Source organism: Armigeres subalbatus, chromosome 2 (genome assembly GCF_024139115.2).
Source record: "Armigeres subalbatus isolate Guangzhou_Male chromosome 2, GZ_Asu_2, whole genome shotgun sequence".
Lineage (NCBI taxonomy): Eukaryota > Metazoa > Arthropoda > Insecta > Diptera > Culicidae > Armigeres > Armigeres subalbatus.
Window position 1 is genome coordinate 350,785,912 of NC_085140.1, and position 288,358 is coordinate 351,074,269.

A 288,358-nucleotide genomic window follows, 5' to 3' on the forward strand; every position below is an offset into this window, starting at 1 on the left:
TTAGAAATCCACTAGTAATCCACAACGCAGGAAAAACTATTTTGTTCATTGGTAAGCTTATATTATTGATTTGTTTCATGTTCTCTAACTAAATATATATATTATATATTATCTATAGGAACTATGATGATTCTAGAGCCTCTGTTCTAGAGTGTTTTGCGTGACGATCATAAGCTTGTCAGGATATGATCAACTAGTCGATTTGGTGATCTGATGGAAATGCAGGTCAAACTCGGTCTGGGCCATTGCTCTCGAAATTGCCAAAAAGGTGAGTTGAAATTTGATGAATTCGTCTAGGAATGAAATGTTAAAATGATATTTCTTTTTGCAGCTTGATGTCGGCCCCTCGCGCCTGAGTCGAATCCTTCTACCAGATCATCCAACTATCTCAAACCGAATACAAAAAGCAGTTCCGGTCGGAGATCGAGGCATCCAAGGAACGCAACGAGAAGTGAGCATAAGGAAAGAAGCACAAAAAACTAGGAGGAACATAAAGCCCGTTTGGATCCGAGAAGTTTGGATCCAGTGGAGGACCTCGAATCTCTTCCCGATGTATTGCAAGTGTTTCGAAACTCGCGATATTGGAATGCTGCAGGAAGTGATGAGTATTCTGCTCGAGGAGGAAGCTATCACTTGACACGTTGTGTAGATTCCGGTATGTGCGTTCCGGTTGACGATAGGAGTATGTTAGACACAGTCGTACTACAATTGTTTCATATGAATCATTTTTTATCGAATAAATATGCATTAATACCCTCGCTTTTTTATTATTATCTGAAAATGAAGAAATCATTCAATTTTTTAAAAAAGAATAATTTATAATAAGGGGTAAAAAGTATGCATTTAACCTTTGTTATTTGGAGTAAAAAAGATGTATTTTAACTTTGAGAAAAAGAGTAAATAGTATGCTTCGTTTGACGTATAGGCAATATAGTACTCATAAATGAGTAAACGAAATATACTCCTTTTATGCGTAGTTTCACTTTTCCAGGATTATGCGTACTTTATAGTCCTAGTATATTCCGATTACCGTGTATGCAACATACTGATGCTACGTTTAGACAAGGCAAGTGAATTGAGCAATCGAACGCGAACTGAACGTGTAAACACCTTAATTCAATTCATTTGAAGGAAAAGAAAGCTGAACATGTTCATCTTTTGGCAAGTCAATTGAATTCAACTGAGTTGTTCAATTCACTTGGCCTGTCAAATCGTAGCTTGATAGATACCAAGCAGTCAATTCGATATACATGGACTGATATGGTGACAGAATGTAATCAAGAAACATCTAACTAGCTTTAAAGCTCACATATCCGAAACATATAAAATAAAATATATTTAGAGCTCTAATGCTACGTTTTGACAGGGCAAGTGAATTGAACAACTCAGTTGAATTCAATTGACTTGCCAAAAGTTGAACATGTTCAACTTTCTTTTTGTTCAAGTGAATTGAATTAAGGTGTTTACACGTTCAGTTCGCGTTCGATTCAAGCGACTTGCTCAATTCACTTGCCTCGTCTAAACGTAGCATAAGCTCTAGAGGCTTTATACAAGCTAATTTTTTTCTACTCAATAGTGAGTAGTTTTGTATTGCCGTCTTTTTTTCCCACAGAAATTTTACTCACTTTTTATTAAAAGTGGAACCAATCAAAATTTGAGTGGTTCCACTTTTTTTTCAAAAAGTGAGTAAAATTTCTGCGGAAAAAAAAGAGACAGCAATAAAAAACTACTCGCCGGTGAGTAAAATAAAAATCAGCGTGTATTGTCCGCTGTCAAAACCAGTAGGGACCAAAATAATTATTTCTCTGCATGGCTTTCACCTACCATTTAAAGATGGGATTTGTCGAATTGTCGTTAAACGGAAATTTCTCAGATTGATGAACCTACTTGGCTTGGATCATTTTTATTGTTAAAAGACTCAAACATAAGACACGTTTGCGTTGCGTTTGACACATTTCCCTTGGGGAAATTGTCAAACGTAATGCAAAAGTATCCTATGTGCCCTCCCTACCCCTTATTGCGTTACGTAATATTTGAACGGACCCTAATTTTTTTCCATCAAGCAATCTATGTGGTCGAAGTCATCCCTTTCCGAAATACTGTTTTGTTGTCGGGCTGTCAAAAAAAAAAGAAACCACCAAAAAAATTGTTTACATCGGAGCGTTCTATCTACTCGTATCAATGGTTCATCTACAATCAAAATTCTTTCATCTAGTTTTCAGTATTCAATAGAAAGCATATTATTAATAACATGTTGAGTGACTGGAGAAGTTGGTGCCGCTTGTGCGCTAATGAGTGTGCCAATTTCAAGCTGGAATTGTTGGACGAGTTGAATGAAATTACAATGAGGCATTTTAAGTTTTCGGTGAGTTCTATTGCATTATCGATATTTTAAACGTCTTTCCAGCAAATAGTTTCAAATTTCAGTTACAAGAACTCAATGATGTGTGCAATTGTATCTGCGAGGAATGTTACAACTTTATAAATAAACTGGATGTATTCAAAGAGCGCTGCCTGAAAACAAGCAAGCTTCTGGTGGAGCTCTGTGCAACATGCATCGATGATGAAGAATTATTGGAAAGTGATATCCAAGATCTACGGTTTCGGTATTTAAGTGATTCTATTCTGACGGATGTTGACGTTGAGCATGAGGAAAAGCCACTTTTACATGACACGGCTCATTTTATACAGGAAGAACCAAGTACCAACTCCGAACAAGCAGATAATAAAAATGACTTATTGGGGCAGAACTTGGTTCAACTGAAAATTGAAAAAATCCCAATCAAACAAAAAAGTACGTTACTTTGATATAAATGTAATGTAATTCTAACGAATATACTATTCTAGGAAGTGCGTCAAGGGAAACGACGATATTGTCTAATGGAGAAACGGAAAATGATAGAAGAGACATGCTAGAGCATATTGTTGAAGACGATCGACTCCTCACGGATCTGTCGGTTGTAACACTCACCAAGTTAAGTAGCGATGTCCCACTGATCGATGATGTTTCGGATAACGACGGTGGTCTTGATGATCACCAGGATGATGATTATGCGCTGGACGAGTTGGAATATGATAGTCAAACGGAAGCAGACGTCGTTCACGCGTCGAAAAAGATTCCCAAACGGAAAATCTCAACCAATAACATTAAGGCAAAGCCAATCCCGAAAACTAAATGTGAACTCTGTGATAAATCGTTTCGTACTCGATCGTTGTACGTGATGCATTTGCAAAACAAGCATCCAAGTTCGGACGAACTGATGTTTACGTGCACTTTATGTCCAAAGCGATTTCCATCGGAAAGAAAAGCAAAACTGCATGCGTTGGTTCATCTTCCGAGTGATCAAAAGTTGGTGCACCCTTGCAAATACTGTGACAAAAAGTAAGTTCAAAATAAAGGAAATCCTTATAGCCAAAAGCTTAACTTGTTGATTTTCAGGTTTAGTAAATTAGTCAACGTACAAGCCCATATCAAGGCAGTGCATATAGGAGAGCGTCCGTATATTTGTGAGGAATGTGGCAAGGCTTTTGGCACTAAAGGTGCCTTGAAGGAACATCAAATTACTCATAGTGATGAGAAACCGTACCAGTGTGCTCATTGTCCGAAAAAGTTTAAGAATTTGCCCCGGCTCAAGGTAGGTTTTTCGTTTGAAGTATTGTGGCGTGATCACTGATTTAACTATTTTTCAGACGCATGAAGACATCCATAATGCTACATTGTACGTTTGTCCCCATTGTGGATTGCAGCTGAACACGAAGCGGACGCTGAAAATGCACATGGTGGTGCATTCGGATCAGAAAAAGTTCAAGTGTCAGTACTGTGGCAATGAGTACAAACGATCAAAAGCACTGAAGAACCATCTGATTTTGCACACCGGTTTGAGACCCTATCAGTGTCCGTTTTGTGAAAAAACATTTGCCAACGGGTCGAATTGCAGAAGCCATAAGAAGAAGGCACACCCTAAGGAATTGGCATTGCTGGAAGCTTCCGGAGGACAATCAAGAGCAACGAATATTCCCAAATTGGACCAACTGCAGCCCAAGTAAGTAACGAAGACTATCGGAGCATATGTTTGTTTCCCAACAGAATACAATAAAAGTTACAACAATAAAATATTATAAAATGTCAAAAGTTAATCTTATTAGAAATGTTTAAGATAGTTGTTTCAGAAAAAAAATATAATAGATATAATAGTGGATATGGAAGCCGTATTGGCTACTAATACTTTAAGAGGAAAATTTCAGCATTACGAATACTTTTGTTTATTTGGAGAAACCAATGGTTTCATTACGAAATGCAAAAAAATGACACATTTCAAACATCTTTTCCCCTATGTAACACTTTTTGTATGAAACATCTAAGATTTGGGTATGGATTGTCAAATTTCAGGAACGCTACGAAAATTAATTTGAGCTTTTAGTGGAATGTCTTCATTTGCTATAACGCGAGTTCGTACTATACCATTTAATTCCACTACTTGATTGTACCTTTGACACCCAAGTAACACGGTTTGTTGTATGAGTGTAAAAAATACATCTTTCGAACATATACCCCCAACCAGCGGATGGCAGATTTTAAGCATAAGAACCTTACAGAAACTGTATAATAATTGGACATATACAATTTCGGAAGATTTTAATACAATTGTTGTATTGAAATAATACAGATTTGTATTATTTTAATACAATATTTGTATAAAAAGCTTACAGTATTGTATATGTCCAGATCTTATACAATAATTGTCAGATTTGTTTTTTGGGTGTAGTATGTTACGTTTTGGTATGAAAAACTGCTTTGATTACTTTCACACGACCCAAACAGCGCAAAAATTATCGATATTTTCAACATCTTTCAGTTGCAACCTTGTTTTTGATTGCACATTCACAAGACTAAACTTAAGTACTAAGGATGTTTTCAGTAACCGACTTTCAACATGGTTCTGTCAAATTGAATACCAAAACAAAAATGCTGACCAACACGTTCAACGAAATAAATTTTATTCAAAAAACGAATGAAAACAAGCATGCATGAAATGATGAACACCATTTTAATAATATTAATAAACATATACAAACTGAATAAATAAATCAAATTTGTTTCGAAGTCTCGGTCGAAACATTATATGCAGCTCATGTTTCATTGGCTAACTTTTCATTTTACTTCTCCTAAATTCATGCGCCATTGATTGAAGAAAAATATAACTATACAAAGCTTAATTTTGAAATTGATACAGTCACTCTTAAAATTGAGCGTACAGTATGGATTAGTTGACTACATTCGAAAATTTCAAAGGAAATTAAATGGTTGGCTCGGTTGTTTTTAATGCATATCAATATTCATCCCTTCCTTCAATGTATGCGTACATAAAATTGTTGAAATTTTGTCTCTAAAGTTCATTAATTTGAAAATAATCTCAAAATACGCCTATTAGATGTGACAAAATTGAGCGCACAGAGTACTTTTTTCGATAAAATTTCTTATTATAAACACGATTAATGTAGTAGTAGTCATTGTAGTAAGAAATTTGATGTTAGCGTTTAAGGATAAATGTAGAGTTCCGGAATACGTTGTTTTAAGTAAATAAAGTGTTGTTATTTGTGACCGCGAGTGTGATGTGAACTTTACTGAAAAGAAGGAATTGTGCCCATAGCCAGCTAATGAAGGGGGAAATAATTGTAGCTAGAAGGATTCCGTTTCCGAACGAGTGTTAAGGAACCACCCCACTGGACATCTTAGGAGGTATTAGCCTGGTTCCAAGACAATCATGAAAAAAACAATTTTAAAATACATGAATCGTGTTTATAATAAGAAATTTTATAGAAAAAAAATCGCTGTACGCTCAATTTTGTCACATCTAATAGGCGTATTTTGAGATTATTTTCTAATAAATGAACTTTAGAGAAAAAACTCAAAGGTGCAGCCCAATCAGGTTGTACGCAAAGGTGACGTAGGACTACGTAGCTATTCGAAATTGATGGTATTTGTCATAATATTTTTTGTCGATTTATTAGCATTGAGCAAACTGTTCGGAGGCCAACTGAATCAAGAAGTCGAATAGTTGTTCCCAGTTGGATGGACTTTGATTCTCTAACCGTGGAATTAACATGACTCATCAGCTGCTGAAGCCACTAGACTGGCTTTCAGTCGGGGACATCACAATCCTTACTTTGCCACGTACGCTTACATCGCGGGCGAAAACCAAAAGTTGCAAATAAATATATTTGCGTTTGGTTTCACGCCACTTCTGATTCTGCTGATTTCTTCTTTATTTCGGCCATTTTTGAGGATGGTGTCCTCCAAAACGGTCTTTATACAAAAGAAGGTTGATCCGACAATCCGATATGAACTTTATTCAAAGTGCAAAACTCAATCGTAACTAGCTAATTTGATAGCGCCGCGGAGGGAGATGATGCAGTTGATTTGAACGGATGGAATCATTAACAGCAACCAAGCTACCACGTTAAACCCGATGCCGCCGAAACAATCCATTTTCGCAATTAACTTTTTCTTTCTATAAAATGCTGGTCCTGAGAAGAACCAATTTTTTTCCCCAATGCGTCTTTCCAATAACTAACTGCATCCAAACGCTTGTTAGCACCTTGCGTTGAAATTGTTCGACCGCCACTTGATGATTTTTCGCTAAACCTTTTTTAAGCATTGCCACTTCTACCCACGCCTTCGTGCTGCTGTGACCGCTCCGCTGCTCTTTCCGCGGAATCCCGATCAAAATAGCTCGCGCGCGCCGGAAGCCAGCTTTCTTGTATTTAATAAATTAAGCCCGTTAGCCCCGCCCCTTTGTAATCTGTATGGGTGTAAATAGAATGTGCACTCATTACGATTAATGAAGGGCGGGGCTTATGGAATTTCTTCATTAAATATGAGAAAGCTGTTTTACGGCGCGCGCGAGCCATTTCGATCGGGATTCTACAGACAACGGACCGTGCGGAGAATGACGAATTCTAAGAATCATATGAAATTTTCTCGCAAGATTCTGAATTTGGTTCTGATATGTTGGTTATCTAAGATGCGTATTGTTGCAAGGAATAACAAGAAATTTGACTCAAGATGAAGTTTCTTCATATTACCAAACATATTCTCTTGGCATCTGTCTGTCCGAGCGACGTTCACCGATGGGTGGTTGCTGTAGAAAGTTTCCACTGAGGTGGCGTCTTCATTAATTTTATGGAATCAATAGCAACAACCAAGCTACCACGCCAAACCCATTGCCACCGAAACAGTCCATTTTCGCAATTAACTCTTTCTTTTCGTAAAATGTTGACCCTGAGAAGAACCAATTTTCTTTTCCCAATTCCCATTCCAATAACTAACTGCATCCAATCGCTTGTCGACACCTTGCGTTGCAACTGTCCGACCGCCACTTGATGATTTTTCACTAAGCCTCCAAAGGTTGAAATAAATTTGCAGCATTGCCACACTGCCACCCACTTCGTGCTGCTGCGTCCGCTCCACGCCGAACAGCAGCTTTCTTGTATTTAATAAATTAAGCCCGTAAGCTCCGCCCCTTTGTGAGCTGATATGGGTGTAAATATAATGTGCATTCATAACGATTAATGAAGGGCGGGGCTTATGGAATTTCTTCATTAGATATAAGAAAGCTGTTTTTCGGCGCGCGCGAGCCATTTCGATCGGGATTCCACAGACAACGGACCGTTCGGAGAATGACAAATTCTAAGAATCCTATGAAATTTTCTCGATTCTGAATTTGGTTATGAGATGTTGTTTATCTTAGATGCGTATTGTTGCGAGGAATAACAGCAGAAATTTGACTCAAGACGAAGTTTCTCCATATTACCAAACATTATCTCTTGGCATCTGTCTGTCCGAGCGACGTTCACCGATGGGTGGTTGCTGTAGAAAGTTTCCACTGAGGTGGCGTCTTCATTGATTTTATACAAAAGAAGGTTGATCCAACTATCCGAAATAAACTTTCTTCAAAGTGCAAAACTCAATCGTAAATAGCGAATTTGATAGCGCGTCGGAGGGAGATGATGTAGTGAATTTTAATGGATGGAATCACTAACAGCAATCAAACTACCACGCCAAACCCGATGCCACCGAAAGAGTCCATTTTCGCAATTAACTCTTCCTTTTCATAAAATGTTGGTCCTGAAAAGAACCAATTTTCTTTTTCCAATGTTCCAACTAGCTGACCCCACAATTTGTAATAAATTTTCAGCATCGGCACTGGCTGTGCGGGTTCGCCACAGTGCTATTTTAATGGTCAACCTTTTCTTCATATGAAATTCTGGTTCGTTGCGGTTGAATGATCTGCAGCAACACATCGAGCACCACCACCAATGCGATGGATTTTCTTTGAAAATGTTATTAGTGCCTCCGTGATGCTGTGTCCGCTCCGCTGCGATCGCTTTGATGCGTCTGCTCTGCGTAAAATCTTGTTCAAACTGAAGATTAGATCCAAACCCGCAAGTGATTGATTTTTGATGTCTGTGCTAGTGATGCATGTACGTGATTGGTTAGTTTACCTATTTCTAAACTTTTTATCAATTATCGATAATAAATACTTAAAAAATAATATTTTCATATAAATACAAAGAAGCGTTGACTCATCCTTGATCGAATGGTCCAAAAAAATTGAAAATCCATCGAGAAACGGCTGAGATATTAAAGTTTAAAGTCTATCATATTTTCGTGACGGTCCCCGATTTTCGCAATCGTAAAGTGTACCCCAATATAGAAAACACAGACATAGTCCTACGTCAAAATGATTACTGCGTTAATAAGTCAGTATGACGGATGCCATTACCAGCACTATGATTGAATGATTATTGATATTACTTTGGTAAAGATATTTTTTTGATAAAAATAATCATGAAATGAAATTATCAATACTTATTTCTCAGTATATGATCATTACATTCAAGATGAAATAATAATAAATTTTATTTTTTTGAAAAATCTACCAGTATGGCCAAAACTGGTGCTATGGCTACGACTGGTACACCTTCCCTATGTGAAATTAATAAAATCGCGAATTAAGAATTTTTAATGCCCAAACCGTGTTTAGATAGATTTTAGAAAGCAAAATAAAGATTTATTTGGCAAATTATGTTTGTCAAAGTTCGGACCGAAGTTGCTTCATGAAGTTGAATATTTTAAGCTCTGAAATGGATACCCAGTAGATCACAGTTCAAACAAAACCTGTAAATTTCCATTCAAGTGGTCCGTGTTTAACAACATAAAGTTATACTACCCTTCTACGCATAATTGTCCCATGTTAGTTTTTGTGGATTTTGACTTATTACCATATTACACATATTTGGAGCATGCAAATAAACGTAACATTCAATCGATCTCACTTTTCTTTTAAATCGAAATAAATTTAAACGGTGGTTGCTTGTAAAATTCAATCAAGTTTTATTGAATATCGAATGTTAATTCGTTTGATGGGATAAGCTACAATTTTACACGTCGTTGAATTTTCAAAATTATTTGCTGTGCAGTACTTAATTTGATCATTATGGCCGATTTTGTTATTTTCGAACGCTCATTGGAGCAGTACCTTCCGTACTTAGCCTGTTCCTGTAGTTAGTGGAGGCAATAAAAAAAAAACATTTTCATCGACACAATCATTTCAACCACGTGGACAGTTTACTTCCATAGACAAAGCATGAAGAGACATAATGTCATCGCAGTAGTCATTTACGAAATCATGCACTGAGCGGGACTAAGATGCGTAGAAACCGCCAAACAAGTGCTGTTTTTCTCGGCATAACTGTCCCGCCAAACTATTTTCATGATCATGGTCGCAAATTTTATTCGTGGGCGAAAACTTAGAATGATTTCAATAAAATTGAGTTTACAGAATGGTCCTGTGATGTAATATTCTCAAATTTCCTAACGGGTGGACGTCAGCCATTCAAATTAATGTTCAATTTCAAATGCCATTTTCTCAATTCTCGCTTAATTTTTCAAAAGGACCTAAGTAACATTTTTTTATGAATTAATTTGAATAGCGCAATCAACAGAACAACATAACAGCTTTTGATTGCGGTACTCAATTTAATTAAAAAAAAGATTATTTGGGTCCTTTTGAAAAGTTAATCGAGAATTGTCTTTTTTTGAATTTGGTACAAGCATGCGTAGAACGGCAGTATAGGTTGATTACAATTTCAATGTGCTATAATTCTATGATTCATACTTTTAATGGAAAATAAAAAAAAGTTCCAACAAGGGGTATCAAACTGCGGTCTGCAGAGTGAATGCTTATCTCGTCAACCAGTCGAGTACTTGCACTTCTTGAAAATGGGTCAATCCAGGTATAGCTGGTTGAGCCTTCTGATGATTCAATTATTCTACATCAGACTAAACGATATCTTAAATTTACACGACACGGAATCTCTTTCGAGGCGGAACTGTTGGAGATTAGTTAGCTGTTAGAGATTAAGTTAGCTGAAAGCATTACAGATTTCTCGTTGGAATAGGAAAATAACATAAAGTTACAGCGATGAAATGCAGGTTCATAAAGGCTGCTTTGTTTTCATATACGAAGATATCCATTCAGGCTTACTGCTCATGATCGCATATTTGTAACATTAACCAAAATGTTAATTTTGAAAATCGTTTGTCAATCCTCCCCACAAACTCAATCATTTCCAGCTTACCACAGATAAGCAAGATAGTATAGCCTTTTTTACTGCTGTGGGGTTAGATGCAGTAAATTGAGCTTTCTGAACGATTCACAGACTTTTTACAAAATGCGAGTGTTACAAATATGCGATCATGGGCAGTTTATGCTTATATGAATAAAATAGGTGCCGGCTGCGGTTTGCATGGTTCACGAAAGTGTCCTAAAAGAAACACAACATCGGGGATTTCACAGGAAGCATGCTTTTAGCTTTAACCATCACCTGGGAGCCATCACTATCCTGTATGCATTCCCCAGGCCTGGTAGCGGGTCACTTTTTTAGTCCCAACAACTAAAAAGTCCCTTTTTCGAGATCAACTCACGAAAGTCACTTTTTCTTGTGATAAGTTACTATTTTCATCTAGGGGCCATCCAGAAACCACGTGGTCATATTTTTACAGATTTTCAACCCCCCCTCCCCCCATGTGGTCTATCGTGGTCATTTGGCAGACCCCCCCTCCCCCCTTCGACCACGTGGTTTTTTTTCCAGTACAAAAATTTAAAAAAAAATCTTAATTTACTAAAACATATGGTTAATCCGATCAATTTTAAAGATGAACAATTTCAACTGATTCAAAATCAAACTAAACCCAGCATGGAAATTATAAATTTTCATGAATTCAAACATTTTGATGATGTTATCATGTTGTAATGTGTATCAGGTATTAGGATATCTAGAACTCGCAATGTAATTTGTAATGGTTTAGAAATTTTCCAAAATATCCCCATATTAAAAAAAATTCGATTTCTTTATTGGTAATTTTCTTAAACCTAATTATGAAGTTCATCACTGAATATCCCTATAGATTCCTAAGAGTATTTGAGACCTTCCGTAGCTCTGGAGGTACTAGAAATTCTTAAGATATATTAACCTCAGCGAAGAATCTGAACTGAACTCTTACAACAAAAAGTTTATCAGAGAATCACAAAGTTATTATGAATCTTGGAGATACAAATAAAACCTCCTACTGTTGTTTCTTTTAAGTAGCATTCCTGTAGAAATTCCAGTATTGTTTTCAGAATCATCAAATTAGTTTACCTTCCAATATTATAAGGTTTTTCTGAGGGTATACAAGTTTTATTCAGAATCTCAAAACTCTCTTCATTATGCTAAGATTCTATGATTCTAATCAGAACCGTAACACAATGTCCTTTATATTCCTTTGCCTGAATCATACAGTTTTGGCTTAAAATGCAAGTTTTCATTTTAAATCTACAGTCTTTAATATCTTTGGGTTCCTTTTGGTATTCTAGAATTTATTGTTATATTTTGGTATTTAACCCTTTCAGGAAGATTTTTTTACATGGATTTAACGTACATATTTAGGGTTTTCCACTTGATCTTGCCAAAACTAGTATAAAAAGAACTGAAAAGTCGTACTTTTTTCGGGTGTCATAGGCCAAACTGCTCTGAAATTACTGTGTCCGTGTCCGTGCATCGCTAAGCATCCAAGCAGGTCCATTGAGCCGATGCGATTTCATTTATTACTCAGCCTAAAAACATTTTAAAATTTTCCATAAAAATTAGGAAATTTCCAATATAGAAATCATGGTATGAGCAATAAATTTTCTACAAATAATGCAAAATTTTCATAAACAATTTTTCACATAACAAAAATAAATTAACACTTTTAAAACCAAAAATTGCAAACATAAAAGTAGAATTTTCCATAAAGAAATCAAAATGTTCCACAAAAAAAATACAAATATTCCATAAATAAATCAATATTAGAAATAAAAATTTTCCACAAAATAAATATTTTTTTATTAAATTTGTTAAATTTCATTAAATAATTAAAACCTTTCCACGACGAAATCAATAAAGAGCATTGAAAACAAAAGGAAATTTTCCATTAAAGAATATAAAAAAGCAATAAAATTGAGCATTTTTCCATAGATTACCCCTTCTTTAAAAGCGTTTGAAGTTCATGGAAAATTTTATCAATTTGATTGCTTTTTAGTATTTTTTAATGGAAATTTTCTTATTTTTTATTGCTTTTTATTAATGTGAAAGAAACCCAGCATTGCTCAAGTGTTGCAATTGTCACAATGAACTATTTGCAGCACCGCACTCTAGATCAATTTTCGTGCGTTTGTTTTGTTTTCCTCAACAGCTGACCCAAAATTGTATTTTAATTACTTTTTACATTTCCCCGTTAAATTCATCAACGTTTTGCATATACAAACCTTGCGGATCCCAAAACGAATCGATTAGGGGAAAATTCTGCAAATCGGTCAACCCGTTCGCGAGTTAAATCGTAAGGAAGGAAATCTCAACTCATTTGTGGAGAGATTTTGTGGAAAAAAATAATTTTGTCGTAAAAAATATTTATTTTGTGGAATTTTTTGTAATTGTTTATTGCTAATATTGTTTTTTTTTCATGAAAATTTTGTAATTTTTTCATAGAACATTTTGATTTCTTTAGGGAAAATTTTTATTTCATAATTGCAATTTTTGCTGTCAATTTATTATTGTTTTCTTGAAATTTTTCAACTATTTATGGAATTTTATATTTATTTAATACTCATACCCTGATTTCATATTGGCAATTTCCTATTTTATTATGGAAAATTTTTATATTTTTCTTTATTATAGAGATTTTCAGTCCAGAGCTGGCTCATCTCTCAAAATTTCTAATTCTTCATTGAAATTTTATTTTGATATCCTCTCGTAGAAGCCAATGATTTCATACTAAAAATATTTTATCGGTCACTCTGATGGTTCTTTCGAATAAATTTCCAATTAACCAATTTATGAATGATGTATGATATAATATTCCAGTACGTCCATTGGGCTGATATGACTTCAATTATTATTTATACAAGCTACTACAGACATTTTAGGTTATTTAAAACGTCCTGCAAGTCGTAATGTTTGAACTACTTAATCATTCAAGTCCGTGAACCCAGTGCCCTACAAAAAAGTTGGCGAACAAACCTCATTATCATTGTGCAACTTGATGTTGACTCAAGATAATTTTGGGTACCTTGTCTCTTGGATCTCATGTTAATGGAAATTAGGATCATATGCTTATTTCATCGGATTGGGTATATACCGATGATGAGGACATTGCAAATGTCTTGATTGATCTGGTAGATATCGTGGGCTGAACTTGAGAACGTTTTGGAGTACCTTGAGCATCTCGTATTCCTGAATATTAATCACTGGCTTAACGTTCAGGATGACCCATCTTATCTCAGTGCTCAGAATGATTCAAACATTTCAACTTCATTTGCATGCTCTTAGAATCGAAATCTTCCCAAGGTTTCAGATATCTGAGTTTTCAGAGTCAGTCAAATTTGAGCTCCCAGATTTTTTCTGTAAAGCCAATATCTAGATGAACAATTTTGCTGCAAGAAAATGGTGGCCTAGCTCTCTTTTGGGATGTTATAGACAATCTACAACGCCGGGCATATATGACCCATCCGTCCTGAAAGGGTTGAGAATTGAGATTTGTTTTTGAATTCAATTTCAATCGTTATTATAACACTATTTTTTAACCTAGATTGTTTTAGGAATTGGAGTGTTTTTTTCTGGAACACTGCCACTTTTTTCTTATCGTAGAATCTCCTTAGTTCTAAGACCCTTTTATGAATTTATAAAGCATTTTATTTAGAATTTCATGTTGATTTTTCAAATGCAAGCTGTCATAACCTTTTTCATACGCACTACTAGAATTTTGTGCATTTAGAACATTAAGGTGCATTATTAAATATTTCGATCAGTCATCCCAATTGTTCAATATCATAAATAACTATGCTTCTTAAGCCCAAATTATTGCCCACATTTATTGCTTGGATTAATTTTAAATTCCAATATCTTCTGAATTTTCAAGAATAATTATTCTGGAGTTGCAAGGGAAACCCTTCGGAATATTGACAAGAAACTCTTCGGAGTCTCCACGGAAAAATCTTTAGAATTTCAACGACATTTTTTCCGAAATTCTGTGGAAGAGTTCCGAAAAATGTCGATAGAAATTTTGAAGAACTAGAAGAATCCGTAGAAGGATCCGAAATGCATATTTACGATGAAAATTCCAATAAACATCAAATTCCGGAGAATTTTCAGTATAAATTAGAAACAAATTCCAGCTTACTTTTTTTTACAGAATCTCTAATTTTTTTTTTTAAATCCTGGGCAACTTTAATGAATCTTCAAAGGAAAATCTTCTAAATTTCCAATGATTTTTTTTTCATTTTCCAGAAGAAATTCTTAGAAATTTTCAGTAGTTATTTTTTAATTTCCAAAAGAAATTATTCGTAATATGCCAAATATTTCCGATGGAAATTCCTAAAATTTTCCAGTAGAAAATCGGAAAAACTTCATCTGAAATGTTTTTACTTTTCAAATTTCAAAATTCCAAATTTGAAAAATATAATCCAAAAACAAAAAAATCAACGGAAATATCAAAATGATTCATGTGGCATTGGCTGTTTAATATCTCTTGGAAATTCAGAAGAATTTTTCTTGAAAAATGTAGAAGTCTTCTTCTTCTTCTATGGCTCCACATTCCAACTGGAAGTTGGTCTACTTTTCAACTTAGTATATTCTATTAGCATTTCCTCAGTTATAAATTGAATGCTTTAATATGCCAGCCATTGCACGATTATATATCTTGTGTAGCAAGTACATACGATGGATACATTATACCTAGGGTGTCGAGAATGTTTCCCACCCGAAAACACCCGGATTGGCAATCCTACGCCTTTGCTCGCAAGGCTATTTGGAGACTGAACATTTTGAAGTGCACTCCTTAAAACTTCTTTTCAAATGAAGAAGAATTTCTGGTGAAGATTCGGAAGAACTTGTCACATCGGCATTGAACTTGATATGCATCGGCGTTACGACTGACGCTGCGTTACCAGTTTTTCTCGATGTACACCTACGTCTTTTCAACGCTGAGTTGAAAAGACGCTACGTGGGCATCGGCCCTAAGATGCACTTTGCGTTTATTGATTAAATCATTAAATTTTAATGATTTGTATTTTTTACACCGCTATTGTTATTCACCAAAAGTTTTTCGTGTGAAAAAACCACGTGGTTCGAGAGCAACACCCCCCCTCGCCCCATGTGGCTTATCGTGGTCATATTCCAAACCCCCCCCCCTCCCCCCATATATGACCACGTGGTTTCTGGACGGCACCCTACTTACTTTGATCGAAATCCAGGGTTTTGTTATAGGGGTATCGTCGTAAAATTGAAAACAAAAATGGAAAAAAATGAAGCTTGTATTCCCGTTGAATGATATTTGGCTAACAGACATATTAATAACAGATTTAAGGAAAAAGACTAGGTACTTTGAATCATTTTTTGATATTTGCTTTTTTTGACCGCAGTTTCTTCTGGAGCCCGTAGTAGGCCAGACTTTCACAGATGCGTCACACAGGCGCGTCGCCTTCGTATTTCATGACTAACATTATTATCAGCCGTTAGCAAGGATGCAAGGTAGACAGATCCATCGACTACCTCGAAAATATCCTCGTCTATCGTAACACTGCTTCTCAAGCGGTCGTGCTTGGTTCCACACACTAGTTCAATGTTGAACAACATGCACGAAAGTCCATCACCTTGTCTTATTCCGCGGCGCGTTTCGAATGAACTGGATTGCCCCTCTGAAATCTTCACACAGTTTTGCACGCCATCCATTGTTGCTTCGATCAGTCGGGTAAGCTTCCTAGGGAAGCTGTTCGTTTATAATTTTCCTTAGCTCTACGCGGTCAATACTGTCGTATGCCGCTTTGAACTCGACAAACAGATGGTGCGTTGGGACCTGGTATTCATGTCATTTGCCGTACAGTAAAGATCTGGCCCTCATCAGCCGTGCGGTAAGATGCACGGCTACAAAGCAAGACATTGCTGAGGGTGGGTGGGTTCGATTTCCGGTCCGGTCTAGGAAATTTGCGGGTTGGAAATTTTCTCGACTTCCCTGATGGGTATAAAAGTATCATCAAGTGAGCCTCATGATATACGAATGCAGAAATGGTAACTTGGCTTAGAAACCTCGCAGTTAATAACTGTGGAAGTGCTTAATGAACACTAAGCTGCGAGACGGTTCTGTCCCAGCGAGGGATGTAATGCCAACGAAGAAGAAGAAGAAGAAGAAGAAAGATCGGGTCCGTTTTCTGATCGGACGTCGTTGAGCAGGCTGAAAGCAACTTCGTCAACGTGGTCAACGTTCGTTGGAAATCGAGTGTCAAAAATCCAGCACAAATCCTGTGAGAACCCGACTGACGTTATTTCGATAGGATTTTTGGCAGCAGACTTAATGGAATGTGAAAGGTGGATGTATCTGCATGTCTTCGATGTGATAAGGAGGGGTGGCCAATTCCAGTAGATGGCGGTATCGACGTAACGTAAGCAAGAAAGTCACACACAACCGTCAACCTTCACTAAAGATCACGTGAACCAGTTCTCCATTTATCAAAACTTACTTCACAAAAATCGCATACCTACTGGCAGTGCTATTTTTTTATTTTAAGGCTACTGAGGAACGAACGAGTTGTTTCTTCGCCATTAACTACAGCTACAGGGCGAAGAGATATCATTGGTACGATTAATACACCCAACCGGTGATTGTTAGATTTTTTAACAATTCTGTATAAGAACTTACTAAACTTCTTATAAAATGATTGTATAAGACCTTACAATTTTGCGATCTTTTCTTACAATATTTGTTAGCGAGTTTGCATTTTTTGTAAAAGAATCAAAAAATTTCGTATATGTCTGCCCAGTTCTTATATAGGTTTTTGTGGGTTCACATACAGGATTGTTGAAAATTTAACAGTCGCCGATTGAGTGTACAGAAGAATTAATTTTCAGCAGAGCTGAAGGCATTTGAGGGATACCAGTTGGTTTCATCACACTCACGTATACGTTGGTTCAACCCGATGATCGATTTGGATGACTTTCTTCGTGTCGGTTGGAGAATAGGTCGCTCTGCACAATCCTACGATTCAGGTTACCAAATCCAAGAAAACAGTAACAACTTTTTTTTTAACGCTAGTCGTCTGGATTCTGGGAGGCAGAAATATTATTCGGCGCGTCGTCCATGATTGCGTCAGATGCTTCAGAGCAAAACGAAAAGTCGTGTAGCATATCGTCGGCATTGATTTCAGGGGACCAATCTACATGAAGCCTCGTCACCGTAGAGACGCCGGCTGTGCATTTGGATCTAGTCGTGGACCCAGGGAATCAATATTCGAGCACCGCCTAACAATATAGGGACACGGCAGGTATTTTCGTCTGTTCGTCATAGTCTCGAAAACCAATAAAAGAGTCGCTTTTTTGTAAAACTCATACGTACCAAATCGTAAGCTCAGGAGAAACGTTCTGCTATAGTGGAGTTCTAGCAAATGTACGTTGCTTTCGTTGGTTTTAGCCCCTATGACGATGGACGGAAATACCTGCCGTGTCCCTACCTTTTGTCGTCAACAGAGTTTGTTACTTACAAACGCACCTCGCAACAAGCCTTTGTCAGAACTCACACACAATATGACAAGAATCATTTGCCTTGCATGCTCTGATATTTCCGAGATTTTGATGCTAATTTTGTAATCTTAGTTAGAATATTTCCATAAAAGCAGAAACTATGATAGCTTTGAACCGAGATTTGCTGTAGAGATAATGCAAAATAACGGGATTATAAGTTAGCAACAAAATTGTCTTCTTTTTTGTTGCTGACAAAAAAATTATCTCCGACAAAAACAAAGCTTTGTCGTTGGTTCTCTTTTGTCGGTGGTTTCGTACGCGTATCCAAGAAAAATTCTCGCGTGAATTTTGAAAACGTCGTAAGTCCAAAAGAGAGGCTCTCTTTGTTTACTTTCTCTTTCGATTATTACAAAGCCATACTAACATTTACATTGGATTTTCCAGTACCGACCTGAAGAAAATAGCTTTGTCTAGTGTGCTGAGGTGAAAATATTGCAACAAATTTTAAACTAGCCTAGATATTAGTAAAAGAGAGCGTAATTAAAGAGAGTCTCTCATTTGGACTTACGACGTTTTCAAAAATCACGCGAGAATTGATTCCCTGGGTGGACCTAAACACCCCTAAGTTTCCGCAAGTTTTCCGCCGTTTTGTTTCTCGTCAAGGTCTATACATTGAAGTATTTTCAGATAATGGGAAAAACTTCGTCGGATCGACTAACGAGCTACGCGGGTTATTGCGCGCTGACTCGTTCCGGCAGTTGATGGCTGGAATGTGTATTTTCTAACAACGGAATTCGCTGGCTTTTCAATCCGCCGCGTGGATCCCAGGTTTGTAGGAAGCGGCAGTCAGCTCTGTCCAGTACCATGTCGTCCTAGTCCAGATAGAAGCCTGTCTCAACTCACGCCCACTAACGAAACTCTCCGACTACCCGTCGGACCTTCAGGCTCTCACTCCTGGTTCCTTGTTGGTTCATCGCTTCAATCCGTGCCAGGTTTCGACTTTGAATCAACACCAAGCAATCGGCTACACTCGTGGCTGCAAATCTAGGAACTATTCCAAGATGTTTAGAAACGTTAGCATGTGCATCTCTGCTACCCCGAAGTATGTAAATAACCGAAACAATCCGTTCAGCTGAAAGATAATCAACTAATCATCATCCGTTGATGAAAACCAGCCCAATGCGTTGGCCTATTGTCAAGGAGCTGCCTCCAAGGAACGCGAGTGGTTACTCTGCAAACCACGACCGGTTTACTTTCTCGACTCACGGTAAAAGTTTGTGTTTTGTCGGCGATCAGAGATAGAAAATTTTTGGAAAGTTAAAAGACTTATATTTTTTTCTATTTCTCGGGTACTTATTCAAAAGGACGTATGTGACATTGTAAACAAAGATTCGAACGTCAATTTGTCCAATCTGATAACACTCCCACGCAAACCAACACCACCAACAGGTAGCCGAAGGCTTCCGCTACCTGTCTGTGGTGATGGTTTGCATGGGAGTGTTATCAGATTGGACAAATTGGCGTTTGAATCTTCGTTTACAAAATCACATACGTCCTTTTGAATAAGTACCCGAGATTTAAACATGTTCTTACCGAATAAACATCTGTTAAGAGTTGATTTGCTTTATCAGTTTTAATATAGTTTTCATTACGAAGATACATTTTCTTCCAATGCCATCCAAATAACCCTCGTTCCACCCTTTTCAAACAATTTTTCCGCAGACCACATCAATCGACATCACTTCCGGGCACACAAACAGCTACACCCGCTACGGTGGTACTGGTTCAACAACCGACCGACACAAGTATTGCACCATTGGCTGCCCATTCGGCGTCTATCGCGGCAAGTCAACAACAGCAGCCGAAGCCAACAACGGCGACGATAATTGCCACCCCGTCTCCCACCCTATCGAGCCGCATGGATGCGTCGAACTCAGAAGAACTGATGCTGCACCGGGGCGTACGTTTGGTCACGGCCTACATTCGTACGCAAAACGAACCACCCCCGTTAAATATCCTTCCTACGACGGCAAACATCAAACATGATGAGGTCAACGGTGGTGCAGCATCCACTGCCAGTGTGGCGGTTGCGATTGGCGAACGACAGCACACTGTCATGGATCAGGGTCGCCGTGGTGGTGCCCAAACGTTGGTGATCCGGAAACAGGAATCGAGTGCTGCAGTGCCACCGCTCACCGAACCAGTCCAGTTGAGCGAGGCCGATATGGCTGACCTTCCATCGCTGCAGCTTATTACTACCAACAATTTGTGAGATGTTGCTGCATTTAGTAGTGGTTTATTGGAAACATGTTTATTTATTATTTGTCAAAGTTTAATTTAAAAAAATGTATAATTGTTTCAATTTTTAGAAACAAATACCAGTACCTAAAATCAATTGTCCTATGATTTTATAACTTTTATGCAATACATCGATCGCTGGAATCAAGTTCATTGTAAAATTTTATCAAATTATGTGTTGATTCATATTCCGAACATGAGTACTATATAATATAAGAAATAATTCTTTTACGGATACTTCGACTTAAATCTCCATAGGATTTTCAATTTCGTACAGGGAGGGGCTAACTTTTCAAAACCTTCTAAATCATAGTCTTGGCCAACTTTGCTTAGCTTAGTTTGATTGACTGTCCATTCCTTATTGCTAGTCGTGATGGGCCGAGAAACAATAAATGTGGACAGCTCAATTATATAATAGTCCTCTTGGGATTAGGAAGCCATTCTCACTGTGCAATCTTTGAATTATGTTAGACCAAAACCAATAACAATGCCAGCCACGATGTTACATTCCATTTAGGATTATTGGAGAGGAAAATTAGTTCGACTTTCATTGCATTGAAAAAGACCGATGAATCCTCTGCATCTCCGTGAGCGCCACGGGAAAGGAATAGTTGGTTGATTGGGCGGGTAAACTAAAGGTAATCAACCAAGGATGGTTTTAATCATTTAGTTATTTGGGTTCGATTGTTTAGAAGTTTGTCAACAACTTATTTCAGTAGCAGTAGTTCGAAATGTAAGGCAGACTTTTAGTGCGATGATTTTTTTTATGATTTTGCAATAGTACGTTGCTGGAAAACACTCTGTAAATATGATTTATTTACTTTCGCTATACGGCTCTTTTCGAAATGGAATAAAATATCACGCCTTACTATAAATAAAAATGTTATATTGTACAATCTGTCAAAAAGCTGCTCGTAAAACATTCATAATCCGTAACTTATCCAGAAGGTAGGTACCACAGAACGCTCTAAATCTAACCTGTTTCATAAATATTTCTCCTTGAAGTCGCAGATTTGCTCCATCACGAAGTTTGCCATCATTTCCGCCTTATCAACCGCTTGATCATTCGTTAAATATAGCATGCTATCCAAGGACCTTCCATTCGAGTTCCAAACGTTGGGATAATTGACCTGTGACGATAAAAAAAAATTGTGATTGAAGGGTCTCATCCATATAATCGAATCGTACCTTATGTCTCGCAATGGAGCGCAGCATCAGGACAAGAGCGTAGAACACCATGTACAGGCTGAAATAAATGGGGATGTACCATAGGAACTGGGTGACACGGTAGTAGGATGAGTTTCTCAGATGCTTTTGTGGTGGTGGAGGTGGCGGTGGCGCTGGAGCCATAGTAGTCGTTGGGTCATCGTGGTCGTGATCGTGATCGAAGTATTCCGGGAAGTGATCATGTGGGTAGAATCCGTGAAAGTCAAAGTTCATGGGCAGGTATGGTCCCATTGGTGCAGGCGGCATGCCCATCATCATTTGTGGAGGCATATCCATTGGCATCTGTGGAGGCATGTCCATTGGCATTTGTGGGGGCATTTCTGGCATTGCCATTGGAGGGGACGGTGCCGGTTGCGGTGGGAGGTAAGCGGAATACGGAGATGGATTTGGGGGCGCAGCGGGTTGAGAATCAGCAGCAGGCGGAGGAAGATAGGCGTCGCTTGGACCGGCCGGCGGAGGAAGATAGCTTGATATTCCGGTGGTTTGGGTGTTGTCTTTTGGTGGTGGTGGGAGGTAATGGGAATGAATGTTGGGTGGGAATTGAAACAGCGAATCAGGAGGAATGTATTGATTGGGTGGAGATGGCGCTGCTTGTATTGATGGGTTCGCATCTGGCGAATCGACTGGTTGAGGGCCGGTGTCAACTGAGGATTGGTCATCCGTCGCTCCTGATGGTGGTGCGTTGTAACTTGACATTCCTTGAAATTGAGCATCGCGGATTGCAGGCTGTGGGTAGTGCGAGTGAATGTTTGGTGCAAATAGGTTTATTCCGAATGGTGCTGCCGGAGGGGATGGAGAAGGATTGGGGACTGGTGCAGGTGCTGGGGCAGGAGTCGTTGCTGGAGCAGGTGTTGGAGGGAATGTGATTGGAGGGTTTGGAGTTGGTACAAATATGAGAGGTGGGGGAGTGAACTGTACAGTAGGAGCTGATGTAGCAGGAGCTGTGACCGCTGGTGGAGCTGCAGTCGATCTTTTTCCGACAGCGTTGAGTGTAGGATCTGAAATTATGTTTGTATTATAACATTTTTTCAATAATAGGTAGGGGAACTGCTCCTGGAATTCATCTAATGTCTCCTATATTCATCCCATCAAAAACAAAGCAATGGAATGCAATTTAATTTGTTTCTTATTGATATAAAGAAGCGACGAAACTGGTGCTGTATTTCTTTGCTTCGCGATTTGATGAATATATGTTCAGTGAGATGGAGATCGGAACAGTTCCCCTATATGATGCAAGGGTGGTGTGGTACATTTAGTAATTTGCGTTCGACCATTTATTAGTTTGTCAATAACTCATATGAGAGACTAGATTTCAAAATGTATTGTATGTTTGACTTTAAGCGCCATGCTTTTTTTTTTCTACAACTCCGCCTAACAGATCGTTGTTTGAACGGAGTTGAAGCAATAGCTTATATGGAATGATTAAAATTTTCTTACCATTCAATATAAAATAATGCTCTATGAAAACTGAAAATTGACCATGAAATTGTCTTTGAATAAATCGATTTGGAACTAATAACTAATAAAACATTTCCACATGATAATTATTAATTTCGATAAACGTCTATCGTCTAGACGCATACGCTACGGAGTGTGGGTTCGATTCCCGCCCCAGTAAAGAGGAAACTTTTCGTAATCGAAAAATTCTCCACTGGGTGTTATGTGCCCTGTCCGTTATCTCATGCTAGGTGTTAAGTGTTCAGTCTGTACGATCATTTCTGTGGATAAAATAATTTGGATATCTTTTGATGGAGAGTCCAGGATTTAAGTTTCTGTTAAAATTGCAATGTGCCGTTTCTTCTACTATAGCATCATCATTCATCAACGTGCACTGCCCACACGAAGAGAGACCCGACGACGAGAAAGAAGTGTTCTATGCACATCTGGAGCAGAGATACGATGGACGTCAAAATCGTCGTGACATGAACACTATGGTAGGAAGGGAGTAAATGTATAGACCGGTCATCGGACCGGATAGTCTGCATACCGCATCGAACGACAACGGCCAACGATGCATAAAGTTTGCAGAAATGGTAGTTCGAAACGCTTTTTTCCCCCGTAAGAATATCAACAAGGTCACATGAAAATCACTTAACCAAGAAACGGAAAACCAAATCGACCACGTTTTAATCGACAGCAAATTCTTCTCCGACATCACGAACGCCCGCACTTACCGCAATGCGAATATTGAATCCGATCAGTACCTCGTTGCGGTATGCATGCGCTGAACGCCGCGGCTCAACATTGGGCGGTTACAAGACGATAGACTTGCTCAAGACTACGCGCAGCAGCTGGAAGTGGCACTCCCAATGAAAGAGCAACTGGGCGCAGATTCTCTTGAAGATGGCTGGAGAGATATTCGATCCGCCATTGGTAGCTCTGCAACCGCTGCACTTGGCACGGTGCCCCCGGATCATATAAATGATTGATATAACGGTGAATGTGTGCAGTTAGTCGAGAAGAAGAATGCAGCATGGGCGAGATTGCTGCAACACTGCACGAAAGCGAACGAGGAACGGTACAATTGGGCACGGCGCGGAACAGACAAAACTCGATTTTCCGGAGGAAAAAGTGCCAGCAGGAACATCGAGACCGTAAAGAGACGGAGCAACTGTACCTCGCTGATAACGCACGAAAGTTCTATTAAAAGCTGAACCGTTGACGTAAGGGCCATGTGCCACAGCATGATATGTGTAAATACATAAGCGGGAACCTTTTTACGAACGAGCGTGAGGTGATCCAAAGGAGGCGGCAGCACTAAGAAGAGCACCTGAATGGCGATAAGGCAGATACTGATGGCGGCATGGCTGAAAACAACAAAACCCTATGGGGATGACCAACTACCAGGAGATCTATTCAAACACGGTGATGAGGCACCGGTTAGGGTGCTGCACTGGGTAATTACCAAGGATTGAGAGGATGTGGTTCTGCCGCAGGAGTGGATGGAAGGTGTCTCCATCTACAAAAAGGGCGATAAGCTGGATTGCAGCAACTACCGCCAATCACACTGCTGAACGCCGCTTACAAGGTACTCTCCCAAATTTTATGCTGTAGACTGACACCAATTGCAGGAGAGTTGGTGCGACAGTGCCAGGCGGGATTTATGGGTGAACGCTCTACTACAGATCAGGTGTTCGCCGTAAGTCAGGTATTGCGAAAAGGCCGCGAATACAACGTGCCCACACATCATATATTTATCGAGCCGCATATGATACAATCGATCAGGACCAGCTATGGCAGTTCCGATAGGATCACCATTATCACCAGTTATAGCCAACAAAGTAATGGAAAGATTAGAACTGAAGAGGATGCGCAAACTGGAGGAGAAGGGAATGTAAACGATCGTGTACAGAAGGTGCGTAGACGATTGCTTCTGTATAACAAGTGGCGTAAACGTAGAATTCCACGGAAGGCTACAGTTTACATGAGCATGAGCATGAGCATGATTGACCGCCCACGGTTGCTACTCCGTTATTGCCAGGTCAGCTGTAATTACACAGAGAACCAACAGATGAAGTTTGGGACTAACATCATCTTCAATGTGTAAGAACTGGTGACCCAAATTTAAGCAATACCAGCGCCGGCCGTGTCCGAATGCAGGTCAATTAGGGAATAGGTAGGAAATTGTTGACGTGATACTCGCTTTGATAGAAGCCGACGAGTCATCTGCACTTCCACGAGAGATCACTGGGATGTTGGATATATGGGGTAGGGAGTGTGGCAGGGTTCGTTTTGGTAAACGGTATGCCGTGTATAGCGTGTAGTTTGATCGATGAAAACAAAACTATTTTTTTAAAGGCCGCACAAAGCAGAACAAAATTTCGGTGATCGGCTGATCGTTCTGCTTACCGCACAAAGCAGAATAAAACTATGATGACCGGCCGATCGTTCTGCTTACTGAAGAAAACATGTCTAGACACGATTTAAACTTTCACTTTCTAATTAAATTACATACACGCACGAAACAGAACAAAATTTCGGTTACCGGACGATCGTTCTGCTTACCGCACAAAGCAGAACAAAATTTCGATGACCGGCCGATCGTTCTGATTACTGAAGAAAACACGTCTGGAGGCGATCTCAGATCTTTCTACGTCCAATAGAAAACACGAACAAATCTGAACTGAACTGATTGTTTCACTTTCCAATTTACTCACCCACATAGCAGAATCAGTTAGTTTGATAACCGCGCGACCGTACTGCGTCCAGCATAAAATACGAACACACTTGCACTCTTTACGATTTTTTCAGTTACATAGATCGATATGCAACTTCTATTTTATTAACTTCTATGAATATTTTTATGTACAACAGTTTTAGCATTTTATCATCTGATTTTTAGAGGTTTATTAGTATTATTGTTGTTGTCTTTATTAAAGACACTTGCAGCTTACAGCCTTCGACAGACTTGTCTCTGTAGAACAGGTTCTTGATTATAGTTATTATAGACTAAGTGATTCGCTGATAGCTTCGCTTTTATATATTTTTTTTAACAATACCGATAGCTTAAATTAAATGTTAATATGATATTTAAAAACTTAAACACAATACGCAATTATCCATTTCTTACTCGGTAGGCAAGATCGCGTTCAGATCAATTTTTTACCAATATCTTTCCGACCTGTGGCCTTATTTTAGCATGATTATAACCCTGACATCCGTGATTATAAATTAACATGAGGTGAAGAAAATTAAGATAACTAATAGACTTGAAATATAGAAAGTATTCAAATTCTAAATCAGTTCCGCTACTCTGGAGCCACTTTGAGTATATAAAAATAGGAACCCAAAATCACAAACTTAAATTATTTAAATCATAAAATTCACGATTTAACCTATTAATCACTCCCTACAATAATCACATGAGGCCAAACAATCTGAGCCTACATCAAATTTATCAGTGCTTTTTCCTATTGCTCAATTGGATATACTAAAAATATCTAATTATCTTTTCTCTGGATAAAAACCCTCAATAGATACAAGTTACTTCGTACCATACATTTATCCACGAATATAAAACGAACAATAATAAAATAAATCAGAAAGGGCTCACCAAAGATCCGTTGGATGTCCTTGTTTGACGGATGGATATCAATCGGCTAAGGAAGTTCGTTTATCACCTTAGATACTGGGAAGTCATCTTCGCAAAACGCTTCAGAACCGCTTGATATGTACTTCAACAGCTTTCAGAACTTTCTCTGGATAGACTGTTTCTGACATAAGCAGCTGGCTCCATGTTTAGTAAACGGTGATTGCACTCAGAAACAGGTCAGGCGCTAGGCGGAACTTGGTAATAGCTAAGAACTTCTGGCGCTCGTTTGATCTGCCTCAGCACCAGGGAGCTGCATCAGTACTTGACGAATAATCACCGAAAAGTTTAGTTGGGCTTCCATTCCATGTAGCGAGAAAATGAATTGTACGCGGGAGTAGCTTCAACAAAGATCGTGTTCGTACTGTTCCACTTTCGGATGGATATCTGCTATTGCGTCAGGAGAATCGGTAAAAGAACAAATTTTTCTTCAAACTTTGAAAGCATTAGCGGTAAAATTTTGAAAACCATAGGTGAGAATCTAGGTTGTAAAAATCAGAAAAAATATCTCCACGAAAGGCTACAGTTTACAGTCGAAAGAGAAGAGAACCAAAAAATTAAATTTCTCGATATGATGCTATCAAGAGCAACCGGTGCTTTGGGAGAAAACTTGACTTCCGAAGCAGGAGAACGGTTGATAGCTGGACTGTAATTCAGAAAGTCCGTTTTCGCACAAACGGAACACAGCCATCGCTCTAGTAGATCGAGCAATCCAGCTCACGGATGCGGTCTGTAACAATTATCCAAATTGATTCATTCAGTATGTTTTAACCGATTCAATATGGATTTTTTTTCGTCGAATTTCAACATAAATTTTGGAAATACTACTTCAAAAACGGATGCAAACCAGTGGCGTAGCCAGAAAATTGGGGTTTTCTGAACAATTTTTTTTTTCGAAAAAAAAAATTTTTTTTTCGAAAAAAAAATTTCTTTTAAAAATGTTGTCCCTGGGGCGGGTTTTATGCCCAAAACCACCCCCGTGGCTACGCCACTGATGCAAATCATAAATAAGTAGAAATATGGGGAAAAATAATTGTTTTGAGGACTTTTAGGGCTTCCAAACCCTTCTTGAATACAGAATTTGATGATCTACATGAACAACAAAGCGTTTTACGCAAACATTTCTCAATCCTAATATGAAGTTGGCAATGGTACTTGAGACATAATTAAACTATTTACCAGAACATCAACGATACTCCAAACTATTCTTGAGTTCAGATTTTGAAGGTCTTCAACACCAACCGAAGTGATAGGTTCCTCAGCTTGTGTGTTAGTTGTAGAAACCCCATAGGACATCATTACAACAGGATTTAAAAAATCATCATTCCCAGAATAGCTATGGTACTCCGAACCATTCTTGAGTTCAGATCTTGGAGGTGGACAACATTTCAAGACAAAATTTTCAAAACGACTTATCTGCTTTTGTAATCAAAGGTTCAAACGACGATTTGACGAATCCGACAGTTCTCCCACCCAAACCAACACCATCAACAGGTAGCGGAAACCTTCACCGACCTATTGGTGGTGTTAGTTTGTGAGGGAGAGCTATCAGATTCGTCAAATCGTCGCGACGTTTGAATCTTTTTTTTTTTTTTTCAAGTATTTGTTTTATTAGGCTCAATTGTTTAATTTAAAACTCCACGGAGCCAAAGACTGTTTAATATTACATAACATTATTCTGAAGATGTTTCGGACAAGCGTCGTGAAACATTTTACGAGATGTCTTCTTTGGAGGGGATTGATCTATGAGTGTAACCTCAGTAGGTTGAACTCTCAGCTGACTCGTTGTTGGCTTTTGCTGCTTCTTATCTTCCGTTTTCAATTTATTTACACAGTCCGTGTATCCCATTATGCCTTTTTTCACGAACCACATCCGATCTGTTTTGTTTTTGAAAGTCATAGTCTCCGCCATTTTTTCCCGCTCTATCATTGAACATGGGATAGAATCTGGATCCATTTGACGTGTTCTCCTTGTTGGGTCGGTTTGCAATGCAACTACTTCCTCCTCTAGCACTTCTATCAAGTCGTTCTCCGAGACTCCAACGTTTGGCTGTTCTGCTACTGTTCTTTCGAATCCAATCACAACTCCGGAATAACTTTTCTTTCTGTTTTTCGACTGCCTATTATTCACCTCCCCTTTCAGATGTTTGTTCCTCAATTGTGGACACGAGTCTTTTCGGTGTCCTTCCGCTTGACACACGAAGCACTTATTCCGCAAATTTGGATAGTATATCCGTGCCGTCCATTTGGATACCTGGAACGACGGAGGTACTTGCTTTTCCACATCAATATACACACCTCCAACGCCGGTGTGCATATGGTCCAAACCTAAATCTGGTGGGAATTTTTCCCTGATAATATTTTCTACTTTCCCGTATTCTGCAAAACGTTCTGTCAACTCGTCGTCCGGTAATTCAGGTGGCAGATCAAATACTCGAATGTATTGTACGTTGCTGCCTGCCACCACCATCTTCACTTCCACGGAATTCCCACTAGAATAGTGGAACTTGCGGGGCTCCTTATTCCTGACAAGCGAATTTTTCATAGCATCTAATGAAACGAATTTAACAAACAGCGATCTATCCAATGCTGTCCTGTATACCGTTTCCATCAGTAACACATCCGTGTCCAGCTGTCGAACAAAGCCTGCGATCTCTACCCATGTCGGGCGAGGAGCTGAAGGTGGAAACCGAAACTGCACAGTATTCGTAATCATTTCGCACTTCGCAGCGATACGTACGAACAAGAGAAACCGAAAAACCGAAAAAAATAACTACCGCTTTGTAGCCCTTTTCAAAAAAAACCTGCTGCGACGAGAGCAAATGAGCAACTGATGTCGTTTGAATCTTTGTTTACAAAAGCAGATAAGTCGTTTTGAAAATTTTGTCTTGATTTGTTGTAATTCAAAAAGTTCCCGAGCTTGTGTGTTAGTTGGAGAAGCCCCACGGGACATCATTACATCAGTATATAAGAAATTCAACATTTCCAGAGTGGCTACGGTACTCCAAACCATTCTTGAGTTCAGATATTGGAGGTCTACAACACCAACAGAATGATTCATAGGGTCCTGAGCTTCGGCCAAGTAATGCAAAACTTTTATAAACAATTGAGAATTTTTCACAAAAGAAAAATAAATAGGGGAATAGGAGGTAAAATGAACACATTAAGGACTTGTGTTGAATTCAATCATAAAACGAGGATAATTTGCTAGTTTTACCATTTAGTCCAGCAATTTAGCTCAGATCCATATTGGACTGTACATTTTTCCGCTAATAAACCTTGTTTTATATTGTTTTTTTTCCTAAACAAAAAACATCGAAATTTCGTATGTACAAAGATAGTGCGGGTAAAACTAACACTACCTGGTGATATAATTAACATCGCTTTTAAAACCCTTTTGAAACATTTAATTTTAAATTTTTTCACACCAGCACCGTAAATATAACCAATCTTAATTGCTTAATTGCGAGAGCCTTTTCAAAAATTATAACTTTTGAAAGGCTCTTAATACTCAGAATAATAAAAAGAAGGAAAAAAGTTTTAAAATATCAGTTAATTTGAAACGAAATTTAGATAGGGGAAATGACGGCTTTGGCAGGTTTTGTTCTATTATTGTCAGGGGGGTTTTTTTGACTGATTATGCTCGAATTTGGCCTAAACATTATTTGCATATCAAAGAATATTGTGGCCAAATTTCATAAAATTTGGTCGATTAAAACCCCCCTGACAATAATAGAACAAAACCTGCCAAAGCCGTCTTTTCCCCTATTCAAAATTTTATCTTGGTTATTGAACAATTTGTGTTAGTTCGACACAAGTGTTCATTTAACCTGCATTCATGCCATATGATAAATACTTCTTCATATAACGATGCAAAACAACAATTTGACTATTCACCCCTGCAACATCTTTGTGGAGGTTGTCTTAGTTGCCGCTGTAGTTTGAATCAATGTTATGATGAATTTATTAGGAATTACGGAAGCTTACGGAAAAAATGTTGAAAATTACATCAGACCCAAGTTCCACGGCCTCGTATGATATTTTGGATAGTAATAGCTATTTATTCGGTCTCAAAACCAAAACATTAGCTCAGGTACCTTATTATATTTTGAGGAAGACTTATGAATGGTTAACATATGTACTCCTAAATAGTGTTTTAATCTAAATATAGCCAACTGTTTAGTTTAACCACCTCTTCCTCTAAGCAATTTTAAAACCAAAAAATGCAATTATAAAAGAAGAATTTTCATAATGAACTCAAAATGTTCCATTGAAAAAAATTCATAAATTGATCAATATTAGCAATTAAAAATAACAAATTTTTCCACAAAATAAATATTTTGGCCAACAAAAAATTAAAACTTTTCACAAAAATATCAATGAAAAGCTATGAAAAAATGAAATTTTCCAAGCTTTTAGTGGAATGTATTTACATGTCATAAGACAAGTTTGTACAATTCCATTTAATTCCACTACTTTATTGTACCATTGACAGAAACGTAATTCGACCTCAACAGTAAGGTCGTCTTTAGTGTCTCGTACTTGGTCCTTAAGTACGAGACACTGAAGACGACCTTACTGTTGAGGTCGAAATACGTATCTGTAAAAGGTACAGTAAAGTAGTGGAATTAAATGGAATTGTACAAACTCGTCTTATGACAAATAAAAAAGCAGTAAAGCTGAGCATTTTTTCAATAGATGTCCCATTTCTTTCAAAGCGTTTAATGTTCATGGAAAATTTAATCATTTATTTTTTATGAAATTTTCTTTTCTATGGCTCTTCATTGATTATTTTGTGAAAAGTTCTTATTTTTTTATGTCTACAGTCCGAACAGTCAATCATAGGATTGTTACATAGGATCTTGCACTTTCAGCGAAAAAATTATATGGTTGTTTAGGCTGAAATAAAATGTACACTAATTTAGTATATTTCAAGTATCTAGATACACAATCATAGGGAGAATTTTGGTAACCGTTATGCCTTTGTTAACTGTTTGAAATATATATTTTTAATTATAACTTGAATAAAAGCTAATTGACTCAATATTTACAGTTTTTAAATTTTTTTTAAACTATAGTTTTTAATTTTTCAAATTTTCAATCGATATTTGAACACAGGCACTACGTGTGTTACCATCGAACATCTAGCTACCAAAGCACACACATTCATATGAACTTAGTATTTCTTTGAATTAAAACTGAAATCTAGTTTTCTATGGAATTGATTTTTTTCTAATGCTTAGTTCGGAAATAAAACCAAAAGGTCTGCGAAAATAAAAATAATCCAACAGAACTCACCTTGATATCCGTATTTTAATTTGTTTTCTCTTGCTTTGACAATTTTGTAAACCGTTCCACCATACGCCTCGCCAGGAGCGAATCTATCTGTAGCTACAGCTGGAATAGAAAACATTAGTGTATACAACATTAATGTCTTTGAACAATAAGATGCTTACCATTGCTAGAATTTACATACTCGCTGTTGGTTGGATAAATATACTCTGGTGGTTTCAGAGGATCCTGATAGATAGTAATGGGTTTTGAGAAATATTCATCCAAACTATTTTGATATCGATCCTCGCTCATTGCTCTACCGATGCCAGAACTGTATTGTATTGTAAAATTCAGATTAAATCACCACTTTAATTGACTTTGCAGTTTTTACCTTGAACTATTTCGCAGAGCAGAATTGCTATAACTTGAGTAATTTCCATATGCACTTATTTCGATTGTTCGAGTTTGCGACTGTTTCACTAGCAGCAGCACTAGTACAGAAAGTATGTCTATCACATGCACTTTCACGATCATTTTAATACCGTTTGATTTGTTTTCAAGATAACTTATCTAAAAAATTACAACTGTATTGATCTAATATTCAGTCTCATTATATGTTTATTCGAATTTTCAACGAGGCCAACGTCCGCCTCAGGTGACGCCTTAAATTTTAATGATCTTATGACTTCGAAACAACACACAAGAATCATTTCCCAAAGCATGACGTCCAGATCTAGGTGATCTAAAAAACGGTCGCCAGAAATTTCATTTTCATTCCCCCGTGAAGGCGTGAACCTTAGACGCTGCGTTTTCGGACAGATCGAGTTTGTGTGAAAAGTGTTACGTAGCTACCGACGTGAACTAGTTTGTAGGATCCAGATGCAATAATCTAATAATGTATCAATTATGGGTTTAATCAGTGAGGTAAGACGTGAAGCTGTCATAGCTAAGCGTCTAAACATTACTAATATAAGCGCAACCGTTCAAGAGTCAATAATCAACAGAAAAGTTTTGGTTTCGATTTTAGCGGGAAACTTTTAGTTTCCTGCGAGAATACGAAACCTGTGAGAATTATGAAATAAAAAAAAGCAATTTATTCTTCTAGTGGTGATATTGCTTTTTGCCAAAGCATCAAAATATGTCGATTATAAATGCAAAATTTCCGGTATATCTTTTAAAAGTATCAATCGCAAAACTACGAACTACAATTTTGGCGCGGTAATCTGTGAGATTATTAATCTATTATTTAAACACAAAAATAGTCTGAAGTCGAAAAAAAAACATACAAGCATTAACGCAATTCGTCAAGATGAATCTATTGGCATATGAAAAATCGTCTTTTAATTTCTCCTATAATTGTTTCACCACAATACAACAATTATAGGAAAACATTTTTATTTAATTGAAAGCGAAAAACAATGCCCAGAAAACAGATGTTTTTGGCTGACTTTTAATTCGAGGAAATAAAATGAAAAAAAGAAAAAAAATCAAATATCTGTAGAAATTAATTAGACTGAAATGAACTATAACTGTCACTTCATCATCATATCGAGCTTGGTCTAGTGGTTTCTGGTTGAATGCTGTCGTTGGATATTGACGTCAGTCAAACTCTGGTCTGACCTCTAAAAAATAATCCATAGCGGTGTTGCGCGATAGATGCTATCAGCATTCAACGGGATGTAAATTGGATTGTCGCACGACGTGCTTCCATAGACAGTCTTCTCTTGGTTGTGCCCAATTCAGATTTCCAAGTATTTAGGTATTTAGTGCAATTAACAGTACTTATTAGATTTTCCACGCAAAGCATAAAAAGCGCGGTTTGAATTAGGATATGTTCAATGAAATTAGTCTTGAAAGATGTTTTATATTGCTGTACCACAATTCACCATAATACCTTCTGAAGCTTAAATAAAAAAATAACTCTTTAGGATACCCTTGTTCTAATATGGGTCATACAAATATATTATTATTATTTTAAATTTCCTTTATAAATAATGATTTTCATATATTTTAATATATTTTTTTTTCATTTTCAACATTCTTGAAAACTCAAAGACCTCTCGAATACTAGTAAAACCATGGTTTGCATTTTTTTTCTATTAAATTATATGTATCGCTTTTTCTGTATTTCCCCGCGTTTATATAGAATCCAAAAACGGAGGTTAAGGTTGTACATTTCAATTCATGACTATTTGACATTTGTAGGAGAACTTGAAAAAAATTATTTAAGTTTCAGGGATTCCAAATCCTTCCGGGATGTCGACGGGAATCCTCCAGGAATTCGATCGGGAATGTTTCAGGGATTCCGATGAGAATTTTCTAGAGACTCCGACTAAAATCCTCCAGGAATTCCGACGGGAATATTCCAAGAATTCCGACGGAAATGTTCCAGGAGTTCCAACGGAAATTCCAGAGCTTCCGTCCGTTCAGGGATCTAGTAGGCAATGTTCCAGGGATGTAGAAGCAAGTCGTCGGATGATTCCTGAGCAATCTATTGTAGGATTCCTAAGCAAATTAATCGGTCTATCGATTTGGTTGATGAGCCTGATGAAATAAAACAGCCGGTTAATAGTACATGTAGATTTGATTGTTTTCACCCAATTACTTTTGATGAACTTAAAAATATATGCTTTTCTTTGGGCAAAACGGCTGGAGTTGATAACGTTAACGCTAGAGTTATACAAGATTGTTTTCATGTCATTGGACACAAACTGCTGGACCTTATTAATGAATCTTTGAGAACCGGGCACGTGCCGCAGGTTTGGAAGGAATCTCTTATAATTCCTATTCAAAAAGTTGCTGGAACGATTAAAGCCGAAGAGTTTCGTCCCATCAACATGTTGCACACATTAGATAAAATATTAGAACTTGTTGTGAAAGGCCAGTTAGTAACATATTTGAATAATAATAACTTGTTAATACAAGAGCAATCGGGATATCGAGAAGGACATTCTTGTGAAACCGCATTGAACTTAGTGTTAGCCAAATGTAAAGAAAACATGGAGTGTAAAGATACTATCATTGCTGTATTTTTGGATCTTAAACGCGCCTTTGAAACAATCTCTAGGCCCTTATTGTTGGAAAAAATCAAGCGCTTTGGAATTTCGGGTTCTGCGTATGAATGGTTCAGAAGCTATTTATCTGACAGAATCCAAAGGACTGTTTTTAACGATTGTGTTTCAAATCCCATGGAGAGTAATCTTGGTGTTCCACAGGGAAGTGTATTAGGGCCCGTTTTATTTATTATGTATATACGGGTCTTACGTTTTTGCAACATTAATCTTTTCGCGGATGACACAGTATTATTCATTGCAGCTAGAAATATCGATGATGTTGTTTCACGCTTGAATACAGATTTGCATTCTCTAAGTAGATGGTTGAAGTACAAACAGTTGAAATTGAATATAAGTAAAACTAAATACATGGTAATTTCGCGAAATCGATTCATTGATAATGTTTCTGTTAGAATTGATGATGAAACACTTGATCGCGTTCGGGAAATTAAATATCTTGGCGTGATTATTGATGATAAATTGAAATTTGATTCTCATATCAACAATGTCATCAAGAAAATAGCCAAGAAGTATGGAATTTTATGTCGATTAAAAAACGAATTAACTGTTGCGAGTAAAATACAGTTGTACAAATCAATCATCTCTCCTCACCTGGACTTTTGCGCCTCCATTTTATTTCTGGCCAATGAAACACAAATATCGAGGTTACAGCGTTTGCAAAATAAAGTTATGCGTTTGATTTTGAGAGGTAATAGATTCACTTCCTCCTCCTTTTTGTTGGACGCTTTACAATGGTTATCAGTGAAGCAGAGAATTGTTTATTTGACTATGGTGTTCATTTTCAAAATAATAAATGGATTGCTACCCCGATATTTGTGTACCTAATCGAATTGAAAGAGGAAGTGACATTTATAGATATAATACTAGAAACGCGGATGAAATAAGAACACCTTATTTTTTGTATGAAGCTTCACAAAATTCATTGTTTTATAAAGGAATAAACGTATTCAATTCGATGCCTATACACATCAAGCGTGCAAGGACACTATCACAGTTCAAGAGACTTTGTATTTCACACGTAAAAGCTGTTTTTTAAACAGTCATATATTTAAGTTTTTGGTATTGACTAATTGTGTATCTTGACGAAGTTTGTGATATTATTTTATTTATTCAGACTAAGGCCGAAGTGGCCTGTGCGGTATATAAGAGTCTTCTCCATTCGGCTCGGTCCATGGCTACACATCGCCAACCACGCAGTCTACGGAGGGTCCGCAAGTCATCTCCCACCTGATCGATCCACCTTGCCCGCTGCGCACCTCGCCTTCTTGTGCCCGTCGGATCGTTGTCGAGAACCATTTTCACCGGGTTACTGTCCGACATTCTGGCTACGTGCCCGGCCCATCGCACTCGTCCGATTTTTCGCGGTGTGAACGATGGATGGTTCTCCCAACAGCTGATGCAATTCGTGGTTCATTCGCCTCCTCCACGTACCGTCCGCCATCTGCACCCCACCATAGATGGTACGCAGCACTTTCCTTTCGAAAACTCCAAGTGCGCGTTGGTCCTCCACGAGCATCGTCCAGGTCTCGTGTCCGTAGAGGACTACCGGTCTAATTAGCGTTTTGTAGATTGTCAGTTTGGTACGGCGGCGAACTCTATTCGATCGGAGCGTCTTGCGGAGTCCAAAGTACGTACGATTTCCAGCCACTATGCGTCTCCGAATTTCTCTACTGGTGTCATTTTCGGCAGTCACCAGTGAGCCCAAGTACACAAATTCTTCTACCACCTCGATTTCGTCACCACCGATGCAAACTCGCGGTGGGTGGCTCACATTGTCTTCTCTTGAACCTCTTCCTATCATGTACTTTGTCTTCGACGTGTTGATGACTAGTCCGATCCGCTCGGCTTCCCCCTTCAGTCTGATGGTAGGCTTCTCAAAGTTACGTGCCATAATATCTATGACGTCGGCGAAGCCAAAACTGGCTTTGATTTCCTTCCGACTTCCGAAAATGGACGAAGGACGAAGGACGCCCGCCCTTTCTGGCTTTTGTGGTTTCGTCTGGCGTTTGATCATTATTTTTGAGCCAAATTTTCTTACTCATCCAAGCATTCGATGAAAAAAAAAACGTTTGCGGTCAAAATGACTATTTTTCCATTTTCTGTTAAATTCAATGCTCATCCATCGAATTTGTTTCGGCAAAGCACTCTCATTAATTTTCCACACGGAAGACATTTGCTTCACATGCTTCAAAATTTGCACAGGGCTCTTCTTGTAATCGCTTCCTGTGATTAGCCAGTCTGCTATATTTTATAAGAAACTGGAAATTAATATATGTAATTGAATGAATTGTATTTCAGTTTCCTGTACAAAGGTTTTTTTATACCACTCTTCATTGCACGAATATACTTAAAGGTTAAAGACAATCCTCACGGAATCCGAATTTAAATTCACTCGCGTTTTCAAGGGCACACCATTCAATACGGAAGCAACGCACAAACTGTCATTTTTATTTTTCACGCATGCTACGACGCAGTTTTGTATCGGATTTTTCGAAAGGAAAGTGCTGCGTACCATCTATGGTGTGGTGCAGATGGCGGACGGTACGTGGAGGAGGCGAATGAACCACGAGTTGCATGAGCTGCTGGGAGAACCATCCATCGTTAACACCGCGAAAATTGGACGACTGCGGTGGGCCGGGAACGTAGCCAGAATGTCAGACAGTAACCCGGTGAAAATGGTTCTCGACAACGATCCGACGGGCACAAGAAGGCGAGGTGCGCAGCGGGCAAGGTGGATCGATCAGGTGGAAGATGACTCCGTAGACTGCGTGGCTGGCGACGTGTAGCCATGGACCGAGCCGAATGGAGAAGACTCTTGTATACTGCACAGGCCACTTCGGCCTTAGTCTGATTAAATAATAATAATCGGATATGTATTTTTAGTTTAAATTTGAACTTTTGCCGAAGGTAATTTACTCATAATTTTAATATATAGTGAAATACTAGTAAATTAAAAAAATTTCGAAGAAATGTTCAAAGTCGATTTATTCAATTTAAAAAAAATACGTTCCCGTAATTTTTGCAGTAAAAGTTACTATATATGTGCCCTTTCAGATAACACCTTCAAAAAAAATTAATCGAACCTTCTCCATGAGATAGAGGCATTTTGAGATTGCATAGTTTTTTGGTATAAATTGCATATAACTTTTAAATGGTAAGACTTATAAACATGATGTGTTCAGCAAAAATATGCACCATCACTTGCTCTTCATTTCTTCTGAAGACCGCATTCTCGTAAAACTCAAAACAAGAAAGATAGGATAGAAAAACTGATTTTTTTGGGGCCACCCTAGGTTAAAATCGAAAATTTCATTTACTGAACTCAATTTATTTGCTAGACACAAGGTTTCTTCGGCAAAGTTGCATCAAATAATGTTTACTGCAAGTTTGCTGAAGAGCTCATCCACAAAAAAAAACGAAATAAAAAAGTTTAATTTCAGTTTTGAAAAACGATAACGACCACCCTATCGAAATTTTTGTCCGAAGAAGCAATATTTTATTATAAACAACTTCACTGAAGACACCAAGTGTCTAAATAGAAAGAAAAACGGAGGAAAATAGTTTTTTTCCTGCTAAATAACTGAATCGGACCATTGTGCAATGGCAGCTGTCCCTTGCTATTAATCTACACTGTACCCTGCCCATATTCGCTTCTATGAGCCTCCCGTTTTTCATCATCACACAGACGTTCCTAAGCGATGTTGCTCATGTGGTCACTGTTATGGGCCGTGTTGATGAAAACAAGGATTTGTATAACAGCCCACCCCCATCATTATAAGCACTTAGTATTGTCAAACTACCATCACTAATATCAACATCACTCTTTTCTTCTTTTTTACCTTTACAAAAGTATATAAGTTTTTCTGCCACTACGAATCATTTCACTCAGTGTAAGCAATGAAATCACGCATCATATTCATTACGTTAATGTTAACATAGTCATCATGATCACCGAAAATTATTGCGGTCACTATCACCGTATCGTTCTTTCTTCACATTCTCAACTTCTCCACTATCTTAACTCCCTTAAGCAGGAAACCAGCCTCAGAAACGAGTCACCTAAAAATCACCAAACGGACGGTCAACACCAAATTACTAAATCGTCGGCACCATCTTTGTTCATAATTCCGTTCAACCTTTCCAAATTCACGTCACGACTTATACTATTTTCACACTAGGGGCTTGTAACATATTATTCGGCTATCTTGATGAGCTTTCTTTTGTCGATAATTTGAATAACATGTTATTCAGGCCGTAGTGCAAACATAGTATTAATATATAAGTCACTGCTTACGATTTTGTTGAACATATATTGCAGTCGTGTGTTTAATGATGAGTCGATTCACTTAATTCACTTCACCCATGACTGCCAACACCGCTACATCAATTTTAACATCAACTATATTTTGCACTTCTCAGTAACCATCCTAAACAACACTTCAGCATAATTTTCCACCTATTTCCTAAATCATTTTTTAGGTTATTGTTTTGATATAATATACACACACACTCACAGAAACATATATACGTTTATCACAAATGTGCATATATATAAACAAAGTACGGTTATCATTTACAAAGTAAACACATATGATAAATACATTTACGCAATGGAATAAAAATATGATGAATTTATAAGTTATTTTCACTTACCACGTATGTATTCTTTCTATCTACTTACCACTTATTAGCTTTAATAAGTGTTTACCAGATTTCAGATTCTTCCGATTCCTGACGATATTAGTAGGATCATGCTGCATTTGGTGTTGGCTCGGTCTTCTTAATTTCGAAGCTCCATCATAATTTATTATAGTTGAGATCGGGTTAGATAGTGAGGAAAATAATGAAAAGAATGGATATTAGTAAATGTCATTTTATTATTTATGAGGTTCTTTTAAATGGGATTCTCAAATTAGTGTAGTGCTATATTTAATATCAGTCGGATTTAATTAAGTAGCTTGTTTTTACTAATTTCAGTTAGAGATTTATATAATAAGTGATTAATTTGGTTTCAGCATAGCTGGGCCTTTCGACGATAATATCGATTTATTGAATAATTTTTCCTCAATGTGGTCCACGTTGTCTTGTAACTGATCTAGCAGGAAATAATGAGCACTCCATTTTATAACTTATTTTTAACATAAACGTTGACTACGATAAAATTATGAGAAGTCTCTTCTAAAGTAACTCTCTAGTACAGGATGCTAGACTTGGATCAGCTAAATAGTATCTTCAAAACTATGTCGCATAGGACATTAAGCTACGGAGCCAATGTTGAAATACATTCAAATGAATTATAGATTGTTGTGAAAGGAGGTGTCTGTATCTATTATCTATTTTGACATTATTCAGTTACAACACAATAGGAGGCTAAGCACAATTGACTGACTATTAAAAGGCTCTTTATTCAATAAATTCAGTCGAATTATACCACACCTCCCTTAGCTTCTATCCGCGACATGTAGCACGCACCCTGTCGGTCATTGAGGAAACCGAATAGGAGTATACGAACTTACAATTCAATTCCCATAATCTACACCACTTTCTTCATGTGTATTTAAATAGATTCCAACCCCCAGTTCGTAGACTCCTACCAGCACAGATTATAATTCTCCTAGAATATATCAATATTTGTGGAGAATTATAATCCAAAGCCCAGGGAGCTTAGTGTTCATTAAGCACTTCCACATTTATTAACTGCGAGATTTCTAAGCCAAGTTACCATTTTTGCATTCGTATATCATGATGCTAACACGATGATACTTTTATGCCCAGGGAAGTCGAGACAATTTCCAATCCGAAAACTGCCTAGACCGGCACCGGGAATCGAACCCAGCCACCTTCAGCATGGTCTTGCTTTGTAGCCACGCGTCTTACCGCACGGCTAAGGAGGGCCCTGATAGGGTGATTATGGACCTGAATGGCGATGTGGCAGACAGCGGTGGCGGTATGGTAACCTAAGAGCACGCGCGCAGGACATGCGACTTCCGGCTCCGAATCTCCAGGAAATCCAGGAGGAGATTGGCTGGCTAAAAAAACAAAGCCCCTCGAGATGACTAACTACCAGGAGAGCTGTTTAAGCGCTGCACTGGGTAACTGCCAAGGTTTGGGAGGATGATTTTGCTGAACTCTCCCAAATTTTATGCCGCCGACTAACACCAATTGCAAAATAGTTTGTGGGGCAATACCAGGCGGGGTTTATGGGTGAACGCTCTACCACAGATCAGGTGTTCGCCGTAAGTCAGGTATTGCAGAAATGCCGCGAATACAACGTGCCCAAACATCATCTATTTATCGACTTCAAAGCCGCATATGATACAATGCACGAAAACGGATCCGGCAGCTAATGCACGAAAACGGATTTCCGGATAAACTGATACGGTTGATCAAGGCGACGATGGATCGAGTGATGTGCGTAGTTCGAGTTTCAGGGGCATTCTCGAGTCCCTTCGAAACGCGCAGATGGTTACGGTAAGGTGATGGTCTTTCATATCTGCTATTCAACATCGCCTTGGAAGGGGTCATACGAAGAGCAGGGATCGACACGAGTGGTACAATTTTTACCGTCCAGTTATTTGGTTTCGCCGACGGCATAGATATGATGGCACGCCTGAATACTGCCGTCGACCTGAATGCCAAGCACCAAGCCTGGGGCAACAGTCGCTGCAATCAAAATGGAACCATTTGGAGCAACGACATGGACGAAGGGCACTATACGATCCTGAGCCCGGACTCCCCCACTCGGCTGAGTTGGTCCGGCGCCCAATCCACAATCGATCTATACATCACAAACATGAACGACCATATCTCCCAGTCGTCTACCATCCAGTGTTGGTAAAAACTCAAATTCTCAAATCTCATCCACGATTCAAATCATGCACGAGGCAAACCCCACCCGACTCAAGGCCCAGAGAATCATTACATGATTTTTGCGTATTCTTCTTTGTTAAATTCATCGGGATATCTTTCTTCACTTAAAACAATAGATAATAAATCCATACGTAAACATAAAATACGCTTCGATTGGGTTTTGACAGGTTTTGGAGCGAAATCATTTTTCGGCGAATGAGCGAAACGGTGCGATTCTGCGTGAAAAACTCATGCGCGATGCTCTCCCTGCAGAATCGCAAGCGAGTCAGCTCGCGCATGAGGTTTCGGTGAGTGAGATTTGAGCATGATTCTACCAACACTGCTACCATCTACCCCGGTCGTCTACCAAGAGCTCAGCTCGGATCACTACCCGGTGGTGGCGGAAGTGGGCTCCTCGGTCAATCGGCATTAGCAGTTCCGGAGAAACTACCACCGAGTCGACTTGGGCTGGTTTCAAAGGTGCGTGGACAACAACGTCGACTACGAGGCGTGGCCGGAAACGCCTAAAGCAATCGATCGGCAGCTACGTTCCATCGAGGAGGCGTTTTCGGTAGCCCGGGAACAACATGTACCGACAGATAGCCAGGTAAGCAACTCCTTAAACATCGATACACTCACCAAAAATTTGTTCCGATTGCGGAATGTCACCCGCAGGCAGTTTCAGCGTACTGGACTGCCTGAGTTTAAGGCACGCTGCAATCGAATCTCAAACATGATCAAGGCCAGAATGGTGGACCTCAAAAATAAGGGTTTCTCGAATAAGATCCGCACTCTCCCAGATTATGCAAAGCCGTTCTGGAAAATGACAAAAATACAAAAATCCAAGCCTCGGCCCATTCCAACTTTGATCCCACTAGACAATAATGGCTCTAAGAATCGCTTGATAACTCCTGCAGAGAAGGTCGCTGAAATAGGTCGTCACTTCGTCAGCTTACACAATCTTGGGCAGAACATCGTCAGTTCACACGAAGCAGCCGTTAACGAGCATGCTAACAACATCCATTTGATTCCTAACGACTTCTCGGAGGAGTTGGAGATCTCAGCTGGCGAATTGACGGCCTATATCAAATCATCGAAGAACATGAAGGCCCCAGGTTTCGACAGCATCCTGAATCTCGAGCTCAAACACATGAGTGCTCCGTTCTTTGAGCACCTCTCGCTGATTAGAAAAAAAATGATAGGGAACAAAAACTTACAAACTACAGTTTTGTTTATAATTAGGGCATCTTTAGTTATGTTACAATTGTAGTTATACTTTTTCTTCGAAATACAGATTTTACAACTGTCAAAAATATGAAACGGGATATGCATCTTCAGTAGCAGTTATAAACGACACATGTTTTATATCGGAAAACAAAAACATAATAATCCGAGGCTAACTAAAATGTCAAACTGCTGTGATGTCGATGAAACTGAATTTTTTGAAGTTGATAAAGTGACTTCTTTTGTTTTGAACAAAATAAAACTCGAGTAAATTCTGTTGCAAATTCGTGCAAAAATAAAACTGAACAGTATTCCAGTTATAATTTTTCTCACGAAACTGTTCGAATTTTTAAAACTACAACGTCTGTTGAAGATGGCATTTTTACAGTTTTAATTTCATTTCCTAACTCCCATACAATTTATAACTCTACTAAAGATGCCCTTAGAAGAAAGATGAATATAATGAAACTGTATGGTGCAGCAAGTGTCTTTTTCATTACTGTTTCCGGTGCTGGGCAAGCGGTAGATCACTATGGCTTCTATACCGTGGTAAGTATCTAAAGCGTTAGAGCATCATTACTGGGCGCGAGTATTTTAATCACCCTCGCCTCGCTTTCATTTTAGATTAGTCACTCTTTTTCGCATCGGTTCTGTTATTGTCGGTGTAGCACCAACTTAGAATTCGGAAGTCGGGACTTCCGAACCAAAGTTTCTTCCGAAGTTTTATCTGACAAAATAATGGATGCGTTGTTTAGCGCATCTTTAGGCGAATCCAGCGCTCTACTTCCGAAGTTGGGAAAGTTGCCTGTATCTGGAGAAAAATCCAACTTCGGTATAAAAAGCGTTCTAATTTTGTTCCGGTTAGACAATATCATTTAGCAGCGCGTTGAGTAGTCACCGGTAAAGTGTCAAGTAATAACTTAAACGGCTTATACTTACCACCGGTAATCTTGCTCTTATACAGTAGACGTTAGATAACTGCAAGTCATTTAACTGCAATGCTTTTTAACTGCAATTCGATAGTTGCAACAGTTTTGCAGTTATCGGACCGCTAAACTTCAAACTGGTGTTAATCTCAATGACAGCTGCATTGCGCTGCACATTTAGATGCACTTTTATTGCATCTGACGTCGATTGACAACTGTTTGACGTCTAGAATGCGTTGCAGTTATCGAACGGCATTTGTTAACAGAAAAATAAACATTTTGCAGTTATCGAACGGCATTTGTTAACAGAAAAATAAACATTTTGCAGTTATCGAACGGCTATTGTACTACAAAAGTTCAATGTACATAATGGACGCAGTGGTTCATCCCTAACAAAAAAATATCATCATAATACCTGATGATGTTGATGCGAGAGAAATCTTTAAAGTACCTTTAAGCGGGTTCTTGATTTCCATCTCCGAAACAATTCGGAACATTTTTGGTAACATGTATCCTTGTTTCTTTACAGAAATGAAGCTTATGATAAAACACTGCTGCTTGCTGTTTGCTGATTCAAGATCGTTCAGTGGTTATCATTGGTCAATATCACCAACGGGATATAATAAGAACTGATGCAGGATTTTTTTTCCTATCTTTTCGGCGTACTTTTTCTAATAAAACTGACAGTCTTTTGTAAATTACATTTTTCACAGGTTTATATCTATATGTATGTGTTCAAGAATAACTTCGATCCACTCATGAAATTGAGTTTTTATGTCGGGCAGCCTGCGGTTGGAACGCGGTTGAGTTATTAACGTTGCGGACGGGAATAGGGGGTGCGCCCAAATGGTCCCGCTCCCTACTTGTCTTTGTGGATTTTTAAAAGATGCAGAGGATTATTCTAGTGAGAAAATGTATGCTACTAAAAACTCTCTATCTGCGTTAGGGTGGTCGGTATTGGCCATTTTTGACAAATACCGGTATTCGGTATTTGGTGGAGTCAATACCGGTAATACCGGTAGAATACCGGTTTTTGTGAAAATTTCAAGTATTAAAAGAAAAACTTGTCCAAATCACAAATGGATGAAAAACAATATTTGTTGACAAACTCCAAATGTTAAAGTCATTGCATGTTGAGCTGGGCAAAGCGAAACTTAGGTAGACATTACATACCGCATTGGATTTTGTCCAAGACGGTCTAAAATCAGTGTCAAATACTTGACCTTAATACTTTCCAATTAATAGTAAGAGAATTCCTTACGGAATGCTTGCAAGGATCCTGTCGTCAACGTATTTGCCACCAGCAACGCAAGTGTTTTGTTAGCTACAGTCTCTTCTCAAGTTGTTCTTTAACCGATAAAAACCAGAAAAATTATTCATAGAGGAATCTTCTTCGTACCGATCGTCAGGTATGGTCGTTGTATCAGTTTCAACGATTGCATCAGGAATTATTAGATGCTTCAAGATCCTGTCCGCTTGCTTAATCAAAGTAGCTCTGGATACCTCGCAGAAAATGCCAAAATTGTTTCTGATTAATTGCTTCGAGGCAGAATTATTCAAAAAAGCAAAAAGATCGGCGTATTTGGATAGTATCTCTTGGCTTCATTTTAAGTGGCTAACTGGCTAAGTGGCAGAAATTTCTGTGGCTTGATTTGACATTGTACTGCACATAAAAAAATCTACTCTGCTTATTTTGGTCGTAACAAAAAATAAACGCCAGATAGCCGCCTAAGGAAAATATACCTGCGGAAAAGTTTCTTTGATATTTTTGAAAATTTGGCTGCGACGTGATGGATTGTGGCTTTTTGTACTGCTGAGAAATTTTCACATCTATGAGAGCCTTGGATTTTTTTTACAAAAGTTGTCATTTTGTTGCAAAGCATTATAATTGTTCCAAAATAAATTGGAATGCCACGTCGGCTTCATATAGAGTGCAGAACTTACAGAGCAGTGGTTCCAAAGCAGCTTGAGCAGGTTCGAGGGTTTGAATTATTTCATCAACCGCTAAACATTCACCACTGAAGTTGAATATGGATTAAAGCTTCAACTCATGGATCCGTTTAAGCATAGGTAGATAACATGTTATTAAAGCGTGCCTTGGCATCAGCCACTAATTCAAACTCTTTTCTGAATTCAGAACAGAAAATCGTTTTTCACAGTTTATCTCCGGAAAAGAACTACTACGGCCCGTACCTTTTTCACAATTTCATGCATTGAGGGAAAATTTGCGTTGATGTCAACAATGTTCATTGAATAAAAAGTCATTCGCAGTTTGACAGATGGGTAAGAGAATGTAGCAACAGGAATGATTAATGACGATGTTGATTGATTTTTGTTGTAGCGTGAACGTCGTCAATGATGCTTACTTGGGCCAAGTTACTCATGCGCGCATTTATTCGTTGTATTTCGATGAGTCTTTAGTGTTTGAAACCAAATATTATATATATAAATTCCGCGAAAAAAAAAATCGTTTCGATTCGTAAAATTTTGAATTAAATGGACCTTGATTTCGTATCGTTTCGAAGTCTCGAAAGTAAATCTATGTTCGTTTCGTTTCGTTTCGAATCATCATGGACATTTTAAATTTCGTTTCGTTTCGTCAGGAAAAAGTGTGTTATCGTATACCCTTAGTTACAATCATGCCATGGAATTAAATAAGATAGTACTAACTCATCTTGTGATAAGTGAAAATATGTGATCAATTTCAGAAAACTGTTTCAAAAGTTGTTAGAAACTGGTTGAGCACCATGATTTTGAAATTTCATGTTGGGGTTGAGAATGCACGTGTTAATAAAAGCAATCAGACTTTAATCATTAGAACATTTTTTTGTTAAATATCTTGGCTGTGCATATGCACAGCATATGTTTCGAAATGGACAAATTGATATGAAATTTGCGAAAAAGAATCCACGTGTCTTGGAAGGACTCGAGCCTTTGGCACAGCAGAGTGCGATTGAATTCGCATTCTATACCGTCCCGCCCAGCCCGTTACTGGGGAGCATGGAGTGCGATCCTCTCGTTTAATAAACAATGTGCACTCGCTTGACTGTGGACATACAACAGTAAAGCACATGTGGAGATTGGGCAAATCAAGCATCCGAAAGATATTCAATTTGCAAAAAAGAGAGCTAACCGCGGTGGAGGTTGGTACTCGGATTCTGATGGCTTTTCCGCAAACGTGACCTTTAAGTGGTCTTATTGTGTAGGGGTTATCACGCCTATCTAGAGAGTAGGAGGTTGATGGTTCGAGTCCCTCCAAGACACGTGGATTCTTTTTCGCAAATTTCATATCAATTTGTCCATTTCGAAACATATGCTGTGCATATGCATAGCCAAGATATTTAACAAAAAATGGTTTTCGTACGGCCGAGGTGCCGAATAATATGCAATTAATTGTCATTAGAACATGTATAATTCTGAGACTCACTGTTGGCGAGAGTAGACCTTAAAACTGATTCCTTTATGCTAACACTTGCAAATACAGTCCATTTTCAAGAAGTTTTAGGATGAGATCTTAAGCTTTATTAGTTAAATAATTATATTGTTAACGTTACCTGTCGCGACGTGAAGAAAGGTTTCAAAGGTAAAAAAACGCGATGTGTTGTGATATTGATGTGCTAAATGTTACGCTGCTTTGAACATCTTTGAATGTTGAACGACTCTAATTAAATTACTTTGCAGATCAAATATTTAAGTATGTTCTTTCCAATAAAAATGTGTTCCCTTTCTCTTAAAATAATGGTTTAATTCTCATTTCAATTAGAGCATTGCTCAGTAAACATCTATCAAACCTTTCATGTCGACAGTCGATAGGATATTCAGGGAATTTGCGAGAAATGTCTAGTGAGCAATTTTTGAATGTTCATGTCCTTAACTTTGTCACTATAAATATTTTTCCTTGAACTCGTCAATCTGTTTCATAACAAAAGTCGTCATAACGTCTGCCTTTTGTACCGCCTGATCGTTCGTTACAGACTGCATATCTTGCAGCGCTCGCCCTGTCCATTGGTTGGGATAATTGACCTGTTGAAGAAAACGTCGGATAATGTTTGGTGCCTCCTTTCCGATATAAAACACTGAATCTTACCTTATGCCTCGCAATGGATCGCAAAATCAAGATCAGGATATAGAAGGTGAAGTACACGGTGAAGTACAGCGGGACGTACCACAGTGTTCGACTGAGATAATAGTAACTGTAGTTCTTCACACGGGCTGTTCCTGTGTTGGCTGGGGGCGGAGGTGCCGGAGTCGTCGTTATCAGCTCGATGTGATGATGATCGTGATCGTGGTCGAAAATATATTCGTGATCGTGGAAATAGTGATCATGATCATGATCGTGATAATGATCGTGGTCGTGATCATGATCATGATCGTGTGGATAATAGCTTTCGTAGCCATGGTAATCGAACGGAATTTCCTTCGGCGCGCTTGGTGGTGATGGTGGAGGCTGTGGTGGTGAGGGCATCATTGCGTTCATGCTTGCCATCATTGGTGGTGGTTTCGGCGGTGATGGTGGCAGGTAGGAAGGGTACGGAGAATCCGGTCCGATTGGTATCGCTCCGATCATGTCTGCAGAGTCTGAGGGGGGTGCCGAATCTCCGGGAGAGGGAGGTAAGTAGCTGTCGCTTGGTCCGGCAGGTGGTGGAAGGTAGCTCGAAATTCCGCTGTACTGCATAGTATCTTCAGATGGTGGAGGATGATAGTGGGAGTGAATATTAGGTGGAAATTGGAATAATCCTTCTGGAGGGATGTATTGATTAGATGGTGGGGATGATGCGGGTGGGGCTGAAGGGGGACTAGCGTCATCTGCCGGAGGACTATCGGGTGTTCCTGATGCTGGAGGCAGATAACTTGAGATACCACTGAATCGGATATCGTCACTTTCTTTTGGAGGATAGTGAGAGTGTAAGTTCGGTGCGAACAGATTCAAATCTGACGGAGGAATGTATTGATTAGATGGGGATGGATCTGATGGAGCGGTACCTGGAGCTGTAGATGCTGGTGCTGATGCTGGGGCGGCAGACATGGCTGGACTCGGAGTCGGTGCTACTATCATAGATGGAGGTGATGGAGGAGAAATGGGAGCTGCCATGTCGGCTGGCGCCGAGGAAGATGGAGGAGATGACGGTTTATTTGAGCTCGAATCGTCAAATGTGGCTGGAAAAAATAAGCATTATAAATATTGTTCTTCTGTTGATGTTGATGATTTGAACAAATTTTTTCAACTGTCCAAATAGATCATAAATAAAAATGAACAGAAAAAATATGTCTCTTGAATTTTATTTTCCGGTATGTAGAGCCTCAACATCCCCTAAAAGAGGCTAAATGTTTTCTTTGAGGATTTTGTTTCTCTTTATAGTATCCAGATAATAAAATCTAGTTGGAAGGCGTTGGAATTAGTTTTGTATCATCACAATCACAACCAACAAACGATTCGAGTTCGGCAGTTAGGGTTGATTATAATGGGTCATGGCTACAAATGTCAAGTAGAATTCCATGCCCAAGATATCTTATTACATTTCTTGTAATGGATTTTATGACAATCGACACTATTTCCATACCAAATACGTAGGTTGAAGCTATGATGATGGATGAGCTTGATTGCACTCGAGCATATTTTGGATATGTGATTCGCGTAAGCTCTTAATAGAGATAGGGCGTTTTAGAGAATCTGCACCAATATTAGTAAGCTTCAATTCAAGGAGCATGTGGGGATAATGACTGCCACAGCTTTGTCAACTCTAGGGTTCATTTGCCGTCACGCCTCCAATTTCACTGACGTATACGCACTGAAATCGCTTTATTGCACATTGGTACGTAGCGTTTTAGAGTATGCTGCTCCAGTATGGACTCCGCACCATGTCTCATACATGCTTTCCATCGAACGCGTCCAGAAAAAGTTTGTAAGATTTGCACTGCGGCTGCTTCCCTGGAATGATCGAAACAATTTTCCTTCGTATTCTGAACGGTGCCAATTGATAGGCTTAGAACCACTGTCCACCAGACGGACAAAATTGCAACGATTATTTATCTTTAACGTCATCGAAGGGGACATCGACTGTTCTGAGATCCTTGGGCAGATACCGTTTAACGTTCCCCCAGATGGTTCTGGAACTCAAAATTACTGGCCGTCCCAAATCACCGTACGCATTATGGATACAATAATCCGCTAGACTCCTACATTTAACTCTGTTTCAGATGTTTAAGATTTTAATATCTCCAAAAATGTTTTTAAAAGCCGGATGTACAGAACTGTTTAGTTATAAGATAGGTTAAATTAGGAAATATGTACAGTCTGTACGCTGTAGTATCGAAGACGGTGATAAATAAAATAAAATATTGGAACGTTGTAAACCGGCAACGGAGCAAGAAATTGTAGATTCGAAAGCGAAGGTTAAACGCAACAGCTATACTGCCGCTAACCGCAAGTCGAGCACATCTGCACCATATACAGATGTGCTCGACTTGCGGTTAGCGGCAGTATATATTGAACAACATGTTTTCAAATTCTTTACGTACCGATACCATAATTTGGCTCTATCTGTGGCACATTGGCTAAACCCGAGTAGACGAAAATAGCTCAATAATATCACATATTAATTAGATAGCAAAATGAGATATGGTCATGATTGATATAAGAGATAAAAGATCAGACGACAATATCAATATTTTGCACTAAAATATTATGATAATATCGAGTTATGCTATTTGTAAGAAGTGATCAATATCTTGTGCCATTATTTTATTATTATCATTAGCATATTTTGATATTTAAATGATATATTGGTACAATTTTTGATATTGTTGCTTTAGAGCATTAGTGATTAATTATAGATTTAATCATGATTAATGAATAATGGGTTATTTAATCATTATTCATTAATCATAATCATACAAAAAATACGATTCAATAATTAATCACTAATCGTTAATCATAGATTTTTGCATTTAATCATTAATCACTAATCATATTCATGATTCTTTTGAGTTTATTCATTAATCATTAATTTTAATCATTGCATGCATAGCTTTTATTCATTAATCTTTAATCATAATCATACAATTTTAAAGGTAAAAAAACATAATTTGGTCGAACGGTTACTTGATTATTGATCACTAAGCAAATCATTTAATTTGATTATTCATAATCATTAATCATTAATCATATCGATCGTTAATCATTAATCATACACATATTGTCTCAACATTTAATCACGATCAGTAATCATTAATCATACTTCAAACGTTTTATTCATTAATCATAATCGTTAATCATTGTCAAAAATTAATTTATTCATTAATCATAATCATTATTCATTTTCGAAAATGAATTAATCATTAATCATAATCTTTAATCATAGAGTTGAATGATTTAATCATAACAAATTTAATCATTCATTGGAAGCTTTATTCATTAACGCTCTGTGTTGCTTGTTCTTTTATCTCTTATATCATTCAAGTCCATATCATGTTTTGTTTTTCTGTTCATGGCTTCTGCCCGTGAATTGTGTTCGTTGCCACATAATTTAGAAACTAGTTCAATCTATCATATATGGTTTACCTAGGTAAATGTTCTCTAACATACTAACATATCGCAAGATTAGGCACTACAATAACTCTTAGCTGCATGTATATTTTGATTTGAAATGTTTGTTTCATGTGATCTTGAACTGATTGTACTAATGATAAACTATAATTGCTTCAAATTGTTTTTTTGGAAACTGCATAATTAGACATTAAACAAAAGTCTGTACGACATAATGAAAGATGGAATCCTTTATAAGTATAGAAACCATTAACACAGGTAGGTTTAAGGATGGGCTGGTTTCAAGCCGTGGAGCTGGACTCCAGATTGCCGACCCCGATCGATTTTCCTATCTGGTTACTATTGGAAGGGAGCCCAGTTCTCACAAATTGTGGGATTCTCAACAGAGAAAATGAAAATTTGTTTCGCGTCCAGTCGCGTTTCTCCAGTAAGCAGAGCGATCGGCCGGCCATCGGAATTTTGTTCTACTTTGTGCGGATGAGTTAATCCGATCTGTAAGTTTTATCTTTCTTGCCCAGTTTAATGGATCGTCGCCGTGTGTATATTATAATATCATCACGGTGTGTGCTAAACTTGGATCCTCTTTTCTGGCTGCAACGACTCACCTCCGAAGAACATCGCCTTTTTTTGTCCTTCGGATTTTCGGATCATCCTGTACATCTCCTTGTCCTGATTTTAATCTACATCCAAATTTGAATGTTTCAAAAGTGGTTTGATCTTAGTATCGTTTGTATACTTATTGTGTATTAACATCCCCCCTCTCAATCCCTCCTAATCCTCTCCAGGTGCTTCCTTAGTACTGCCAAAATTTATGACAAGGTTAGAACTGATACTATTACAAAGTTCTCACAAATAAAGATTTTCTTGAGTGGCATCCATTAGCAGAGTTTCTATGCTTCTATGCACACGAATGAATAATAGTTTTACAACAGCTCCACCAATTTATTTTTCGTCAAGGATACTAAGATGATATTTCCAGAAATTGATATAATACCCCTGGTGGATTTAAAAATAGTCTTAATTTCTAGTTGTTGACCTCACATCCCCACTGTGATATTGCTATTTCGCCACTTAGCACTTATTTAGCACTTCCACAGTTAATATGAGGTTTTTAAGTCGAACTATCATATTTGTATTTATATATCATGAAGCTAGCCTAATGGGAATCCGAAAAAGTCTCCAATGTGGAAATTTCTTTACATAGATTCTGTAATTGAAGTGGATTTTCGTTGCGGATTGTTTCACGCGGTATTATTTTCTCACGTTTTACCTTTTTTGTTTACGTAAGGCTATAATAATACTTCAAAAACAACCTTTAATAATGTATGAGAAAGTCAATATTACCACCAGGTGGATTAATGCCCGAGTAGAAGAAAATATCTCAATAATATGAAATGTTGATAAGATGGCAAAATCAGATATGAACATGATTGATATAAGAGATAAAAGATCAGACGACAATATCAATATTTTGCACTAAAATATCATGAGGACATCAAGTTATGCTATCTATCTAAATATATAAAACTCAATGTTTGTATGTTTGTATGTATGTTCCAGCATAACTTCTGAACCCATTTACCGATTTTAACCAAATTTGGAACACACATTCTTTATCTTTTGGAGACGACGATAGGGGTTAGGCATGGTCTTTGGAAAAGGGGGAGGGTGTGGGGGGAGGGGTATTTCTTAGTTATCGATCACGCAGTGCAAACTCTGAACCCCTTGGTCGATTTCAACGAAATTTGAAACACAAATTCTTTATCTTACAGAGGGAACGATAGGGGGGTTAAGCGTGCTCTTTGGAAAAGGAGGAGGGTATGGGGGGAGGGGTATTGCTTAACTATTGATCAACGCAGTTTAAATTCTGAACCCCTTGGCCGATTTCGACCAAATTTGGAACACAATTTCCTTCTCTTAAGAAGGGGACGATCGGGGGTTAAGCATGCTCTTTGGAAAAGGGAAGGGGTGTGGGGGAGGGGTATTTCTTAGTTATCGGTCAGCTCAGTGTAAATTCTGAACCCCTTGGCCGATTTCAACCGAATTTGAAACACAAATCCTTTATCTTACAGAGGGAACGATAGGGAGGTTAAGTATGCTCTTTGAAAAAGGGGAGGGTATGGGGGGAGGGGTATTGCTTAATTATCGATCAACGCAGTGTAAACTCTGAACCCCTTGGCCGATTTTGACCAAATTTGGAACACAAATTCTGGGGGGGGTATTGGGATTGGGTATTGTTGTTCATCGGAATAATTGTATGCCCAGTGAAAAGCAATGATTAATGTGATTCCTTCAGAATGGTGGATGTGATTGCTTCTTCAAAAGTAGGCATTTGCCCGGAATAAGGCAACGGCGGGTGCGATCCCTTCTTTAAAAATATGCGTTGCCCGAATATGGCATCGATGAATGTTTTTCCTTTAGAAATAGACGTTTTCCCGGAATAAGACCTTTCAAACCCACGATCCCTTCTTCAAAATCAGTCAATGTTTCCAAAAGCCTTCTTTTAATCAAATGATAAAGTATGAATAAGTAAACACAACTACCCTGTTGATCAATTGGTTTTATCATTTTCCGATTGTAAAAGAAAACTGCAAACCAAACTGGCAATTCCGAGCAAGGCCGGGTACATAAAGCTAGTTTGTAATAAGTGATCGATATCAAGTGCCATTAGTTTGTTCTCATCCATAGCATATCTTGATATTTAAATGATATTTTGGTGCAAATTTTTTATATTGTTGCCTGTTCTTTTATCTCTTGTATCAATCAAGTCCTTATCATGTTTTGTTATTCTGTTCATGGCTTCTGCCCGGGTGGGGTTTTGTCAACCACACGAAAACCGACTTCAGCGCGTTTTATTCTTCTGCAAATGTCAATGAGTTTATGTAAAAGCCTGTGAGATCCTATGAATGTTTATTATTACTAACGAGCTCTCGTTAGTATTAATGAGTATGCGTGATACACCCGTGAGTGTTCGTGAATACCATGGTGTTCGAATGAGTGTCAATGACATACTTTGAGTGCCCGTATGTATGAATGAGTGTCCAAATAAGCCCAATATCTAGAAAAATTGTTTCGCAGATACACCACAATCGATGCTCGCACCTGAGACACCGCAGCAGAAAAGGTAGACCCCTCAGGATGAATTCCCATTATCTGATGAACGAGGCTTCCAAATAAACAATTTCCATCACCAGGAATGCGCTGCAGCCACAGACTAAATTCGCCTATCTGGCAGGGTAGAAGCCGGAAATACGTCATCTTCACAGTATGAACAATAACCACGCACGGAGATTACTTAAGCGGGTAAAACGAATAGATAATGCAACTGAATGAGTTATCCAAGCATGCACTAGCGAACTAGACTGGCTAAATTCATGACTGGTACCTTATGAACCTGTACCAGTGGCGTAGCCAAAAATTGGTCTGGGGGATTTTCTGAACATTTTTTTTTCAAAAAAAAAGTTTGTTCTAAACATTTTGTCTCTGGGGGGGTTTATGCCCAAAACCACCCCCGTGGCTACGCCACTGACCTGTGCTGGTACCCGCTAAATTATATTATGCTGCATGGACCAACCAGTGCATTCCGGACAAAGTTTCTTATAATGAAGTCGCACATTGGGGCTGGCACTGATTCTAGGCCATGCTCGTGGTATTGTTTTGGCAACTTTTATTTTTGATTGGGCTTTAATGTGAGTGTTCAGTTCTAGAGCTTTTGGATCCACTATCCAAGTGATTTACAAACCCCAAACAAGTAACGCGCTCGCGAGTGATTGTGGTATTTATTTATTTATTTATTGATCTATTTATTTATTGATTTATTCATTTATTTATTTATTTTATTTTATTCATCCGGTGACGTGTTTTATTGAAATTGAAGTGAATCATTGAAATTTGAGTGAAACGTTTGATGGAATGGAGAAAAGAGAAGCGTCATGTTTTTTGTGAAATGCAACATATTTGTACAACGCAAAAGGAAGTACCATACTATTACTATGTGTGATATGTGTTTAGGTAGATCAGCGCGTGATGAATATTTTCTGGTGGTGGTGCATTTAGGCCGTTTACGTCACAGAGCTATTGAATTTTATATCAGAAATCGCGAAAATACTTCAAACAACTCTTTGTAAAATGTTTATTATAATTATCTTTAAAAGGCATGGTTTGATTTTTGTATTCGATGAACCTAGAAGAATCGTTCTGCTCACTGAGCAGAAAGTACAAATTTGGTAAATTTAGATTTGTTCAACGGATGATTGTTGATAGATTGAGGTTAAGAAATCGCCTGTAAATTACTTAAAGAATAAACTGTAAATAGTATCGATATTAGCACACTCTTTCTGGCAAGAGTTTAAATAAAATAGGTAAACAACATAGTCTGTGGGTCGAATTGCCAACTTGAGGCAAACCTCCATGACCTACCTTACCCTACCCAACAACCAACTCCGTAGAACTTATGAGGGCGTCGCCAAGTCGGGGGCCTCTCGTTAAGTAAGTTCTACATCAACATTTCCTTTCCTATCCCTAGTTACGGTAAAGATGGGCGTGGCCGGGAGTAGTAATCCTCATGCTTATGCCATTTTTATCTTAGATTGGAATCAAGGGTAATTTCCCACCTTGATTTCCGATAGCAATCTGGTTAAGGATTCCATAAGAAACATGAGTATCACTAGTGTCCAATCTACGAAGTATACCGTAACAACGCTAATGCTAACGCTAACGCTAACGTATGTATGAATGAGTGTCATTAAATATCTTCATGTACTGATGAGTTCCTGTGGCAGGTTCCAAATCGCCAATACGACCCTCTGAAGACCAAGTAAGTTTCAATAAGTGTCCTCGAGCTTCAATGGGTACGTGTGAGTGTTAATAAATTCTTGTGCAAACACGTAAGTTTCCCATGTACGGCAGTGAGCGCTAATGCATACCAGTGAGTGCATATGAGTGGCACTGAGCCCTGAAGAGTTTCCATAAGTATCCATAAGTATCAAAGCTTACTCTTATCTGCACGTGAATATCAAAAATTTTACGTTAGTACTTGTTAGCCATAAGGTGTCATAATGTCTTGTGCCTGTGAGAGCCAATAACTTACCTGCACATCAAATAGTTTTAAAAACTCAACGACGTGTAAAATTTGACTGAAATTTTCAAACAGCTTAAATTTATTTCGATTTAAAAGACAAATAAGATCGATTGAATATTGCGTTCATTTGTATGGTTCAATTATGTGCAAAATCACAACACATTTTTATCTGTGTGAAGTGCGCTCAAACTTTTTTTACGCGGTTGGAACTCATTAATTTCTCGCACTTAAACTTTCACCTGATTTTTAAAATTTCATTGACGCGGAAGGTCTTAAACGACTAAAACCAAACCGTGTAAAAAAACCTGGGTGTATTCAAAAGTATTATACAGATTTTTCAAGGTTTTAATACAGAACTGTGGCATCCACTACTGCACGGGATTATCGCTGAAACAAGGGTTCGCAGAAATCGCTCTCATAGATAACGAACAATGACAAAAGAAAGGTAAAAAGTGTTCCGAATAACAAATTTATCAAACTTGTCTACAAGTGCGAAAAAACAGAATACGATATGCAGCCCCCACAGAGAAGTGATGATTTTCGCTTTGTTTTCTCTCAGTTTTTGTTGGGGATCGCACAGCTGTGAAGAACAAGTTGAAATGCACAATCAGAACCAGTGTTCCCCGCATTTGGAGCTTTTTATAGGAAATTTATTATGAGGTGAAAAGTGACGAATACGCCGTTTTCCAAAAATTTTAGCGATTAGTACTTATTGAGCTCTTTAACAGAAAAATGGAAAACATGTATGATGTAATTTGGCGTATACGTCACTTTTTTAGATTACGGCAGCATAGAGATCGATCATGGGTTGACTACTAATGGAAGATAATATACGGCGGCGTTCTGGGGCTGAAGTTCCCGTCGGACGTCAGATACTTAGTTGGGTTTGATGACGGGTGTAGAGCGAGTTCATCGAGAAGGTTGTACATACGATTTGCGTAATAAGGGATTGCGTAGAAGGAAACGAGCGTTTGCGCATCATAAGACGCAAGTTGCGTTCATCATCGTCGGCATTTATGAGATCGTCTCCAACAGATCGCTAAAGCAACTCGGAGTTATGATCATCGACAAAATCAGCTTCAGCAGCCACGTCGAATACGCCAGTAAACGCGGTTCAAAAGCAACCGCGGCACTTTCAAGAATGATGGTCAACAGCTCGAGGGTCTCCTCCAGTTAAACGCATGTAGCGTTACCGGTTTTGAGCAACGGGGCTTAGTGTGATCTGCAATGGCTACAAACTGGAGAGCACGCCCAAGCTGAGGTGCCTTCGTGCGATCAGTGCATACCACACCGTATCTCGGGACGCAATTTGCGTTATCTCGGGCATGAAGGCCATTGGCTCAGTCGTTTAGGAAGATGAGAAGTGCTTATGGAATGAAAGGAGACAGGAACAAACGAAGTAGCTCCAAGGTTGCAACTCTATCCAGATTGCAACGGGAGCGTTCGTGTCATATCGATAGTATCGAGCTTTCCGGCTATGGTTTCTTTAGATGATACCTGTATAGGTTCGTCCACACGTCGAAAACAGTGTCTCCCACAAAATTTGCTGATCACGGTCATAATACAACCGAATTGGAGTGCTGAACAACCGCTGGGCCTGGTTGCTGTCGGGCCAAGCGCACAATTGCGTGACACCAACGAGCGAGTGAGATTGTTACAAAAAATCTTTTGTGCCGAAAAGTCATACACACATTCATAGTGAGTCAGCGAACCCCACCGGCGATAGCGCACGTGACCCACCAAATCGAATATTTTTCCTGAAATTTAATTACATACGGAAAAATTGTTCTGAGAAAAGAAATTTTTAGAAAACTAGAACCATACATCTGAATTTCTAAACAAATCCTTTCTAATCAAATAGTATTTATTACAAAATAGGCAGAAAAAACAATATACAAGCTTTCTCCAGGAATTCCTTCGACAATTGCTCTTGGCATTCTATCAGGGATTCTTTAGAAACGCCTCCAGCAACTTCTTCGGCAATGTCTTAAGGAAAATTTCTGAAAAATTGCACCGTGGAATTCCTAAAAATATTCCGTGAAAGTTCCGCAGAATTGTCAGTAAACGTTCCTGAGAACTCCGCGAAGTCTTCAAATTTGTTGTGTAAATTCCATAGAATTTTCCGTGAAAGTTTCGAATAATTTCTTGTGAAAATTTCAAAGAATTTATTCAGGAATTTAACCGAAAATTTATACAGAAATTATATCGAAAATGAAATCATCAATAAAATTGTCGGAGGATTTCCTAGATTGATTCCCAAAGAAATCCTGAAAGAATTCTGGTGGAAATTTCAAGATTTTCATTGGGAGATGCTCCAGGAGTTTTTTTGGAAAATTCCTCCTGGAGTTCCTCTGTGAATTCTTCCAGGAGTTCCACCGGCAGTTTCTTCAAGAGTTCCTCCATTCCTCCGAGAATTATTCCGGTAGTTTATCGGCAGTTCCTACGGGGGTTCCTCTGAAAATTCTTACGGGAATTTCTCCAGAATTGGAATTCATTTGGGCTTTTTCAGGAATTTATATTGAAATTCCACCAGAAGCTCCTCCGAGAATTTCTCTGGGAGGCCCTCTGATGATGATGATGATGGTCCAGCTACATAGCTACGTACCCTACAAAGGTTTCAGCTTCCCGTAACACGGTAGATCACTTTGACGTAGTGTGTTGCGGTGTAAGATCTACCCTTCTACCTTCTACCTACCTTGCAGACAGTTGAATGACTCGAATTCCTCTTGTTTGAGGCTAAACTATATGCAGCGGAAACAACTTTTCAAGCATTGAACTGGCTGAACCTAGGCTGAAATCGAGTTAGAGGTTTAAATACGCACTAACTCTTCATGAACTGGTGAAAAATGGTAGTGAGAGGAACACACGGAAGTTCGTATTACTGAACAAATTCTCTTGCTTGAAATGGTCTTGTAGACAGAGCTAAATCCCGGGTTTTAAGAGTTTCGCTGGTGATATTCTAGAAGCAAGACAAGGATGTGGCTAGGGCTCCAATGCATGGCCAAAAAAAGTATTACTATTCTGTTTTCTCAAGAAAGGATTGATTCCTTATTGATAACCCTTATCGCATCTTCAATGGGATTGCTCTCTATGAAGGGTCTAAATAGCGGAACTTGTCATGGTGGTCTTGAGAAAACAAAACAACAACTGTATCGAAACCGATACTGCATTGCTTCTCAATAGCACTGGAGTAATTCGACATGCACTTAAACACTAAGGATACGGGTAACGCTACAATAGATCTAATAATTTGTCGCAGTGGCACACCCGAACAGGAAAAAAAAAAGGTTTCAGCTAGACGAGATTTGTCTATAAGATGAATTCTCCAAGATTTTTTCCAAAATTCTTCTGGTAGTTTCACTGCCAGTTCCTCCGGGGATTCCTTTGAAAAGTTTCGCGGAGTTTCTTCAGAAATTCGTCCGAAAGTGCCTTCGAGAATTCCTCCGAGGGTTTCTTCGGAGATTCCACGGGGAGTTTCTACGAGAATTCCTCCGGGAGTTTCACCGGCAGTTCTTCCGGGTGTTCCTCTGAGGAGGAACTCGCGGAATAATTCCCAGAGTAATTTCTGGAGGAAATTCTGGAGAAATTCCTGGAGAATTATCAGAGGAATTTTTAGGGGAACTGCCGGTGGGACTTCTCGAGGAATTTCTTGCAGAGCTGCAGGAAGAATTTCCGGAAGAAATCCTGGAGGAACTCTCGTAAGAACCCCTGGATGAAGTCTTAAATGAACTTCCGTAAGAATTCCAGGAGGAACTCCTGGAAGAATTCTTAAAGGACCTCCCGGAGGAACTCCCAGAGAAATTTTCCAAGGAACTTCTGGAGGAATTTGTAGATAAATTGCTAAAGAAAGCCTAAATGAATTCCTGAAAGAAAGCCTGAATGAATTCCCGGAGGAACTACTGGTGGAACTCCCGGAGGAATTTTCAGAGGAACATCCGGTGGAATACCCGGAGTTGAATTTCTAGAGGAACTTCCGAAATCCCATTTCCCGTGAAATTCCTGCCAAATATCCTCCAGGAATTTCCTGTGAAGTTCCTGGAGGGATTCCCGGAAGAACTCTTAGAAAAACTTGTGGAGGAGCTCCTGAAGTAATTCTTGGAGAAGTTCCTAAAGGACTTTCCGAAGAAATATCTGAAGGAATTCCCGGAAAAATACCAGGATGCACAATTGCAGAAATTCCCAGATCAAATTTTGAAAGTATTTCCTGATGAATTGCTGAAGAAAATACCGGATGAATTCCCGAGGGTTTGCACTGAAGAAATTCCTGGAAGAAAATGTCTTGAAAGACATCCTGGAGGAACTCTCAAAATAATTTCCGAATTAAATTCTGGAGTTAATCCCGAGTGAAGTCCGGTAAGAACTCTAGGAAAATTCCGCGGAAAAATCACCGGAGAAATTCCCGAAAGAATTCCTGGAGAAGTACCTGAAGGAATTCCCGAAAAATACCTGTAAGATTTTCAGGGAAATACAAATTCCGGGAGAAATTCCTAAAGATATTTCTAGAGGAGTTTTTGAAGGATATTCTGAAGTAATTGCGAAAAGAATCCCAGAATAAAATTTTAGAGGATTTCGCTATTGAATTTATGGAGGTATCCCCGGAAAATTTCCTGGATGTTATTCCGGTGGAAATAAAGGAAGAATTCCTTGAGGAATGCCCGGAGAATATCCTAGAAAAACTTCCGAAAGATATACAAGTGGAAAAATGGAGCGAGATCGGAGGATTTCCATAATAAATTTCTGGAGAAACTTATGGTGGAATTTTGGGAAGAAATTCCGTATGTATTCTTGAAGGAACTTTCGAATGCATTCCTGAAGGAAATGCTGGAGATTTTTCTGGAAAAATAGCCAAAGAAATTTCTATAAGTAATACTTGGATTGAAGAAAAGAAATCTTCAAGGAATTTCCTCATGAATTTCCTAAAAAAAAATAGTGAGGGGTTTCTAGATAAGGAGGAATTACAATTACATGAGAAGGATTTTCGAACGATTTTCAGAGGAATTTGTGGATAACTTTCCGGAGGAATTTAGAAGTTCCCAGGGGAGCTTCTAGAAGGATTTCAAGGAGAATTCTTGAGCCCGAAATGTTTCGAGTTGTTTTGAACTTTCATATATTATGGATCCTGGATACCCTAATAAGTTTTTGGGAATCTTTTGAATTTCAACCACCTATTTCTGAATATGATTGGATTGTAAAGTGCACATGTTTAAAGGAATTCATTTCAGTACCCGTTTAGGAGGTGACGGGTCCCCTGCGCCTTGCATTCCGTCAATATTTTTTCGGAATTTTCTAGAGCGATTCTTTCGAAAAAAAATCAGGAAAATAACGATAGACGATACACTTTGGTTCACCTGAAAAATCTGTGCTAACCTCCCTAGAGCGATCACCCGATGATGGGAGAAAGTGCATCGGATATGCGTTGATCAGGGAAACGCCAAAGATATTACTCGGGTACTTATTCAAAAGGACGTATGTGATTTTGTAAACAAAGATTCAAACGTCGGTTTGTCCAATCTGATGACATTCCCACGTAAACGATTACCACAAACAGGAAGGAGGCCTAATTTAGTATGATTGGTGTATGTTTACCTACAGCTTTCCAAGTAGTACGTGACCAAGCTGGGATATAAATGTCTCAACAACAAGAGCCAATGAGCTCAACACAAAGTAGACAACCGAAGCGTGTAGCAAAAAGCGTGCCAATCTAGAAAGGGTGCTAAATGCACTAATTGCCCACCCTATGTGTTTTTAGTGGGTATTTCCATTTAGAGTCCTACACTCCAATACCCAAGGGAAGATTGACGACTACCAATTGTCTGTTGTAGTTTGCACGTAAATTCGTTCGATCTTGCATTAAATATAAAAACAGGGATCCACAGTATGCACGTGCCCTTCCGGATACTCATTAATGTATACTGGCATACATTAGTATTCACAAGAAACTTGCTACCCTTTATTGGCATTTACGGTTACTAATAAGTAACTATAGTTATACCCTTTTGTACTATTTTACACTCACTACATTTTTGATTCCGGGAAAATATTCACTCAAAAAGGCAAGGGTTGTTTATTACTAAATATCATACATATTGCACACTTGTTAGCGGAGGTCATTTAAAACATGATATAAATGATATATTTGCTGGATGATTGAAAATACCCACGCAAGGACTTTACGGTCTAGTTGCTACGTATTATGCATGGCCAGTACGGGATCATGGGCTCAAATCCTGGTTCATCTAGATATCTGTCTTTTCTCTCTCTTGAGAGTGCACGATCAAACGTGGTTTTGGAGCGCAGAACGATCTCGCTATCCGCGATATCCGCATAGCGTTAACCAAAACAAACCTCACTGCACTCACTACCCCATATACCTATTTATTATCCCAGTGATTTCTCGTAGCAGGGTAGATGACTCGTCGACTTCCATCAAAGCGAGTACCACGCCAACATTTCCGAATCCATTTCTCAATTGACCTGCATTTGGACAAGGCCTGTTTCTGAGTAACAACCGTGGGCAGTCAATCATGCTCATGCTCATTGCTTATATATGTCTTTCACGTTCTTTTGTGGCACTCACTGGCACTCAAGTCAAGTGGTTTCCTTTTGTTATACCTTTTGTTTTGACATTTACAAAACCCTCCCGCGCCACCTATAAAAGGTCGCAGAGTTCTCTGCATCTTTGACAAATAGGTGACCAGCTAATCATCGTTTCCCTTCCTTGGCATTTCCAAGGACACAGCCAGGACAAGCCTCAACAATCTTCCACTATTACTAAAATACCCACGTTACATTTAAACGAATTGATTATTTTATAATTATTGCGTAACTTTGAGGAAATCGTGCATATCGTCAATTGTTTATAATGTAACGTTCATTTCCGTGAAACAATGGCTAGTTATTCACAATTGTATGCAATTATCCGGAAACTATCATAGTTCTTTGCGTGATGTGTTAAATGTCACCATGCTTGCTATAGTTCCAATCATTTCCTTAAAAGTAAAAAGTTATCAAACTTTAGTTATAACCAAATTCATATTTCAATTTAGCTTCTAATTCAATAACATTTTCCAATTGTTTTCATAATATCTGGACAACTTACCGCTTGGCTTCTGATACTGATATCCATTTTTAATCTTTTGCTCTCTTGCCTTCACTATCTTGAACACAGTTCCACCATATGCCTCCCCTGGAGCAAACCGATCCATCGCAACTGCTGTAATAAGTTCATAATACTTGTCATAAAAATCATCAATTCAACTCACTGTTAACCTCACCATTATTCGATGGCCCATACGAGTATACCGTCTGCATTGGGCTTGGATATGCAATATACTTTGGTGTCTTTCGCGAATCACGATAACTGCTGGTCTTAAAATTGACAGCCTGCGATAGCATTCCTTGCAAAGGATTTTGGTAGCTCCCGCCACCCATGGCCCGTCCTGTTCCAGCGCTGAAACCCGCAAATTGTCATCACATTCGGAATCCATCTAGGTGTCTACTGGTGCACTAACCTTTTACTCGCGGTATCATTCCTCGGCACATCCTTGTTACTCGTCGCGTTTCCATATGCACTAATCTGAATGGATCCTGCCTTAGTCTGACTCACCAACCCCACCAACCCCAGAACCACCCCACACAAAACAATGTTCACTTTCATGTTCGATCGCTCCTGTTCGTTGTTTTGTTAGTGACAAATTCCCGTCAATTAGTCCAGAATTTCACTTCTCACTGCTACTATGCACTACGGACCATTGTCTTTCAAGGTGTCCGATCCTTTGAATGTCCAGTGGCTGTAAAGTCGGGCCCCCTCAAATCGGTAACACGTCCGCTCAGTGTGTCACCTAAAAATTCAATGATCATTTGTTGACGGGATGTCGCGCAAGAAGAAACTCATTTGGATCTGGGCCGCGCCATTAGTTATCCGAATGGTTCAAATACACTTTCAGGAGAAATTTCATTTTCACTTTTCCAATAAAAGGCGCTAAGCATCGCTGCATACGGCACGCCGAGCGAATCGGGCGACATGGAGATTGTGGTGTAGTTGAGTTATCACTTTCTAAAGTTCGGTGCTCCAGATACACCGGAATTGGTTGAATCGCTACCGGAGGTACTTGTTTACTTCGGTTCAGTGCTGCTATTCCCTGACGTGAACAGTTTCTACAAGGAGTCGCGTTTATGTCTCGTTAGAGCATTGACATGTTTATTACTCGCGATAGGTGTTGCCGTGGGATGCTAATTGGGATAACAATGTCTTCATTGCATTGTCGGTAGACTACCATAAGTGGGCCACCACGTTATCTGCGGACGATATTAGAACGCTGTCCCGTGAAATTTATTATCGAAATTGTCACAAGGTATCGGCGCTGTTGAAATTGCTGCTACAGTTTAAAAAGCGCCGTGTTTGCTTAGAAAGTTCCATTGTTGTGGCTGCTAATTAACGCGATTCCATTCTGCTGGTCATGCGTTTATCACATGGAACTAGAAAGTACAAGTGATGTTAGATTGAAAATTGACAGAATTGAAATCATCCGAAAAGAAGCATGAATTATAGCACAGGGGCTATTTAAAAAAGGAGCAACTTTCGATTTCAATATACAATCATTTGATGACAGAAATTTACGTTTAATTCACGTGATTTTGAAAATATGTAAGGGTCCGTCCATATATCACGAAACCACGGGGAGTAGTGTAAGGTTCACGCTTGTTCATGGGGAGGGGGTAGGTGTATGACAATTATTCACGTGGACTTTTATAGTGGATGTCATTTCGAGCTAGTCTAAAACTAAATTTTGTTAAACAGGGGAGCTGTTTCCATCCTACTTATGTGTAGTGTCCATAGCGAAAGAAAGAAATATAGCAACAATAACGTTGCTTCTTTTCGCTATCATGTGTGCTCACATTTTTTTTGTAGATTGAAAAAAATAAGAACCAAACTGAATATTTTTTCAATAGCTTTGCTTTTGATGAAGGGGACGTGGGATCACTAAGTCCAGGAGCAGTAACTTAATTCTCTTCTAAATATTGTGATTTTTTCCGTTTATTTGAATGAAAAAAAATCTTCTTAAATTCTTTGTAAAGCTGTTTTTATGGATGCTGGGTCATTAGGCCGAAGGCCGTTAGGCCGAAGGTCATTAGGCCGAAGGCCATTAGGCCGAATGGTCATTAGGCCGAACGGTCATTAGGCCGAATGGCCATTAGGCCGAATGAGTACTGGGGAGTGAGAAGTGACTAGTGCGAAGTGAGGAAGAAGTAGAACGGAATAGGAAAAAAAGAAAAGGAGTGAGATGGAAGAAGGAAGAAGAAATAAAGAAAAAGGAGGGAGAAGAAAGAAGGAAGAAGAAAAAAGGAAAAAGTAGGAAGAAGTAAGTAGGAAGAAGGAAGAAGAAAGAAAGAAGAAGAAAGAAGGAAGAAGAAAGAAGGAAGAAGACAGAAGAAAGAAGGAAGACGGGAGAAAGATGGAAGAAAACAGAAGAAGAAAGAAGAAAGAAGAAAGAAGGAAGAAGGAAGAAAAAAGAAGGAAGAAATAAGAAGGAAGAAGGAAAAAGGAAGAAGGAAGAGGAAGAAGAAGAAGGAAAAAGGAAGGGGGAAGAAGGAAGAAAGAAAAATGAAGAAGGAAGAAGAAAGAAGGAAGAAGGAAGAAGAAAGAAGAAAGAAGGAAGAAGGTAGACGGAAGAAAGAAGAAAGAAGAAAGAAGAAGGAAGAAGGAAGAAGGAAGGAAGAGGAAGAAGAAGAAGGAAGAAGGGAGAAGAAAGAAAGAAGAAAGAAAGAAGAAAGAAGAAGGAAGAAAGAGGAAGAAAAAGAAGGAAGAAAATAGAAGGAAGAAGTAAGCATTAGCATTAGCATTAGCATTATTGCAATTGTAATTCGTAGATTGGACACTAGTGATACTCATGTTTTACTTTTGAGATCCTTATCTAGAATGCTATCAGAAATCAAGAAGGGAGTGATCCTTGATTCCAGTCTCAAAGAAAAATAACAAAATCATGAGGATTACTACTCCTGGCCACGCCCATCTTCACCGTAACTAGGGAGAGGAAGGAAGTGTTGATGTAGTACTTACTTAACGAGAGGCCACCGACTTAGCGACATCCTCATAAGTACCACGGAGTTGGATAATGAGGAAGGTAATCGTTGGGTCAGGATTTGCCTGTAGCTGGCAATGTAACCGTGGTAGATCTTACCCCGTAACACACCATGTAAAGGTGTCTACCCAGCATTACGGGTCCCAGAAAAAAGAAGGAAGAAGTAAGAAGGAAAAAGTGAAAAGGAAGAAGGAAGAAGGATGATGGGAGAAAGAAGAAGGAAGAAGGGAGAAAGAAGAAGGAAAATGGAAGAAAGAAGAAGAAAAAGTAAGAAGGAAGAAGGAAGAAGGAAGAAGGAAGAAGGATGAAGAAAGAAGGAACAAGGAAAAAGTAAGGAAGAAGAAAGAAGAAGGAAGAAAGAATAAGGAAGAAGGTAGAAGAAGAGGAAAGAAGAAAGAAGAAGAAAGAAGAAGGAAGAAGGAAGAAGGAAGAAGGAAGAAGGAAGAAGGAAGAAGGAAGAAGGAAGAAGGAAGAAGGAAGAAGGAAGAAGGAAGAAGGAAGAAGGAAGAAGGAAGAAGGAAGAAGGAAGAAGGAAGAAGGAAGAAGGAAGAAGGAAGAAGGAAGAAGGAAGAAGGAAGAAGGAAGAAGGAAAAGGAAGAAGGAAGAAGGAAGAAAGAAGAAAGAAGAAAGAAGAAAGAAGAAAGAAGAAGGAAGAAGGAAAAAGAAAGAAGGAAGAAGGAATAAGGTAGATACAAAAAAGGGAAGAAAAGAAGTGGTATGGTAAAGAAAGAACTTCTCATTTTTTACTCTTGCTTCTTTCTGCAAATTCAGCCTAATGGCCATTCGGCCTAATGACCGTTCGGCCTAATGGCCATTCGGCCTAATGACCGTTCGGCCTAATGGCCATTCGGCCAAATGGCCTTCGGCCTAATGGCCTGACACCGTTTTAATTAATGCAAATCAGGGGTCACCCACATATAACGTAATATTTGTTCACTATACTTTTTAGATTGTATACATTAATTATATTAAGCGCATTATTTTGGAAGGGAAGAGAGGGCCATGGACCAGGGGCCCCACAAAACTTTATGTACCAAATCTAACTGATTGAGAACATTTAGGGGCCTCATTCCAACAAAATCCGGCTGTGACTATATTCAGTATATTCGTTATAAGTATTAATTATATTCATTCTAAGTATTAATTATATTCATTCTAAGTATTAATGATATTCATTACTAGCACAACCGATGAACTTCGTTTCGCCTAAAACTGATTTATTCTCTGATTAGTTCTCGAGCTATGCAGAAATTTCAGTTTGATTTGTATGGGAGCCCCGCTTTCCAAAGGAGGGAGGAGCTTCAAACCTCTGCATACAAATTTGAACGCCAATCAGTTCAGTAGCTTCCTAGTCTATAAGGTTCAGACAGACAGAAATTCATTTTTATGTAATACTGGCAGACCCGATGAACTTCGTTTCGCCTAAAATTGATTTATTCTCTGATTAGTTCTTGAGTTATACAGAAATTTCTGGTTTTCCTTTTTTTTCTTCCTACTTTCTCCCTTTTTTCTTTCTTTTTTCTTCTTTTTTCTCCTTTCTTCTTTCTTTCTTCCTTTGTTCTTTCTTTTTCTTGGTTTATGTTTTTTTCTTTTTTCTTTCTTCCTTTTTTCCCTTCTTTTATCATTATTTTTTGCTTCTCTTTTCCTTTGTTCTTCTTTCTTCCTCCTTTCTTCTTTCTTTCTTCCTTCTTTCTTCCTTTTTGTTTCTTATTTCTTACATCTTTACTCTTTCTTCCTTCCCTGTAACTTGCTTCTTCCTTCTTTCTTTTTTTGCTTCCTTGTGTTTTTTCTCCTTATTCTTCTTGATTTTTTCTTCATTGTGTCTTCTCTCTTTCTTCGTACTTCCTTAATCTATTTTCTTTTTTCTTCCTTCTTCTTTCTTTTTTTCTCCTTCCTTCTTCCATCTTCTTTCTTTCTTCCTTGTTCTTTTTTCTCCTTCTGTACTTCTTTTTTTCTTCCTTTCTCTTACTTACTGTATATTTTTCCTCCTTCCTTCTTTCTTTCTTTTCACTTCTCAGTTACATCCCTCTTCTTACTTCTCCTTTCCTCACTTCTCACATCATATTTCTCATTTATTAATTTTTACTTCTCATTTCTTCCTTTTCATTTCTCACTTCTCACAACTCACTTCACACTTCTGATTTCTCACTTATCAATTCTCACTTCTCACTTTTCATTTATCTATGCTCACTTCTCTCTTCTAACGTCTCACGTTTCACTACTCACTAATCTCTTCTCATTTCTTGTCTTTTTGTTCTTCGACCTCTTGACCTTTTACCTTTTGTTCTTTCGACTTTTTGACCCTTCGACCTTTTGTTCTTTCGACCTTTTGTTCTTCGACCTTTTGTTCTTCGACCTTTTGACCTTCGACCTTAAGTCCATTCGACATTTTGTCCTTTTACCTTTTGACACAGATTCTGGTGAACTCCGATAACGATATCAGCAGAAGACGCATCGTGGCAGTAAATCGCACGTATGTACTTTGTACTCCGCAAGACTCTTCGATCGAAAATAGTTCGCCGCCGTACCAAACTGACTATCTACAAAACGCTTATTAGATTGGTAGTTCTCCACGGACACGAGATCTGGACGATGCTCGTGGAGGACCTACGCACACATGGAGTTTTCGAAAGGAAAGTGCTGCGTACCATCTCTGGTGGTGTGCAGATGACAGACGGTATGTGGAGAAGGCGAATAAACCACGAGTTTCAGCAGCTGTTGGGAGAACCATCCATCGTTCACATCGCGAAAATCGGACGACTGCGGTGGGCCGGGCACGTAGCCAGAATGTAGGGTAGTTATCCGGTGAAAATGGTTCTCGACAGCGCTCCAACGGAAAAAAGATGATTTGCGGACCCTCCGTAGACTGTGAGGTTGGAGACATGCGCCATGAACCGAGCTGAATGGAAAAGACTTTCATGCACTGCATATGCCACTCCAGCCTGTCCAGAATCCAAATAATTTTCAGAGGCACCAATCTCAACAAAGAAGCAACGAATAACTGTCATCTTTTTATTTTAGCGTTGATGCGTTGCTAAAATAGGACTATTAATGTAAATGTATTAATGTAAATATGAAGCACTGGCTAGAGCGCTGCACTGGGTGATTACCAAAGTTTGGGAAGATGAGGTTCTGACGCAGGAGTGGATGGAAGGTGTCGTGTGTCCCATCTACAAAAAGAGCGATAAGCTGGATTGTAGCAACTACCGCGCAATCACATTGCTGAACGCCGCCTACAAGGTACTCTCCCAAATTTTATGCCGTCGACTAGCACCAATTGCAAGGAGTTCCAGTGGTGGGCAGTACCAGGCGGGATATATGGGTGAACGCTCTACCACAGACCAGGTGTTCGCCATACGTCAGGTATTGCAGAAATGCCGCGAATACAACGTGCCCACACATCATCTATTTATCGACTTCAAAGCCGCATATGATACAATCGATCGGGACCAGCTATGGCAGCTAATGCACGAAAACGGATTTCCGGATAAACTGATACGGTTGATCAAGGCGACGATGGATCGGGTGATGTGCGTAGTTCGAGTTTCAGGGGCATTCTCGAGTCCCTTCGAAACCCGTAGAGGGTTACGGCAAGGTGATGGTCTTTCGTGTCTGCTATTCAACATCGCTTTGGAGGGAGTAATACGAAGGGCAGGGATTGACACGAGTGGTACGATTTTCACGAAGTCCGTCCAGTTATTTGGTTTCGCCGACGACATTGATATCATGGCACGTAACTTTGAGAGGATGGAGGAAGCCTACATCAGACTGAAAAGCGAAGCTAAACGGGTTGGACTAGCATCAACACGTCGAAGACGAAGTACATGATAGGAAGAGGCTCAAGAAGGTCAATGTAAGCCAGCCACCATGAGTTTCTTTCGGTGGTGACGAAATCGAGGTGGTTGAAGAATTCGCGTACTTGGGCTCACTGGTGACCGCCGATAACGATACCAGCAGAGAAATTCGGAGACGCATAGTGGCTGGAAATCGTACGTACTTTGGACTCCGCAAGATGCTCCAATCGAATAGAGTTCGCCGCCGTACCAAACTGCAAAACGCTGCAAAAACGCTTATTAGACCGGTAGTTCTCTACGGACACGAGACCTGGACGATGCTCGTGGAAGACCAACGCGTACTGGGAGTTTTCGAAAAGAAAGGGTTGCGTACCATCTATGGTGGGGTGCAGATGGCGAACGGTACGTGGAGGACGAATGAACCACGAGTTGCATCAGCTGTTGGGAGAACCATCCATCGTTCACACCGCGAAAATCGGAAGACTGCGGTGGGCCGGGGACGTATCCAGAATGTCGGACAGTAATCCGGTGAAAATGGTTCTGGACAACGATCCAACGGGGATAGGACGGCGAGGTGCACAGCGGGCAAGGTGGATCGATCAGGTGGAGGACGACTTGCGGACCCTCCGCAGACTGCGTGGTTGGCGAAGTGCAACCATGAACCGAGCTGAATGGAGAAGTCTTTTATGTGCAGCACAGGCCACTCCGGCCTTAGTCTGATGATAAATAAATAAATGTAAATATAAATATAATAATGTTGTGAAAACTATAATTTCAAAAACAAGCCGCACTGAACCACGCTCGCACAGAAACTTTGGGAATTATGGAAAATAGCCACCGTCCAAGTTCGTTGTGTGTCCAATTCCTTTGCCAGCTTTGAAGAGTACTCTGATGGACTAATGGGAAAACTCGTTGCTCGAGTATTGTCTATCATAAACCTCACCCTCCTGTGCGCCCACCTTTGCCAGAGAGTCAGCCTCCTCATTGCCGTAGATTACGATAGCTTGTTAGTTTACCACTTTATACTAGGTCAAAACTCATGCCGGATTTAATCTTGCTTGCGGCGCAGATTTTTAGGATACTGACTATGTCCAGTGGGCGTGCGAAGAGCATCATGGTCTCAAATTTGCCATTATTGCACATCTTTGAAATCGAGGAAAACAACCATTTGGAAAGTTTTGCGGGTCTTGATCTCGAGTACATATCGCTTGTCCATCAATTTTTGAAAATTGCTAATCAACGCACATTTTGAGGTTAAAATGTTATCCAAGGACTTCCGCAAGCCCGAGCCCTAAGATCTAGAACAAAGACAGCGTCCTCATTCTAACATTGCACCAGTTAATTTATCGCTTTGGCGCAGCGCAATTCACCACACTAACCACCGGAAAGTAGACAAAAAAATAGATTTTAATACATAATACCAGATCTTTTCGGGCACGGCAAAAGCTGGGTAAAGCGTACCATTGGTACTTCGCGTACCAGAAGGAATAAAATAGACCTCATCTCGCGGTCATTAGCCTCTTACCAGCAAATCCTATTCCTACCTCCCCGTGGTGCTGGCCGGGATACGAGGGAATATCGGGTAATCAACCCCGGTGGAAACTATGGTCATATGCTGACAGGGAAGCGAGGGGGGAGGAGGTTGCTCCTCTCCGGAGGTGCAAATCTTACTGAGCCGCTGTTCTCCATGTCAGGATCGGCTCACAACAGCGTCTGTTCTTCATGTTAGGGGCGGCTGATAATCGTCCGAGTGCTAGCGAGGGATTCTAATTGAAATTGTGCACCATGGTCCACCATGGGACTAAGGAGGAATGGTCCTCCGGAAATTTAGGGGGTTTAGTGTCAGGCCCTGCAAGCCAGCCCTTAAAAACCATAAGCAACGAACAATCAACAAGAGAGTACGGACCGGAACCATCGGCAAAGACCAGTGCGACGAAAAGGGACTAGCGATTGGAAACTCGGTTCGTGGAACTGCAAATCTCTCAACTTCATCGGGAGCACACGCATACTCGCCGATGTGCTCAAGGACCGTGAATTCGGCATCGTAGCGTTGCAGTGCGGGGTGGGCGGTGTGACGGGGCCGCGCCCCCACAAATCTTATGTACCAAAACCAACCTTTTTTGTACATTTTGGGGTCCCCACAACCTGTTGGCCCCGGGGCCCCCTTCCGGCTAAATCCGGCTCTGTCCTCTACGGACATGAAACATGGACATTGCTCGAGGAGGACTTGCAAGCACTCGGAGTATTCGAGAGACGGTACGAGACGGCGTGGAGCGCAGCGAGCGAGATGGGCAGACCAGGTGCAAAACGACTTGGCGAGCGTGGGGCGTATTCGAGGATGGAGAGATGCGGCCTCGAACTGTGTATTGTGGCGTCAAATTGTTGATTCAGTGTTATCTGTTTAGATGTTGACTAAATAAATGAAATGAACCAGATCTTTTCGAATCTTTTCCAAAAAAGTTTAGCCAAATTTTATTTTCCCATACATATTTGTTCGGGAGACACTTTATGGAATGAACTTCAACAATTTACCAAAAATTAAATTTACAAGGTATAATAAAAAAAATGGAACTAGCTGATTCAATATATATCTTAAATTAAAAAAATATGGGCTTCATGAAAATCACGAAAAAAAAATTGAGGTTTTGTCCAGCTTTCCGCCACTGTGCAACTTTCTACCATCCCTTTTTCGGTCCATAGCTCTCCATGAATAATGATTAATTATTTTAGAGCGTCTTAGGGAAATGCTACAAGGTTAAAAGACTATTATTTTTCTACTTACTTCCACTATTAACTTTTTATGTATCAACAAGCAGATACGCATTTTAGTTTCCTATCTGGAATCTTCTTCAGTGTTTGTTATCGATAAAAAACACTGAAGAAGTTTCCAAGTAGGAAACGAAATGCGTATCTGCTTGTTGATACATAAAAAAAGTTAATAGTGGAAGTAAATGGAAGAATAATAGTCTTTTAACCTTTCTCCATGAATACCCTACTCTTATTGTCCACTTCAACATCTATATTGCATAACTTCAATCTCTTTTGTATGTTTTCCACCCGTTGTCTCCCAAGACAATGTTTGTTTGCCTTGTTTACAGCGACCTGTTCTCTACATTACATCTCCATGGTGATGTTAAATCACGTACGTTCAAGATCAGAGCTTTCCTGAAACTCGAATTATGCACATCACCTGATCCATCGATTCATTGACTAAAGAGCCCCGCACAATGGATACATTTGCGTACGTTTTTAAAGTTTTTTCTATGGAAAATCTGTCAAAACTTACGCAAAAATCATTTTGTGAGGCACATTGTATTCGTGACATTTTTACATATTTTAGCGAATGGTCAACACCTGGCTCGCGGTAGAACATTTTTTCATTAGTCTTGGCTGGTGCTGCCCCACGAGTTCTCTAGCCTTCATTTCACTTAGTCTGGATAATTCTGGTTATAACTCACTGAATAATACACAGCAGGAAGTGGGGTTTTTCCGATGAACTTTATGAAATCGGAGACTGATAATTCTCGCACCTAAACTGATGAAAGGCAGTGGAAAAGTACTTAGAAATCCATTTAGCACATGCTTACTCAATTAAGTGTGTAACATAACATTCCGGCAGAACATCTATTACCATGGGGCAATCATACAGTACTTTCCACTGGTGAAATTGTAGATTGAAGTATTGCTGCGTGAATGAGGTGTAAATTTTGTCAGCTCGTTTCAAAATTCCATTATTTTCAGTAACGAAGTAACAAATTTGTCTAGACAGCAATTTCCGCTTCAAAATGACTGGTTATTTTCCTTCTATCAATATTGCGCACGTTTCTCTATCGGCTGGACTGTATTCCATTCGTATGGATTTATAATTTCGAACATTTGCCCTTTTTCCTTCCGAGCTGCTCAACAACATCCGTCATCGAACGGGGGTTCAATCACGTTCAACAAAATGAAACGAAGGTGGTCCCACCATGTTCGCAGTTGAATGGTATTGACGGATTTACAATTCGCAGGCGTATTCAGATCTAAAATATTTTCGTTTGGCCGAAACTTGAGCGTAAGCATATTGTTTATCAAAGAGGGGTAACTCTTAATTACACATTTGTTTTTATTATTTGGAAAGGTTAGAATGCGGAGAAAAATTATAAGGGCATCGCCCGGTGGTCGTTTGGTCTCCTGAGGAGTATTTGAATGCACCGTTAAATAGGTGAACGAGAAACAATCATTGATGGCTATGCCTCGTTGTCCATGAGGATTGAAATGTGTAGAAACATTAATGAACACTAAATGACATCAGTAGGGTGGACCACACTTATACGGGACAATGAGTTGTGCTCAATATTCACAAATTTGAATGTTTTTGCCTATCTCAACGTTGTTCGGCATACCAAGTCAAGCAAAATTCACTTAACATTTACCAAATGTTATCATTTTCTCACAGCAAAAGACATGAATATAACAAATTTCAATATTTCTTTACAGTTTTTGGGTATTCAACTTTTAAGTTAGGGTTCATTCACAAATTACATAAAGCAAAATTTGACCGTTTTCAACCCCCACCCACAACATCGTAACGCTTTTTGTATGAAAGGGTTCTGAAATTTGTATGGGCTTTAACGCTCTGACAGGCACCCTCCCACCCCCTAAAGCGTTATGTAATTTGTGAACGGGCCCTTATATACTCTTTTTTTTATAAATTTGTGTTTATTTTTTTGATTTGATTATTCATATTTTTCACATAACAAGTGTCTTCAGCTTTGATTATTACCCCAGTTTTTCGGCATCTTTTGGGTTATACTTTAACGCAATGTGCCATTTGGTTTACGATGAACTAAAACCTCAAGAAGGTAAAATGCAAAAAATAAATGTTTTCCTATACTAATTCCTGTAACGTAGTATTTAGCGTGCATTCTATTACTCCTTTGAAATGTAGACCTCCTTATGTATACGACAATGAATAAACAGTTTCATGCTAGACAGCAACGCACACACATGGTGTCAGAAGATACTGGTCGAAAAAAGTGAAAATATATAGCGAAAAGTTTCAAAATTTGACGGAAAACAAGTTCAAAGCGCGATCGGTCGGGAGACAGTGAACCCGGAGCGGAAGCAAGTGGAAAATTACTGGGAAAGTGCGAAAATTTCAAGTGAAGAAAAGTGAACATGGCGTCAGGATCCTCGACGGGCCTCAAGCCACCGAAGCCCCTAGTGTTGAGCGAGAACATGGCCGACCAGTGGCGAAGCTGGTATCGCCAATTTAAGTGGTTTTCAGTTGCGACTAATCTTGAAGAAAAACCGGGTTCAGTGCAAGCGGCTACGCTGCTTAGTGCAATTGGCGCTGATTGTATTCGAATTTTCGACACATTTGGTCTGCGTCCTGAGCAAGAAGAAGACATTGATTTGATTGTGGACAGGTTTACTGACTATTTTACGCCGAAGTCGTGTGTTTCCTACGAACGTTATCATTTCAATAAACTTGAACAAAAAGAAGATGAGTTGTTCGACACTTTTGTGTCGTGTGCGTGAGCAGGCGAAAAAGTGTGCGTTTAGTGTCCTACACGATTCGCTGATTAGAGACAGGTTGATCGTAGGAACAAAATTTGTTAAATTGGTTCCACAGTTGCTCAATGATGAACTAACGTTGCAAAAAACAATTGAATTATGTCGGAATTATGAGCTAACCTCAATGCAATCAAAAGAACTGCTCAAAGAAGAAAAAATCGAAGTGGTCAAATCGGTCAAACGATGGGAAGTGAACAGAAGAAATAATGAGCGTAGTGATAGAAGAAATAGTGAGCGTGCAGGTGATGAAACCGTGGACTGCAAATATTGTGGCTGGAAGCACAGAAAAGGCGCTTGCCCAGCGTTTCATAAAAACTGTAATGCGTGTGGACTGAAAGGACATTTTGCGGTGATGTGTCAAGGAAAAAAAAATGGAAAGATTAGGGGTCATTGCTAGAATCCATGAGCCTACCCCGGTTGTGAACGCTATGGTTATCGTGAGGAAGAATAGGAAACTTCGGATCTGCATAGACCCTTCGCAGGTGAATCAAAATTTGTTGCGAAGACATCATCCTCTCACGACGCTGGAGGAAATTTCATCGCGCTTGACGAACTCCAATCGATTTACAATTCTAGATTGTAAAAGGAGGTTTTGGCAAATCAAGGTTACAGATCGTACATCGAAATATCTCGCCTTTGGTACACCGTGGGGACGATATTGTTGCAAACGGCTTCCCTTTGGATTGGCGTCGGCACCGGAGGTCTTCCAAAGGGTGATGCAAGACTTGCTGGGCGACATTGAAGGCGTCGAGTGCTCAATGGACGACATCCTCATACACGCAGCAGATTCAACAGAGTTACAGAAGTTGACGAGTACGGTAATCAGTCGGATCCATGGTGCGGGGCTCAAGTTGAATAAGGAGAAATGCCTGTTCGATCAGTCGTCGGTCAAGTTCCTGGGGCATATCGTCACAGCTGAGGGACTGCAAGCAGAAAGTGATAAATTGGATGCAATACGGAACCTTCAAACCCCAGCAAACAAACCGCAGCTGCAAAGAGCATTGGGGATGATTACGTACCTGAGTAAGTTTATACCAAACCTATCTGAAATAACTGCTCCGCTGAGAATATTGCTCACGAAGAATGTAGTATGGGACTGGAATATTGAACAACAGCTTGCCTTTGACAGAATCAAACAAATGATGATTTCTCCTCCCATCTTAGCCTACTACGACGTGAATGCACCGGTAACTTTGTCAGTAGATGCCAGTTCGAAAGCCATGGGAGCAGTTTTGTTGCAGCGAGGGCAAACCAATAGCATATGCTTCGAAGTCCCTTTCCCAAGCAGAGCTCAATTATCCGCAGATTAAAAAGAGGCAGCAGCAATTCGTTTCGCCTGCAATAAATTTCATCAGTACATATACGGAAAAGATTTGACAGTTGAAAGTGACCATAAACCTCTAGAGTCGATCTTTCGGAAGCCTCTTGATCGAGCTCCATCGCGGTTGAAGAGAATTAGACTTGATGTCGCGCAGTATCACCCGCGTGTGGTATATGTTAGAGGAAAAGACATTCCAATACCAGACATCTTGAGTCGCGATGTGAAGAACAACCCTACGGATGATGAAGAAGAATTCGAGGTCCACATTGTGCTACAGATGTCGAAGAGATCTGCCAACGAGCTGAGACAGCACGTCGAGACGGACTACGAATTGCAGCAACTAAAAACGGTAGTTACAATGGGCTGGCCTGAAAATCGAGATACTGTGGATCCAGTGGTACGCAAATACTGGTGCTTCAGAGATGAGCTGTCGGTGTACGAAGGATTGGTTTTCAAAGCACATCAGGTAGTGGTACCTCGGTCGCTTCGTAAGAAGATGTTAGTAGCAATTCACAGTGGTCATCCGGGATTGCATAGTGGCGTTAGAAGAGCGAAACAGGTGCTGTTCTGGATAAACATGGCTGCAGATATCCAAGAGATGGTAGACTCGTGCGCCGTCTGTCAGAAGCACACTCGTAGTAACGTGAAGCACACCATAGTATCGAAGGAAGTTCCGTCGCTACCTTTCGAGAGAGTAGCAACCGATCTATTTTATATGAAAGGCAAGGAGTACATCATGATGGTTGACAGCTACTCTGGGTTTTTCGATTTCAAGGAATTATCGAATACGTCGTCCCGAGCGGTAGTTGAGCAGCTCAAGGAATGGTTTGCGGTTCATGGTGTACCTAGAGTGCTTGAATCAGACAACGGTCCACAGTATTCGTCGGAGGAGTTCAAAAAGTTTGCCAGCGAGTGGTGTTTCGATCATTGCACATCTAGTCCAATGTTTCCAAGAGCCAACGGACTGGCTGAGCGATTTGTGCAAACCGCGAAAGGTATACTGAAAAAGTGTGGTGAGGACAAGTCCGATGTAAAACTTGCCTTATTACACGCACGTAACACACCACGGACGAGTGAATTGGCAGCACCAAGTGAAAGGTTAATGGGAAGACTTCTTCGATCAAACTTACCAGTTACTGAAAAGAGATTGGTTCCCAAATTGGTTACCGGAGTCACTGAAGCACTATTGGAAGAGAGAAAACATCAAAAGCAGTACGCAGATAAAGGAGCGGTGGAATCAAAGGAATACGACAAAGGTGAGTCAGTGTTACTTCAATATCACAGCGACAAAACCTGGCAACCAGCGAGGGTGGTGTCGTGTTCGGACGGAATACGATCGTATATTGTATCAGATGGAGAAAGAACGTTGAGAAGGAATTCCCATCATCTACGTCCTGTAAAAGCCCTGGACAACGCAGATCATCAACAGAATCAAGATGCAGTACAACCAGCACCAGGAGATGAAGAGGTTCAACGTGCTGTCATGTCAGAGGCTAACCTCCGTGCTGAACCATCTCCCAGCGCACCGCAGCCTAGAACGAGCCGCGTCGGCAGAGTGATTAAAAATGTGAATAATCTAGATTTTGAATATTATTGAATTTGTAAAACAGGAAAGATGTAACGTAGTATTTAGCGTGCATTCTATTACTCCTTTGAAATGTAGACCTCCTTATGTATACGACAATGAATAAACAGTTTCATGCTAGACAGCAACGCACACACAATTCCCATACAAACTTCAAACGCGATGCGGAAAGCAAGGATGGTCAGTTGGTGCACGGTGGATCGACTGCGTCGGAAACCAAACTGTTCCTCTAGCAAGGTGTTGAAATTTTCGGCAGATTCATGTAACCGGTGATGAATAGCTTGAATAAGCCTGTGAGAAGTCTGCCGGGGCGATAACTTTTCGGAGAGGAAGGATCCTTCCCAGGCTTGCGGTTGGGGATGAATTTCGCTGACTTCCAGGACGATGGGAAATAGCTAAGACGGAGACACTGATTAAAGAGCAGCGAAAGGTACTCGTGTGTTTGAGTTCGAAATTCTGGATGTTGTCGAAACCTGGAGCCTTCATGTTTTTCGATGGTTTGATATAGGCCATCAATTTGCCAGCTAAGATCTCCAACTCCTTCGAAAAGTCGATGGGAGTCCAATGGATGTTATTTTAAATTTGATTTTTTTTTCAAATGGATGTTGTAAGCATGCTCGTTGATTGGTGTGGACTGACGATGTTCTGTCCAAGATTGTGCGAGCTGACGAAGTGACGACCTATTTCGGTAACCTTTCTGCAGGAGTTATCAAGCGCGATCCTTAGAGCCATTGTTGTCTAATGGGATCAAAGGTGGAATGGGCCGAGGCTTGGATTGTAGAATCTAGGTTGTTTTCCAGAACGGCTTAGCTCAGTCTGGGAAAGCACAGATCGTATTTGAGAAATCACTATTTCTGAGTTCCACCATTCTGGCCTGGATGAATTTTTTTCTCTCAATTTTCGAGATTTTCTACCTTGGGCCGGCTTATTTCGGTTAGATGTTTTTTTTTTCAAGCGATTGCAACGTGTCTTGAGAACAGGCAGCCCTGCACGTTGGTACTGCCTTCAAGTTACATTTCGTAGGATCAAATATTTGGTGAGTGTATCAATGGTTAGAGTGTTGCTTACCTGTCGAGTTTTTGGCACATGTTGTTCAATTATGGTTCAATAGCAACAACAATCTGCATACTGTCGCATATCAGTTCCTGGCATAAAACCGTGTTGTTCGGTTGAGATGTAATTCTTCGTTTATCTAGAAATCGCCTCATTAACAATTATTTCGAATAGCTTGGACGCAGCTGATAAGCACAGATATTTTTTTCCTTTTACTGTTGACGAACTTCCAAATACTTTTGGGATAACGATTGAGATTAGTTAGCACTCTCATAACGTGAGCCTTATATAATTCCGAATTCAAGCTGCGGTAAGAATTACTAGCACGTTGGAGTGCAAGCAGTGCAGCACTTGATGCAGGAACAGACGAAGTGTAAGCTATCAGCACGTTATAATCAGCATTCTGAATGCACTGTAGACGGGGCTGGTTATAACCTCCGCAAATCAACATATGGTCATCGAAGGAAGCATTGTCGCAAAGTTCGCGAACAGAGGGTGTATGTTCGTCAAACAGTTCCACATTGTGGCTACGATCAGGCGGAATATAGACGGCACCAACCAGCAGATGACGACACCCAATGTTGATATCAGCAAACACCAGCACTACGAAGAACATTCAAATGGCGCTGAGAGTACTTACTTGATACTTGATGGGCTACAGCTCTTCGATGAACCTACGCCGAATGGAGTATCCTTCTCCACTGGACTCGATCCTGGGCCAATCGCTTCCAGTCGCCCTGAACATTGAGCGCCCTCAGGTCCTCTTCAACTGCAAAAAGCCATCGCGGCCTCTTCCGGGTTCTCTACTAAATATTATCTTCGCTTGACGTTCTACCGGCATACGAACAACGTGACCAGCCCACCGTAGTCTGTCGTGTTGTATAAGCTTAACAATATCCAGCCCTTTATACAACTGGTACAATTCGTGATTCACGCGACGCCGCCAGATACCGTTCTCCTGTTTACCGCCGAGTATTTTCCGCAGCACCTTACGCTTAAACACTCCGAGAGCTCTCCGATCAGCCTTCTTTAACGTCCATGTCTCATGGCCGTATAAAGCCACCGGGAGAATCCGAGTAGTATACAGCGCGAGTTTTGTTTTCGTTTTGCAGACTACGGGACTTAAGCTGGTTACGAAGTCCGTAATAAGCCCTATTTGCAGCTGCAATACGCCTTTTCACCTCGCGGGTAACATCATTATCGCACGTCACTAATGTTCCAAGATACACAAATTCTTCTACCACTTCAAATTTTTCACCATCCAGCACTATTTCGCTACCACCACCACTAATGAACCCACGTTGATTGCCAGCGACCATGTACTTCGTTTTGCTGGTATTGATCGTGAGTCCAATCCTCGCTGTCTCCCTCTTAAAAGGCGCAAAAGCCTCTTCCACGGCACGGCGATCAATTCCGATAATATTGATATCGTCCGCAAATCCCAGGAGCATATGCGATCTTGTGATAATAGTACCGCTTCTTTGCACACCAGCTCTCGTAATCGCTCCCTCGAGCGCTATATTGAACAGTAGATCCGACAGTGCATCACCCTGCTTTATGCCATCTAAGGTAACAAATGACGTCGATATTTCATCCGCAACCCTTACACTTGATTTCGACCCGTCCAACGTTATACGAATCAGCCGTATCAGTTTCGCCGGAAAACCATGTTCAAGCATAATTTGCCATAATTCATTCCGTTTCACTGAATCGTACGCCGCCTTGAAATCAATAAACAGATGATGTGTCTGCAAGATGTACTGCCGGAATTTATCAAGGATTTGTCTCAGGGTAAACATTTGATCCGTCGTTGATCGGCTCTCACGAAAACCTGCTTGGTATTCGCCGACGAAGGACTCTTCAAGCGGTCTCAATCTGTTGAACAGAATACGGGACATAATTTTGTACGCCGAATTAAGGAGAGTTATTCCTTGGTAATTGGCGCACTCCAGTCTGTGCCCTTTCTTAAAGAGAGGGCAAATGAGGCCGTCCAACCAGCTAGCAGGCATTTCCTCGTCTTCCCATATTTTCGACATAATATGGTGCAGAACTTCATAAAGCTGCTCACTGCCATGTTTGAGAAGTTCAGCCGGGAGCTGGTCCTTCCCCGCAGCCTTATTGTTTTTCAGCTCTTTGACAGCTTTTTAACCTCATCTAGTGCAGGTGACTCCACAGCTTGTCCATCGTCGCTAATATTTATTCTGTTCACCGATGCACCGTCACTTCCTCCATTCAACAAAGTCTCGAAGTGTTGCTTCCACCTGGCAGCCACTTCAGTTTTATCTGTCAGCAAATTCCCTTGTTGGTCGTTGCACATGACCGGAGATGGCGTTGTCTTTCTCCGCATGCCATTGACAGACTCATAAAACCTCCGCATATCGTTCTGTTCCATTTTTTCCTGCGCCTCACTAATAACTTGTTCTTCGTACTCTTTTTTCTTCCTGCGATGGGTTCATTTTTCGGCTGCTCTTGCTTCCTTGTACCGATCTCTATTCGATCGGGTACCTGACACCAACATCCGGCTTCTGGCAACGTTCTTCTCGTCTGTCACTCTCTGACACTCCACATCGAACCAACCCGTCCTGGGTCGCCTCTGTGCAGTGCCTACCACTTCTCGTGCTGTTGTGCTCACCGCTCCATGGATCGACTCCCATAGATCGCTGATGTTGTCGCTAACGTTGATTGCACTTATCCGTTCGTCGAGCTTCTGGCGGTACTCAGCCGATACTCCTTCCGCCGACAATCGCTGGATATTGTAACGCATCGTTCGCTGTGATCTTTCGTCCGATACAGTTGACAACCGTGATCGAATTTTACTGACAACGAGATAGTGATCAGAGTCAATGTTCGGACCTCTGAATGTCCGCACATCGATAACATCCGAAAAAAGGCGCCCATCCACCAGAACACGGTCTAACTGGTTGCATTTGGGTGTCTCCAGGTGTGCTTTCGGATGTTCTTTCGTGCAAAGTAGGTGCTACTGATGGCCATCCCTCTGGCAGCAGCAAAATTTACTAGCCGTAGGCCGTTGTCATTAGTAGCGGAGTGAAGGCTCTCCCTACCGATTATGGGACGGAAAAAGTCCTCTCTACCGACCTGAGCCTTAGCGTCTCCGATAACAATTTTCACGTCATGCTTTGGGCACTCTCCATAGGCTTTATCTAGACATTCATAAAACGTGTCCTTCACGTCGTCGGATTTATGGTTTGTCGGTGCGGAAACGTTAATTAGGCTGTAATTGAAGAATTTGCCCCGTATCCTCAACACACAGATTCGATCGCTAATGGGTTTCCACAGCATCACTCGCTTCATCTGCTTGCCCATCACTACGAAACCAACTACATGCTCTGCTTTTCCGCCGCCGCTGTGATAGATGTTATACTTGAATGCAGTATTGGTTGTGGGGTCCGCGGCTCGGAATTCACTTTCTCCGGATCTAGGCCATCGGACTTCTTGAATAGCGGCCATGCCACTCCAACCTTCTGCAGTTCACGAGCCAGAAGGCTCACTCGTCCAGGTTTATTTAGGTTCCTGACATTCCAGGTACCGAGTTTCCAATCATAGTCCTTATTTCGTTGCCGGGTCGGTTGCCAAAAAAAAAACGTTCTCTTTTTCTTCTATCTCCATTTTTCGTGGTATTTGAGAGGCTTCAGTAAGCTACCTTACCGGGGTCGCGTTACCTACATCGCGATGATGGGGCTGCCACCTTAGGTATAGCTGACGCGATACAGCATTTCGTTAATCAGCCGCTGGGTACCAGGCAGACGCTGTTTGAGCCGCACCTCCTGGTGAACAGACGCTCGAGGCGTACCTTCTCACTCTAGCTGATGTCAGAAGGACAACAGTGCCCAGGCTGCACTACCAGCTAAGTACACAACCCTTAGCTGGCGGTCTTTTCATCATCGGACGACCCGTGGAAGCGTGAGATAGGAACTTGTGGGGACCAAAGCTCTGTTAGGCGCTTCTTCCTTGATATCAACCCACAATTTTGCAGACCGCTGAGAGTACAGGCAGTGAAAGTCAATCCCTGTGATTCAGTAACTCAGTCGATAGCTACTCAGCGGCTTGTAAGGATGGTATCGGAGCTGAGCTCATCAAGATTGCCCGGAAAAGCTGGCCACTTGCCTGCACAATCTGATAGTCAGAATCTGGGAAACTGAACAGCTACCGGAGGAGTGGAAGGAAAGGGTCATATGCAAGAAAGACAATAAGCTGGAGTGTGAGAAATTTCGGGCGATCACCATCCTTAATGCTGAAGGTGGCAAGTGATATCCCAGATCATCTTCCGTCGTCTGTCACCATTAGTGAATGAGTTCGTGGGAAGCTATCAAGCCGGCTTCATTGACGGCCGATCGACAACGGACCAGATTTTCACTGTAAGGAAAATCCTTCAAAAGGTTGTGAATCATCGAAAAATGTAGAGAGGTGCAGTGGCGTAGCCACGGGGGTGGTTTTGGGTTTAAAACCCCCTCCCAGAGACAACATTTTTTTTTCGAAAAAAAAATGTTCAGAAACCCCCTCCCCACCCAATTTTCTGGCTACGCCACTGGAGAGGTGAATCACCTAATATGAAGCGAAACGAATTCGTACCAAATCTGCGCATATATAAAGACCCAGTCAACACAAGATCGTATATGATGTCACATAAGATGCTCAAGTGAAGGCCCATACCCATACAATATGTACGTATATCGCCTACACTTTAGCATATTATTTTGCATCATATACGATTTTGTGTTGACTGGGGTATGATTAAAATAAATGTGCAATGAAGAGTGTCACTTAAAAAATAAGAGAATCACATACACAAACACGTACAGCTTTTTCTTCAATGTTTATCTCATGAATAATAAAACCTGTAAGTGCCATTAACACACTTTAAATAATGTTCTATGTGAAATTATTGACCAAACGCTGCTGCAATTCATTTTCTACTCAACGTCATTCGACTAAATGTCCCAAAGCTGATTTATACCCCCTTACTCGCAAACTCTGCGTACGAGTCTGCCTCACGCTAATGGATCCCACGCTCCTAGGGCTAAAGGCATCGGAACCGTCCGGCAACCCTTGTTCACGTTATAATTTGAAACGGTTCATTCCATCAAGCTGGCAGCTTGTCACACGTTTCCATTTCAATTTTGAATCGTCACTGACCGATGTTTTCGGTGGAAAATGAAAAACGGTCCAGCCCACCTGTGAGCGGGTCAGCCAGAAGCTGACCGGACCACAATTCTAACTATATTGAATGTGACAGGGAGGCAGGTAACCAACTGGACTTAATACATATATATTGGTTTTCATGAAATTGGGAAGGGCTTACGACCGCGTTACCATAAGGAATTTAATTTTGATTTCCCTGGAAGACCACTCTTTCTGGGTTTGCGAATGTCCGGTTGATGACGGAGCAGTTGTTGTTGCACATGGATTCGTACGTTGATAACAATTATTGGAAATGATTTGGAGAATTCGGCTCGAATCCTATATCTATATATTTGGGCACAGCAAACGTTGCGCCCCAAATCTTGCGCACATGGATACGAATCGTGCCGGTAGAAAGTGTGATTTAACGACTCGATTCTAAAATGTTAGTCAGCTGCTCCAAATTCCTGAAACCTGGTTGTAAAAGCAAATGTAGAGCATGACGCGATAGGCATGGGTTGCAAGATCAACTGATTGTTGATTGCTTCTTGGCTACTGTATCGCTCACTGGTACAAGTGAAAATATGATGTCCGTTGAGCTGATAATTGACAAAACTCATTCGCACATTTCTTTGGATGGTGACTTGAGATGGGTCGTTTTTTCAAATAGAAGTCTTTCTCTGTGGGTTTATATGCGATGGCGCGTTGTTCACCGTCGGAATATTTCTTTAAAAAGATGATTGTCAAAACTTGCATTTTTCATTCTTCTAGTAACAACAAACGGAAATGTAACCTGTCACAGATTTGGAGCTAATAGCACCCATCGCTTCTAATTTTCTAAATCCACCAGCGTAACTGATTCATCCATACACCATGAGTTAGAATTTTGCCGTGCACATGAATAGATATATGAAAAACATTTTAAAAAAATCTGAAAATTTAAAAAGATGGTATATTTTCCCTTAGAACTATTTTACGTACTTTCATAAAATCAAATTGATAAAAACGTAAAAAATACATTTCGACCGTTTTCAAAAATCCTAACCCATTCTATAAAATTATGACTTTTTTCAACCCCATTGATTGCCTAAAACATTGCCGAAGACACCAAAACGAACGCTTGTCCTTTTTAAGTTATAGTTTTTTGAATATGTTCAAGGTGTCTTTGCGTGGGTCCTTGTCAGGCTAGAATCCAAACGGCAAACCAATGATGCAAATTATGTTTCTTAATTATAAATAAATATTTAGGAAAGTAAAAAAAAACACAAAATTGAAATATTTTTAAAAAAATCCTGATTTCCGGGACATTATGGGTGCCAAACCCAAATATGGAAAATCACTCTCGAGACACTCCCGTGCAGTGGGGTCTCGAACTGCAATGAAGTTTCATTTCTAATCACCCTATTTCACTTGTATTTCAAATCATGACTACTACTGCTGCTACCTCTACTCAAATCGATAAACAGTTTTTAATCATGGGCGATCATCTATATACTCAATGAAATCCAACTTTTCAAGCACTTGTGACCTTTTAAATCCACAATAACGCCATACGTCTAGTGGGTATTCGACCATTGTAGAGTAAAAAAATTCCATGCGGACGTCCCACTAGGGAGAATACTGGTCATATCGATACCAATTTGTAATACAGGCGTCCCACACCGCAGAATTATGATCATTCCGATTCATAATAACACCATTGTTCTTGCGGGCTGATGAACGCTGAAGAATCGTTTGAATGCGGGCGTTCTTCAACGCAGGATTGGAATTATTCCGATTAACATAACACCATCTTTTTGCGGGCGTCTTACTAACACAGTGGAAGAAACTTTGGAGTGCGGACATCCCACGACGCAGAATTATGATTATTGGATTCACACTGATTGGATTCACACTGATTGGATTCACTGATCTTGTGGGTTGCCCAACAACGCAGCCAAAGAATCGTTTGAATGCCGGCGTCCCACAACGCAGAATTGTGATAATTCCTATATAGAATAACACTATTCTTCCTACAAGCGTCCCATCAACAAAAATTCCACCAAGGCAGAAAAAGGAATTGTTTATCGCGGGCCTCTTCTTCTTCTTCTTTCTATTGGCATTACATCCCCACATTGGGACAGAGCCGCCTCGCAGCTTAGTGTTCATTGAGCACTTCCACGGTTATTAACTACGAGGTTTCTAAGCCAGGTTACCATTTTTGCATTCGTATATCATGAGGCTAGCACGATGATACTTTTATGCCAAGGGAAGTCGAGACAATTTCCAATCCGAAAATTGCCTAGACCGGCACCGGGAATCGAACCCAGCCACCCTCAGCATGGTCTTGCTTTGTAGTCGCGCGTCTTACCGTACGGCTAAGAAGGGCCCCGCGGGCCTCCTACCACGTAAAATAATGCTCATTCCTGTCCACAATAATACTGGTCTTGTGGGCTGCCCATCAACATAGAAGTAGAAACTGTTGAATGCGGGCGTCCCACTACGCGAAATTGTGATCATTCACAACCCTACTTCATCAAACGAAATAGCTGATGAAGCATGTGTGCAGATACCAGACCACACTAAATTCATTCATTTCATTTATTTAGTTAACATCTAAACAGATAACACTGAATCAACAATTTGACGCCACAATGCACGGTTCGAGGCCGCATCTCTCCATCCTCGGATACGCCCCACGCTCGCCAAGTCGTTCTGCACCTGGTCTGCCCATCTCGCTCGCTGCACTCCACGCCGTCTCGTACCTGCCGGATCGGAAGCGAACACCATCTTTGCAGGGTTGCTGTCCGGCATTCTTTGCAGTAACATGTCCTGCCCATCGTACCCTTCCGGCTTTAGCTACCTTCTGGATACTGGGTTCGCCGTAGAGTTGGGCGTGCTCATGGTTGATTCTTCGCCGCCACAAACCGTCTTCTTGCACACCGCCAAAGATGGTCCTAAGCACCCGTCTCTCGAATACTCCGAGTGCTTGCAAGTCCTCCTCGAGCATTGTCCATGTTTCTCGTCTTGTACATGACACATTTGGTGCGGTGGCGAATCTTTTTTGGCCGCAGTTTCTTCTGGAGCCCGTAGTAGGCCCGACTTCCACAGATGATGCGCCTTCGTATTTCACGACTAACATTGTTATCAGCCGTTAGCAAGGATCCGAGGTAGACGAATTCCTCGACCACCTCGAAGGTCTATCGTAACACTGCTTCCCAGGCGGGCCCTGTCGCGCTCGGTTCCGCCCACAAGCATGTACTTTGTCTTTGACGCATTCACCACCAGTCCAACTTTTGTTGCTTCACGTTTCAGGCGAGTGTACAGTTCTGCCACCTTTGCAAATGTTCGGCCGACAATGTCTATGTCATCCGCGAAGCAAATAAATTGACTGGATCTGTTGAAAATCGTACCCCGGCTGTTACACCCGGCTCTCCGCATGACACCTTCTAGCGCAATGTTGAACAACAGGCACGAAAGTCCATCACCTTGTCTTAGTCCCCGGCGCGATTCGAACGAACTGGAGTGTTCGCCCGAAATCTTCACACAGTTTGCACACCATCCACCGTTGCTTTGATCAGTCTGGTAAGCTTCCCACGGAAGCTGTTCTCGTCCATAATTTTCCATAGCTCTACGCGGTCTATACTGTCGTATGCCGCCTTGAAATCAATGAACAGATGGTGCGTTGGGACCTGGTATTCACGGCATTTTTGAAGGATTTGCCGTACAGTAAAGATCTGGTCCGTTGTCGAGCGGCCGTCAACGAAGCCGGCTTGATAACTTCCCACGAACTCGTTCACTAATGGTGACAGACGACGGAAGATGATCTGGGATATCACTTTGTAGGCGGCATCAAGGATGCTGATAACTCGAAAGTTCTCACACTCCAGCTTGTCGCCTTTCTTGTAGATGGGGCATATAACCCCTTCCTTCCACTCCTCCGGTAGCTGTTCGGTTTCCCAGATTCTGACTATCAGTTTGTGCAGGCAAGTGGCCAGCTTTTCCGGGCCCATCTTGATGAGCTCAGCTCCGATACCATCCTTACCAGCTGCTTTATTGGTCTTTAGCTGTTGAATGGCATCCCTAACTTCCCTCAAGGTGGGGGCTGGTTGGCTTCCATCGTCCGCTGAACTGTAGTCATCTCCTCCGCTGCCTTGACTTTCACTGCCTGTACTCTCAGCGCCATTCAGATGTTCCTCGTAGTGCTGCTTCCACCTTTCGATCACCACACGTTCGTCCGTCAAGATGCTCCCATCCTTATCCCGGCACATTTCGGCTCGCGGCACGAAGCCTTTGCGGGATGCGTTGAGCTTCTGATAGAACTTGCGTGTATCTTGAGAACGGCACAGCTGTTCCATCTCCTCGCACTCCGCTTCTTCCAGGCGGCATTTCTTCTCCTGAAAAAGGCGGGTCTGCTGTCTCCGCTTCCGTCTATAACGTTCCACGTTCTGCCGGGTACCTTGCTGCAGCGCGACCGCCCGCGCTGCGTCCTTCTCCTCCAGAATCTGTCTGCACTCTTCGTCGAACCAATCGTTCCGTCGACTTCGACTCATTACCCGACGTTGTTCTCCACTACGTCGTTAATGGCTGCTTTAACTGTACTCCAGCAGTCCTCAAGAGGGGCCCCATCGAGCTCACCCTCTTCCGGCAACGCTGCCTCGAGATGCTGCGCGTATGCAGTGGCGACATCAGGTTGCTTTAGTCGCTCTAGGTCGTACCGCGGCGGTCGTCGCTACCGAACATTGTTGATGACGGATAGTTTTGGGCGCAGTTTAACCATCACCAGATAGTGGTCAGAGTCGATGTTAGCGCCACGATATGTCCTGACGTCGATAATGTCGGAGAAGTGCCGTCCATCAATCAGAACGTGGTCGATTTGTGATTCTGTCTGAAGTGGTGATCTCCAGGTGTATCGATACGGGAGGCTGTGTTGGAAGTAGGTGCTACGAATGGCCATATTCTTGGAGGCGGCGAAATCAATTAGTCATAGGCCGTTTTCGTTCATCAGCCGGTGAGCGCTGAACTTCCCAATAGTTGGTCCAAACTCCTGCTCTGATGATTTTGACGTCGTGGCTTGGGCAGCTGTCGTACTCACGTTCCAGCTGCGCGTAGAATGCGTCCTTATCATCATCAGTGCTTCCGAACTGTGGGCTATGGACGTTGATTATGCTGAAGTTGAAGAACCGGTCTTTGATCCTCAACCTGCACATTCTTTCATTGATCAGCCACCACCCAATCACGCGCCTTTGCATATCGCCCATCACTATGAAAGCTGTTCCCAGCTCGTGTGTGTTGCCGCAGCTCTGGTAGATGGTATGATTACCTCTAAACGTTCGCACCATTGATCCCTTCCAACAAACCTCCTGCAGCGCTACGATGCCGAATCCACGGTCCTTGAGCACATCGGCGAGTATGCGTGTGCTCCCGATGAAGTTGAGAGATTTGCAGTTCCACGAACCGAGTTTCCAATCGCTTGTCCCTTTTCGTCGCAGTGGTCTTCGCCGATGGTTCCGGTCCGTACTCTCTTGTTGATTGTTCGTTGCTTATGATTTTTTAAAGGCTGGCTTGCAGGGCCTGACACCAAACCCCCTAAATTTCCGGAGGACCATTCCTCCTTATTTCCGGTGGACCATGGTGCACAGTTTCACTTAGAGTCCCTCGCTGGCACTCGGACGATGATCAGCCGCCCCTAACATGGAGAACAGACGCCGTTGTGAGCCGATCTTGACATGGAGAGCAGACGCTCAATAAGATTTGCACCTCCGGAGAGGAGCAAACCCCCCCCCCCCTTCCCTGCCAGCATACGACCATAGTTCCCACCGGGGTTGGTTACCCGATCTTCCCTAAGGTTGCTCGTATCCCGGCCAGCACCGCGGGGCGGTAGGGATAGGAGTTGCTGGGTAAGAGGCTAAGGACCGCGAGATGGGGTCTATTTTATTCCTTCAGGTACGCGAAGTACCAATGGTACGCTTTACCCAGCATTTGCCGTGCCAAGCCACTAAATACTCATCCTTAGCATTGTACAAATAATACGTGTGAAAGAGTTGGCTGTAAAAAAAGATTGCAAGGGTGTGGCTAAGTACCTGATGCTTGGGAATTTGGTCTCATCAGTACCCGATAAGCTGCGGAGGACAACTTCCGCAGCGTAGAAGAAGAAACTTTGTAATGGGAGCATCCCACCACGCAGAAGTGTGATCATTCCGATTCACAATAGCACTATTATTCCTGCAGGCGTCCCATAAACGCAGAAGAAGAATCGTTAGAATTCGGGCATCCCACCACGCAGAAGAAGGAACTGTTCAATGCATGCGTCCCACCACGCGAAATTGTGATCATTCAATCGATGTTCATCATTCCGATTCTTCTTGCGGGTGCGTCCCACCAACGCAGAGGAAGACTTTTCTGAATGCGGTCGTTCCACAAAACAGAAATATGATCATTCTGATGACAAAAAACACTGTTTTTCTTGCGTGCGTCCCGCCAGCACAAAGGAAGATAGTTTGTAACGCGGGTGTCCCACCACGTAGAAATGTGACCGAATGTCTGACCGTGTCTATTAAACCTATATTCATGTTTTGTATACACGAAATCCGAAAAACATTAGCCAAATTTTCATATAGTAATTCTTAACCTATTTTTAGCATCGAATTGTATTTTAAGGGAACAAAATCTAGTTGATCACTAATGGAAACAATCACGCACGGAGATTGCGTTCAAAATTAGTAAAGGTATCGAACCGTATAATGTTGGTTGGTTGATTCGCTATAGTGATTGAAAAAGCCGTATGATAGGCAATTATTTTTGCCGAACGGGTAAAGCTTACGATAAAGTAAACACTTCAAAAAATTTTAGCCAGGAAAGAAAAAAGCATTATTTTCTTAAATTTTGCATGGTATATCCTTTTATATAACTTAGGACTATTTTAGGATCAGCAACTAGCTCATACAATGTCTGGACGACCAGATCTGAGAATATTTAGTATTCAAACGGCTTTTTAGAATGTACATACTGTTATCGTTAGTATCCATTATGCTTCCTCATCTGTGAGAAACTTCATATTGCGTTCTGACATGGCTTTGTGTACATCTACAATATTGAAAAGAGTATCAAATTTCGCAATGAACTGATTTTTGGCGACTCCGTAACAATATGCTTATTCTTCTTGATTGATAACCACTCAGACGAGTCCTCTTCAGTAGTTCTATTATACGCTTCTTTGGTTTTGATGCTAGCTCCGCCGTGGATTATTCGGATAACTGTTCAAGAATGCGGTGAAATGCTTTGCGTTATGATTTATACCTGCATGAATAAAATAGAATGCAACCTGAAACAAATTTGTTGTAAACTTGGTATCTTGTTCAAACGAGTGATCGGCTCACATTCATTATCTCCTAACAAATGAATGATATCGGAGCATCGTGTGCACGTTCATTAAACAGATTTTTATTGAAGCTATAATTCGTTCAAATAGTGGAACAGCTCTCAATTCTATCTCACAGAACATATGGTCGGTAACATGCGTGTCGTAACATTTTTGCTGGATCTTCGGAATAGTCTGGAAATCCGTAATCCCTCCTTATCATCTTCTTTTGTCACAGGAACTCACAAAGTTCTAAACTTTTTCGAACACGTCGCGGATAGCGAGTACCGTCTGCTAACATATCAATTCCAAGACTGATTCTTGAGAGCTTTTCGTTTTTTAGTTGCTGCTTGTTGCTCTCTTTCTTCACATACTTCTTTTTGATGATTTTGCCATGGGGATAGGCACTATTAGGTATAAGGATTCAGACATAATGTAGCATAATTAGATTTTTTTGATTTTATTATTATTTCTTTTATTAATTTACCATACAGCTTTTTACTACTTGATGCAATAACCAAATAAAGGGAAGTAGCCTGATGGGATAGTATTGGTTAGAGCTCTCCAATATATGCTGATTACTGATGTACAACAATAAATATTGATTTATTTATGAAAATTTTGTATTTTTTTTATTGGAAGACATGTATTACCTATGCACTCCACAATTAAAAAAAGCCTGCTGGTCTACGGGATTCCGCTGTGGAACGGATTACCTGCTGTAAGATCAAATCAACAATTGCGACTTTCAAGCAAGCAGTAAAATTATTATACTAAGCTATAAGTATTTCTATCATTAGTTGCGGCTACATGTTGTAGTTAGATTAATCTCTCAATGTTAGCTTTGCTAAACAGAAACAGTTCCTTAACTGACAGAAACACTTCCTTAAACTGACAGACTTACGTATGATAAATAAATTCTTCTTCTTCTTATTCTTATTGGTATTACATCCCACACTGGGACAGAGCCGCCTCGCAGCTTAGTGGTCATTAAGCACTTCCACAGTTATTAACTGCGAGGTTTCTAAGCCAGGTTACCAGTTTTGCATTCGTATATCATGAGGCTAACACGATAATACTTTTATGCCCAGGGAAGTCGAGACAAAATAATGATAAATAAATTACAATAACAAAAATAATTTATTGAAATTTTATATCTATTTGTTGCTTACTCCCTGATTTCTTTATTGGTAATTTCTTATTTTTTCATGGAAAATTTCTAATTCTGCAGCAAATTTTATTTTGCTGCCATTCAGCATTACACCAAGGTAAGCGTTTATTTTGATTTACATATGACATTCACGCACCGTCCCGCCTCCAGCGCGGTATCACCACAGTTCTACTAGTTGCCAACAATCACATTCTCACTCGTATGAGCTTTCTTCTTCTGTGGTCGAACTTGTCCAGAAGCCGAAATAAAACATCACGTCGGTGTCAAGTGAGTGAATTGGACCATTGATGCGGTCAGTAGTGGTCAGTGATCGAGTCTCGCCCCATCGACAGTTCCAACCATCTTCTTTTCTCGCACCGCAAGTGCTAGATCTGCCACACTCCTGCAGACCCGGCCAACGAGAGTGGACCCATCCTCCGCCGAGCACTCGTAATCTAATCTATTTCAATCATTTGTGAACCGTGATAAAAGATAGACATTTATCGGATTATTCTTCGCCAGGAAGGATCAGCGCTAACCACGCCGAGCACGACCAACGTACATCCGAGGGGAGATAAATTCGGGGTGCCCGTTGAGTGGTTGGAGTAGTCAGTGTGTTTGGGCGCGTGTGTAAAGGGTGGAAAATTATTATTACGTTCCGTCAGTTGGTACCCTGTCTGGTGAGCATTGTTTGTTCGAGATTCTATTTTTTCCGGACTCTCACCCACCCAGCGCGGCTACCAATCAAGTTATATCAGCCAACGTTGCCTTCTAGTGGAAGCGTGGAAATCGTGTGAATCGTTACGCGCCAGCAAAGAAGTTGTTGGTTCAACTTTTTTTTTTTTTGTGAGTTACGCCAGGAATCTTTTTGATAGTGAATCGACTTTTTGCTTGAATCTGGAGAAGACGTGAAAGGAAAACCGGAAAATGAAATTATGGTAAAATATTTGCCGTGATGAAATAGCATTCGGACAGGCATTGGACTTGGAAAACGTTACTTCGAGGAACTATGGAATAAGTTTAGTCGGGCGTTGTGATTGAGGTGCACCGAAATTTGTGGAGAAATTGTAAATTATTATTTTTTGTGTGAGCGTCGCGAATCTTTATTCACCGAACCTGAATGGACTTTTCCGTGGAAAGCGAAGGCAAGTACCTTTCTGAAAGCATTCATCGACACCGTGGAATAGCAAGTCCACGCGTATTGAAGGTATTTGAATAGATGCAATCAAATTTTCCGCGGAACTTTCTGTGATAAGAAAATTACAAAAGCCCGATTCAAAATGTTCATCAACGGAAGTGCAAAACGCACCGGCGGCTTGATAATGCTCAAGACGAGTTTGGTGCTCGTTGTTGTTGTTCTGATTGCGTCGACAACGGCAGAAGAAGCCCAGGATGCTACATTTCAAACGCGGAATCACAAAGCCATGCGACCGGCCGGTGGGAGTGGGACTGAAACGAGATCCGCCACTAATGAGCAGTCGCTGCAGCACGAGGATGAGAACGAAAGTCAGCCCGATGAAGATCCTTACGGCAGCAGCAGTGTGGAGGACGTTGACGATGGTGATAGTGATAGAAGCAGCGACGGTAGCAGTGAGCATAGCCGGGTCACGACTGACGCTTCGTCGGAACAGCAGGATGTGACCACGCCGGGCAGTGTTAATTATGTCGCCACCACTCCCAAAATTTCTAAATCCGCAAAAATATTAAGCAGGTGAGTTTTAGTTTCATGTACTGCATACTTTTAATCCTGGACAGTCATTAGGGTAGCATATGGTAGATTAATTAAACTTCATGTATTTTGACAAAGGACATCGTTTTTCACTATTGTACTGGGGTGTACTTAATGCAGAATAGTCAATTGATTTTATAACAAAAAGTGATTGCATTTTCAGTTGCTTATTATGTAATTGCTTCTTAATGAACAAAATTGTGTGACATTAATCAGCATAAGTCAAATTCTTCTTCAAATTAAATATGGTGAAGATTAACTTTGTTTAGAAATAATCAGCTTTGCAGTGCTAACATAAAAATATTGAGATTTTTCGAACATTAGTTAATTGGAAAGATTAATAAATCATGCAGCAATACAATGTCGTCCTGCCATTGACAGAAGAAAAACAAACGAAAAGTGAACAATCAACTTTTGCAGACCTTCGGATGTCAATAGGGTAGTTGTTGGTGATGTTATCAGAGTCACGCATGTTGGCAAGGCTTTCGTAGAGTTTCCTAGAGAACTGATACGGTGGGTACTAAAACTAAGCCATGATAAGACTTGCAGGTCCAGACCATGAATGGAATCTCGCTTCCAACTACTCAGTTTTCCCAGTGTACTCCTTGAATTCATTATTGATAAATAATCGAAATTAAAGAACTGGAGCGCTGTTTGTTTTGGCAAATAGCACACACAACCTCACTTGAATAGTACAATTGCTGATGAAGAATGTGTGAAGCCGCCAGACATTCTAAATACTCACATACTCACAAGTATGATTTACGATCTAGTTATATCCAAATCAGATGATCTAAGTTCTCTAAGTCATTCTGGAGTTCAAAAAATTTGATCTACCAAGTCATCTGAGGCTAGTATAAAACCAATAGCAAGTCATGTTCTTCGCACAGGCCAGGATTTACGATTTAGATATGTCCAAGCCGGATGATCTAAGTTAACCGAAGTTTTTTTGGAATTCCGAATGATTTTTACAGGAATTTATTTCGTTTTCTTTATATTGTCCATAAGAAATTCTTTGGCAATTCCACCAAACATTATTAAATAGGAGGAATGGTCGTTTGACTGAAAATCTTACGGTGGAAAGCCATTTGGACAAACAACACGTTAAGCCAAAAGTCATCTGGCGAAACGGTTATTAAATCGAGAACGGTTTGGCTGAAAATTTCATATGGCCGAACAGGTCATAGGCCGAAAATGTCATTCGCTTAGCATACAATGTGGTCAAAAGTATCGACCCGATTGGCCAAATTTTTGGTCAAATGGCTTTTCTGCCGAACGACCATTTCGGCCAAAGGACCATAACCTATTTGGCCAAACGACCGTACCAGATGACCAGTTCGGTCGAACGATATTTTCAGCTGTATGCCCATTTTCGACCAGATGGGTTTCGGCCAAATACCTTTTGACCTTGTGGCCTTCGTCTTTTCCCGCTGTTTGGCCAAAAGCCATTCGGCAGGAAGCCATATGCATGTTCAAATTGAACGTTTATCCGAAACGGTCATTAGGTCAAACATAATTTAGCCGAAAAATGTCGTTCGCCCGATTAGATCATTTGACCGAAAATGACGTTTGGTAGGAAAGGTATTTTGGTGAAGAAAGTGATTTGGCCCAAATATGTCCTTTCTGCTAAACAACCATGTTCGACAAAATAACCTGTTCAGCCAAATGATTGTTCGGCTGCGTGTCCATTTCTGCCAAACGATCATTTTGATCAAACGGCCTTATCGGCTAAATGTGCAATTCGGCCAACCAACTTTTCCGGCCAAAGGAACTGTTCGTCCGAACAACATTTTCGGCTGTATGTCCCTTTCGACCAAATGACATTTTCGGCTAAAAAACTATTTGCTTCGGCCATATTATTTATTTGGTAAAATGATATATCTGCCAAGCAATCTATCTCAATTCAAAAAGTTTATTTCAATGAAAAATTCTATGGATTTTACCAGGAAATCATTTGGAATTTTCATTGCAAGTACGTCTTAGTTTTTACGTATAGCTTTTCGAAATTCCAACTAAAAAATGTAAAGAATTTTCAAGCTAATCATGGGTATTTTCACGGAAATTCTCTGCAGTTTCACCGTGATGTTGTGAGGACACCAATCGGATAATTCTACGTCGGTGGAATTTCCACGAAAAATGCTGTAAACTTCTATGAATTTGAATCGGTGTGGAAAATTATAGACTATCGACGTCACAAATTTTAAACGGCGGCACGTCGATGCAGAAATGTCGGTGGTGGCGGCGTGCCAAAAACAGTCGGCGGCGGCCCACACTTCTGCACTGAGGTACTTGGTACTACACAAGGGAACATCCGATTCGTTCGTAAGTTAGATGGATTGAAGCCGGGCGATACGCTCTCTAATTCTAATCGGCTATTGATCATAGCTCTGGAAAGTGCACTTCGAATATCTGGTAAGCAAAGAAACGGAACCATCATCAGCAAGTCTTACATGCTCCAATCGCAAAGCAGGAAAGAAGGGGCTGGACATGTAATGCGTATGCCAGGATAGAGACCAGCAAAATTGATGGTCAGCAGAGAACCTGGAAGAAGACGTCGGCTCTGGTGTAGAACTCGCACTCGCTGGTTGTGTGTAATCGAGCATGATGCGTGTGCGAAAGGTGTGAAGGGAGTCTGGCGATTGTCGGTCCAAAAATGACAAGTGTACGCGTGCACAACCATCATACAGGTATAGGTATGACAAGTTCGATCAAATGACATTTTCGGTCATGTGGACCCGTCGAGCTAACGACAGTTATGTGTAACCCTTTCGGCTTAATGACATATGACGGCCATACGACATGCTCAGTCAAAAAAACGTTTTTGTCTGTATGACCATTCGACGAAACGACATTTTCAGCTAAATGACTTTTCCTGCCAAATGACTTAGTTAGTATATGGGTTTCTATTGGGAGGGAAAGGCCGTTACAAATATTTATTAAAAGTTATGTCCTACTGGTCTCCGAAAGGTCAAGGAAGAATAAAAATAATTAATTTTAAAATAACAAAAATCTTAAAACTTCTTAATTTAATTCTAACTACCTTCTGACAAAAAATCCCGAACTTGACTCATATTCCGAACACTCGCTTCAAAATGGCCATTTTGGCTTTATTCGTGAAATTTTATTCATAGGATTTTGAATTCGTTTGTAATTATGATCCTCAGTACGGAAAACATATGAAAGTTTAAGTTTTAGGGCCAGTGTTCGGAATATGAGTGATATTCGGGATTTGAGTCACAACGGCATAGATATAGAACGCACAATTGAAAAAATGAAAATTTTCTTGATGGAAATCCTGACGAAATTCTCGAAGAAATATCTGAAGAAATCTAGTCATTTTTTTGGGAAATTCCATTAGACCTTCCATCGCAAATTCTTTCGAAAATCCCTTCGGGGATTCATCCGGAAGCTCCACAAGGAATTATTTTATAAACTCCATCAAAAATTCCTTCAGCATCTCAGACATTCCTTTAGGAATACTTTTCGAAAATCCTTCAAAAATTCATTTGTAAATTCTTCCAGAAATATTTTTGGGAGCTCTTCCAGGAGTTCCAAATAATTTCTATTGAACATTCTTCCAGGGATACCTCCGGAAAAGTCTTTGTGAATTTCTCCAGAAGTTTCTTTGAAAGTTTCTACAGGAAATCCTCTGAAAATTCTAAGAAATCCATATAAAATTCTCTAAGGTTTTCCAAAAGAAATATGCTGGATGCAGTTCTGAAGAAAGTTCTGAGGTAAATTCCGAAAGAATTATTAGAAGTCCTTCTTTGGACTTTCAAAGGAATATCTGGAGTGACTGATTGTAATCGGAACATTTCCGTCTTTAAATTAGGAATACTTTTCTCGAGATTGTTCTCATGTAGGGTCGATATTCAAGAATGCTCAAATCTATTAGCACTAAACAGCCAGGTAATCAGTCTTGTAATTTGTAATGCTCTGAAAAATAAGAAGTCCATTATATTAACCCTTAAAGGCGCAAGCCGATTTTTTTAGAAATCGTCGGGAATATATTTAACGTAAATAACCATTGAAATTATTAACATTAAACGTATTTTCAGTTTGTTGTTTTAAAACAACATTGCGCATTTAAGGGTTAAACTGGTTCTATGTTAAATCAATAAAAGTTCAATAAATAAAATGCGGAAATGGTAATCTCAGCGTTGGAAACAGCTATTGCCAAGAATATGTATAGCAACTGCCAATTGACATTATGACGAGTGTGGAAACCTATATAGGGCACTGTGCCTACGAATCTATTTCTTTTCAAAATTTTCATAAAAGTTAGGATATAACAAGACCAGTAACTATAAATTTTGACGGTTAGTGGTCTTCTGGTAATCTAGAATTGTGGATGAGCCAGGGTTTGCAGAAATCGCTCTCAATAGATAATGAACAACGATAAAAGAAAGACACAAACTGTTCCGAATCATAACAAGCCATGATAACAAATTTATCAAACTTGTAGGGGGAATGACGGCTTTGGCAGGTTTTGTTCTATTATTGGCAGGGGTTTTTTTATGACGGACTTGTCGACAAAAACCCCCCTGCCAATGATAGAACAAAAACTGCCAAAGCCGTCTTTTCCCATATACAAGTGCGTTAAAACAGAATCGGATAGGCAACCCCCACAGAAAAGTGGGGATTTTCGCTTTGTTTTTGCCCATTTCGTGTTGGGGACCGCACAGCTGTGTAGAACCACCCCCCTGGGTGGCGCTAGTGTTGCCTTTCTAATTTTAAGCTCCGTTCAAACCGCCGCGAGAGCATTGGTGATTGGCGCTTTGATGTTGCATGAAGAAGAAGAAGCAGAAAGATGATAATCAAACATATTCGCATGGGAAAACACACGAAGCAATTTTTGAAACACTTCTATAAAATTCTAGAAGAAATTTAATTAAAAACGGTAAGCAGTACGGGGTTAGCCTTGTTTTCTACTGCACAATAAACACAATATATCTCAATTTCAATATTTATTCTGTGACATCATACTTAATACACAGTATAAGAAAAGTCCAACCCCGTACTCTTTACCGTTTTTTATTAAATTGCCTCTAGAATTTCAGAGAAGAGTTTCAAAAATATCCTCGTATGTTTTCCCGTGCGAAATTTTTTAAATATCATCTTTCTGCTTCTTCTTTTTCATGCAACATCAAAGCGCCAATTAATAACGTCGAAAATCACGCAACAATGCAATAAATACATCCCGTTGAAAATAATTTAACAATGCAACACATGCCGCTTACGAATCCGATTGTTCTGACTTCGTGTGTTTATTGCTTAACCGGCAATGTTTACATCCAGCACCATGTTTTTGGCTTCAGGCGAGTTGTTCGTGGATGACAGCCGTTTCATGGGGTTGTGTAGAACATGTTAAAATGCATCATCAGAAGCAGCGCTCCCCGCGTTTGGAGCTTTTTAAAAGAAATTTATCATGGGGTATTGTCTGCCGAATCAGTTCTTTATCATGACAGCTTGCGAAAAAAGTCTCTTGCGGTATGCTACATATCGTATGTGTATACAGAGATGATAAGTGAGAGATTTTTGACGTAGGACTACGTCTGTGTTTTCTATATTGGGGTACACTTTACGATTGCGAAAATCGGGGACCGTCACGAAAATATGATAGACTTTAAACTTTAATATCTCAGCCGTTTCTCGATGGATTTTCAATTTTTTTAGACCATGCGATCAAGGATGAGTCAACGCTTCTTTATTTATATGAAAATACTATTTTTCTAACTATTTATTGTCGATATTTGATAAAAAGTTTAGAAATAGGTAAACTAACCAATCACGTACATGCATCACTAGCACAGACATCAAAAATCAATCACTTGCGGGTTTGGATCTAACCCTCAGTTTGAACAAGATTTTACGCAGATTGGACGCATCAAAGTGATCGCAGCGGAGCGGACACAGCATCACGGAGGCGCTAAAAACATTTTCAAAGAAAACCCATCGCATTGGTGGTGGTGCTCGATGTGTTGCTGCAGATCATTCAACCTCAACGAACCAGCATTTCATATGAAGAAAGGGTTGACCATAAAAATAGCACTGTGGTGAACCCGCACCACCAGTGCCGATGCTGAAAATTTATTACAAATTGTGGTGTCAGTTAGTTGGAAAGGAGCATTGGGAAAAGAAAAATTGGTTCTTCTCAGGACCAACATTTTATGGAAAGAAAGAGTTAATTGCGTTAATGGACTGTTTCGGTGGCATCGGGTTTGGCGTGGTAGCTTGGTTGCTGTTAGTGATCCCATCCATTCAAATTTACTGCATCATCTCCCTCCGACGCGCTATCAAATTCGCTATTTACGATTGAGTTTTGTACTTTGAAGAAAGATTATTTCGGATAGTCGGATCAACCTTCTTTTGTATAAAATAATGGCGTTTGTATAAAATCAATGAAGACGCCACCTCAGTGGAAACTATCTACAGCAACTACCCATCGGCGAACGTCGCTCGGACAGACAGATGCCAAGAGATAATGTTTTGTAATATGAAGAAACTTCGTCTTAAGTCAAATTTCTGTTGTTATTCCTCGCAACAATACGCATCGTAGATAACCAACATATCATAACCAAATTCAGAATCTTGCGAGAAAATTTTATAGGATTCTTAGAATTTGTCTTTCTCCGAACGGTCCGTTGTCTGCTGCGGAATCCCGATCAAAATGGATCGCGCGCGCCGGAAAACAGCTTTCTTATATCTAATGAAGTAATTTCATTAGCCCCGCCCCTTCAGTAATCGTTATGAGTGCACATTATATTTACAACCATAGAGATCACAAAGGGGCGGGGCTAACGGCCTTAATTTATTGAATACAAGAAAGCTGCTTTCCGGCGCGCGCAACTTCATTTTTGATCGCGATTCCGCGGAAAGAGCGGAATGAGCGGTTCGACAATTTTGATGCAGCGGAGCGGACACAGCAGCATGAAGGCGTGGATAGCAGTGGCGATGCTGAAAATTAATTCCAAATGGTGGAGGCTTAGCGAAAAATCATCAAGTGGCACATTTCAACGCAAGGTGCTGACAAGCGTTTGGATGCAGTTAGTTATTGGAAAGACGCATTGGGAAAAGAAAATTGGTTCTTCTCAGGACCAGCATTTTATAGAAAGAAAGAGTTAATTGCGAAAATGGATTGTTTCGGCGGCATCGGGTTTAGCGTGATAGCTTGGTTGCTGTTAGTGATTCCATCCGTTCAAATTAATTGCATCATCTCCCTCCGCCGCGCTATCAAATTTGCTAGTTACGATTGAGTTTTGCACTTTGAAGAAAGTTCATATCGGATTGTCGGATCAACCTTCTTTTGTATAAAGACCTTTTTGGAGGACACCATCCTCAAAAATGGCCGAAATAAAGGAGAAATAAGCAGAATCAGAAGTGGCGTGAAACCAAACGCAAATATATTTATTTGCAACGTTTGGTTTTCGCCCGCGATGTAAGCGTACGTGGCAAAGTAAGAATTGCGATGTCTCCGACTAAAAGCCAGTCGAGTGACTTCAGCGGCCGATGAGTCATGTTAATTCCACGGTTAGAGACTCAAAATCCATCCATCTCATCTGGGAACAACTATTCGACTTGATTCATTTGGCCTCCGAGCAGTTTGCTCAATGTAAATAAAACGACACAAATTTTTATAGCAAATACCATCAATTTCAAAAAGCTACGTAGTCCTACGTCACCTTTGCGTACAACCCGATTGGGCTACACCTTTGAGTTTTTCATTCTCTTTTGGATTCAATCCTTGGGATGAGCACCAAAATAGGGACAGCCAAAATTGTTGAGTGAATCTACGGAATTGGTATTGAAGCTGACTCTGGTATTGACCACCTCGGGGACTTGCTGCCACAATGCATTCAATTATCTCCAGTTGAGCGCCCTTCGATTCGTTCGTCGAGCTCATGAGCGATTTTTTTTTCTTCATTTTGTTTTTTTTAATGGCTACAAGTTCATCACGTCTTATGAGAGAAATGCTTCACAATGTCCTCACCCGATAGTCGCTGTAGGTTCAGCCGCATGGTTCTCTTACGTTTGTTGTACAGTAGAGTGATTCAAATTTTGACTTTTTTGCCCCCCGATGCTTAAACGATTGCATTTGCCCTTTTTATAACCCTCCTAAATTTTTAGCTAATTTGCGGTAAGTGCGAACGTTCGTGATGTCGGAGAACAATTTACCGTCGATTAGAACGTGGTCGATTTGGTTTTCCGTTACTTGATTAGGTGATTTCCATGTGACCTTGTGGATATTCTTGCGGGGGAAGAAAGTGCTTCGGACTACCATTCCGCGGGAGGCTGCGAAGTTTATGCATCGTTGGCCGTTGTCATTCGATACGGTGTGCAGACTATCCGGTCCGATGACCGGTCTATACATTTCTCGCTTAACTTTTCAAAAGGACCTAAGTAACATTTTTTCATGAATTAATTTGAGTACTGCAATCGAAAGCTTTCATGTTTTCCTGTTGATTGCGCTATTTAAATTAATTCATGAAAAAAATGTTACTTAGGACCTTTTGAAAAGTTAAGCGAGATTTCCTCCCTTCCTACCTGAGCGTTCATGTCACCGATGACGATTTTGACGTCCCGCAGTGGGCATCCATCGTATGTCTGCTCCAGCTGCGCATAGAACGCTTCTGTCGCGTCGTCGGATTTCCCTTCGTGTGGGCAGTGCACGTTGATGATGCTATAGTTGAATAAACGGCCTTTTATCCTCAGCTTGCACATCCTTGCGTTGATTGGCTGCCACCCAATCACGCGTTAGCGCATCTTACCCAGCACTATGAAGCCGGTTCCCAGCTCGTTGGTGGTGCCACAACTTTGGTAGAAGGTAGCCGCTCGATGCCCGCTTTTCCACACTTTCTGTCCTGTCCAGCAGATTTCCTGCAGCGCTACGACATCGAAGCTGCGGGGATGTAATTCATCGTAGATTATCCTGTCGCAACCTGCGAGGCCCTAACGACTTGTAGTTCCATGTTCCAAGCTTCCAATCGTGATCCTTTATTCGTCGCCTAGGTCGTTGCCGATTGTATCGAGTCGTATTATCTTCTATGTCGTTCGTAATAGTTGTTTTTAAAGGCAGCTTATTGGGCCTGCGCAAACCTCCTGTCTCGTCGGAGGGCCGCGCCGTCGTGTCAGGGCTGTTTAGCGTCCCACCTAACACCAGGACTTGGGCTTGTGCGCTTTGAGCGGCACACGGTCGCTTTGGCGGAGCCTACTTGCGGATTCATGCAGCTTTTTATAGAGGTTTAACAGGGCCCACTGTCAAACCCCACCACATCCTAGGCAGGCGCCACAACTCGCAGATGGCCTGGGGAGGGATCGTCAAGCCCTTGGACATAGTCCCTGCTGCGGCCGAACGTTATCCTTGTCTATTTCGTGGTGACTAATTGTCATCGAAACATTTCCGTCTTTAAATTAGGAAAACTTTTCTCGGGATTGTTCTCATGCAGGGTCGATATTCAAGAATGCTCAAATCTATTAGTACTAAACAGCCAAGTAATCAGCCTGATAATTTGAAATGCTCTGAAAAATAATAATTATATTAAACTGATTCTATGTAGAATCAATAAAAGTTCAATAAATAAAATGCGGAAATGGTAGTCTCAGTGTTGGAAACAGCTACTGTGAAGAATATGTATAACAACTGCCAATTGCCATCATGACGAGTGTGGAAACCTGTATGCTCCTGTATGCACAGTGCCTATGAATCTCTTTCTTTTTTAGATTTTTATAAAAGTTGGGATATAACAAGACCAGTAGCTATAAATTTTGACGGTTAGTGGTCGTGTTGTTATCTAGGATTGTAGATAAGCAGCCGAAATAGGGACAGCCAAAATTTTTGAGTGAATCTACGGAATTAATGTTGAAGCAATCTGTCATCGCTGACTCTGGTATTGACCACCTCGTGGACTTGCTGCCACAATGCGTTCAATTATCTCCAGTTGAGTGCCCTTCGGTTCATTCGTCGAGCTGATGAGCGATTGTTTTTCTTTATTATCGTGATTTTGTATTAGCTATAAGTTCATCACGTTTTATGAGCGAATTACTCCACATTGACCTCACCTGAGACTCGCTGTAGGTTCAGCCACAGGATCTGGGTCAGTCTAGGTCTAGGGTACAGTTTCATACCAACCACCAGTCGGGCGGTCAAACGGCACTGTAAATGTCTTTTGCTGAACGAATCATTTGGTCACAAATGTCGTTTGGCTGAACAATAGTGAATGTGAAAAGTGTAAAATAAGGACTGGGAAGCGCGAAATAAGAAGTGTAAAATCACCTATTCGGCCAAACGATTCTTGCTGACAAACGATATTCTCGACCAAACGACATTTTCGAACAAATGACAAGTTCGGGCAAATCGCGGAGACGAGCCAGCCTCGGGCTGAAAGTCTCTTTAATAAAGATACAAAAAAAAAAAAGTTCGGGCAAACAACATTTTTGGCCGTATGGCACTTATACTCCAGTTCTTTCTGTGATGACGTAGTTATTGGTCTTCATTTGGGTGCTCTTGAAACGTGTACTTTGAGAATGGGTGGTAAATTCCAGCCTCTATTTATTTGCATCGTAGTGCGATTTACATCAATTCTGATCAATCACGTAGCAGTATCCATTGATATGTACAGCCAGTCTAAGCTAAACGAAGCCAACCACTAATCGTATGTTTTAGTGCTTAATAGGAACACATTCTGGGGATATAACCCATATAGTCTGCTTCATCCAACGACCGCATATTTCTGATACACTTCCTACTTTCGTTGAAACGGTTCAGCAACTAAAACTTTTTGTAACTGAATTTCAAAAATTTAGGCACAATGCTACTGATGAGCTCTCCGCTTTCCATACCGCGTGACCCCCATTTCAAGCGAGAATGAGTTAACATCGTGAAACCAAGACCGGCGTAATGCAATTCTAAATCCTTCGAGCGTTTATTCGTCGTGATGGTCATTCCTAGAAACGAACCACATTGTTCCAGCTCTGTGGCCAGCAGCGTCCCGTCAAAGGTGGCACATATTTCAGCAGTTCGCGCTATACTGTTGTGTGGGGAGAAAATTATCACGAGACATAGTTTCACCGTGAACTCTCGCCGCACAGTCACTTTTGAAATAGAACAAGTTAAAACTTTTGCTCACCCGTTAGTATCGCGAGGTTGATGCCGGGTGCTGCAGTTTTGTGGGTTGCGCGTGCACCGACCGATTTCGAAAATCGGTGTTACTCGTTGGTAGTTGGTTTATTTTGTTAGTTAGCACTTTCTACCTGGGTACCGTTTGGAGTTTCATTCGGGGAAGAAGATTGTTGAGCTTTTGTTTTTTTTTGTTCGCGAAAATCGCATGTTGAAAACCAATATCGTTAAAGCGAACGTGGTCATCACCATTGGAGGCACTTACTGAGTTTATTTGTTGTTTATTCACACTGTTATAAAGTTATTTCAAACCTGATGCGATTAAAAGATCGGATTTGTCAACGATACTTCAACGTGTATACATGCAACCAACCAGTAAACGGTGGTTTCCACTGAGATTATAATAAATAAATTCACCAACTGGAGCCCCCATTTTTTGTATTCTAGGTGCTTCATCCATCACTAAAGCTCGATGTCATGACTCCAATACTTAATTCACTTACAAAAGTGAATAAACACTGGAACTACTATTGAATAAATCTGCATAATTTTTCCATACTCATCAATTACTGAAAGGTGCCGACTTTGCTAAATAAATACGACAACTTACCACGCGCTTCCGAGAGAATGCAGTTTCAACCCGAACCCCATAAATACATCCGATGCATAAACGATAAGAAGAAAATAGAAAATTGAAACTTTTCCCCCGGGCAGCAGGCAAGCGTGCGAAACACGGTTCCATTTTCCGCCTGAACACTCTTTTAGTAGAAAATTAATATTCGTTTGTTGCATAATTCGCTCGTAAATTAGCAACACAAGTCCATTCTTTCGCCTCTTCAAGCGCCCTAATTAATGATCGGTTGGCCGGTAATGGCAGGAGATTTTTAACGTCTGCAAATGGCTCGTTTTGACGGATGAAGCTGAACGAACACGACCAGTGATTTTTGTGCTTCTGCTTTCGTATTTACAGTCTGGAAAATGTATCGAACCACATTGGTTTCGCGAGAAGGGTGTTGATATCGTCGAAAAGGAAGTAGCAATGAGAGTGGGAAACTGATCTATGAAAAAGTTTTGGCATTGCATTCCCCTATGCGGCTTTACAGCTTAGTGTTTATTCAGTACTCCACAGCTATGAATTTGAGGTTTCCTAGCAAAGTTACCATTTTTGCAATCGTATATCATAGATATCAAATATTGAAAAGAAGATAAATTTAAGACACCAAGTAGGTACAAATAAAAGAAATCACCCTTTGCTCGTACGTCCCTTTACTAGTGCAGGAATCGAACTGACACTCCATTGCACATCGCTGAAATAATCCCCTCGATTTTTTCATTATTTTAAATATTTCTAATGGATACGTAACAGTGCTCTAGATATCACACTAGTGAATTAATCCGACCTAGTGGAAACCTCCTTTTTTATTCAATTGCCACTTTTTCCTCCAACTGACTTGTGCTAGTGGAAGATGACATTTCATGCCCGGTTCACTTTCGTCCTGTTATGAATTAATTAAGCGAATCGAACCGAAAATTTTTCGAAAGCGCTATCTTCGTCACACAATCTGATATTGTTTGCGCATACTTCAGTGGTGGTGCAGCAGCACAGCCAGCAGCGGTCTATGTCCCTCAGATAACCACGGCAGTGGGCTGACGGTTCCGAACCGCGAAAAGGGGGGTAAAAGCTGGATGACTGATGGAACGGGTCCCTGCTGGTGGTGACTGAGGCATACAATTTATTCATATTTTTCGGAACGCGTATTTTCTGCTCTTGCACATTCCGGATAGACCGGAGGAAAAATGAGAATGGCAACAGATATAAGTGAATGATGATGGTTGGCGATATTCAATAAATATTTCAGATGCACTTATTTACGATGCATGTTGGTAACTGGTGGCGTTTTTTGTACTCATTTTCTGACTTTCGTTACTGGTTGTGCAGTCACATGCTGATTGTGAGTTGATAAATTGAGAACGAACGAATTGCAGAAAAAAAAAATCAATGAAATCTTGTTCGTTTTATGGGTATTATTGATTCATTGAAAATAATACATTTTATTGGAGCTATTATTATTGTCGGACTGGCCCGATGGGTGGATTCAGTTGGACCAATAGAACATATGGAGGTGGAATCATATATTTTCGAAAGCTTATTTTGTTATGACAGACTCCCATATGTTGTCGTCTTATTTTCATAAGCATGGAACAATAGGTAAATTTAAATTGTGTTAAATAACTTGGATGTGCGAACGAACTATATCAACATATTGCTGCAAAGCTTTAAAACCAGAGCACTTTTTGCTGTATTCGTCTCAAATTTGATCAAAACCCCTCAATTATATTCTGATCATCTGTTAAAAATTCTCATTCCTCATTCTTGATACCGATCCCACCATTTTCTCTTCATCTTCCGAAATGTTACAATTCACTAAAGACTTAGTATACTTAGATCAAATATCTGGTCGCAGTGGATATTGTACCCGACAGGAAAAAAAAGACTTAGTATGCTTTACTATGAGGGGCTCATTACACTGGAAGGTTGGTACTGCTGTTCTATTGTTAAACTTTCCCTTCTTATCTTACATTTGGCTTCCTTTTTGAATGGGGTGCTCTTCAAAACGCGAGTGTATTCCGCATCTACAACATTGTACCCACATCTACCTCTCATCTAGGATCCGCTTGTATGAAGAGCTGTGAATCCTGTATTTTGTAAATTTCCTCATGATCAGGTATTAGGTATCAGAACGTCGGCTCCAGGGGCACGTTCACCTCAATTCGTGAGATTTGTGCCATCGCCTTCACAGCCTTTCTCATCACGCACCTGACGGAAAAGGAAGTGAACAAAAAGGAAAGGAATATGGATGGGAGAAAAATGAGAAGTTTGGGTACCCTTGAAGGGGGCATACAACGTATACAACACGTACAAAAGCTCATAGCTCCTTACCACAACGGGTTATGACAACAGAATACTTTGAAGGTTCAGGTTTCTGTAGTCAATTTCACTTAGTAAGTGTTTACCAAATATTTGGAAACGCTGTTGCAATCAGATGATAAGAAGTTCCATAATCGGATTCACAACCATCACAGACAAAGGATTCAACACGTTGAATATTTGCCATGTGATAGTTGAGTCGGCAGTGACCTGTCAAGGCCTTGACTAAGACACTGCAATTCTGATTAGCTAAATAGTTAGCTACTACCGGAGATGGCTCTCGGATATACAATTTTGTTTGTCGACATGAATCCAAACTACTCCAATACCGTGTGTGCTGAGTGGAAGCCCAAGAGCTAATCAAACGCTTCACTCAACACTTAGATATTGGAATAGCTGGCTCAGGACCAAAAACGTCTTGTGATGCTCCAGTGCGAGCTAACTCATCAGCCAATTCGTTTCCAGCTATGGAAGAATGGACCCATATAAGGTGCAATGTATTAACTGAATTCAGTTCCTCTATTTGAGTTCGACATGCGATTACTAACTTCGACCTTGAGTTGGCCGAAGCGAGGGCTTTGATAGCTGCTTGACTATCTGAACAGAAGTGCCCTTTGTGTTTCTGCAGTGCGGAAACTTTGCCCATTATGTGTTTCTGCAGTGCGGATTGCACTCCACACATAATGGCAAATATTTCCGCTTGAAAGACAGTGCAGTGTCTACCCAGTGAGTGGGACTGTTTCAATCTTAGCTCACGCGAGTAGACACCTGCACCCGCTCTACCTTCGAAGAGGGAGCCGTCAGTATAACAAACAATGCTGTCCGACATACTTCTCTCCAAATAGCCAGATGTCCACTCATCCCGCGAGGGGAATTGTGTTGAAAATGTCCTATAAGGGAAACTACTAGCGAGTGTGAGATCACTTGGAGCAAGGACTGTTCTGTCCCAATCAACCATAAGCTGTAACAACGAAGTGCGTGTATAACTGCGGTTTACAGGATTCTCTTCCATGAAACCGAGAACCCATAATCGGTAAGTACAAGAAAGTGCTTCTTGTTTGAGATGTATGTGTAGTGGGCCACGTCGAAGAGAACGCACCAGTCATTGCCATTAGACACATCCTTTGAAGATGGCCTTATTTAGACTGAATTGTCCTCACTTCCCCTTTTTGCCACCACACAAGACATCCATAAGCCAAAATTGGTCATACAACCGTTGTGTAAATCCATTTGATATATGTATTTGGGTTTAAGACCTCAAGTTTTACCAAAAGTTCGTCGGCATTGACCGAAAGCCATACATGCCTTTTGACTCTGAACTCAATGTTAGGAGTCCAGGAGAGCTTGGAATCAAGAATTAGTCCCACATACTTTACCTGATCCGTTACATTGATTTCAGAGTCAAAAAGATGTAATGGGCGAATACCATTACGGTTACGTTTTTCCGTGAAAAGTACAATAGATGTTTTATTTGGATTAACCGAAAGGCCATATTGGCGACACCAACTTTCGACTGCCTGAAGAGCATTTTGCATCAGGTCGAATAAAGTAGTAATACACAAACCGGCTATTAATATTAGATAGTCGTCGGCAAATCCATAGGTAGAAAAACCGCCATTATTGAGTAATCTCAATAGCGTATCTGCAACGAGGTTTTACAAAAGTGGAGATAATACTCCCCTTGAGGGCAGCCACAGACACTTAATTTCCCAATCGTTGCTTGACGTAGTGTCGAGTAGAGATGTCGGTTTTAAGCATCTGGTCCATTTGGTTATTATATTAGGAAGCTCATGACAACGTGCGGCTTCCAATATTGCATCGAAAGACACGTTGTCAAAAGCACCCTCAATATCTAAGAACGCACCCAAGCATGATTGCTTTTGAGCAAATGCTTTTTCGATGTCGTAGACAACCTTGTGTAGAAGAGTCACGGTGGACTTTCCAGATTGGTAAGCATGTTGATTAACATGAAGAGGCATGTTTGCCAAACAGTCATCACGAATGTGATGATCGATAATGCGTTCTAAGCATTTCAGAAGAAATGAGGTCAGACTGATGGGTCTAAAACTCTTTGCTTCTTCATACGAAGCACGTCCTCCTTTTGGGATAAACTTTACAGTGACATCCCGCCAGGATATGGGAATATACCCAGTAGCAAAACTGCATACTAAAAGTTTTTCAAAACATGTTTGATATGCTCAAAACCCTTCTGAAGAAGAACGGGATAGATTCCATCTTCCCTGGAGATTTGTAAGGAGCAAAACTATTAAGAGCCCATTGAATCGATTCAGTAGTTATGATTCTACGAGCCTGAGCCCAAGACCCATAACTACATGAAAAGACATCAGGAACATCCGAAGATGCAATATCTACACATCCAGGGAAGTGTGTATCAAATAAGTGCTCTAACGCTTCTTCGTCAGAAGAAGTGTAGTCGCCATTTGGCTTGCGAATTTCGCCAACTTGGAAATCCTTGGATCTCGCAAGAATTTTGTTCAATCGAGTGGCTTCACTCAAATTGGAAACATTTGCGCAAAGGTTTTTCCAGCCGAATCGTTCAGCAGATCGTAGAGCCTTCTTGTCAGCTTTGCGAGCCAACTTGAAAGAATCCGTCCCTGCTGAATGGCGTCTGTTCCAACTCCTTCTACACTGCTTCCTGAGCTTAGCCAAATCGGAATTCCACCACGGGGATCCTCTTGAGGTTTTCACAGAACGCAAGGAGCAAGCTTCTTCAAAACCTTCCACGATATGCAACGATATGCAGTATCAACGGCATCATCCAAGTCGGTAGGAGTTTCTATAGAAGGTAGATATCCATGAAATTTTGACTAGAGCAACTCTGTATAGAGATCCCAGTTGGTTGAACGGGGATTTCTAAAACGCAAGGTCTGCGAAGAAACATTCAACTGATCAAAATAGATGTAGCGATGGTCAGATATGGATTTCTCATCTGACACATGCCAATTCGTCAACTCGTGACTGATTCTATTGGAGCAAAGAGTTATGTCTAATACTTCTGCTCTATTAGATACCATAAAGGTTGGGCGATTGCCTATGATAAGTTAACCAAGTTCGGTACTACTTAAGTATTCCATCAAGCTGGAGCTTCTCAGATTAATATCCGAGCTACCCAGATGATGTGATGAGCATTAGCATCACTACCGACAATTAGCGGAAGGCCTTTTGACGTGCAATAACTGACAACTTGTTTGAAAGCATCCGTAGGGGATGGTTTATCATGTGGTAAATAAACCGAACAATAGACGTATTTCCTGACGGGGATCCGCCAGTTGCATCAATTGTGACAGCACATACATCTCTTGTTGTTAATTCAGAGATAAGTGTAGCAACGATAGCGTTGTTAACAAGTACACATGCACGCGGCATTGATCGAGAGTTTGCCATTTCATTACTGAAAGCAGCAAAACCGGGTTCACTAGGTTACCTAGGTAAAAGCTACCCTTGCGAAAATAGGGTTCCTGCACCAAAGCCACTTGGGATTTGCCATTTTGCATAAGTCTACAAAGACTAATCGTTGCTGTTCTTTTGTGCTGAAGATTGATTTGAGCTATCCTAACTGAAGCCATTGCGAATTACGATAATACACTCCACAACTCCAACTTGTATGTGAACAGCAACGATGAAACCAAGTCGGTATCGTATCAACAACGTCAAAGACGAAACACAGAGTACACTATGAAAAACACATAAAGCGAATCCATATAGGTGACAATTAGATGAAAAACTAAATAAAAACATACTCATAATCCCACCCTTATTTAACCTCAAGTTGAGATTGAATAAGAGTAGCCGATTATTCCGGAGAAGCAAAAGTCAACTACGCCATAGCTCCGGTTGGCGCAATAAGGACTTAATACTGTGAAGGGTGCCCTGGTGCTTCACAGGCTCCGTTAGCGGTTAGGTTCATTTTAGACCCCCCTAACCATTCATTCATAGGCACGGTAAGCATAAAGCCGCATCACACCAAGAATTAGGGGTCACCTGTATGGTGGACTTTTACCACTGGAACAGGCAATCCGTAGCGTTATTCTAAGCCAGACAACCGGCTGCCGACACCACACGGCTATCTAGGCTGTTCGTGGAGAGAAGTTGACATTGACTTTACGTCAACTCTCAATGTGGCCGAACAGCCTCTTCAAAACGCGAGTGTATTCCGCATCTACAACATTGTACCCACATCTACCTCTCATCTAGGATCCGCTTGTATGAAGAGCTGTGAATCCTGTATTTTGTAAATTTCCTCATGATACAGTGCAGTGCAGTGTTACAGTGTTACAGCGAGCACGAGAAAGTAGCTAGCTTCCTAATATTCAATAAAGAAAGACCATTCAATGAATACAGAATGGATTTACCCAACGGACCAATCAAAAAGCAAAAACTTCCACTATAATACTTGGAAACTGGTTTTTCCAGTCTGAAGAATCAGGACAATGGTTTTTACTTGCCCGACTTCTCGTCTGATCGGTTGTGGTCTTTTTCGAGAGTTGTATGGTCTACCGTCTATCCTAAATAATTGCAAACCACATTCGATCAGTGGTAGAGAGAGTGCTTTTCATGCTTGATTTTTGTAAAATTTTGGAAAAATGAGTCATTTGCTTATTCCATGACCTATCTTCTTCTTTACAAGGAAAGCCGACGCCCGTATAGACGTCAAAGAGTTGAATCAGTGGCGTACCCAAGGAGGGGGGGGGGGGTGTTGGACATACTCCCCTCCCCGCCGAGACAAAACTTTTAGAAGACATTTTTTTTCGAACCCTCTCGAAAGATTTTTTTTGTGCATATAAATTTTTGGTATTATTCCTTTGATATTTTACTTCTTATGCAGGGCTAGTTCATAACAGAGTGTAGTATCAATAATAGAATTAGGTATTATTGAGCCAATTTCTCCTGCTCGGGTATAAGCAAGGGATAACAGAAAGCATTTTGTAAATACGTTTGGAGTTACTTTGCCAAGAAAGTTATTGTACCACCGTTCTCTTTTGTCTTCCTCTTCCTGAAGTGGGGCAAGGCATTTAAGGCATTTAAGTCTCTGGTTTCACTGATCATTTTGGTGTAAAAATGTCATCCCTTGAACTGGCTTCCTTTTCCGTTACTGCTTTGAGTAGGTTAACTGTCGTTTCCACTTCTACAACTTCTACAACTTGCTTGGATTTCCTAAGCACCTAAACACTGATAGTTTATTTCAATTTGCCCGCTTTCTTATGCAATTCCACTAGGGTAAAGGACCCAAAAGTTGAGGAACCAAACACGTTCTGCTACTATTTGTTGGTTTACACCAAGCCTATACTCTATTTAACTGCCTTTCTCGCATTTAGCCAAGACACCAACCTTATATGGCGCTTATATAGTTTGATTCCATTTTCTTAATAACTTTTAAACGCAATAATTTATCGTTATCAAATTCAATAATGATCAACAAGGATTTGTCCCCTGTCGAATGCAGCTTGTTGCGAGAAAATCGGTTAAGAATTACTATATGAAAAAGTGGCTAATGTTTTTCGGTTTTCGTGTGCACATACACACACATACACACGGACAGACAGACATTTGTTCAGCTCGACGAGCTAAGTCGATTGGTATATAACAGCGGTTCTCAACCTTTTTCTTGAGAGGTACCCCTTCGAACTTTTACGTTCATTGAGGTGGGGGTACCTCTTCGCTGCGAATGAAAATAGGCATAACTTATGAGGTGTATAAAAACGGAACTGAAAACTAACGAGATATATGCTGCCTATGATCGCATATTAGTCCCATCTTTGCCGCATATCCTATTCATATGGGACAAATATGCGATTTTGAATAGTATGGCTCTCCATAAAGTTGTCGGAAATTTTTGTTATTCCGTGAAACTTTCCAATTCAGATTTAGTTTTATCAAGCTTTCTATAAGTCTTTGAGGACACGTGAAGGCTTTCGAGCCTCTTGAAAGGAGGCTATCAAGCTCATTGAAAGAAGAATTCCAAGCTTCTTGGAAGCAGGCTTCCGAGCCTCTTAAAGAAAGACCTACGAACCTCGTCAAAGAAGACTTTTCAGCATCTTGGCAGGACGGCTTCCGAGCCTCTTGAAAAGAGGTTTTCAAGCTCCTTGAAAGAGGAATTCCAAACCTTTTGAAGGGAAGCTTCCGAGCCTCTTGAAAGAAGGCTTCTGAGCCTCTTGACTGAAAGCTTTCGAGCCTCATGAAAGAAGACTTTTGAGGCTCTTAAAAGGAGGATTCTGGGCTTCTTGAAAGGAGGCTTCCGAGCCTCTTCAAAAGCGGATTCCAAGCATCTTGGAAGGATGCTTCTGAGCTATTTGATAGAAAGTCTTCAAGCCTCTTGAAAGGAGGCTTTTGAAGGGAGGCTTCCGACCCTCTTGGAAGGAGGCTTTCAAGCCTCTTGGAAGTAGGCTTCTGAGCTTCTTGAAAGGAAGCTTCTGAGCCTATTAGAAGGAGGCTTCCGAGCATCTTGAAAGGAGCCTTCCGAGCCTCTTGAAGGGGGTATCCGAGTCTCCTGAAAGGAGGTTTCCGAGCTTCTTGAAAGGAGGCTTCCGAGTCTCTTGAAAGGAGGCTACTGAGCATCTTGACAGGAGACTTTCGAGCCTCTCGACATAAAGCTTTCGGCCCTCATGAAAGGAGGCATCCAAGCCTCTCGAAAGTAGGCTTTCAAGCTTTTCGAAATGATGTTCCCGGGCCTCTTGAAAGGATTCTTCCGAGCTTCTTCAAAAGCGGCTTTCAAGCCTCTTGGAAGGAGGCTTCTGAGCTTATTGATAGGAGGCTTCTAAGCCTCTAGAAATGAGGTTTCCGAGCCTCTAGAAAGGAGCCTCCCGAGCCTCTTGAAAGGAGGTTTCCGTGTCTCTTGAAAGGAGCCTTACGGCCTGCTCGAAAGAAGGCTTCCGAAGGCTTTGAAGAAGGCTTTTGCAACGAAGCTAACGGGTGGCCACTAAATAGCGTGACTGGAAATAATGGCCTGGGAAAATCTGATCCTGCTTATGAGTTGCTTCGTGTCTTTGGCCTTATAAGTACCTTTGCATACAATGGAGCTCAGTGGATCAAAGAAACTTATGACAGTTTTCGAAACATTTTGACGCTTATTTAAATTGGTCCACAATGTTCTTTTCCCAGGATTTTTGTGCGCCGCAGTAACTTCCTGTTTCAACGGCATGTTGTAAACAATGTTGGAGTGAAAGTGCATGTGCAACAACTCTAAGGAATTATTCTAAGGATTCATGCACATAAAGTAATATTTCTGTGAAAGCAATATTGTTCTGATAAGGAAGTATTTAAGTCATTTCCGTTTTTTAGTGGCCACTCGTTACTGAGCTTTTCATGGGCATATTATGTACAATACAGAATTTTGGAATCAATCATAAAAGGGGCCCTCCTTAGGCGTCCGGTAAGACGCGCGGCTACAAAGCAAGACCATGCTGAGGGTGGCTGGGTTTGATTCCTGGTGCCGGTCTAGGCAATTTTCGGATTGGATCGTGTTAGCCTCATGATATACGAATGCAAAAATGGTAACCTGGCTTAGAAACCTCGCAGTTAATAACTGTGGAAGTGCTTAATGAACACTAAGCTGTGAGGCGGCTCTGTCCCAGTGTGGGGATGTAATGCCAAGAAGAATATGAAGAAGAAGAAGATAAAACAATTATCAAAACTAATACGAAAGTTTTTATTGGAATGGTTATACATCCGCCATTAAGCATTTTTGTCCGAGGTACCCCCTGGAACCAGCGAAGGTACCCCCAGGGGTACATGTACCCCAGGTTGAGAACCGCTGGTATATAACATCATGGGTCTCCGAGACTTCTATAAAAAGTTCGATTTTGGAGTGAAATGATAACCTTTCGGTACAACTTTGTTGTACGAGAAAGGCAAAAAAGTGCAATATTTTACATTCAAACAACATTTTGAATCTCACCTAAAAGTAAGAATAAAAAATTCAAAAACTTTTGAAATGTTGAGACATTTTTACTGAAATCACAAAATATGGCAAAATATTTACTTGGAAACACTCATGTCTCCTTTCAGGTCGTACTGTCCATAACGGATATTTCTTGCACTCAATTGACCTTTCTCGTTAAAAGTTGTCATTGTCATACAACTTTCTCAAAGAACCCATATTTTTTAAAGCCTCTAACTATTTCCAGGAAATGACTAACAACTATCCAGGAAATGACTGATGGTGTACATCTTTTTTAAACCGATATAAAGAGCTTTCGATCAAAAGGATCAAAAATCACTATGATTAAGTTGTTCTAAAACATGTTATGATTGAATTCGATAAAGTGGTGCAAGTGGTGCTTTTTTCATTCTCAAAACGAGCAAGATATGTCACCTTGAAAATCCCTTGTGGACCCGACTCCTCCAGTAGTGGTGCTTCTGTCATCCTGATAATGCTTATTTTGTTGGTCGCCTGATTTGCTCACGATGAATAGGTTGTCTGGTTGACTTTCTACATCGACCTTGACCATTCATTTTCGTTCCATCCATATTTACAAAGTCCGATAATTTTAATTTCCTCCGCGTTTTGAAGGACCTCCCCAAATAGAAAGTCCACTGATAGGATTTCTGTTGCTACCATTATGGCCAACAGCAAATGTGTAGAGTTTTACTTTCTCGCCAGTGTTTGCTTCTTCGGTTTAATACAAAAGTTTCAATTCTCCAATACGTTCTTGCCTAAGCAAGTAATGACTACCGTGCAACCTAGTGTTCTATTTCACATAAGGTATATAAATTATAGAATTGAGGCGTTGTGTCAATGAAAAAAAAATCTCCTGCTGCTGCTGATGGATACGCTTGGTTATTTGTTGAAAAATAGTATCTTCACCACTACATCAGAGTTTTCTCCCAGCACACCGGAGAAACTTGTTTATTGGCGAAGCTAGCAATTGTGCCTAGCAGGTGGCAGCCACTGAGCAAAGCTTTGGCTGTGCCTATAGTACGTCTTGCTTGCTACTATTTATATGACACAAAGTGAATTACTTTTATATGATGTTGCTACTATTGGAACAATGCACTGTTATCTATCCGAACCGAACTATTAAGAAAATGTTCTCCGCGCTCTATCTTTTACACGTCAGGTATAATACTCCACTACCCGATTATTAGTACTCGTGATGGTAAACAAAAGTTCGAGGAAAATTACTCCATGCAACCCGAGTGATAAGGTTACAAAAAATAGTTCAAGCGCTTCAAAATAACTTTGAATTTGAATCAATTTTTACTTATGTTGTAGGATTTTTTCGGCTTTGGTGGTTCGTAAAAGCAACGGAAATGAGTTTGCCTTTATATTGACACAGTAAAACCAGAGTCGGTGTCATTTTGTATTTTTGGATGTAAGTATATGGTTTTTGGGTCATATTTTGACCAAGAACACTAGACTTAATTCATTTAAGAAAAGATTTATTATCAAACTGAAACCGATGGATGTGAGGGAAAGCTTGTTTTGCAGGCTTTTCTTCTTCTTCTTCTTCTTCTTCTTCTTCTTATTAGCATTACATCCCCACACTGGGACAGAGCCGCCTCGCAGCTTAGTGTTCATTAAGCACTTCCACAGTTATTAACTGCGAGGTTTCTAAGCCAGGTTACCATTTTTTGCATTCGTATATCATGAGGCTAACACGATGATACTTTTATGCCCAGGGAAGTCGAGACAATTTCCAATCCGAAAATTGCCTAGACCTGCAGGCTTTTACGAACTGCCAAGACCGACAGGAATTCCTACACGCTAAAACCTCATTTGCTGTATTTTTTTGTTTCTGCAGTAACCATATGTATGGTCGTGTTTCTACAAAACGGCACCAAGCGCTGTTTTGACTAATTTGTGCTATTTTGGTTAAATAAAGATATCAATTCATGCGTACATTTATTGTGGGATATCCTCAGTTATGGGATTGTGACATATCTGATACGATTTGTTATCAATTGAAACTGCTACCCGCAAACTAGAAAGAAAAAAAAAATCTCTCATTTACTCACACCGTCTTCCACAATTGGAATCCTTTTGACGCGTCGATGCTTACTTTTCATTGGTCATATTTATTATCTACTAATATAATCAAAAAGATCACTGCAAATAGTTTTGGATTTTCAACGGCGTCTAATCCCCACAAACGAATGAACATTAACTATTATTATTAATTAACATTCACTATTCAATTTCTCTTTCAGCTTGGATTACTCTAGAATAAAGCTCAAAGTGTCACTAAATGAATCCTTCATAAGTCTCCGCGTCTCTTATCCTTCAATGAACCTCCATAACACTAGAAAAAAAAGCTCTACATTTCGCATTATTGCGCTTTACCTTTGCTAACTTATGTATTTTCCTTCCAACGGAACGTATGACTGGTTTTGAATGAAGATAGGGAAGATTCGCTTTTTTACTCTCACATTTCACCTTTTTAATCAGCTCTACAAGTGCACTTGTGTCAGTAGCTGATGCTTTACGATGTTCAGTTGAATAGCCATCCTCAGCTCAAATAAAAAAAAGTACTAGCGGAAATGTGAAGTTGCAAGGAGGCGCCTTCTATAACAAACTGCGAATAAGGCCCTTGCAGCACAGTCCTTTCAAAAAATCATATTGCATAGATGCTTTTACTATTGCTCCGATGTTTCAATCGGATATGTATTGAAGATATGGAAAGAGAGAGCAATCTTTCTTACTTCGGATTCATTTCTGACAGCTTTCAAAAGAAAATTTATTATTAGTTTCCTCACTTCGAGGATTATGGCTCTACTCTCGATTTGCTGAAGGATTATTTCTTCACTATTTTGTCAATGGTTGAATGAGCATCGTCTTATCCTGTATCATTACGATCATTTGCCCGTACTCCAAATATATCTCATATGTTATACATACATATTGCACACTGAAATAAGTTTCAACATCTTTAAATTTTCGATTTCCCGACAAGAACAGTCAATGCCAATGGGCTATTTTCTCCTGAAATCCCGGCGCCATACATTTAATGCCGAATACCGGAACCAGAAGTGGTCTCGTAAAATAATAAAGCCGAAATCCGACACCCCACATAATGATATTATCGTCGACTGCCACCGCCCTGGCCATTCCACACTGTTCCACCCTCATAGGAGAAAGCTCTCTGCAGTCTAGGCGAGGTTGGCCACTCTGCGGACGGGCACACAGGGCGACGACACTGGCCTTTCGAGTGGTCGTTTGCTCCCAGCCAAATAGGTCGGACAAAACGACCACAAGCATCCAGTCGTTGTGTCATCTAATAAAACAATTGGAGGGCACTGAATTAAATTTTGTTTATTGTTATTATCGCTTAATTTTGTATCTATTTTGTTCTGTTCTCACGCTTGCGGGGGCTGGCGTCTAACGATATAATCTTGCCGTCATTTTCCTTGTTGTTGCCGAAAGCACCGGTGACAGCAGCGTTTCTAGCGTATGGCATCTCCCACCCACTTGCTGTTACCATTATGCTGTAGGATGAACTGAAAGACGATAATGCTTGTTGGTGTGTTAGTTGAATGGTGTTATCATTCACCAGTTGCTTGCGGCACTATGAGAAGCTATTCTTCATTGGAAGAACATGGCGATTTTACAAAAGTCAGCATCATCGGCGGAAATGGCACGCGGTACGTCGATTCTCGTGAACTAACAATCCTGATTCTTCCAATTGTCATGGAAAGACGCCTAATGACCTATTGGCAAATAAGATAACGCTTCAAGCGGTGCATCCAGTGTTCTCTAACACTTTCTGAAAAAAACTTTGCTGTTTGATTTTACATTGTCTGAACAAAAATATAATATAATATAATAAATACAATCTTAATTTAGTAAGTACAACTAATAGAGAGACTTTGAGAGGATGGAGGAAGCCTACATCAGACTGAAAAGCGAAGCTAAACGGATTGGACTAGTCATCAACACGTCGAAGACGAAGTACATGATACGAAGAGGCTCAAGAGAGGTCAATGTGAGCCACCCACCACGAGTTTCTATCGGTGGTGACGAAATCGAGGTGGTTGAAGAATTCGTGTACTTGGGCTCACTGGTGACCGCCGATAACGATACCAGCAGAGAAATTCGGGGACGCATAGTGGCTGGAAATCGTACGTACTTTGGACTCCGCAAGACGCTCCGATCGAATAGAGTTCGCCGCCGTACCAAACTGACTATCTACAAAACGCTTATAAGACGGGTAGTTCTCTACGGACACGAGACCTGGACGATGCTCGTGGAGGACCAACGCGCACTGGGAGTTTTCGAAAGGAAAGTGTTGCGTACCATCTATGGTGGGGTGCAGATGGCGGACGGTACGTGGAGGAAGCGAATGAACCACGAGTTGCATCAGCTGTTGGGAGAACCATCCATTCTTGGGATATTTTTTCTTTTGAGGTGTGTGGGAGTTTTCGCGAAAATCTCTTTTTCTCGCAATCAATAAAAAAAATCGCTCAAGTTGAATTTCGTCTCGCTTAAAATGGTATGTCTTTTTCTCGAATTGGCATGACATTTAGAAAATTAATATATCTCTCTATTAGTTTTATTTATCATCAGACTAAGGCCGGAGTGGCCTGTGCTGCACATAAAAGTCCTCTCCATTCAGCTCGGTCCATGGCTGCACTTCGCCAACCACGCAGTCTGCGGAGGGTCCGCAAATCGTCCTCCACCTGATCGATCCACCTTGCCCGCTGTGGACCTCGCCTTCTTGTTCCCGTCAGATCATTGTCGAGAACCATTTTCACTGGATTACTGTCCGACATTCTGGCTACGTGCCCGGCCCATCGCAGTCCTCCGATTTTCGCGGTGTGAACGATGTATGGTTCTCCCAACAGCTGGTGCAACTCGTGGTTCATTCGCCTCCTCCACGTACCGTCCGCCATCTGCACCCCACCATAGATGGTACGCAACACTTTCATTTCAAAAACTCCCAGTGCGCGTTGGTCCTCCACGAGCATCGTCCAGGTCTCGTGTCCGCAGAGAACTACCGGTCTTATAAGCGTTTTGTAGATAGTCAGTTTGGTACGGCGGCGAACTCTATTCGATCGGAGCGTCTTGCGGAGTCCAAAGTTCGTACGATTTCCAGCCACTATGCGCCTCCGAATTTCTCTGCTGGTATCGTTATCGGCGGTCACCAGTGAGCCCAAGTACACGAATTCTTCAACCACCTCGATTTCGTCACCACCGATAGAAACTCGTGGTGGGTGGCTCACATTGACCTCTCTTGAGCCTCTTCGTATCATGTACTTCGTCTTCGACGTGTTGATGACTAGTCCAATCCGTTTAGCTTCGCTTTTCAGTCTGATGTAGGCTTCCTCCATCCTCTCAAAGTTACGTGCCATGATATCAATGTCGTCGGCGAAACCAAATAACTGGACGGACTTCGTGAAAATCGTACCACTCGTGTCAATCCCTGCGCTTCGTATTACTCCCTCCAAAGCGATGTTGAAAAGCAGACACGAAGGACCATCACCTTGCCGTAACCCTCTACCCGTTTCGAAGGGACTCGAGAATGCCCCTGAAACTCGAACTACGCACATCACCAGATCCATCGTCGCCTTGATCAACCGTATCAGTTTATCCGGAAATCCGTTTTCGTGCATTAGCTGCCATAGCTGGTCCCGATCGATTGTATCCTATGCGGCTTTGAAGTCGATAAATAGATGATGTGTGGGCACGTTGTATTCGCGGCATTTCTGCAATACCTGACGTATGGCGAACACCTGGTCTGTGGTGGAGCGTTCACCATAAATCCCGCCTGGTACTGCCCCACGAACTCTCTTGCAATTGGTGTTAGTCGGCGGCATAAAATTTGGGAGAGTACCTTGTAGGCGGCGTTCAGCAATGTGATTGCGCGGTTGTTGCTACAATCCAGCTTATCGCTCTTTTTGTAGATGGGACACACGACACCTTCCATCCACTCCTGCGGCAAAACCTCATCCTCCTAAACCTTGGTAATCACCCAGTGCAGCGCTCTAGCCAGTGCCTCACCACCGTGTTTAAACAGCTCTCGTGGTAGTTGGTCAACTCCAGGGGCTTTGTTGTTTTTCAGCCGGCCGATCTGCTCCAGGATTTCCTGGATATTCGGAGCCGGAAGTCGCATGTCCTGCGCGCGTGCTCCTAGGTTCAATACCATACCGCTACCGTTGTCTGCCATATCGCCATTCAGGTGTTCTTCGTAGTGCTGCCGCCACCTTTGGATCACCTCACGCTCGTTTGTAAGAAGGTTCCCGTTTATGTCCTTACACATATCGGGCTGTGGCACGTGGCCCCTACGTGAACGGTTCAACTTCTCATAGAACTTTCGTGTGTTATTAGCGCGGTCTTCCTGCTGGCGCTTTTTCCTCCGGAAAATCGAGTTTTGTCTGTTCCGCGCCCGTTTGTATCGTGCCTCGTTCGCCCTCGTGCGGTGTTGCAGTAATCTCGCCCATGCTGCTTTCTTCTCCTCAACTAACTGCTCACATTCGCCGTCATACCAGTCGTTCCTCTAATCCGGAGCCACCGTGCCTAGTGCAGCGGTTGCGGTGCTTCCAATGGCGGATCGAATATCTCTCCAGCCATCTTCAAAAGATGCTGCGCCTAGCTGCTCTTCCGTTGGGAGTGCCACTTCCAGCTGCTGCGCGTAGTCCTGGGCTAGTCTACCGTCTTGTAGCCGCCCAGTGTTTAACCGCGGCGGACGACTCCGACGCGTGTTGATCACCGTCAAGAGTTTTGAGCGCAGACATACTGCAACGAGGTAGTGGTCGGATTCAATATTCGCACTGCGGTAAGTGCGTACGCTCGTGATGTCGGAGAAGAATTTACCGTCGATTAGAACGTGGTCGATTTGGTTTTCCGTTACTTGATTAGGTGATTTCCATGTGGCCTTGTGGATATTCTTGCGTGGGAAGAAAGTGCTTCGGACTACCATTCCGCGGGAGGCTGCAAAGTTTATGCATCGTTGGCCGTTGTCGTTCGATACGGTATGCAGACTATCCGGTCCGATGACCGGTCTATACATTTCCTCCCTTCCTACCTGAGCGTTCATGTCACCGATGACGATTTTGACGTCCCGCAGTGGGCATCCATCGTATGTCTGCTCCAGCTGCGCATAGAACGCTTCTTTCTCGTCGTCGGATCTCCCTTCGTGTGGGCAGTGCACGTTGATGATGCTATAGTTGAATAAACGGCCTTTTATCCTCAGATTGCACATCCTTGCGTTGATTGGCTGCCACCCAATCACGCGTTGGCGCATCTTACCCAGCACTATGGAGCCGGTTCCCAGCTCGTTGGTGGTGCCACAGCTTTGTTAGAAGGTAGCCGCTCGATGCCCGCTTTTCCACACTTTCTGTCCTGTCCAGCAGATTTCCTGCAGCGCTATGACATCGAAGTTGCGGGGATGTAATTCATCGTTGATTATCCTGTCGCAACCTGCGAAGCCTAGCGACTTGCAGTTCCATGTTCCAAGCTTCCAATCGTGATCCTTTATTCGTCGCCTAGATCGTTGCCGATTGTATCGAGTCGTATTATCTTCCATGTCGTTCGTAATAGTTGTTTTTAAAGGCGATTTATTTGGCCTTCTCAAATCTCCTGTCTTGTCGGAGGGCCGTCGTGTCATGGCTGTTTAGCGTCCCACCTAACACTAGGACTTGGGCTTGTGCGCTTTGAGTGGCACACGGTCGCTTTGGCGGAGCCTACTTGCGGATTCATGCAGCTTTTTATAGAGGTTTAACAGGGCTCATTGTCAAACCCCACCACATCCTATGTAGGGGTCAAAATGGAGACAGCACGGGCCACAACACCAATTACAATGGAACTAAGCATGTGGCTGCTCAAAATTCATGAAAACACATAAGGAGCTCAAAGAACTCTGTTCAAAATTGAAATTGATCTTCTGAAATTCGAGCCAGGCCCGGATTTAGGGGTCAAAATGGGGAGAACCGGAGTCATAACACCAATAACAATGAAACTGGGCATGCAACTGCTCAAACTTCATGAAAATAAATCAGGAGCCAGAGGAATTCTGTTTGAATATAAAATAGATCTCCTGAAATTTTGACAGGGGCCGGATTCAGGGGTCAAAATTGGGAGAACAGGAGTCATAAAACTAATTACAATGAAACTGGACTTCTCAAACTTCATGAAAATACAAAAGGAGCTCAACCGGACCAGCACACATGTTCCACAAAAGTTACTCTAACCCATATACAACCGAATTTAGTCACATTTGAGTTGATGCAACCAAATAAGTCTGGATTGTGCTGCTAGGGAAAGTATTCTGTTGAATTATAAATTGACCTTATGAAATGTCGACAAGAACCGGATTCAGGGGTCAAAATGGGGAGCGTTCAAATTTCCTATGATAATTCTAACGTCGTGGCTTGGGCAGTTGTCGTACTCACGTGCTTCCGGAGTGTGGGCTATGGATGTCGATTATGCTGAAATTGAAGAAACGGCATTTGATGCTCAGACTGCACATTCTTTCATTCATCGGCTTTCATCATCCGATCACGCGACAATCGCCCATCACTATGAAAGGTGTTCCCGGCTAGTGTATTTTGCTGCAGCTCTGGTAGATGGTATGATTACCTCTACTAAACGTTCGTACCATTGATCCCTTCCACTAACAAACCTTCTGCAGCGCTCTGATGCCGAATCCAGGGCCCTTGAGCACATTGGCGAGTATACGTATGCTCATGATAAAGTTGAGAGATTCGCTGTTTTACGAACCGAGTTTCCAATCGCTAGTTCCTCCTAAAGCATTCGCAATGCTTGTTCATCTACAAAAGAAAAACCTCTGAAACCCCCGGGTCCCCATGTCCCCAGTATCCATTGTACTTGCAACACAGGCTACATACTCATGCAATGTCGGGCATAGAAAAGATTTCAATTAATAACTGAGGAAATGCTAATAGAATACTAAGTTGAAAAGCAGGCCAAGTTCCAGTTGGAATGTAGAGCCATTGAAGAAATAGAAGATGCTGCACAATTTGGACCGATTATTTGCATCAAATTAAATGCATATGAGTCGCAGAAGCTGTTCACTCAGCCAAGAAAACTAGTGATAATCATGCGAATATCTTATGTTTATTTGCTATAAGAATATCCTATAAACTTTATACGATTTTCTTATAAACAGCGTGTTATATGACCGAGAATGATTTTCATAAGCTTGTCTTATGAAAATATTAAGTTTATTCAGACTTCATAAAGAATTTCATAAAGGTATCTTATGAACATCAATAATTCTTACATATGAGGATCGTAATATTTTCAACACGATTATCATATGTGTTGTGTTCTTTCACAAGATCAAAAAAGAAGAAAATTTAAAATAATACAAATTATTGTATACAATATAATATTGTATTTTTCTCGTGTAAACGTACCCTTTTATATTGTGAGATTTCTAACTAGCCGTAACTAGCCTAAAGTTATATGTACTATACTATTTATATCTCAAACATTTACTCATATCAATAACTTTGGGATTATGTATTCGATTTGGGAGACTCGAAAGTCGCATGCTTAATCGGTCGGTCCTCTCCTGCTGGTGGGAAATGTTTGCTGGTATATAGTTTACGATCCAGCTTCCATTGGCGCCACATAGTATCCTGCACAATCTGACGGTCGATTTTCTTCGGTTGACGAGCGACGCCACCGCGAACCATTTCGATCAACGATTTCTACCCCTCAATTTGTCTCCGCACCAAGTAATTTATCCAATTGCATAGATGAAGTTGAAAGCATCTGTCCTGGTGGTGTCCTCCTGCATTGTTCAAGGTTCTGTAAAACATAAATTATATGATTTTTTTATATAACAGCAGAGAAACCATTAACAATAGAAAACATTTACTTACGTTTGTGATCGACTTGTAGAAATAAATCTGCGGTGAGAACTGCGTCCAACATATTCCACCATGTTGACTTCTCATTTCATAAGATTTGTCTTATGAGTTTTTCACATCAAGAGTAGTGATGAAAATCATAAGACAATTCTTATGTTTTAATTTTTCTATAAATAACCTTGATGAACTTCATAAGATATAAAAACAAATATCTTAACAGGCCAGTAATTATCATAAGAGGCTCAATGAAAATGAAATTCGGTAAATTTTCCGCGCTTCATAAGAAGAGGCTTATGATGTTCCTTAGATAGTTTAGTTGAGTGTTGTATTACTTGCGTGCTGCTCGGGCTGTAATTTATACCGTCGACAAATCAAAACCATTGTTATTGTAAACCATTATAAGCCCAACCCTCTATTAGGCAGAATACACCCAGGTTTTTTTTTACACGGTTTGGTTTTGGTTAACCCCACCAAAAAATTCACAAAAAATCAAAGAAAATTCAGGGGGCATTTAGAAACGTGTGAAAGTTTAGGTTCACCGAGAAATTAATGAACTCCAACCGTGTAAAAAAAACCTGGGTGTATCTAACCTCCATTTCCCCATATCCCAAAATCAACAACAAGTTTCCTTCGCTTAGCCGGCGCAAATCATTTATATTTTCACACAAATCCTCTCCCCTCTTCTCCATCCCAGACCTTTATTGCATGCTATTCATCTGTCCATTTTTCTCTGCCCCTTCCTCCCCCGTCTAGGTACGAGCAGGGTCTGGAAGACTACGAAGAAGCTGCCGCCCGAGTGGAGCAGGAAGACAACCGGCAACGGGAGCAAGAAAAACGGAAACAGCAGCCCTTCGGGAGCATGATAAATCCGATGCTATCGTCGCTGTTCAATGTGGTGAATGCTCTATCGTCGAAAAGATCGTTCGAAGTGCTGGGACCGAGTCCGGCTCTACTGTTCAGCGCTTGGAACAGCCTAAAGGGTGACGTTGGCACAAGTGCCCGGGCCATTGGCGATGCCGAAAAATCAACACGCGGTGACGATGCAGATAATCAAAATGGTAATGAATATTTACGGATGGTTATTTAGCATATTTTCGAACGGGCGGTGACAGACAGTGCGGGTGGACTTGTATCGTCGTAGTACATCCATCCCAGGGGGGATTTACGAACGGAAGGATGTTTTCGCTTGTGGGAAAAGTTTACAGAATCAATTTCGATGTAGGTATGTAGATCACCTCATTCATGCGTTATGACGATGGTGATGATTACTGGATTTCAATTCCTGAAAATACAGAACCAATCTCGTTGTTGTGATAAAGAGTGAAATATTTTAAAGGTGACATGACACATGTTTTGTATATACATCATAGCTTATGAGGGTGTTTCAAATTTAAGCAGTCATGATTAGTACACGTAATTGATAGAAGATATCTATGAAATACGAAAAATAAAACCACTAATGTAGCAAAGATTGATATCAAACTATTTATTGTGAAACATGTTCTCTATCAGTTCAACCTGTATGATTTTCAGTTAACTATCCTCATTTAGTCCCATTAGTGCTCACAAATTATGAACCTTACTCACCATTTGCAGACCGTTTCGACGGTCCTTTCATACGGTCACTTATTTCATAAAGTTAATTTGATTTCATACTTGTTCAATTTGTTTCGCCTGAGTTCTGGGCATTGCCGTTGAGCCTGAAAACTTTCCTGGCGATTGCGTTCAGTTGACTTCTGTTGTCTATGAGGTACCAAGTACAACGTGGGGCGGTGATCATCTGGTGCGGTGCGCAGATTTTCCCGCATTATACGTACTCCATACACGGATGGGAACAAGTTTATTATCTTGCTGGGTTTCCTGTATGTGCCCTTAATTGGATGTAGCATCTGGCGGTGCTGATTATCCGCCGAAAATGGACCAACAACACCCGTGCTTAATTTTTGCATATTATTCGATGACCAGAGTCGCATCCGAGCAATTGCTCGAGGATAGAAGTTGATAAACATATGGTCCAAAACATCACAGGGGCGATTCAAATATGACGTCAACTATATTTTTTAGATTTATCCATTTTTCCGCGAGCGGTAATGACCGCCAGTTTACCTGTGGGTAATGTGTGAAATGATACTACTGAGGTATCGATACTTTTACTTTGAAGTAGTATCGTATAAAAGTATCGATACCACTAAATATCGAATTAAAAGTATCGATACCTACTCGTGTCATGGATACTCATATACTTGAAGTAAAATTCAAAAAATATTGTTTTGTCGCTGTCAAATAGATATTCATTATTTATGTTGAATGGAACACTAATAAATAAAGCACATTTCATTACTATTTGTTCTTCGATCGGATGGTTCAGGTTTTACTCATTTTCTGGTATCCCGATTAATAGATTTCATAGAGATCATAGTCATGACCTAACCTTTTCAGAATATTTTAATATATTTTTAATTTCGTACATCAAACTTATTTTTAATATTCTCACATTTTCCATAGTCTCTTGAATTCACTGTCTGGGATTTCCCCGCAAAATACGAGACATATGGTCAATTTAGGATTGAGCATAGGCCACATTTACGATCCTCAATTTTAAGTCATTAGAAATCTATAAAATAAAGCCCAGTACACTTTTATGAATTTCACTACTTGTCCTAAGACGAGTTTATACCATCCCATTGAATTCCACCACTTAATTGTATCTTGACAGATACGTATTTCGACCTCAACAGTAAGGCCGTCTTCAGTGTCTCGTCCTTGACTCGACTCGACAAGTCAGGTCGAAGTATACAATCTGTCAAGATACAATTAAGTGGTGGAATTCAATGGGATGGTATAAACTCGTCTTAGGACAAGTGAAGACATTCCACTAAAAAGCTCAAAATAATTTTCTTATCGAATTTCACTAGAAAGTTACCGCAATAAGCACAAAAATAATTGTTGAACCGTACAAAAATAATACTTGGTATTTTTTATTCGAAATACTAAAACTTATTTCCAAGAAAATACGAATGTTTCTATTAAGGTTTATTGAATTTAATAGACTTTAAATCCGGTACTCGATTGATTCAAGTACTTCAATTCGATACTAACTTGGTAACAGTAATCAAAGTATCGATTCCAAAAGTACTTGGTATCGAATCAAAAGTATCGAGAATTTACTCGTATTTACTAGTATCGATTCATCCCTACCTGTTGACTTTTGTGAAGGTCAGCTGCTCCCAACGTTCCGAGCATTCTGACCAATATGGTACATAAGAAGGTGCTGATGCAGTGAATTCAAGCCTTCTTATTTACTACATTGATCAAAAAGCTCGGAACGGTGGGTGCATTTGACCTTCACGAACGTCAAATCAGAGACAAGGGTCCTCATACACGCTCCGACATGTTGACTCCGCCCCTAGGAAATTTGGTTTGGTCGGGGTAAAGTCGGACCGTCTGTGGGGAAGTTGTACGACTGCTGGGCAGTACAACTTGCCCACGGACAGACCGACTTCACTCCGACCGAACCAAATTTTCTGGAGGAGGAGTCAATGTTGTACGACATGTCGAAGCGTGAATGGGGCCGCTAAGGGGCCCCACACACGTTCCGACATGTTGTACAACTTTGACTCCACCCCTAGTTGTACAACACGTCAGAGCGTGTGTGGGGCCCCTAACCCACAAGCTAGCCGGTAGCTATTACTGTTCGCGGTAAGCTGGATAGAACCACCCTCTGTCACGCTTTCTTGTATATACCATAATAAGTCAACCTCTCATTAAAGGTCAAAGTTTGTCAAAAGTCAAAAGGCAGACAAAAAAACTTTTTTAATTTCGATTGTTGCTGTCGCCTGTGATTGATTACTGACGATGGTATTTTTCGGCTCTTTCAATCTTTATGATAAGCTAAAGCGAGTTTTGCGTCAACTATCCGACGTTTCGGTGTTTATTAAGCCTTCTTCAACCTCTAAATCCCTGGAGACTGTGTAATAAATACTAAAACGTCGGATAGTTGACGTAAAACCCGTTATAGCTTATCATAAAGACCGAAAGAGTTGAAAAATACCGTCGTCAAGTTTTTAATTTCTTCACTGACTCTCAGACAGGTGAAATGATCAATCTTTTCACTTTGCTCACTACGCACTACGCCTCCTTGTAACCCTTAAATACCTACAGATCAAGAAACATTTTCACCGGCTGCGTGTCAGATACGAATGATGAATAGAACTCCAACAGTTTATGTAAGACAAGAATCATTTGCCTCCTCATCTGCACCCCATCATAGATGGAGCATGCACTTTTCTTTCATAAACAGCAGGAACGAAAACCTTCACCTCTCGTAACCCTTCGAGCAATTTGAACGGACACGAGATTGTCTCTGAAACATGAACTAGGTACCCATATCACCCGAACCATAGTCGCGACCAATCGTGTCAGTTTATTCGGGAATTAGAGTTTGTGAATTAAGTGTTATGAATTGATCGATTCTGTCGAATACGGTTATTGGTCATTTTGTATTCATGACATTTCTGCAATATCTGACATGAATTTGGTGACTTTGGTCCGGGGTATAGCGTTTGGTAATGAATCACTTTTGGTACTGTTCAGCCGTCAGCGAACTCTCTTGCAATTGGAATTAACCTTTCAGAACGCGCGCCAGCTTTCAGAGATGTCCTACAGAGATGGCACAATATACAGTTAAATAAAATTCTTTCAGTGAGTGCAGCTTAAAACCAAATTTTCATAACGACTTATCTCCTTTTGTAAACAAAAATCTGATAGCACTCCCACGCTAACCAATACACCAACATATAGCAGAAGCCTTAATCTACGTGTTGATGGTATTGGTTTGCGTGGGAGTGCTATCCCAAGTAACATTTTCGATTTTATCAAAGCCCTCTAATATTCCTCTGGACTATTCACATAAAACCACGATTTGTGAATATATTCGTATCTAAGACAACCATAAAGCTACGTTACACTAAAAGTGGCCCACTCTATAAATGGTAACGTCACAGAAAAGCAACGAAAAATTGCTCTTTAAAATTTATAAACAAAATATAATGATTGCAAAATTATCAATTTCGGTATGGAACAAAGGACCTCCATCTACCAATGACTATCGTATTTCGTAATGTATAATACAATTTAAAACGAACTCGAATGACAAATTTCACTGCGGTTTTAATTTTTCAGTGATAAGTTGGCAAAATAATAAGTGTGGCACCAACGCGTCCTCATGAAATTTATATTTTATAATATTTAAATATTTCTTATATAACAAACAAAAAAAACATTATTATTATTTATAATTTCTGCGATGCCCACTCGTGTAGCTCAAGCACATGAACATTACTTTACGGAAATCGGGGCATTATTTATAAGAGTTTTTGAATTTTATCATTTACTAAAGAAAATCCGATGTTCAGAACTGCTGTCCAGTTCCCGCAAAACGATCGGCGGTAGTACGTAGTTGAAAAAAAATTCACTCCGGATAATCGAACCCTCCGGATAATCGAGCCACTTTTTTTGTTGCTGAAAATATAACTTTTGTTCAAATAATCTTTATTCCAGTAAAATAAAAGCTTAGAAAATATCCCGTTGGTTCGTGCATGGGTTCTGTCGGTTTTGACCACCGATAGAGATGTGCGGCGATCCGCAAATCTTCGGCGGCAGCATTTGTCATAATTTTGGTTGGCGGCGTTTTCGGCGTCAAGCCGAATACCATTTAGCCACCGGCGCTGTGAAGCAACATGGCGATTTTTTCAATCGCGTTTGTTTCAGAACATTTTTAAGACATTATTGTGCAGATTCCTCCTTCTTAGACACCTGCGCGAGAATTATTCGCGTGATTTTTTCCCCGTGTCACACACACACACATATGCATGGGCACTTTTTGACGTTTCTATGTTTGTAACCATTCTAAACTGACTGTGCTCTCTGTAAATGAAAACAACCTGCTGTGCTGGAAATCTCTTCAAGGAATTGTAAAAGGAATTGTGTAAAAACAAACTGTGATATAGTATTTCCCGTTTCCGTGAATAGCTAGCGTAAGTTGCGAGTTTTAATTCGGCATTTTTTTCAATCGCCCAGTATCATAATAGTATGTTTTCAGAATGACGAGCTCCAAAAAACTGCGGTTAGACTTGGAGGAAAGCGGTGAACCAGCTGTACACAGTCCTGAAAGTGGTGCTCTTTTCTTAAATGAAGAATATTTGGAGCAGCTCGAAGGGACATCCAGTGATCCTCTGAGTGCTCATATAGATTACGATCTAAATTTATCTGAATCTCAATCTTCGGAGGCAGAACAGGAAAAGAACTTGAACGAAGGTTTTTCGCGAGATAAGCTGCCTGCTGGTCTTTATGGGTGCTGGTTGCTGGTTCGCAATTTTAAGGGACATAGCTCGGGAAAAGAAGTAGGCAGATGGGGCGTCGCTGGAAATTCCGTGGATGAATTTATGAACAGTTGCTGGAAGGTATCACATACATTTTTGAAGCGGGAGGTGATATTCACTTGCGACGAAACTGGTGTAGCAAAACCATCATGGAGTGAGAAAGTTTCTCCAGAGGAAGACGACTTTGTGAGATTTGCACTTTTCAACGATAAGGTAAGCCACAGGACTCTTCGTCCGGATCAAGTAACTGAGACAATTCTCCAAAACTGGAGAACTAAGGAAATACACCTTCTGCTTCATGTGTACTCAACTGCTGTGAACAGCAAAGCTGTTTTTCAGTCTGTGCGAGATACGTTGTTGGGACCCGGCACATTCGACAAATCCGGAGCTGCTTCTAACGCAACAATAGATGAACTAAGCGCAAAACTTCGAGGTGAGCATGGCCTACATTGGGAAGCACATAATGTTGCATGGATGATGTGGGCAAATGTGATTGCAGTATCAGAGCCCCATGTTCAAGAAAGAATGATATACGATGCTCCTCCTGCCCATTTGGCTAAATTATTCCGGGCTAAAGAGCAACCACGAGTGCAATCTATTTCCCGAAATTTCTCCATGGCCCACAGTGTTAATGACGGTTACCAAGACGATATCTCGGCTATCAGGCGCAGTTTTAATCAGCTGGAGGAGATGCTTCGTGACGTTAATAAGGGAATGCAACTTTTGAAGAAACATATTGAGTCACTGGAATCAAGAGCAGTTTTGGGGGATTCATTTTTGTCAGCAGCGGAGCAAGCAGTGCTTGTTGAGGAAACGGGTTTTAGTTCTTCATTAGCTCGAAATGTTACTGATGCAGAAGATGTTGATCACATGTGATTAATTACGGCGCGTGCCGTATTATAAATCGGACTCGAAATGATTTTAAGTTGTTTGGTAAAACTTACCATTTATCGATTTTATTACTGATGAACTGTTAAAAAATAAACGATAATTTTACTGCTATTTATTTATTGTTAAGTTTTATTTATTCATTCAAAAGAAAAGTTTACAAAGTACATCTTTTCTCTACGTTATCTGCAAATCCTAGTCGAATCAAATCAATTTCGAGACTTACACTTGGATCGAATCTACCTCCACGGATATAACCACATTTCCGAAATAGATTTTGCATATCACGGTTTGAGTATTTCTGAAATGTTTCAGCGACGCTCAGATTAAAATCTTGTTTTCCATTTTCCGGGTGGTCTCTCTTCATGACTCGTTTTACGTTCCCAAATACGATTTCAATAGGATTAAAAAAAGGGCAATAGGCTGGTAAAAATATAGTGTATATTCCCAGAGATCTTAGGTACGAAATGATCATCGCATCGCAATGAATTCGTGCTCCATCGAGAATCCATATAGAGTGGTATCCAGGATATTGGTAAACATCTTTTGAATCAACGCAAAACTTCCGACAGCAGTCGAAGAACTTTGCCCTGTTGAAAGTTCCTTCTGTGCTGAAAACCTCTTTTACTCCATGTACTCCAATAAAGCAGAGCAAGGACATTCGTGGCTTTCGCACATATTCACCTCTGCATATTAGACGTTTACCTCGAACTCCATATCCACGAGATCGAAGCATAGACCGATTATCAAAACTTACCTCATCCAAAAAGACAAGATTATGATAATCCCATCTGATGTTATTAAGCTCATTGCAAAATCTGATGATATCATCGGAACGGATTTGGATAGCTCTACGTTCCAAAACCTTGTATGTCAAACCCGCCTGGTGTAAAATGCGGCAAATTGAAGAAGCGGAAATTGACACTCCATAGTGCGCTTGGAAGAGCTTTTTTGACTCATCAAGATATAAGGTTGGTTGGAAATGGTATAGCTGCACTAACCAGTTTCGTTTTTCAATTCCAAATTTCCTTGCATCAGCTTCGTATTCCTTCCGGGAAAAGTATCCATTTCGCTGGAATGTTATAATCCAATTGGAAATAGTTGATTTGTGCTTCCTATAGGTCACAGCTAGCTTGGATTTGGACAGGCCGAGGAAAAAGTATCCATAGAGGACATGGTAGATTGTATTTACGGAAGCGCGCTTTCCGGAAACATTCTGTATAATGTTATCCATGGTTAAAAAAAAACTATTGCAAATCTTGTATTTATTTATAGTGGATAAAAACACATATGTCCGATAAACAATAACAAAGTGCAATTATACAGCAAATGACAAGTCAACTTGAATGTGTTGGTATACACGCAAAAAAAAATCATGTCTCTACGAAATTGCGCCAAAGTCTGAAAATTTGTGCAACAGGCAATAATAGGAGATTTTTTTATTTTCGCCGGAATAATCTAATCCGCAGGACATTATTCCAAGCTTTTCGGATTTTTGACGGGAAATATTCTAAGTTTCCACGGAGATTTCTTTGTAATTTTCACGGGAAATTCTTTTGAGTATTTTTTTCCAAAAGCAGATTTTATAGAATTTCAACATAAAAACAGTCACTTTGACATATGTAAATAACAAAGAAAATTATGGATGTGCTTCTTCGCATACCCCATAGGTTGTTTTACCAACACTGTTTTTAATTTCGTGCTGTATAAACGTTATAAAGAGTCCTACATGCTGCTTTTAGCACGTAAGCTTAAATATTATACTTTCAGCATTATTTCAACTTTTATTCAAACATCTATCAGCATGTTCTGTTGACTAACTGTTATGTATCATCAATCGCTGAAATTGTTTTTAGGTAACATTTTCTCGACCTGCATTCAGTAGCATCCGCTGCTAATCGTTTAACAGTTACCATCAACAGAAATATTGCTTCTAAATGGCTTGTTTTCTTACACTATCTGCTAGCATCAATGACAGCGCTTTGTCAGTTGCTATAAAAGCAGGAGAATACATTTGAAGCTGCATTACATATACCAATAGCTCATACGCAGCTCCAGGAACAAAAATCAAATGTTAACATTGCGGTTTTGATAAGCTATTGTGGACTAATAAGCTATTGAAAGAAGTAGTATAAGGTTTATTTAAACGTTGTACAATCTTCGAAAATACAGAAGTTGCCTAAAAGCTACGTTATTTCATTTATAGCGCCATTACGCTTATTGTTAGTGCTATAACAAGAGCGAAAACGTTTTCAATGTGAATGCTACTCACCGTAATATGAGAAATAGCTAACAAGCAACACAATTGCATACATGAGCTCTTAACCGATAAGCTGGGTTGCTAATTCATACAGAGCTGTTTTATGACTATATGAAAGCTGCATAAACGATAAAAGATAAAATATATTCGGCACAAACTGACTAGCTGATAGATATTTGGGTAATAGTCGAGTTGAAGTTTAAGGGATTATTTGCTGAGGCTTTTCAAGTATTGTATAAGAATCTAACAATTTTGTAAGCTTTTCTAACAATATTTGTATGATAGCTAACATTTTTTGTATAACAATCTAACAATTTCGCATATGCCCAGTTCTTATACAGGTTTTGGTAGATTCTTATACAGAATTGTTAGAAAATCTAACATCCGCCGCGCCGGTTGGGTGTAGTTAGTCAGATTTTCTTGAAATGTAAAATTGAAGTAAGACGGTAATATGCCCCCCCTAAGGCAATACCTATAAAAACTTTTTACTTTTCAACGGAATTTATGCAAACTTTGTGTTATTTGGTAGTTCAACAAGTCGCAAATGCATTACCTGTGAGTAGTTATATAAAAATATTATTGAGAACACGTAATAAAGCTTTTTCGAAAAGTCGTAAAAAACAGAATTTCAAAAAGTGGCTGGGCAATACGCCCCACCGTAATCAAACACGTTTCATAGCCCTTCATTAGTATTTTATCTATCCCATAATAAAAAGGTTACAAATCCTTATGTGCTTGACATTAAAAACCGACATAAGTCCATTTAAGCAGGTGTGAATTACATTTCAATATTGTCCATACAATTTGGAAGCAACTGCTGCAGGCTCGCTGCGCTTGTGTACAGTTGGTAAGGGCATACCGTCCTGCCTACACTGGGGCGTTTTGGCCAGTGAAACATGTTTTCGAAAATCGTTACATTTTTCAAGATGGAAGCAATTTTATATCATATTAACCACTGAGAAAAGTTATTTTGTTGCCCAACTGAGTGTTCCAGTGCAAGTTTTTCGGACAGTCTGCTAGAGTCGCTCCAGAATGTTGAGCAAACAAACATGAAAAGTTACATCAAAACTGTAACTTTTTGTATTTTGCTATTATTTTCATTGTGTAATAGAAAAATACTTCCACATTCACATAGTATGATGGTTTTACAAATATTTATAGGTTCCAACTGATTTTAACCCTTAGTTAGGTATAGTTTTCTAGAAATCAAAGGGGGGCGTTTTGGCCAGGTGGGGCGCATTATACCGTCTTACCACATAACATAAGTGGATCTTCGAACGAAATCCCCATCAAAAAGTTGACCCCCTTTAGGTAGGCCAAAACTGTTATAACGAGCGTCGGGAACATCGTCCTGTCATTCTCACATGTAAACAAATACCATATGATTAGAAAATTAGAACACTTTGTTTCAAAGAGTACAAAGGTCAGGATAGACAACCCATGTGTGGAGAAATTCAGTTTTAGAATGCATATATTTTAAACATTATCGAGATATGGGAGATAATGTCCGATAACAAATCTCTTTTGCGCTTCTCACAACAATGGACAAGATATAAAATCAATATCAACATTTTCTTTATCTAAAACAGCTATTTTCAGGCGATTTTGTAACAATTTTTTTTTTCTACCGATTACTAGTATCGAAAATGAAATGATCATAAAACCGGTTCAATAAGTTTGTGTATGAATTGAAGAAAATTGCAGTTTTTTCAAAAAGTGTTAATTAAGATGTCGTTTAAAACTGTACTACATTAGAAACTAATCTGTAAATATGCAGTTTTCGGTTTTTCCAAAAGGATGGCGAGGGGTACACCAATGTTGGTTTTCAAGTTTCAAAAATGAGTTGCGAAATGAAATGAGAAAAAAAAACCAAACAGTTTTCAAAATAAAGTTTTATTATTGACTAGATGTCATTCTTGTTAATACTTTTATTCTGCAATGTTGCAATGTTGAATATATGTATATCCTCTAACCTTAATCATTAACCAAATATACGAAAGCAAACACGCGGGACGGCGTCGCGAGGTGTTTTAGTTTGGAATAATAATGAACTATATTAACGATGTTTCTGACCATTTTGAGTATTGAAAAGCTGTTTCAACACTAATTTACTTAGTACGCTTTAACTAAGCATTAGGTTAATTTGAATAACTTGACAAATTGCTTTATAATATCCTGGTAATAATGTTTCCAAATTTGTACCGATAAGGGGAAATATTGATTACATTTATTGTTCAAACAGCAAAACACTGATATTGTGATCCAATATTGCAATACTTCATTCAAAAGTTTGGTGTTATTGTAGTATGATAAATCGAAGTTTCATGTTCAAAATATTTCATAGTTAATTAGAGTTTCAAAAGATTAATCTTATAATTATGTTTTAAACAATTTTATTATAATCATATAATTTTATAATGATTGTGACTGACCTTCATGAGTCGATATTGAAAGGAATAGTTGATTCATGGAAATATCGAGATGTGGAATAGAAAATCCTTAGAAAGCTCTTTGAAGGGATCATCACAGTAACCCAGAAATTCGATTCTTTTAAGGTACCCCGGGGCAAGTGAAAATACGGGGTAAGTGGGTACTATGGCTGCCAATGAATCGATGAACGTTTTTAATGGTAACAGTGTTCTAGAAAGATGAAGCAGAACTATCAACGAATTCACCCGACACAAAAATATTTGGAATTAAAACCATTTGAGTCATCATGCTAATGCTATTGCTTGATCATGACTTTAAACTACCGAGAAAATCCATTACTTTTATTTTGATTCAATGGATTTCCAACAGTATAGTCGTTTCTCAATTTTTCATTGACGTGGAAGACGAAAAGTTTGAGCAATTAAATTATTGTGTGACATTGAAAACGATTTAAAATTTTTAATTAAAGCCAAAATTTGCAATTTTTACTTGCCCTTAAGTTTTAACATACATGGGGCAAGTGGGACATATTTGAACAGCATTTTCGATAGAACAATTTTAACTGTTTTTAGATATTAGTCTAGTCAAAAATAACTTCGACATTCATATTCCATATGGCTTTGAATCAGATGCGGTTTGATATCGTTGGTTTCGTTATTAAAAAGTATTGTACAGTTCATTAACAGTTATGTATTTTACATTCTAAAATCTATCTCCCGAATGAAAAAGAGCAATGGTTATAACTATACGATATTTTTACGTTTTCAGTGCAAATAATTTATTTAATCTACAATAGGTCAGCAGGTTTTGTTTTGTGTTTTGTTACTTTTAAGCTTTGCATCAGATTTACAGACTTTCAGATAAATAAAGTGCTTAACACATTAATTGGCAATTTCGTTCTATTAAAAATTTCGAACATTGCGCATTTACTGAATAAAAACGTTTCTTTGGAAGTACTAATTTATGTAATAGTTCGTGTTCAAAACAGAGAAATATTAATTCGAATGGTGAAGAAAGATTCGCTTATCCTTTCCACCTAAAGCATTTTGTACACAAGTAAGCTAATGGAAAGCAAGACAAGAGACAATTATACAGTAAGTCGGGTATTGTCTTGGTTTCATTATAACATTATAACTTATTGACCCGGCAGACGTTGTCCTGCATAGTAGGCGAAAAAGGGCGCTGTAAACTTCCCATGCAAAGTTCGCATAGGAATCACAATTTTAGTTATTCACGGTTTGCTCAACCTTAATCATATAGGAAACATCACATAAACCCGTCGGAAACTATAACGAATGTTTCTGCTGAAGAAATGAAAAAAATCCATCCAGCCGTTTTCGAGTTATGTGGATACGAACACAGACCATTTCATTTTTATATATAAGATTATAACATTATCTCTTTCTTGTTGCTAAAACACAAGTCCGACAAGTAACCAACCTCCATCTATGATCTGAAAATACTACGACTCAGAAATAATACGAACATTTATATTCCTTCAGTTAGTTTCGTTCGATAGCAGAATAGGTCCCACTTGCCCCGTTTGAAGGGGTAAGTGGGTCCTACAGGTGAATTTATTTCTTTCACTATCAATATTTTTTGTAATTGAATACATGACTTCCAACACGTCTACACTTCAACAACGGAAGCATATAATGATGTATCCGTGGTTGATGTTCTGCAATACCCTGTTTTCTAAGTATGAATTAACAATTTCGCTGAACTCGCGTTTTTTTAGGTCCCACTTGCCCCGGGGTACCTTATTTGACATTTTTCGCATAGTTATGCAGAAAGAAAGATTTTAGATTTTTATAACAGATAGTTTTTTACTATGTGCATCTTCTTCTTCTGTATCTAGTGGGCGTGGTAGTCATATTGTTACCGCTTCTGCCTCATACGCCATGTCGTTTCCATTTATATCCTATATCTCCATCTTGATATTCTAGCAGTAATTGCTAGAACTATAAATAAACGAAAAGATAGTTTCCTACATCAAAATAAAATTCCATCAATTGCTTTCTCCTGCCACTGGAACCTTATCCAAAAATGTCAATAAATTCCGCATGAACTCGTGGCAAGTGCAATGTATATTCGGCTTGCAATGGTTGACTATTTAGAGTTGCATTGCGGCTTACTTTTCTACTCCATAGTAGGCGAAAGTGAGCGTTGTGAACTGCCCATGTGAAATTTCCCTACGAATCTCATTATTTTCGCATGAGGATATATCATATAAGCCAGTCGGAAACGACAACGAATCTGCTGAAGGAATGAAGGAATGAAGAAAATCCATCCAGCCGTTTTTGAGTTATGCGGATACGATTTAATTTTTATTATTCAGAGATATTATTTACATTATCATTTTCGCGATTTCATGCATTTTCATACGTTGCCATTCCGACGGTTTTTCACTCCGCCGGTCTCTGGTTATAGGGTTGCTACCTTAAACCATCAATATGGAAGAATTGGATTACAAAACTGTAAAACAATGAGAAAATTATTAAGCCTTCTTTGTGGAATGTCTTTACCTGTCATAAGACGAGTTTAGTACTATTCAATTTTATTCCACCACGTTGTAATCTAAAAAAATATTTAGCTAATTTTGGTGTGAATAATAATCAGATAAACAGTAAAAATCATGCGACTCCTCGCTAATTCAATACTGTTATACTATATCTTTTGACGTTTCGATGTTCCGTATAACACATTCAATCTGTTATAAGGGTACAACTTTTGCTACCCGAGTTACACATATGTTATGTGGTCTTACCCTAAAACATTTTTAAATAAATTTAAGCTTGTTTTGGGGAATGTCTTCAAGCCTTCATTATTCTATAATAGTGAATCATTAATTTGTTTTCAATATGCATCAATCAATAATTGACGCTTCAAATAGATTCCGCTTGTATAATCATTCAAATTAAATGAGAGATTGTTTATGACCACATATTAGTCCCAAATGAATTTTTATTGTTTTTAAGTTAGGATCTGTAATTTGTAGTTGTTGTCAAATAGGAAGAATAGGAATGACTGATAAAAAAGTAGGGAAACGTCAAGCCAGTAATGACGACGACTGTTAATTTGTTTATTTGCCATTCATTTGTCCAATCACTGAGCGGGCAGTAATGCCATTAGCCTTTTCATCATATATATATAATAGCCCTGTTTGTCTGTCCGGTGACTAGCCAACCAGACGCAGCACGCGAGGTAAATTCTCACAAAAAAATAAAATATTTGACACTTCAATTATTTTTTACTATTAAATGCAGAGAACAACACCAGTGACAACCTTAGACAACCAGACACAGCATTTGATGAAAAAAATCACAGACAACAGACATTGAAAATTTTGATTTTTTTAAATGCAGAAAAGAATATATCACTCTTAAAAATAAAAATAAAAAACACTTGCCACGGGCGCTATTGCGTCCATAAATAAACTAGTACTATAGAGTGGAGCAAAAATAGGACCGAAATGGGAAAGCACCACTAATATGTTCCAACTTTTCAGTATGTTTTAAGAATACATAATCCAATTATTTGTCATTTATCACCAGAATCCTTCAGCCAGCTCTGCTCCAGAACCCACAATCCTGGCGCACGCTGCATATTGAAGGAGCACACCGTGCTGAGGGAGAAAAAAATCCGACTGGATGAAATTAACTCTTTTATCTGGTTCCTGCGAAAAGTTTTTGTTTGTTGCTGCAGAGCAGTGCATGCATTACATATTGGTCGCTTCTGGTTTGGCTGTTGTCGGTGAACATTCCCATCCCAACGCTGGGCTTCCGCGCGAGGGGTTCCGGTAAGTCAGAACAAGAAGACTATGTGCCGTCCACATCCGGATGACGACGACAGTTGCAGCTGGTGCAGGAGTCAACGGAAGGGGGGAATGGAGAAATGCTCTCGTTACTGGGGGGAGGATGGGAGCTTTGTGGCATAATTAATTGAATTATACTGAAGTTTATAAATGTCCGCTGCAGTAGGGATGAATGGAACATGCACGCCCGTCATTTCGATTCGATGGGTAGGTGAATGGTTAGGGCAGGGGGCAATTTCTCTCGGTGGCATGTTTTTGCTTTTTTTCAGATTTACCATTTGTGACGGACAGAGGACTTGCAAGCAGATAATTTGACATGTTCGTATTTTAACGATTTAATCTTGGGATGTTCGTATGGATAGGGGCCTTGTTAACCTGAGTTTAATGAACTGTTTTCAATATGCAGTGTCAGCTCATTTTGATTTCCACATTGACAATCAGTATTAAAGGTGAATTTAACTTACAAACTACATGATACTGAAGAGAATATGTTTTTGCAGCTATTGCAGCACTGTAGTTCAACTTCTTTTGACAAATAATAATCTACATAGCATTTTAAAACAAAAAGTACATCGTGAATTTTGGAGCAAATTTTATTATCGCCATTCTGGTTACCGTCAACTGGGGGGAAGATGATCATTTTTAAGACAAAACATGCAATAACAATGTGTGTTTACATTTTAAATCGAAACAAATATTTTCAAAACATGTACTGCTATACGTTGCAATAATCAACAACTTTAGTTTTCTGAAATGCGTTCGCATTTATTAAAATAAATTAAATTATCACACATTTTTTGAGTAATCTGGTTTGGGGTGAAGTTGATCAAGACAGCTCTACTAAATTCATTATGACCTAGTAGTCAAAATACACTAGATTATTTCTATGAATGTTGAATTTACTACGTAATGAAGTCTACGAAGTCAATATTTGAAACGAAAACAGCGTCATTTATGACTATCTCTCTCTTTCTTCCACAAAATGCATTTTCATGATTATAATCGAAAAACTCGGATTTCTACCTAGCGGTAACATTACTTGAACGGAGAATATTATTGACTACCGTTTCATAACAAAAATTGGCACTTTTGACTGACACATCAAATGATCATCTTCACCTCAATGATCATCTTCCCCCCAGTTGACGGTACTTCCTGATAGTGGTAACTTTCTGCTTCAAATTTGGGGATTTTTTCGTCAGACAGGGTTGCTGCAGTTCTCCTTTCAATGCAGTAATCTAATTCGCGCCATAAGTTCGAAATCCCTATAAATCAGTGTTGCTTTAAAATCACCTTACCGTGTCAGAAAAACATTTCCGAGAACATGTTTTAATAAGAACTTTGTTTTCAGTGGTTTTCTACTCAACACCGATATTCAGCTTCTGGATGGAAATTCCAACTGTAACCCGATTAAAATATGAACTGCTCATTCCCGACAGTTGCATTTCTCGACCTATGACGCTGACGACGACAACAACGACGACGAGGACAATGACTACGACAATGATGGAACGCGTTTCATATAAAGCACTGGCGGATGTCTCGGAAGGGTTGTGCAGCTGACGTGCCTGTTATAGAATCGCACTTCGCTGTAGTTCATTCTGCGGATGTGCGGTTGTCATTCCACGTTGAAAATTTTATGCAAATCTCGTAAAAACAATTTAATGAATATACCACACCGTGAAGCTGAAGGGTAGAAAGATATACCTTGCCATTCTCAGGATGGTGGTGGCTTCACTCTCTCGCACAGGAGTTGTAGACTTTGCTATGTAGTTGGGACTGCGCACTTCTAAATCTGATCTAACAGAAAGATCCTTTTCAGATCCTTAAAAACAATGTCCTGTTAGCAAATTTCGGATTTCTAAATTTTTTATTTGGGGAAGAATATTTTTATCTTGATGCATTTCAGATAACGAAATAATTTTCACAACTTGTCCAAATTTTGTTACGAACAGTCGTTACTAACTAACCATTCCCGTAACTCACAAACTGGAAGCGGGAGAATCTGTTTCCTGCACGGAAAAATCCCACTCCATCCATATATAATTTTCTTCCTCGTAAGTCGACCCCCTCGCCTTCCGTTCTCGTAATCCACTGTTCTCAGCCAGGCATCCTGTGCCATCCACGGAGCATCCTGTGCTAAAATGTATGCACACTTTAGTATTCATTTTCTAAATGTATAATTGAATTCCGAGCCAAGTAAATTCAATTTGAATTTGGCCGACGATGATACATTTACCTTTCGTCTAATATGAATAAACATTATAGAGGAGAACCGAACGTGCTGCTGGCCGCTCGGTGCTCCGTCCGAAGCCCTATTCAGTACGCCGACACAGCACACAGCGAGTGTGGAGTCATCCTTGGAATATGAGTTCAAGTAGACAGTGGCAGTTGATTCTGATTCTGAGCATAATTTACTTTTCTTAAAGCGAATGCAGTTTTGTTTTTTGGGAATGTTTTAAACCAATGTTTCTAAATTAAAAACATAAAACTTGAGATTTGTTGGGTTGAGGATGAGTCCGAATTGTTGTTTTTCTGGTTGTTATTTTTAGTTAAATGTTGATTTAAATCACGAATAGATGGAAATATGAACATATGAAAATTCAATATAAATTTCTTTGTCAATTTGGCTGAATTTTTCTGGAAAAGAATTTTCTTAAAATTTGGATGAATTTTTCGTGGAATATCGAGAAAATTTTACATAGACGTTTGGTAGATTGCAAGACTACCATACTGTTTTTGCCAAACTTTTTGGTAATCCATCTTGTGTATTAAAGCAGTTTCCTACATCACTCTTCTTATCACTATTTAGGATTCCAAAACGGAATCATGTTAGTCAACTCATTGATAGACACTATTGTTTCTTTTCCATCAATTTGAAATTTAGGAATGATGTCGATTTGAGTCTTGCTATACCTAAGAATAATTTCAAAAGATAATTTATTCGTACCGGGTATTCATAAGAAAGCGAATATCCACCACAAGTGACTTGATCCGTTATAAATTTCACCCGCTAGCTTGTTAGCCGAAAGCCGTGACTTAGATTTCTTTTGGTCGTTTGACTCCATCCGTGGCCGGGACCGAGCTCCACCCGGCTCCGGACCAGAACTTTGAAACCTTGTCATCACATTATGCGGTGCTACAAAGTTTTGCAATCGGCTGATGGCGTCTGCCACCAGTGCAGCCCAAGCGCGGAAAGCTAGGCTGCAGGTGAGTTTGTTGGGACGTTGAGCGGGTGCGGGTGTCTAGGTCCGCCATCCCTCAAGGTGGCGCGCGGTGCTCTGTCTTGGAGTTTGGTCCGAGTGTTTGCCTGCATTGACAGGGAAAAAAGAACGAAAGTTGCAGTTGAAAAGTAGTTTTTCATAGCGAGACCATTCTGCTTCGTTTCGAGGCGGGCAAGACTTCCTTCAAGCCAAACAGGCGAAAAAGTCTTCAAAGTGATCTTCAGATTACGGATGTATAATAAGTTTTCTTGCAGCAATCGCTACAAAATGAGATTTGTATCTCGTATTGAATAGCGAATCTTGAAAATATGAGAAGTTGTTTATTTGAAGGGGTGCACTGATGGAAAGGTACATAGGTAGTTCAATTAGATTATATTTTACATTTGAAAACTTTTCTTTGTATGCACGGATCATCAATTGAATAAATAACTCAGTGAAGTTATCATCTATCTTTGATACTAGTAGTACTTCAAATTTCTAGGTGAAATTATTGCATTTCAACAAAGAGTGTTTTTATTTTATTCATTGTTTTCCTCAATGACGCCGTCTGCTAAGAATTTTTAACACTTTCTTGATATAGTTTTTAAGTATTCTGACTATGCCTCATTGCAAGTTTTTCTACAATTTCGAATTCAAATGATAAAAGATAGTCCGCATTACAAATTACATATCATATAATTGATAAGAAGACGAAGGTACATATACATTAGAGTGGGGCGTCATGGTCATTTTTTCAAATCAATGGTTTTTTGAAGCCATTCTGGGTCCTAAACAACTGTGCAAAATTTGGGACCGATTGGTTGCTTCCTCGCTTTCCGCATCGCGTTTAAAGTTTGTATGGAAATTAGTATGGGAGAACGTATATTTTCGCATTTCTACTACTAGAGGTTTCAGTTAATCGTAAACCAAGTGGCACATTGCGTTAAAGTATAACCCAAAGGATGCCGAAAAACTTTGCTGAAGAAGGCACGTTGCTGGAACGTCCACGAAAAAAGTTATAACGTTACGAAGATTGAGTGTTCAAACCATATGCAAAAAATCGTTTATTCTGCCAGCACTGCCGAACTACGTAGACCAATAATCTAACTGAGTGTTATTTCAAAATGATTGTTCTTATAGGGTTTTAGAGTTCATGGGAGCTATCCTGAACCATTCCACAAAGAAAAAAAAAACGATGAGAAGGAAGATGGGTTTTGCCCTTCGATAACCATAGGTCGTCCGGTAGTGCTGGCAGAAACATTTATTTCTTGCATATGGTTTAAACAATAAATTTTCAAAACGTAATAACATTTTTTGTAGACCTTCCAGCTACGTACCTTCTTCGGCAAAGTCTTTCGGCATCTTCCAGACTATATGCTAACGTATTGAGTCACGTGATTGATAATAAATTGAAGCCGCTAAGAGCAAAAATGTAAAAAAGTACGTTTTCCCATACTAATTTCCATGTAAATTTAAAACGCGATGCGGCATGCGAGGTTGCAACCAATCGAGCCCATATTTTGCACAGTTGATTGGGGTCCCAAAACGATTCAGAAAAACCTTGATCTCACTTGATCGGACGAAGTTTGCGTTTTTCCATATAACTGCGCCCCACTCTAATATACATCGCATATTCAGAAAGGAAATGCTCACTGATTTCCATGAAATAACAATGCAAAACAAATGCGTTTTCTTATCCTAATTTACTTTTCCTCCCCATTAATGCTACACATGTAGCCGCCAGCGGAGTCGTCTCGCAATGATGCCTTGTTGTTATTCCGCCAAATGGAGGATTTAACAAGAAAGTTTTCCTATCGTCTCGACGATTTTCCGCTAGATAACGAGCTTCGACTAGTTGTTTTTCTGGATTCTCCGACGTCTAACTTATTGTTTTTTTTTTTCGTCTGATGTTGAGATAAGTCATACTAATAAATAGACACGACATGGCAATAGATCGATAGGCACGTGTAAGGAGAGTGCGAGTTACTAAGGGAAATGTCTTGGAAACCAGTTGACTTAAACAATCGTTGACGGAGCTCAGTTCAGGGGATGTCTGGCAATTGTTTGCATTTTTTATACATGTTAAACGATGACTTCTGATAATAAGTGATCGGTTTGAAGTGAATATAATTTAGTTACTTGGGAAACAAGTCTTGTTTTCCACGTAATATTGAAACCTTCTGGAATATAGCTCATAATTTTCATATAATAGAATTATCGTCCAGAAATCATGTCGACTGCAAAACGTTATCAAGTATCTTCCTATACGTTTTTCGAAATCGTGTTAATGAGTACCACGTAAAGAGTCGAAACTTTTCAGAAACCTTACATGACTGCTTGTTGGTTCATCAAAAAATATTATTAAAATTCAATGAAATCCCGGCTTTAATTATTATGTACAATACAGACGTTATTCTGTGAAATACAGGCTCTCTTGGATGAACTAATTCCAGATGCAGTGAGAGAAGGGTTTTGTTTTTTCTTTATTTATTATTTTGCAGTTAAAGGTTTATTACAAACTGTTATCAGCTACTCTAGTAGAGAATGTACAGTAGATACATTTGACAGTATTACATTTGTTTTAATCAAATTGTTATGAACCTTGTGTATATGCATAAGCATGTTATATTTGCATAACAATCGTATTGGCAATGTACGTTCACTGTAAAGCTGACTAGTAGGAAACCGTGTAGGTAGTTTTCGCTAGATTTTGACAATTTTGTTCTGCCAAATTTCTATAGGTTTTAAATGACTGCCTGCTGCACAACTCCACAAGCAACTCATGAATGTAAAGTGAGGCAAAATAAGAGAATTTTACAACTTCCAACAGGTGCTAATAGTAATAAGATGTCTTGATTTTCTTATTGCAAAGATATAAGGAGTAACTTTTTTGATTACGCTATCAATATGAGGTTTCCATGTCAAATTTGAATCGAGAATCAAACCAAAAAAGTTCGTAGTATCTACTTTTTTCAATGAGAGTGAATCTATTCTTATGTCTACTGAGACATTACTATTCAGAGCTATATAAGAGGATTTCTCTACATTTAGTCTTAGATTGTTCTCTGTCAACCAGCGGAGTATTAGGTGCATGTCATGATTCGTATTAATTTCTAGTTTTTCTATAGTGGTGACTTCGTAAACAAGACAAGCATCATCTGCATGAAGCTGCAAGCGACCTTTCAAAGGTAAATCGCACATATCATTAACTTAAATAAAAGAGGACCTCAGAGATCAGAGATTTCAGTCACCAACTGACTCGCTCCAGACTTGATCCGACGAGGTACGATAGCGATTCCAAACATCGAAATTTATCTAGAGCTGGGGTTCATTGACCAAATTAGGTCACCATGTGTCTCTAAACCATACCAGGGCTAGATTTTCTTGATCCGATTAGGTATTGAATTTCAATGACCACCGATTCAAACCACCGATTAAGCCACACCAGCTTTGGATTTCTCTTGATCCGAATTGGTCCAATGATGCTTCCGATCATCAACCAACCCGCTCTTAACTCAAGATTCGACTCTGGACATGATCATCGACCATCTTTCTCCATACACTTATTGAACCAAGTAGTGGCTCCAAACCACCAACGGCCCACGCAAAAGTTGGATTTTTCTTGATTGGAATAATTCAAATAAGTCCGTTAGCGATTCCAGGTTACATTTTCATTTAGTCTCTAGAAAATTAAAATGCAACTGTTTTCACTTTCACATGACAGTCACGAAAACTACCAGAACTGATCACACCTACCAGAATATTCTCGAGATATCTCGTTGGTGAGGCCGATGATTTTCTCGGGGATCCTCTTGCGTTTCAGGGCGCCCCACACATTCTCGAGATTTAGACGGTCGAAAGCTTTTTCGTAGTAAATGAATACCAAGTAAAGGGACTCTTGAAACTCGTAGACGAGGGAAGAGCGTTCCCCCGATCACCGTGTCGTTGTTACCACAGAATTCTGCGAATAGCTCTCCGTTTTCGCTCAGTTTTTGAGACCACAGGATTCAATGAGGCGCTCATGGTTCGAGTTGTCGGATCTAATCTTCGCATTGAAGTCGCCTATCCAGATCTTGATACCCTAGCAGCACACATGTTCCACATAGGCTACTGCAACTTATATGTGACCAGATTCAGTCACAATCCAGTTCTTTCAACAGTTTTTGACTAACTTGTGCTGCTCGGGTATCACCTTTCGAAATTATATGTACCACGGCATTGAGTTGGCCGTAGAAGTTCTCTTTGTCTTGCAGATCGGCAGAATCGATTGTCGCATAACATTAGACTATAGTGCAGTTTCGGACCTGTGTTCTAAATCTGGCAATGATTATCCTTTCATTTATGGGTTCCCAGTTCATAAGCGCAGAGTGTGCCTGAGCGCGTAGTAGGAAGCCAACTCCGCGATGTCGGGGAGCGTGTTCACCTCGTAAACTAGAGTATAGCATAATATGAACCGACTGCATTCTGTGTTCTCCAAAGATTGACCAACGGACTTCACTCAGTCCCATGATTTCAAGCTTCGTGCGGGGATGAACTAAACGCTCGATCAGCCGGGTCAAATTAGTTTAAAGTCCCACTCAACACCAAGGCTAGGCTAGTGCTTGCGGTTACTTAAAGTTTTTTTTATAGAAGTTTGAAAGATCGTTCTTAATACAAATAGTTTTTACAGAAGTTCAACAGAAGCAGACTCCACAGGACACACCCTCGCTCTAGCTGATGTCAGAAGGACAACAGTGCCCAGGCTACACTACCAGCTAAGTAAGCAACCCTTAGCTGGCGGTCAATTGTCATCGGAAGACCTGTGGAAACGTGAAAATTGCAACTTGTGAGAACCAGCCCTAGTAACATTTTGGCTTTATGATGGTTTTATAACACGCTTGAAGAGTAAATTATGGTCTTCAAGAGCGTTATAAAACTTGAAATGTTACTTGGAAGGGCTATCTTAGGCGTTTCTTCCCTGATGTCAACTCATTATTTCGTAGCCCTTTGATATGCTGAGGTGTCTCGTAAGGTCTTTTTGTGACAGGGTTTTGATTCTTTTCAGCCTTAAGGCATTTTTTCCTTTTTCAGCATTTTGAATTGATCCAGCCGGGGCAGATTAAGCAATGCATCTAAGACTAAAGAGGGTGTACTAGGAAATACACCAATAATGGCTATGTCGTGCCGGTGGTTGCTTGGATTTTGTTAAGCCTCTGAAAGAGCCTCCTTGGTTTTAGACCACCAGACAAGCGAGTCATAAGCAATCCTGCGACGGGTTTTATGTATCCGAGTTATGATGCTTGATTTTTGGTCACATCTTAACTAATCAAACTCAAAGTTTATTGAAACCTTTCTACACAGCTGATTGGTGATGAAAGTTCCAGTTCAACTTCGTATCAAGCATGACTTTACTTGAATGAACTACTTGTGTTTAGTTCAAGAAAACAGGGTTTCAATTTTACCTGTGTCTTTTCAGCAAAAGGAATTATCATAGATATCAATGGGTTCATGCCTAGGTGTTCCTTTTGACACCAGGAAAAGATGTGATCTAGAGCCGATTACATTCTTTCCACGATAACTATTTCGGATTTGGCCCCTTCAATTATTACAACGTCATAAGCATATCATTATATGATTGGAAGTGGGACTGGGTCGGCCACACCTTACGTAGGGGTGGAAACGAGATCTGTATATAAGCACTATACTGGAATTCAGCTGTACATCGCAACAGAGGTAGATTCAGAGGCTCATGGCAGCGCAGCCTCAATAAAGAAATAAAATCGACCGAAATTTTCCTTGGCAACAGGTTAAGGCGATAGCTGAACATCCCAGTCAACACAAAATCGTATATGATGTCACATAAAGTGCTAAAGTGGAGGCTATATAGGTTCTTCCTCATACAATATACACGTATATCGCCTCCTATCGACTAAGTCGAGTCAAGTAAGAGACACTGAAGACGACCTTACTGTTGAGGTCGAAATACGTATCTGTCAAGGTACAATCAAGTGGTGGAATTAAATGAGATGGTACAAACTCGTCTAATGACAAGTGAAGACATTCCACTAAAAAGCTCAACATAATTTTCTTTACGATTTTGTGTTGACTGGAGCGCCCAGGATGGAGATCTTTCAAGTCTACCCTTTGCACCACTCGGGGTGTATAGGATCCATAAACTCATAGGCACATCAAACCCATTTCGATGCCGCTTTTTTCTAGGCTATCTAGAAGCTTATCCACTGCCAGTGACCTGAACGAAGAAGACAACGTCTTGCGGGCACCCTCTCGTTGCTTTCACAGTGATGTGTGAACCGTTAAGCTCTGAAGAGATCTTTCGATTAGGTTGGTCAAAATGGGTTATGTGATTAAGGTGATTATACAATCAAGCCATGTGGTGAATTTCAAATTCACCACACGGTTTTCTACTCCTATTATCAAAAGATCAAATCTAGCGTAATAATTTTCGTACAATGCTGAAATTGAAGTCGATTGTTTAGCACAAGTAAGCAAACGATCTACGAATGTTTCATCCCCATGGACATTGTGGTTCTCTCAATTCGTGCTCTTGAAAAATCACAAGAAAAAGCACGTGGTTTCCAAGATGGCCGATTTGTGGCTTTGTTTTATAACCACCTTAAGGTATTAACTACTTTCGTAATTTTGTTATTTGTGTTTTTCCATTGTATACAAGAAAAACGCAGAGTTCGTTATGCTCAATCTCAGGAGCATAGGATGCTCCCTCACGAAAATTTTCGGGGAGAAATCGCAACAGCCTGGAGAGTGATAACCATTTTTCGCATACTTCGATTGCCGCCAAAGGTTGGCTTGCTCTTTTTCCTTCATATTTGTGTCTTTTCATGGCTTATGTGGAACAAATAACTTAACGCTTTCATACAGATAGCGTGGTGGTGTGGCTAGAGTAAGCGCATTCCAACAGCTATTATATTTTAACTATTCTGGGTTCGAGTCCCGGCGCAGCCATACAATTTTGTAATTGTTCTGCGATAATTCTCGTGAAAAGTGAGTGAGAGGTAAAAATGATGAAACGAAAACGGATTTTCATCTACAGTCGCCTCTCCACATCTCGATATTGAAGGGACCATCGAGATAGGGAGAGATCGAGGAATGGAAGGAAAATTGAAATGGGTACTAGATCCAAAAAAGCTCGTTGCTATGAAAAACGACAACAAAACAAAATTTAATGTCGTTTCTTGTTGTTGATGTGTTTGTTATTGTCCAGAGATGGCCTAGTAGCCTAAATATTTGAACATATCGACATAAGGAGAGTAAATCCTGAACAAAATATGATCAGAACACATCGAGATAGAGATATATCGAAATAGGGATGTTATCGAGATGTAGAAAACTCAAATGTATGTAGATTGAAGGAACTGAACAAACCATCGATATAGGAAGAGATATCGAGATGTAGAACATCGAGAAGTAGAGAGTCGATTGTTGGGAGAAGATTGTTGGGTGAAAGATGATCCTCAACCTAAACAACGATAAAAGATTCTCCCTTGACCCGAAAAACGCTTGCTTTGGTCTCATTGAAACGAAAAGTCGAAACCCTGGATAAACGTATCGGCCTGGGTTGGTTTAACTTTTTTTTTGCCTTCGGGATGAAGACAACTTGGACGTGACTCCAATGGTTAGGAATATGTCCCAAAGCCAGACTCGCCTTAAAATTCTCTACCAACGATGGAAACAGTCTCTTCTCTTCTTTTTGGATCAACGCTAGGAATATTGCATCCATGCCAGCCGACTTGAATTTGAATGGTTCGTAAGATCTCACAACCCTGTCAACCCTGGCTCGAGTAAAAACTTCCTTCGCAATCTTTAAAACATCTTTTTTAGATCCTGAAACCCATGGTTGAATCTCTTGTGACTCTCTGAGACGGGTCCGCGACGTTAGTTATAAGTACGTTAAGCATAAGGACTTTAGGCATAAGTATGTACGCTAGGCATAATGGACGTTGGGCATAACGGACGTTAGGCATAATGGACGTTTGGCATAATTCTGCCTTTTTTATGTAATATGCTGTTCTTTGGGTCATTTTATGCCTAACGTCCATTATGTCTAACATACATTATGCCTATCGTCCGTTATGCCGGACGTCCATTATGCCTAGCGTACTTAAGCCTAACGTACTTATGCCTAACGGGGTAAACCTCTCTGAGACAGCAACTTCGTTAGCTTGGTTGCCAGGACTTGATTCAGGGGTTGCATCTGGAAAGAAGAACTTTATCAATTCGCTCAATGTGCCGCAGGGCTCTGCAGTAAACGAACCAGCCGTTCTTCGTGGCCCACCCACTCCATTTCATTGGAGTGGCATTTTGAAAAAGTTTGTTAGTCTATCCACGCATGCATGGAATGCACGGAACATGACTGGACGTGATAATATAACCTTGTCCATTACCACCAGTTCTGCATCTTTCCGGATGGGGTTATACTCTTTCGTTCTTTAATAAGAACCAATTAGCCGTATTTGAAGATGAGGTTGATGGATTTCTTTGCGCCGTTGAGCTACTCAGAGCGGCAATGCTTCTTGAAAAAGGTCCTGAGCTGAGCTGAAGTGAGTTGAACAGTGGGAAAGTTTTTTGGTGTTATTCCGAACCTCACGTGTTAGGCCATATTGCTATAGATGTTACCAATCAATCCCTCCCCGAGAGTATTCGGTTGTACGGAATAGTTTCGCTGAGACGCTCGGGTTGAGGACTGTTGCGCACGCTGTGCTTCATCTTTTTTAGCTTGGGGTCCTCCAACCGGATTAGTACAGGTCGTTCCTCGAGCATTCAGAAGTGGGCACAAGATTTTCCGCTCTCCCAAATTTTGAGCAGTTTCCTCTGTGACCGCGTGCATTTAATTAGAATTTATTACTCCAGCACCCTTGGCATCCATAGTATGATTTTTTTCAAATCTTTCAATAGATACCTGAGATTCTTGGGGATTGATGATGATCCTGATTCCATCCTCGTTATCTTCCATCTCCTCCAAAAAGTTCGATGCGGCCGAATTATTTCGAGTTCGAGTTAGATGCTTGTGATGTATTATGAACAATTATTACTCCAGGTCCAGGAGGTAAGTGTTGTGGGGCAGTCAATTTCATCTCCTCCTGCAAACTAATGAGTAGCTGGTTTTAAGAAAAGCCAAACCGGATACTTTGTGCTCACATGACTTATGAGTCAGTCGTAGCCTTGACAGTTATTTTTTTGAATTTGTACTCATTTTCATCCCACGAGTAACTGAGAAATAACGGTCTGCTGCACTAGTGCCCGCCATAAAACAGTAAGGGCAATTTATGTTAGAACCCCATCTGCCCTCGGCACAGGTCGACTAATATTATCGAAACCTCCCTCCTCTCGGATATGAAACTACAGAGATTTATCATAATACGGCAGTCATCTTGGTTGCATCTATCCACGGTTCATTTGAAGTAAAACCCTTTTGGCTATAAAATTCTACTTTTATTTCTTCAAAGATTTTGACGTAGGACTACGTCTGTGTTTTCTATATTGGGGTACACTCTACGATTGCGATAATCGGGGACCGTCACGAAAATATGATAGACTTTAAACTTTAATATCTAAGCCGTTTCTCGATGGATTTTCATTTTTTTTGGACCATTCGATCAAGGATGAGTCAACGCTTCTTTGTATTTATTTGTAAATACTGATTTTCAACTATTTATTATCGATAATTGATGAAAAGTTTAGAAATAGGTAAACTAACCAATCACGTTCATGCATCACTAGCACAGACATCAAAAATCAATCACTTGCGGATTTGGATCTAATCCTCAGTTTGAACAAGGTTTCACGCAGAGCAGACGCATCAAAGCGATCACAGCGGAGCGAACACAGCATCACGGAGGCGCTAATAACATTTTCAAAGGAAATCAATCGCATTGGTGGTGGTCCTCGATGTGTTGCTGCAGATCATTCAACCTCAACGAACCAGAATTTCATATGAAGAAAAGGTTGACCATACAAATAGCACTGTGGCGATCCCGCACCGCCAGTGCCGATGCTGAAAATTTATTACAAATTGTGGTGTCAGTTAGTTGGTAAGGAACATTGGGAAAAAAAAATGATTCTCCTCAAGACCAACATTTTATGAAAAGAAAGAGTTAATTGCGAAAAAAAGACTGTTTCGGTGGCATCGGGTTTGGCGTGGTAGTTTGGTTGCTGTTAGTGATTCCATCCATTAAAATTCACCACATCATCTCCCTCCGACGCGCTATAAAATTCGCTATTTACGATTGAGTTTTACACTTTGAAGAAAGTTTATTTCGGATAGTCGGATCAACCTTCTTTTGTATAAAATCAATGAAGACGCCATCTCAGTGGAAACTATCTACAGCAACCACCCATCGGTGAACGTCGCTCGGACAGACAGATGCCGAAAGAAAATGTTTTGTAATATGAAGAAACTTCGTCTTGAGTCAAACTTCTGTTGTCATTCCTCGCAACAATCTTGTGAAAAGTTTCATAGGATTCTTAGAATTTATTATTCTCCGAACGGTCCGTTGTCTGAAACCCGATCGAAATAGCTCACGCGCGCCGAAAAGCAGCTTTCTTATATCTAATGAAGTAATTTCATTAGTCCCGCCCTTCATTAATCGTTATGAGTGCACATTATATTTACAACCATATCAGCTCACAAAGGGCGGGGCTAACGGGCTTAATTTATTAAATATAAGAAAGCTGCTGTTCGATGCGCGAGCCATTTTGATCGGGATTCCACAGAGAGCGGTTCGACATTCGATGCAGCGGAGCGGACACAGCAGCACGAAGTGGGTGGCAGTGTTGCAATGCTGTAAATTTATTTCAACCTTTGGAGGCTTAGCGATCATCATCAAGTGGCTGTCGGACAGTTGCAGCGCAAGGTGTCGACAAGCGATTGGATGCAGTTAGTTATTTGAATGGGAATTGGGAAAGAAAATTGGTTCTTCTCAGGACCAACATTTTACGAAAAGAAAGAGTTAATTGCGAAAAAGACTGTTTCCGTGGCATCGGGTTTGGCGTGGTAGCTTGGTTGCTGTTAGTGATTCCATCCATTAAAATTCACTACATCATCTCCCTCCGACGCGCCATCAAATTTGCTATTTACGATTGAGCTTTTGCACTTTGAAGAAAGTTTATTTCGGATCAACCTTCTTTTGTATAAAATGGTACCTTTTGTATAAAATCAATGAAGACGCCACCTCAGTGGAAACTTTCTACAGCAACCACCCATCGGTGAACGTCGCTCGGACAGACAGATGCCGAAAGATAATGTTTTGTAGTATGGAGAAACTTCGTCTTGAGTCAAATTTCTGTTGTCATTCCTCGCAACAATACGCATCTTAGGTAAACAACATCTCATAACAAAATTCAGAATCTTGCGAGAAAATTTCATAAGATTCTTAAAATTTGTCATCCTCCGAACGGTCCGTTGTCTGCGGAGTCCCGATCAAAATGGCTCACGCGCGTCGATAACCAGCTTTCTTATATCTAATGAAGTAATTTCATTAGCCCCGCCCCTTCATTAATCGTTATGAGCGCACATTATATTTACACCTATACCAGACCACAAAGGGGTGGAGCTAACGGGCTTAATTTATTGAATACAAGAAAGCTGCTTTCTAGCGCGCGAGCCATTTTGATAGGGATTTCGCAGAGAGCGGTTAAATAAGATTTTACGCAGAGCCGACGCAGCGGAGCGAACACAGCAGCACGAAGGCGCTCTGATAGTATTTTCAAAGGAAAATCATCGAATTGGTGGTGGAAGTCTGCGTTGGTGGTCGTCATTCAACCTCAACAAACCAGCATTTTATGTGAAGAAAGAGTTGATTACAAAAATGACGTCTGTTTCGATCCCGTGCGATGCAGTGGCGATGCTGAAAATTTATTCCAAATGGTGGCGTCTTAGCGAAAACTCATCGAGTGGTCGTCGAACAACAACAACACGAAGTGGAATTCTAACCCTAACGTTTCGACAAGCATTGGGTTGCAGTTAGTTATTGGAAACGTGCTTTGGGGACACAAAATTGGTCCTTCTCAGGACCAGCATCTTCTGAACAGAAAGGGTTGATTGCAAAATGGACTGTTTCGGTGGAATTGGCGTTTGGCGTGATAGTTCGGTTGCTGTAAGCGATTCCATTCATTCGAACAAATTTGTTGCGTTGTCACTCACCGACGCGCGCTTTTCATTCTGCTATCGAAGAAAAACCTTCTGTTAACGCCAAACTATTAATTTTGGACTTTGATGAACATTCTTGCATCCCGGATTAAACTACCCTTGTGTAAAATAATGGTACTGTAAAGAACCGATATTTTTCAAATAATGAAGCTTTTCAATCCTCAACTACAACAAAACATTATCAAAATCTTGTGAGGAAATTCCATTTGACTGCTACTGACGCCATCCATTTGAACAAACTCATTGCATCATCTCCCTCCGTAGTGCGCTTGTGGTTGTGCTACCAAAGGCAACTTTCTGTCGTCGCCAAACGATGGTAACCCGAAAAAAATCGATATCATTTCTAATGACTAACGAAACAAAACCAAAGAATCTTGGCAGAAAATTTCACTTTCCGTCGACGACGGCCAAATCGATGAAGACGCCACCTTAGTTAAAATTTCTTTAGCTGCCTTAGTTTTTCAAATGGCGCATTATTAAAAACAACAAATCTTTCCAAAATCGTCATTGTCGTTTAAACAGCCGAACAGTCTGTTTGTCTGGGTAAACAATTTTCCTAGCGGTCAAAACCTCTTCTTGGATAAATAGTTTAAGTCCTGAAAAGGACTGTTTGTAATTTATTCTTGAAGTCCTGCTCACGTTGCCACCAGCGCTATAGAAAACGATGCATGTACGCTTCCATCGCGGGCGGAAGTCGTTGAACGTTGCAAATTAATATATTTGTGTTTTGTTTCGCGCCACCTCCGATTCTGCGTATTTTTTTCCTTTCGTCCGGACATTTGTGAGCATAATGTCTTCTAGGATTCTGATGATATCCACTGAAAGATAGACGAATGCCTTCAGTGGCGATGCGGCCGATGAGTCGTTCCTTTTCCACGGCTGGTTCATCCAACTGGGAGCTACCTTCAGTTTCTTGATTCGGTTGACCTCCGAGCAGTTTGCACAATGCTAATAAATTTACACAAATTATGATGAAAAATACCCTCCATTTCGTATAGCTACGTAGTCATACGTCACCTTTGCGTACAACCCGATTGGGCTGCACCTTTGAGTTTTTTTCAATGAATTTCATACGGAATATATTAAAAACTCCATTCATAATCTGCAACAAGTCAATTTATTATTTTCAATTAATTATTTGTTACAATTTAATATATTACGGCTCTCTATATTTCGATAGCTCTCCCTATGTCGATGGTTTCATCGGTCCCTTCGATCTACATACATTTGGGCATTCCACATCTCGATAACCTCCCTATCTCGATATCTCTCTATCTCGATGTGTTATTTTGTTCTGGATTCACTCTCCTTATGTCGATATGCTCAAATTTCTAGGCTACTAGACCATCTTTGGACAATAACAAACATATCAACAACAAGAAATTACATTTTAGAGCCCTTTCGTAAAAGCCGCCGATAATGGGAAAGTTCGTTTGGGAATAAAATGGAAATTTATATAGTAAAAATTCATAGAATAAAAGAAAATAACATTTGACAATTCTAGTTTGATTTTTTATTTAAGTTGGCTCATTATACCAAAAATCATCCGGAAATTTAAATTATTATATTTGTTTACACAACAAATACAATAAAGGGCTATCCATATACCACGTGGGCAGGTTTTGGTCAGGTTTAGGCCAGCGTGGACACTGCTTACATAAATTTTCAAAAGTTTGTATGTACCGTGGACATTCGCCATACACCCCTGCCCTATACATTGTCTACGTGGTATATGGAAAGCCCCTAATCTTATTTTGCTATTATGGAACTATTGCGGGGTTCTCAGTCTTTAGTAGATGAATGCGATTTAAATTCAAATTACTCGTCGAATCAGCCGACTGTATTTAGCTTGATAATATTCATAATTTCTTCTTAAAAATTAAGATCATAAATCTATAAAACAACAAATATGGGAATGTAATGAACATGCAGTTTCCTTCCTAATTTTATACTGCTTGCACGAGCAAAATCTCGTATGAATTAAAAACCAATCCTTTTAATAATAATGTTGTGACCCTTCCGGTGTAGTGATCAGATCCCAAAATAAGACGCACAAGACACTTCCGTTTGTTCTAAACACTCCGTTTTATTCAATAACTACTTTATTGCTTATTCTAACTTTATTTAAAAAACTACGGATACAGGTTAACAATTTAGTAGCTGACCGCGCTCGGAAAGGACCCAATTACGAATAACGAAATTATTTCAAAAATTGCGCGCGCTACATATTTCTGTTCGGGCTCTATTCAAACCGTTTCGGCTGATATTCGGACACCAATCGTGTGTCTCGGAAAAGCTTTTCATTCGAGCAATTTTGGGCATTGCAAACTACACTACCAAATGAATATTGTCTAAGCTGCATGCTTCATTCTCCCGTAGTAGCGTTTGTCGACTATAACATCTACATAGCCGGCCACCTAAATTTGACGTTCCAAATTTACAACAAAACAAGAAAACAGACATAGCTTCATCGTTGTACCACTAGGAATGACTTATTTTCTATAATTATACACTAATATTTGCTTATTTTTAGGACTTTAGCTGGCAGGTGTCGAGATCTCATCGGTGTTGTGTTGTTGGTCGCATGGTAATGGGTAGATACGCGAGATTGAACGTTTGTAGGTTCCACTCAAAGTTCGTAGTGTCGCAACGCGAACTACGCCATCATCTCCAGGGTGAATTTGCACAATTCGTGCCAGCGGCCATGATATAGATGGTTTTCCTTCATCTTGTACCAACACAATTTGCCCAACTTGGATGTTCGTCGCTGATCCAGCCTTCTTCCTTTGATGGTTCTGCTCGTAGAGGTACTCCTTACGCCATCGATCCCAGTGTTGTTGGACCAGCTTCTGCAGTTCGTGGTAATGTTGCAATCGGTTGCTAGGGATACTGGTGTAGTCTGGCTCCGGCAGACTTTGTAGCGACGTACCGACTAGGAAATGGCCAGGTGTGAGAACGTCTCGCCTCCCAGGATCACCCGACAATGATGTCAGCGGGCGACTATTCATGTTGGCTTCGATTTGGGTCAGGATGGTCGCGAAATCTTCATAGGACAGTTGAGTGCTTCCGAGTGTTTTCACCAAAGACGTTTTTAGCTGTTTTGACGGCCGCCTCCCACAATCCGCCGAATGAAGGTGCTCGCGGTGGTATGAAATACCATTGAATTCGCTTCAGGCTGCATTCGTTGTTGATTGCTTCTCTCGTGCGCTTGTTCTCCAAAAGACGGTGCAGTTCAACCAGGGTGTTATTTGCTCCTCTAAAGTTTGTACCATTGTCGGAGTGTATTTCCGTTGGCATGCCGCGCCGGGCGATGAAGCGGCGTAGTGCGGCGATAAAGGCTTCTGTTGACAGATCGCATACTAGCTCCAGATGTACGGCCTTTGATGCAAAGCATACAAAAACCGCAATGAAGGCTTTTCGTGCCGCAGCTCGTCGGTGTACAGGCTTCAAGTAGACAGGGCCACAAAAATCCACTCCGGTCACAGCGAAAGCTCTATTTGGTGCGGTGCGTTGCTTCGGTAATTGGCCAACAGGTTGAACGATAGGGGTAGGGTTTTGACGAAAGCATTGCAAACACTTACGGAACACAGAGTTGGCGACTAGTTTGCCGTTTACAGGCCAAAATTCTTGGTGCATAGAGGCAAGTGTCATGCGAGGCCCAGAGTGCATACAGAGTTTGTGGTAGTATTCAGTGATTAGGTATGTGAGAGGGTGATGCTTTGGAAGGATGATAGGGTGCTTTGTTTGGTAATTTTCAGAAGAGTGATCCAGACGCCCACGCAGACGAATTAGGCTATTTTCGTCTAGAATGGATGAAGCAGGCGCAGTGGTGAACGTTTAGAAACCGGTCGATTATTAGCCAAATCCTTGAGCTCTTCCGTAAAAACCTCCTGTTGTGCAACCCTTGAAAGGACTTCCTTGGCCTGTTCCAATTCATGGACTGATACGAATGTATTAGGACTAGGAGCGAATTTTCGTTGACATTGGTTTTTGAAGCGAAGAAGCAGAGCTGTTATTCTAACCAGTCTTTGGAAAGAAGAGTATCGGTAGAACAGAAAATTATGGTCCGATCCTGTTTGTGCCACAAAAACCGATTTTCGTCGCTCCAGAAGATCTTCGGATGGAACTACGTTTGACTTCTTAGGCCAGTCGTTTTTTCCTCGTGATAGCCATGATGGTCCACTCCGCCAAATAGTGTTTCCGATCAATTCCTTGGGAAGCATTCCCCGCGAAACGTGGTCCGCTGGATTTTCGTTTCCGCTCACGTGGTTCCATGAATGGCCATGCGTTAGTTGCTGGATTTCTGCCGTACGGTTGCCGATGAAATTTTGCCATGAATTTGGTGTTGCTTGAATCCAGTGCAGAGTTACAGTCGAGTCTGTCCAAAACCAGCATCGAGTACCTTCCATGCGCAAAGCTTTCGATACTCGAGCGTACAACCTAGCCCCAAGTAAAGCAGCACAAAGTTCGAGTCGTGGTAAACTAATGCGTTTTAGTGGTGCAACTCTGGATTTGGCCGCAATTAGTTGAATCTTTGTGTTTCCTTCCTGGTCTTCCGAGCGTGCGTAGATACATGCACCATATCCTGCTTCTGATGCATCCGTGAACACGTGGAATTCAATCGATGATGATCCCAGCAAGAAAAGGTATCTCGGAACCTTGTATTCTTCCAGGCATTGTAATTGCGAAGAAAATTCCTCCCATTTCACCATAACGTCATTCGGTACTTGATCGTCCCATCCAGAATTCGCAATCCAAAGCTGCTGCATGCGAATTTTTGCCCATGCCACGACTGGTGACACCAAACCAAGCGGGTCGTACAGCTTCGCAATCGTCGAGAAAATTTTGCGTTTCGTTAAATAGCCCTCGTGTGTGGGTGGTTGAACCTCGATGCAAAACTGGTCTGGTCCGGTCTCCCAACCTACTCCTAACGTTTTTATTTTTTGTAGATCGTCGAAGTGCAATGTTGCCTCTCCTCCCAACAGTTCCTTGGGAATCTTACGCAGAACTTCCACCTTGTTGGAGCACCATTTCCGCAACTCAAGACCTCCTTGCGACATCAGTGTTTGCACTTCTTCTTGAAGTTCGATAGCTTCGGGTACAGAATCAGCTCCGGATAAAAAGTCGTCCATGTAGAAATCTTCCTGCACCGCTGAAGTAGCAAGATCCCATTTGTTCTTCGAGTCCAAAGCCAGTTAGCTTCAAAACTCGAGTGGCAAGGAATGAAGATGGAGTTAAACCATAGGTGATTGTTTGGAGCTCGTACACTTGAAGGGGTTCTACAGTGCTAAATCTCCATACAATTCTCTGAAGAGGTGTGTCGTCTTCATGAACCCTGATCTGTCGGTACATTTTAGTGACATCAGCGACTAATGCGACAGCATGTTTTCTGAAACGGAGCATCAAGTCGAGGAGATCGTCTTGTATATTTGGACCAGCAAGCAGAGCATCATTCAGCGAGTAATTAGTAGACGTTTTAGCAGACCCATCAAAGACTACGCGCACCTTGGTAGTCGAACTTGACTCCTTAAACACCGGGTGGTGCGGGAGATAACAGACCGTTTTTCCTTCATCCAATTGCGGATCGCTAGCCTCGCCTATACACTTCATGTGGCCCAAACTCAAATATTCTTGCATGAAGTCTGAATACTGCTTACGCAAACCAGAATCTTGCTCCAAGCGTTTCTCGATTTGGGAAAACCGTCGTATCGCACCTTGTTTAGACTCTCCAATCATGTCGTAGAAATCCATGCGTTTAGGGTAACGAACCGTATATCTTCCCGTACCGTCTCGTGTATGCGTACTAGTAAAGTGCGCCTCACAGTCTTCTTCCTCTTGCGAATATGGTGTTTTGTTCGAAAGTTCCTCCAAAGCCCAAAACTTTTCGATAGTTTTCTCGAACGGTTCTATTCTAGCTACGTGACAACTGACATTGCTTATTTCATCCATGCATTTGGATTCACCTGTCGCAACCCATCCGAATATTGTTTGCACGAACACAGGAAGAGCATTTCCAAACTTTCGAACCTGCAACCGGCCACCATCACGTACTAGAAAGTCGTAGAAGTATTGAGCACCCAGCACTAAATCGATCGGAGCCGAGACAAAATTCCGGATCCGCTAGAGCTATATCGGAAGGAGGATTCCAGTGCATCAACGGAATAGACCGTGAAGGTTGATCGTCGGTAACTTTATCCAAAACCAGAAATTCCATTGCAATCGAATACTTCTGGACGCGTGAAGATATTGTGGTGGAGACTTCAAATGCCGATTGGCTGCGCGATCCTCCGATTCCCGTTATTACCACCTTCCTATCCAGTCGAGAAAGCCGGAGAAGTTGAAATAGTCTCCTTGACATCAGATTAGCCTGCGAGCCAGAATCTAGAAGAGCTCGTGCGATGTGCGTCCTTCCCAATGCATCTTTCACCTTCAACAACACCGTCTGCAGGAACACGTGCGACCTAGTATTTCCTACCGCCAAATTCGATGATATTGTTGCCGTCGAAGGACCCACAGTAGTAGAAGGGTTTGAACCACCACCAGATGAAGATGGACCAGGTAACTGTACGTCAACATTCGCTGCTGGAGAGATATTGGAAGAGGGACCAGAACCAGAACCAGGAAACCAGGGTGCAGCAACGAATGATGCTTCTTCGAGCAAGTTTGCATCGGTACTTTGACGGGCAATCTCGAGCCAAATGATTTCGTCCCAGACAATTACTACATAACCGCTTGGAGTTGGTGAGTTGCAGCCTTTATCAACAGGAAGTTTCGCAAAGGCTGGACACCGAGATATCCAATGTTTTGTCTTGGCAGGCAAAACAGTTCGAGGAGAAATTTTCAGTCGCCGAGTTGACCGAAACCTTGGCCATTCGAGGCTTGAAACTATTATGTGGCGAAGACGTAGTCGGAACGAATATATGCTGATCAACAGAAACTGCATCCAAAACTCGAGTCTGCTTTTTGAGAAACTGCACCAGCGACGTAAGTGTCGGCTCCTTTTCCGGTCCGACGTTTTCCTCCCACCGCTCGTAATTTCGACGAGTTTCGAAACCATCAAATTTACTAACGTCGCACTTCAACCGTTGTTCTTCTCTCCAAGTTGATCCAAAAAATTTGTGTTTCTCTCAAAGAAATCGATGAGATCATGCAACGCAACAGCAGGTTCCTTCTTTATTCTCGGATATTCGGAAAGCGCGTTCATATGTCGTTTCTTGAGAAGGTAGTTGTTTGAGAAACGAGCCACCAAACCATCCCAAGCAACCCTATAGTTAGCATCGCTCATAGAATAAGAATCTACCAATTTCAACGCATCGCCTTTGAGAGAAGCACGCAAGTAGTGAAATTTTTGAATATTACTCAAATCGGCAGAAGAGTCAATCAAAGCCACAAACGTGTCATGAAATGGCAACCAATTTTCAAAATCACCGTTGAACTCCGGCAGATTGATTTGAGGAAGTCGAACCGCAGCTTGTACATTCGAGGTGTTGTGATTGGGTTGTGTGTTTTGTGTTGCATGCTGTCTCGCTAACTTATTCGCCAACCCTCCCCTTACCGTGTAATATTTTTCCTCGAATTCCACTCGCAATTGCTGTAGTTCTTTTAGGTTGTCTTCGTTGTCCTCTAAGCCTTCGATGTCGCCCATTACCTCCTCGAATTCCTTCCACTTCTGCTCGAGCTTCTCCATGCGTATGATGACCTGCTGATGATCGAACTGAACGGTGCTGTTCAGGTACTGCTCGATGCGCATGACAAATTCGACCACGTTGTCCCTGGTGCGCATAAGCAACTTCTGCTTCTTCGACATGATGATGATTTTCTTGAAGCCTTGAACTGTAAGGAAAGCAACCAGCGAAGCACCTTCTAACGGAAATAATCGTTTTCTGGACAGAAACTCACCTGGTGAGCCTGTCAATCAGGCCTTGTATAATAATGATTCAGCGACGGCAACGGCAATCAGACCAGACAATGAATGGTACGTAGCACTGTAAAACATGAAGAAGCGAAGCACCTTCTAACCAGATTTATCGTTTGTTGGACAGGAACTCACCTGGTGAGCCTGTCAACTAGGCCTTAATATGCAAATGAATTTAGCGCCAAACACAACGATAATATCGACCCGGTACTCAAAGATGACGATTTCTGTGGAAATACAAGCAGCGAAGCACCTTCTAACGAGAATTACAGTTGATGGACAGAAACTCACCTGGTGAGCCTGTCAATTAGGCCTTGTATAAATGTAATTCTCCTACAGCAACGGCTTTTTTAGAATGGGTAAAATTCTAAGAACACGAACTGGAACTCCATTCGTTGGGATTCGTCCTCCGTAGGTTTTAGCGGTACGGTATTTGAAGCAGATAGCGATGGCGTCACAAGAAAGCACAGAAGTGAACGTATTGTTCTGAAATTCCAACAAGAGAAGCACCTTCCAACCAATAAAAAGATGTCTGGACAGAGACTCACCAATTGAGCCTTTTGTTAAGGCCTTGTATAATAAAATTACACCAGCTCTTGTTGGCCAATTCCACACGCCGAAATACCGATCGTATCCGCTGTCCAAATGTCCAATTCCGAGGCGCAAGGTCCGAGTAATGCCACTAATAAACCGTTGGTGAAACCGCGATGGCTACGTCCAAAGATCGTCACGATCTCGATGGCGGTTGGTTCCGTATAATAGAGTGTAGATCACTATTGTCCAAGGTTCCAATGGCGTCTCGACGTCGATTCCTTCCTAGATCACTATCCTGGTCACGGCACCAATGTTGTGACCCTTCCGGTGTAGTGATCAGATCCCAAAATAAGACGCACAAGACACTTCCGTTTGTTCTAAACACTCCGTTTTATTCAATAACTACTTTATTGCTTATTCTAACTTTATTTAAAAAACTACGGATACAGGTTAACAATTTAGTAGCTGACCGCGCTCGGAAAGGACCCAATTACGAATAACGAAATTATTTCAAAAATTGCGCGCGCTACATATTTCTGTTCGGGCTCTATTCAAACCGTTTCGGCTGATATTCGGACACCAATCGTGTGTCTCGGAAAAGCTTTTCATTCGAGCAATTTTGGGCATTGCAAACTACACTACCAAATGAATATTGTCTAAGCTGCATGCTACATTCTCCCGTAGTAGCGTTTGTCGACTATAACATCTACAAATAACAAAAATGCCATTTTCTTCAATTGCCTACATTTCCTAAAAAATGTTTTATTTTCCCCAACCAAGACACAAATAGATAAATCCCCCGCACTTCCCGAAGCCGGTTCAAATGTAAACCAAGCAGATTTGTTTCCTAATCAAAGCCGTTAATCTCACTCGTTCCCATTTTATTCGGCCAGGAAACTCCACCGACGTGGCGACAGCTGCTGAAAGCGCCCGATACATCAAGGGTGACCCTCTGAACGGATACTACGATTTCGTTATCTCCGAAGGATCGTACAAATTTTGGGCCGCTTTCCAGGTAATCTATTAGTCGCCGGATCTGATTTTGGTGGGCCTTCTTGAAATTTAATTTACCACCCGTTCTCGTTTGTGTGTTCCCTTTTCAGGTGGCAACAGCCGTTCTCATCATCTATTCCACCTTCGCCGCCATCTATTACTCGAAAGTAAGCCCCCTGACGTCGGATTATGACTACATCGATTATCTGAACGGTGGCCGGTCCTTCGCCGGCGGAAGGGCAATGGACGCTGCAGCCCCGGCAGCGGCGCGGAGATCCTTCACGGACAACATGTGGGACGGTCTGCTGGAGAAACCTTGGTTCAACGTGGCAACTAATTCGTTCGCTTTCGTGATGAATGCCATCGAAAGTGCGCCCAAGTAGAACGAAAGGGGATTTGGGCCGCCGCTGTCGCGAGAACAAACTTTCTTTTTGTGCCAATTTGGATGAAACATTTGACACGGCAAGATGACAACCCCCATGGGGAGGTCTTTTGGGTCTTTCTCGATCTCGAATGTTTTATTTGAATTTAGGTTTATGGTTCATTTTAGTTATATTAATATTGAATTGAAATAACCATGTGTTTTAAGATGCTAATTGATATAAATTGTGTAGTTTGTGGCTGTCGAAATTGAAGTACTTCTGTGGTTGTTACGAAGTAATAAAGCATAAATTTACAGAAATCTACTGTGTAATTGTATGACTCACCCTGACTCAAATCCATTATCGTTGATTGATTGTCTTCAACTAGAAATATGGAGAACCATGTTTTCTGAAGTTCTGGCACTCTTTGTTATGGAATATAAATGCAAAACTTTCAAAATAATAGTTTACTGCCGCTAACTGCAAGTTGATCACATCTGTATATATGTTTTTTTATTTGACTAAATTTAATTTGTTAATTATCCAATACATGCATTTATCTCTTAGACTAGGTGTTCCGTGTTTTCATAACACTTCTTCTTCTTCTTATTGGCATTACATCCCCACACTGGGACAGAGCCGTCTCGCAGCTTAGTGTTCATTAAGCACTTCCACAGTTATTAACTGCGATGTTTCTAAGCCAGGTTACCATTTTTGCATTCGTATATCATGAGGCTAGCACGATGATTCTTTTATGCCCATGGAAGTCGAGACAATTTCCAATCCGAAAATTGACTATACCGGCACCGGGAATCGAACCCAGCCACCCTCAGCATGGTCTTGCTTTGTAGCCGCGCGTCTTACCGCACGGCTAAGGAGGGTTTTCTTAACACTATCATCCTTATTTGCTATGATACATTTTTAGTTATTATTAATACATTTCAATTGCCTCTGGCAGTTAGGATTTTTCCTCTGGTTAACTTGAACCATGTAGGAATTGTAATGGAATGTTTCAAATTTAAACTTGATTTAACCTAATTTATACTAAGGGTACTAAGCTAAAGTAAGGAGGGTAAGGAGCTAAAATTATTTTGCGGACATTTGTTGCAATATCTCAATATTAGAAATTCTATGAAGTTCATTGGTACTTTACCACAGAGGCAACTTCAGAATCATTTTCAAAATTTAATTCATTCTGGTATTACAGCAACTAGTCCATATTGGCTCAGCATACAACATGGCTGGTATAAAAATTTGTTTTAGTCGCACGAAATCAGACCTTATAAAGCTATGTCCATTTAGAATCCGGAATAATAAAATCATATGTATCTCGGTAACGGATTGACGTACAAATAAGGTTAATACATCAAAACAAGGGTAATTCACTGTACTTTAAGGAAAAAATATTGATACAAATAATTTCTTCTTGTTTCTAGTGAAAATTTGCATCTTCTTCTTTGTTCCTCTCATCAAAAGTTGCACACCTCCGGATTCAACTTCCTTGGCACATTTGTTCCCCATTTTGGTCATCTGAGTCGCGTCCCGAGCTGTTTTTCCACTTTTTCCACTTTTCTTAAGCTTCCGCTTCATTACTGCCCAACATGTCTCGATGGGCCGGAGCTGTGGGCAGTTGCGTGGATTTATGTTTTTATCGATGAAATCTTCGTTATTATCGCGGTACCACTGGATGACAATGATGTAGTGGCAACTCGCCAAATCTGACCAAAACTTCACGGGACCTTATGGGCTTTATGGAAGGTCGACCGCGGTTTTTGAGACATTCCTCCTTGTACAGCTTCGAGTCCATCGTCTTATTCATCACAATAACTTAGGTCTTTACCCCACAGTTGCATATCCCTTGCCAAAATCATCCGTTTTTTTTTTGTAAGTTTATCCAAAAAGCAAACTTAAACTTCGCAGGAATTACTCCTCGTGCCGTCACCATGTAGAATTTTTGGCTAGGAAGCTATCCGTAATCCATTTTGACGTAGATTCCATCGTCGATGAGTAGGATTATCAACGTGGGTGTGCAGACTTTTTTCTCTCCTTTCGGCTTCCATGTGGAATAATTTTTGACACGCTGCACGAAACTTTGTGAAATTTTTACTAAGGCCGGAGTGGCCTGTTCAGCACATAAAAGACTTCTCCATTCAGCTCGGTCCATGGCTGCACTTCGCCAACCATGCAGTCTGCGGAGGGTCCGCAAATCGTCCTCCACCTGATCGATCCACCTTGCCCGCTCGCCTTCTTGTTCCCGTCGGATCATTCTTGAGAACCATTTTCACCGGATTCATGTCCGACATTCTGGCTACGTGCCCGGCCCATCGCAGTCTTCCGATTTTCGCGGTGTGAACGATGGATGGTTCTCCCAACAGCTGATGTAACTCGTGGTTCATTCGCCTCCTCCACGTACCGTCCGGCATCTGCACCCCACCATAGATGGTACGTAACACTTTCCTTTCAAAAACTCCCAGTGCGCGTTGATCCTCCACGAGCATCGCCCAGGTCTCGTGTCCGTAGAGAACTACCGATCTTATAAGCGTTTTGTAGATGGTCAGTTTGGTACGGCGGGAACTCTATTCGATCGAAGCGTCTTGCGGAGTCCAAAGTACGTACGATTTCCAGCCACTATGCGCCTCCGAATTTCTCTGCTGGTATCGTTATCGGCGGTCACCAGTGAGCGGTAGTTGCTACAATCCAGCTTATCGCCCTTTTTGTAGATGGCACATGACACACGACACCTTCCATCCACTCCTGCGGCAGAACCTCATCCTTCTGCGGCAGAACCTAGGTAAACTCCAGGGGCTTTGTTGTTTTTCAGCCGGCCGATCTCCTCCTGGATTTCCTGTAGATTCGGAGCCGGAAGTCGCATGTCCTGCGCGCGTGCTCCTAGGTTCATTACCATACCGCCACCGTTGTCTGCCATATCGCCATTCAGGTGCTCTTCGTAGTGCTGCCGCCACCTTTGGATCACCTCACGCTCGTTTGTAAGGAGGTTCCCGTTTATGTCGTTGCACATATCGGGCTGTGACACGTGGCCCTTACGTGAACGGTTCAACTTCTCATAGAACTTTCGTGCGTCATTAGCGTCTCTTCACGGTCTCGATCTTCCTGCTGGCTCTTTTTCCTCCGGAAAATCGAGTTTTGTCTGTTCCGCGCCCGTTTGTATCGTGCCTCGTTCGCCCTCGTGCGGTGTTGCAGCAATCTCGCTCATGCTGCATTCTTCTCCTCAACTAACTGCTCACATTCGCCGTCATACCAGTCGTTTCTCGTGCCTAGTGCAGCGGTTGCGGTGCTTCCAATGGCGGATCGAATATCTCTCCAGTAGAGTTTCCATTTCCCGGCCATTTTCGTTGTCCCGGGATTCGGGATGAACTTGTTCGAATATCCCGGGAAATCCCGGGATCCCGGGACTTTTCGATGTTTCCTTAGAAAACTTATTTTTTGATTTAAAAACGATTTTATTCAATGTTAAGGGGTAAAGTTCATATTTTATAAAACTCTCAAACAATATTTGATGCAGCGACCTGCATTACTGCATTCTAGCAGCGAGTAAAAATACTCTCAATGAATTGGTGAGCTAACTTCGTCCCCTATTCAGTATGATTCGGTTAGGCTGAGGAATTTTGTCCTCACTGTTGGTCATACAATAATCGTTTAACTGGGTGTTTTGCATCTTCAAAATAGAAGTTTTGTTAATAAAACCAAACTAAACAGTTAGACATTTAAAATATTCTCAGATTTTTTACTATTGAAAACTAAGACTCTGTAAGAAATTTAATGATTGGTAAATTCGGTTACCTTCTCGAATTCCAATTAAATCCACGATTTAAACGCGATTCTGAATATTTGAAGGCGATGCAATGCTTGAAATAGGTTTTGTAAAACCAACTTGAGAATATTTGTACTTTTAACTGTAGTATACGTTACAGTTAACTCGATAATTGTCGATAAATCAACGAGTACTCGATAACGATAACGTTAAATCAACGCTCACTTTATCGTTAACAAAACATCATCGTACAACCATTATCGTTATCGAAGTTGGCGTTAAATTAACGATAATAATTCATCGATTAACAACCCTGGAACAGATTATGGTCCAGGAAGATTGCGGTTCTTAAACATAGTGTCGATGGATTATTTACAGAAACGTAATCGCAGTCCGGGATCCTTGGATCGGGCGCATAAGTTTCGTGGTATCGTGGGATCATGCATTGGCTGCGAAAGTCACGGGTAGCGCCGTACAGATTTTAGTGGGAGGTTGGGGAGTTGGTCAGTAGGACTCCAGCGAAGCTTTGGTCAGGAGCTGGTCAGCAGCAAAAAAAAATTAGGCAGAGCATCGGGGTCGGACCACTTATACTTGCGCATGTGCTCTGGAAAGTTTGTTGTACGAACGTCGATTGGAAGGACATGAATTGGATCAAGAATTGTTTTGGAGACATGAAGCTCAGGAAGACTGACTAAATGTTGGGCGGCGCAAGGAGATTAGCAAGGCGAATATCAGCTAGTGTACACAACCTCGCTGTGGACGGGAGATGGGTAGGAAGCAGGCGCCAAATAGATGTAGCTGATCTTGTACTGTAGCTGCTGGAAAAAGTATCAGTCAGTAGCCCTCCGTTGAGTGGTATAGGGGGATCCAATATTGTACCGACGGTTTCCCCTCCTGGAAATTTTTTTTTTCAACTTTGCAATATTTTCTGCAAAAGGCAGTTTTTTCAAATAATATTACGAAATTCATCCAAATGAAGCATCCTACGGATGTATTGAAGTCACCACTATATGTTGATGTAGTTTTAAAACAAGAGTGTTTCCCCGATTCAGCTGGGGAATGCATTTTCTCCTCAGTGGGCGGATTTTTTCCTGGGGGTGGTACAAGCGCGTGGCTGTTTTCTTGTCAATGACTGGATTACGGTAATTTGGGCCATAAGAAGCAAGCAAAAATTTCAAGTGCTGCCAGTATCATTTTCACGATTTCATGCATTTTCATACGTTGCCATTTCGACAGTTTTTCACTCCGCCGGTCTCTGGTTATAGGGTTGCTAATTCAAACGATATTTAGCAAGAACAGCTGTTTTCTAAGCAGAAGTGAACCCCATTGTAGTATTACACGACCCACAAAATCCAGGAAAAGTTAATGTCATAAATATCAATTAAATAATGCAGACGTACGAATGTTAGGCTGGGAATGGGGTTAGAAACCCTATCTACAATCCTGTGGTCCGTACTCCATTAAGTCTGGATTGAACTAAGTATTAAAGTTCAGTTTCACAATTATGATGTCTGTGCTTGTGATGCACGTACAAGATAGGTTTGACCTATTTTTAACAGCGCTAGGCAAAATTCAATTATTCAATAGATTAGCATCTTCTATCTTTAGATAGATGGGCCAAATCTTGAAGAGTTCGACGATCGATTGAAACCAAAATCTCCAAAATCGGTTGGTCTTAAATTGGAATCTGCAGAGTGACCTCCATATCTTCTCGAAAGACGTAATGCTGCGTCAGAAACATCACCTTCATCCAATGCTGCCGAATATTTGCAGCCCTGTGTTTGATGGAGTTCAGAACCAATACAAACCATCGTCTGAGTTTGACCAAAAGTAAGATGATGACACTAAATATGCGCGTGTTTTGTGCGGTTGTAAAATTTATAGGAGGCTACATTATCCAATAGTAATAGAATTCTGGAGAATTTCGAAAAATTAAAATAATTGTATTAGTGTCACGTACGTAAGAAATTCTGTAAAATTAAGAATTTCCTGAGTGTATTTCAAAGAATGGCCGAAGCATTTCTAAACTAAATTAAGTAGAATATCCAAAAGAAGTTCTGAAGAGTCTCCTTATGATTTTTTTCTGTACATTTGACTGGAAATTTTCAAAGTATTTTCTGACTAAATCCCGAAGATTTCTTGGAGCAAAGCTCGGATAAATTACTAATCAGTTTTTGACGAAATTGTTGAGGAAATCTCGCCGAATTTTCAGAAGAAATCCAGCACAAATGCCGAAATAATTTCGAATAATTTGTAGAGGAATTTCCGATCAATTTACCGATTAAATCCCGAGGAGGAAATTCCGAACAAAGGGCTGTGAAAGTCTGACGGAAAAGTTTGCTGAGAAAATTTTGAGGAATCTTTCAAAGAATTTTCTGAGGGAATCCCGAGGAATTTTCGGTGCAAAGTCCCAAAAAACTTCCGAGAATATTTCGATGAATTTTTTGAAGACATCCCGAAGAAATTGTTGAGCAAATCTCGAAGAATTTCTAAGTTTTTCCTGAGGAGATTTCGAAGGATTTCGCCGAGAAAATCTCAAAGAATTTGCAATTCACGAAAATTTTGAAGTTTTTGTCTAACAAATTCCGAAGAGTTTGCCGATGAGCTTCCGAGCAATTGTATACAAGGAACTTCTGAAAAAAATTCAGGAGGAAACTCAAAACCAGCTTCTGAAGAAATTACGAAGAAATAACTTTCGTTACAATACCTGTATAAGAGCTGGCATTTTTTGTATGTATAAGAATCTGGCAATTTCGCAGATGCCTGAGCCAAAAAACTAAAAAAAAACAAATTTTCGCTGATTGAATGACTGATGGAAGGTACTAGCTTTGCTTTAAATATATTTTTTGATATTAAATACATACATCGAGTTTCAGAACATTGTAAATGAAATTCAAGCCAGCTCTATAATAGCCGGAACAGTAGACGACTTAATTTGAACTTGTTTTCTTTTTCATCTGATAAAGATTCGCAGCTGAACACTTCCAGTCTTGAATAGAATAAACTCTCGAGTTCGACAAAATTAAAACAGAACACGAACGAATAGAGGTTCACAACAAGAATAATCGATGCTTACCATCGACAACGGACGGAAGTGTCCAATCACTAGTCGAATCGCGAGCGGGGACATTCCTGCAGCCCTGTGTCATCGTGTTATGTCCATTGATGGGATACTATGTCGGATCCGGTAGCAGCGAACGTTTAGGTACGCGAGTACAATGAAATGTCAACAGATTTATGGGAAAAATTAGCCAGCTGAAGCATACCATAGTTATTCCACCGTGGCTGGCATAGTTAGGCGAGTTGTTGGCAGCTGTAGAATGGTGCCAGGTCGCTGTTGGACATCGTTGTCGATGCAAAATAGGATTCCATGATCCTATCCATAGTGTGTAAAGGCATAGTCACTGGCATAGTTTTTCAGAATATGCTCTCAAGTGAAAATGAACAAATATATCTCAGCCGGATTTGAGTGCGACAAAAAGTAGAGTGCTAAAAACAAATTATAAACATCCAAAAATAATAAAATAGCTCGTTTTCGTTTGTAGTGCTTTTCCAACATAGAGACACCCTACTGTAAGCTCTGAATAAGAGTAGCAGTCGATGATTCGTCGTCAGTTTTTTTGTACATAGATGTGAACCATCTTAGTACATAGAAGGCAAAGTTCTTTCGATCCAGTTTGTTGGAACTGTCCCATGGGAGTTGACTTGACCCATTTGAAGGTAGCCAATTATGTCAAACACGTTCCCTGTTCTGGAGCGTTCATCCAGCAGAAATCTATTATTATATTATGAAAATAAATCAAATTAACATATTACCACCGCGCAGCGTTGCGTTCGGTGACTGGGGGTTGACTTGATGTTGAAGGTTTTCCTCTTCGGAGGGCAAACGCGGCCAATCAAAGGAGTATCATTATGCAAAAGATGATCTGCTTGGCACAGTGAATGCTAAATAAACTCTGGAATGAGTTTTATGTCATCTTTCCCACACGGCTTATTTAGCTTTTTTTAAAGAGGTGGTTGCAATGATTATTCAGTTTCAATTAGACGGGAGTTGCGAACAAAAAAAAAACAGCGATGATAAACCGTCTGGTTTTGTCATTGTGTGAAAGCTGTGCTGCGGTTGATTGTTCTGGAAATCATAATGGCATATATTTTATTATGCACACAAGAACCACAAATCAGTGTATAATTGTCAATCATTCATAAAGTAGGGCGGTGGTGCAATTTGTTGTCATTGTGACCACACAGGACTGATATTAAATCAAAATGTAATTACGATTTTATGCGCATATTATGAGTAAATAACATTGGTCAACTTCGAACCACAACGAAACAAACGTTTTATTCAAATTGACTGCATTATAAAAGTTCCTAGGTCATTGGTTCTGAAGCTGAAGGTTGGACAAAGTCGAGGAGGGATGGTGATTGGTAGGAATAATACAGTTTCGAATAATACAGGTATCTCGAGTAATACAGGTACCTTCAAGCTCATACGGATTTTCACATGACTTTTTCCAAATATCCACAGGACATTCTTTTGAATATTTACAGAAAATTCGTTGCAAATATCATCAAAAATAAGCTTTTAATTAAACTGGAATATAAGCCCCAATTTTTTCTGAATTTCTACGTGAAGGTATCCCAAACTTCTTCAGGAAACTCATCTTAGTTTCTCGAAGAATTATGTTGATATTTTTTGCACGCTTTCCTTAGAAATTATCTCCAGAAATTATTGGGAAAAGTAATCTGAATTTCTTCAGGAAAGTCGTCTGAATTCCCTCGTAAAATTTATTTAAATTTCTTGGAGGAAATCGTCTGGATTTCATGAAAACTGATATAAACTTTTTCGGTGAATTTGTTGGATTTTTATTCCAGAGATTCGTCGACATTTGTCGTGCCATTCTTTCAAATATCCCTGGATTCTTTTTCAGAATTCCCCCAAAATTTCCTCTCGATCTCTCCACGGATTTTTTTAGTTCCAATGCGAAATATTTTTGATACTCCCTGGAATTTTTTTTCTTGTTTCCGCGGAAATTCTTCCGAATTTCTGCGGAAAATTCCTTTAAATTGCTTTGGAGTAACAGTTCTTGTGCTGTAGGACAAACGGTCGAAGGTCAAAAGGGAAAGGTTGAAAGGAATTTGTCAAAGGGTCAAAAGGTGGAAAAAAGAAATCTGTATCAAAAGGTCGAAGGACAAAAGGACGAATGAACGAAAGTTCGAAGGAACAAAAGATAGAAATTACAAAATGTTGAAGGGACAGAAGGTCGAAACAAGAAATTTGTGGCAAAAGGTCGAAAGACAAATGATCGGAAGTAAAAAGGTCGATGGACAAAATGTAAAATGGACGAAAGTTCGAGAGAACAAAAGATAAAAATTACAGTTATTGGGCAAAAGGTTGAAGGTCAAAATGTCGAAGGACAAAAGGTCAAAAGTTCAAAGGTCAAAAGGTAGAAGCTCAAAATGTCGAAAATCGAAAGGCCGAAGGGTCAAAAGTGAGATGCGATAAAAGGTCTAAATTACAAAAAAATAGACAAAACGTCGAGTGTTAATCAGCCACTCTCTTGCTGTTTATTTGTGTTTTACCTTATAATGTTTTATTGTTGAATTTTTCCTTCTTTTAATCATTGGCTTTAGTTTGGAGTGTCGCAAATTTATATTTATTTGGTTTGAACCTGATAATATGTTACCGTTGTAATTTTCCTTATTCCAATCATAAGATTTTCTTTCGAGATTCGCTAAATTATATTCATTTGTGTTGAGGCTCATAACAGCGTCTGTTCTCCATGTTAGGGGCGGCTGATCATCGTCCGAGTGCCAGCGAGGGACTCTAAGTGAAACTGTGCACCATGGTCCACCGGAAATAAGGAGGAATGGTCCTCCGGAAATTTAGGGGGTTTGGTGTCAGGCGCTGCAAGCCAGCCTTTAAAAAATCATAAGCAACGAACAATCAACAAGAGAGTACGGAACCATCGGCGAAGATCACTGCGACGAAAAAGGACTAGCGATTGGAAACTCGGTTCGTGGAACTGCAAATCTCTCAACTTCATCGGGAGCACACGCATACTCGCCGATGTGCTCAAGGACCGTGGATTCGGTATCGTAGCGCTGCAGGAGGTTTGTTGGAAGGGATCAATGGTGCGAACGTTTAGAGGTAATCATACCATCTACCAGAGCTAAGGCAACACACACGAGCTGGGAACAGCTTTCATAGTGATGGACGATATGCAAAGGCGCGTGATCGGGTGGTGGCCGATCAATGAAAGAATGTGCAGGTTGAGGATCAAAGGCCGGTTCTTCAACTTCAGCATAATCAACGTCCATAGCCCACACTCCGGAAGCACTGATGATGATAAGGACGCATTCTACGCGCAGCTGGAACGTGAGTACGACAGCTGCCCAAGCCACGACGTCAAAATCATCATAGGAGATTTGAACGCTCAGGTTGGCCAACAGGAGGAGTTTAGACCGACTATTGGAAAGTTCAGCGCTTACCGGCTGACGAACGAAAACGGCCTACGACTAATTGATTTCGCCGCCTCTAAGAATATGGCCATTCGCAGCAACTACTTCCAACACAGCCTCCCGTATCGGTACACCTGCAGATCACCACTGCAGACAGAATCACAAATCGACCACGTTCTGATTGATGGACGGCACTTCTCCGACATTATCGACGTCAGGACATATCGTGGCGCTAACATCGACTCTGACCACTATCTGGTGATGGTTAAACTGCGCCCAAAACTATCCGTCATCAACAATGTTCGGTACCGACGACCGCCGCGGTACGACCTAGAGCGACTGAAGCAACCTGATGTCGCCACTGCATACGCGCAGCATCTCGAGGCAGCGTTGCCGGAAGAGGGTGAGCTCGATGGGGCCCCTCTTGAGGACTGCTGGAATACAGTCAAAGCAGCCATTAACGACGCAGCGGAGAACAACGTCGGGTATATTGGTCGAAGTCGACGGAACGATTGGTTCGACGAAGAGTGGAGACAGATTCTGGAGGAGAAGGACGCAGCGCGGGCGGTCGCGCTGCAGCAAGGTACCCGGCAGAACGTGGAACGTTATAGACGGAAGCGGAGACAGCAGACTCGCCTTTTTCAGGAGAAGAAACGCCGCCTGGAAGAAGCGGAGTGCGAGGAGATGGAACAGCTGTGCCGTTCTCAAGAAACACGCAAGTTCTACCAGAAGCTCAACGCATCCCGCAAAGGCTTCGTGCCGCGAGCCGAAATGTGCCGGGATAAGGATGGGAGCATCTTGACGGACGAACGTGTGGTGATCGAAAGGTGGAAGCAGCACTACGAGGAACATCTTGATGGCGCTGAGAGTACAGGCAGTGAAAGTCAAGGCAGCGGAGGAGATGACTACGTCAGTTCAGCGGACGATGGAAGCCAACCAGCCCCCACCTTGAGGGAAGTTAAGGATGCCATTCAACAGCTAAAGACCAATGAAGCAGCTGGTAAGGATGGTATCGGAGCTGAGCTCATCAAGATGGGCCCGGAAAAGCTGGCCACTTGCCTGCACAAACTGATAGTCAGAATCTGGGAAACCGAACAGCTACCGGAGGAGTGGAAGGAAGGGGTTATATGCCCCTTCTACAAGAAAGGCGACAAACTGGAGTGTGAGAACTTTCGAGCGATCACCATCCTTAATGCCGCCTACAAAGTGATATCCCAGATCATCTTCCGTCGTCTGTCACCATTAGTGAACGAGTTCGTGGGAAGTTATCAAGCCGGCTTCGTTGTGAAGAGGTGCTTATGACACTTCCCCGACGTAAGGTTTGCGGTTCAACCAAAAAGTGTTTATTTTCAATTTTTTCGATGGTGATGTGTTCTTATAAAGTATTGAAGCGCCTTCAAGATCGATCGTCGGAACCCTCGGACTAGATTTGCAGAAAACCGGTGAGGAAGTTCCTTTTATTTTTTCTTACACGCCGCACAGTGGGACCAATTCCAAAAAAGACGGTCAAAAATGTTAGAAGTGAATAAAATGGTCTAGCAAGCCACATATTATGATATTTCATTGAATGGATGGTTTATCTTCTCGACATAACCGACCCGTGAGCTAGAGATCCACTACCGGAAAGAGAGGTGGGGCACCAGTCGTCGCAAGCACGCTAACGTTCTCAAAGACAACGTGCTTGCACCAAGTGGTGCCTCATCAAATATCAATGGCTAGCGCCGCCAGTGTAGAGTTCTATTTATATGAGCACTTTCACAGGTATTCCTTTAATTACCAATTTCTGTCGTCGCCTCACTGCAGTGATATCGGAAAAATGTATTCCATTATTAGAAATTGTAAACATCAGAATGGATTTTATTTCGTCCCTACACAAAGTAAAGCTGTAGAGGCGCAAATCGTTTCTTGATATTACGGTTCATGTGAAAAACTCATAATATTTTTACAGAGTAAGTATGGAAAATTAGACGTAGGGGTCAAATAAAATACTCTCCCTGCATTGCGACTAAACATGACATGACAACTATCAATTGTCCTACTTCCTTTAACAATATTTTCAAAATCTCAGAGCGCAAGTGCCTGTAAAAACTCATGATCACGTGGAATTTCCTTAATTAAAGTATGCGTGAGACAAGAACAAATGGTACTAGGGGGCCGTACACATATTACGTATGCCCTGATGGGGGAGGGGGATCTGTCGTTTTACCTATAAATAAAAAAATCATTTGTATGTAAGAAATCTTACATGAAGGGAGGGATGTTGAAAAAACCAGAAATAACGCTTACGTAATAAGTGTACGACCCCTAGACAATTTTCAGCTGATGTCGCACCATTGTATTGGGGCAAATGAGAAGTAGAAGGAGAAGAGAAAACATATTGTGCGTTGCTTTTTATCAAAATTGATTGGCAAGACCGAAACGACCACTGTCAGTAAAACCGAAATAACTGAGCGGGCGGAGGGTGGCGGAACCTAATTTCTGCAGGATTGGATTCCTGACGAAAAAATGAAACTACGGTGTGAATTTCATTGATGGGTACCGATGGGTACCTTTTTGAATTTCACAATGAATACAGCAAGTAGATAATACAATAATAATTTTATACATAATAAAGACCGAGTACTATCTGCGCGATCAAAAATAATTTTCGAACGTATATGCGTGGCTTTATTAGTTTTTGGACTACACTTTGTGATGGTGCCAAATATAATAGGTTTGGGTGATGCATACGTCGTAGCCAACATAATGAAGCAGTAAGATAAAAGTTACAAGATTTAACAGAAATAAAAATCGACAACATGCTCAACTTGTATTGACTGTAAAGGTAAGATTCACCCGAATAAAATGACTCAAAACTATGTTAACATCATCGTCAAGTATTCTACTAACACTCCATGATTCAAGTTATCAATTTGGATCATTTTGAAAAAATGGTTTTTGACCGTCTTTTTGAAGATTGGTCCTTCTGTGCGCCGTAGTGCTATTGACGGAAGCAGTTCTTGGCTCCGTCCCCGCCATTCAAAACAAAAGGCGTGAGCAGTATACTTCCGTCATACGCATATTTATCCCACGTTTGTTGAGATTTCCTATGTACATGGGACAGTTATACGTATGACGGCAGTATAATGTGCTTTATTTTGCTCGTAGAAATTGGGGATCTGCTGCAAAAGAAAAATATTTGCATCTGTAGTAACTATTTATTATTTATTATTTTTTGAATATATTGACACTCTGTACATTTATCATCGGGTTTTTCTATCAATTATTCTTCATATCAACTTCCTGTATGTCGTAAGTTTCCTTCAGATAAATTGAAAGACATGATTGATTTTCAATCCACCACTGCAACTAGCATGGCGTACGGTTCTGTGTTCGAATAATGTCTAAAAGTAAACCGTCAGATGAAACGCATTTTTCAAAGGTACTTGCATGCACAGAAAATAGAAAATATTTTTTCATAACGGTGTTTTGAACGCGAATAGATGCAGTTTTCCATTACGTTTTGGTTGTACGTTTTTAGTCTAGATTTATTTATTTTTTTCTATTTTTCGGGTTTATCGTAAGTGATATCCAAGTAAGTGATATAAGTAATCATCATAGTTAGATACCCGGAAGATGGAATACTGTTGAAATGTGACAAAAGGTGAGAAGAAATTGTGTTGAAAGGCGATGGAGACCATGAAATAAATCTCTTTGTTCATCAAATGACTGACTGATCAATCCCAAGGAAGTGTTTTTGGAAGATTGGAAAGAATATGCTGATTACTTAGGTAGAAGTATTTTTTTTAAAGAATACTCATAAACTTACCCAAGTAGCACACATGTCCCACATAGATTACTGCAACGGATATGCGACTAGATTTGGTCACTATCAAGTTGCTGCAACCATTTTAGTCTGACTTGTGCTGCTCGGGTATAGTAATACGTATAACAACCCATTCAATATTTTATGATGTAGAAGTTGAAAAAAGCCAATATCTGTGTGGCGTGATAAATAGATTTTCCCTGATTCAATTTTGCAGATTTTCTGTTCCTCGCACATTTCAAATCATAGTTCATTTCAAATCGTCTAACATATACTACGCATGAGGCACAGCGCCAGCGGTCACTGCTGTATCGTGAAGGACTTGTGGGTTGATGGTTTAGATCAGACTCAAACTAAAGGTCTAGTAATAGTTTTATGTATTTTGACTTCGGTTAGTAAGTTAATTTTTAACATCACCTTTTTTCGGAGGTGGTTCAAAACAATCTTCGTAATAAGTTGCTTTTTCGAATGGATGCGTCAAGGCGTATAGGACTATTGGCAATATGTGTCCTTCGAGTTTGAGCCTTATGTGTTTTCTCATTCTGTCACTAATAAAGATGTAAGGTGCCTAATTTGTTCTGTGATTGCTTATTTGGGGTATTTCATTGTTAAACATTTATTTTATGTGTAAAAATTGTTAAGTGAATACAATACTACAAAAATAAAAAAGTCTTAAAATATCAAGCACTGGAGAATAAGAGATATGTGGACAGCTTTCTTTGTAAAAGACATATCCTGTCTTCAACATGCTTCTCTTCTTTTTCACTTGGAAAAATTAATTGAATAGTTCGTCATTACAGATGACGACGTATGTTAGCATTAATATCCTGGTCAAAATAATTAAAAGCATGGTTTTCTTATCTTATTAAGGTTGCATGGATCGCATCACTTACCAAGGTGAATCCTGATCCGTGCAACTACTTATCCCGCCCACTAACAAAAAATCCCTCCTGTGGCAACTGTGGAGATGCAGAGGTGATCTCGGTCTCTAGTAACAACAGCTGTCACACCAACTATTCCTTCCCTTCCCAGATGACCGTAAGGACGTGGCCGGCGCCGGTATTGATCATTTAATTACTGAACTCTCGATCTGTGCACATTGAGGTTGGAAAGCTAATCCCAAGCCCCAACTATTGGTTCCCTGTGCAATTTCGATTGTTCTGGTCAATCACGGAGTAGCAACTACGAATTGTGCGGTCATCAAGCTCAAGCTCAAGCTCAAGCTCAAGTTATCAAGCCGGCTTCGTTGACGGCCGCTCGACAACGGACCAGATCTTTACTGTACGGCAAATCCTTCAAAAATGCCGTGAATACCAGGTCCCAACGCACCATCTGTTCGTTGATTTCAAAGCGGCATACGACAGTATAGACCGCGTAGAGCTGTGGAAAATTATGGACGAGAACAACTTCCCTGGGAACCTTACCAGACTGATCAAAGCAACGGTGGATGGTGTGCAAAACTGTGTGAAGATTTTGGGCGAACACGAATCGCGCCGGGGACTAAGACAAGGTGATGGACTTTCGTGCCTGTTGTTCAACATTGCGCTAGAAGGTGTCATGCGGAGAGCCGGGTGTAACAGTCGGGGTACGATTTTCAACAGATCCAGTCAATTTATTTGCTTCGCGGATGACGTGGACATTGTCGGCCGAACATTTGCAAAGGTGGCAGAACTGTACACCCGCCTGAAACGTGAAGCAACAAAAGTTGGACTGGTGGTGAATGCCTCAAAGACAAAGTACATGCTTGTGGGCGGAACCGAGCGCGACAGGGCCCGCCTGGGAAGCAGGGTTACGATAGACGGGGATACCTTCGAGGTGGTCGAGGAATTCGTCTACCTCGGATCTTTGCTAACGGCTGACAACAACGTTAGTCGTGAAATACGAAGGCGCATCATCTGTGGAAGTTGGGCCTACTACGGGCTCCCGAAGAAAATGCGGTCGAAAAAGATTCGCCACCGCACCAAATGTGTCATGTACAAGACGCTTATAAGACCGGTTGTCCTCTACGGACATGAAACATGGACAATGCTCGAGGAGGACTTGCAAGTACTCGGAGTATTCGAGAGACGGGTGCTTAGGACCATCTTTGGCGGTGTGCAAGAAGACGGTGTGTGGCGGCGAAGAATGAACCATGAGCTCGCCCAGCTCTACGGCGAACCCAGTATCCAGTAGGTAGCAAACGCCGGAAGGGTACGATGGGCAGGGCATGTTGCAAGAATGCCGGACAGCAACCCTGCAAAGATGGTGTTCGCTTCTGATCCGGCAGGTACGGGATGGCGTGGAGCGCAGCGAGCGAGATGGGCAGACCAGGTGCAAAACGACTTGGCGAGCGTGGGGCGTATCCGAGGATGGAGAGATGCGGCCTCGAACCGTGCATTGTGGCGTCAAATTGTTGATTCAGTGTTATCTGTTTAGATGTTAACTAAATAAATGAAAAATTTGTGTTGAGCCTAATAATACTTCATCGTTGATTTTGTCATTATTTCGATCATAGACTGTTGTTGATGATGATGATGATGGTCCCGCCACATATCCCTTCAAAGGTTTGAGCTGGACGAGTTATCTTTAAGATAATTAAATAAGATCAATGTAATCGGTTTTGCAAACAAACGATCCGATTATATATATACAGATACAGATATAAAATCCAAAATAAAATCCGGATTTCGCATATTTATATTATGTTCACCAGCAAAATTGTTTATGCGTACTTGGGACACAGGGTATTTCAAGACTTCTTCTTCTTCTTCTTCTTCTTAAATGGCTCTACATTCCAACTGGAACTTGGCCTGCTTTTCAACTTAGTATTCTATTAGCATTTCCTCAGTTATTAATTGAAAATATTCTTATGCCTGCCAATACATGAGTATGTATTTTGTGTGGCAAGTACAATGGATACACTATTCCCAGGGAGTCGAGAATGTTTCCTACCCGAAAACATCCTATACCGGACCGAGAATCGAACTCGCCGTCTCCGGAATGGTAATCCAACGCTTTTGCTCGCAAGGCTACTGGAGACCCTGGTATTTCAAGACATTACTCATGGATACATCATTATATGCTTCCGTTGTTGAAATGTTGACGTGTTGTAAGTCAGGCCGTTACAAATATTTTATTAAAATTATGTCCTTCTGGTCTCCGGAAGGTCAAGGGGAGAAGGGAAAAATAATTATTAAAATAAAAAAAAATCGAAAAATTCCTCGGATTTGTTAAAGAGTTTTTTGAACATCCTCAAAATTATTAAAATATTATTTTGTTGCCCCCTCAAAATATAATTTTTAGGCAGAAAAATCCGAGTTTATTGTTTCTAAACATTTGTATCAACCAATTCAAATACAAAAAAAACCAGATTAATCCACCTAGCGGCGATGGTGCCTTTCTCGCGCTAAAAGGTAATAAATGTAGCCTTTACGATTACACCTCGATGATGTACAAGAAAGGCAAAACAGTTACACCGTCTAATGTTATGATAGAAAATTTGCACTAGTAGACGACAGATGGCGCTGCCAAAAGTTTCTCGAATTTCCTATGTTCGAATTTTGACTTTCGGACAATTTCATAGTACTATGAAACTGAACGAAGAGCATACTTACGCCTAAATGCGCGCAACACGAGCATCTTTATAGCACGATGAAACTCGTAATGGGAGCAAGCCACGGATAAACTTTAAAAATATTCATAGATGCAAGGCATTTTTCATAACACATTATTGTTCTATGTGATTATGTCTCATCACTATTTTAATATTATCTATTTTTTGCAATTCGCAATTATTATGAAATTCAATAGTGATCAACAGCGTTTTAGTCTCTGTCGGATGCAACTTGTTGCAAGAAAATCGGTTAAGAGTTTCTATGTGAAAATTTGGCTAATGTTTTTTATGGCATTTTGTGCACACACACACACATACACACGGACAGACAGACATTTGTTCAGCTCATCGAGCTGAGTCGAATGGTATATAATACTATGGGTCTCCGAGACTTCTATCAAAAGTTCGAAGTTGGAGTGAAATGATAGCCTTTCGGTACAACTTAGTTGTACGAGAAAGGCAAAAATATAGGTAGTGACAGAATTAAATTTACCTACAGGACCCCTTCAAACGGGGCAAGTGGGACCTAATCCGCTTCATACTGTCGAACGAAACTAATTTGAAGAATGTTGATATAATGTTTATATTATTTCTGAATGGTAGTATTTCCAGATTGCTTGTCGGACTTTTATTTTTTGCAACAAGAAAGGGATTATAATGTTACCCCGTATTTTCACTTGCCCGGGGAAACTTACATATGTTTCTGCCCAAACTTTCGTTTAGTAGATTCATTTGATCACAAATCCTATTGGATATTATTCAACCCCAGCCAGAATTGAGAATATCCTACAACAAATGTACGTATGAATTAACATTTGACATTGAATTTCCGTAGGTCTACGTTCAACCGCCATTACTCGCCCTCTGGAACGAGAAAAAAACAAAACCGATGAAAAACAAACAAAAAACTGTAAGATGATAAAAATACAGTCGACTGTCTACATCTCGATATCTCTTCCTATGTTGATGGTTTCCTTGATCCCTTCAATCTACATACATTTGGGAATCCTACATCTCGATAACCTCCATATCTCGATATCTCTCTATCTCGATATGTTCTGATCATATTTTGTTCTGGATTCACTCTCCTTATGTCCATATGTTCAAATTTTTAGGCTACTAGACCATCTTTGGATACTAACAAACACATCAACAACAAGAAATGACATTTGTTTTGTTGTCGTTTTTCATAGCAACGAGTTTTTTTTGGATCTAGCACCCATTTCAATTTTCCTTCCATTCCTCGATCTCTCCCTATCTCGATAATCCCTTCAATATCGAGATGTGGAGAGGCGACTGTATATCACAATTACTTACCTTATAAGCGTATTTTAACGGCCTGGAATCTATCGAAACAAAAAAACTTCACACCACATTCAAAAATATAGTTTCTTTTTGTACCATCTGACTTCAACAAAGGTTTAGAAATATTCCAAATTTTGATTGCTCTGAACTGTGAAGAATAGCGTCTATTCAAACTATAATGCATAGTTCGTAAGTCTAATTAGTGCCTTAAAAAAGGTCCAATACACGGGACCAATGCGGTAAGACGCGCGGCTACAAAGCAAGACCATGCTGAGGGTGGCTGGGTTCGATTCCCGGTGCCGATCTAGGCAATTTTCGGATTGGAAATTGTCTCGACTTCCCTGGGCATAAAAGTATCATCGTGCTAGCCTCATGATATACGAATGCAAAAATGGTAACCTGGCTTAGAAACCTCGCAGTTAATAACTGTGGAAGTGCTTAATGAACACTAAGCTGCGAGGCGGCTCTGTCCCAGTGTGGGGATGTAATGTCAATAAGAAGAAGAAGACACGGGACCAAAACGGCGGATGCCAAACTAGCCGTCTCAATTAAATTAGACTGCGAAAGCCAACGTCCAAATATCCATTCTACCAGTGGCAATCTTTTACAATTCAGTCATTATAATATAATAAAAGTCACAGATAATACATAACAAAAGAAAATACAAAGAAAAAACAATAACACCTGCAAATATATAAAGACCGTTCAATTTTTTGATAAAACGCCTCTATTTTGACAACGGTTTGTTGACAGTACAGTAAGATCCGAATGAATGACGAAAAATTTAAAATATTTAACCTATTTTCAAACCAAGTAGCGTGGAATTATTTCCACGACCACATACGTACAGGTACCTACAATCTCGCAATAAGATAAATCAATTCCCCTAATAAGTGCTCGCACTGCAACAGGTGCGGACCATCAGGTGTGCGAGGCATCGCGCCAGCAGCCGACTGTGCCGTAATCAAGAGGGACTTTACTATTAATCAAAATCTTATTACACAGCCACGCCACCCGCCGGCCGCGACTTTTACGCTGTCAAGCGAGTAATGAATGAGAATGAATCGAATTTTCACCTCATTCAAGAAGTGTAGCCGCGTACCTACATAGGTACAATGTGGATACCGCCAACTGTTCATCGAAGGCGAACTCGCTGTGCCTGGTTGCCGAGAGATATCCCAACCCAAATTTACCGGAAGGGAAGCACGCTGTCCTATCCTTCCTTCCGGATTGGTGGAGGGCCACCTACAAATCCGATTCGGGGGACGTTGTTGCCAGGGAACTGTGTGCAGTGAATTTTCCAATTATGGTTAAATTGTAATTAAAAATGTTCGACTTCGACACAGCGCTCCGGATACGGCTTTGGGTGAAAGCACAGATTGAAACTTGCTTCAGTTAGCATGTTAATTTTGTGCTTGGTTTGGTAATTGAATCAATTTGGTGCGGTGAAATTCTGCTCCACTGAAAGTGGTATATTATTTGTTAAGTGAGGGAGAAGAATCTTGAGTGCTTTTGGAAGCAAATAAACAGCGCAAAGATATTTCAACTAACGGAATTTCGATACAAAGTGTAATATGATATCCCTCCAATTTGTGGGAATTAATATTCTGAGCTATTACTAAGCACATTTTTTTGCTCCATTGTGTAGTCCACGCAAATTGGAAAACATATCAGAAATTTGTTTGAAGATTTTTAATGCTGACGAACAAGAAATGTTAGAAAAAGAGGAGAATAATAAGAAGATTTTGAACCCAACAATTAAAGTTTCAGATTAAAGATGACTCATCTCACTCACAATAAGACTGTACAGTACACATAAAACTCGTCTCAGTTAGGTCTATGACTGCACACAGTCTACAGAGGGCCCGCAAAACACCTTCCACCTGATCGATTAATCTTGCTCGTTGCACACCTCGCCTTCTTGTACCCGTTGAATCGTTTTCGAACCATTTTCACCGGATTAGTGTCCGACATTCTGGCTACGTGTTCGGCCACCGGTACTATTTTTGCAAAACATTAATTTTTTTTATTCATTACCAGACTAAGGCCGGAGTGGCCTGTGCAATACATAAAAGTCATCTCCATTCAGGTTGGTCCATGGCTAAACTTCGCCAACCACGCAGTCTGGACCGCCAATCGTCCTCCACCTGATCGATCCACCTTGCCCGATGTGCGCATCGCCTTTTTGTTCCCGTCGGATCGTTGTCGAGAACCATTTTTACCGGATTATTGTCTGACATTCTGGATACCTGTCCGACTCACCGCAGTCTCACCGACTCACCGCAGTCTCACCGACTCACCGCAGTCTCACCGCAGTGGTTCATTCGCCTCCTCCACGTACCGTCCGTCATCTGCACCCCACCATAGATGGTACGCAGCACTTTCCTTTCGAAAACTCCCAGTGCGCGTTGGTCCTCCACGAGCATCGTCCAGGTCTCGTGTTCGTAGAGAACTACCGGTCTAATAAGCGTTTTGTAGATAGTTTGGTACGGCGGCGAACTCTATTACCAGTGAGCCCAAGTACACGAATTCTTCAACCACCTCGATTTCGTCACCACCGATAGAAACTCGTGGTGGGTGGCTTACATTGACCTCTCTTGAGCCTCATCCTATCATGTACTTCGTCTTCGACGTGTTGATGACTAGTCCAATCTGATTAGCTTCGCTTTTCAGTCTTATGTGGGTTTCCTCCATCTTCTCAAAGTTACGTGCCATTATATCAATGTCGTCGGCGAAACCAAATAACTGGACGGATTTCGTGAAAATCGTACCACTCATCAATTTCTGCCCTTCGTATTACTCCCTCCAAAGCGATGTTGAATAGCAGACACGAAAGACCATCATCTTGCCGTAACCCTCTGCGCGTTTCAAAGGGACTCGAGATTGCCCCTGAAACTCGAACTACGCACATCACCCGATCCATCGTCGCTTTGATCAAACGTGTCAGTTTATCCGGAAATCCGTGTTCGTGCATTAGCTGCCATAGCTGGTCCCGATCGATTGTACCATATGCGACTTTGTAGTCGATAAATAGATGATGTGTGGGCACATTGTATTTGCGGCATTTCTGCAATACCTGACATACGGCGAACACCTGGTCTGTGGTAGAGCTTTCACCCATAAATCCCGCCTGGTACTGCCCCACGAACTCTCTTGCAATTGGTGTTAAATAAAATAAAATTTGACGTAAACTACGTCTAAGTGGAATACTTGGATACTGGGTGACAAAGAAAAATTTCCAAATCCGAGACCGTCATGAAATCATGTAAGATTTTGAACGTTAATAGCGTTTTTATCTTTCGATTGATTTTTAAGATTTATATATCAATCCACACGGAAACTCTTCACTAGCAAATGGCAGCAAATCCTTTTCCCGTTCGCAACGTGAGTTTCATTTCGGTCGTCGATCAGTGTGGTTGGCTTTTGGGCTCTGCTTTTTGTGCCGCATTTGACAAGTCTCCTGATCGTTTGGAACACGATTTTGTATGGGCATGACAGATGAATTTTGTTCCAATTCTGACAGTATCGCAACTCTTAATTACATACACTCAGCTTCGCACCAGTTTGGCACAAAAAGTAGAGTCAGAGCAATGAGCTAGACTTTACTAAGGTGGCGCAGATCAGCATTGCGTGCCACCAGTGGCGCCGGGAGTGGGTGGGACAGGTAGGACATGTCCTACGCATGAATTTTCCTGGGTGGGACAGTCAAAGCATTGTCCTACCCATGATTGTGATAAGAACATATGAAGTCATTGGATAACAAGAATTTGTGTGTTAGCAGAAGATGATTTTAAAGTCAAACTCAGCACAATAATCATAGATGTTTTTTAAATCCTAAAGCAATAGACTACTGATTGTTGTTAAGGATTCAGGCACTTTAAAATCTCTAAAGCGCTTAAAGATGTGTAGGTTTTACAGAGGTGAAATAGAAGTTGTTGAAATCTGCCAATGCGTTTAATTCAATATTTTAGAAGTTGATAAAGCACGATTGAATGGATTATTAAAAGCCCTGGGAAATAATCTTCTTCAAACCTCAAAAGATCTCTCAAAGGGTTCTGAGCTCCGAAAACAGATTCTTTGACAATCATGCGATTTTTTGGTAGTTTGCATTGAATCGCTAAATCCTGGAGGTATTATGACCCAACAAACATTGGAAGCTAAGAGAGCGCTTATTCAAACAAAAATAGTCTAACTCAACTACAAAACTAGCTTATTCAGTTAAAATAGTTTGTTGGGGAAATCCTAGTAGTTAGAAATAATTGATTGGAACCATTGATTTTTTTTTAATTTTTGTGACCCCCTGGAAGCGTGTAAATATATTACAAAAACGATTATGGAAAAGTAATGTTTCTCCCCAAAATCGAGGAAATTTTATCAAATTATATAAAAAAAATTCAGGCTGCATGATCTTTTAAGGTTCTGATTTTTTTTAGAATTGATTATATTGCAAGCAGAACTATTCCATTTTGAAATGGATTTCATATCAACATGGCACAGTTATGCTTTCAGCGGCAGTATAGGTAAAATTTGCTTCGATTTCTCTACCAGAACTGTTGCCCAAATCGGAGACATGATTGGTGGTCTAGCGGCTATCGTTTCGGCTATCGAGATCATTGGTTCGATCACAGGCTCGGCCTTTCCTATTCTATATGCCTTAGTTCTTTCTGTGTTTCACGTTCTCCCAAAACGATTCCTACCGTTACAGCTTTCACACTAACAGTTCTAAAACCTCCCGTGGCACTGATGGGAGGACGTAGAGTTCTCTGCTCCTTTATTAAGTATAGCTGTCCCAATCCAAACTAACTATTCTTTTCCCTCCAGCATTCACAAGAACGGGACCATAGAAGATCTCGACTGTTGAAGAGTGCCTTGCTTCCAGTGATCAGTCCAAGATTATTATTTGTGTTAACGGATGTAAGTGACACAATAGTCTTGTAACGCCTGCGAATCGCTTAATGCTACTGTTAATTCCAGAACTGTTGCCCAAATCGCATTTCCTATTTGTCCTACCCACGACTCGGAACGTGGATGCGCCTCTGCGTGCCACTATTTGTCTCTTTTACTCTTCCGCTGATCTTATGCAACGCAAATAGTGACGTCACTATTTGCGTTGCATGAGATCAGCGGGAGAGTAAAAGAGACAACTAGTGGCACGCAGCGATGTCGGAGAAGAATTTACCGTCGATTAGAACGTGGTCGATTTGGTTTTCCGTTACATGATTAGGTGATTTCCATGTGGCATTGTGGATATTCTTCCGGGGGAAGAAAGTGCTTCGGACTACCATTCCGCGGGAGGTTGCAAAGTTTATGCATCGTTGGCCATTGTCGTTCGATACGGTATGCAGACTATCCGGTTCGAAAACCGGTCTATACATTTCCTCCCTTCTTACCTGAGCGTTCATGTCACCGATGACGATTTTGACGTCCCGCAGTGGGCGTCCATCGTATGTCTGCTCCAGCTGTGCATAGAACGCTTCTTTCTCGTCGTTGGGTCACCCTTCGTGTGGGCTGTGCACGTTGATGATGCTATAGTTGAAGAAACGGCCTTTTATCCTCAGCTTGCACATCTTTGCGTTGATGGTGGAGGCCATATGCGCCTATATCGCCTCCACCTTGTACACTTATTCGTTAGCATATGCGACCACACCACACAGCCACCACAAAGGCTGGGTTCTGTCCTGTCCAGCAAATCTCCTGCAGCGCCACGACGTCGAAGTTGCGGGGATGTATTCATCGTAGATCATGTTGTCGCAACCTGCGAAGCCTAGTGACTTGCTGTTCCATGTTCTAAGCTTCCAATCGTGATCCTTTATTCGTCGCCTAGGTCGTTGCCGACTGTATTGAGTCGTGTTATCCTCTATGTCATTCGTAATGGTTGTTTTTAAAGGCGGCTTATTAGGCCTGCGCAAACCTCCTGTCTCGCCGGAGAGCCTTTGTATCAGGGCTGTTTAGCGTTCCACCTAACACCAGGACTGTATATGCTACTAAATATGAAGAGACGATAAATAAATTACTACATTACTACCCACTTATTTTCAAGATGGGTGAAAAACGCCCAATTTTGGGGTTTCCCATTTCTCCGTGACAGCTCTTTTGTGCCTTTCCAGACGTTTTAGATGAGAATTTGACCAAGCGGGCTTCACTTGATCACTTTTTATCTGTTGTTTGACATGGCATTTCACGATGAATACGATGACAATTTTTTCATTGTAGAACTTTGACAGCGGCGGGAGAACTTTGCGGAATCTGTGACATGGGTGATTTTAAAAGATCCGCAATAGTTGCGATATTTTGCGAACCGCTTCGGAATGTTCGATAACTGGATTGTCTTGACTTTCGCAAAGCCAATATTATTGGATTAAGACAAGAGCTCAGTCAATTTGATTGGCGGTATTTTGGTACCTTACTCAATGTCGAAGAATCTGTGAATTACTTTACAGTTGTCATCAATCGCACAATAGCTTAGCTAAGCTTAGCTTAGCTTTGACTGACTACATATCTATGGTTGCTACTCCGTGATTGACCAGAATCAGTGAAATTGCACAAAGAATCAACTGAATGATTGACTGGGATTGTTCAAGAATTCTCCAGTGTGCAAGTTTCAGTGACTCTAAAATTCAAATGATCAATAACGGCGCCGGCCACGTCCTTGTAGTCAGTTAGGAAGAAGGAAGGAATATTAGTAGGTGGTTTTTGCTATTTGAAGACCGTGTTTACCTCTGCGTCTCCACAAAAACCACAGGAAGGATTATCAGTTAATTGGTAGGCATCGTTGGATCTGGATTCACTCTGATAAGCGATACGACCGTGCCATTCTTTATACACAGTGATTTTACCTAGCCATGAATCGGGCGCGAAAAGTAGTACAAACTAACTACCGGCCTACCGGGCGCGCAATGCAGAACATAATATTTCGTCCGATCGCGCCATCGTTCTGCTGTCCGAAACAAGAGAAATCTCGCACTGAACTGATTTTTATTACCGGGCGCGCAAAGCAGAACACAATATTTCGTCCGATCGCGCCATCGTTCTGCTGCCCGAGACCGGAGAAATCGCGCACTGAACTGATTTTTATTACCGGCCGCGCAATGCAGAACACAATATTTCGTCTTCGTCCGATCGTGCCATCGTTCTGCTGTCCGAAACAAGAGAAATCTCGCACTGAACTGATTTTTATTACCGGCCGCGCAAAGCAGAACACAATATTTCGTCCGATCGCGCCATCGTTCTGCTGTCCGAAACAAGAGAAATCTCGCACTGAACTGATTTTTATTACCGGTCGCGCAAAGCAGAACACAATATTTCGTCCGATCGCGCCATCGTTCTGCTGTCCGAAACAAGAGAAATCTCGCACTGAACTGATTTTTATTACCGGCCGCGCAAAGCAGAACACAATATTTCGTCTTCGTCCGATCGTGCCACCGTTCTGCTGTCCGAAACAAGAGAAATCTCGCACTGAACTGATTTTTATTACCGGCCGCGCAAAGCAGAACACAATATTTCGTCCGATCGCGCCATCGTTCTGCTGTCCGTCCGAAACAAGAGAAATCTCGCACTGAACTGATTTTATTACCGGCCGCGCAAAGCAGAACACAATATTTCGTCCGATCGCACCATCGTTCTGCTGTCCGAAACAAGAGAAATCTCGCACTGAACTGATTTTATTACCGGCCGCGCAAAGCAGAACACAATATTTCGTCCGATCGCACCATCGTTCTGCTGTCCGAAACAAGAGAAATCTCGCACTGAACTGATTTTATTACCGGCCGCGCAAAGCAGAACACAATATTTCGTCCGATCGCGCCATCGTTCTGCTGTCCGAAACAAGAGAAATCTCGCACTGAACTGATTTTTATTACCGGCCGCGCAAAGCAGAACACAATATTTCGTCCGATCGCGCCATCGTTCTGCTGTCCGAAACAAGAGAAATCTCGCACTGAACTGATTTTTATTACCGGCCGCGCAAAGCAGAACACAATATTTCGTCCGATCGCACCATCGTTCTGCTGTCCGAAACAAGAGAAATCTCGCACTGAACTGATTTTATTACCGGCCGCGCAAAGCAGAACACAATATTTCGTCCGATCGCACCATCGTTCTGCTGTCCGAAACAAGAGAAATCTCGCACTGAACTGATTTTTATTACCGGCCGCGCAAAGCAGAACACAATATTTCGTCCGATCGCGCCATCGTTCTGCTGTCCGAAACAAGAGAAATCTCGCACTGAACTGATTTTTATTACCGGCCGCGCAAAGCAGAACACAATATTTCGTCCGATCGCGCCATCGTTCTGCTGTCCGAAACAAGAGAAATCTCGCACTGAACTGATTTTTATTACCGGCCGCGCAAAGCAGAACACAATATTTCGTCCGATCGCGCCATCGTTCTGCTGTCCGAAACAAGAGAAATCTCGCACTGAACTCAGTTGTCATCAATCGCACAATAGCGGAAAATGTCCCTGTAAAAAATCCACCGTTCAAATCAGCATGGGGAAATGCTCTACTTGGTCGTCGGACGCATCTGCCTCTGATAATCAGGTCAAAACAGCCTTGCAGAATGTTCCCAATGATGTATTAAACTTTGACGCTCTTGCAATAACTCAGAAACAAGTTAGATTTGCAATTGAGAGACTTTAATTTTCCTACGCTTCAGAACCAGATGAAATCCCTCCATGTAGGGTATATGCTCCCATATTAATAACAGCCCGTATATTAATCACAACCGTCAATAAACCAAATTGAAAATCAATTTAATTACAATATCACACATCGAACGTACACAATAATAAATGGACCGCATTCTTCAATGTTTGGAATATTATTTAAAATTCTGTTCAAGTGATATTTTAGTTCACAAGACTCGAATTATTAAAAACAAAATTATTATTTTCATTTTCCTACCTCTGAGCTGTTGGTTTGATGCACTGCTCGATTGCTACTAGCAGATACACCTGTTTACTCGACGTTGTTTTTCACTCAATTTCAAGCTAAAACAAATGTTTCCTTTTGAAATTCACTTCACAACACATAAAGCACATCACATTTTCACTATAAATATAATTATATTTGAAAAACGAACGCGATTTCCTATAGTTTGATATAGGTTTATTTCGAACTACGTCTCAATTATCCTTGTCCGTATTCCAAACTGTTTACATGGCTAGCAGTATCCTCAAGGGTTGCCGACTTAGATTTTTATTTCAAAAATGCTTGAATGAACTTTTATTGAGAAATTCATCTCTCATGTGTGTGAAATAAGGTATATCTAAAAGATAAATTATGACAAACATAAAATTGAACTGATAAGATAGAAAACTGTAACAAAAACTGTAATGTTGTAATTATATTTCTAATTCTATTTCAGTTGTTCCTACATAAATACAAAACATTGAAGAATTCGGCATCACTGCGATCTTTTCTTACGCATACACACGAGTAATAGTGTGCGCAGTTTATGTTGGAAAACGTATTATTGAAATAGGTACAGGCATAGTATTAACTGTTTTGAAATGTTATTGAAATGGGTGCATGGTGGTGATGATGTTTTTCAGTGAAATGCTTCATAAATGTGATATTAATTTCATTTTTGAAGTCATCAAATTGTTCTCAATTAAAAATTATGTGAATTGAGCATAATTATTCTCACGGTACTTGATAATTGGCTGAGAAATCAATGTACTTTATGTGCACATTGCCTTATTGTTATTGATATAGGAACAGATACCCTATATTGAAAAAGTGTGCTATTGAGATCATCACTCATTAACAAATATTGTCAATATATCCCTGAAGCAAGGTATTTTCCTCAATGCGCTATTTGCAGTATGTATACATACTTTATATATATTTTTATAAAAATGACATATCTCTTGTACCGTTCATTTCGTCATGTTTACTAAGCTCAAGTCGACATCAAATATACCTGTTTAAGGTGAAGGTGGATTGAGTACCCAAAACAAAACTTTGGAAGTATTAGTGCAATAAAAAACTCCATATACTGTAGTAGTTTTGGTGTCGTATTTATGAAAACAAAGATTATTAGTAGGGTGTTTCAAAAAACGACCCAGTTCCACCACGCCCACTCGATTCCGTCCATGCTCCGCGTGTCTCCTTCGAAAATCCGAGCAGATTTGAACAAAATATGAATGAGTACAAGCAGTTGCAAGTTTGTATGAAAACTAGTATGGGAAACTAAACCTTTCATTACACTGGCTAAACGGCCTCCCTCCAAGCGCCGGCGAAAGAACCCACATAGCTAAAAGCCACATTTCAGAGTCTTCATTGAATGCACCTTAGGAATAATCCATTAATTACGCAACCCAAAAAAATGCATTTTATACCCCGCTCTCCCCACGTCACACTTTTTGTATAAAACATCTGGAAGTTCTGTATAGATCGTCAAACTTCAGCCGAACCACCGTCCTTCTCTAAACGATAAATTATTGATGAATGTTCACATTACCAATCATTCATGACCAATTCATGCTACTTTGTTGAATTGCACGTTTCACTGATGCCTTCTGAGAAGTTTAATTATCATGACTAAAGATTCGCCAATTCGATTGAAATCGACTACCAACTATTGGAACGACCATTCAATATGCATTGTCTGTTCAGTGAAAGCTCTTGAGTATTCCATCCAGTCATATGGTCTCCCCCCGACGCCCATTGGAGAAGCGCCACAATTAGAATTATGTAAAATTCAGCCTCTCCTTACCAACTCTCATACAAAACTTAAACGACCACGGTAAGCCCCTATTCAAACCAGCCCAAACCCAAAACATGAAGCATAAATGACTGAGCGTGGCGGAACAAAATTAATTTTTTGAACCACCCTAGTTTTTAGTTTGCTGCTGACGGTTCCGGTGTTTACATTCGCTCCGTGATCAGTTTTCCGATAGTTTTTTCGGGTACAAATAGCAGTTTTTATTAGGTTTTTGCATCAAACGAGTGACTTATTTCAAAAAGTGAAGACCTTTTTGCATCCGATTAACATTTCTGGCTACTCCTGTGCGGATAAGTGTGAGAAAATTTGTTTTTTCAATGCCCTTTGAGAAGAAGTGAAGTGCAGTGATGAACCCACCAAATCGCGAAGGGCTATTAAATTGGCACGAAAGTGCTGATTTATGCAATAATGCGAGCCGAAGTACGTAGGACTCATTGAAGAAATATGTTCATTATCACGGGAAGTAATTCAATATACGGTGCACAGGTTAGTAATTTGAATATTAAACTTTTGTTCGACGCTACTTGCTGCATTCAAATGTTGGTGGGAGAGGGGTAGGGGAGGCGTGGGGTTGATCTGTTGAGGGTCCGGTGCCATTTTGACTGCCATCGTGGTACTCTTCCAACTATGTCCTTAAAAGGCGATTTTGACCGTGTGGACCAAGATGAATACACCTCTAGGTGTTCTAATGTGCCAAACTGACGATTCAGCCATCTTGGATTTTAGAATGGGAGAGCCAGCCGGTTTGTTTTCGTTTTGCACTGAAAATGAATTTTTCACCCCCGCCTTCTTCTTTTCCACAAACTAAGCACATTGCAACACCTAGCTGTGTATTCATCTTGGTGTGGACCACCAAATCCTAAATGCGAAACTCAACAAACAGGGCGTATCAGATATGGTAACCAGATGGTTCAAATCTTATCTTGTGGACCGAGAGCTTTGCGTGCGAATTGGTTCAGCTGAATCGTATCACTTTACTAACACTTTCGGTGTCCCACAAGACAGCAACTTAGGACCTGGCTGTTTACTTTGTTCTTGAACGACGTTGCACTTATTCTTCCGCCACAGTTTCGTACGTTCTATGCTGATGATGAAAAAATGTACGCCGTAGTACGCTGTGTTACTGACTGTATGCATCTTCAGAATCTAGTTAGTACCTTTGAGAACTTGTGCTACACTAATTCTCTTACAATAAGTGTGCAAAAATGTAGCGTCGTCCCATACCCTCGCATCAAGAATCCAATATTATTGGGATACACTACTTCGAGCGCACAGTGTCCAAGATCTGGGGATTACCTTTGGTCTTACATTCAAGCAGCATTATTCGGACATCATCGCTAGAGCAAACAGATGTTTAAAATTGCCGAAGAATTCTGTGATCCATACTATAATTTGGCATGATTGTGTGGTGCTCACTCTGTTTGGATTCCAAGACGAAAATTCATGCGCTACGCCATACGGTTTCTCCCATGGAATAACCCGGAAACTTTTCCTCCATATGCCTACCTGTGTCGATTGGTAGGCCTCGATACCCTCGAAAACAAGCGCGTTATGGCGCAGGCGACTTTCCCCGCCAAAGTTTTGAATGGAGACATCGACAGTCTTGTAATACTGGGTTAACTCGGAATCTACGCTCCAGCACGGACTCTTAGCTCTAGGAATTTCCTTCACCTAGATTTTTGTTCCGTCAACTATGGGATACATGATCCGATCCGATCTATGTCCGCTCGTTTCAATGAATTTTACTCACTTTACGACTTCAACAACATCACATCATCTACATTCAGGAACCGAATTCCAAATGAAATACTGGATCGAGATCAAGGATTAGTAGTTTTGTATCCACTTCTATATTTTACCTAATTTTATAAGCTAATTTGTAACGTTTCTATGTCATGTTATTTTTGTAAAAAGATATGGGGTTTTTGCGCCTTCTCGAATTCGGCAAAATGTGGCTGGTTCTAGTAGGCTTTTCCCATCACACATTACCTACTTCGTTAAGACTACAAAAGTCAAATGTGAAAAAGATAAATAAATACAAAATACAAATTACAAATACAAAAATACAAATTTCTTATTCGTGTTCCTATCGCCTTCGTGTGAACACTACTGCAGCTATTGGTCCAAGACGAATATAAATTTAAGCATTTCAGAAATACTTTACCGATTTTTCAAGAAATCTAAAGCTGTTTTCTCGCGCTTAGTTTCATAGGGGCGTAACTGTATTGTTCGATCTCTTAATCGATTTTATATTTTGTTAAAAACTCAATTGTTTCAAAAGCTATAATCGTGATTATTGAGTCTGGTATAAGATATAATCATCCTTTATCACACCAAACCATTAAATCATCGACAAACTAGCGCAATTCGGTACAATAATAAAAAGCAAACATCGACGAAGAGAAATCGATCAATACAGTTACGCCCCTATGAAACTAAGTGCGAGTTTTCAATTATTCATAACGATATGACAGGTCAACCAACTGATATAGAAAGTGGGTTGCTCCGTTTAAAGGTTCCCCCATACACACGTGACGCGACAATCGCGACGCGATTCTATCGCTTGGCGACTGCGATTCTGTCGTCGCTGGTATGGAAGGGTAAATGGAACATTGCCTGTAGCGACCCAGCGATAGAATCGCGGCGACTAGTTGTCGCCGTCGCGGCGATGAAATCGCTTAGGTTTGGGGGAGCCTTATTGCGTATACTTGACAAATACTGCAATAGAACAGGACAATGATCGCCTGTCGTACGTTTACGAAATTAATCGGCTTTCAATGATGTTTTCGGTCAAAAATGCATCAACTTTAAATGCTTAGACATTATAGCCATCTATGGACATGATTTGTGTTTTACTTCTAAAATATACAAACTATCATAATTTGAAAAGATCACAACAAAAAATTATCGGTATTCCATTTTGTTAATAGTTTTTTACATTTTTCAGCGACGTTTCCTATTGAAAATTGACCTGACCAGTCATTACGTTCATTGGGATTATAGCCAAATCACCGTTTTACCGCAAAGGTCCTTTCTTTACTAGCAGGCCCCACGAACGTCGCGACGACGCGTCGTCTCGCCAAAACTTGACTAATTTTCTGAGATTTGTTTGAATCCTAAGCCAGAATCTAAAAATTTTCTAATTGCTGTCATGCAGGAATTTATTAATCTGAATTTCCTGTTCACTTGGGATAAATTTGCAATTATGAGCAGTTAAGGCAACCAAAAACAAATTGTTTATCGTGAGTGATAAATCGATGATTATTTAATTAAAAGAAAATCCTTCCCTGTTGAACATAATAATTCCATATTCAAAAATGCACAGTCAGCAATAAAACAGTTGAGCCCCAATCTTCTATTATTTCAGCAGTGTATCTATTTTCCATCGACCAACCATTTAACAAAATGCACCGCATAAAATGCTCCATCCTCGATGATTTATGCCCTAAAGGCGAATCGTGTGACGGACGAAACACGGCAAGACGAATGGCGCTTCGAATGTCGAAACAGAGGAAAAAAGCTAAAACACAGCCAATTCCTGGGCAAACTGCGACAAAAAGCTAGACTGCCAAAGGTAAACGAGAAGTTCGTATGAAGGTACCTACACTTGGTTGCCTCGCCGCGCCGGTGGTGGTTAACAGCACGATCATGCCGGGGGACTGAGTTTTAAACTTCCGCATGCAGGGCAGGGTCTGTGCGCGAACATCTAACGGGCGAGCGCGCTGCGGGTGGTGGACCGGACTCTATTATTTTTCTTTGACCCCGGCTGCCTAGCTCTCAGCAGCCACCAGGCAGGGAGGCTTCGTATGGGACCGCAATAGGAACAACAATGGTAGGTACTTTGTGAACATCGTGCATGCTCCGTTCGTTGGCTCTCTTAAAGTGTAGCTTTGCTTACCTACATAAAATGCTCTGCACAGAGATCTGGGTTAGTGTGGTCAATTTTCAATTGGCGAATGGAGCTTGTCGTTGATTGCCCTTTGTGTGTTCGTTCGATTGGGCGGAAGGGTGAAGAGGAAGCAGTTGGTGCAGATAAAGTGATGATGACTTTCGATGACCTCCAGTCTGTGGGAGATAGTCTGTGACCACGAAATGTGCGGTTTCACGACTTTGGAATGAGCAGCTCTTCATTGTTCAGGTTCTAGGGCATGTGTCACATAGTATATTCGTAAAAAAAGAGCTATTCGTTATTTTGTGGAACATTGTAGCTAAGCATATGCGGTATTTCGAAAAATTTCGTTTCAGGTGGTTCGAAACGAAATTCCGCGGAATTTCGCGGAATTTGAGCATGGCGAAATCTGAATTCTTGATTTCGTTTCGTTTCGTAAAATTACAAAAATTTCGCTAGAAAAAACTAGCTTCTAACGAAATTTAACGGAATTCCGCGGAATTTCGAAATAAATTTAGACTTAAGCCATACTGCCTTGTACAGTCGTGTATTATCAAAAATTTCGGCTGCGCCGCTGAACAAAATTATAAAGCTGTTTTCAAAACCTTATGTTATACAAATCTATCTATTAACGCCTACTAATCAATCCCAGTCAACAAATACGTATTTAGTTTTCTTCTATAAAACGTTTCCGGTGTTTTGTTAGAAATGTCCACCACTGCCGTCATCTGAAAAAGTTACGTATGCGCCATTTTACAACATACATGATTTCCATTTTTCTGTTAAAGAGTACGATGAGTACTACTCGTTCCCAAGATTCCCAAAAACATATTAGGGTATCCAGGATCCAGAATATATGAAAGTTCAATCCTTCTCATGTTTGTAATTTCTTCTTATCTAAAAACCCCTATTTTTTTGAGGAAATTCCTTGAAGATTTTTCTTTTCTCCAAGTTTTACTTCTAGCCATTTCTTTGGCTATTCTTTCAGAAAAATCTCCGGCATTTCCTTCAAGAATGCATTCGAGAGTTCCTTCATGACTACATACGGAATTTCTTCCCAAAATTCCACCAGAAGTTTATTCAGAAATTTATGACGGAAATCCTCCGATTTCACTCCATAATTTCACTTGTAAATCTATAAGGAAATTCCTTCGGTAATTCTTCTAGGAACTTCTCCGGGCATTCCTCCGGGAACTTTTCCTTTAATTCCTTTGGGATAACTTCCAGGATTTTTTTTCGGGAATACCTCCATAAATTCAATAGCGAAATCCTCTAGGACAGCGGTTCTCAACCTGGGGTACATGTACCCCTGGGGGTACCTTCGCTGGCCCTAGGGGGTACCTTCGCTGGCCCTAGGGGGTACCTCGGACAAAAATGCGTAATGGCGGACGTATTACAATTCCAATTCAAAACTTATTGATAAAGTTTTGATAATTTTGTAATTAATATATCATAATTTTGTCTTGTGCATAATATGCATGGTGATTAGCAAGTCAAAGCCAAATCCTCAACCAGCACAGCACAGCACGCGCAAATTTTAAAAATCTCCAATGCAATCTTCCTGATCTAATTGTTGTCTAATTCCTGAATTATTGAAAAATATTTTGAGTATATGCTTTTCAACTAAAATCCACACAGATAAGAAAATCCACTGAAATGTACGCTAAAATTCATGCACATAAATGGAACGCCATTATTAGCGTAATTCCACCCGTGATATAGCCCAAATGTATACAATATTTAACGTGAAACGTCAATATTGCATACAAGTTGTAAGGAATCTTGTTAGGAAGAGGACCATTTCAGCGTAGAATAGCGTAATTTTCCGTATGTCAAGTTTTACGCGTTGTTTATTTTTCATTATTTTTTTCTGTGCAGAATCTAAAGGTTCGGAAGCCTTCGTTTAAAAGGTATATTTCCCATCCGAAAACTTGCCATCTCCGGATTGGCAATCGTACGCTTTTGCACGCAAGGCTAATTGGAGACCCTGGTTGGTTCATTCAAGATTTTCAGAAGCCTTCTTTCAAGACGTTCAAAGCCTCTTTTCAAGATGTTCAGAAGCCTCCTTGCAAGAGGCTTGGAAGCCTCCTTTCAAGATGTTCAGAAGCGGTTGGAAGCCTCCTTTCAAGAGGCTTGGAAGTCTCCTTTCAAGAGGCTTGGAAGCCTCCTTTCAAGAGGCTTGGAAGCCTGCTTTCAAGAGGCTTAGAAGCCTCCTTGCAAGAGGCTTGGAAGCCTCCTTTCAAGAGGCTTGGAAGTCTCCTTTTGAGAGGCTTGGAAGCCTCCTCTCAAGAGGCTTGGAAGCCTCCTTTCAAAAGGCTTGGAAGCCTCCTTTCAAGAGGCTTGGAAGCCTCCTTTCAAGAGGCTTGGAAGCCTCCTTTCAAGAGGATTGGAAGCCTCCTTTCAAGAGGCTTGGAAGTTCCTTTCAAGAGGCTTGGAAGCCTCCTTTCAAGAGGCTTGGAAGCCTCCTTTCAAGAGGCTTGGAAGCCTCCTTTCAAGAGGCTTGGAAGCCTCCTTTCAAGAGGATTGGATGCCTCCTTTCAAGAGGATTGGAAGCCTCCTTTCAAGAGGCTTGGAAGCCTCCTTTCAAGAGGATTGGAAGCCTCCTTTCAATAGGCTTGGAAGCCTCCTTTCAATAGGCTTGGAAGCCTCCTTTCAGGCTTGGAAGCCTCCTTTCAAGAGGCTTGGAAGCCTCCTTTCAAGAGGCTTGGAAGCCTCCTTTCAAGAGGCTTGGAAGCCTCCTTTCAAGAGGCTTGGAAGCCTCCTTTCAAGAGGCTTGGAAGCCTCCTTTCAAGAGGCTTGGAAGCCTCCTTTCAAGAGACTTGGAAGCCTCCTTTCAAGAGGCTTGGAAGCCTCCTTTCAAGAGGCCCAGAAGCCTCATTTCAAGAGGCTTGGAAGCCTCCTTTCAAGAGGCCCAGAAGCCTCCTTTCAAGGGGCCCAGAAGCCTCCTTTCAAGGGGCCTAGAAGCCTCCTTTCAAGGAGCCCATAAGCCTTCTTTCAAAAATCTCTGAAGGCTTATTTCAAGAGGCTTAAGGTTCTTTTCAAAAGGCTCTTTTAAGAGGTACGTAATCCTCCTTTCAAGAGGGACGGAAGACTTTTTTTAAGAGACTCGGAAAGCTCTTTTCAAGAGGCTTGGAAGCCTACTTTCAAGAGGCTCGAAAACCTACCTTCAAGTGGTTCGGAAGCCTGATTTCAAGATGCTCGGAAGCCTGATTTCAAGATGCTCGGAAGCCTCCCTCCAAGAAGCTCGGAATTCTTCTTTCAAGAGGCTTGGAAGCATACTTTCAAAAGGCTCAGAAGCGTCCTTTCAAGATGCAAAGGAAGCCTCCTTTTAAGTGACTCGAAAGCTGCCATTCAAGGTGCTTGAAGTCCTCTCTACAAGAGGCTCGGAAGCCTCCTATCAAGAGGCGCGGAAGCCTACTTTCAAGAGATTCAGAAGCTCCTTTGAAGAGGTTGGCAAGCCTCCTTCCAAAGGGCTCCGAATTATTTTTATCAAAAGGCTTGGAAGCCTACTTTGAAGAGGGGGTACCTGAATTAATGCAGAACTTCGAAGGGGTACCTCTTCAGAAAAAGGTTGAGAACCGCTGCTCTAGGACTTCATTTTAGAATTCTTCTCGCAATTACTTTAGAATATCCTTCAAGAATTCCACTATAAATTTCTTTAGGAATTTCTCTTTCCTCGGGAATTTTTCCACGGAAATGTCCTAGAGTTCTTTCCGGACTTCACTCGGAATTTACTCCGGCCCTTTATTCAGATATTAATTCGAGAGTTCCTCTGGGATATTTTCCAAGAGCTTTTCCATGAATTTCTTCAGAACAAACCCCCAGAATGCATCCGGCAATTTCTTCATCAATTCATCTGGGAATACTTTCAGGATTTCATCTGGGAATTTCTGCACTAATTCCTCCTGGTTCTTTTTTTCGGGAATTCCATCAGATATTTCTCCGGAGATTCCTATTTCAGAACTTCCTTGTGGGAGTTCCTCCGAAAATGCTTGTGGGAGTTCCTTCAGGTGTATTTCCAAGAGTTCAAGGGAAATGGAATTTCGGAAGTTCCTCTAGAAATTCAACTGATATTCCACCGGACGTTCCTCTGAACATTTCTCCAGGAATTCATTCGGGCTTTCTTCAAGAACTCATTTAGGCTTTCTTCAGCAATTTATCTACAAATTCCTCCAGAGGTTCCTCGGAGAATTTTCCTGGGAGTTCCTCCGGGAGGTCCTTTAAGAGTTCTTCCAATTCATTTTTTAGTTCATCCAGGAGTTCTTACGAGAGTTCCTCCAGGATTTCCTCCGGAAATTCTTCCCGTAGTACTTCAAGAAATTCCTCCAGAAGTTCCTCTGAGAATTCCTCTTGTAATTTCTCCGGGAATTTCTCCAGATATTCCTCCGGGAGATCCTCCAGAAATTACTCTGGAAGTTCCTCCGCAGAGGTTCCTCTGTCAGTGAAACTCCCGGAGGAATTCTCGTAGAAACTGCTGGTTGAACTCCCGGAGGAATTCCCGAAGGAACCGCCGGAGGAGCTCCCGTAAGAACTCCCGGTGGAATTTCAGGAGGAACTATCAGGAGGAAAATCTCAATGATTTCCAGAAACAAAAACCTGATGATTTCCTGGAAGAGCTACTGGTGGAACTACATGAGGAATTGCCGGAGAAACTCCCGGATGAATTTCCAGTGGAATTCCCGGAGGAACTCTCGGAGGAATTATCGACGGAACTTCCGGAAAAAATTCTGTAGAAACTTCTGGGATAATTTTCTAAGGATCCCCCGGAGGAACTGCCAGTGAAACTACCAGAAGAATTCTTGGAAAAAATCTTGGAGAATTCATCTTATAGATAAATCTCGTCAAGCTGAAACCTTTGTAGGGGTATGTAGATGGATCATCCTCATCATTATCATAGGACCTCCCTGGAGAATTCCTTGAGGAGCTCCCAGATAAATTCTCAGGTGAGCTTTTGGTGGAATTTATATATAAATTAAAGAAGTCTAAATGAATTCCAATTCTGGAGAAATTCCGGAAAGAATTTTCATTAACAGTCGATAGAACTACCGGAGGAATGGAGGAGTTCTTGGAGGAACTGCCGGTGGCACTCCTGGAAGAATTCCCGGAGGAACTCCCGGAGGAATTTTCGGAGAAGCTCCTCGAGGATCTCCCAGTGGAAATCTTGAAGTTTCCACCGGAATTCTTTCAGGATTTCTTTGAGAATCAATCTATGAATTCCTCCGAAAATTCCATTTTTGATTTTATTTTCGGTATAATTTCTGTTTAGTTTTTCGGTGGAATTCCTAGAGAAATTCTTTGAAATTTTCACAAGAAATTATGTGAAACTTTCAAGGCAAATTTTATGGCATTTACACAAGAAATTCGAAGATTTTTCGCAGAATTCTCAGGAATGTGCACGGTGCAATTTTTCAGAAATTTTTATGAGAAAAATCACAAAATTATCTGAAGAATTATAAAGGACAACTTATAAAAGAGGATCGTGGAGGATTTCTTGCAGTAAATAATGGTAGAATTTTCTGATCGATTCCCGGCGAAATGTATGGTGGAATTCCTGAAGACTTTGCCTACTTTGCTGATAGAGTTCTGGATGGAATGCCTGGAGCAATTGTCGAAGGAGTTCCTGGAGAAAGCTTGCATATTGGTTTTTCAGCCTATTTTATAATAAATATTATTTCAGAGAGGATTTGTTAGATGATTGCAATATCTGATGAGCAATAAATCATGCATTCTTAAATGCATTATAGTTTAACCATTGAATGGTTAAATAAACGCACAATGCACACGTTTATTGGCGTTGCGTTTTAGTACAAAACGCTGACTTCAACGGCCAGTGCAATGCGCTATTGTGATCCAGCCTTTACTGCCGGTTGTGGATTTGGTTTCAAAGTTTTTGGAGTTTAGAAGGAAATAGTGCCAAGCACTTATAAGTGCGTTTTTATAAAACTACTATAAAACTACGATTCAGCTAATAAAAGTAGGCCCACCTACTCGAAATCCTGGCTACGCCCATGCGTGTTGCAGATTCCTTTTAAAGTATTTTTTAGAGCGTCTCTTTTTTATTAAAGACCAACTTCTTCACCTCTTATGTCTTAAACCAGCATTCCTCTTATCTATATATATAAAAACCAATCTATGTATGTATGTTCGCTAACTACTTCTGAATCACTTGGCCGATTTCAACCAAATTTGGTACACACATTCTCTATCCTCAGGGGAAGTTAACAAAGGGGTGGGATGGTCATTTGAAAAAGGGGGAGGGGTGGTGGGTGGTGTTTTGTTTAGAAAACGAACAATTCTGTATAACTTTCAACTCCCAGGACCGATTTCAACTAAATTTTGTACACATATTCACTAAGAGGAGACGATCATATAGGAGGGTAATTTGGGAAAGGGGGAGGGGTCTCTATGGAGGGGTATTGTGCAGAAAACGGGCAATTAAGATTAAATTATGAACAACGGGACGGATTTGAACCAAATTTGGTACTCTCATTCTCTATCCTAAGAAAAGATAACAAAGGGGTGGGATGGTCATTGGGAAAAACGGGAGGGTAGGGCGAGGGCTTGTCTTTGGAAAACGAGCAATTCAGTGTAACTCCCTACCCTCAGAACTAATTTCAACCAAGTTTTGTACACATATTCACTATGAGGAGCCGATCATATGGGATAGAAATTTGGGAAAGGGGGAGGGTCTGGAGGGAGAGGGTATTGTTCAGAAAACGGGCAATTCAGTGTAACTTCTGAACCCCTGTACCAATTCCAACCAAATTTGGAATACACATTCTTTAGCTTTAAGGAGATGACGATAGAGGTGTTAGGAATGCTCTTTGAAGAAGAGGGAGGGTGTGTGGGGAGGAGTATTGTACATTTATCGATCAATTCAGTGTAACTTCTGTACCCCTTGGCCGATTTCAACCAAATTTGGAACACACATTCTTTTTCTTAAGAAAACGAAGATAGGTGTTAGGGTTGATATTCAGAAAACGGGAAGGTTGTGGAGGAACTGGGATTGTTCAGCTCTCAATCACCTCAATGTAACTTCTGATCTCCCCTTAGCCGATTTTAACCAAATTTGTAACACACATTCTTCATATTAAATAAACGACGATAGGGGGTTGAGGGTGGAAAAGGGGAGGGTTTGGGGAAGTGGTATTGTTTAGTTATCGAACTCAACCCTTCATCGAAATCATGGTTTGTCCAGTGAAAAGCAATGATAAATGTGTTTCCTTCTGGATGGCGAATGTGATCCCTTCTTAAAAAATAGACGTTTGCCCGGAATAAGGCATCGGTGGCTGTTTTTCTTTCTTTTGAAATAGACGTTTTCCCGGAATAAGGCGATTTTGGGTTTGAACCTTTTTTTTTTTCAAAATCAGTCAATGTTTTCAAATGAAATCTGTCTTCTTTTATTCAAATAATGAAGTATCAATAAGAAAACACAATTATCCTGTTAAATAATTGGTTTATTTATTTTCCGATTGTGAACAAAATTCAAATCAAACTGGCAACTCCGAGCAAGGCCGGGTACATACAGCTAGTAGTCTTATAATAATGAGTATCAAACTATTTTTCCTCTCCTAATCCTAAATTGACTGTAAGGGCGTGACCGGCTCATACTGTCCATAGCAGCTGTTTCTTGCACTCAATTGAAATCGGTTGAAGATGAAAATTTACAAGGACAAACAGACAATAGTTTGGTTCGTCGAGTTGATTGTATATAAGAATATGGGTCTATAGGTAAAAGGGGGTTCTTTTAAAAAGGTTGAATTTGCAAGGGAATTATATTCTTTTTTTTACAAGTTTTTGTATGAAAAAGGAAAAATTATTTTTTCATACCTGGCAAATTGCAGACGTACAAAATATGCGATCGCATTTCTGAAACACAATCTGAAAGACATATTTTTGTGCATTTTAGAAAGGTGCAGAGGATTCGTCTAGTCAGCAAATGTATGTTTTTTGCAATTCTCTATCTGCGTATACTATATTCGTATATTCTGGTTATGATTTAGCTCAATGCCATAAAACCACGCTGATGAATGAATATGAAGTATGCTTCAGCATAATCACATTAGTCTTAAATGAAATAAGGTTTCAAATAGAATACAAAATAGATCCCACATTTCCTATATTTTTATATACATACTTACTGATATAAAACTGAACTGATATAAAATTGACCAAATTTGGGAGCACCCACTCCACGATGAACTCCTTTGAAAGCGGCATAAATGCTGGGGTATTGCCTTATCGTCAATGGTAAACGGGAACACGGCGATTTATCAAAGACTGCTTCTTCTGTTACTATAATTTTTATTGGTTGCAAAGCAGTAATTTGACTTTGAGAAAATTAATTCAGAATTGCGTACATAATGTAGGAATGTGATAAAAATTCCGCGGAAAAAAAATCAAAATTTCGTTTCGTTTCGAAAAATTTCGAATTAAATGGACGTTGATTTCGTATCGTTTCGAAATCTCGAAACTTAAAATATATTTCGTTTCGTTTCGTTTCGAATCAACACAAACATTTTAAATTTCGTTTCGTTTCGTTTCGTAAGGAAAAAGTGTCTTATCGCATACCCTTAATTGTAGCATACATCACCTCAGCATTTTATACAAAACTTTTAACTGTCTCATGGATTACGAATAAAATGTTAATGCAATATTACATGGCCTTGTCGTAATCTGAAGAGAACATAAACAAAGTGAGCTTTTTTTTTGTAGACAGTTGGTTTTTTAGAATTAATTTTTCCGTCTATATTCTTTAAAATTGAGAAGCTCACTTTATCCACAGCTCATCCACAGCGAACCGAACCGAAACGGCATATTATTTCGTTTATGCTATTTTATCTTCGTTTTCTAATGAGATCTTCCTTTCTTCTTATTATTAGCATTACACCACTGAGACATTGCCGCTTTGCAGCTCAGTGTTCATTCAGCAGTTCCACAGTTATTAACTGCGAGGTTTCTAAGTCAAGGTACCATTTTGCATTCGTATATCATGATGCTAACACGATGATACTTTTATGCCCAGGAAAATCGAGACAATTTCTTATCCGGAAATCGCCTAGACCGGCACCGGCAATCGAACCCAGCCACCCTCAGCATGGTCTTGCTTTGTAGCCGCGTGTCTTGCCGCTAGGCTAAGAAGGACCTCCTTTTGAATCGTTAATAATTTTACCACAGCAACTATTATTATCTATTGTACAATAATTATGTGCAGGAATGTGCAAGCCCAGAAAGAGAGATGGTTGGAGGACTGGTGAACGTGAAATAGATGATTCTCTAAGATATCGAATTTTGATGAAGCAGTTTTTACGTGTTTTTTTGGAATCTACGCACTTTCTTCGGTGGGGTTTGATCCCACGAAACCAGTACGCTGGACAGGTGCTTTCACTAATAGTGTGATTGTTTTACGTTCATCTAATGTGCGAAAATAGATAAGTATATTGAGAAAACAACTTTTTTGGGCAAAAGAAAAACTATGGCATAGCCTGCCTGCTGAAGTGGCTACTAAAAACCGAGTCAAACTTATTTCATACGCAACTTAATTGCATTCATCATTTGAAGAACAGCACGAATCTAGCGTATTGCAACTAAAATATGCTTGATATACTTTTCTAAAGAAGCAGTGATAAATATCTCTCTACAAAACGATGTATTGTCGCTGAATTATTGATTAATTTGCGTGATGAGCCAACGTTACATCCTAGACTAATGTTACCTCCCGTGATCCTCTTACTTGTGGTGATTTAAAAGCATGAAAGTATCTATTTATACACATATTAAGTTGTTTCTCGTGTCTCGGGATAATCTATCAAAATTAATTTTTTTCTAGTCTGACCGCAATTGCTGAAAACGCACTTTATATGGTAATTTTATTTTATTTCGCAGGTAATAAAATTCCTTGTACATATAACTATGAGCTAGTTCCTTGATAAGATTTTCATTCTAAAAACCCGGAAAATGAAACTCGACTGGTTTCTTTATTTCCTGAAAACTTTTTGTTCTCACAACAAAGCTCTCCAAATTTTCTCCTCACAGTAAAAGCTTAATTTGATAAACTACCCGGAAAACCTTAAATCACCCAAAAAGCCTACCCTCTGCTTAGAGCTAGCTTGCGGAAGCTTGAACATTGCTTTCATTCGATTGTCACAAAAAACTGCACATAAATAGGTACACCACAGCCCGATGAGGACAAGCAGGGTCGGATCTAGCTTGAAGAGACCCTAAATTTAGCAAAATATGTCAGGGGCGAATAAACAATATTGGCTTTGGTAAGCAAGGTTTCTGCGTTTATTGATGCCCTACCCAAAATCTGACCCTGCGGACAGCCATCAGGTAACCGAAGCCATACTCGGTATACAATGGTCAGCCAGTAGATGACGGTTCGATGGGGAAGCGATGCGATGCTGTGTGGAATTTTTATGACGTTCATCATCATGCTCATCGGAGGTTGCTGCTGAGCTGGTTGAAATGGGTCCAGCCAGAAGCAGTAGTGTCCAGAAGAAAACCACGTGCAGAAAAAATAACAACTCTGGATAAAGCGGATTCATTGTATTCATTCATCTAATTCGATATAACTCTTACTTATTGCTGATGAATGTCTGCACTAAACTTATTGGAAGGACGTCAAAAGAACATGTCGTTAAAACAATTGGTGATTAAATTACTAGTTTTACACTTAATTCATTCATTGGGCTTTCTTAAATTCTATACAAAATTATAGCAATCCAAAGTCCTAAATTAGATATGATATTTTATTTTACATGATTTAGGTAGGGGAAAATACGGCTTTGGCAGGTTTTGTTCTATTATTGGCAGGGGGTTTTTTGTCGACCGATCTCTATGAAATTTGGTCACAATATTCTTTGATATGCAAAGAATGTTTAAGCCAAATTTGAGCATAATCAGTCATGAAAAACCCCCCTGACAATAATAGAACAATCGTGTCAAAGCCGTCATTCCCCCTACGTATTCCAAGAATTTCCTGAAGTTGCGGCGCGCCGATTAATTTTTGACGGCAGCGGTGGCGTGAGAAAATCATCGGTAGCGACGGTGTGGCGCGGCAGCGCACAGGTCCTCTTGAACTTGGTGTTATTTGTGTAATTGTGCGGTAGATGCAACAATCCAGCCTATAGCTTTTTTGTAGTTTGGACACATATGTTTCCTTGCGTCCACTTCTCCGGTAAATTATGGTAATTACCCAGTGTGGCGGACTCATCAACGTACTTTACTAGCTCTCCAAGAGTTCCAGAACTTATGTCCAGTGGGGTAGTAGTGCGGTACAGTAAAGCTGCCCCAACGTTTCAAGGACACGAAAATCGAGTTTTTTTGCGCCCGTTTGTATCGTGCGTCGTTCGCCCGCGATGTCCCTATTGGACGAGATCTTCTCTTTTTGTAACTAGGTACTTGCATTCTCTGTCGTATCAATAACATAAATTAATAAATAGGGGAGACTGTGGAGACTTGATCCCCTTTTCAGATTTCCGATGTTCATTTCATTTATTTAGTTAACATCTAAACAGATAACACTGAATCAACAATTTGACGCCACAATGCACGGTTCGAGGCCGCATCTCTCCATCCTCGGATACACCCCACGCTCGCCAAGTCGTTTTGCACCTGGTCTGCCCATCTCGCCCGCTGCGCTCCACGCCGTCTCGTACCTTTTTTTTTTCAAGGGAGAATGCATTTACACACTAACCCAGTACACGTGCATTGTAGTTGCCAAACTACCACACGGAAGTGTACTGGAGTGTCGGACTCGACCATACCGGTAATACCGACTAAACTCCCTTGGGCTCCACCATCGTTTCCCCCAGGAACTACCTCGCAGTACTACTTCTGGGGGGATGGCAGTACTAAGCGTACTCGCTCATTATCGCTCACACAGGCACTCGTCCCATGCGAGACTGACTTGGGTGCTCGCACACAGATATTACGCTACGACACTCCTGCCTCAGCACGAGCAGAGCAATCACACCACTGCCGAAGCAGACCACACGCTACCCTGCCGAAGCAGGGACACTCCCCATGCACCACATGTGCACAACTGTAGGTGTGTGGGTACAACCCACCGAAGCAGCTTCTCCAAAGACCATTCGCTCCATGTGACCCTTTTTTGGGTGCTCACTCTAACACTCCACTGCCATGCCTCGAGGTGTCGATAGGTCCCTCGACTCCTACCTCAGCATCTGCAGTCCATACTCAGACTTCTGCTGCGCTTCGAGGTGACAATAGCGGCGACACGCTATGACACTCCTGCCTCAGCACAAACAGATCACTCACTCCCTGCCGAAGCAGCTCACGCGCTACCAAACCGAAGTAGGGACACTCACCATGCCAATTGGCACTCCTTGGGCTTGTGCTTTTGAAGCGGCACACAGTCGCTTTGATAGAGTCTGATTACGGGCACTTGTGGTTTTTTGGGAGGGATTTTAGCAGAGCCCATTGCTAAATCCCACCACGCCCTAGGCAGTTCTCCCTGACTCGCAGACAGCTGGGGAGGGGTCGTCAAGCCCTTGGACATGGTCCATGATGTCCCTGCTGCCCCCAACCCCCCTGTCGTCTCGTACCTGCCGGATCGTAAGCGAACACCATCTTTGCAGGGTTGCTGTCCGGCATGCTTGCAACATGTCCTGCCCATCGTACCCTTCCGGCTTTAGCTACCTTCTGGATACTGGGTTCGCCGTAGAGTTGGGCGAGCTCATGGTTCATTCTTCGCCGCCACACACCGTCTTCTTGCACACCGCCAAAGATGGTCCTAAGCACCCGTCTCTCGAATACTCCGAGTGCTTGCAAGTCCTCCTCGAGCATTGTCCATGTTTCATGTCCGTAGAGGACAACCGGTCTTATTAGCATCTTGTACATGACGCATTTGGTGCGGTGGCGAATCTTTTTCAACCGCAGTTTCTTCTGGAGCCCGTAGTAGGCCCGACTTCCACAGCTGATGCGCCTTCGTATTTCACGACTAACGTTGTTGTCAGCCGTTAGCAAGGATCCGAGGTAGACGAATTCCTCGACCACCTCGAAGGTATCCCCGTCTATCGTAACACTGCTTCCCAGGCGGGCCCTGTCGCGCTCGGTTCCGCCTAGGGGTTCCATTCCCGGAAACGATTTCCCGGATTCCCGGGATGCACACTTTAGTTTCCCGAATTTCCCGGGAAATTATTATTTTAAAGTATTTACCAATTTTTGGAGACGACTGTGATATATGGTTAAAGTACTTGGAAATCCTTTTCTTGTTTTGCAAATTTGATGAGGGAGTATCAATTATATTTTTGACTAACATCTTCTCACTGTTCCCATAATGAAATTTCTATTTAATAGCATATTTCGCTTTCAAAGTGGATTACTCCCCATATTATAAAAAAAAACTAAGTTTTTATCTGTAGATGCTACAGTATTGTACGGTTCGACCCTAATGCGTGTTGAAGGGAAGCGAAGCAAAGCGTATGTTTCCATCGGTCGTTTATTTATTTAGAAGGCCCAATCACCGGGCATTACGAAGTAGAAATAAAAATCTAGTATTTGCTGGAATTTCTTAATAGCAAGAACAAAGTTATCTAATTGTGCAGACAAATTTTCTCCAAATCGCAGATATTTAAGCAAGGGCAGTGACGGCTTTGGTAGGTTTATTGTCAGAGGTTTATTTTTAAGACTTTCAATACTTTTTGATTCAAATCCCGATACGTGTTCCAAACAGACTCATGTTTCGAACACTCGTTTTTGTTTTGTTTGAGATATTTCTTTCTGTTTCTAAATTATAATGTACTATTGAGAATTCACTGTCTGGATATGTCAGAGTACAAAAGTTAACATATTTTAGGTTTTTACTATAAGGTTATGACAACAGTCTAGTAACAAAAACTCGCCAAACTTATGAAATTTTATGCGTTTCTGGTGCGTTTCTGGTCGGAATTTCAAACAAGTTTGACAGAAATAATCATTTAATATTGATAGTTAGGATTTATAAGGTACGACCATAAAACGCTCGTCTGAAAGTATTTTTTCGTCTTTGGAAAAAAATTAAATGCTTACATACTTCAAATTCAAAGGAGAAATGTACTCCAGTGTTCGTATTATAAATCAAATTTGACCAGAATATTGTTTGCATTAAGAAAATATACACACTCAGTTTTTATTTCTGCAGCTCGGCAAAAATCCGCACAGCCGTGCGTCAGCAAAATAAAAAACTGATATTTCAGCAAAAATGATGTTTGTTAGCTGATTTTCAGCAAAATATTTGCTGATTTTCAGCAATTTTGACAGAAATCGCGGTAAAAAACATGTTTGCTGGGGCACGGCTGTGCGAATCTCGGTAAAAGTTCAACATTTTGCTGAGATCCCGGTAAAAAAAATTAAGTGTGTACGGACGAATGCAAGAATGGTTGATGTTAGAAACCTTCCGGAAATAACAGAACAAATCCTGTCACAGCCGTCTTCTCCTCCGTATCAAGGAAGAATCAAGGAATCATCTGGATCTCTAACGAGAGCAGATGCTGAAATTTCGCCATCTGATGCTCATGATAATATAGCGAACGTTTAGCAGACAAAGGTAACGTTTAACAAACTAAACAGAGATAAATTTTCAGACTTTTCAACAACTTTTTAATCATTTTCGCACAATGTATCAATCCCTTGAGGTCGAGAGTATATTTTTATCCTAAGTTATTGTTTCACGTTACGATTTTGAGTTTCGCATTATTGTTTTATTTCCCAGGATCCCGGAAAATCCCGGGAGATTACAATTTAATTTCCCGTTTCCCGGGAAGTTGATTCCCGGGAAAAATGGAACCTAGTTCCGCCCACAAGCATATACTTTGTCTTTGACGCATTCACCACCAGTCCAACTTTTGTTGCATCACGTTTCAGGCGGGTGTACAGTTTTGCCACCTTTGCAAATGTTCGACCGACAATGTCCATGTCATCCATGAAGCAAATAAATTAACTGGATCTATTGAAAATCGTACCCGGCTGTTACACCCGGCTCTCCGCATGACACCTTCTAGCGCAATGTTGAACAACAGGCACGAAAGTCCATCACCCTGTCTAAGTCCCCGGCGCGATTCGAAAGAACTGGAGTTTTCGCCCGAAATCTTCACACAGTTTTGCACACCATCCACCGTTGCTTTGATCAGTCTGGTAAGCTTCCCAGGAAGCTGTTCTCGTCCATAATTTTCCATAGCTCTACGCGGTCTATACTGTCGTATGCCGCCTTGAAATCAACGAACAGATGATGTGCTGGGACCTGGTATTCACGGCATTTTGAAGGGTTTGCCGTACAGTAAAGATCTGGTCCGTTGTCGAGCGGCCGTCAACGAAGCCGGCTTGATAACTTCCCACGAACTCGTTCACTAATGGTGACAGACGACGGAAGATGATCTGGGATATCACTTTGTAGGCGGCATTAAGGATGGTGATCGCTCGAAAGTTCTCACACTCCAGTTTGTCGCCTTTCTTGTAGATGGGGCATATAACCCCTTCCTTTCACTCCTCCGGTAGCTGTTCGGTTTCTCAGATCTGACTATCAGTTTGTGCAGGCAAGTTGCCAGCTTTTCCGGGCCCATCTTGATGAGCTCAGCTCCGATACCATCCTTACCAGCTGCTTTATTGGTCTTTAGCTGTTGAATGGCATCCTTAACTTCCCTCAAGGTGGGGGCTGGTTGGCTTCCATCGTCCGCTGAACTGACGTAGTAATCTCCTCCGCTGCCTTGACTTTCACTGCCTGTACTCTCCGCCATTCAGATGTTCCTCGTAGTGCTGCTTCCACCTTTCGATCACCACACGTTCGTCCGTCAAGATGCTCCCATCCTTATCCCGGCACATTTCGGCTCGCGGCACGAAGCCTTTGCGGGATGCGTTGAGCTTCTGATAGAACTTGCGTGTATCTTGAGAACGGCACAGCTGTTCCATCTCCTCGCCCTCCGCTTCTTCCAGGCGGCGTTTCTTCTCCTGAAAAGGCGGGTCTGTTGTCTCCGCTTCCCGTCTATAACGTTCCGCGTTCGGCCGGGTACCTTGCTGCAGCGCCCCCGCCCGCGCTGCGTCCTTCTCCTCCAGAATCTGTCTGCACTCTTCGTCGAACTAATCGTTCCGTCGACTTCGACCCATATACCCGACGTTGTTCTCCGCTGCGTCGGCTGCTTTGAATGTATTCCAGCAGTCCTCAAGAGGGACCCCATCGAGCTCACCCTCTTCCGGCAACGCTGCCTCGAGATGCTGCGCGTATGCAGTGGCGACATCAGGTTGCTTCAGTCGCTCTAGGTCGTACCGCGGCGGTCGTCGGAACCGAACATCGTTGATGACGGATAGTTTTGGGCGCAGTTTAACCATCACCAGATAGTGGACAGAGTCGATGTTAGCGCCACGGTATGTCCTGACGTCGATAATGTCGGAGAAGTGCCATCCATCAATCAGAACGTGGTCGATTTGTGATTCTGTCTGCAGTGGTGATCTCCTGGTGTACCGATACGGGAGGCTGTGTTGGAAGTAGGTGCTGCGAATGGCCATATTCTTGGAGGCGGCGAAATCAATTAGTCGTAGGCCGTTTTCGTTCGTCAGCTGGTGAGCGCTGAACTTTCCAATAGTCGATCTAAATTCCTCCTCTTGGCCAAACTGAGCGTTCAAATCTCCTATGATGATTTTGACGTCCTGGCTTGGGCAGCTGTCGAACTCACTTTCCAGCTGCGCGTAGAATGCGTCCTTATCATCATCAGTGCTTCCGGAGTGTGGCCTATGGACGTTGATTATGCTGAAGTTGAAGAACCGGCCTTTGATCCTCAACCTGCACATTCTTTCATTGATCGGCCACCACCCGATCACGCGCCTTTGCATATCACCCATCACTATGAAAGCTGTTCCCAGCTCGTGTGTGTTGCCGCAGCTCTGGTAGATGATATGATTACCTCTAAACGTTCGCACCATTGATCCCTTCCAACAAACCTCCCAAAAAAAAAACAAACCTCCTGCAGCGCTACGATGCCGAATACACGGTCCTTGAGCACATCGGCGAGTATGCGTGTGCTCCCGATGAAGTTGAGAGATTTGCAGTTCCACGAACCGAGTTTCCAATCGCTAGTCCCTTTTCGTCGCAGTGGTCTTCGCCGATGGTTCCGATCCGTACTCTCTTGTTGATTGTTCGTTGCTTATGATTTTTTAAAGGCTGACTTGCAGGGCCTGACACCAAACCCCCTAAATTTCCGGAGGACCATTTCCTCCTTATTTCCGGTGGACCATGGTGCACAATTTCACTTAGAGTCGCTCGCTGGCACTCGGACGATGATCAGCCGCCGATGATCAGACGCTGTTGTGAGCCGCTCTTAACATGGAGTACAGGCGCTCAGTAAGATTTGCACGTCCGGAGAGGAGCAAACCCCCCTTCCCTGTCAGCATACGACCATAGTACCCACCGGGGTTGGTTACCCTATCTTCCCTAAGGTTGCTCGTATCCCGGCCAGCACCGCGGGGAGGTAGGGATAGGAGTTGCTGGGTAAGAGGCTAAGGACCGCGAGATAGGGTCTATTTTATTCCTTCAGGTACGCGAAGTACCAATGTACCATTGCTTTACCCATGCTTTACCCAGCATTTGCCGTGCCTTCCGTGATTCCCGATGTATCACAGCCAAAAATAAACAAACATACGCGATTTCCACACAGAGTCTTTAGGAAATATAGTAGGGGTAGATCCCTCAGTGCCGGACACATAAGCCATTTAACGAAAAACTCTCAAATTATCCGGATTATGATCATTGATGATTCATACCAACTATATTTGATCATTTGAACACGGTTCTAGACGATGTATTTTGATGATGAATTTTGGTGGAAAATCTTCACGGTTCAGAAAAGTGTCCCCGAGTACCGGACACTATTGCATCATGCTCGAATATGACCAAGTTCCTATTACATGAATAAAGACAACATTTAGAATAGTAATATTTTTCTCTTGCTTCAAGTTGTAGATATTAACATGTGTTAGTAGAGCTTATTAGACTGTCCAGCTCAATTTCTTACATACTACTCAAAATTTGCTCCATATTTCATAACATTTTCAATTTTCGTTTCTGCTTATTCAGTCGGCATTCTGATATCTCAGCAAGAAAAAATCAATTGAATTGAAGTAGGTTTAGCAAAACAGGTGCAAATAATGGCTATTTGATCACATGAAAAAAGTCACTGTCCGGACCCAGGGGACAGCTGATATTCCATGCAGGTAAACGACTTTCCAATAGCTTTCTTTTGTACTACATAAGATGATGGAGGAATGTCTGCTAGTGCCGTTTTTAGAAGTGTCCGGTATTGGGAGGTGTCCGGCGCTGGCGCTTAACTTTACTGATATATGACAGTCCTTAAATTATGGTTGTTATTGATACACAATTGATATTTTGTAGTGCTGTCAAAAATAGACCTTTAAAATATTCGGGGGAAATTGATCCCTCTCCAAGAACTTGCTTTGATAAAATTAGAAAAATGTCCTCAGATTTTTCAAATATTTTTCCTTCAAAATACGCGAAATTTTCAAATTGTTGTGCGTATACAAGAACGATTTTTGATATTGAATTCGACAGCATATGTAATTTTAAAATTTGGGTAGACTTGATCCCCTTTCTATGATGTATACGCAATAAATATTGTTTCCTGCCAACCCTTCATCAAATCTGTCAAATCTACAAAAAATTAGAAGGCTGAGAACAGATTTATATTTTTTGATTTTTTTTCGCCAAATTTTTGTATGGTTGACTAATGGGGGATCGAGTGTCATATTAAGGCAATAAATTCAAATCCAAATATCCAAAAACTTTGATGGAATGTTAACATTTTCATCAGTACAGATCATTAATGACATGGCTTTGTACTGTGAAAAAACAAAAGCATTTGGTCACTGTTATGAAACGTTGTTCAAATTTTGTGTGGCCAATAAAAAAAATCTTTAGGAAGGTCAAAACATACAAACCGCCCTGCAGACTAAATAAGGATTTCAATCCAAAAAATAACTCACCACATAAAGGTCATTGGTCTAGAGGATCTATACTAAAAAATACGCTAGAACAAAACTAATTTAGTTCTCGATAAAACAGGGGGTGATCAAGTCTTCCCGGGGATCAAGTCTCCCCACCTTCCCCTAAATAAAAAAATCCACTGGATTTTTAATCCCAATACCCATCTCAATTCTAAGAATGGTTATCCCGCTGACGAGGAGGACGATGTGGAGAGCTTGTATAATGTTGCAGTTTACTCTCAATAACAACCACCACTAATGGTTTGTTCATTTCGCAAAAAAAAGAGTAATAAAGCGAGCGAGAGTACCGACAACAACAACAACACCAGCCATCATCGTAAATAGCATCACATACCAACTACACGGACGCTCGTCATCGTTCGAGATTCCCAACATCAGCTTCTACACGGGAGGAGGGTGATGTTTCCGACGTCGTCGGTCAGTATTGAGTGCAATTCGGTATTTTCCTCCTTATCCATAATCGAGCATAAAAGGGATTGTGTTGCACGAGGATTTTCAATATGCATCCCGTTTGGAAACTATGGAAGACAGATGCGTGGCCAACTCAACAAGGTAAGCAACATGATTTTGATATCAACGGCGACTTCACAGCATCATTATCAAATAAAGCAAACTTGGGAAACCACATATGCCCTCCGCTAGAAAAGTACTGTGCTCCAGTTCATAAGAACCGGACGAAGAACCCATGGTGTATGTTGTTGTCATGGGATTTGTGTATTTGATGAATAAAGCTATGTTTGCATATGCGTGTGGGAGATTATGATACCACTGCATTATAATCTTTGATGTTGGTTTCATTCAGCCTGCATGTGTGAGATTATGCAATAATAACAAGCATGATAGATCTAAATGGAGCGCGAGATATAGGCCAATCATATGTTAAATAAAAATACGACACATTAATGCTCAGATAGACAACTTATAATAGATGAAGATTTTCCGGCCATGACAATGAGGTGACATTTCAGTATCATTGACCAGTTTCAAGCTCAATTTACATCAGAGTGGTTGAAATACAATACTATAACAATAGTTTACGCTTTTACCAGCTCAGTCCATTATAGCATTATATTTTACACACTTAAAATGTATGGAAAGCATTTAAAAGTTGTCTGCCGTAAATCAGTATAATGTAAGACATCTAAAAAGAAATTACTTAAAAATTTCGTTCGACATACCGATCTAAAAAAAAGTTTTGTCCTGGTGTGTCGCTGTATTACAGCTTAAAGCCTAATTGTAGGCATGTTTTCAAGAACATTGATTTGAGAACCATGATGAAATAATTGTTAAAAAAAATGAAAACACATATCTACTCAAAGCAGTTGGCTAGTTTCAGCATTCGAATACCGTCTATTTGCCCATTCCACCACAGAATACAGAACGCTTTGCAGATAATTTAACTATTTACCTACCCACCAGAACAAATTAAACTCTTTCGAGTTCCCACCTAGCTTGCAGCACACACCTCAGTCTGCGGCGGCAAGACTGCGCTGTGGTTCTTCTACGCATTGTTGCCTAACGGTTCTTGACTGACAGGGGAATCCAAAACGAAACGTCTAATAATGGATACACTTTCGCGAAACATGTTTTATTAATTGGATCACACAATTAAACGCTAACTGCCTTTTGCGGTTTGGTTGGACACAGGGGTCACGGGAGAGGTCAGACGGGTGTCGTTCATTGCGTTCCACTTTATTGAAGTAAATTCTGGCTAATTTTAGTGCAAGCTGGGAGATGAGGTGAGCCTAAAGTAGAAGACCCATTAGTCTAGGTCTATTTATGTTGTACATTTTTTACTCCTCTTTTTTAGAGCGTGTACATTAAAATGTTTTCACAGGTCCAGAAGACAAGCTTGTACGAAACATTGCAATTATTATTCAACATTGACCGACTGCAAGGATGAGTGCGTTAGTACAGTCCACTCTAGCCAAATGTTGACGTTAAACATGGACTTGATAAAGAGTAACGGTTTGGCCCGGCGGATGGGGAAAACTGTGGTAAGGACTGTTCAGTTTATAAAGAAGAGGACACTTTGTATTGTCGATGTTTTTTAAACCATCAATCTTTATTCTGTTTTTTTCGTTGAATATATTATCTGACCTTCTAGAAGTGAAATCCAATTATCAACGGAACAATTCTAACTCAGAATTTTGCGATATTCATAACAATCTCAATTTATTGGATTTTCAACAGCTCCAACCGTTTATATTCCGTTTTCGGGCTGCTACAGGCTCTACTGTTTTTGGATATTGACAAATCAATGACAGAGTGTTTCTTTCCAATCTTCTTGAATTTAAGAAATTTCATAAATAATTTAAATAATTTCATAAATTTCAAGTGACCAAAACGGTATGAATTACCACTCAGTTGGTACAAAATTGACTGTTTTTGATAGCCCGTAATCATTGATTACATTTAGATCATTTTACACTAATGATTTTACTGATTTTACACTAATTTAAGCATGAGCTATCGAATCTTCCTTTTCCACTTCCCCCAGTGTACCTTAACCTTCCTAGTGCATTGGGGTCTATTTTGGCCCAAAGATGATTAAAAAACGTTGCAGTTTTGTAACCAAATGAGAATTTGAAACGAAAATGTTTGGGTGGTAATCAGCTTTCAGCGACCTCTAGGAACGACACAACAAAAAAAGTGACACATCATTGTGTCAAATTAATCAAAAATTACCCCAAATTGAATTCGCTCCCAAAAGTTTTTTTTTTTTGTCTTTATTTAGGAGACTAGCTCGTCTCCGCCTCCCAAAAGTTCATTTTAGAACCGATTTTCAATCTTTTAGAATCAATTGAAGGTATGGATTCCGAGGATGACGTTATTTTTGCAATTGGGTCATTCTGGTTCTCAGAAATCGGTTTTAAAGGAACATAGATACTTAGGCCAATTTTTATCATGATTTCTTGCCTTTCGAAGGGTAATTGTGGAAATGCTTACAAAATTTGCGTAGCAATAATCCTGATAGAATAGCCATTGTCTATTTTTCTTCTTCTTCTTTATTAAAGAGGCTTTCAGCCCTTGGCCATTGTCTATTTCCATGGATCAACACAATTCCTGATTATTCCACGGTCCGGTGTCCCTCCGGAAGATCCGGAACGTCCGTAAAAGTGGTCAATTCATGAAACTTATCATAGAAAAGCGCGATTTTTTCAAAGCTTTTCAGTATCGAACGCTGAGTGATCAAATTATTTCGGTGACCCATTGTGATGAACTGGAGTGGCCACCGGAGGTCTTCCAAATAATCCGGAACGTCCGTAAAAGTGGTCAATTCACGAAACTTACCATATAAGAGTGCGGTTTTTACAAAGCTTTTTATCATCGTACTCTGAGTAACAAATGATTGTGGTGACCCATTTAAATGTACTTGGGTGAATACCGGAAGTCCTTTCTAAGATCCGAAACATCCGAAGGAATGTTCAATTCATGAAACTCACCATAGAAGAACGAGGCTTTTCCAAAGTTTTTTTTATTAACGTACTCTGAGTTATTGATAATTACTGTTATCCATTCTTATGAACCTGAGTGGCGTTATCCATTCTTATGAACCTGAGAAACAGGGAGCGGAATGGTTGACATTTCTTTTGACGTAAACTACGTCTAAGGGGAAGACTCAGATACAGGGTGTAAAACCGAAATTTCCAAATTCGAGACCGTCACGAAATTAGGATAGATTTCAAACGCTAATTTATTTATCATCAGACTAAGGCCGGAGTGGCCTGTGCTGCACATAAAAGACTTCTCCATTCAGCTCGGTTCATGGCTGCACTTCGCCAACCACGCAGTCTGCGGAGGGTCCGCAAGTCGTCCTCCACCTGATCGATCCACCTTGCCCGCTGTGCACCTCGCCTTCTTGTTCCCGTCGGATCGTTGTCGAGAACCATTTTCACCGGATTACTGTCCGACATTCTGGCTACGCTAACGCTAATAGCGTTTTTATCTTTCGATGGATTTTCGACATTTGCTTATCAATCGATTCAGAAACTCTTCAGCAATTTGCCAATTCTATTGATACTATTGATTATCAACGTTAAACTATTGAAAATGTTGTTTCTTTCCAAACCGGGTGAAAAATTCAATTCCGTTCATAAATCCCCAACACGGACATCAGATTGCAGTAAGGTACGGGCCTTTTGATCCACTGTTTCGTTTTCCCTGTGTATAAAAAGCCCCGTGTTTCGCGTGCGCGCGTCATTTTCATTCTGGATGTCACGGCGAGCGGACCAGGGCGTCCAGAAGCGGTCCCAGTGACAACGGCTGTCTCAGCAGCGGTGGTGGTGCGGATGAAATTTTTTCGGTCGGTGGTGGTGGCGGTCGTGGAAGCAGCAGCACATCATTTACATCCGTGTCCCATCTTCGGCGGATCTGGCGGTCGCGCAGCCCAGTGGCTGCTGTTAATAAGGCACATAAGTGGAAATTAATCGGTTCTTTTCAGGACCATCATTATATTTGGGAGGAAGGTTAAGTTGAAATAATTTTCCTAAAGTGCAACAGTTAGGAACTGGACAATTTTTCGGTGAAATTTTCTAGCGTAATTCGGAGTTATATGATTTTAGTGATTGAGAATGTTGATATTAGATGAACTTTCTTCATAGAACAAAGCATTATTGTTTGGCATCGGTAGCGGAATCATAGCATTAGTGCCGGTCCGAGCATAGGCTGTCATCGGAAGATTGCTACAGCAATTTATTCACTAATTTGGCGTTTGCAACGATTTGGATGTTGTCGGCACAACATGAAATTTTCCCGCGAGACACTAATTTTGTATTTTTCCTGTTTATGATTGAAAAAGAAATCGGTTCCGAGATTAACTTTATTCAAAGCGCAACGCTAACGTCGGTAGTTGAATCCCAAGCAAGTATCGGAAGGAGACCATGCAAACAATTGATTCGCATTATGACTGAAAAAAATTGTATGGCGTCAGTATTGATGTTTGCTACAGATTTTTTGACGTAAACTTCGTCTAATGGGAAGACTCAGATACAGGGTTTAAAACGGAAATTTCCAAATTCGAGACTGTCACAAAAATTGGTTTGGTCTGTTGTGGTAAAAACTCATGGACGATTCAAATCAAGCCCAACTCAGCACCTAAAAACTCATGGATAAGTTGAATCATCGTATGTTTTCTGTATGTATGTGGAATCACTGTATGTATGTAGAATCACCAGCGCGCGTCAAACGGAGAAGCTGCAAATATGTATTCGCATGGATGACTATCTACTAAAATTATAAGTCTTTCTCTGAATCGTGATCTCGTGATTCTACTACCGACGGAAAACAATCTGCCATCACCAAGCAATTAAGTTTTACCTTGATCAAAATTCATCTCGCCTCAAGTTGTGACTTAAGAGCTACTTTCATTGATGGTAGCCAATCGTTAGTAGGGGAAATTACGGCTTTGGCAGGTTCTATTATTGTCAGGGGAGTAACTGTAACTAATTATGCTCAAATTTGGCCTAAACATGTTTTGCATATCAAAGAATATTGTGGCCAAATTTCATAAAATTTGGCCAACAAAAACCCCCTGACAATAATAGAACAAAACCTGCCAAAGCCGTCATTCCCCCTACTTCATACAATTTAATCTGAGCACTGCTGTTAATGACGACGACCGCGCGACTCACACCATCGCCGGGAATAAAATTTCCGGTAGGAGCTCCGCCGATGCCGAAGGTGGTACCACGGTCTGCTCTCCGCGACATCTCGAACGAAATGGCTCGCGCGCGCGGAAGAGTAATCAATAAAGCAATTCATGTACTGTGGGTTTTGGTGCTCCATGTGACGCCCACCGAAGGATGTCTTTTCTTGCCTGGACATTCAGCAGTTCAACTATTTTCCTGCCGTTGGTGTATGTTTACTGGTCAGCAGTGCTTAACATCACTTTCAACGGACCAACCCGACAGACGTCACGTTGAAGGACCACCATTATCAGAGATATCATCTAAGTGATTACATTCATCGGCACGCGATGAACATCACTTCAAATGGCTTCATCTCAACAGAAACAAATGACCCTGTTTCTGGGCCACCAAATATTTTGGTAGAAGAAAGATTGTGTTGTGATATGTACTTGATTTTCTGATATCCCGTTTTATGTTGTTTGAGTGGAGTTCACAAAATCTGTGTAAAACCATGAATTCAAACTGTTGCGCGCATGATTTCGCACAGAATTTATGAACCGCACTCGTCAATTCATCTCAGAATCTTGAGAAAAATTTCACTTTTCACCGACACCAGCCAAACCAATGAAGACCCCACCATAGGGAAGAAATTTTCAGCCATCGTCTGCGAATAAATTTATTGCAACGTCTCTCTCCGACAAACTGTGCAGAATGGACCACGATCTGCTTTTCGCGACATCTCGAACGAAATGGCTTGCGCGCGCGGAAGAGCTGCTTTCTTGTGATCAATCAAGTTAAACCTGTAGCCACGCCTCTTTGGTGAGCGATTCGGTTACACAATATTTGCAGTCATACCGGACAACAAAGAGGCGGGACTAATGAGCCATCTTTATTCATTATAAGAAAACTGCTTTCCCCCGCGCGCGAGGCTTTTCATTTGAAATGTCGTGGAGAGCGGTCCCAGCATCGGTAGAGTTGCTGAGCGAACTCCAGCCCGTGTCGTGGATCGTGTGGTCGTCGTCGACATATTTGGGGAATCTTCTCAGGGCCACCATTCTACACAAAGGAAGATTGAGGCGAGGCGAATTTCATTCAAAGTGAAAATTAACCGCTTGGCGACGCCATAAAGTTGCCTGCCGTCCGTAGCAGAATCACGAGCGCGCATCGGACGGAGATGGTTTCAGTGGCAGTGAAATTCTTATTCGGTTTTGTTATTCCAGCAACACAATTACGGGCGCGCATCGTAGATGCTGCAAATATGTATTCGTATGGATGGCGTCAGTTGTTGTCAAGTGAAATTTTCTCTCAAGATTATGTTTTTTTCAGAATCACCATTTTACACAAAAGAATTAATTTGCCAGCATTTTGACGTAAACTACGTCTAAGAGGAAGCCTCGGATACAGGGTGCCAAATGAAAATTTCCAAATTGGGGACCGTCACGAAATCATGTAAGATTTCAAAAGTTAATAGCGACTTTATCTTTCGATAAATTTTCGAGATTTTATTATCAATAGATTCGGAAACTTTCCACCAATTCGTTAATTGTTTTAAAACTATTGATTATCAACGTAAAACTATTGAAAATTTTAGTTCTTTCACGTCTGGTAAACAATTCAGAACTAACCAACTCCGTTCATGCATCCCCAACACGGACATCAGATTGCTGTAACGCACGCACCTTTTGGCCCACCGCTTCATTTTTCCTGTGCATAGTCGTGTTTTGAGATAATTTTTGGTTGAAATTCGCTATTGTGTCATGTATACAACCTAATGTTCATATGATATTACTATTCCCATTGCACTAAGAGGTTTTACGTAGTTTACGTCGAGCGGTCGTGTCTTGTACACAACCCTTCTGATTTTTTACCATTCATTCTTCCATCCAATCACAGAAAAACAAAAAAATATAAACAAAAAAAATTGTTTGGGAAAAATCGTACAAGGGGGGTCCGAAAAACCACACACCATTTCGGTCAAACGACCTGGGGCCTGTAGCATAATCGAAATTTTACTAATAATATTAGTAGAGTAGCTTGTAACTTGTAGTTTTCTGTTGCATAATAATTCTACAAGTATTAATTTACATACAAGTCTAATATTACAAGTAAAGCTCACTAATAATATTAGCAGAATTTACAAGTAACTGTTGCATAAAGAAAATACAAGTACAAATTATTAGCGTTGGCTTGTAGTTTCTTTTACAAGTATGAATGGTCCTGTAATTTAATTTACAAGTAGCTTTTATTTTAATATTTCAGCTGTGCAAAGTAAATATACATCGTTTTATTGTTTTTAACGACTTAACAAAGAAAGAAACTTTCATTCAAAGCGGTTTACATTACCATACGGTGAAATACTATGCACTAAGAATAAATTTCTCGTTCCAATACAAAACTGAGAATTATGATTTTTTTTTATAACTCTGATGGAGGAACCACAAATGGTGACATCAAGTATTCAAATGGTGCGGCATCAACTACTCAAAAGTGGGTTGTTTTCGCTTAAAACCGTACTTTGGCCCAATAACACAAATTTGTGTAAAAGGACTCTTCTAACACGTAATTTACCAATCCACGTAAAAAAATATTACCCAAAGCATAGTTAAGTAACTTTAGTTTACCTTAAGTTGACTTTATTTTACTCGAATGAGGGTTGTTGTGCTTAACAAGCTTGGGATTTGCCATGCATGTCCTATCATGGAAGGAAAAACTACTTAAATTTTAAATAAAATTGGAAGCGAATTTATCATCAGTAAGTATTTTGAACTTAAATTTTGAGATGATTTATCTGTTAAGAAATCGCCTGAATTCCATAATAATTTCAATTATTGGACTAAAGTCCAGCAAAACTCGTAAATTGAGATCCGTTTCAGGAACACGCGTCTAAACTAGTCTAGCGAAATTAGATTTTTCATGGAAGATACGTTCGAGTAAAGTACAAATCGTCCAAATTAAAACCCATGTCAAGCCCAAAATCCCCCTATAAAAACCACGCAAAAATCACTCCAGTGTGCAATACTTTTTCTTTGTAAAAAATGCCAATACCACGAAACCGGATTTAACCACGGAATCAATAAATTAAAGAGAGAACTATAATAAATTCGTGTTCCGTGTATACCTATCCCAGTATTCTATGCACAAACTTGCAAAAAAACATAAACAAATCATTTATCGCCGCATTGACAGTGAACTGTCGGATGAATTTTGACAGGTAAATGAACCTGACAGACTTGTAATTTCAACCTCACTAATAATACAAGTACTAATATTATTAGTTGGCGAATCACTTTTATGCAACACAAATTACAAGTACTTGTAATTTTTCGACTTGTAACTTGTAGCTAATATTATTAGTCTGATTATGCTACAGGGCCCTGGTAGGGCATACGACTTTTTCGGCTTTTTTTACCTGTTTGATCGTACCGCCAAATCATTTTCTACCTAATTACCGTTTCGTCCAAATGGCAGCAAAATAAAATCTCCATAAACAAATTTTATGTGGGGCTTACATAGTAATATGTACCATTTTCTTCATAACTTTCAAAGTTGTTTAATCTTTTTCTTAGGATTTGTGCACAAACATACACTCACACATACACACGGACAGACAAACATGTATTCAATTCGACGAGCTGAGTCGATTGGTATATAACACTATGGGTCTCAGATGCTTCTATAAAAAATATATCATTAATTTGTTGATATTTTCGGTGAAAACTATCACCGAAAAATATCAACAAATTAATGATATAAAAGTTCACGGTGACCCAAACCCTACCAAGCTTCTATAAAAAGTTGTTGTACTTTGTTGTACGAGAAAGGCAAAAAAAATCCGTAAAAAAATACAAGAAAGCAATGAAGCTGACAACATTTTATATGAACTTTAAACGCTTTTAAAGAAGGGGTCATCTATGAAAAAAAAAAGCACAGCTTGATTGCTTTTTAATATTTCTTCATGGAAATTTTCTTTTTTTATTGCTCTTTAATGATCATTTTGTGGAAATTTTTAATTTTTTATGGAAAAAATATAATTATTTTGTGGAAAATTTTGTAATTTTGAATTGCTTATATTGATTTATTTATGGAAATTTTGTATTTTTTTCGTGGAACATTTTGATTTTTTTTATGGAAAATTCTTCTTTTATAATTGCAATTTTTGCTTTTAAAAGTGCTTATTTATTTATGTTTTGTGGAATACAGGCCGGACTCGATTATCCGGAGTGTTGAAAAAAAAAAATTCACTCCGGATAATCGAACCCTCCGGATAATCGAGCCATTTTTTTGTTGTTGCTGAAAATTTAACTTTTGCTCAAATAATCTTTATTTTGGTTATATAACATCTGATAAAATATCCCGTTGGTCCGTTCATGGATTCTGACTACCGTTAGTGGTCAACGCCGATCCGAAAATCGTCGGCGGCAACGTTTGTCATAATTTTGGTCCGCGATAGCTTGGCGATTTTTTTTGTTACGTTAGTAACGTAAAGTTTATTCAGGATATTAAAGATATTAACGGGAGAATCCTTTTATTTTCCCCGGAAAAATCTCATGAGCTGTTCCAGGAGATTCTTCCAAGTTTTTTCGAATGTTCAACAGAAACTACTCTAAAGTTTTCAGGGAATTTCTTTGGAATTTTTGCGGGAAATCGATAAGGAGTTTGCCTATGCCACCGGACATGCATGTTTCGAATTTAACAGAATTTCCTTGTGATTTTTTTGAAGTTTCACAAAAACTGTTTCCAACGGAATTTCAACTGGATTTTTTACGGAATTTCTTTGGATATCTTTGTGAAATTCCTTATGTTCTCTATTAGTGATTCTTCGGAAATTCTATGAGAAAATTTTCAAAAGACGAAGGGTCGTTTAGTTGAAATTCATTTGACCGAAAATCACATGGCCGAATAACACTAGCCGAATTCCATTTATCCGATACGGTTATTATGTGGAAAATGGTTTGGCGGTACGACCAAACTAGGCATTCGGCCGAAAAAGTCGTATACCATAACAGGTCGTTTGGTTGAATAGGCGTTGTCATCGAAAATTCCATTTGACCGAAACGGTAGTTTAGCAGGAAGGGTAATTTGGCCGAAAATATTATTCGGTTGATTGGATTATACGGCGAAAAACGTTCAGCCAAATGCCATTTTCGAACAAATGAGCTGTCAGAGCAAACGTCTTTTTCGGCAAAATTATCAGTTCGGCCGTATGATCTTCACCCGTACGTCGCAAACCATTTTCGACCTTATGTCACCTCGTCCGGCCAAGCAGCATTTTCGGTCAAACGATTTTTTGTCGGCAGCTCGGGCAAACAACACCATATTTTCATTTCGGCCAAATGACCCTTTCCTACCAAACGACCATCTAGGCCTTGGTTAAATGACCTTTTCGATTAGACGACTTTTCAGTCAAATGACCTGTTTGGCCGAACGACATAATCGGCCATATGTCTATTTCGGCCAGTCGAGTTTGGTTTAATGACATATTCGGCCAAACAACAAACGGCCCTTACCCGTCAAAACATTTGATTTCAACGTGAAATTCTGTGGATTTGAACAGGAAATCCTTGAAAATTTACGCAGGTAATTCTTCGAGATTCCGAAAGGAAATTCTTTATAAATTACCCGGGGAATTTCTGGAATTTGCATTGTTAGTGGCGTCAGTCTAAGTGTAAGCGTATTTGCAAGCCATGGAGTGTGATTTTGATTCCCGCCCTAGTAAGGAGAAAACATTTCTAAGTGTCTAATGCTAAGTAATTGGGAAAGCTTTGATCACCGCGTGACTTTATCGAAATTAATTTATTGGCTTTTTTCGATGATAATTATACTACTCAAAGCAAAGGGAGTTGATGAAAGTAATGAAGATACAGATTCGATTGACACCGCAAGCGAGCGGCAAGTGTGAAATGAATAGAAACTGAAGATTAGCAGAGGGCCATATTAGAGAACAAGCATTGTTGAAATCGCTGTTATTCTGTTATTCCTGGGTGGACGTTAGGCAGAATAATAGCGATTTCAGTTTCTATGGCCCTCGGCTAATCTTCAGTTTCTATTCATTTCACACTGCTCGCTTGCGGTGTCAATCGAATCTGTATCTTCATTTCTTCATCTACACCCTTTTGCTTTGAGTAGTATAATTATCACCGAAAAAGCCAATAAATTAATTTCGATAATGCTAAGTGTAAAGTATTCAGTCTGTGCGAGCCCTGGTCAAAGATGGTGATCCTGTCTTTCTTTCTTTTAAATTTTACAAAAAGATCTTCCTAATTTTTAAGGAAATTTACTCAGAATTTCAACGATAGTGTTTACGAGATTTCGAAGGACATTCTTCAGAATTTTCATTGAAAGTTTTTAGTTTTTACTAAAAGCTTTTCCGATTTTTGATCGAAAAAATGTAAAGAATTTTCAAGAAAAATAGCCTTTTCACGACAAATCCTCTGGAGTTTCAACGGGATTGCCATAAACTGTCGGCGGCGACGGCGCACACCTCTAGCCACCGTGTGGCCCGTGTGAAAACTTCTAAATTTTATCGTTAAATACCAAGATTTTGCTGATGCATTTGTTGTTATATTATGAGATGCACTTAATGTTGTGGCTTATACATGCTGTGGCCTTCCGTGAAATAAAACAAAAAATAATGAATTTCATTGCATAGCACCATTTGACATTCAAACAACGGAATTTATTTCATTTGATTTATTCAAACTAAGGCCTCTGCAGTACATAAAATTAGTCTACATTCAGCTCGGTCAGTATTTGCACGTCGCCAACTTTGTAGTTCACGGAGAGACCTCAAATCGAACCACCTTGCTCTCTGCGCACCTCGCCTTCTTGTCCCCTGCGGTTCCCTATCAGGAACCATTTTCACCGGGTTATTGTCCGACATTTTGAGCATGACATTGTGTATGGATCACCTTGGCCACCGAGTGATTCTTTAGAAAATGAAAATATTCAATTCATAATTAAGGGAAGATCCATTATTTACGTAACGCAGAAAATAACAATTTTCAATCCCCCTCTCCCCTACGTCACACTTTTTGTATGAGGTATCTAAAAACATTGTATAGATTGTCACACTTCAGGGAACTCCCCCCCCCTCCTCCTCTAAGCGTTACGTAATTAATGGATGTTCCCTAAATACAAGGATTTTTTGTTGTTACCATGCGTACACCAGTTCCAGTGTTTGAATCTATGTATGGACCACCGTTGGCGAAATAACCATTTTTTTCATTTAAATGTTGAGGCTGTTCACAAATTACGAAAATTACGGAGGACTATTTGGTAGCATGGGTCACAATGTCAATGCTTTACTCGGAGTGTACATACGAATGCTTAAAAAATATCGGTGCTTTGGCCATTTTTATGAATGTTCTTGATTTCCGTTCCCTCAGGTTTTGTTCACAAAATTCGTAACGCTGAATTTGATAATTTTGGCACCCCACTCTCCCTATCGCAACCCTTTTTTATGGAAGGTTTATTTTTTTTGTACGAACCGTAACGCTTGGTCTCACTTCCTCCCTCTCCCTAAAGCGTTACGTAATTTGTGAACAGTCCTCTAGGAAAGCGAGAAAGGCACTATCATTACTAGGTGTCTTGCAGAGTAATAGAATGTTGGATACGTTACGGATACACACTGATAATACATATTTCTATTTTTGTAAGGGGTAAAAATATTACTCCGGATAATCGAGCCATTTTCTCCGGATAATCGAGCCTCGGATAATCGAGCCTCCGGATAATCGAGGCCGGCCTGTATTCTTAATTGTTTATGGAAATATTGTTTTATTTGTGGAAATTTTATATTTATTTATTGCTCATACCCTGATTTCTTTATTAGCAATTTTTTATTTTAGTCCGTCCAAATAGAGTTCGGCTGGATGGCTTTCGGCTTAACGTGTTATCTGGCAAAGTTACATTCAGCCAAATGGCATTCCACCAGATGGCTTTAGGCCAAACTTCGTCTTCAAAAAAATCTCTCGTGGAATTTCCGAAGCAGAAATTATGGACAATAAAAAGGACTTCCCGTACAAATCCAAAAATAATCCTTAAAATTTCTTTTTTTTCTGAAAATAGTGGAAAATCCGAAAATATTTTTCCGTTTTACTTTCTAGGAATATGAAAGCCATACATCGACAGATGGATACCCAGGCAAAGTATCAAGCCATTTGTGCTAAAATTCGTAGAGGACACCAAATACATCTGATCTGATTTCGGCCGGTTATCATTGTTTGAAATGAGAACAGATTTATGAATAAATGCTAATCAATTGATGAACAATGTTTGCTCACAAGTGGAAGATTGTTTGTATATTTCTTTATTATACTATTCAATTATTAACTTATAGACCAGACAAGGGAGTTATGTATGTGTACCGCTTAAGCTGAAGAATCAACTGCTTGAAAGCTTCACTGTTTCATTGGGTTTGTTAAAAAAATATAGCCTTTACGTATACTTAGTATACGAGAAAGGCATAAACATATCTCTATGATTAATTGCATATTATTCGGCAACTCAGCCATACGAAAACCATTTTTTTTGTTAAATATCTTGGCACATGTTTCGAAATGGACAAATTGATATGAAATTTGCTAAAAAGAATCCACGAATCCTTTGCTCATAAGGCTAACTGGAGACCCCCGTGTAACGTACAGTATCGGACTATAATTTTACTAGGACCTGTTTCTAATTTAAATCTTAGTTTTGTAAACATAATTTGCTAAATAAAATCATCTGGTGGATATTCTGTCTGAATTGAAAATTCATCATCCAACTCATTGTTTTCTGCATAACCAGTTATGCTCATCAACCAATAATGGATCAACACTCAAGAGTTTATATTCGGCATGCCTCACCATTGCATTGTCATGACACGGCCCACTGCGGACGGTGCACACGGCAGAAGCTCCAAATTAAAACAAGACGAACTGTAAATCTAATTAATTAAACAAATTCAGCCAAGTTGAACGCTCCCGGTCCGTCAGGCGGAATTCGATTCGCCAAAAAATGAAACTCATGTTTTCATTGTTTTCCGCGTGCACTCGTCTCTTGCTCTGACTGTTCCGGCGAATCACGTTTCCTTTCGGCTGGCGTTCCGCGATTCGCTCATCATCTCTTTGGGCCGTAGCACGCATCTAGCCGGAGCCAACCCCACCCCACTCCACTGCGTCATTTTTCGGCGTTGTGCTATTTGATCCGCTAGACGTCGCTCTTATTTTCTGTCGGCAACAAGTCGTACAGCGAAGGAGAATCAAACAATACATTTATGTTCGTGATGCGCGAGTCCATAAATATATGAACTTCTCACGATCGGAGCCAGCCAACTCGGCTCTGGTCTAGCTCGGTGATCAAGTTCAAGATCAATGCCAGCCAAAGTAGTTGCAAGTGGTCTATCAATTTTGAAGTCTCTCACGAAGGATGATGAATGACATGCACATATCATACATCTTCTACAGAAGTCTCAAATTCTGTGCTAAGGAACTAAGCATAGAGCGATTATCTGATAAAACCTCGCTTGTAGAACAAACAGAACAAAAACAATTCCCTTCTTGAAAAGCTATCAGTGGATGCTTAACAATATTTAAGTTTCATTCTGTTGATTCTTGTGACTTGTAGATCATCCGAAGAAGATCCCCCAAGAAGAATTAATGTGTTTGTTCTCGAAACAAGAATCAAACTCTTTACCATAAACTGAACGAACTGCATCTCGGGTCTGCGCCGATGGGGTGCGACCAACAATGCATAGCCATAGGAAGACAAGCTCGTATTGAAATGCTTCCCAATTCGGTGGTTCGCAGCCCGCTACCCTGTTATTATCTTGCGTGGTCTAAGAAGAACGAGAGAATCGTGCTGCTGACGTACACCGTTCGACGATCGCTTTCGGCTCACGACTTGAATGGCTGTGAGTGAGCTCCCATGCATTAGTAACAAGCGGCTGATCAAGAAAATAAATACCGTATGCCGCCAGTAGTGATGTGCTTTTGGGGTCTGATGGTGCCAGTTCAGTTATACGAACAATAATCGTGTTTTGAATTTCTACCACCATGTGATTAGAACGGACACACCGTATGGGAGGCACGACTGAGTTTTGGGTAGCGTGTTTTGCTCTAGATCAGGAATAAATCCCGAAACGTTCTCGCTTTTCTTCCGTTTAGATGTTTATTCTTCAGTGGGAATGGTAGACGGTTGCAAATTGAGGCTTTCCGTTAGTTGCTATCTATACATAGGAAATGGTGATCGTTCATTATTTATGCCGAATAATCGAATCTCTGGACCTCATTTAGAAGAGGATATTGTTAATTTGATTCCAATTCCGACAGTTTCGTTGTTATTGCTGACAATTACGTTGTTTCCTGGAAGAACCGATGTCACATTCTACGGGATTACTTATCGGTCGCCTATTTAACGGTGAATAAATTTTCTATTTTTCTTGATTTTATGGCTGATATCCGAGTGCAAAGGGGCAGGCCAAAGACAATTAAAACAAACTCGAAAGTATGACGTGGGCATTTGAATGTACACTGTCGTCATATGCATAATTGTCCCATGTTTGCTGGGATTTCCTATGTACATGGGACAGTTATGCGTTTAACGGCAGGCAGGGACTTAAAATAAGCGGATGAGTATAGATTTTTTCATGAGTGGTACAATGCATTCTAACTGATTGGGGTCTCTGCCAAATCGCACCAAGCGCCTTCAAAATATTATTAATTTTTCTGTCCATGCTTTAGTTTAGCAGATTTAATTGATCGCAAATCGTATCAGATATCCCTCAACTTCATAACTGAGGATATCCTAAAACAAATGTACGTATGAATTGTTATGAAATGATTTCCGTTTTCTTTTTACGAACAAAATATCACAAGTCAGTCAAAAAGCCGCTTGGTGCGGCTTGGCTGAACCCCGACCAACTGTTAATTGTTGAGTTTAGTGCATCGCCGCACTCTAGATAATTTTTTATGCGATCGCATTGGGTTTTCTCAGTGGAAGCATAAGTACTAGAACGCTAATTACGCGGTAGTCATTAATAATGTTTTATCAAGTGTTTTATCAATTCATGCTTCAATAAACTGAAATTTGCTATTTATGATATACCTCTTCTTCTTATTATTCAGCACTTCCACAATTATTAATCGTATATCATGAGGCTAACACGATGATACTTTTATGCCCAGGGAAGTCGAGACAATTTTCAAACCGAAAATTGCCTAGACCGGCACCTGGAATCGAACCCAGCCACCCTCAGCATAGTTTTGCTTTATAGCCGCATATCTTACCTCTAGACTAAGGAGAACGCCATACATTTATGATGTACCATGTTGTAGTAAATGTTTCGTTTCACCAACAACATCAGATTGATGTCCAAGGGCTTGGCGACATATTCACTGATCACTACGAATCATAACGAACTCTGTTGAACTCTTCACATGTTTGTAGGTCCTACCAAAGCGAACGTTAGTCGGTCAAAACACGCAAGCTCTAGGCCTTTTTTTGGGAGGTACTTAAAGCAGACCTGGCACGACGATCTTCCGGCTAAACAAACCTAATAAGCCACCTGTAAGACCAATGTTCTATGCGGGGATTTACCTCTACGCTTTATTTCCACGATGCTCCCTAATTTTTTTTTTCTCCGTTATATTGTATTTTGACAATTTTCCCTCGTCAAGTTTGCAAACTTGTTGTGTATATAAACATAGCTGACCTCAAGACGAATCAAATAGTGAGAAAGTCTTGCAAATTTGTTAATGCGTTTGTGAGTTACCGTTTTGACTCAAATCCCGAATTCGACTCCTATTCTGAACACTGGCGTTTTTGCACATTTCAACTTAATTTTCCACCGGACCAATATTACAAATGAATTCAATATCTTATTGAAAGAATTGCATGAATAAAGATAAAATGGCCGTATAAAAACGAGTGTTCGAGATCTGAGTCAAAACGGTATATTGCCTTGAAGGGAATGCAAACTCATTCACAAATAAGGATCCAGCTGAATCCATATTGGACATCAAAAAAGACAATTATCTTACTTAGATGATGAGTACTTCCAAGGTACTTCCCATTACGTCGATATAAGATGGTTCTCATCATCTCAACATCATCAAGTTTTCCATCAACTGACAAACACCGTGTAGCAACAGTTCGCCGCTGCTACCACAGACCCAACGGTACTTTAGTCCCTTCTCCAGACTCAGGGAACTTCGGGAGTAGAACATCTTTTACTTGTCCCACCGCTTCCTTGTCCTTCGATTTCCACCATTAGACCATTCAACGACACCAAGCATAAAGCTTGTAGTATAAAGGCAGCCATAGCCAAGGCGGTCTTAGACTTCCTCACTAAACATGGAGCTTGAGGAAAACTTAAGGATCCTGAACTAAGAAGTAAGAGCATATCAACCAGGAAATTGTTTTAGCTATAATACTGTTTGATAAGTACAACTTGCATATCTATAAAAAATCAATTATTGAGCTAATCTAGTTTTCAAATCATTCGCTGACAAGAATCTGTAAGGGGATTTCAAAGTTAATCAGAGTTTAAATTACTATCTTGAAGGTTTCTAGGATTCTAGAACGTAACCCTAGTAACATTTTAGTTTTATGATGGTTTTATAACACGCTTGAAGAGTAAATTATGGTCTTCAAGAGCGTTATAAAACTTAAAATGTTACATGGGAAGAGTCTAAGTGTCCATTAAAAATCCGGGCAGTCCTTTTTAATCTCAAAAGCGCTCAAGGATATGTGTAGATCTTCAGGTTGCGAACGTCTGGTGAACCTGGGGAGAATTAAATTTTGCAATCGCCAGGATGGATAGCACGTGGACTGTCAAGACAAAGGCCTCGGCAAGTTTGGCTTAGCAACCGCCTGCCGTGAGAGGCTATTTACTTCAACGACCTCTTTTTGAGCCTAGCTGGGCCTGGAGAGCGTCTTTGGTCTCAGTGGGAGTTTATAAAAAAAATACTAGGTACTAGGTTACACTTTTTTTCGGTATATGTATTGCCTGAATTGGGCTGCAAAATGGTGGGTTGACATCAAGGATGGAGCGCATAACAGAGCTCTAGTCCTCACAAGTTCCTATCTCACGCTTCCACGGGTCGTCCGATGACAAAAGACCGCCAGCTAAGGGTTGTGTACTTAGCTGGTAGTGCAGCCTGGGCACTGTTGTTCTTCTGAGATCAGCTAGAGTGAAAAGGTACGCCTCGAGCATCTGTTTTCCAGGAGGTGCGGGTCAAACAGCGTGTGACTGGCACACAGCGGCAAACTAACGAAGTGCTGTATCGCGTCAGCTATACCTAAGGTGGCAGCCCCACCAGCGCGGTGTAGGTATCGCGACCCCGGCAAGCCTCTCAAATACCACGAAAAATGTATTGCCGTATTGCGTATAAAACTGCGTGAGTGCATGTTATGTGTAATATGTCTTAAGCCCGCAGTCCATGTCATAATGACAAATATTTGTCAAGTTGATCCGGACATCTATCCAAACCGATTAGAAATCGACATGGATATCAGGCTGACTTGACAAATATTTGTCATTATGACAAACAGTGTACTGATAGCTTTATAATCAACCTACATGCCCGGCCGGAAACTGTTACGAAACTGGATTACATTCAAAGTCAGCGAAGACGAGGAGGGTTGGAGCATCGATTCGCTTGATACTGGCGAACGACGATACGACCTTCATCATATAGTTAGAGATGTGATTGAACTCACAACGACGGTATAGCGGCCTTTGGGTCAGCAAGACTGGCTTGGTCACGAAGGAGTCGGTATGCTGGATCTTGGGACTCTTTGAGGGTTCGACTTCACTTGGGGTCGTAACCAAACCGTCATCTGTACATAGGAGGAGCACCTTGTTTCGGTGGGGACTTTCATCCAAGACTACACGGGTCCATATCACATAAAAGAGCTTTCTCCTAGCCCAGGGCTGCAAACCTCTATAATAAAGAAATAAAAAAAAAAAAGCTTTCTTTTGAAATCTGACCACGATTTCGGTTGCACTTTGCACCAACTCAATATTAAGTCACATACCTACCTTTTTCACAATTTAGAATCTAACGAACTTGTTAGAAACCTTTTGATTTTTTTTTTTTAATTTTCTCACCTCCGGTATGATGGTAGAAGCTCCGATAGAAATTAGGCCGATTTCTCACCTACGCACTACTTTTTCCCTCACTATTCATTCATTAATTTAGTTTACATCTAAACAGATAACACTGAATCAACAGTTTGACGCCACAATACACGGTTCGAGGCCGCATCTCTCCATCCTCGAATGCGCACCACTGTCGTCAAGTCATTTTGCACCTGGTCTGCCCACCTCGCTCGCTGTATTTCACGCCGTCTCGTACCTGCCGGATAGGAAGCGTCTTTGCAGGGTTGCTGTTGCTACTAGATGGATGTTTGACTTTGCTAAATGTCACTTCGATCTGTCAAATTGCTATTTGGTGTATTTGGCGTGCACAATTTTGAAAGATCGAAGTGACATTTCAAAAACTCAAAAATTCATCTCTCCCTCCTCTACGATATCTCACGACGCTTAAGCGGGGCGAAGATGAATACAAAGATGCCTGTGAAAGACGCGAATGATCAGTTATTGACCGACCCAACTGACCAGCTGAAACGCTGGTTCGAGCACTTCGAACAACTTTTTCAAGTGCCAGCCAGGCCATCACCACCTCGGCATGATCTGCCTAGGATTCGACGTATAACACGCGTCAATACCGAAGCTCCATCACTGCTAGAGATTCAAACAGCCATCCAAAGCATGAAATCGAATAAAGCCCCAGGGGTCGACCGCATATCAGCCGAGATGCTCAAAGCTGACCCCATGACATCCGCTCAACTACTGCATCGCTTATTTCGTAATATCTGGGACACCGCAACTTTCCCGGTCGACTGGATGCAAGATATCTTAGTGAAGGTGCCCAAAAAGGGTGACCTAACTGTATGCGATAACTGGCGAGGCATTATGTTGCTGTGTACCGTTCTCAAAGTTCTGTGCAAAATTATCCTAGCCCGGATTCAGGAGAAGATCGATGCGACTCTCCGGTGGCAGCAAGCCGGATTCCGTGCCGGAAGATCCTGTGTCGACCATATTGTCACGCTCCGCATCATTCTGGAGCAGGTCAACGAATTCCAAGAGTTGGTATTCATTGACTACGAAAAAGCTTTCGACCGTCTCAATCACGAGAATATGTGGGGCGCCCTGAGACGCAAGGGGGTTCCTGAGAAAGTCATCGGCCTTATCGAAGCACAGTACGAGGCCTTTTCGTGTAGAGTGCTGCACAATGGGGTCCTGTCCGACCCTATCCGGGTCGTAGCTGGTGTGAGGCAAGGATGTATTCTATCACCGTTACTGTTCCTCATCGTAATCGATGAGATTCTGGTAGATGCGATTGACCGTGAACCAAACCGCGGGCTGTTATGGCAGCCTATAACCATGGAGCACCTAAACGACTTCGAATTGGCTGATGACGTTGCACTCCTCTGATATGCAGAGTAAGCTCAACGAACTTGCCGAGCGCTCCTCCTCGGCAGGTTTAGTCATCAACGTCAACAAAATCAAATCGTTGGATGTAAACACGGTGACTCCTTCCAGTTTCACAGTAGCCGGGCAACCAGTGGAGAATGTTGAAAGCTTCCAATATCTTGGTAGCCAAATGGCGTCAGACGGCGGTACCAAGATCGACAAAGGCGCACGGATCAAGAAAGCAAGGGCTGCCTTTGCGAGTTTAAGAAATATCTGGAAAAACAGGCAGATAAGTGAACGCACCAAAATACGAATTTTCAACTCTAACGTAAAATCTGTGCTGTTATACGCTAGCGAAACATGGTGTGTATCAGTGGAGAACACTCAACTGCTGCAGGTGTTCATTAACAGATGCCTGCGGTATATAATTCGGGCCTGGTGGCCTCACAACTGGATCTCAAACAACGAGCTCCATCGTCGTTGTCACCAGAGGCCGATAGCAACAGAAATTCGGGATCGGAAGTGGGGCTGGGTCGGCCACACTCTACGTAGGGGCGGAAACGAAATCTGTAAACAAGCATTGGACTGGAACCCAGCGGGACATCGCAGCAGAGGCACACCCAGAGGCTCATGGCGGCGAAGCCTCAATAAAGAAATAAAAGAAGTAGACCGAAATCTAACCTGGCAACAGGTTAAAGCGATAGCCGGGCAACGCTCAGGATGGAGATCTTTCAAGTCGGCCCTTTGCACCACCGGAGGTGTACAGGATCCATAAGTAAGTAAGTAAAAAACATTCATCAAGCACTCACTGAATGATTTTTTTAATTGTTAAAAATTGTAAAAAATAAAAGAGCAGATTATTTCTGACTGTGTAGGACCACTCTGATTCATTCTTCTTACTCGCCCCGATTCTCTTTCTTTCATTTCCTTGTAGTATACTGTGGCAGAGTTATGATTTTATGGTATTTGAAATATTTTAAATTTTTGTTTCCATTATTGTATATGGCAACAAAACACATTTTAAAGTAAGATAAACAAATTATATCAATCTCCCTGACTTTCTGTTGCAAACGGTAATAAGTTTATGATATCTGCAAATGAGATTAATTTGGCATAAACAACCATCCTCATAGCTTATGATAGTTCTAGAACGTTTGGGTAAATTGGTTAGAATTCACGGGAAAACGCTTGAAATCTGGTCCATGAGAAGTTCTGAACACCTTGAAAGATTCTTTGACGATCATGGGATTTTCTGGTAGTGCACTACAAATCACTACGATTCATAAAAAAATGTGAAAGTTAATAAAAAGTTGTAAATTTATGGAACCCGTAATCTCTGCTGGAAGCTTGTAGAAATATTCGAATATCATAAGAACTGCAATACTTCTTAGAAATTCTTAATAAATCTTGGCAGTAGTATTGTACGCCTCTGTTTGACAGGGTAGGCCGTTTGGCAGAAAGGGCCATTTCGCCTAAAATGGCCTAAAATGTAATATGTCCGAAAATGTCATTCAGCGGAATTGATCATTTGGCCGAATAGCCGATTGGTCGTATAGCAGAAAGGGCCTTTTGGCCGAAAATGTCAGTTGGCTGAATGGGTCATATGGCCAAACATGTCGTTTGGCCGAACAATATGACATGTGAAAAATGTGAAGTGATGAATGACAATTAGAAAGTGTTTAGAGAAAATGAGAAATACGAAGCAAAGATGTGACAAATGAGGAATGAGAAGTGAGAAGTGGGACGTCACTTTTTGCACTTCTCATTTCTTATTTCTCACTTCTTACTCCGTAATATTCATTTTTTACAGTGAGAAATAAGAAGTGCTAAACTAGTTGTGACAGATGACGAGTGAGAAGAGGTTTTCGATTAAATCGGTTAAATCGTTTGAATGACGTTTTCGGCCAAACAAAATTTTCAACGAAATGACATTTTCGGCTAACGAAATGACATTTTCCACAAGCAAGTACAGTCTCAATTCAATTCGATTCAACAGAACAGTAGGATCGATTGAATGTTGCGTTTATTTGCATGCTCCGAATATGTGCATGAAAATACATTCAAAATAACAACATATTTTTATCTGTGTAGAAAGTATTTTAATGGATAAAAACTGGACAAACATAATTATGAATGTGTGAATCAAAAGTTTTAACTACTTAGTGCTTAGATCGATTTTAGAAAGTAATAGAATTATTTTGATCTGCTCTAGCTGATGTCAGAAGAACAACAGTACCCAGGCTACACTAGCAGCTTAGTACGCAAACCTTAACTGGCAATCAATTTTTGTCGGAAAATTCGTGGAAGCGTGAGTATTAGAACTTGCGAGGACCAGAGCTCTACAGAGCTATGTTGAGCACTTTTTCCCGCATGTCAACTCACCATTTCGTAGTCGTTTGTTCCATTTCATTAAAAATGGCGGTAAATATAGTAAGTTAATAAATTATTTTTGTGCTGTCATCAGCTGCTATTGCGTAAAATTTGTGTACGGTTGTTAGAAAATAAAGATAAACTTAAAGGTAAAATGTGCCCTAAATGTGCGAAATTGTGCTCATTTTTTGTCCCGTCTAGCCAGATCGACTTTTATATATTACTGCCGCTCGATAACTGCAACGTATTTCAGACGTCAAACAATTGTCATTCGACGTCAGATGTCATCGACTTTCACATCAGTTTGAAGTTTAGCGGTCTGGATAGTTTGGAGTATCCAGCGAGCAAGTAAGTACAGTGCGTATAGTCTTCGGAATTCTCACTCATATGTTTATAAACCTAGGATTAATCCATTTATCGGAGTGTAATCTTTTATGTTCCCCTGTGCTGCCGTAATCTGAAAAAGTGATGTTTTAACCATTTTCCGAATATGGTGTTAACGAGTAGTTTCTTGGGTCTAGTCTGTGCACTTTCCCATAGGTCTGGCACATGAGGCCATCCAATAGTCTGTTGTTAGTATACTTCAGTTTTGTTTTTAAAATGTGAAAAGGACTCACCGACAACAGTTCACCTATCTACTTCATGAAATTCTGTGAAATTCTCAATTGATTAAAATCATTGTCATTTGAAAATGGTTATGCACAACACTGACTGGTGCAAAGGTTATCAAAAGGAGGGAGTGGGTGCGTTAATATATTGATCTTGTTTTTGATTCGATCAGAATAACGTTTTGATTCGTAAACATAATTGAAAATTTTTGAACGTCTATACAACGCATATCTTGCGTTTCAAAACGCAACAAAGTCTAAAATCTTTGTTCCACGGTTTCTATGATTTAAAGTATAAGCCACTTTTATGTAACGTTTGTATTCAGTCTCCTAATATATTATAGAACTTGTTTAAACTACGAGACATTGAAGAAGGTTTTACCGTTGAGCTCCAAATACGTCAAGTCAAGTTGTGGAATTAAATGGAATAGTTTAAACTCGTGTTATGACAGTTGTATATAATAATATTGCACGTATAGTTGTCAATTTAATCACACCAGACCAGAAAAATTTCAAATCGAAAAAGAAACAAATAAAGTTAATAAATGTCTACAAAAGTTCTTGGTTTACATTATTATGGAAGATATAATGAACCACAATAGATATTAAAATCTGTCATAGAGATTCTTCTCACCAAACCACCCATCTAACCAACGCACCTACCAATACTCTATGTACCGTTAATCAGAGTTCGCCCTTTGAGGTATGCAAATTATAACCCCTTTTCTAGGTCTAGCGACCCGACCACTACTCTGAATGGAAGAGAGAAAAAAAAACAAATGGAAAAACGGATCTCCACAAATACATTCACAGTTACAGAATTTTGCTCTTGACATTCCGACCCATTGCCGCAAATTAATTACCGACACAGCATATGCATTGAATCTGTTTCTTGGGTGCTGCTCTTTCTCTGATAAATCCCATCAGACCTGCATAAAAATCGAATAAGACAAAAACGCCGCGTACTGACCGAGCGATCAATGCCCGGACCGCGCTTTCACAACCACAAGCCTACTCGAAAAGCCCTGATTCTTCGCGATCGTCTGCTTAGAGAATCAAAAAGGGACCCACGGAAATCTCCCGCAAGACTTACCATCTCGCTCGCAAACATCGCACCCAACATAAGGTTGGCGCCGCATCGCATACGATGCAATGCAATGTTTCTCTCTCTTTAACTTTTATGCTGCGGCTTCCTCTCTCGCATCGCGAAGAAGCTCCATTGGCAGCGGCGCAATGTGGATCCAGCGCATAACTGCGATCGCTCTCGCGATCAATCAAACCACCTCGAGGCAGATAATGCGCTTTGCACGGCCCCGACCAGCAGCAGAGAGGAGGTCGAAGAAAACCGAGAAAATTTGAAGAAAGAGAATGATCCACGGGAAGGTAGGAAGTGGGGCAACTGGTGGAGAAGAGGAGATCTTGAACTTGAACGAACGAACGGAGTTCGCGCGATCGCCGTCTTCGGGTGGTTGCTGCAACAACGGATGAGCTTTACCAACAGTTCTTCGATTATTCTTCGCTGGGTAAGGCCAAACTTTCGCGCGGTCGCTCACGGTTGCGTAGAGTTTACGATCTACGTTGATTAGAGGTGCTCCAGATACGCGATTAGGCGAGAATTTATTGGCAGTGTCATAAGTGTATGGATCAAAGTGAATTCCGAATAACGATGCTCGTTGGAATCTGTGTTTGATAAGAAAATTATGCAGATTTCGTGAAGCAATCGAGGTTTGATTTTCGTCGCTAGGAAAAGCTTCCTTTCGTCAGACATAACTGCATCTGAAGTGGAACTTTACAGTTCAACCATTCTGACAACCATCATCGCCGTTTTCGTCACGGTTGTGGAGTCGGAGTGTCGTTTCTGTGCTTTGCCGTTTTGTGCGCCCGTTCTTAGGGCTGGGAAGATAGTGTCTAACTGTGTTTGCTGGGAAATAATCTGGAAATCGCTAGAATTTTGAGGAGAAGTGAATTTGTCATCGCGAAAGCCTTCCGTTGGCAAAGGTGCAAAGATAAAGTGAAAAAGATATCAAACGATACTTTGGCAGAGAAGAGGGTCATTTCCACAATCGAGAAACAGAGGATGGAAAAAATGATTTGAATACTGTTGGCGTGGAGTGCCATGGATTGGAGTGGTGGGGCTGGAATCAAAAAGCTGTGCTGGAGTGACACACATCAAAAAAGATCAAGCGAGACTTGAGCAGCATCGGACGTGAATCAACAAATAAAAAGGTGAATATGGAGTGAAAAATGAAAAATGAAACCATTTGGCACATAGATTTATGTGCTCTTGCACTGTCACTGTGGGATTCAAGAGGGCTCAAAATGGGAAAAAATATGTTTCTCAACACTTGTACTCACTTCCTTTTATTGATGACAAATGAAGTAAAGCAACATACCGAGCAATGAAAAGCTGTAATCAAATTCTAAAGAAAGTATGGTAGAAAACGTGATAATAGTAGTGAAAGCCGTATATATGAGGAAACTCAAAATATCGCTGATAAGAGAAGACACTTTTTGATGATCTGAAAAACGAGTTTTCGGAGAATATTCAACTGAAATACACTCTTCTATTAATGAAGAAGCACTTGGTGATAATTCAAGAACATTAAAAAAGAATCTTTCAATTGGTGGAGATAATTATAAAGTCAGTTTGAGAAGCAAAATCTCGGTTCCTATTGATAAAATTGAGTTGAAATTTTTGTCTTCCAACATAAAATGTCTTGACTTTCAAATATAGGAAAGTAATTTGCATGTATATTGGTTACTTATGCCGATTTCAGACGGTAATAATTTTAACACCACACCATTCTAGGGGGATCTATATTAAAGTAGCAGCGTCTCCATTATTTTGAATAGCCTATTTAGTCTATGAGTTGAATCACTTGATAAAGAGTGTCTTGACAGTGAGAATTAGATATGCGAACTTGTCATTTAGATTCTCTTTATCTAGGTAAGAGGCTTGAAGTATGAATGGGCTTTGAGGCTTTCTGGGCGGATCCTGTTATTTGTGTCGCTTTTTGGCCTGAAAGTTTTCTCCAGGGCAAACGTCTACTGACTCTGAAACGGGCAAACGCGTTCTCCGAAAGATAGTCATTTTATATTTAGCCTCAATTCAAGAAAAAAAAACACTCTTTGGTAGAAGAAGTCTCAGTACAAGGTTACTAAACATATGTTTTAAAAATATAGCCTAGGCCTAGGCCTAGCTTATTATTTCACCCCCCTGGTCATGCATCCCTTCGGCATGGGTCGCTTGACGCCTTGGGATAAGGGGTTAGGGACGATGGTCCCGGTCTAACTCGCAGTGGCCATGGGGAGGGGTCGTCAAGCCCTTGGACGAAGTCCCTGCTGCCCCGCGAGGTGATGTCTGTGTGTGCGTGTGTGTGTATGTGTATGTGTGGGTGCAAAATAATCTCACTCTTTTTCAGGCACTTATCCTTAACCGATTTGCTCGCAACAAAATGTATTCGACGCGGAATCTTGTCTCATTGTTTCGTATTGAAAACTGGCGGAATCGGACTATGTGGTTCGGAGTTATGGCCAAAATCCGTTTTTTTTTACAAAAATAACTCATTTTCAGGCCTCAGCCGATTTGCTCGCAACAAGTTGCATTCGACGCAGAATCCTGTCCCATTGTTTCCTATTGAAAATTGGCTGGTCCGGACTATGGGCTCAGAATACTTTTTTTTTCATACCAAAAATGCGTAGAAATTAGAAAAAATCGAGAAAGGCACCATCACCGCTAGGTGGAAATCTGGGTTTTTATTAGCAAACATAAAAAAAATCGATTAACTAGGCCAGAGAATCACTTGCAGTCCGTGGCTATTCTTAGAGATTCAGAAACACAGAGTGTTCATAAGAAGTCTTACTCCGTGGGTATATCGTCTGCAAACTTGAATGAATTTCTGAATAAAACCATATAATTTTCTAGGAGTTCCCAAGTTTTTTTTTCTAGAATATTTGGAAAGAATTTAGTTAATGATGGAATTGGGATTATCTTTCAGGTGCCTCTGATTGAATCCTCTTTAGACGTCCAGAATTTCTTCCGGAATTTTGTAAACCACGGCTGCTCTGCCTAAAAGAAATTATAATTAAAATCTTCCCATGACCCAGAAACACGCATGGACTTCCCAAGGATTTGAATTTGCAGGGACCTTCATGTGCCTCCAAAAATAATTTCAGACTTTTAAAAATTCTTAATAACGAATGATTTGTTTATCGGCTTTATCGGTCATTTCTACTCAAAGTATGAGGGAGTAGATAATCGAAAGATAATTGAAAATCATTAGATTGAAAGCCATTCGCTAGGGCGCGAACAAGTATGAAGCGATAGAGGGTGAAAGGGAGAAAGGAAGACCATCTATTGAACAGGGGTGACATTGCGCATCTCGAATCGAATCACTCGATTCGTAAGTTTTTCGATTCGTTTCGAAAAAATAGCGGCATTATGTATTTCGTTCGACTTCATTCAGTCGCAGTACAAGATTTCGAATGGTGTTGTACTAGTTCAATCGAGTATGTTCTGTCAAACGTAATGTAAACAGAGAGAATAAGAGATAGCTGTCTCCGTGTTTAGTATGCCGCCTGCAGGAGAGACAACCTTCAGCGCATGGCGAATGTGAGTAAACAGAGAGAATAAGAGTAATTTCATCTGCGTGTAGTATGTATGTTGCCTGTTGGATAGGCATCCTTCATGGCATGAATTGACAGTTAATTTATAAACAAGCAAATTGTGCTCGATGACTTTGAAAAGCAATATTATTTATTGAGCAGTTGCAACCGATTAAAACATTATGCCGATACGACATGTTTTGTAAATTGAGATATTGTTACGACACAAATTATAAGTTTTATGTTTATTAGAATTTATGCCACAGATCCAATTTTGAGCTAAATAATTTAAAGCTTAATTTAAATTTAATAAGAAGGATTCGATAATAAATTACTTTGATGTTTCTATGTGTTTTAGTTAAATGCACTTGATTCATCTCATGCGCGTTTTTTTATTTAACTCATTTTTTTTACAGAGATTGTGGAATAAACACGTTTTTACGCAGATTTTCCTCATGGATTTTTCACGCGGTTTATCGAAAACGTCAAAATTACGTGAAAACTTCGAAAAACCGATTTTAGTTGAAGTCGTTTTTACGCGGATTTCGGGATAATTAGAAATTGCATATTGTCAGGGAACTGTAAAAGTAGGTATACTTATGACATTGTTTTCCTCAAGAAACAATAATAAAACCATAAAACATTTATTCTCTTCTCGTAGAGAAATAATATTATCAATTTCCCACCTTATCGGCCGCGACGATTTGAAATCGCAAAACAAATTGACGACAAAATCGTCGCCAGCAGAAATAACCATAGATCTGTCCAAAGATAGATCTGTCCAAGACCAAAATTTTATATACTCAATAATCACATTATTTCCCAAAATTGAGCCCTGTTTTTAATGCAGATTGACATTATTTTCTAATAAAACTAACATAATTTTAGAATAAAGATGCTGGCGACGATTTTGATAGTGCCTAAAAAATGGTCGGAGCGTTTTGTTACCAAGGAAACAGACAATAACAAATTATAATTAAAAACTTTCAGCAAGAAATGACTCTCGAACAATATTCGAAAGCTAAAAAAGGTGACGAGTGTTTTTCATTCGACTTGAGTCGTTTTTCAGTGTGCTATCGAGCATCCATAATGCCAAAACATCTCGTTATTCTTGTACCTCCTCGAGCATACTCGAACGATGAGTCGTTTTCGAGATCGAATCGAAACCCGTAATGCCAAACATGTTCGACTCGATAGAATTACGTTCGAATCGAGATGCACAATGCCACCCCAGCACACAATCGAAGCGTGAATCTTCTTGCCTAACGCCCTGGTTGTGGACGGCTTGGTTAGTGGTATGGAAACCACCGTGCCAAGACAGCCTGTAAACCGTTATCTTCTTCTTCTATATATAAAAATGAGTTTACATTTCCTTTGAGGCAATATAACTCACGAACGGGTTGACTGATTTTCGTGATTTTCTCACAAACCGAGTCCTCTTGAGGTCAGCTGTGTTTCTATATATAAAATGTCACTAAATTTAAGGAGAAAGTTGAGAAACTGTTAAAATACAATATTGAGGCAAGTGGTAAGGAAACCCAAAACGATCGCGCAAAAAATGATCTAGAGTTTGGCGCTGAATGAACTCAACAAATGACAGTAAGAATGCAAAATAGTATAATCCCAAGCAAGGTCGGGTACGTTCAACTAGTTAAAAAATTAAAATGTCCATCAAAACCAAGCTTCTGCACCTCTGGACAAATTTTTAAAAAATCCCTAGGAGGATTCTCGAGAAATCTTGATTTGCAGTTTTTTGCTTTTTTTTTTTCAAAATAATGCATATAAGAATCCAAAAATTACACCAAAAACCATAAAAAACATCCAATAGGTGTCCAAGTGGTTTTCAGTGCCGTATTATTTCATTTATATCAAATATTTGACATCACAATAAATGGTTCGAGGCCACATCTCTCCATCTTCGGTTGCGCCTTACGCTCGCCGAGTCGTTTTGTACCTGATCAGTCCACCTATCTCGCTGCGCTCCACGCATTATTGTACATTCAGGGTCGGAAACAAACACTATTTTTGCAAGTTTGCTCTCCGGCATTCTTGCAGCATGCCCTGTTAGCGAGTACTACTCATCGAGCTCTTTAACAGAAAAATGGAAAACATGCATGTTGAAAAATGGCTGTTACGTCACTTTTCCAGATTACGGCAGTGTTATACTCGATCATAGTACTTATTAACTCTTGAAAGTTGTTCTATTCTGCGGGATTTTGTAAAAGTGCAATGATGAAGAGCTTTTCCCTACCGCCATCCTTGGAGTCATTACTAGCCCGATGATCCGTTTGCGAGGAAATCTCAGATAATGATTTTGAAAAAGCTCCGTCAATTCCAACTGTTACGGCATTCGACGAAGATCTAACCTGTTATAAAATGCTTAACAACTACACTACCTCAAACAAATCTTTAAGCTGCCGGTTTCTTTGCGCCTCTTTTTTCCGTACTCCAGGTTAGATCTTCACTTCTGATGCTTGAAGACATTTTCTTACACTTGAATAATGAAAACATATGTAACACAAACTTTAATTTGAATAGAATACTATTTTCACAAGGTTTTGCTTATGCTAAGAATGTTTGTGGCCTTGGCATTCAACAAATAAACTGCTTTTCTTTATCACTTTATTTATACCACTTTTAAGACGGCTTTGTAGGTATTTTGGGAATAATAATAAATAAAAAATAGATTCTTTAGCAATTTCGTAGCTAAAAACTTGAAATCAAGATTTCTCGAGATTTAGGGATCTTTTTTAGGATTTTTTTTAAATAGGTCCAGAGGTACAGAACTACCACAGGAATCGATCCCTGTACTTGGTTTTGAAGGACATTTTTATTTTATAATAATGGTCTACCGGCGCACCGTGACCATCAAAGGCTAAAGTGATAGTTTTCTGTCAGAAACCCGTTTGCCTATTAGAATGACAAGCTTCATTAATCAAAATAAATAAAATAAAAAATATATCATAGCGTTCTTGGAAGAATTAAAAAAATTAAAACATTTTTATGAAAAAATAATTTAGTTCTTTTAGTGGAATGTCTTCAACTGTCATAAGACGAGTTTAGTACTTTCGATTTAATTCCACCACGTTTAGTAATCTTTGCAGATACGTATTTCGAACTCAACTGTGAGGCCGTCTTTAGTGTCTCGAATTTGACTCGACTACTTACCTTATTATTTAGTTCTATAATTTTGTAAGTAAGTTTCAAATCGGTCTATCCATTCTTGAGCTATGTAAGGTTGTTAGAATGCCAACTTTGATTCAAATATATAATTATTAAGAATATTAACGAATTAAGATCGGTCAAAGAAATTTATTGCTAAATAGCCCACCTGGGAAGCAGTGTTACGATGAACGGGGATACCTTCAATGTGGTTGAGGAATTCGTCTACCATGGATCCTTGCTAACGGCTGATAACAATGTTAGTCATGAAATACGAAGGCGCATCATTTGTGGAAGACGGGCCTACTACGGGCTCCTGAAGAAACTGTGGTCAAAAAAGATTCACCACCGCACCAAATGTGTCATGTACAAAACGCTGATAAGACCGGTAGTCCTCTATGAACATAAAACATGGACGATACTCGAGGAGGACTTACACGGAGTATTCGAGAGACGGGTGCTTAGGACCATATTTGGCGGTGTGCAAGAAGACAGTGTGTGGCGGCGAAGAATGAGCCACGAGATCGCCCAGCTCTACGGCGAATCCAGTATTCAGAAGGTAGCTAAGGCTGGAAGGGTACGATGGGCCGGGTATGTTGCAAGAAGGCCAGGACAGCAACCCTGGAAAGATGGCGTTCGCTTCCGATCCGACAGTTTTGAGACGGCGAGCGCAGCGAGTGAGATGGGCTGACAAGGCACAGAACGACTTGGCGAGCGTGGGGTGTATTCGACGATGGAGAGATGCGGCCTGGAAACGTGTATTGTGGCGTCAAATTATTGATTCAGTGTTAGTTATCTGTTTAGATGTAAACCAAATAAATAAAGTGAATGAGAATGTAGCGTTGCATCGCACGTCGCGTTTACTCTGGCTTACCTCTTTGCTGGGACAATTCATATACAATTATGGGCTGGAAATCATATAATGCTTTCTGAATTCTATATAATATTTTCATATTTTTTGTGAGGGTTCCTTTATTTCTGCAAAATTACAAAATGTTTATGAAGGATTTCAAATTCTTCCTTAATTCAAGGGAACTCTCTCTCGAATTTTCCCATTTAGTATCCAAAGTATTACATCGTAGAAGCACCAGCCATTTTTACATGTGAATGAAAAAAAATACATGTTCAAGTTCAATAGCAAAATATAAATATCAAGACTCAGGGATTGAATCCAAAAGAGAATGAACACATATCTCACATATACGATTTGTAGTAAGCATATGCGGTATTTCGAAAAAATTCGTTTCAGGTGGTTCGAAACGAAATTCCGCGGAATTTCGCGGAATTTGAGCATGGCGAAATCTGATTTCTTGATCTCGTTTCGTTTCGTAAAATTACAAAAATTTCGCTAGAGAATACTAGCTTCTAACGAAATTTAACGGAATTCCGCGGAATTTCGAAACAAATTCAAACTAATCCATACTCTATATTATAAAAAATTTTTGGCTGCGCCACCGAACAAAATCGTTAAGTTGTTTCCAAAACTTCAAGTTATAAAATTTTTTCTATTAACGCTTACTAACCCCATTCTTAGTCGACAAATACGTAAGTAGTTTTCTTCTATAAAACGTCTTCAGTGTTTCCATGATTAAAATTTTGTGATATTTTTTTTTACTATTTGCACAATATGAACGCGGAATCGATCGTGTTGCTGCTGGTCATGGGACGGCAGCTAGTCCGGGAGAACGCGAAGTGATAAAAATCTACCTCGCGTAGCAGAAATTTGTTTAACCAGTGTGCAATCGATCGTGTTGATGCTGATCACGCCAGCTAGTGTGGGAGAACGCGAAGTGATAAAACTTATGTCCAGCGTTTGTAATGCTCACTCAATCTCAGGAGCACAGGATGCTCCCTCACGAAAACTTTCAGGGAGAAATCACTTTTTGGGAAAGAAAAACAATCTGAATTACCTTCTCAACTAACCAACGATTCCTTTTCCGCAGCGCTCACGGAGATGCAGAGCATACCTCGGTCTCTTAAAACAATGAGTGTTACACTAATTTTCCTCTCCTAATACTAAATTGACTATAAGCACCGTTATTGACCAGCATCGTTATTGTTCATAACTTTTTTGTATCCCAAGAATATTATTTAATTGGTGAGCTATGCATATTTGCTGTTTCTCGGCCAATCATGATTAGCAACTACGACGTGTACAGTTAAGAAACGTTATCAAGCTCTTCTTCGACTATTTGCACAATATGTGAGGAACATTGCAGATTTGTGGGTATTTCTAGATCTACGCATGGAAATTGCAAAAAAAAATCCAGAGCGGGTTGAAAGATCATTGAAATTGCTGAGAATTCTATACTTATGATTGCTTTTAGCACATACTGACCATAACAGCTGTTCTCATCTGCCAAGGACACACACATTCATTTCATTCATTTATACATCTAAACAGATAACACTGAATCAACAATTTGACGCCACAATGCACGGTTCGAGGCCGCATCTCTCCATCCTCGGATACGCCCCACGCTCGGCAAGTCGTTCTGCACCTGGTCTGCCCATCTCGCTCGCTGCGCTCCACGCCGTCTCGTACCTGCCGGATCGGAAGCGAACACCATCTTTGCAGGGTTGCTGTCCGGCATTCTTGCAACATGTCCTGCCCATCGTACCCTTCCGGCTTCAGCTACCTTCTGGATACTGGGTTTTGAGTTGGGCGAGCTCATGGTTCATTCTTCGCCACCACACAGCGTCTTCTTGCACACCGCCAAAGATGGTCCTAAGCACCCGTCTCTCGAATACTCCGAGTGCTTGCAAGTCCTCCTCGAGCATTGTCCATGTTTCATGTCCGTAGAGGACAACCGGTCTTATTAACGTCTTGTACATGACACACTTGGTGCGGTGGCGAATCTTTTTTGACCGCAGTTTCTTCTGGAGCCCGTAGTAGGCCCGACTTCCACAGATGATGCGCCTTCGTATTTCACGACTAACGTTGTTGTCAGCCGTTAGCAAGGATCCGAGGTAGACGAATTCCTCGACCACCTCGAAGGTATCCCCGTCTATCGTAATACTGCTTCCCAGGCGGGCCCTGTCGCGCTCGGTTCCGCCCACAAGCATGTACTTTGTCTTTGACGCATTCACCACCAGTCCAACTTTTGTTGCTTCACGTTTCAGGCGGGTGTACAGTTCTGCCACCTTTGCAAATGTTCGGCCGACAATGTCCATGTCATCCGCGAAGCAAATAAATTGACTGGATCTGTTGAAAATCGTACCCGGCTGTTACACCCGGCTCTCCGCATGACACCTTCTAGCGCAATGTTGAACAACAGGCACGAAAGTCCATCACCTTGTCTTAGTCCCCGGCGCGATTCGAACGAACTGGAGTGTTCGCCCGAAATCTTCACACAGTTTTGCACACCATCCACCGTTGCTTTGATCAGTCTGGTAAGCTTCGCAGGGAAGCTGTTCTCGTCCATAATTTTCCATAGCTCTACGCGGTCTATACTGTCGTATGCCGCCTTGAAATCAACGAACAGATGGTGCGTTGGGACCTGGTATTCACGGCATTTTTGAAGGATTTGCCGTACAGTAAAGATCTGGTCCGTTGTCGAGCGGCCGTCAACGAAGCCGGTTCCCACGAACTCGTTCACTAATGGTGACAGACGACGGAAGATGATCTGTGATATTACTTTGTAGGCGGCATTAAGGATGGTGATCGCTCGTAAGTTCTCACACTCCAGCTTGTCGCCTTTCTAGTAGATGGGGCATATAACCCCTTCCTTCCACTCCTCCGGTAGCTGTTCAGTTTCCCAGATTCTGACTATCAGTATGTGCAGGCAAGTGGCCAGCTTTTCCGGGCCCATCTTGATGAGCTCAGCTCCGATACCATCCTTACCAGCTGCTTTATTGGTCTTTAGCTGTTGAATGGCATCCTTAACTTCCCTCAAGGTGGAAGCTGGTTGGCTTCCATCGTCCGCTGAACTGACGTAGTCATCTCCTCCGCTGCTTTGACTTTCATTGCCTGTACTCTCAGCGCCATTCAGATGTTCCTCGTAGTGCTGCTTCCACCTTTCGATCACCACACGTTCGTCCGTCAAGATGCTCCCATCCTTATCCCGACACATTTCGGCTCGCGGCACGAAGCCTTTGCGGGATGCGTTGAGCTTCTGATAGAACTTGCGTGTATCTTGAGAACGGCACAGCTGTTCCATCTCCTCACACTCCGCTTCGGGTCTGCTGTCTCCGCTTCCGTCTATAACGTTCCACGTTCTGCCGGGTACCTTGCTGCAGCGCGACCGCCCGCGCTGCGTCCTTCTCCTCCAGAATCTGTCTGCACTCTTCGTCGAACCAATCGTTCTGTCGACTTCGACCCATATACCCGACGTTGTTCTCCGCTGCGTCGTTAATGGCTGCTTTAACTGTACTCCAGCAGTCCTCAAGAGGGGCCCCATCGAGCTCACCCTCTTCCGGCAACGCTGCCTCGAGATGCTGCGCGTATGCAGTGGCGACATCAGGTTGCTTCAGTCGCTCTAGGTCGTACCGCGGCGGCGGTCGTCGGTACCGAACATTGTTGATGACGGATAGTTTTGGGCGCAGTTTAACCATCACCAGATAGTGGTCCGAGTCGATGTTAGCGCCACGATATGTCCTGACGTCGATAATGTCGGAGAAGTGCCGTCCATCAATCAGAACGTGGTCGATTTGTGATTCTGTCTGCAGTGGTGATCTCCAGGTGTACCGATACGGGAGGCTGTGTTGGAAGTAGGTGCTACGAATGGCCATATTCTTGGAGGCGGCGAAATCAATTAGTCGTAGGCCGTTTTCGTTCGTCAGCCGGTGAGCGCTGAACTTTCCAATAGTCGGTCTAAACTCCTCCTCTTGGCCAACCTGAGCGTTCAAATCTCCTATGATGATTTTGACGTCGTGGCTTGGGCAGCTGTCGTACTCACGTTCCAGCTGCGCGTAGAATGCGTCCTTATCATCATCAGTGCTTCCGGAGTATGGGCTATGGACGTTGATTATGCTGAAGTTGAAGAACCGGCCTTTGATCCTCAACCTGCACATTCTTTCATTGATCGGCCACCACCCGATCACGCGCCTTTGCATATCGCCCATCACTATGAAAGCTGTTCCCAGCTCGTGTGTGTTGCCACAGCTCTGGTAGATGGTATGATTACCTCTAAACGTTCGCACCATTGCACAATGGTCCCAGAGTCGAATCTAGCAAGACAAAAATGTTTGCGCCAAAACTATTAGTTTTAGATATATAGTGTCTTTGGGAAAAAAATTTCATATTTTTGACGATTTTTTCATGTAGTGAAATTAGGTGGTACCTATATTTCAGAAGTTCATAATATCAACTTTTTAATTTTGCGGTAAAGACTTGTGCAATGTTCCACAAAGTTGTAGAGCAATTAATTTTGAGCAACTTTGCCGAAGAAACCATTTTTCTATCACTTATGGTTCGCAAGTTATGAGCTTTTTAATAAATACGTTAGGGCGGTCCCTAAAAATCGGTATTCTTCACATAACTTTTTATACATTCATTTCTCGCATAAACTTTGTTCCGAGCACTTTTAGGACTTTTGAAGACGCACATTTTTGTTAAAGAACCATGGATCTCTCTCTTATAACAAAAAAGTTATTCGAGTTTTTGTATGAAAAACATGTTTTTTTCATATGCGTATATTTCAAAATGGAGCAAACCGATTTTCAATCTATTGGTTCTATTCGAAAGCTCGCACTTTTCTGCGTTTATGGTGGGAAAACTGAGAGAGCGTTTTTTGTTTAAAGCGTTTTATTTCATTTTGAAAAAAATATGTTTTTAATCGAAAAACGGCTATAACTTGATAAATAAACGAGATAGGTCCATGGGTCTTCAACAAAAAGATGTGCCTTTAGAAGTTCTAAATGTGGTCCATACAAAGTATCCCTCAAAAATCAATACATAAAAATATATTTATAAAAAACGGTTTTCGTAAGGAAATAAACGTTAGTTAGATCAAAGAAGGCTGGTCGACAGAGCGTATGATTTTTTTTGACGTTATTGTGCCTTGCAACAAAAATTACAACTTTCGTGATAATTTTCCAAAGCTCTCATAGATGTGAAAAATTTCTCCGCAGTACAAATAGCACGTGCTATGAAAGCATTCACCGCTAGGATGCACCACGTGGCGGCCAAATGCCACGTAATTAACGTAATAGTAATAAAAACATTTCAGTAGCTAACCACTGGTCATCTTCGCTTTCTCCCACTGGCGATACCGAAAAAAATCTAATCAAAACAAGATAGGCTTGTAACAAAGGCTATACTCAAAAGTGACGTATTTTTAACGCTACATATCCAACAGAAAACCAAGCTACTACCATTAATATGCATAGTAGCCTGATTTTCTGTTTGATGTTTAGCATGGCACACAAAAGACATGGCAGTCTCAACGCGTATGTAAACATTCAGTATGAATGAACCGGTGAACCGAGAAAATGCGCTCTCTAGTTCAGCCTACTTTGATCGATCTAACGTTCATTTCCTTACGAAAACCGTTTTTTAAAATATATTTTTATGTATTGATTTTTGAGGGATACTTTGTATGGACCACATTTGAAACTTCTAAAGACACATTTTTTTGTTGAAGACCCATGGACCTATCTCGTTTATTTATCAAGTTATAGCCGTTTTTCGATTAAAAACATATTTTTTTCTAAATGAAATAAAACGCTTTAAACAAAAAACGCTCTCTCAGTTTTCCCACCATAAACGCAGAAAAGTGTGAGCTTTCGAATAGAACCAATAGATTGGAAATCAGTTTGCTCCATTTTGAAATATACGCATATGAAAAACATGTTTTTCATACAAAAACTAGAATAACTTTTTGTTATAAGAGATAGATCCATGGTTCTTTAACAAAATGTGCGTCTTCAAAAGTCCTAAAAGTGCTCGGAACAAAGTTTATGCGAGAAATGAATGTATAAAAGTTATGTGAAGAATACCGATTTTAGGGATCGCCCTAACGTATTTATTAAAAGCTCATAACTTGTAAACCATAAGTGATAGAAAAATGGTTTCTTAGGCAAAGTTGCTCAAAATTAAATGCTCTACAACTTTGTGGAACATTGCACAATTCTATTCCGAAAAATTAAAAAGTTGATATTATGAACTTTTGAAATATAGGTCAACCTAATTTCACTACATGGAAAAAAATCGTCAAAAAATATGATTTTTTTTCCCCAAAGACACTATATATCTAAAACTAATAGTTTTGGCGCAAACATTTTTGTCTTGCTAGATTCGACTCTGGGACCATTGTGCATTGATCCCTTCCAACAAACCTCCTGCAGCGCTACGATGCCGAATCCACGGTCCTTGAGCACATCGGCGAGTATGCGTGTGCTCCCGATGAAGTTGAGAGATTTGCAGTTCCACGAACCGAGTTTCCAATCGCTAGTCCCTTTTCGTCGCAGTGGTCTTCGCCGATGGTTCCGGTCCGTACTCTCTTGTTGATTGTTCGTTGCTTATGATTTTTTAAAGGCTGGCTTTCCGGAGGACCATTCCTCCTTATTTCCGGTGGACCATGGTGCACAGTTTCACTTAGAGTCCCTCGCTGGCACTCGGACGATGATCAGCCGCCCCTAACATGGAGAACAGACGCTGTTGTGAGCCGATCCTGACATGGAGAACAGACGCTCAATAAGATTTGCACCTCCGAAGAGGAGCAAACCCCCTCTTCCCTGTCAGCATACGACCATAGTTCCCACCGGGGTTGGTTACCCGATCTTCCCTAAGGTTGCTCGTATCCCGGCCAGCACCGCGGGGAGGTAGGGATAGGAGTTGCTGGGTAAGAGGCTAAGGACCGCGAGATGGGGTCTATTTTATTCCTTCAGGTACGCGAAGTACCAATGGTACGCTTTACCCAGCATTTGCCGTGCCAAGGACACACACACAATAACTCAATTCTTCGAGCTGATTGTATATAAGACTATCGGTCTGTGAAATTCAATACATATCTTTGTGCATTTTAGAAAGGTGCATATGATTCTTCTAGTGAGCAAATGTATGCTATATATGTAGACGAGGAATGAGAAGGAATAAATTTTGGCAGATCTAGTAATATCAATTCTATATCTGCGTATACGCCTGGCAGATGTGGATACATAGTTAAGTATCCCACTAAATAAAAAAATAAATCTAAGCATTCGTTTTCAAATTTTTACTAAGTCAATACTGTAAAACCACGCTGACAAGACAATATGAAGTATGCTTCAGCATAATTACCTAATTCTTATGTGAACTAAGGTTTTAAACGAAATTTGAATCCGTCTATGAAAAATCCCACAATTTCTTTATTTGTATATACCTACTTATATAAAACTGATATAAAATTGATCAGATTCAGAAGCACACGCTCCACGATGAATTCCTATGAAAGCGGCACAAATTCTGAGGTATTGCCTTATCGCAAATTGTATATGCGGCGAGAATGTGGCGATTTATCACAGATTGTCTCTTCAGTTATTATAACTCTTTTGGTCGCAAAACAGTTATTCGACTTTGAAAAAGTGAAATCAGAATTGCGTACATAATGTAAAACCAATTCAATAAAAATTCCGCGGAAAAAAAATCAAAATTTCGTTTCGTTTCGAAAAATTTCGAATTAAATGAATCTTGATTTCGTATCGTTTCGAAGTTTCGAAAGAAATCTATATTTCGTTTCGTTTCGATCCGAATCAACATAGACATTTTAAATTTCGTTTCGTTTCGTTTCATTAGGAAAAAGTGTGTTATCGCATACCCTTAATTTGTAGTATACCACGAGAGACTTTTTTCGAAAGCTGTCATGATAAAGAACTGATTCGGGAGCCTATACCTCTTAATAAATGTCTTCTTGAAAGCTCCAAACGCGGGGAGCACTGGTTCTGATGGTACATTTCAACTTAGCTATATACAGCTGTGCGGTTTCCGAAACAAAATGAGCGAGAACAAAGCGAAAATCATCACTTCTCTATGGGGGCTGCCTATCCGATTCTGTTTTTTTTCGCACTTGTATGCAAGTTTGATAAATTGGTTATATCATGGCTTGTTATGATCCGGACCAGCGATTTCTGCAAACCCTGTCAATACTATTTTATAAAAATGTACGCACTGGCGAATCTACAAAGCAGCCATCTGTTAAACATATTTTTTGTGGTGAAATGCCGATTTAGAGGGGTGTATCGCTACACAAAAGTTTTGTACATTTCATTTGAACCGTTTTTTTTGCATATATGACAATTTTGGCCAAAATAAGTTTTCTTAATTCTGAATCCTTGTCCAAAAATACGTATACTGGCAAAAAATACGGAGATATGTTTTTTTCTTTTTTTTAGAGAATGTATAAAGTACTGCTGCAGTTTTCGAATTGGATGTGCTCCAGACTGTTGAGTTTTGCCAAAACTATTGATCTGTATCGAAGAAATCCAAAGATTCGGAAGCAATTTGTTCAAAAACAGTTTTTTGTTGTTTTCTCAGAATTCTGTAAAATGGATATACATATACATGATTCATTTGCTTTCTAGGTGGTACAACACGCGATTAAAATAGCCTCTATAGAGATCGCCAAAATGCTGAATTGGGATTGCGATTTAAAACAATTAAACATTTTGACTGCCTTCTTGCACAGAAATCGTCCACAGTGTTCTCAATAGAAGCGGAAACGGTTTTTTTCTTCTCCCGGATAAAATTGACTCGGAAGCATACACACGCTTCTTCGGGGTGGCGCGCGGGTGGCCAAGACGAACGAAATGTAAATACAGCGAGCCGTGGCCAGGTGATTGCTGCAACGTTACGAGCGACGGCAGCAACGAGAAAGTCGGATCCGAGTGATGTGAGTTTCGTATCCAACGGATTTTTGTTTGCAATTTCGGCAACTGATTGCAACCTGGATCTGACGGATGGTCATGGTACGGGGCCCGCCCGATGGCATGGCATTCAGTGTCAGATGGTATGCGAATTTTAGCTACCGTACTGAAGCGGCTTAGAGCTTGAGATGGATGAAAGAGTTTTTCGGAGAGTTGTTTGAAAAGTTAATTTGAATATCAAAAAAGTTCCGGAAACTATGGTATTTATACTGATAACAGCGACACTTGGGAACATTGAGTAATGGAAGCAAATAAGTGATAAAGTTTCTCTTCAGTTCTATTTTGATTTGTTCTGTTTTCCGTATATGGAGAAAGAGTTTCTAAATTAATAACCGGAATTTACTTCTCAGAACAGCTTCAGTTACTCGTGTCACACGGAAGTTGGCTCTGAGCAATGCAGTTCTTTATGCTGCACGTCTGAAATCACACTTGATTTGTAAGTCTAGGTGAGATCTGAACAAATAAAGCTCGTGAATGAAACCGCTAGGTCGTTATATATTTTTCAGAAGGTATTGATATCATATAAACTTAAAATATATCAGCCAAATCAAATTTTACTTTTTCTAGATCTTGTCTATTGTACTTTCCTATACCCGAAATTGCCCCAATCATCTAATAAAATCAATCATTACTGCGAGTCAAACAAAGAGCTTACAATAAAACCAAGCATTCAACTTATCATAACAAGCAATTAACACATCTAGCACTGGTCTCGCTTCAGCTCCTGTAGCCATAGTCTCATAAATTCCACGCCCAATAAGCACCCTGCGCATCCCGAAGCTCCAGCCGGGCATCGATTTTGTCCCGGGGTCCCGACAAACCCGTCGAACAAATTGAGATTTGATTGAAAATAAAAGACCTGCCTCTTCGTTCCAGTTGGCAAGTGGAAGCGAACGATAATAGCCGAACGGGAACCGGTTCCTCCATTCCACACGCACTCCATCCGCAGACGATTGTGTCTTGGACCGGATTCGCTTTGCGTTGATGTTGCAATGGCATGATTCGTTAGATTATTTTCTGCCAACGGAAACTGTTTGAAGAGCGTTGACTTATTTCTTCTACAATTGGACATACCCGTCGAATTGAGGTTTAAAATCCCATAGAAATGCAACAAACGCCATCTAGGGTCATCGTCACGCTTTCGAAATCATCTCTAATTCAGATTCATTGTGTCGGGAAAGAGCTCGCGAAGACGATGAGCATGCGAAGTACAAAGCAAATCCTCATCTACCAGCTCTTCTTATCCCAGATTCAAGCGACTTCTGCTTTTATTGCACATTCCGGAAGTGAGCAAATCCACTTCAAAGTTCGTTGAACGATCCTTCTTCTTGCTAAATAAGCAACCACGGGCAGATAGCAAACAAGAAGGAACTTAAACTTGTTTCCTCGATTGCTCCACCGCTGCTGATTCGCTCGGGACATAGCTATCCAGAGTCCAGCACTGGCTATCGCTGCTGTTAGTTCAAACGCCGTATGCCATAGAGAAGAACACATAAAACGGCTTCGACCGGCCGGGCGGCCCCGGTCGGGCAGAACCGATGATAAGATGGTAAAAATCAACGAGAGCGAAAGGATGCCTCGGCATGTCGGCCTGTCAATTGGTGCAGCAAACGTGGCTGTGTTTGGTTGATGGAAAAGTTGTAGCACGAAGAAGACAAACCGGACCGCAACCGGCAACAAATATAAATAGAAAGACGCAAAGCATACACAAGTCGTTTCTGTTGGATTACAGGACATAGAATAGAGCGGTTGGCAACAAAAGCACGCCTCTGTTAATGGAGCGGGGAGGAATATCACACGGTACATCTAGAATGGAAACATTGACTTTATGTTTAACTGGAAATCGTAAGTCGAAGGTTGAAGAAGTTGAAATATGTGACATTTAGAACATTTCAAACGGTCAAATTTAGCTATTTTCTTTAGATTTTGGAAGACCAATAACGTCCAGTATTAAATATTCTCGCCCCAAATATGGTTAGCTCCAAATATAGTTCAACCCAAATGATGTACGCTATGTAAGATCTGTAAACAAAACTAATACTCTCAAACCCTGACTTAGGGTAATGTAAATCACTACAAAAGAAAAGAAACACTGGCAAAAATTCAAAATACATAGTCTTGAGAACTGGGGTTTTCACTGTTAAAAAATGATGCGAAACGTTTCAAACCCAAATATTTTGTACTAGTTTGGATCAGAATGTTTAGAAAACATTTTTTTTACTTTTGGAATAATTTGTTATATTACTAGATGTAGAACAAAATGTATAAAATAAAATGTATAAACAAACATTTAACACGTTTTTGAATATCGTTAGAATATGCAAAATCACGATAATTAACAAATTTCATTTTTATTTTGACATAAAACTACTAAAATATATTCAAGGGTAGAAAGTGAACTAACCTGAAAGGCGAGGATTTGAGGGATAATTATTTTAAATATGTGTGTGTATGTGTATCTTCAATCTAACCCCCACTGTCCGGCAGTGGTATTATGGAAGAAAGCTGTCTTTAATCAAGTCAGCTTTAGCCCGGGAGTTAGAAGGTGTTAGCTCGACTGCTGCTCAGCGATGCCAGATCTACGGAAATTTCCGTTGATCTACGGAATTGAGTGCTTTCTACGGATCTACGGATCCGTAGATAAAAACTACGGAAATTTGAAAATTTCTGCGGAAATCTACGGATTTTTTACTAGCACACTTTTAGTTTCAATTGATCTGGTTTCAAATTTAGATCAAGTTGAGTAAACAATATATAAGTTCCTGATATAGGTATGGGTTTCTATTTAGAAGGAAAGACCGTTACAAATATTTATTGAAAGTTATGTCCAATTGGTCTCCGAAAGGTCAAAGGGAGATAATACTAATTATTCGAACTTCTGTCTTGCTTCCATTTGAAGAGAAAGGGAAGAGTATCAGATCTGAAGAGAGATAAATTTCCACGCTGATACCGTAGATGAAGAAAGCAATCTTGAATTTTCTGGTCGATCGTTGACCGAGATTACCACTGCCTAAAATCCAGAAAATAATCTCATTGAAAATAATTCTTGTGTATGATCCATGAAGCTTGTTGCAAATAACTAATTCATTCAGTGAAATCGAACATCCTATTTAAATTCTTGAATAACACTCTTGCTCTTGTGTTATAATCCTAAAGATAAGTTTGAACAGCCGTGCGTGCATTGTGCAATCTTTGTGGAATTTAGGATCCACCTTCGACCAGTTGGAAGTCAGTAAAGGAAGGTGGAGTTGGAAGTCAGCGAAGGTAAGCCGACTACCCAACATTTGATCCTTCGAACCGTATAGTTTCCCAATAATCCGGCTCGAAGGACCATTATATTGAACTACCGGAACCTTTTCAACATAGAGAGGGATAATTAGAGTACGCTGCCATAAACGTAATTAATTTCAAGGTTCAAGCAAACCCAGTCGTCTGGATTGTTGACTGCACAATTCATAACACAGCTCAAACATTTATTAAACATTTTATTACATATATACAATTGCTTAAAAAAATAGTTCAACTGGGACACAATGGTGCACGCGATCCACTAAACTGAATATTTTTTCATCAAATTTGTTTGCTTACGCCAAAATTGTTCTGATTTTTCGCTAATTTTTATAAATCCTAGAAGAAATTCCCATTTGACTGTTCAATGTATATTCCTTCAAAAAAAACTCTTCAGGGATTCATCCGGAAGTTCCCTAAAAAATTATTTTAGAAACTCCTTGGGAAATTCCTTTAGCAATTCTTTCAGAATTTCCTTTGGGAATACTTTTTGAAAATCCACTCAAGTTATAATTCGGAAAATCCTTTAATAATTCATTTGTAAATTCCTCCAAAAGTACTTTCGGGAGCTCGTCCAGGAGTTCCAAATTTTTTTCAAAAAGTCCTCCGGTTATTGCACATTTTTCAAGGAGTACCTTCGGAAAAGTTCGAAGTAAATTTCTCCAGAAGTTTCTTCAAAAGTTTCTACAGGAAATCCTCTGAAAATTCTTATTAAGACTTTTGAATGTCGAACATTCTTCTACAAAACTTTGGAAATTCCTTTTGTAACTCGTTCGGATACTTCTAGAGCTTTGCTCTAGATGAAATTCCAAATAAACTACTGGATAAACTTCTGAATAACTGGAATTTTTCGTGTAGCAATTTCCATAAAAAATAATAAAATAATTTCTGAATTAATTCCTGTAGAAATTTCTGAAAATATTACTAAAAGAATTTTTGGAGGAATTCCCTTAATATTCATTAGAAGAATTTCTGAACAAATCTCCGCAAGAATTCTTTACGGAACTTAAAGTTGTCCTCTAGAAATTTCCGAAGGAATTTGTGGGAAGTTAGTGGAATTCGAAAGCAACTCTTTTAGGAGGTTCCGAAGAAGTTTCTGAATTTATTTGCGAAGGATTTTCCAAAGGAAATCTTGTTGGAATTTAAAAATGAATTCCTTGAATAGGTTTTGATGGAATATTTAGAGGATTTCTAAAAAAAGAATTCCAAAAAAATGGAGGTATGCCTGAAGAAAGTTTTGGATGACTTACAGAATTAATTCCTGGAGGTTTGTTTCATAGAATTGTGTAAAGTATTTACAGAAAAATGTTTAGAAGACTTTCCAAAGAATTTCTGGATAAATTTACGAAATAACACCAGAATGATTATTTCAAGATTATTTTCGAGGGTTTTCTGGAGGAAAAAATAAATAGAAGTTTGGTAATGGATGGATTGTAATCCTGATATTTTGAGGATTTTCTTCGTTTGCAATCTCAATTTCAGTGTCAAAATAGGATTTTGTTTCACTTCTATACTGAATTAGTTATATACTGAATTAGTTATAGTTCTTATGCTGGCGCCAAAATATTACGTCAAAATTGTTGGTGAATCAACATTACCACAACTATGGCACCGCCAGCGCTAAAGCTCAATAATTTGAAATGTGAAAAATAAGAAGTCCATGATATTAAACTGATTCTATGTTAAAATTTTCAACAGAGTTCAATAAATGTAGGTAGTATCAGCGTTGGAAACAGTTACTGTCAAAAATATGTATAGCAACTGCCATTACGGTGAATGTGGAAATGTGTGAAGAGGGCACTATGCCTTGAATCTATTTCTGTTTAGTTTTTAATGAAAGTTGGGACACAGACAAACCGACGTAACACTGATGAGATTCCTATCGACCATGTGCTGAACGGTCGTTTCAAATTCAACTGATGATGAATTTTACAACCAGAGGTGCGCGCATGACATTGACGCCATTGCGCCTTCTGTTGACATTGTTGTACTAAACTTCATTTTGTGCAGCATGCACGTAAGGTGGTTGTAAAGTAATTGTGCGATGTTTGTCTGTGGTTAGAATATAACAATACCAGTAACTATAAATTTTGGACGGTTAGTTGTTATTTCTATGCATTGAGAAAAATTAGAGATCTGTCCTGTGGTGTTTTGTATAATAGGATTGTGGAGGAGCGCCGAAATTGGCGCTTTGATGTTGCATAAAGAAGAAGAAGCAGCAAGATCATAATCGAAAAAATCTTCACGGGAAAGCATACGAAAAGTTTTTAAAACTCTTCTCAAAAATTCTGAAAGCAATTTAATTAAAAACTGTAAGCAGTACGAAGTTGGACTTTACTTCTACTGTATAATAAACACAATATTTCTGAATTTTATTTTGTTATATTACACTTAATACACAGTATGAGAAAAGTCCAAACCCTGTCGCTGTCGTATTGAACCCAACATTTTTTTAAACAATAGAAATATAATCCAATCCAAATCCGGGTTAGGGACAAAAGGTCGAAAGACAAAAGGTCGAAAGGACAAAAGGTCGAAAGACAAAACGTCGAAAGACAAAAGGTCGAAGGAAAAAATGGTCGAAAAGGACAAAAGGTCGAAAGGACAAAACGTCGAACGGGACAAAACGTCGAACAGGACCAAAGGCCGAAAGGACAAAACTGGACAGAAGGTCGGAAGGGACAAAAGCTTGAAGCAGACAAGAAACTGAAACGGAGAGAATCAATCTTGCTCCAGCGTATATTATACGAGGTGTATTTTCGATACGTGCGTTTGCGTGGCTGCGGCGTGCACTATTTTGACAGATCGAAGTGACATTCAGAAAATCTGGATATTCATGTATTATTTGCACTCATTGGATGAATTTTATTTAATTGTTAACCTACCTAGAGAAATTGTTATCTGCAAACTTGAGCGAGTTAAATAGCATCGGTTTTCTAGTATAGGGAAAATTTTAATATTTTCGATTTTCTCGTCTACACATTTTCCGTTTAATTCGAGCAGTTTAGGATTGGATGTATTGGTATTGGGATCAAGTGGCTAAAGTCGCTTGCGAAATAAATAGTGGAACCAAAGGCGCAGAATCTCATTATCTTCAATAGGGTTGTAAATCAATCGTTACAAATAGTGAAAAATAAAAGAGCATTTTTTGCCAACTGTATATGACAACTCTGTCTCGCGAAATACAAGTTTATTCATTTCTTATCAACAGTCTTTTTTATCTCTATCAGAACTATCTAGATATTCATAATATTGTTTTACAGTTATTACTCCTTCTTTGAAAATTGCTCATTCTTCAACTTTGATTCATTGGATGAGTGAATTATTTCTGCTTGAAGGTAAAAACATTTCATAAATTCTTTCGGAATACACCCATTTTGTTATCAACTTGTTCTGGATAGACCTTTTGTGCCTTTCAACCTTTTGTCCCTTTCGACCTTTTGTCCTTTCCGACCTTTTGTCCCTTTCGACCTTTTGTCCATTTTGACCTTTTGTCCCGTGCGCTCTTTTGTACCTTTCGACCTTTTGTCCTTTCGGCCTTATGTCCCTTTCGACGTTTTGTCTTTTCGACCTCATGTCCTTTCGACCTTTTGTCTTTCGACCTTTTGTCATAGATTCTCCAAATCCAATCCAAATCCAATCCAAATCCAATCCAAATCCAATCCAAATCCAATCCAAATCCAATCCAAATCCAATCCAAATCCAATCCAAATCCAATCCAAATCCAATCCAAATCCAATCCAAATCCAATCCAAATCCAATCCAAACCAATCCAAACCAATCCAAACCAATCCAAACCAATCCAAACCAATCAAACCAATCCAAACCAATCAAACCAATCCAAACCAATCCAAACCAATCCAAACCAATCCAAACCAATCCAAACCAATCCAAACCAATCCAAACCAATCCAAACCAATCCAAACCAATCCAAACCAATCCAAACCAATCCAAACCAATCCAAACCAATCCAAACCAATCCAAACCAATCCAAACCAACCAAACCAATCCAAACCAATCCAAACCAATCCAAACCAATCCAAACCAATCCAAACCAATCCAAACCAATCCAAACCAACCAAACCAATCCAAACCAATCCAAACCAATCCAAACCAATCCAAACCAACCAAACCAATCCAAACCAATCCAAACCAATCCAAACCAATCCAAACCAATCCAAACCAATCCAAACCAATCCAAACCAATCCAAACCAATCCAAACCAATCCAAACCAATCCAAACCAATCCAAACCAATCCAAACCAATCCAAACCAATCCAAACCAATCCAAACCAACCAAACCAATCCAAACCAATCCAAACCAATCCAAACCAATCCAAACCAATCCAAACCAATCCAAACCAATCCAAACCAACCAAACCAATCCAAACCAATCCAAACCAATCCAAACCAATCCAAACCAATCCAAACCAATCCAAACCAATCCAAACCAATCCAAACCAATCCAAACCAACCAAACCAATCCAAACCAATCCAAACCAATCCAAACCAATCCAAACCAATCCAAACCAATCCAAACCAATCCAAACCAATCCAAACCAACCAAATCCAACCAAACCAATCCAAACCAATCCAAACCAATCCAAATCCAATCCAAACCAATCCAAACCAATCCAAACCAATCCAAACCAATCCAAACCAATCCAACCAATCCAAACCAATCCAAACCAATCCAAACCAATCCAAACCAATCCAAACCAATCCAAACCAATCCAAACCAATCCAAACCAATCCACATCCAATCCAAACCAATCCAAACCAATCCAAACCAATCCAAACCAATCCAAACCAATCCAAACCAATCCAAACCAATCCAAACCAATCCAAACCAACCAAACCAATCCAAACCAATCCAAACCAATCCAAACCAATCCAAACCAATCCAAACCAATCCAAACCAATCCAAACCAATCCAAACCAATCCAAACCAATCCAAACCAATCCAAACCAATCCAAACCAATCCAAACCAATCCAAACCAATCCAAACCAATCCAAACCAATCCAAACCAATCCAAACCAATCCAAACCAATCCAAACCAACCAAACCAATCCAAACCAATCCAAATCCAATCCAAACCAATCCAAACCAATCCAAACCAATCCAAACCAATCCAAATCCAATCCAAATCCAATCCAAACCAATCCAAACCAATCCAAATCCAATCCAAACCAATCCAAACCAATCCAACCAATCCAACCAATCCAAACCAATCCAAACCAATCCAAACCAATCCAAACCAATCCAAACCAATCCAACCAATCCAAATCCAATCCAAATCCAATCCAAATCCAATCCACATCCAATCTAAATCCAATCCAAATCCAATCCAAATTCAATCCAAATCCAATTAAAAGTCGAATTCGAATCTGGTTCATATCCATATCCAAACAATAGACACCATGAAGTCCTTCTCGCTCCGGAATAAACAAAAAATGCCTCGGAGCTCTTCTCTTTTCGGAAAACCAAAAAAAGCCGCGGAGTGCTTCGCGCTTCGGATTTGACCCAAATGCTTCGAAATTCTTTTCACTCTCGTATAAAAGAATAATACCTTGGAGTCCATTTCACTTCGGAATAAACATAAAATGCCTCGGAGACCTTCTCGCTCCGGAATAAATCCGAATCCGTATCCGTATCTCCTTCTACAAGAACTTGATATTCTGTTAGAGCACTTCTTCATAGCAGATGTTATAAAACATGTACCATTAGTAGTTAAAATAACAAAAAATTCTACAAAATTTCTTCTAGTTTCAACAAAAACGTTACAAAATATGTCTTCAATAGAGCAGAAGTATAACTCGATGTGTTACATGGAAAGTAATGAAAATAACTAAATTTTTTTCAAATTACGTTATTGAAAAGAACAAATTTATCACTGATTGTGTTACTTTTTATGCTGTTTAGAATTATGATATCACATTGTGTTATAATCATGTTATGACGATCATGGAATTTTAATTTCTTTTATAATAAAAATATTGCAAATATTGTTATTTGTAACGCATATTAATATAATCGTGATATAATTTTGTTTTGACTAACTGGTCGGGGATCAGTATTAGTTGTGCTGCTAAGGAAAGGCGCCTCAGAGTCCTCAGAGTTCTCGCTGCGGAATAAACAAAAATGCATTGGATAACTTTTCGCTCCGGAATATGTAATAAAAAAAGAAGACTTAGAACATTATAGACACTATGAGCAAAAGGTATTCAAATTAATTTGAATGTCGATAATGAATGTGGTTTGTTCATGTTAACAACTATACCAACCATTCTTTTCTGCAACATATCAAACTATTTAATCTCCAATATATGTAGATGTTTGTTTATGCTTTAATAGGTATTGGCTACTAATAAATGTCAACAACACACCAACAACAAACCAGCAGCTTCTCTATATGCGTGGCATAGATTGTCCTATTCTTTTGCGCTTGTTGCCTTGTTAAGTTTTTCCTGGCATTTATAAGAGAGGGGCGATATATGCAGAAACACGTGATCAAGTGGTGGTCGATCAATGAGACAATGTGCAAGTTGAGGATCAAAACACGGTTCTTTACTTTAGCATAATCAACGTCCATAGCCCACACTTCGGAAACGGCAATGATGCCTGATGGTGGTAAACCTGTGCCCAAAATTATCCATCATGGACAATGTTTGATAACGATGGCCGCCTCGGACTTACAGCGGCTGAGCCAAGGGGTCGTACACTTATTACTTAAGCAATTTTTCTGGGTGTTTCGGCCCCCTCTCCCCCCATGTAAGATTTTTCCCATACAAATTATTTTTTATTTATATGGCGCGTAAGAAAACAACAGACCCCCTCTCCCCCCAAAAGTGCTTACGTAATATGTGTACGGCCCCCAACCGGACATCACCATTGCATCCGCGCCCTAACTAATCAAAAACAAAGTTTAGTAAATTTTTCTCTGGTAAAACTGGTGGAGAGTATGTTTGCTTCTGTACACCTCCAGTGGCGCAAAGGGCCGAATTGAAAGATCTCATTCCTGTGCAATGTCCAGCTATTGCTTTAACCCGTTGTCAGGTTAGATTTCGGTCGACTTCTTTTATTTCTTTATAGAGACTGCGCCGTTATGATCTTCTGGGTCCACCTCTGCTGCAATGTCCCGCCGGGTTCCAGTCCATTGCTTTTTTACAGATTTCGTTTCCGCCCTCTACGTAAGGTGCGGCTGACCCAGCCCCACTTCCAATCCCGAATTTCTGTTGCTATCGGCCTTTGGTGACAACGACGATGGAGCTCGTTGTTTGAGATCCAGTTGTGAGGCCACCAGGCACGAATTATTTACCGCAGGCATCTGTTTATGAACACCTACAGCCGTTGAGTGTTCTCCACTGATACACACCATGTTTCGCTTGGATTGACTAAAATTAGCAAAATTGTACAGAGCACTGGGTGGAGCTCAAGATTAGCTATCCATTATCGAACGAGATCCTTTGCTCCAAAATACTACCTATCGAGTAGAAAAAGCATATTTTTGGTGGACCAATTCTACTTTTCATTTTAGTAAAAACCCGGAATTTGGCAAAAGGTTTACTTCTGCATAGTGAAACATAACCTGGAAATAGTCGGCGCTTCTCGCGTGCTTTTCCGTGAGAAAGTTGTTGATGCTCTATCAAACGTTTTCCCTGGATATCTAAACGATTGCATTTGATTTTCTACGAATTGATTTCGCTTCCATCGTTCTGCTGCTCACTCATATCAAACCTTTTTCTCAACCTTATGGTTCCAGTTTCGGTTTGGCCCTGCATCTTAGTTTGACCATATTCGTTAATAAAATGGCCTATAATGGAAGCGCTACACCCATAACGATCGATCGTCTTCTGAAACAAACAATATCCCAGGGTGATCAAATTAGAATTCAAAATTACCAAAGCGGGTACACACACCCTACAAAGTTTTTGTTTCATCCCTGCTGTAAATGTCGTCACGATTTTGGTCTTCTTTGTCGTCAGAATAGTGGTTTCCATTGCATCGCGCTCTGCCTTGCTCGGATAACAAAGTAACAAACCAGACGAGAACGACGAGGGGCGGCTGCTGGGAGCAAGGGCGAAAGCAAACTCAGTGAAAATGCTTTCAACTCCAAGTCAAATGTAGTTACAGAAAATTGAACTCTGGGAAAATGCCCATACCTGTGACCGTTCACATCCCAGCAGAGGTACCGACCGACGAGTCGGGTTAAAGTTTAGAAGAGGCTTTCTTTTCCAGGTTATGGTCAGAACGACGAATGCTGGTTGTTGCAGTGCTGGGACAAGTTTTAGGAATATTGCATATTTCATAACCGGGCAGGACAAAGTTTGTTGCTGTTCTATTCTGTTCCACCGCCGTCATCATGGACCTTGATGTGTTGTTTCGGGACCAGAAAGGTGAGAGTCTGCACTAAGACCCGCTGAATGATTGATAATGCACACTGTTTGGATTGTGTTGCACTCTGCTGTGTCTGTCGCTTGGATTGCGAACGTTATTCGAAAGTTTGACATGTATTATTCGTATATAGGGATCTTCCGTAGCGCAGTGGTAGGATATGCTGCTTCAAAGTAGATCGTCGGTTCTATATCTTAAAAGGTTTAGAAGTAAATTTTTTTCGACACTTCGAAAAATACAGAAATTACGAAGTATACAAATATATAGATGGTAACACGGGTAATCGTTAAAGGGCTTAATAACCATTGCCAAGGCACTGTTCAAGTTAAGCGTGTGATGCCAGAGAAGAGTAAAGAGATATACAGTATTTTATTCGTATTTCATGGATGATATCTATATCAATAAGAACTAGTCAATGCAGTTCTGCAATGAAAATTAAACATCAACTGACAGCACGATGGGTTTGACCTTTTCCGATTGTAAATTAGTGTGAAGCTTGGATGGATATTGAATGTATGGAACTCTAACTCTGAATGATAAAATCAAATTATTTAGTACCAATTGGAATTGAGTGATTGACTCTTAATAAATTGCTTCAATTTATTTTCAAATGAATGTCATAGTAGCATCAAATTTATTTAGTAATAATTGAAACGTTTATTCATCAATTTTCTGCGATTGGAAAACAATTCTGAGAGACATAATAAAAAGATTTGCTCAATATCACCAAGTTGTTGTAAGAATGTTCCTGTTGGATGTATTTTAATGGACTTGGAACTTAGTTATGCAATTACAATAAATACAATTATCGTACACCTATAAGAAGCTAAATTTGAATAAACATGAATTATTTAATGTCCAACACCAATATTGTGAGTTAAATCCTTATGAGTAACATTATCCGTCGATTATGTATGTCAATTACGACTCCCACTCGGCAATAGCCACAAATCAAAAAAAGTGAATCTCATCTGAATCCTGTTCGCCATCAGATTCGAGTCTGCCAATAGTCGGCCAACAACATTCCAACTCCAAAATCGAACCCGCAAAACAAGAATTTCATTGGCCGGATTTCCTCACTCCACAACTGGCTGACGAGCACCTGTTTTGCAGCATCATCATCATCACCATCGTTCTTCAATGACGGAACCTGATCCCAATTGCTTTCACTTAACGCCTTCCAACACTGCAACACTTGGCTTAGCCTTCCATGCTTCCATAGATGCCGCCTACGGCAAGTTCTCGTTCGGTCGTGGTTTCACTCTCAAAATGATGGTTTTTAAGTGCGCTATCGGTTGTCAGTTCGGTTAATGGGGAGAATTCCGGGCCGAGAGGCCATGTGGGCTCTGCGTAACTCTTTCGGCATCGATTCATTTTTGTTCTTCTTTCATCTTTTCTCATTGTCGCTACACCTGTTTATAAACAACGTTGAACTTGGCAGCCGTCTTGAATTCCATTGACTGATGGATTTTTTTTTGGGGGTGCCAAGAATAGAAATGTACCAGGTGGAGCAGTTATTCGTGTATATTTTTGTGCGCATTTAAAGCACCGTTGGTTAAATTCATTGATGTTTGAAACGCGTACAGTGCACAGCAGAGCGTGCTAATCTATCGTGGGTGTTGCCGGTGATTTTTATATGAATCCATAAATGCCCGGACCATATGCCAAGCTCATATGTAGTATTTACGAGAGCTGTCCTGTTTGTTTGATGCCGCAGCTATATGAAATTAAAGACCTCCCCCAAAAAGAACCAATTGATTTTTTTTCCTATGGATAGCCTAATTAGCATCTTGTTACTTGGTGTCTGGAAGATTGGTCAGTTCATAGCCAGGTCGTTGTCATATTTCGTTAAGTATGTGGCAATCTTTAACCTTTTATGATATTTTAGTGTTCAACCGATTCTCCTAATTTTTGGTAGTTTAGGCGAGTTTTACCGCCAAGGTTTCTTGTCGGGAGGGATTTTCGTAAAAAAGGATACAAAAACAGTGATATTTTAGGCTTATTTTACTTATATCTGAAAAACCTACCCATTTTGAACGTCACCTTTTCAAACAAGTTATGCAGGAGGGCGTGTGGTTTGACATGAGACATTGAATAGTTTGGAACTTGGCCCCTAGGTGGTGGTATATATGGAATCATTATTTTACTCTACTCAAGATATTCCGATATAAGGAATATTCTACATTTTAAATATTCCTATTGCACAAATTTGAAATTTTGAAACAAAGGTCGTCTGGTGGGATTCGACTGTCTTGTGACGGAAAAATAATTAGGAATTGTTAATTGGCGACTGGAATTATAGTTGATTATGGATGTGGCCTTCTCAGTCTGAGGATAATCAAAACAACTAAATTTTGAAATAACGCGACGTTTCGGCCGAATGTATTTGGCCTTTTTTAAGGGAAATTATTTGTCAACCGTTTTTCGTTCGCGAATTAATGCCTGTTGCATGTTTTGGGCTTCTTATTTATTATTTATTCCGACTAAGACCGATGTGACCTGTGCGGTATATAAGAGTCTTCTCCATTCGGCTCGGTCCATGGCTACACGTCGCCAACCACGCAGTCTACGGAGGGTCCGCAAGTCATCTTACACCTGATCGATCCACCTTGCCCGCTGCGCACCTCGTCTTCTTGTGCCCGTCGGATTGTTGTCGAGAATCATTTTCACCGGGTTACTGTCCGACATTCTGGCTACGTGCCCGGCCCACCGCAGTCGTCCGATTTTCGCGGTGTGAACGATGGATGGTTCTCCCAACAGCTGATGCAACTCGTGGTTCATTCGCCTCCTCCACGTACCGTCCGCCATCTGCACCCCACCATAAATAGTATGCAGCACTTTCCATTCGAAAACTCCAAGTGCGCGTTGGTCCTCCACGAGCATCGTCCAGGTCTCGTGTCCGTAGAGGACTACCGGTCTAATGAGCGTTTTGTAGATTGTCAGTTTGGTACGGCGGCGAACTCTATTCGATCGGAGCGTCTTGCGGAGTCCAAAGTACGTACGATTTCCAGCCACTATGCGTCTCCGAATTTCTCTGCTGGTATCATTTTCGGCAGTCACCAGTGAGCCCAAGTACACAAATTCTTTTACCACCTCGATTTCGTCACCACCGATGCAAACTCGCGGTGGGTGGCTCACATTGTCTTCTCTTGTACCTCTTCCTATCATGTACTTCGTCTTCGACGTGTTGGTGACTAGTCCGATCCGCTTGGCTTCCCTCTTCAGTCTGATGTCTGCTTCCTCCATCTTCTCAAAGTTACGTGCCATAATATCTATGTCGTCGGCGAAACCAAATAGCTGGACGGACTTATTGAAAATTGTACCACTCGTGCTAATCCCTGCTCTTCGTATTACCCCTTCCAAAGCGATGTTGAATAGCAGACACGAAAGACCATCACCTTGCCGTAACCCTCTACGGGTTTCGAAGGTGTGTGGTACTAGCTCAGAATGAATGAATAAATAACTTAAAGGAACACTCACCGTGAGACTCTCCATAATCATCCAAGCAATCTATGTGTTGCCTTACCTCAATCAGTTTCTAAACGTCATGACGCGTCAAGCAGACAAGACGTACATAAATAGTGTCGGCCCAGAGTGATTCCTTTTCGTTGATATTTAGGCATGCACAATGGCGATCCTGCCAGGAGTTGCATTTTTTTTTCGACAGCAACTCAAACTTAGAACCTTTAGAGAAATAAAAATGAACAAATGAAAAGGGATCACTCTGAGCCAAAGTGTTATTATAATTGTGACATATGACAAGTTAGGTTTGATTTTAAAAATAATGATTATGAGCGACAGTATCAGCGGGCCGTCAGCACGGCGCACATTGCGGGCCGATGAGGACCGCGCTGAGAGCGGGTCGATTAGGACCGCGTTGAGAGCGGGTCGATTAGGACCGCGCTGATAGCGGGTCGATAGGACCGCGCTGATAGCGGGTCGATAGGACCGCGCTGATAGCGGGTCGATAGGACCGCGCCTATAGCGGATCGATAGGACCGCGCTCATTGCAAATCGACTACGATGAGAGCGGGTCGATTAGGACCGCGCAGATAGCGAGTAGATTAGGACCGTGCTGATTGCGGGTCAATAAGGACCGCGCTGATTGCGGGTCGATTAGGACCGCGCTGATAACGGTTCGATAGGACCGCGCTCATAGCGGATCGATTACGGCCGCGCTGAGAGAGGGTCGATTAGGACCGTGCTGAGAGCCGATTGATTAAGACCGCACTTATAGCTGGTAAATTTGGGTCGATATCATTGCTTACAGTGAACGTATACAATTTCACAGTGAATTAATAGCACCGCACTTGAAGCCTATCAATACCACCACGCTTGCAGCGGGATGATAAGACGTTTTCATAGCTGGTTGATAGTTGATAGGAAAAGGAACAGCGGACGTAAATGTAGAACTGTATACAGTACAACTAGTCGTCATTGTCGTGCACAATCCACTGCGTAATAAAACCGAGCGGCTTCATACTTTTGATTTAGCATGTTGTCTGAATATCGAAACTCCGAAGCACAAACCTCAATGAAGAGAAAATAAGCAAAAATGGAAACTACATGTTCATGTTTTTAGTTGTGCTAATTGATTGTTTATTGTTCCATAAGAAAATGAAGGAATTGCGTTTGATACAGATGTAAGGTAATTGAATTGCAGACTGAGAAAAGTCAATGACTGGAGATGAGGATCATGAAGAGTGGACTAATAAGGGGCAGTCCCTAACATGGGAGGACTTCAGCAGCACTCTTCGTAGATGAAATCAGCGACTTTAGGATGAGCTATATTGTGAGCTTTTGGATGTAGATGTCCATTGGACAATAAGAAAACACATAAATAAAGATAAAAAACAGCACAATCCACATTTCCAGACTTCCGTAGTTTTATTGTAATCGTGTTTACAAACCCCGCATAACGTAGTCTAGGGCGTGTAGTTGGACCAGATTTTCGTCAAAGAACCTGTATGGACAAAGTCTCAACAGATACATAGCGAAAGAGGAAGAACTCAAAAAGGAGAGAATGGTATTGTAGAGCAAAGAAGAGAACACTGCGAAAAAAGGTTTGCTAAGGATTGAGAAAAAGAAAGAGTGAAGTTTGTGTCACAGGGAAAATGAACCACCGGCGTGAAACGTCAATCCATAAAGTTTACCAGACATAAAAACTAAGATGTTAACTTTTCAGAGCGAAGGATTTCAGAAAAAAACTGTTCGAAGCGGAGGGTTCCCGCAAAAAAAAAATGACCAGAACCTCAGATCGCAGTCCAACAAAAGGTGAATTATTGCAGGCCCACTCTGAAAGCGCCAATTTTCCTGCTACGCAGGGGTTGGTTGGTTGGTGTTAATATGAGGAGACGATGTTAGCGAAGTCAGTAAGGAAAGCCCCTCCCCTCCTTTTTATGATAGTTTAGGAGCAGAAGACTTACAACCCGGGTTAGGGTGCCGGGTAGTCTGGTCACTGGGGGGAGGGACCAACAACCCTGGAATGACCAGGGAGGCCCGCATACTTCCGTGGGTGGAACTTACACCCGGGTTGGAATACCCGGGAGGCCCTGTATAGTTTGTCCGTCTTTGAATGAATTTGATCTCAGCATCCAACAGATGGAAATTCACAAATGCACGATTAAGCTTGTTGTTTTTTTTTTCGAAAAGTTAGAGTAATTACTAAGTACACAATGGCAAGGTAAATGCATCGTAAGTAAATTATTGTGTTATGAGCTGTGTTTGTACTTTTCGTTTCGATGAGGCGAAATCCATCGATTTTCGAGTCGGAGAAGAATCTGTTTTCGGAGTTTGTGATGATTTTTTTTCTAACATCCCTCCTTTCTCTAGAGCGAACCTAGAAGATAAGCGAGAATCGTGCCTACTTGATGAATTTCTTTTTTGGTCTCACCACTTTTACGCCTCACTCACTTTTCGGTAGGCAATTACAAAAAAAAATATGACCGCAACGGGCTTCGAACCTAGAATATCAACAAAAACGGTGATGTAGGGGTTAGGTTGTTTCTTCCATAAAGGCTACTCTAATTACAATTGGTGATGGTACGGAAAGAAAGAAAGGAGTGAGAAAACAGCAAATCAATTTTGCGCGGCACTGGTGCTGAGGGAGAATTCTCTGCTCGTGAGAATGAGTGATAATTACGATCTCTGGTTATGAGTTTTTTTTACCAATCAACTTCATTAGTTACGATATAATACCTACGAGGTCTCCAGTTGGTCTTGCGAACAAAGGCGTAGGATTGCCAATACGGAGATGACGAGTTCGATTCTCGGTCCGGTATAGGATGTTTTAGAGTGGGAATCATTCTCGACTCCCTGGGTATAGTGTATCCATTGTACTTGCCACACAAGATTACATACTTGTTCGATGGCGGGCATAGAAAGCTTTCAATTAATAACTGAGGAAATGCTAATCCTAAGTTAAAAAGCAGGCCAAGTTCCAGTTGGAATGTAGAGCCATAGAAGAAGAATAAGATAATACATACACCTCTACATATATGTATATGTGTTGAGAGGATTGCGCAGCTGACGAACGATTTTCAATATGTTACCATCTTTTTTAGATGACGATAAATTGTGTTGTTTTGTTATAGAGTGTTATGTACATAAACGCAACAACCTCTACACTATATTATATATTGGCTGATTAAAACCATGTAGATATCTACCCAACGCAATTTTCAGCGGGAGGCATTCTCCAAGAAAAATAAAAGTTGGTTAGGTTTATCTTTGTTTAGCGAGAATGTTACCGTGGATGGGTAAATTCACGAAAATGTGTATACCGTGAGACATTGATGAATCATTAATCAGCAATCCAACGAAGATCAACTATGAATGGAATGCTGGACGTATGCTTATTTGATTAATTTTTTTTTTGAATCACAAAAAAAGGAAATAATTTCATAGGCCGGTGATAAAAATCAGTTCAGTGCGAGATTTCTCTTGTTTAGGACTGCAGAACGATGACGCGATCGGCCGCAATATTTGTTCTGCATTGCGCGGCCGGTAATAAAAATCAGTTCAGTGCGTGATTTCTCTTGTTTCGGACTGCAGAACGATGACGTGATCGGCCGAAGTATTTGTTCTGCATTGCGCGGCCGGTGATAAAAATCAGTTCAGTGCGTGATTTCTCTTGTTTCGGACTGCAGAACGATGACGCGATCGGCCGCAATATTTGTTCTGCATTGCGCGGCCGGTAATTAAAATCAGTTCAGTGCGTGATTTCTCTTGTTTCGGACTGCAGAACGATGACGCGATCGGCCGAAGTATTTGTTCTGCATTGCGCGGCCGGTAATAAAAATCAGTTCAGTGCGTGATTTCTCTTGTTTCGGACTGCAGAACGATGACGCGATCGGCCGAAATATTTGTTCTGCATTGCGCGGCCGGTAATTAAAATCAGTTCAGTGCGTGATTTCTCTTGTTTCGGACTGCAGAACGATGACGCGATCGGCCGAAGTATTTGTTCTGCATTGCGCGGCCGGTAATAAAAATCAGTTCAGTGCGAGATTTCTCTTGTTTCGGACTGCAGAACGATGACGCGATCGGCCGAAATATTTGTTCTGCATTGCGCGGCCGGTAATAAAAATCCGTTCAGTGCGTGATTTCTCTTGTTTCGGACTGCAGAACGATGACGCGATCGGCCGAAATATTTGTTCTGCATTGCGCGGCCGGTAATAAAAATCAGTTCAGTGCGTGATTTCTCTTGTTTCGGATTGCAGAATGATCGCGCGTTCGGCCGAAATATTTGTTCTGCATGGCGCGGCCGGTAATAAGAGTAGCTATCGAACAAGTAAATGCAGTGCGTGTTTTAGTCGTCGGGAAAGAAATAAAGTATCTATCTTGTGTTCGGTGGCTTCGGTTGCTGTAGCCATCGAACAAGTGAGTACTGAGTGCTGCGCTTTCGTGCGGTCGTCCAAAACGCGGATCTCCTTAGCTTTCATATGCCACCGGGCGTGCATGTTTTTTAACTTTTAACTCGTATTAGTGTCATTTCCCATCCCATAGATCGCATCGCTTACCAAAGTGAATCCAGATAAATTATCCTCTGTAACTAAGACGATATCCTATCCCAAGACAATCGTGGAGATGCAGAGGTATACTCGGTCTCTAGTAGCAACGAGAGTCGGACTAACAATCCTTCCATTCCTATATGACCGTAAGGACGTGGCCGGCGCCGTTATTGACTTTAAATATTTGAGCTCCCGAAACGTGTACATTGAGAATGGGTAGCTAATCCCAAGCCCCATTCATTGTGTTCTCTGTACAATTTCGCAAGTTCAGTCAATCACGGAGTAGCAACTACGAATTGTGCGGTCATAATGCTCATGCTCATGCTCATGCTCAAAAAAAGGAAATAATTTCACATGAATATCATATTGTAACCGTGACGAAAACCTTTTTTTCGAGAGAAAGGTGGATGTGTGGTACTAGCTCAGAATGAATGAATAAATGACTTGAAGGAACACTCACCGTGAGACTCTCCATAATCATCCAAGCAATCTATGTGTTGCCTTACCTCAATCAGTTTCTAAACGTCAAGCAGACAAGACGTACATAAACAGTGTCGGCCCATAATGATTCCTTTTCGTTGGTATTTAGGCACGCACAGAAGGTACTCGAGAATGCCCCTGAAACTCGAACTACGCACATCACCCGATCCATCGTCGCTTTGATTAACCGTGTCAGTTTATCCGGAAATCCGTGTTCGTGCATTAGCTGCCATAGCTGGTCCCGATTGATTGTATCATATGCGGCTTTGAAGTCGATGAATAGATGATGTGTGGGCACGCTGTGTTCGCGGAATTTTTGCAGTACTTGACGAATGGCGAACACACCTGGTCCGTGGTGGCGCGTTCGCCCATAAAACCCGCCTGGTACTGCCCCACGAACTCCCTTGCAATTGGTGCTAGTCGATGGCATAAAATTTGGGAGAGCACCTTGTAGGCGGTGTTCAGCAATGTGATTGCGCGGTAGTTGCTACAATCCAGCTTATCGCCCTTTTTGTAGATGGGACACACGACACCTTCCATCCACTCCTGCGGCAAAACTTCCTCCTCCCAAATCTTGGTAATGACCCAGTGCAGCGCTCTAGTCAGTGCCTCACCACCGTGTTTAAATAGCTCTCCTGGTAGTTGGTCAACCCCAGGGGCTTTGTTGTTCTTCAGCCGGCCAATCTCTTCCTGGATTTCTTGGAGATCCGGATCCGGTAAAATTATGTCCTGCGCGCGTTCTCCCAGGTCCATCACCATACCGCCATCTTCGTCTGCCACATCGCCATTCAGGTGCTCTTCGTAGTGCTGCCGCCACCTTTGGATCACCCCACGCTCGTTCGTAAGAAGGTTCCCGTTTATGTCCTTACACATATCAGGCTGTGGCACGTGGCCTTTACGTGAACGGTTCAACTTCTCATAAAACTATCGTGTGTTATTAGCGCGGTAAAGTTGTTCCGTCTCTTCACGGTCTCTATCTTCCTGCTGGCGCTTTTTCCTCTGGAAAATCGAGTTTTGTCTGTTCCGCGCCCGTTTATATCGTGCCTCGTTCGCCCTCGTGTGGTGTTGCAGCAATCTCGCCCATGCTGCCTTCTTCTCTTCTACTAACTGCTCACATTCGCCGTCATACCAGTCGTTTCTCTGATCCTGGGGCACCGTGCCAAGTGCAGCGGTTGCGATGCTACCAATGGCGGATCGAATATCTCTCCAGCCATCTTCAAGAGACGATGCGCCTAGCACCTCTTCCGTTGGGAGTGCCACTTCCATCTGCTGCGCGTATTCTTGGGCTAGTCTACCGTAGCTTGTAGCCGCCCAATGTTAAGCCGCGGCGTCCGACTTCGACGCGTGTTGTACACCGTCGAGAGTTTTGAGCGCAGGCATACTGCAACGAGGTAGTGGTCGGATTCAATATTCGCACTGCGGTAAGTGCGGGCGTTCGTGATGTCGGAGAAGAATTTACCGTCGATTAGAACGTGGTCGATTTGTTTTTTCGTTTCTTGGTTAGGTGATCACCATGTGGCCTTGTGGATATTTTTGCGGGGAAAGAAGGTGCTTCGGACTACCATTCCGCGAGAGGCTGCGAAGTTTATGCATCGTTGTCATTCGATACGGTGTGCAGACTATCCGGTCCGATGACCGATCTATACATTTCCTCCCTTCCTACCTGTGCGTTCATGTCACCGATGACGATTTTGACGTCCCGCAGCAGCTTTTATAGGAATTTAACAGGGCCCACTGCCAAACCCCACCACATCCTAGGCAAGCCCCACAACTCGCAGATGGCCTGGAGAGGGATCGTCAAGCCCTTGGACATAGTCCCTGCTGCCCTGCTGCTCGTAATTACATGTACACATATTGATAACAATCTGTTCCACATTATTGTGATGTTTTCAGTAATGAGCGCGCTTGATAACAATAAAAACCGACAGAAATTTAGTCGAAATCATTCCTTGTGCAAATATCATTGATTTTGGAGCATGTTATTAAGACCAGAACAAATAGCCTAGGACGTCTGGATTTTATAGGCAGGATTCTCCACATAATCCCTTGCAATATCTTGATCTTTGTATTTTTCATGATTTTCCTACTTAAAAATAATATCTCATTAAAGTACTTATAGGACAGATTTTTTTGCAGCGCCTATACCGATTGTAAGGGATAGATACCACATCACTGAATGTTTTATTCAAAACGTAAACTGCTTACAAACATAACCTACAAGCTTTGAAGAGGATTCACATAATGAAATAAACTCGTGGATTCGTAAGAATTTTCTCAAAACCATACGCAAAATCTTCATTAAAAATGGCGTTAGAAATTTTACGGCCTCTGCCGCATAAATAAAAGTGTAGAACCATCATATTTTTTTTTGACTGATAAGAAAGAGCAGTTACTACTTACGTTATTGTTTTCGCGTCTCGGCATCTCTGTAGCATACGCTGATGGTCATGCCAGAAATGTTTTAAGTAGGACCTTTAGGTCTGAACAAGTAACTGCAGGACTATATCAGCCTGTTTTAAATGTGGGTACATGCGCCTTGCCCCGATTTTGTCTACCCCTAGATATTTATTTAACACATTCTCGACTTTCTTTACTGAATGGAGTTCGTATCCTACCAAAAACCTATGGCAATAACAAGGACTATTTGGAATGCAAACATTTACTGAGATGAGGTTGCACAACTTGTTATTTGTTCATTTATTGGCTCCATTACAGATTTTGATCAGCCGCTCATAATTCTATGAAGTTCGTTAACTACCTTTACTGCCGCTAACCGCAAGTCGAGCACATCAGTATATGGGCGTCCATATACAGATGTGCTCGACTTGCGGTTAGCGGCAGTTTAGCCCATGACATCAACAAGAGCTACTTGAGATTCAAACACATAATAGGAAGGGGCGCACAACTTGTTTATTCTCCAATAACTGCCTCTATTATGGTGGATGATTCGTAGACCTTGAGATAGTATGGAGTTCGTAGACTACCTGGAACCAATGATAACAACAAGAATAACTTGTAATGCAAACATATGTCAAGAAGAGGTCACACAACTTCGATAACTGCTTACATTACGGAGATTGATCCCCAGACCATGACTGTATGGAGTTCGTAGACTACCTACAACCCATGACAACAGGTAATACCACTTCGCATGCACGCATAAACTTCTGTTTCTTGAACATCCGGAGTACTTAGATCGTCTTAAAAACAACCTCCGAAACTATTCCAAATCTGCCTCATATTCTGCCATTGAAACTTCCTAACGCTCCTATAGGGCGTAAAAAGAGGGAGCGTTATTTCAAATTTGGAGCGTAAAAATAGGAAGCGTTATTTGGAATTTTGAGCGTAAAAAAGAGCGTAGAAAGATATTTTACAGTAACAGTATATCTATTTTTAATGCAATCGCGAATTCAATTCAATTTATATTTTATTTTTTTATGAGATTGGATACTAGGAAAAGACGAGAGGAAATAGAGCTTGAGCAATGCTACGAAGAGTTATAAGTGTGTTAAAGCAGCGGGTGTCCAAAACGTTAGGCTACAAAGTTGTAAAAAGAAGTTTTTTAATCGGCTCCGTAACGCCCCGTAAGCACTTGAGCATACCAATTGAACTAATGAGTAACAAAAAACTAGACATTGCTATTATTGCATTCAATCCCGCATATGTTACAAATGCCAAGCCAATCCTAGTTACTCCATTATGCGTCGTGCTTCTTTTGACTTTGGATTTTAGATATTTTAGAAAAATCAAACGAAAAAGTGGCAATTTGATAGTAATTTACGCCTAGATAATTTAATGCCTAGATATATATTTTGACGGAAATCCGTAACAAGAACGGATTCTTTGGAAGCGGGCTGTTCACACCTTGAAGTCGTAGTATCCCTAAGTACTAGGCTTCTGCGAAGATACGAAATCGCCGCGAAAGGGGCGAATGCGGTGACTTTACTCGGTGGCGTTTTCGGCGTCATGCCGGAAGCCATCTTACCAATATGGCAATATTTTTTGTAATTGATTGTCGGGAAATTTTGCAAAAATTTTCCAGGATTTTGTTCTCTGGAATTTGTTGACATGCCTATGGAAAATGAACAATTTTTTTAAAGAGAAGTTTTTCTTATTTCTTTTGGGAAGCTCTCCAAAACTTCATCGGAACACCCGCGGCAAATTATCCGGAATTGTTCCGGTAAATACTAAGATGTTTATCAGCAAACTCTCCGGGATTTCTAATAATCAAAATTTTCGAAACGTTTGCAATGTTTTGAAATTATCAACATTTTCATGTGAAAGAAAGCCCTAAATCCTGATTATGAGCAACTAATCCAGTCGAAAGCCCTTCGGGATTTTCTTCAGAAATTATTCGGAATATCTTCGGCAAATACTTTGAAATTTCATCGTTATATTCTATGGAAGTACTTTGGTAGACCCTTCGGATTTTTTTTGCAAATTCTTTGAAATCTCCAGCAAATTATTTGATTTTCCTTGGGAAATTCTTCGAAATATCCTCGGAAAATGATCCGGATTCCTTCAAAAATTTATCAGGATTTTCTCGACAAATTCTTAAAAACTTCTTCGGGATTTGCTCGGCGAATGCTCTTAAATTTCCACGGCATTTCTTAGGGTTTTCACAACAAAGTCTTTAAAAAAATCGGGGGAAATTCTGTGGGTTTCACTCGGTACATTCTTTGGAATTTACTCTGCAAAATTTTCGGAATTTCATCAGAATTGTTAGAAATTTCTTGGGGATTTACGCGGCAAAATTTTCGAAATATCCTCGGAGTATTCTCCAGGATTTCATCAGCAAATTCGTCAAAATATCCTCAGCAGTTTCTTCGGACTTTCGTCGGAAATTCGTCGCAATTCTTCGGAAGTTCATCGACAAGCTTTTTAGATTTTTTTTTCGGAAAATTCTGTCTTCAAATTCTTTGGATTTCTTTGGAATTTCCTCAGAAAATTTTTCAAAACTTCGTCCGAAAATTCTTGGGGATCACTTTTTTCTCGGAATACATATCCTTCAGAAATTGTTCGAAATTTGGTTGAGAATTTCTTCGGGAAATTGTTTGGAGTTTCCTGGGACATTATTTGCAATTTACACTTCTTTTTTTCGATATGTTTTTGGGGTAGATAGTTTTTTTTTAGATTTTCGTCTGGGAGATAGTCAGGCCCCTGATTATGCTTTTACGGCTGCTGTCAGACCTAGCATTAAAGAGAATGACATTTATTTTTTGCAGCTAAACAGCCGATTGCACATTGTCCACATTGTACAGATTTCGGATCACAGGATCTTAACCCGTTTGCATTATTCCAACATAATTCTATGAAATTCTATCAAGAAAACCTAACTTATATTCTGATGATTTGTATGAAGGATTGGAAATGCCATGAAATGTAAAAATTGTGAAAGCAATTTCCTTTTATGGATCAACAGGGTCTACTATGAGGCAAATTTAGTATGGTAGACTAGTGAAAATTCCGAAGAATATTAATTTGAAAATCGAAAGAATTTACCATGGATATTTCGTTGAATTTTTCGATTGATAACCACCGTTGATCATTGGTCATTAGGAAATATTTCCAAAGGCTTTCCAGCGTAAATTACGAAGATTTCCATTGATAATTCCAAACTATTTACATTTACAAGTGATTGCCGCGAAAATTTTGAAAATATTCTCCCGCGGAAATTCGGAAGGGTTTCTCACGAAATTCAAAAGATTTTCCTTGTGAGTTCTGGAGAGTTTCCT

General features: G+C 40.5%; 6 protein-coding genes across 10 annotated transcripts in view; 4 read left to right on the forward strand and 2 right to left on the reverse strand.

Moving 5' to 3' along the window:
* The first annotated feature begins 2,116 nt into the window (after positions 1–2,116).
* Positions 2,117–20,542, forward strand: LOC134212926 (zinc finger protein 572-like). The gene is made up of 6 exons (XM_062691272.1): positions 2,117–2,365; positions 2,428–2,794; positions 2,848–3,382; positions 3,440–3,635; positions 3,691–4,043; positions 19,819–20,542. The coding sequence occupies exons 1-6, from the start codon at positions 2,252–2,254 to the stop codon at positions 20,366–20,368; spliced, it is 2,115 nt and encodes a 704-aa protein (XP_062547256.1). The 5' UTR covers positions 2,117–2,251; the 3' UTR covers positions 20,369–20,542.
* A 126-nt stretch (positions 20,543–20,668) lies between these two features.
* LOC134212927 (uncharacterized) lies at positions 20,669–32,578 on the reverse strand. Its single transcript, XM_062691273.1, has 5 exons — positions 32,376–32,578; positions 32,167–32,315; positions 32,009–32,107; positions 21,583–22,619; positions 20,669–21,524 (listed from the first exon to the last, which is right to left on the reverse strand). Exons 1-5 carry the CDS (start codon positions 32,516–32,518, stop codon positions 21,378–21,380), a joined length of 1,575 nt encoding a protein of 524 aa, XP_062547257.1. The 5' UTR covers positions 32,519–32,578; the 3' UTR covers positions 20,669–21,377.
* A 15,209-nt stretch (positions 32,579–47,787) lies between these two features.
* Positions 47,788–106,941, reverse strand: LOC134217084 (uncharacterized). Of its 5 annotated transcripts, none has more exons than XM_062695848.1 (6): positions 106,816–106,941; positions 64,195–64,524; positions 63,958–64,133; positions 63,783–63,896; positions 48,145–49,214; positions 47,788–48,080 (listed from the first exon to the last, which is right to left on the reverse strand). In XM_062695848.1, the coding sequence occupies exons 2-6, from the start codon at positions 64,338–64,340 to the stop codon at positions 47,940–47,942; spliced, it is 1,647 nt and encodes a 548-aa protein (XP_062551832.1). In that variant the 5' UTR covers positions 64,341–64,524; positions 106,816–106,941; the 3' UTR covers positions 47,788–47,939. The 5 variants fall into 5 exon arrangements, with proteins under 5 accessions (XP_062551832.1, XP_062551831.1, XP_062551835.1 ...); XM_062695847.1 differs by lacking the exon at positions 106,816–106,941 and adding an exon at positions 106,561–106,757; XM_062695851.1 differs by lacking the exon at positions 106,816–106,941 and having other exon boundaries at positions 48,145–48,737; positions 49,041–49,214; positions 64,195–64,901.
* On the forward strand, positions 77,261–94,314 carry LOC134210043 (uncharacterized protein K02A2.6-like). The gene is made up of 3 exons (XM_062686066.1): positions 77,261–77,313; positions 77,620–78,994; positions 94,228–94,314. The coding sequence occupies exons 1-3, from the start codon at positions 77,261–77,263 to the stop codon at positions 94,312–94,314; spliced, it is 1,515 nt and encodes a 504-aa protein (XP_062542050.1).
* Positions 94,076–168,531, forward strand: LOC134217085 (uncharacterized). Its single transcript, XM_062695852.1, has 4 exons — positions 94,076–95,416; positions 128,023–128,327; positions 167,750–167,871; positions 167,960–168,531. The coding sequence occupies exons 1-4, from the start codon at positions 94,986–94,988 to the stop codon at positions 168,230–168,232; spliced, it is 1,131 nt and encodes a 376-aa protein (XP_062551836.1). The 5' UTR covers positions 94,076–94,985; the 3' UTR covers positions 168,233–168,531.
* Positions 168,532–246,362: 77,831 nt separating this feature from the next.
* Positions 246,363–288,358, forward strand: part of LOC134212928 (mucin-2) — a 303,320-nt gene continuing 261,324 nt past the window's right edge. The window contains exon 1 of the mRNA XM_062691275.1: positions 246,363–247,066. The gene's annotated coding sequence lies outside the window, so the exon portion shown is untranslated. The remainder of the gene's footprint in view (positions 247,067–288,358) is intronic.

Coding starts and splice junctions, on each gene's coding strand:
- LOC134212926 (XM_062691272.1), top strand. CDS start 2,252: ATGTTGAGTGACTGGAGAAGTTGGTGCCGCTTGTGCGCTAATGAGTGT. Junction 2,795..2,847: donor AATCCCAATCAAACAAAAAA/GTACGTTACTTT, acceptor ATACTATTCTAG/GAAGTGCGTCAAGGGAAACG. Junction 3,636..3,690: donor AGAATTTGCCCCGGCTCAAG/GTAGGTTTTTCG, acceptor ACTATTTTTCAG/ACGCATGAAGACATCCATAA.
- LOC134212927 (XM_062691273.1), bottom strand. CDS start 32,518: ATGATCGTGAAAGTGCATGTGATAGACATACTTTCTGTACTAGTGCTG. Junction 32,108..32,166: donor GTATGTAAATTCTAGCAATG/GTAAGCATCTTA, acceptor TTTCTATTCCAG/CTGTAGCTACAGATAGATTC. Junction 22,620..32,008: donor ATTAAAATACGGATATCAAG/GTGAGTTCTGTT, acceptor ACATAATTTCAG/ATCCTACACTCAACGCTGTC.
- LOC134217084 (XM_062695848.1), bottom strand. CDS start 64,340: ATGAAAGTGAACATTGTTTTGTGTGGGGTGGTTCTGGGGTTGGTGGGG. Junction 64,134..64,194: donor AATGATACCGCGAGTAAAAG/GTTAGTGCACCA, acceptor TGCGGGTTTCAG/CGCTGGAACAGGACGGGCCA. Junction 49,215..63,782: donor TCAGTATCAGAAGCCAAGCG/GTAAGTTGTCCA, acceptor TATTTTTTCCAG/CCACATTTGACGATTCGAGC.
- LOC134210043 (XM_062686066.1), top strand. CDS start 77,261: ATGATTTCTCCTCCCATCTTAGCCTACTACGACGTGAATGCACCGGTA. Junction 77,314..77,619: donor GTGAATGCACCGGTAACTTT/GTCAGTAGATGC, acceptor GGTATATGTTAG/AGGAAAAGACATTCCAATAC. Junction 78,995..94,227: donor GAACGAGCCGCGTCGGCAGA/GTGATTAAAAAT, acceptor ATTCTTCGCCAG/GAAGGATCAGCGCTAACCAC.
- LOC134217085 (XM_062695852.1), top strand. CDS start 94,986: ATGTTCATCAACGGAAGTGCAAAACGCACCGGCGGCTTGATAATGCTC. Junction 95,417..128,022: donor TCCGCAAAAATATTAAGCAG/GTGAGTTTTAGT, acceptor TCCCCCGTCTAG/GTACGAGCAGGGTCTGGAAG. Junction 167,872..167,959: donor AATTTTGGGCCGCTTTCCAG/GTAATCTATTAG, acceptor TTCCCTTTTCAG/GTGGCAACAGCCGTTCTCAT.